Here is a 233,550-nt window from a genome sequence, read left to right as displayed (position 1 = left end):
GGTGCGGCCGGCGCTGCCAGGAGCTGGTGGGGATGTGTTTATGCACAATAGTCCCTTTCTCTTCTAGGAAACAGTCCTGAGGAGATCTAACTAGCAGTCAGATGTGAAGCTCCTCAGGACAATTTGCCTTCGTGTATCCATGTGCTGTGGAGCCTGTCACTGGTCGCTGTAGCAGCAGATAAAACCTAACGTTTGAGGGCTTTCATGGCTTTTCTCCGGGGATGAATGTTTTAGTCCTATGGAATAAGAAAATATTCCAATGGCTGAATTTGCTGCAGTGCTGGAGAGATCAGGCACCCGTCCTTCCGCGGTACCTGAGCTCCAGGCAGCGGCCTCTGCGTGCGCAGGTGAACCCCATGCCCGGCTGCCCCGCGGGCAGCGGCGGCCCTCGGACCGCCCGGCGGGGGGGCTGCGGGACCCCCCGGCGCCGCCGCTGCTCCTGCTGGGCCCCGCCAGACACCAGCCCCTGCAGGGCTCCTGCCCGGCCTTCGGGCTTCAGCCCCCGCCGCGTCCCGTCGGTGCAGGCTCGGTGATGTTGTTGTCGATGCCTTGTCTGGGACTGATCAGACTTTCCTCCCTCTTCCACTCTGTTTCTCTCGGTTCCCCTGGAAGCAACATTCACTACAATACTGAAATCAGTAATTTTCTTTTTTTTGGTGAGAACTGTTGGTAGTTATTACGGAGCTGAGTGTTTTGCTAGGCAAATGACACTTCCTCGTGAGACAGTAATAAAAACCTTGGCAAGCACCTTTGCCTGTGCTTGTTTTGTACAACGGAGCTGACAGAGGGATAAATCAGAACAGATTTTTTGCTTTCCTTGTGTATTGTGGCGACAGTCATGAAGAGCATGCTAATTTGGAAGAAACTGTTTTTAGAGAATTGCTCAGGTTTAGCAAGCATTTTGTGCATTTATTTTTAAAAATAATTGTTGTGATGATCTGCAGTGCCAGTACTGTTATTTGAAGGGACGAGCTGCAGAGGTCTGGGGACAGGCAGGCAGCACTTGCACAACATCCAGTCTGCAGTTCCCCTGAAACTGCCCAGGAGGGGAAAAGCAAAGAAGGAGAGTTGTAGCTCTTTTTAAAAGCAACTAGTGAGCCAAAAAATGCTATATGGTGCTGTCTGATAACCTTAGCTGTGTTCAGAGCTTAAATAGTGCCAAATAAATGAGCAAAGAACAAATTATTTGCCCTCTGCTTTCAAGATGTGGACAACCAACAGTTGGGCCAGACTCCGTCATCACCCGACTGCAGATACTGCCAGTCGTAGTTGGTCTGATCAAACTGCCTGTATTAATGTGTGTGTTTTTGACTACATCTTCCCTTCATGCTTTTATTAAGTAATTAAGAAAATTGCTTTCCATTCAAATCAATCCTTTAAAGTCGGGGGAGAAAGAAATGACCTTTCAGTGTTGCTCATTACTTTCAGTGACTGGATAGGATAATATTTCTGCTTCTCGGCTTTCAATTGCTCCTGTAATTCTTCACCTTATTCTTCCCTTTAAATCTCCTTCCCTGCGACTGTTATGTACAGTCTTCGGGAGCCTGATTCTTTTCAAGGTATTTAAGTGAATTAAGAGGCAAATACCACATGAAAACATTTATCTGGAAACAGTTCCACTTAACATGGATCAAACAGCTTCTTAAAGCAGGAGCTTGTGGCCTTTTACTGTAAGGGGTAATTGAGTTTATTTACGGCAAGCATATTAAACTAAACACTTAGTTCAAAGAATAAACATAGTCCGAACCAATGCAACCCTTTGGAGAATAAAATGTCATGTCCGTGATAGCTACTGAATGGAATCTCTGATCAAAAAATCCCCAGGTACTAAAAACCAAAAATGTCTTGGAAGCAATGCGCCTGAATGGATGAAATTTGTGCGTGCAACCGAGCTTGTCTGAAGGTGGTGATTATAACCCAGGCGTTTTTTTGTGGGTGGGCAGCAACAACGAAGCCCATGGCGTTTCTTGTATAAACATTTCTATCCACAAATTGCCACACACCACCTCAAACAAAGATAGCAATTAATTAACCAGGAGAGAGCATTTCAGCTCTTAAGGTGCTTATTCAGGATATTTAAGTCTTGCCATGGCATTCACTTGCACTGAGAATGGATTCATGATGACGTTTTTGTGTTACGTTATTGAAATTTTGCATGTTTTATTTTGGTTTTATTTGAATGTATGAATCACTTGAATACCTAGTAATTTTCACTGTGAAAAGAAGTGTGACTGCATTTCAGGGATCCTGCCAACCGTACTTGAATTTGGAGTAGAGGGAAACTTCATTTGCCTTTCTTTTGCCATGCACCCTTCCATGCCCTGGAACAGATTTTAGAATAAAATCATCTTCAGGTAAACTATTAAAATTACAAACTCTCTGTATGACCTGTTCATGGATAATAAATACATCCGTATACCCTTTGCACCTCCTTAGGCAGTGAAGAGCTAGCTAATATCCAAAAGCTGGAGGAAAATAGGTAATGCAAACCCAGCTCGTGCTCTCCTATAAACCCAGTTCCTGGCTCCTGCTGGTGACTGAACCACAGGCTGTCAGCTTCCCGGGCTTGGTAGTCAGCTGAAGTTACGATGCCGCTGGGTGGTTTTTCCGATGCCATGTTGGCTTGTTACAGCAGTCCAGACATTGAATAAACCCAGTGCCCTGTCTCCTTCAGGCAGTAACGGCTGCAGCCAGAGGTGGGCTACCTGCTTTTCCCTTTGTCCGTTTGTTGTCTCCTGTAATCAGTTGTTTTCTTATTTTGTTTTTTTTTTCTTTAGTCCTTGCAGACTCAAAGGTTGAACTGGGGTCAGGTTAATGCCTGGCCTTAGCTGTCCATCATGCGAGCTTTCTGTAATTCTTTGCAATTAATCATACACTAGCTTTTGTCCACAGTAGGCCGAGCTAATGAAGGGATCCACAGAAAAATGGAAGGAACCCCTGAGGGTCACCTGGTGCAACCCCGGCGGACAGCAGTGAAGAGGTGGAGAATGTAGATCTTTAGTTCTTACTTGCTTATACCTTACACTGCTAGTTTTTTGCAGTTTTTAAGAAATAGAGTGATAAAGTCAAAGATTGAGGCATGGAATTTCCCTTCACTTTTGTTTCCATCCGTACTCAGTCACGTTGCCTGTGGGCTATACAGGGCGCTACCCCTCACAACATCCTTTTTTCTGTGTTGACTGGAACATGTTGGGAGCAAAGAATGGAACTCACTTTTGTACAGAGCCTTCAGCTGCCCAGAGGTGCAAACAATGAACCTGCCTTGCTGCACACGCTGCCCTTCCCAGCACCACCATAGTTTGGGCTGTTCCTGCTCTCGGGCTAAGCTTTCATTCCTCTTGTGCTGCCCCTTGCACGTTTCAAGCACTGGATTTTACACATAAAGACAATCTATATTCTAGAAATCAAAAGCTGTTTTGTGTAACATTCACTATTAATTTTGTCTGCAGGTCAAATTTTTCAGCAACAGGGCTATATGGTCTCCAGAGAGGAAAAACAGCACAGATAAAATTGGCCCTAGAAAAGATGTAATAATACTTTTTATTCAGCCTCCCACCAGAAACCTTGCCTCTATGAACACCCAAAGCAAAGATGTTAAAGGATATGGAAAAGCATAACCATAGCTCAGGCCTGTGTGTTTCAAAGCTCTCCTGCTTATTCCAGTCATTGTAGAACATGATTATGGTCTGTACTCCTGCCATCTGCTGGTGGAAAGTTGCCATGAATATCGTTTATATAAATAAAAACCTCACTGAGAGACACTTAAACTTGATCATTAAAGAGCAAAATCAATAATACCTACAACATTCTGAAATATATCATATAAATCCTCTAGAATTTAGCTCCAGAGGCTAACCTAGCGACAGTTTAGAGCATCAACATACCTCTGAAACTGTTAATGAATTGTTTATGTTTTTACGTGATAGGTTTTGGGATTGTTTGGGTTTGGGTTTTTTTGTGTGTTGTTTTTTTTTAAACAGGCTGAGTCTCACAGTGAGTGTGCAGTATGGCTGGTCAAGGCAGTAGAAATGAGAATTAAAAGAAAATTTTGTTGTGTGGAGACTGGTTTGATCATTCTTCCTTTTTTCCCTGGTTTCTGGTATGGGTCCAAGCAATTCCAACCACTGACGAATAAAGCACATCACCGTGTTAGGGCATGAAGCACAGGAGCAAGGTGAAGCATCAGGTACTTTCTTAATATAAATATTAATGACGATTGTTATGCTGGTTATGATTGTCAAGCTTTGTACAATCTGTTCTTCCCGTCTCCATACCTGTCCACCCCTCTTCATACTTACTGATGTAAGTATCAAAGGAGCAATTCAAGATAAAGGACTGGGAGAAAACAGTATTGTACCTTGATAACATGAAAAATTAACTTTACCAAACTGTTGCCATGTTTTAAAACTGCTTATATGTGACTCCATTTCTCTCTTGTAATGATATCTGAGGGACTGCAGGATCTTGTTTGTAGCAGAAGCAAAGTGTCTCGCAGGAAGTTTCTGGGTGCTAATGCTCCAGATCTTGCTGGTTCCAACAGTCACTCTGAGGCTCTGCAGTGGTTCCCACGCGCTGCTTCCCACCCTGCTCAGCTAGGCACTCTAGCTGCTCTGGGATTCTTTGAGTGGACAGAAGAGTAGATATCACTTTTCTGATTAAATGTGAGTGACACTGATTTGTGCTTGTGTGCTCCTGCCAGAGCAGCTGCTTTGGGCCTGGCCTGTGCTTCGCTGAGCCAGGCAGAGGTCTCGGGTGACTTTTTTTTGAGCTTAAAGATTTGAGATACCCCAGAAATGAGGCACAGGAATATGGATATTATTGAAGCGCTTGCAGAAAAGGGTGGCTGAACAGGGTCTTGACAAAGATACCAGGGAGATTCAAAACGCAGGATGCAAAATGGTTTTCAAAAAAGCAAAGGGCGAGTGTATCAAAAAATCAAAGGGCAAGCACGCAAGCGCACCTTTGACAGTTACTTTGCCTGGTATGCCAGCACTGACACAACTTTTTTTGTACAAGCTGATGCAGAAAAGGATGCTGAAAGCTGTGACCTGTAGGCAGTGTGGATGAGATACACCTGAGTGCCACCCTCTCCAAAACTCAGATACCCACTGATATGCCATTGCAACATTTCATCCCTGTGTTACCAGTCAACTTTCTGTCCTGGTGCAGAACTGCAGAACATGGAGCAGCATTACCTCTGCCTTTATTTTAAGTAATACTATGACATACGCCTGGTAACTTTGATGTGTGGTGCTGGATGCTGCTGTCGAGAGCAGATGTAAGATACTCTTTTATAGCTTCCTCCCACCCTTGTTCCAGTCACGTAAAGTGCTAACCATGCTGTGCTTGCAACAGCCTGGCCACCCCGTTCCTCTCCCATCCTCTTCCCTGTGCTACCTCACTGGGCTACAAGCTATGCTGGTGACTGTGCCAGGCTCAGAGAACATTTTGACAAAGATGTCAGCACAGAATAAGTGTTCGGTGGCTGTACGGCACAGTACAGAGCACAGCATGTAGGTACTGTGTGCATAGTGCCTTCTGACAAAGCGACATGCTTATTTAATGCAAATGTTTTTTCTTGGTGCAAAATCTAGTAAGAAATTCTTCATATAAAACTGTAGTGCAGCTATGAGCAAATTTGATTTATGAAACGCATATGATGTACAGCAGAAAGACTAAGACTTCGATACTATTAATTCACTATGTGTCAGTCTTGCAAACACGCATTTATTTTCAGATTTCTGAGCATGTCTGCAGGGGATATAAATTAGAATTCTAGATATGGAATGTGCTCCGGCTTGGCACTTACATTACAAGGTAAGGCTGCTTTGTCACTCCCCTTTGGATATCGTGGATGCTCTATGTGACATGGCAAGAGAGACTGTTCTTGCCAGGCATATTTTGCTGGGGCCTGTGACTCCCTGGAAACAGGCACTTTCTTTGTTTCCATGTCACATGGATCAGGGAATATATCTTTCATATTAAGACTGCCAAAATATGTGTGCAGCTAGCCTCGTCCTGTCACGTACCCAGTAACCAACACTGTACCACTTTCTGGGAACATAATTTATATTCTTTTGTTCTCTGCAATCTTGCATCTCTGAATATTTTTAGAGTGATGAATGCAGTTTCTAACGTGACTGTTAGAAGCTCTATCCAGTAAATACAAGCTGATATACAAACAAAACAGAAAATCCAGCATACCCTGTTAGCTCGCTGCCTTCCTGCTGCCAAGACTGAAGGTGCTAGAAGTGAAACACTTACTTTTTTTGCAGTCTGAAGAAAATATGTAGTTATGCTATACACCAAAATATGAACTTACATCACCAGGATATGACCACGAGACTTGCTGAGGTAAGTAATTTTTGCAATTTCTGCTGTGTGTTTTGCCCTTTCCTGTGCCAAGTTGATGGTTTTGGTGGTCAAGCAGTCAAATCGGGGCGGTTACTGAATACACTTCTAGTTGAGGGATAGCAGGAAGAGCTCATCTGAAACGTATCTGCTTTTTTTTTCTATTCAAATGCTAGAATTTTATTTAATGGCAACCACCTGAAAAATACTGGGTTTAGAGATGAAAAAAAAAAAATGCTGCCAAAATAAACAACACTCTTTGGTTTTGGTAGAAATTCTAGGCAATTCTTGAAGGTAAGTGACAAGTTACTTCCCTGGCCACACCTAGTTAATAGTGAACAGCAACACTGCTGCCGGTTGGAGTTAAAAAATGCTGACAGACGCTTGTTCTCACTATGCCTGGCTGAGGCTTCTCTAACAGTAAGGAGGAGGATGTAATCAAATACCATGACTGATAGTGTTACCCAGGGAAACAGGCACTGCTTGCTTGAGCAAATCTCGTGTTTAACCAGTCTCCCCACTTCTCTATTACCAGAACCCCTTTGTTCTAAAAGTTATAAAGGAAGTTCACACATTTGTTTGTCAATATTTGTATAAGGACGATGGTAAGAAGATTCAACCTGTTCTAAAACAATCAGTACATTTTCAGCCACAAGATGGAGCCAGTACAGTACCAGGCACATCTTCCCGGTTGAAGAAAATGTTACATGCTATTTTGTCTCTAAATCCTTCAGCAGCTTTAAGAGGATTGTTTGCTTCTCACTTAGTTACTGAGATAGCACTGGAGGAAAAAAAAAAAAAAAAAAAAGAAAACCAACCAGAAATATCTAGTAGTTAGGGTACAGAATTCATATATAAATCATTCCAACCAGCTAATCTGATCAAGAAAAATAAAAATCAGTGATGCTTCTTTCTTTACTCTGATTAAAACTAGTCTTTGGACTCAGTTGCATTATCTGTGGGTTTACAGAATTAAGTGGCTTGAGGAAAAGAAAGAAGGAAATATTAAGAGGAGGGAAAAATTAAAGGGTGGCAGATAGGGCCCTTGGGTTAACCTTAAAGAACCACGTGTAGCACTATAAGTAATAAAACAGCAGAGGCAGCTCTAGCAGCTACCACAGTGAATTTACTACAGTGAAAATCCCAGTGAGCAGGACAGGAAGACAGGGTTGCTCTGTATGTTCTCCTTCCAGCAATCTTTTTAGACACTTTTTAGATGAGTTGTTAAAAAGAAATCCATCAGTTAGGCCTGCCTGCTGTGTCAAGTTATAGTGTACAATCCTGTGTTCTGACAGTTAAAGAGCATCTATATTTTCTTCATGTTACTACTGTTCTCCTCTTCAATCTCCTTCTCATTCAGAGTTACGCTAGACCATACTAATTACAATAAAAGCTTTTAATTTTGCCCTTCTCCAACAGAAAATTTCTGTGGCAAACATCACTTTTTACTTTGTGATATTGACATTGCAAAAAAGAATAAGCTCTTTAATAATGCCTGTCTTTTTATAGTTCTAGAGAACAGTGTGATGCCTTGAAGTTTTACCCTGTCCTGTTACATTTTGCCCTGTAAACAATGGGCTGGCTACCACAGGAAGTCAATCCTCCTAGTCAAAATAGGTATCTACTTTTTTTTCCTCGAGCATAGCTGTACTAAGGAAACCTGTGTTCTGATTCACCTCTGAAAAAATCCAAGTGACCACTGGTTACTCTTGACAAGAGATGCCTCCTGAATGTAGCTAGGATTTTAACTTGTATGGTATGTCTGGACCAATCCAGGAGAAAATATTAACAAGCTGAAAATGTTTTGCAATCAATTAGCTAACTTTTTTTTTTTTTGCTTTTCCCTTATAGCAAGATTCTCAGTAGCCAAAGTCTTCATTAAAGTGTCAGTGTATTTGGTCAGTCACACCTCCACTTCTTTCAACTTAAGAATGGATATGTTTGTATAACATATGATCTGCACACCTGTACTGCTTGTAGAAAAGACAGAAGTTAAACATCTGTAGTATTCATTTTATCTTTCATATATTGTTTATTCAAACAGCTAACTATATTAAAATAGTTGCCATGAGGCTGATGGATTAATGGTAACAGAAATATAATGGTAACATAAATGTATTTTCTTAGCATTGTATAATCTATCATTGTCTAAAACCAGCTATATGACAGGGTCTGTGGGGTGTCCTAACATTTTTATTAGACGAATTAACAGGTCATCTCTTCCCAGAAGTCCATTTTCCTTATATGCTCTTAAACATCCATGATTTTCAAATCTAGTTTGCATGTAAGCTGTTGGAGAAACTTTATATGTTCCTAGTAAGTTACTGAAAGTTGTGTTACAACTTAAAAAAAAAAAAGTAAATTTAACCAAGTGTCTCTGATGTATCCAAAATGCTACTTATAATTCAGAGAAGGTAACAGACTCACTAAGATTTTGTTTCCCTCTCTATAAGGCTTCTCTGGGCTTTAAACTTTGCAGATCTCCTTGCTTAGAAAGAAAGATGGGAGCAGGCAGGTATTCAGCATTTCTGCAATGCATTTGGGGATCCTAATAAAGAATCAGTTGAATGCCTGGCAATTAACCAAACAGATATGATCATCAGACTACCTAAATAGGAAAAGAACAGTCCTGTGCTTGACAGGGACAAAAATTGCTGCTGGGATCCACAGTTCAAGAGATCATTTGATAACTTGGAGAAGGATCTGAGAAGAGATACAGAAATAATTCAGAATTTGAAAAATGTGCTTTATAAAATGCTATTACTCAAAAGGGTGACTTGCTCTTCCATCTACAGTGAGTCCTATTGTCTCCTCAGACTTACAAATGAAGGTAAAAACAGCTGAACGATAAAACTAAATACATCCAAGGGAGAAATAAGATGCATATAATTGTCAATGAGAGTAATTAATGACTGGAACAAGGAATTAACAATTTGTAAAGACAGGATGTTCTAGGATGTTTTCCTAAGGGATGTTCTGGTTTAAATGACAAGTAATATCAGAAGTCACATGGCTCCTATCTTACAGCGACTTGTACCACATGATTCCAGTAATCCCCTTGGCCCTATTTACCTGTGAAACAATAGAATATGTTTGTGCTGGATGCCCTAATCTGGTCAGGATATAAAATGGGGATGGATATATATAAGTCTAGGCTTTAAGATGAGAGGCACACCTCTTGAAGGAAGGGGAAAAAAAAGAAGAAAGAAATCAAACAAACCTAAACAGAAAAAGCTTGAATCCCTGCCTTTAGCCAACTGTTTTGCATATATAGGCAAGCATATGCAGAATGTGTTTATACAAAACATGTATCAACAGAAAATTAATCTCTGCTTTTCTACAGCTCACAAAACACAGGTTTAACTTCTCAGATAAGTAATGGCTGGCCAACATTAGCCAAGGAGTCCGTAGCTGCATGAAGCAGATGACAATCCTATATAAAGTTGGATTTTATAATATGTATGTGTACATTGAAAAGCTTATGCAGGTTATTTTATTCTGCTACCTTTTCCTTTTGCCTTAGAGAAATGTGTCTTATGTTTTCTTTGCTGCTAAAGACAGACAATACATGCTAGCATTTGCTTTTGCACTTTAAAATACTATGGTCCTCATAAAGTGGGATTAGTTTGTATGTGGTGGTGTGCTGGTTTAATGTGTTGCCATTTCTGTTTGCATGCTAAATTGAGATTCAAATGTTCCACTGTATTGTGTAATTTACTTACCATGAGTGAATAGCTGCAAAACTGATGATACCATTTCCAGTTTCACGGTAAAGTGAGAGAGCCCTCTCCGCATTCAGAACTACCTGGCCACTGGCAGGGGTTCTGAATAGTTCTGTCTTTCCAGTCTTTGGATATGAGCTAGACATCCCCCTCCCAAAGGAGCTTGGGGGGGTGGGTTTAAAAATAGCTACTACTCTTTCAGAGATGAGGGGGAGGTTATAGAGCTACTGGGTTAGGCTCTAGTTCACTGACAGATTTTGTCCATGCCAGTCATCTATACCAATGCACTTTCAGAATCAGAAATTAAATCCAAATACTGAGTTCTGAAACAGGTCACAGACAGAGGTTAAGACTGCCTACCATTTTCATCCTCTTTTCCATCCCTAGTATGCTTTCACAACATTAACTATCAAAACAAGTCTGTATTTGCTAGATAAAATGCTTGTGCTTATTTCCTGTAAAGAGAAACCTGGAGTACATTGCCCATAGACAGTAAGATTTGGAATTTGAGATCTACAGTTTTAATTAAAATATAAAGACCTTCTAATTATACTTTTGGTACTGCTTTTTGATCCTGAATCTTCTTTTGTAGCAGTCTAAAGCATATGAGTCACAACACTAGGATTTAAGTTCTACTGTATCTCACCTCTGGGTCTTGATCTACAAATCCTACAGTTCCAGAGGTTGTAATTGATTGTGCCAGATAGCTACACAAATGGAACAGTTATAAATTCTCCCATTAGAAAAATACTGTTAATTTTATGTAGAGAGATATACATATGTATTCATACACTACAATTATCTGCTCTGCTCTGGAGTCTCTTGAAAGGCTCTGCGAATCCAATAACAGCTAGCAGGAAAAGCAGAAACAACCAGTTGCAGGGCTTCCCTGCTTACCCAACCAGGCAAGTAGCTGCTCGCAGTCCCTGCAGCTGATTCTGATTTTGTGGACAGTCAGAACTTCATGGATCCAGCATCTTTTTCCTTCCACAGCTTGACTAGTACAGGAAACAATTTTCAGGAATAAATATGGCTGTCACTTGTTCTTAGCATCACCATTTTCATTACTATGCTTACATCAAGATAATTATTTTGTTTGCCTTATATTTTTGTTTGAAGACTAAAAGGAGTATATAGCAAAACCTGAACTCTTATAAGCTCCTATTACTGTTATCCTACAGTGAAATGTCTAGATTTTCTAGTGAAAGTAGGTATTTAAGTATTATAAAACCAAATTCTGGAAAATAAAAAAAAAAAGAAAATACAAGTTTAACCTAGCTGCTAGGGCATGCTGAAGCTTGAAGGGCTTGTATGTTGGCTTATTCCCTGGTGAACTTCTCTGCTTTAGATAGACACTTGTATATCTGCCAGTCTGAATATTAGAAAAGTTTAGTTAACATCTGGCTTTGCTATTTCAAAAGTCACACAAGAGATAAAAGTAGAGCTTCCACAGTGATGGTGGGGATAAAAAAGAGCACTTGAGATTTTGCATATGACAAATCACCCTCTAGTGGTGTATATTTCAGCCCTCTGATTAGAAAGAATATATATACTCCTGAATTAGGTATCTGGAGTTCGGTGATACAGACTTTTTTCCACCTCACATCCATTTATATGTATATGAGCAGATGTCTACATCATATAAAAATCATGATACAAATTTGTTTGATTCATAGCCCCCAAATAAATTCCTTTGCCTATTCTCCACTTGAGGATAGCTTGAAACATCAAAGTATTTCAGGACAGCTGAACGTATCACTTGATATTCACTCATCCACTGAAGCAATAGCTTCACTGCATCTTCTCTTGGTTTGCAGGTTTTATGTTGGCATATGTAGTACAATTTAATACTTATTCCTACTGGTTTCAAAAAACATCCCAAATGAAAAGATACTAAATTATTTGTTCATCTGAAATACCTCCCTACACACAGCATTCCAGACAAGCAACTAAAATATGCTGTGACAAAAACAAGTATAATTTATGACCTAGCAACAAGCTGGTTTGCAATTAATGCATAATGTTATATTTTCATATTATATAACCAGAAATTCGATATAAATTTTGTCAGTTATTTCTATGTTATACTTTTCAGGCTGGCTGCTGCCATGTCCCAAGAAATCAACGCGTATTTCTTTTCCTTGGAGAACACAGTGTTATAAACTTGAGTAACTGGGAAGAGCAAACTTTTTTTTCTTTTCATTATTAAGCTCACATTTATGGCAAACATACAGGAAAGAAGTTATTTTTGCTTTAAAAAAATTATTTTTCCTTCTTCCAGTTGTTTTCTTTCAGCTAAAACAGGGAACACAGAGCTTGACAATTCTAAGACAAACTGATTTATTTTTTTATAAATTTGGTTAATATCTCCAAACTTTTGAGACTTAATATAGCCTGAAGAAGCAAAGGAAGAAATGATCCTGACATTCTTTCTCTGTTTAGCTGCCTTTAATGGTCTTTCCTGCCTCTACCTATCATGTTTTGAGCTCGTCTTGCTTTCAGAATGGCTTTTGATGGTTTCAGATACAATTCACCTACCAGTTCTATTTCTAATGTGCTAAACTACACAGGCAATGACTGCCTGCCATCCCTCCAATTCCTGTAACCCAGTGAATTCCAGATCCATAACCTGGATTAGAATCCCAATGAGAAACAGCAACACCACCCCCTCCTATTACAGAATTATATCTAAAGAGAAGTTTCATGATGCTCACAACAAAAACATAGGCAAGAGTTCTCGGCGTCAAAATTGGTCCCATTAAAATGGTGCACATTATATTACTGATTATAATATGGTTGCAATATAATTAGGACACTACACAGGATTTTGTAGTAGTAGTAGTATGCCATCTGCTTTCCTAATCAAGATCAGATCTCCACTGTGAAAGGTAGACTTTGCCCTAAGAGTGTACAATCTAAACAGTATAGAAACTCAGATGCAAGCATTTAATTTCTTCCACACTTTTAAAGTTATTTTCACAGTCTCAATGGACTACATGCAGTACTTTCAAGTACATCATGCTGTACGAGAGGTTCATTCATACAAGCAACCTTAACCTGCTACTGAAAGCACTGAATACATCCTTGACATGTCTTTATCTTAAAAAAAAAAAAAAAAGAAAAAAGAAAAAAAAAAAAGAGAAAAGGATGGTATTCTAACAGTGCAGCTTGTGTATTTGTTACTAGGGAAACAAACAGCAAAGAGAAAGAAACCCTCAGTGTCCTTGTCATTTGGATCTCTCAGTGGAGAAGCAGAGCTTGTGTTAAAACAATGGAAACATTGTTCAGCTTTCGGGATCCTTTGCTGTCCTCGCTGAATGACAGACACTTCTTTCTCTCCCTTGTCCATCTTGTCATCTCTGAAAAGGAGAGTCATTTCTATATTCAGGATTGGACTGCTGGTTAATTTTTTCATTCCTCATGTAGTGTTTAATTCCTGATTCTGTGTAACCTGGTCAGTCCCTAACACCTAAACCAAGATGACAGCATGTCTCTCAAGGCAAACAGAAGAGAGAAACCTGATGTTGCATTCACATCAGTAGAAAAGCCTGTACAGCAGCACTAGTGATTCCAAATTTGCTCTTCTTTGAGTCAGTACTGAATGAGAGAACCAGCAAGACTTTAGAGAGTGCGAGAGCTACTGCAGCATTTGCTGCATTTCAGCATCAGGACCCTGTGCAGCTGTGATCCCTGAAGAGGACTGTGCATGGGGGGTAGCACTGCCTTCGAGGTGCAGGGGCTGGGTACTGTGGTGGGAGCTTTGTTGCCAGTTTTGGTGAAACAGTGAGGTGTCGGTCCACCTAAGTCACGACTGACACCTCACTGGTTTCAGTCAGTCATGACTTAAGTGGACCAGCACCTCACTACATGAGTTGGGAGGACTACCTGCAGAGATCAATTATTTTTATTGTGACTTTCTGGCTGTTGCTTAATATTCCTTCTTCCTAATCCTCAAAAAGAGGTTAAAAGTTGAACTATGGTAAACATACTGTGGTATGGTACTTAGAACATGTAAAATACAATGTAACTTAACTGTTACTAAAAGGTCAAAGCAATTACTTCTAAAGCATACATATATGAGTATTTTTATAGGCAACTGTATGGCAGCTGTGCAAATAGGGTCTAGGATCAGCCAAACCAAATGACAACAGTCGTCCATCTAGTCAGGAATCTCTTAGCTAGATAAAGCACAGACTAAGAAGTCTATCTTGTTGAGGGAGAGTAGTAACATGCCTCTCAAAATGAAGTAAAAGAAACAGCTTGTTAAAAATTTGTAAAAACCTTTTACAGAATATTTTTAACAGGCTGGAGCTGTTTTTCAAGAAGCATGTCGAGATTTACGTACTCTCTGCACTGTATCAGGTTTAATGTAATTTCTCTGCTCACCTATGCTACATCCCTGCCGCCTGCTCTGGTCCGGTTGTTATCTTGTTGCACATCTTTATCATACGCCTCATCTAACTCAGTTGTGCGAACTGGATTAGGAAGCTTGATTTGGTGCACTCTGAAGTGTAACTAAGTAAATCAAAAGGATTATCACCTTTCTCCTTTTTACAAGACTACAGCTACCAGCACTGGAGCTGGAGAGATGATGGGAAAATTGCAGTAAAAGTCCTACTGGAAATATGCTCACAGTTGTTTGTTTCCTGATGTTTTGCCAAAACATATTGTGCAAGCATGACTTTTTTGTACTATTCTTCAAGAATGGCCATTAATTTGCTATTAAGAAGGAAGAAGCATATGACAAAAAATGTATAAACTTATGAATTGTATTTAAAAAAATGGATAGGCAGGATAAAATCAACTAGCACGTGGTTTATTGATTACAGCCACTAGCTGAATTGTAATGGATTCTATTTCTTTAATATTCTGCAAAGTACCAAGGCCCCTTGGGTAAAAAACCCCACTTCATAAAGATTTTTTTTTAAAAAATGCCAGTACCGATAAGAAAAGGAGGCGAATAAAATTTTACTGATGCTGCATTTCTGTAGCATGACAAAAGAGCCCTGCCTCGGGGTACAAAGTATAAATGACAGCTTTGTCACAGGCTTCCTCGGTTTGTATCTCTATACTCTGCCCCTGGAAATAGAAGAGTACAGCCAAAAGAAACTAGCGGCTAGCTTTTATTTACTTTTTAAAGGAAAACATGATCATTGCCAACAAAACTCAGATGCTTTGGAAACTACTTGGATGTGAGATGTATTTTGGTTTCCTTATTTTTTAAAATTGTTTTTATACCTTAAAACCTGTGTATTTTTTTCTTTATAAGCAATGAGCTCTTCACAAAACTCCCTTTCCGGAAACAAGTGTTCCGACCTATCCTACCTACCTTCCAATCTCCAACTGGGCTTTTGTTCTTAACGCTTTTCCTACGGCACTGAAATTTTAACAGACCCGTGTCATCTTCCAGGGTTTTACCTACTTTCAGCAGATATGTGGAAGACACATACTCCCTGACGAGAAACAAAAGTCTGAGCAATCTCACATTGCTCAGCACAGCGCCTTCACGTGAAAACCCCTCTGAAAACACTCCGGGGTGAAACCATAACCCAGTCGGCTGCTTCGGCGGGCAATCTGCCCCGTGGTGGCCTCATGCCCCCGCCCGGCCCCGGGCCGCAGCGGTAGGCCGCGTAGACCCCGCCGGCCCTCAGCGGGCCCCGGGCGGGCCACAGCCCCCCGCGCGCGCGGCGCCGCTTCCCGCCTCGCTCCGCCGCGCGCGCCCGACGCGGGCCGGGAGCGGGGGTGGGGGCGCTCGCTGCCCGCGTGCCCGGCGCCGCGCGCCCGCGACGGCCCGCGGGGGCGGGGCGAAGGAGAGGGCGGGGCCAACGCGCCGCCGCTCGCCCCGCCCCCGAGCCGCCACCACAAAGGCAGGGGGCGGGGCGCCGCGCTCCCCCCGCGGTGGGCGCCGGCCGCTCCTTCTCCCGCCCCCAGGGGGCGGGGCGGGCGCGAGGGCGCGCGCGCGCGCGCCGTGATTGGCTGCCGGCGGCGGTGGGAGCGGGTTTAACGGCCGCAGCACCCCCGGGCCGGGGGAAAACAAAACAAAGGCGGCGGCGGGCGGCGGGAGCGCAGCGCGGCGGCAGGATGCCTCGGCCGCCCCTCGGCCCTCAGGGCGGGAGACGCGCGCCCAGCCCCCGCCTATGACCCCTGGCCGCCGCCGAGAAGGTACCTTCGAGGCGAGGGAAGCCGCTCCCCCCCTCCCCGCACCTCCCCTCTTTGTGTTTCGGTGAGGGCCCGGCGCTGAGCCCTCGCTGGCCGCCGCGCGAGGACCGGGGGTCCCGCCGCCACTCCTGCCCCAGCCCCCTGAGGGAAAGGGGCCCGGGGGCGCGCTGCTGCTCGGAGTCCGGGCTGGGGAGCGGAGCCGGCACGGCGCAGCGGTGAGTACCGGAGCGTGCGAGAAGCCGGCCACTCTCCCTTTTGCTGGGATATTTTTTGGGGGGCGGGGGGGAACGGGACACGACGACCCGGGCGTGGGAGGCGGCTTCGAAAGGAGCCCCGCGTTGCACCCCTAGCCGGGGGGGCCGCAGTTTCCTGTGTGCGCGGGGCGGGGGGCCGCCAAGGCAACTTTGCTGGCGGGAGGAGGGCTCGGGCGCTATTTATAGCGCCTGGAAATGACGGCAGCGCTGCCTGCCTGCTGCCTGCCTTGTAGCCTCCTCGTTACAGGGCGGGTGGCGATGGTTTACATAATTGGGGGGGGGCGGGCGAGGCTGAGCTCGGCGAGCAGGGGTCCGGTGGGTTCCCGTCTCGCTCCCTTCCGCCCTGCCAGGGCCCCAGGGGCGGTGTGGCGGCTCCCTGCTCGGGGTCCGTCGGGGACGGAGCCGGCGGGCTGAGAGCTGGCCCGTGTTCGGGTGTCCGCGCACGGCTGTTCCCCGGAGGGCTGGGGGAAACGAGCCGTTGTCCGGCGGTGATCGCTGCGAGTGGGAGAGAAAAGGCAACGGCGTCGCTCGCCGCGGCGGCTTTGTGCTCCGGCGTGAGAGGGGAAAAGGCTCAAACGTGCACGGAGCAGCCGCTCCCTCCCGGCAGGGAAACCGAGTCTCTGCCGGTAACTTTCTCCTCGATTTTTTTTTTTCCTTTTATTTCTCGGTATCTAAAGTGAAAATGAGGCTCCGGTGTCTCCGTCTTGAACTTTGTGAGGTTTTTCCCTGCTGGAGTAACCACATCGCAGCTTACTAGGAGTGCGTGCGAGGCTTTGTCCGGCCTCGCGGAGCTGGTCAAAGACTCTTCACCTTATTTTTGTGTCACCCTTTTATTTTTGGGCCCAGAAACAATGACGGGGAGGCTCATTTCTTACACCTTTTATTTCTCAATACGCTTGTGTGCGGTTCCAGGCAGCGGTGTGAAAATCCCCACGCAGACAAGACAACCCTTTCCTTGCCGGTGCCGGGTAGGCACCGCTCCGGCGGAGCGGCTCCCGCGGCCCGCCCCGCGCCCCGCCGGCCGCCCCCCCCCGCCACGCTTATCGGGGTGTTTGTTTACACATCCGGGAACCGCGCGGGGCGGGGCCGCCCCCCCGCCCCATTGGCCGCCCGGCGCCCTTCGCCGGTGACGTCACATGCGCGGGCGGCGGGACGGGGCCGTTAATGGCTCGTCCCCCAGCCCGGCCTTGGGCTGTCGGGGCGGCCCCGGGAGCGCGGCCCCGCTCGGGGCCGGGCCGAGCCTGCGGGCGGGCGGGCCGGCCGGGGACAGGCCCTGCGGCGCGGGCGAGGAGATCTGGTGGTGGGGCTCCCGCTGCCGGCTGGGCGGGTGGTGCTGCCTCAGAGGCTCCTCTCGGTTCCGGAGTGGTGGGTGCAAATACAACTCACCGAAAGCGGGGTCTGAGCATCCATTTAGAAACGGGCGGGCAGCAACCCGTATGCTTAATTTTGCAGTTCCTTTCAAATCTTAAGGAAACCCAGCTGTCATGTGCATGACCGAAGCACAGACTGTGCTGTTGTCTGGGGGTAAGAACAAAATAGTTGCCTCAGGTTTCTACGCAGCCTTCCACAAGGTACTGAACAGCAGTGGAACCTGCTGCTGCTCATAAGAGTGGAGTGACACTGGATTTATTCACCATTACTAGAGCAACTACGTAATGGTTCATGTTTTGAATCTTGCCTTTAGCATCACAAAGCAACAAGCTCTGTGGCTCTTACAGTGTGTATCAAACACCTAGGATGGCTCTCTTTTTGAAGAGAGCAGTATCAAATACAGTTTTGTCAAAAGAGCGTTGGAATTCTTTAGTTTATGCAGTTGAGCCTGAAAGAGCCCAGATTGCTTTTAGAAGTGTGAATTAAAACTTGCTGAACTTCTGCAAACATTGAACTCATGTTTCAGTTACTGATCAAAAGGGTCTAATCCAAACGTTTTTGCTTTAGGTGCCTTTCATTCTGAAACCTTGGGGGTTCTTTTCCATTTCTGCAAACCTAAATAGAATCTATCTTTCTAACATTAAGAGGTCAATTGGGGAATTTAAAGGGAACCTCATGCTTAACTTCCAGGATTTTATTTCTTGTGTTGTCTTTCTCCTATAATCTGTTACCTAATAAATGACTTAATATCCAGCTGTTCTGCAGAAGCATGATCTTCTCTCCAGACTCTGAAATAATTTGTCCCTTTGCAGTTATAATTAAACTATCTTGAGACAATAGGTATATAATATTTAAATTACTGTATTAATAGTGAAGTTCTACGCTTCATGCTAACTGTGTTATAGTTGAAACATATTCATGTATTCCTTATCAAATTTGTTTTCTTTTTCAGTGTCTTAACAGAAGTCCAATCATTCTGGTGCATAGATATGTGCTTTGGATGGCAACTTGTTCCCATTCTTGCTTATTTTTTTTGGATTGCATCTGTTCTGCTATATGTCTTGTTTGTGGTTTATCTTTGTAATCCTTTGTTTAAGAAATTTTCTTGTAGCAAGTCCTTTAGTAGTTCTTGAATCTTTTTTTCTGCTGCAGTCATAATCTCCAGATTAAAAAAAAAAAACAACAAAACAAAACAAAACCCAAACCCCTTTAAATCTTGCTGTGGCTGTCTCTTGTGCTAGGCTAGTTGTACAGATTACTTTCTCAAGACTTCTTTTGAAGCACAGTGACGGCTTCCTATAAACAGTCTTTAATTTATGTGGCTTTCATTATCTGCTCTATTTGTATTACTAGGATCCTATTGCTAGAAGAGTGGTTAACTGCTGCCCTGCACACAGTTTACAAGTGTGACAAGTGTTTTGCATGCTCGTTTTAATAGCTGGATCAAGATACTGTAAATTCTTTATATTGCCTCTCATTTCTGTGTTTGTGCTATTGACCTACTCTGTCAGTCATCTGATAGCTGATGACATAAGTGACTGTGCAGTGTTCATGTTTGGATTGCTCATTAGCTTGACGCATATAGTGTGGTAACTGATGGCCTTTGACAGATCAGTAGATGGTGTTATGAATATTTAGAATCTGTAATTTTGAGGAAAACTCTAAAAAAGGCTTGCTTTCCAGCATAGCAGGAAGGTCTGGCCTTCTCTGTGCATGTAATGTCTCTTAAAGGCACTCTGGAGGATTAAGAACGCAATTGGGTGTTCTTTGTGTAGAATTTAGCTTTTATCTGATTTTTTTTTTTTTGGTAGGATCCATTAAGACTATTCTGGTAGAGTGGGGAAGTATCTAACTAGGTTTGATCAGAACACTAGTCAAAAAGGTCTTTGCCTAAAGGCATAGTTCTCCTGAGCTCAAATGAGGAGGCATGGATCCTGAATAGGGTGACAGCATCTTACTTATTTCACTTAAAGCTAGATGTGATACAGCAAGATTTTTGCTGAAAGCTGAAGTGCGAATATCTATTGTATGTTTATTGGATGTGGCAGGTGTTTTCCAAGATGCCTTGTCACTTCCTATATTGGAACTGACCACTGGATTTTCAAAGACAAGTCACTTTCTCTAATCCCCTGCTTTTTGCTGTAATTTTCTGCATGAAGGTCTTAGAGTATACCTGGTATATTAGAAAGTGCTCGTGTTTCCTGGAGGACCGTTTGAATCTCCCTTGTTAGAAGCGTGATGGAGTAGAAGCCACTAGTGGAACAGAACTGCTTGTTTCTGTGTTGAATGGAACTTGAATCATGCAGCTTCATAGAAGGGGCCTGTAGTTTGCTCCAAATAACACCTTGCTTTGTCTAGAATTGCTGAATAACAAGTTTATTCTGGCCTTGTTGTAATCTGCTAATTGTTCTGCTCTTTTCACCTGCAGGTTGTGACTGTTTCTCTTCTGTCACTTGTGTGGAAAGTGCCACACACACTCCAGAACAACAACGGCTTTTGCTTGCATATTCCAGTGTTTCTTTTGTCAGCGAGTTCAGCAAAGTTGTAATTCTTCAAGTGCCAGCCCTGAGCTGAGTGAGGAGCCACCAGCAGAGATGGTAAAAATGACAAAATCAAAAACGTTCCAGGCTTACCTGCCAAACTGTCATCGAACCTACAGCTGTATCCACTGCAGAGCCCATCTAGCCAATCATGATGAATTGATCTCCAAGGCAAGTGGTTTGTTTAGAGACCTCATGAATTATTTCTTAACCAAAATGGTTATCACTGTATCACTGCTCCCAGTAGATAAGGGATGCAAATTGATGCATACTTCAGAGCATCTTCCCTGGGTTCACTCTTGGGTCATACATGTTGTGTGCTGAGGACTGGATATATTCTGGAAACTTTTGAATGTGGCATAAAGGCTGATCTAATGTATTCCACATATTGACAACCTCTGTCTGCTGTCAGGTAGGTACTACTTGTGAGCTGTCATATCTGAAGTCTGCTAAGGGATACTGTCAGAAGAAAACATGAATCTCTGGGTAGGGAAATTATTCTGGTTATGTTTATTTCTGATAAGATTTTTGACTCTGAAGGTCACAAAACTGGCTGTTTCCAGAATGTTCCACCTCTGTTATGGAAGCTGTAAACACATTTACTTCTGCTGTATACCAGTTCCTAAGGAATATGATTAGTTCCAGATGTTCAAAATAGTTGGACTCTCTAAACTTAAGCTTAGAGGATGTGTGGATCCTTGAAACAGGCTAGGCCCATCCTTACCTGTTTCTGGAAGAAACCAAGATTTTTCATGTAATACATAGATCTTCAAGGTCTTTTCCAACATAGACGATTCTGTGATTCTGTAGAAAAACCTGAAGCTTGGGCTAAATACTTGCCAGACTGTTTCATTCTTTGCTTCAAATAAGCTCTGATGAATTTGCTCTTAATGGTGTCTTGGAGGAAACACTTTAGTTACTTTTCAGACCTCTTAATACAAATTGCTTTCTATATAACTTATGTCAAATAAAATGCTTAGTGTCAAACCCTTTAACTAATTTTCTGTTGCTTCTGCCTGTTTGTATCTTCAGCAGCGCTGAAGAGATGACGGGGAGAGTGTGAGAATGCTGCTACTTCTGAATTGAGGTTTTCTTTGGGTGAGGAGAGAGTATACCTGCTTGCTTATCCCTTAGAGGGCTATCAGGAAATAATGGGTTTTCCCCATGCCATTTTTCTTGTTACTGATCTTTTTGATCTTTGTTTAGATCGCAAGACAACATTTTGGTTCAAATAGTAAAATTGGGAATGGTTTTTGGAAGTGTTGTTTATTGCTTGCTTCTGCTCTGCTTTTAGTCTTTCCCCGTAAACCATTTTTTCCCACAGCTTAGTACATATATTGAGGCACGGAACTGCAAATGTGACATGAAATGTGAAACTGTGAGCTACCTACATATGTAAAGTGATGTGAAGAAATTAAGAAGGAGGCCTTGTTTTACTTGTATTAACCTGAAGAATGTTCCTCACTTTCATTGTAGTGATTGATCTTACTTTAAGGTCAGCAAAAGCAAGAGTAATTCAAATAGTAATGTGAATGCATTTGAATTTCATTTGTTTCCATGTTGACTTTAGAATTTGAATATAAGGGGTCTTCTTGGAAACGCTGAATTCTAAATTACAAGCAATCATAGCTTCATTATTCACTACATATTCTGGGCCAAAAACTAGTGGGAGGGGTTAATCTTTCCTGAACTTCAGGTTGTAGATGCCTACAGGAAGAATGAAACTTTCCTAGCTCTTGTCTCTTGATGTATAGATCCATTGAGACAATGTAATCCAAGCACACATACTTAATAGGAAGTTCTTCTTTTGATGGACTTAGATGATGCATGTCGACTAAACTGTCACAGTTACCACATGAGCCGGCTGTTATCCAAGGTCTTGGGAATTTTGGTCAGCAGAGTATTTTAAATAAGTTCTTAAGCAAATTGCATGTTCATATTACAGCTTCATAAATAATTTCAAACATTAAAAAACCATGTTCAATTCAAAGAATGTGGAGAACTCTCATCTAGTAAATGCAAATACTTATTTCTAAGTTGTTTCTGATGGTGTGGGGAAGGGTGTTAGATACAGATTCTGCTCTGTTTCCGGCTTCCATAATTTTCAGTGAAGACACCGTACAAAACTTTCTGTACTTTCAGGTCGACCATGTGTTTATTTGACAGCTGATCCATATTCTGTCAGCTCAAGATTTATTGATGGTGTTTTATTGTCTAAACCTGTGATAATGAGAAATATATTTAAATCTGAGGTGTATCTTTTTGTATGTTTGTAAAATAAAAAGAACATTTCTCATCTATTGTACTTGTATTTGGAACATAGCTTTAAAAAATTCACCCTTCTTTAAGCTTAACTTGTATATATTCCAACACTGGAGAAGTTATTCTGATGGAAACAACTGCAAAGCAATAGACACACTTGGATGACTGAAAATTAGTGCTGTCCTGGGGGGTGGCAGGGAAAGTGCTGGGAGGAAATAAGATGTGATTTGCTTTAAATGAAAACACAGGTTAACATGGAAAATAAAAACTGAAGAAATATCCTGGACAACACTTGTAGACAGAACTGTGACAGGACTAACAGATGAGTGTACCTCAGAACTGGTGTTTTATATTAATCTTTTTTTCTGAAGTTCTCTTAAAGTGCTTTCATTGGTGGATATTATGTGCAGTGAACTTAAGTTAGAGAGGTGGGTTTTTTACTTATACTAACTATATAGAATCCTAGTTACTATATCTATCCAGCTGCTGCAAAAGTACTTAAAATAACCTGAAGGTAGCAATACTTAAAATAACCTGAGGTTGATTCTATACCATCTGAGGTTAACTAAGAACAGGGCAGTTCCTGCGCTGTTTGGGATTTATTGATGGAGTAGAGAATGGGACTGCTCAACCACCATTTCCCCCACCTCCACCTTACTTAAGCTCTGTGTAACACTTATTAAATACAATTTTTGGTTAAGATTGTCTCACTTTTTTCCAAATGCTTACTCTGCAATCTCACTCCAGAACCTTAGTGCCACAAATACTCTTCAGCAGCTAAAGACAAACAGTATTTGATACCTAGCTGTAACTGCTTCATGTGGGTGGTGTTGTCCCCCACCCCACCTTTCCTGGGTACATGGTGGTTGCTGTTGCTGCCTTCTGTGTGGTTGGGGAAAAGAGCCTAAATACATGGTGCACTCTTAATTTAATGCAGCTACAACTAGCTTTCTAATGTGCTTTGAGGTATAAGCAGTCGTTACGCCTGACACCATAATGTTTCCAACTCCAAGATGAAAAGATAAGCTGTGCTATGAAATGAGTGGTGTTTCTCTTAAATGTTGGTCTGTCATGGAAAAGTAGAGTGTGCTGCATATTTCTGTCAATCATCCTTTTGATTCTAGTCCTCAGCATACCAGACTTCAATACAGATTCACAGTTCTGCTTTGGAGAACTGTTGATGCCAATTGTCTGACAAGGATGGCAGTGTACACGAGTCACCTTTTCATTTTATTTTGGTTCTGTTTGAGTAGCAGGATCTCTTTCTTGCCTTAGGATTAATCATCGGGCTCTTTATTTTTTTTCTTATGCCCTTGCTGGTGATAAAATGGCAACTGAGAGTCTTGGCAATGGCTTAGAAATAAGAATGCAGACTAATGAGAGTATAAAAATGTGCTACCTGCACAAGTGAATTCACTGTCTGTAGCTTTAGTTTTCTCTGCAGCTATGAAAGGACTCAATGTGTTGCCTAGTGTTGAAATCAACTTGGATGTTGGTGATTAGAGTGTATATTTCTAGATGTTTTCACTATAACCTTTTCTGTGTCTAGAGAGGAACTTGGGGCAAAGGGGAGGAGTGGGAAGAAGGCCCCTTGAAAACAGAAGTCCCAAACTAAGAGGTCATCAGCAGTAGACATGTTGACAAACATTAGTCTATACAGCTGAACACATGCACACATTAATGAACAGTTGCCTTAATTTATAATGCAAATCATTTGGGGGAAAGCACTGATTTGAAGGATACATAATAAGAGAAGTAACGAACTGTAGATGACTTAATTGAAATGTGTGATTTTGAAGTGGTGTCAGGTAGATCTTAGTGCAAATCAGTAGTGTCTAACAAGTCTGCAAGTGCAGGATTTTCTGTTTCTGTGGTGAAGACTACAAAGTGTATGTTAAATATCTTAAAGTACTATTAGGAGTATAGCAGTCTTCACTGCACTGGGAGACAGAGGACAGGGGAAGAACCTGCAGTTTTGGGGTTTTTTTGAAGATTCAAATTGATATTTTTAGAGCCATATCCTACTATTGACTACAGGCACAGAAGAAAATTAACCTCTATCAGCAAGTAATCACAGGCCTTTATAAAGAGCAAGACAAAAAAATTGATGCCATAGGAGGTGTTTGGATTTAAAATGTTTGAATAGCGCACAAAAAACCAACCTAACAGTATATGTTAATAATTTTTTAAAATCCCAACAATTTAAAAAATGGACAGTTGTTTGAGGAAAAACCTCTACAAGACACTTAGAAGACTGGGGGAAATTGCCACTTGTGAGGCCTGTGAAAAAAGTTATATGTATGTGGCTCTTAAAGTGATTCTAAAATAAGTTTTGTGAAAGGCTTAACTGAAAGAGTTTTCTTTGGATTTGTTTGTAAATGGTAGAAAATGTGCAGTGATTATTAGCGTTATTTAATTTTATAGGAGGCAAGTTTTACTTGAAGAGTGTAAGTTCCGAAGCACTTGACAATGTCTTGTACCCACTAAGTTCCAGTAATTGTTTAGAAATTCAGGCACGGTCCAACAAATTACAAAAATACAAATATCTAATAGAAATCTCGGAACCTAATGGATATATTATGAAACATAATGCTTTGTTACTCAAGGCTGACCTGCTTGAAAGACTGTTGAATTGTCTTACAATGTGCCTTAATGCTGGGGATGGAGGAAAATCTGAATTATTTTGTATAGATGCCTGTATAAATACTGTCACTTTCTTCTGTCTCATTCATTGCAAAGCATTTCTGACCAGAGGGGGAAAAAGTCATATGAAGTCACAGACAAGACTAGATGTGTCAATATTTTCAAGAACAAGTTCTGCATAAAGGTATATATATATGTAGCTGTCATTGACTTCACTGGGAAATCCTTGCACCTTATGGGTAAAAGAACAGCCTTGGTGGTTAAATTTAGTTCTCCATGGCATTCGGTATGTCTGCTATTATATTATTGATGAGAAGGAAAAGTCTTCAGCTTAAATAGATGCCAAAGCATTTTTAGCCTTGCTTAGCAATCCATGTTTTTGTCCTCCACTGTTTAACTGATGAGTTCAAGAGGATTTTTTTCAAGTGCTTATTGTCTTTAAGTAAAAAATGCTGTTCTTAGCTGGATTCAGTTTGGTAATTCCCCCTTTGCTTATGCTATAAGGAGTACTTGGAAAGATACTTGGGCCTCTTGTATGCTTGAAGGCCATTTTTGTTCCCTGCTGAAAAAGTTGAGAATAGGCCTAATTTCATAAATATTCTGGTGATAATTTTTTTTATCTAAGAGGCTTCCAGTTTTTTGGGTTCTGTTTTTTTTTTCCTCTTGGGGGAACAATCTAGTTTTTGGAAGAGAAGCAATCTTTGGAAAACATCCAAGAATAGATTTGAAGGCTTAAAGGAGCTGGAAAATGTGCAAGGGAAGTGTTCTACACTACGGGTGTTTTGACATAATTATTTCTGAAATATGTTCAAGATGCTGTATAACTGTCCTGCCTGACAAAGTCTTCACTTCAGGAAATATCATTTGCCAAATCTGCAGGCATGCAGTTTTTGGGGTGGAATTTTTTATGGTTATTCTTTACATACTGAACTTTATAACTTGCTTTACTAAAATCAGTAAATAATTGAATAAAAATATACTTTGAAAAATTTTTTAAAATACTTATGGAGTCAGCTAGAATTTACCTAGTAAGCAGCTGAACAGCATTATCTCTAGTTCTCTGGAGTATTGAGGAGTTGGATCTGAGAGAAATATCAAATGTAACACATTTTGGTTTTCCCTAATAATTTTTTTTGGTAGCTTACGTTGAATTCAATTTTCTAAATTAATTTTGCAAATCTTGAAGTGACAGGATATCCTTACAGTATCTGATGCATCTTACTGAGAAGATCATTTCAGTCATCAGAGCACTTGTATGTGTTTCTGGTTTACTTAACAATACTGCCCCTAAGAATACTGTCTTCTGAATTAGTAATATTTATTTGAACTGCATACTGGTTCACAATACTAATTCAGGTTGATCTATCTGAGCTTGTAAAGTGAACTCTAGCAAATGAAAGGAAACTCAAGAAAATGAAACAAAAAAACCCACTTATGGACTTCTTTCATTTCCATTCTTTAAAATGATTTTTTTGTATTGAGTAGCTTGCAAGCTGTGCTTAAGAAAGCTAGTGTTAATGCCATTCTGACTTGCTCATAATAATGCCTGCCATAGCTTTAATACATGCCAAGATGGCACTTTCTCTGGATGTTTTCTGTGGAGCATGATCTCTAGCCATGCAATCTAATCCCATCTGTGGGGAATAATTAATTACATAAACTTTTTTGTAGCTTCCCTTCCCCCACCCATGCCCTTAGGTTTGCCTTGGGGCAGTAAGTACACGTTCTGCTTAACTGATACTTCCTTTTCTCCTGGGTAAACCAGCTAATCCTGGGGTTAGAGTTAATGACAGGTTAGAAGCATAGATCATACCTAATTCTGCAGGTATGTACTAGTGTGTAAGTGAAACATCTCTAAAGTTTCTTTACTACAAAATGTGTTGATGACTGAGGTCTGTCAGATGATTTGAAAAGATCATAATACCAAACTATTCTTTCAGTCGACCTTAGCATAGTTCCTAAGTGCAACTGAGCAGTTTTGCTTACACTATCAGACATTCTAGATACAACTGTGCTGAAACAAGAAAAAATTATGGATCTTGTAGATCTTCCTGTAGGAATGGACGGCTAGTCAAATATGAGAATTTTTTAGGGAAAAATTTAACTCATAAATCAATATTATTAATTGAGGAGCATAAAAAGTCAGACTTAAAACTGTTTTAACTGTGAATAAATTGCCTAGCCTCTAAGTAAAAATCCTGGCTGATGTGAATCATTATTGATGAGAGTTGATCACACTTGCCACTATCTTCTAATTCCTCTCTACTGGGTAAGGCATGTGTTTAAGACTCAGTACAGTGTTCTGTTTTAGTTATGATTTATGTATAGTGCTAGCAATCTTGGAAGCACTGAACAAATCTTGCAAAGTAGAAGTTTGTGTTTGCATAGGTGGTGTTTGTTCTGTAGAAGAAGTTTTTCTGGAGACTGGTTTGAACGGTTATGCCTGTTAGTCCTTGACACTGCCATTTAAAATACTCTCTTTCATTTCCTTTGGGGAGTTGACACACAAGGCGTTTAACCTGTCAGTCTCTTAAAATTCGTATCAGTATAACTAATTCATACAGAGCAGAGTGTGAGAAACTTAGTGCTGGTAAAAACAAATGTTTGTTCAGTATTAATTTTTTTCTGGTTATGCAAAATACTCTGTTTCTAACCAAGTTACAAGCTTAGCAGGCACTTCAAGTGCTGAAATGGACTGTCCTCTTCGTTTCTGGTAATAAGATGCATCAGGAAGTAGAGCTATGATAATAAATCTTATACCTGCTAGTAGGTGGAACCCTACATAGTAATCAGTATTCTGTGGTCAAGAGAATGTATATGTGACAGGTGTATACTGTTTTTTATTGTTTGAATACAGGTTTTGGAAAAATATCTTCTGAGCTGTTCATGTGAGTAAGAAACTATGGCTGCCAAGCTCTGACAAGAAATTCCCAAGAAGAATTGAAAGGCACATGTTAAAAATTGATATCTTTACAGTGCATTTGCTTCAGTCAGTGTATGAGTTCCACATGGATGGACTGCAGGTCATGAAAGTGCTCAATGTCATACTGATGTTGTCGTTGGACACTGATTTTAAAGGAAAGTCTGAGTTGTCTAGACCCAAGTTCTGTATTCCAGAATGCACTAACACAAGTTGCTACAGGTTGCTGTTATCTGTGGGTGACATAAACATGGAGGAACTTACTTTTTGCAGCTGGGCGGAGAAACAATTGTTCTATGGCATGTAAATGTAATATTTAGCCTCTAAACATGTGGGTAGGTAAGAAAGATGGTATCAAATGAATCAACTAAACTCTGCTAACAGGAAGCTAGAGAAGGTGGGAATGGAGGAGCTTTTCGCAGTGGAATGTTTGTGAACAGATTTTCTATCTAAAACCACTTCCCAGGAAAAGGTTCTAGTTTGTGTTGCTTCTCCTTCCACTCTACCTTGATAATCCTGAAAATGAGAAGGTAATGATGACAGCCATTTCTGTGGGGAAAAAGCCTAGGAGAGTACAGCATATTTAGGTCAACAAAGCAAAGGGTGCAAGAAAGAAAAGTCATCTTTAAGAATACATAAGGAAAAAGGGACAACTAAAGCAATACTTTCTGACCTGCAGCTTGTATTTCATTTGGCTAGAATTATTCAGTTTATGAAACGAGAGAAGGGAAGAGCTTCTTTTTCTGCTATTCCTGGCATCCTGCTACTGGCCTCTGCTTAATTTTGAGAAATGCACGGTCAAGGGAGAGCTTTTATTAGGTGATATTAAGTCAAGACTAAACATAAACCTGGCAGAAATAATTGCATGATGTAGTTCAAAAGGTCTCCTGACTGTTGATTTGTTTTGGAGTATTTTTCTTCCCTAGCTAGGTGAGGAACTTCAAGTATGGCATATAAGTAGTTTAAAAAGTGATTGTGTGGGACCAGACAAACAACACACACACACACACACCCCCCATTAATTTGTATGTGATTATCATGTCTAATTACATGTAAATAGAGAAACTAGCGCATGATTAATAGGAAATAGTATTTCTTGGTGCAGTTTGAAAAAGGATTTAAGAATTCTGATTCACAGCATAAGAGTTTTTAAAGCAAAGATAAATGGCTGCAACTGTTTTAGTTTAAGAATTTTTACAATAGCTTAATAAAAAATAATGGTCATCGTGGCTTTGAAAGTTCTTTTTTTGTAATTTTGCGTACATGGAACAAGGAAGTTCTAGTTTAAGTTTACTACATAAAGAATAAGAGGAAGGAGGAGCTTTAAAATGTTTCTTTTGCTTTTTTCTTAAATTTTGGGGTTGCACAACTGAAGTTGTCTCTAAATGCAAGTGTACTTGGCTTAGGCTAGTTACTCATTTGTTAATGGACAGTTTTTGAGGGTATATACCCGACTAGTTTTTGTTTCAACTTCAGTAAGCATTCTCTGCATCGTTCTTGATCGTGAGACACTAGCTCTCATTTGGAGAGCACTGCTTATTTTACAGAAACTACAGACTGTAGGTTCTGTACCACTCTGCCAGTTTTGTGATGCATGTTTAAGTATCTCAGGAGAACTGAACTAGTGAGGATTTTTTTGTCTGTTTGGTTTAAAGGTAGGTGTAAGGATTACTTGCTGGCAGAGCTGTTCAGACTCTATACTCAACTGAGTCTCTCCTTTCAGGGTCAGTCCTACCTGAAGTTTTAGCTTTCACTGTACTGCATAGCCTATCTTTTTTTCCTTGCCTTGTGAAAAATAAGACTTGCAGTTCTGGCTAATGGAGAGAGAGTACCTTTTCCTTCGTCTTTGCTAGAGGTGAAGAAATATGTTCTGTCAATAAAAATCTCCATGTATTATTTTAGCAAACATTTAAAATAATTGTTACTAAAATATGAATGCTGTGAGCTGTTAGGGAGAACTTCTCATTTTAAGGTGAGATTTTTCTGAGTAGCTAAGGGCTGTATGTAACTACACTGCCATAATTTCTACTTGCAGTAGCTCAGAGTCTGGATTTCTTTTAATATTATTTGTTGCACTAAATAATCTGGTTAATGTTGGTCCAAAAGTGTTCATTTATATACATTTCCCTTTTACATCTTTCTTTGCAAACTGTTCTGAGTAAGTAGTTAAGATACGACAGTTATTGGTGGTGTGTTGCTAATCGTTAGACTGGCAAAATATCTATTTTGGTGTCAAGTGACTTCTAATGGTATAACTAAATATCCATTGCAGAAGGGTCAATCTGCCTTATGGTTCCATGTTACTAAAACCATTCAAAAATACTCCAGGTGAGAATTTTCCTTCCCAAAACCTTCCATGTTGATCTAATGTAGGTTTCAGAAAAGTTGGTATTTGGTCTTCAGTACTAGAACTGCAAGAATTCTTAAAAATTATTGTGCTTGTTCCTCAGCATGGATAAAATGGTTCATTTTGTTTTGAAGTATGTTGGGGAAGGGAAATTCTAGAAAAAAATAAAGATAATCTAGGAACTTTTTAAAAATGGAATTTAGTATGGAAGAGAGAACAAAAAAATCCATCTCAGTGTGATCCTGTTTGAATGGTAAATAATGGCTATGTCTAAATTATCAAGTAATTCAGTACAGAAGGAACAAATCAACAGATGAAAGCAGTGATGTGTGTTAACATACATTTTGAATGTTTTACCTATGGCTGAGTCTAGTCTGCTCAGAAGTTTTGCCAGTATGTTTGTAGCTCAAGGCTGTTTGATCATGTTTGATCTAACATAATGTTCAGGCCTTTATGTCTTCATTAGCGTTTGTAGAGTGCATAGTAGGAGAGCTTCTGGTTTAGTTCGGTACAGAAGGAACAAAGATGTAGTTCACAGGCACTGAAACTGCTCTGCAAGCCAAACCAACCCCCAGTAAGCGTGGTTGATTAGGGGTTTTACTACAAAACTGTGCTACTGCTCTGAACTAAAACATTAATTTAGATCCAGCTACGAAAGTCTAACAGTCATGTTTTGTCCATAATCTATCAGGAATGTAAGAGATTTGAAAGCATATGGCTGCGCTTGGGCATTTGATGATAACAGTTGTTTTATTAAAATAAAGCTGAGCTTATAAACTGATCAGATGTATTTGCCAAACAGAGTATGATGGTTTTATGCTTGGTCCAGAATTTCACTGGTCTTACATCAAATGATGCAATGAAATTGAAATAAATAATCTTTTGGGTGCAGCAGGAGAGAACAGAGGAGATGGAAATAATTCTCTTTGTGTTAAAAGCAAATCATTTAAATAGCGTGAAGGATGTCTAGGAAAATGAGAATTGATACCTTGCAGAGGGGTAGGAAAAAGTATGTTTTGTTTGCATTATGGATGCCTTCTTTTGAACAATAATCCTTAACAACTTAAAATAGCTGCTGGGTAAAATAGTTGTGGGTAAAAACTTTGCTGACCAGGCTTTCCTATCAGGAATTGGTATAAAGGAACTTGCCTGAAATAGTTTATGTCTGTGTTATGTTTATATGCTTACTAACACACTGTTGTGGGACTATTTTTTTGTTTGGTAGGGGTTTTCGTGTTGTTTTAACAAGTGCAACTTTTTTTTTTTTTTAATGCAGTCCTTCCAGGGAAGCCAGGGACGAGCCTACCTCTTTAATTCTGTGTAAGTACATTGTTATGGTTATGCACACTACCTACAGAGTGTAATTTTTCTGGTATGCTTCATAAGTGGAGAACAGTAGGAATTAATATTGCTGCACTTTGCCCTGTTCTTTTTAGTGCTGGCTTTACTCACCAGCAATAGTTACTAAAGAGCTACTGAGTTGATTTGTAAGTATTTCTTTGCATTAGTTTATCTTATATTTTAAGTAATTCTGCTACTATCTGAAAGTTGAGGGGAGGGTGTTAATGTGAAATTCCTTTTGTGAATGTAATGGTAACTGTCTTGAGTAAGAGTTGCCATTCTGACATACTCCAGAAGTCAAAAAATAAATACTGTGATTGTAAATTTGCTTTAGACAACTCTGCTGTAGTCTAAAGAAGAATTTTCTAGTGTGATAGTTAGATACATGTACAGGTTAATGTTTCAGTAAACTTGGTACATCTTAAATGACCTTGAATATTGCAAATGTGCTAGAGGCAAAAGGTCTCTGATCTTATCAAGCCTAATATTTGCAATTTTAGGCACGTTCTAGCCATGATATAAGGCTCTTTGAATTTGCTAATGGATTTATTTTAAGTTTCTGATACGCAGGATTGCATTTTTGTCTTCATTTTTCAGCAGTTTATTGTGTTGGAGCATTTTGGAAAAAGAAATGCAGTTAAGTGTCTTAGTCTATTTTAGACCAGGATAATGGAACTATAACTGCAAAGGATTTGATTGCAGATCCTTGAAATTATTTTTATATATAGTCATTCAATGGTGACCTGGGACTTCTAGTATAATTGTAGTAGTAAGAATATGGTAATACAACAAAAAAAATGGCAAAATTTTGTTCTTGTATATTCAACTATCTAAAAACTTGGTTTAGCCTTGCCTTATGTTTTCTGCATTGACTGTTATTCATGAAAAAAACAAGTTTGATGCAGTCCTTCACAGGATGTTTAGTTTTGATATTGCTGTTTTTCATCATGGCTTACTCTGCTGATCTGTAGGAAAGAAATATTTATGAGCCTTTTTCCTTGCTGCTATTTTGGAGTTGGTTCTAAATTCAGCTGTTGGTGCCGATTTACTGGTACAGACTTCCATTATAGAGGTCTCAAGTTGGTTTTGAAGGAAAGCCCGAAACTGTAGCTGTGTCCAGTTACTGCTTAGTGTTCTGTTCTCTGAAAGTTTAAATATTTAACCTTTGTTGATGGGAGTAAGTGGGCATCGCCAACACTAGCCACTTGAAAAGCAAAAAACAAACCCCATTTTCCTTCCTGTCCTTCAGCTCAGTGTAACAGAGGAAGTTACATTTACAGCATTAGGCACTTTTTTTTTTTAAACTATTTTTTGTCCTCTGGAGAAAAGGTGGGTAACTGGTAAGAAAAGAAACACTCTAGTGCAGTTGATGTAATTTATTCTCTTTTTTCAGGGTAAATGTGGGCTGTGGTCCAGCAGAGGAGAGAGTTCTTCTGACAGGTTTACATGCTGTAGCAGATATCTATTGTGAAAACTGTAAAACCACTCTTGGATGGAAATACGTAAGCAATATACTTAAGTCTTTGATAAATGTTTATATGCTGAAGCACAGATATGAGTAGGCCATTGAATAGCACCTACACTGACAGTTTCAGTGAGTTAGCTCTAGTGCTTTTGCATGTCAGACTGTAATACAGCTCTCTGCTTTACATCTGCTGGAATGCTGTAGCAGATAACTTTATTCTGGACTGCAAAACAGGCATGAACTATAGGTGTTATGACAGCTATCTAATACTTTTGTAATACCTTTTTGCAAGATTGCCAACCACATACACTAAACTGGATGGAAGAAATTGTCAGAGTGGGTCTTTGATTTCTTGGGTTGCAAAAGTTGGTTCATTAGCAAAAATACAAATTACAGTAAGTGGTACTGAGCACATTTACACTGCTTACAACTAATGTGAACTGCATTCTGTTGTTTGAAAAGTTATCTGTGCACTTGCACAGTTACCTGTAACACTAGCAGATGTGTTGCAAGTTTGATGTTTCAAAAATGTTAGATTCTGGGTGTTGCATGTAGGATTTTAATTGATTCAGTATAGCTTCAGATCTTATGGAAAGAAGTTGTCCTAATGCATTCCCTCTGATGATGAAAATAGAGATCTTTTGAAAAGGTTCCAAGTTCCCTCTTTCATTGCTTCTGGGAATAAAGAAGCTAAACACACATAATGTGGTATTTCCTAATCTTCACTTTAAAAAATGTGTTAAAAATCCCTCAGCAGTGAGAGAACATGGGAAGTTCTAAAGCAAGATTTGTTTTGCAGTGGATCTGCTGATTCCACTTAGGAGGTTTACTCCTATTTCCTTCTCAACCCTCTTCACCCTCTCTTTCCTCCCTTCCGCCTTGATTTGGTGTAACCGATATGGGATGTTAACTTGAATTTCTCCACATTTGTATTTTTAATGCAAGTTTGATGTTTAAAATACTTAATTTCCCCAGCTTAATTCAGTGTCTTGTTTTTTATTCTTCCCAGGAACATGCTTTTGAGAGCAGTCAGAAATACAAAGAAGGAAAATTTATCATTGAACTTGCCCACATGATAAAAGACAATGGCTGGGAGTGAATTGTAACCCTTTTTTCCTTCTGTTTGGACAATATTCTGTGGAACATGCTTTACAAAGACTAACGCAAAGTAAAGGAAGAGCTTGGCTAGAGTGGCCCTGAGAATATCACTGAACTCTGAAACCTCACAAATGAGTAGTGTAGTGTAAGTGGCTATTTCAGGCCATGTTTGCCTTTTCTCCTTGTGTAAGTTCCCTCTTTTGTACATGTATTATTGTGTGAACAGTTGTTTTGGAACATTTTGGATGACCTTTTTCTAAACTCTCTCAAACTAGAGAAACAATTCACTAATTGAAAGCGGATTTTACTGGTTAGCATCTATCTCTGACCTATGCCTTCAATGCTACCTTCTGCTGTGCATGCTTCTTGCCTAAACACCTACACTCCAGTCCTGTAGAAGTTCTATATCTGAGCAGTCCTAAAGAATGTATGGGATGGGGTGCTTTTTTATATGTAGCAATTTCTGATGTGTTTGGCAGTGAAGAGGATGCAGTATTGTAGTTATTAATTTCTTTTTTTAAATTTGAGTGTACCACAACCTATGTACATCTTGTAGGTGAATTGGTTAAAGGTACAGTGCTCACTTTAAAAAAAAAAAATTTCAATTTTTCAATTGCACTGACTGAAGTTAGCAGGTCTCAAGTTCTTAGGAAAGGTTATGCTAGAGGTTTTGTATCTTAATGAAATACCCTAGAAGGATTTTAAATCAATAATGCTATAGAAAATGTTCATTTAAGACCAACATATTCCCTAAGGAGTTTGCTGGATAAGAAATTTATAAAACTATAGCTTGCAAGATTAAAAAGGCAGAAAAATATATGCATCTTCTATTTTGGAAAAAAAAATTAGTCAGTGTATTAAAGTTTTGGTACTGTACCTTTGCCAGTAACAGGGACTTGTGCATAAGTAAAGTTTTATGGCTGGTTCCATGTAACTGTATAGTCCTAATGCACTGGACAAAGAGGTTGATATCAAGGAAACTTGTTGAAGTATTCTGCTTCTGCTACATTTGAACAAAAATATTTATTTTTGTGAGAAATGGCCAGAGCCTATGACATGAAAATTAATATAGTACCTGTAGGAAAAGGAGGGGTAATAATAGGGAAGGGAAGTTTGTCTCAGTTTTTCATAAAGTAACCAGATAGTTTTTAAAACTTGGGGGTGGGGAAAGGGTTTCTTGGTTTGCTGGCTAAATCATCCCCAAGTACCTTTTTATAATAAAAATTTATATGAAACTCACCTTCTCTTCTGTTCTCATGCTGTTTCTTAAATGGAATGAGTTGAGAAAAACTTCTGGAAAGTGTATGCACAGTATTAGCTGTTGGTATCTGTGCATGCAAATTCTGAGCAACTGTGAAAGAAATGCTCTACTTAAATTTGCTATCTTTATTTTCAAATTAAACAGTCTCTGAAAACTTTTTGTATTTTAATCTTTTTAATGCTTGAGGACAAAATGTTTGGAAAAAACCTTTAACACTATGTAAGTACTATAACTGAACAATGTGGAAGCCTTGCAATACAAAATCACTTTCTCTCAATAACAATTCTAACATGGCACCTGCAAGATTAGTCATAGGTGCTGTTGCTGCTGTTACGTTTTTGGGAATCTCTTGATAGGCTTTCTAAACTTTGCTGCACTTTAGAAATTTTGTCATACATGAAAAATTATGCCAATGGGTAGGGGCAATATGAATCTTTAAAACCAGCTTTCCGGTCTCTTTGTGGAGAGGAAGAGAGAGAAGAGAGTTTGCCTGTGTGTACTCATTCTCTATGATGCAGGCTGGCTAAACTGCAGTCAAGATGTAGTGATCTATAATTATGAATTAAAATGTAAGATTTAGAGAAGTAGTTAAAGCTGTTGGGTTTCAGTCCAGAGACCTGAGGTGGTACAGTCATGTTTAATCTGGATTTTGTGGCTTACACTTTACTACTTCATGTTCACATCAGGCTTCAAAGTCTCTTTTTTAACAATGTTAATGATGCAAGATGGGCTTTGGTGTTGCCTGTCTCTTGATCTTTTTTGACCTGGAATTCTTGGGATTTTTTTCCCTCCATTGTAATATATGTTGCCAACAAAGAAGGCAGTAAAACTTCTATCGGCAAAAAGTTTGTGTTGGCTTCAAAGTCCAGTTGCAATGTTGATGCTTGTGAACATGCTTACGTGAAGTTTGTGTATCTTTGGGCTTTTCATATTTTCAGGCTACAGACTTGTTGAAGCAGTACACTGGACTGAACACAAAAGTAATGGCTGCTTTTTAGTAGAGAGTTGAAATTAAAGAAGATATGTAAAGTATTAAAGATTTTTCTCTCTAAAATTGGAGGTTTGGCTATCTCTTGTTAGTAAGTTAATGCTGTCTATAACAGTCTGATTCTTACTTAGAAATTCAACCTCTTTCTTCAGTGCATTATTTATATTTCAAACTGGACATTTTCACCAAAACCTTAATTAACTTTGATGCCAAAGGTTGGGACTTCATCAAGTGCTTAGCACATAGAGCTTCAGACTGCTGGCATAAAGAGTTAATGATCAGTATGTGATGTTTATGGCTTTTAAGAGAACCAAACAAAGCAATATTCTTTTTGGTCTTTTAAGGGTGGACGCTTAGGAGTAAGGAGTAGAACTAGTACAGAAATTGCTATTTCTTGCTGCCATGTAACAATTTTGAGGCTCATTCTATTGAGGAGGGAATATGTGAATTTTCTTCCTATGTTGCTTGGCAGCATCAGTGATTATTTTCTCCCCTTGTAAAGATGTAGAGAGTTCTTGTCATTGGTTTTGGTGAAAGTAGAATCCAGATAGCAATGGCTGCTGGCTGATGTGAAGAGGTCAGTCTGGTCACTGAACCCTCCAGCAGCCATTTGAAAGAAAAATAAACTTACTTGAAAAAAAATTTTACTAAAGCATTTTCCCTCTAACCAATTTTTGTAATATATTAAAGATTATATTTAAAGTTTGTATGTGTTTGCTCTGGGCAAGTTTACTTCCCCTCCAACTTGAGCACTTTTGTTACTTGTACTGGTTATTTTTATTGTTGGTCTTAACATTTATTTTGTATTTTGTTTTTTATAAACTGTAACAAAAAGCTTTTGTGAACCTTTGTTTCTTGCTGGCTCTTTCTTGGACCAAATGAACTGACTATGAGCTGGCTTAGAAGAACTGTTCATTGGGATGCATAGGAATTTGCTAGCAAAAAATGTACATGTATTGAGTTTTTTTCCTCTGAACCTCTAAAGCCACGCCTGTTCTAAAGTAATTAATCATAATTTGATGTGATTTTAGTAATCTGACCACACATTCTCTGTCTAGGTCCAAAATAATGGCTGTAACAATGGTATTCCAGGACTGAGTCTGCCTCCAAACACTAGAGTTATCCTTTGGCTGGTCACTCCCAAGTACCTTTTTGATTAATAAAGGGTAATACTGCCATCTATAAAAATCCAGTTAAGTTGCAAACTTGCTGTGAAATAAGCTGCAGAATTTGGCGAGGGATTGCTGACAGATCAACCTAACGACTTCTGCTGTGTGCTTTTAGCAGTCGAGTAATCTCAAATCTGCCAGTAAAAAGGGCCAGAATATGAATTTCCCTCGTTCATTGTAAGCTATACAATGACAAACTGTATTAATGAAGTTTGTTATAATTCCATCTTAATTTCCCACTAGCACAGCCGGGTATCATGGCCAGTGTGAGTGGTGTGCCTTGCATGCTTGCTGTCTTTTGCAATCCATGGGACAGGAGGGGGAATTGAGTTTATGAGGTTTCTTTGAATTAAAATCAGGCCTCAGAGGTTCTGACAAATAGTCATTACTGCGCCCATAACTGATGGTCATCCATATTTCTTATTGGTGTATCAAGTTAGTGCAAGAGTTCATGAACGCTCTGTACCATTTTTGGTGGACTTAATGCTTCCCTCTGAGTAATGCTTGTAGAGCTTTTTCTGCACGCTCATCTCAGCAGTCAGGTTGCAACAGCAGTGACCTACGGTCTCAGACCAAATTTTGAACATCTCCATTCTTTGGTAATGGTGATGAGTGGAAGAAGCTGTCAAATTATTGTTAAACTTTTTGGACACTATTGTACTTCATCGAGACTCATGTTAAACCAACCAGCAGTATAAACACTTACTGCAAAAGGGACAGACACTTCAGAGGTTTTTTTTAAAAGGACTGTTACAAATGGTTTAAGGCCTAAAGCATGAGTCGTAAATGGCAGTTGAGTTGTGCCTCATTGTTTCTTAAACTCTTTACAATGCTTTCTTTTACAGGTGACATGGCTGTGTTGCTGTTTTGTCCTAGCAATACTGTACATCATTTGTTGTTTCACTATATTGTATCTACTTGAGGTATCACAATAAAAGCTTTCAATTGTTTTGTTGAGTTACTTGTTTTGTGTGATCTTTTGCTAATTAAATTCTCCTGCTTTATCCTCTGATGAAGCCAGAGGGAAAAGCCAGTGCTCTTAGTTGCTCTTAAAAACTTCTAAATGTGGGTTGAATCTTATTTTTATGTGGTTTTAAGACTGCTACTAAACATTTGGTTTTTTCCTTTCACTAATCTTTCCAAAATACAGAAAGTTGTGTTGTTGCTTTCAGAGCTTTTGCTCATTTTGAGCCAATCATGGAATTCTCTTCAAAAAGGGAATGATTCTCTCCACACCCCAAAACTAACTTTCAGAGAAATTGGAGGAAGTGTGGGTGTGCTTTCTGTTGCTTTATTTTGGTCATGTGTTGTCCAGAGGAGCACTGTGAGCACAGTCACTCAATCTATTTCTGCGTTGGCTGAGAGGAACTTCTGTAGTTCCTCTAATGAGATTAACAGTCTTCTCATGTGTCGGTGGAGTTCAGGTCCCTGCTGTGAGTCAGTGACAAAGGAATGATGAAGATTGGTCTTCTCCATCTAAGAGCCCAGGTCGCGGTGGGCTTCATACTGGCTCAGATTTATTCCACCTGTGTATCTGCAGGAGGCACAGTGTGCTGTGTGCGTAACTGTGGAGGGCTCCCTTCAACACTCAGATACGAGCTTTTCCCTAAAGATCACACCCATACATCACCAGCTGTCCGTAGCAGCCAGCATGACTGTGGCTCTCAGATCCTCCAGCGGAAAATCTCTGTGCAAAACAGCAAGTTTGATTAAGAAGGGATGATTTAAGTAGGAGGGAGATGATTTCTGTGATAAGCTGGCTATTTTCCCACTGTAGTCCCACTATGTGGTTTGTTCCTTTATAGCGAGGGGACGCTTGGTTTATGTTCAACCTGGTACCCACTGTAACCCCACAGGTCCTTCTCAGTTTGAAAATCCAGTCTATGGCACTCATTGATGATTTAGTGAATTGCTAGGGCAAGCAAAGCAACGCTTTCTTCTGAAGATGGTCATATTAATGGTTGTGATTACAAAAGCAAAGGTAAAACTGGGACTTTATTATGAAAGGCTTCATATCTGAAAGACTTCAACCAATACCACAGTTTAAACAAATCCCTGCATTTGCATATTGCAGTCATTTAGTTTACTCTTCTATATAATAACAGGTGCAGAATTGTCAATGTGATAATAATCACATTAAACCATGTGAAATAACTTTCAAGGAAGTGCTTCACATCAGACTTGTTTACTAGTGCAAGATGTAGGTGCATGCTAGGTAATATTAAAGTGTTAATGAAATTTTCCTGGAACTTCTAGCGCCAAGGCAGGCTAAATTGTGTCACTGTGATCCTTTGATTATTTTTAGTATGATAAACCAGTAGGATACATAGAATTGAGATACAAACATCAGTTGTTTGCATTTGAACACTTTGAGTCAAGTAGGAAATCGGTAGCAAGGACTCGTACAGGATTTGGGGGGAGTTTGTTTTTTATTTGGCTTAGTTGAATGTTCAATTACTGAACATTGGCAACAGTGCGTCAGATATGACCCCTTTGGACTGCCTGAGGCTGAGAATGAAGTCATTCAGTCCAGGCTTATCCAGTGCCTCTTCAACAACCCATCATTTCATTTCACAAAGGGATGGGGATGCTCTACATATGAGATCAAACATAGTATTTCCATCTTGAGAAAAATCAGAGATAGCCTTCTACCCTTTCTTTTATTCATGTGCTCATAAGTTATCATCTCAGACTCATTTTTTTTCTTTTTAACCTTTTCTTGGCTTTACTGTCTTAGATCATGAAAAAAGAATCCTTCCAGATCTGGAAAAAAAAAAAAAAGGATAAATTGGCATTTTATGAGATGAATATTTAGTGCTATTAATTGAATAAAGCCAACTTCTGACATGGAGATAAAGTAATAAAGATTCAAATAACACAGAAGTATCTTACATATTCAAAATGTTCACAGTAATCCTGTTGAATTTTGGTGTAGCAAAGGAACTGTAAAAATGCAAGCTGTCAGCAATTGAGTTACCAGAATAATTTTGAAAATGTGAACTCTGGTGTTGTGTTTTACCAGCTGGAAAGTACCGGGGATCTCTGACTTCTAGATAGACAGAGATGGGCAGAAGCCTCATCTAAAAGTTGGGAACCTTCCATTAAATGTTTCTGCCCATTAAATTTCAGTAACTGGACAGTGATCTCAGCTGAAGGTTCTTCCCCTACGTGTAGGTGAAGCTGTAGCATGAATCTGTTTACAAAATCCAGTCAGCCTGAACAGGGGAACAGTAACAATTAAGGCTTAGTTTAATCTCTGAAAAGGGCTCTGGTTAGGTTATTCTGTCCACGCAAGGTTTTCTTTCCATTTTTGTTTCTTCCCCTGCACTCTCCCCCTTGGCTCTTCCCCGATGGGTCCGACCCGTGGAGCGGAGCTGAGCACCTGCACTGCCGCTGGCACTCACACCTCTGACAAGCAAAGCAGCTGTGGATTAACTGAGGCTGGACAAAGTAACTCCTTGGCTGTGAAGCAGCTCTGCTGAGCCGTGTAATTGATGAGCATTAACTGTTTCTCTACTAGCAAAGGCTGAGCTAATCTGAGGGTTTGGCTCATTCATTTCTATAGTATTGCTGGATAAGATTTGAGCAGAGGTCACAAACTGCAAAGCTGAGGATCTGAGATGCTCTAGGATCCTGGTAGCAGCTTAATCTGTGCTTGTGTTATGTATAAACCTGATTGCCCAAAGATTTTACTCAGTAAAGATCACTCTAGAAAACAGACAACATAGGTTTTCCAGTATTTCATGAAATAAGATGGAGGTTTTGCATAGTCTGATTTCTGTATTTCAGCAGCAAATAGCGCAGCTTAACTTCCCTTCTTGCCTAAATAAGCTTTAGAGGTTTCTAGCTCAATCAAAGGCAATGGCAGGATGAAACTAGTCCTTTATTCAAAATGGAGTCTGCATCGTGATGTTAAAATATATACATGTATTCAAATTCCATCACAGCGCGTTACATCATGGCTCGCCCTTTACCTGCAAGAAGGGTTGCAAATGTTAGTTAATCATCACTATGTCACCTTTATGACATGACTAGCAATGATCATCCCATTTACTTTACACCTGATGGAAGTTAAGTTAGTTTTACAAAATCATTTATGAGCAAAAGCCTCCAGTTTGGGACCTGCAGCTGATGACAGTGCAGCCATGCTATATGGTACATAGTATCAAATTTTTTTTATCTTATGTTTCATGTGTTGTAAAATTAAAACTTCAGTGACTTAAACAGCAGTCTGAGTGCTACTGATTTTGCTAACCTTTCTATTCTGTGCATGTCTGTACAATTTATATGTCAAAGCTGGTAGCCTTGTACTTTATTCCACAAGGCAGACTCTTGTGGTCTCATGAGATTCCAACCAACAGCATCTTTGAGTCAGGCTACATCCATTTCTGATCACACATTGAATTTCTTCAAGTTTCTTTGTCCCTGGAAGCAAGAGCTCACCCTGCACAGGAACCTTCAGTCCCAGTAAGTTCAGGCTGAAAGCTCTTCTTGTCGGTATGAGAACAGGGAAGGTATATTACTGAATGTGGTAAAAGTTTTAAATTTTTTTGAGCTTTGGGTTGAGTGGCACTAATAGCCAATGTGTTCGAATTGTGATTCAAGTTATTTCTCCTTTTTAATTCGAAATAAAATAAGTTTTATTTTGTAGGAAAGGCTGTTTAAAATGTTTCCATACTGGTTCATATAAAACCACTCTGACGGAGGTGCAACGCTAAAAGTGAAAAAAATCCTAAACCCAACAGCAGGAGCTCTGTGCATTGTGCAAACAAACTTTTTTTTCCAAAACTTTCTTTAAGAGCTCACTAGAAGTCAGGGATCTTGTGACAGGGAGCAGGGCTGCCAAGGGCAAGAGGAGCTTGTTTTGCAATTGGGGCCGGGGGGATTGCTACATCTGGGAACCAGGTTGCAGATGTAAAACACATGCTTTTGAGGGCTGGGGGGCTTTCCTAAACAAATGTATTTCCTAAACAAATATAAATAGATTCTCTGCCATGCGCAGGGAAAACCTGCTGATATAGCAGTGAACCTTTGATCTGTTGATCTGGAGCTGCCACTGAAACCATTTCAAGAGGCAAGTGTTAAGTGCCACATAGCCAGGGTTTGAAAGGTATGTAGGGCACTGGGACAGGAGGGGTGGGTACTGATCTCAGCAGTGCTGGGAGTGGCTCTGCCTGCTGCTAGGAAAAAGCTGAATCTGTAGAAGAGAAGTCTCTTACAGCCTGCCCTGCAGAGAGAGTTCGACTGCAAATCAATGAGAAAAGATGAAATTTTGTGATAATTTGGATCCCCAAAAAGCCATCCATCCCCAAAGCCTTGTGTTAAACTGCAAATGAAACTGCTTTTCGTGTGTCCTGCAGAGAAGGCCCTGCCTCTGCCCGAACACCCTGCTCACTGGCTAAACATCCCCTGTGCTGGGCATGAGGCAGCTCACTGCGGGGGAGCACTGCCTGCAGCCGGGCTCGGCTGGGAAACCCACAGCTCTCCTAACCGCTGCGCTCTGGGGCAAGAGGCTGCTTCTGGCCATCCTTACAGGCCTGAATTAGTCATCTGTTTCCCACTGATGGTCAAATAAGCCCTATTGCACTGGATGGCACGCTTCACTTCATTACCTTGTATAGCCGATAAGACTATGAATCTGCTTGTGTACTTAAATTACCTTCCCTCCCTTTCTTCCTCTTTTATCTTCCTCCTTCCTCAATTCCCCACTTCTTTATGATACCCATAACAGCCCAAAGTCTACAGTATTTTGCTTTTTGTTTTTCCTCTTCCTTCTCCTCCAGCATGCCTTACCCCAGGGGCAGTTAACAATTTATGGTCAGGCACAAGTCTGATACTTCACAGTGTTTGATTCACTTCTGAATCAGAGGGAAGCGCCGTGTTTCCACCCTGCCCGGCGGGACGTGCAGCCCTGTGCCGGGGCGCAGCGCGGCCCGAGCTCCCGTCTCGAGGGCAGAGGACAAGGGGCTGCTCTTTGTTACTGACCTATCGCTGCTTTACTGATTAAACTCCTGCAGCAGGTTTGAGGCCAAAATACTGTTTCTCTGGCATGATAATCGACAGAAAATGAGCACAAATGAACCACAACCCCATAGCCCTCCAGTGATGCTGTGCTTTATCGCCTCTGCTCCTGCTCCCAGGCTGACGAAGCAAATGGATTTTGCTTTAGCAGCAATTTTCCCCCTTCCCCCTCTCTTCTATAATGAAAAGTTTCTCGCAGCATAGAGGCTGGAGACACACACTAATGCCCTTTAATTACCTACCCATAACATACAGAAACAAAAGGTTTCTCACGTCATTCTTTCAATGTTTACTAAAATAGAGACTTTGCTCTGGCAGACTTCTGCTTCAGTGGCCAAAACTCACGCTGAAGGTTAACAGCTCCCGAAGTTAATGATTATCTTTCCTTGTTTGCTCAGTGTTTCACAGCTAAAACATGTAAATACGACTCCCCCATGTAATTGCTGTGGTCAGCCAGGGACGAGCAGTGCAGAAAACATAAACACGTCTATTAGCAGAGAGAAATGTTTCTCCCTTGCCCGGCCTCCCCCGGCTCCCTGAAGTGTCCGCTCGCCCAGAACTGCCAGTGCAGGGTAACACCGGCCGCTCAGGCTGGCGATTACACGGAGCCTGCTATGAAAACCCCCTCTCAAAATAGCAATTTCTAATCTCCACCGAGGCTGTTAATCAGGTTTCTAATCCAGCAAAGCTGTCTGTACTGTAACATGCTGCAATTCCTGGGCCTCTATTAGAAACCCCTCGCAGTTACAGCATTTACTGGGTTGGGGGACGGATAGCGATGCTTGCCTGGGCAGCAATAGCTGCAAATATTTTGAGACAGATGTGAGGTAGCGGTTGATGCCATCACCTGGCTGCACCTTACCTGGGACCACTGGAGGTTACCAAAGGCTTGTCTGCATAGAAATACAACACAATGCCAGCTCCTAATTTTGTGAGGACTGAAAGCAATCTCTGCTTCTCTGGAAACAAACGCAATAGCTGGTCCTGTCCCATTGCTTTCAAATTAGATAGAAATAGCCTGAACACATGCAACAGTCAAAGCTTTCTGGGCATCTTCAAGGGAATGGAGGTTTTGACCCTGTACCCTTGGCTAAATTGCAGCTGGTAATTGCACCTGCCTCTTGCCCGCTTTTCCCTGGGTGGTTCTGACCGTCTCAGAGGACCTGATGTGCAGGTGACATGACTGATGTGGGCAGCTTGCATGCAAGTATGTGATATCTGCAGTATTAATGGGGATCCCTCTGGAAAAAGGTGCTGTATAAATGTAAGCTCATTGCTCACAAAACAATTCAGCATCCTCGTGCAGGGCTGTACTCAAGCACAGTATTAGTGAGGCAATGGGCTGTTAAATCTCCATGTGCTGCAGGAGCTTTAAGAGGCTTCATGTGTCCCAGGATGATATTTAGCCTCAGGCTCTGGTTGAAGAGATACAGGCTCCCAAAGGGGCTCAGCTGGAGGATGCAGCAAGGACAGTGGGGGCACCACGACAGGGGGCTGTCCCAGTGCTCAGCAGTGTCTGGCTGCTCGGGGGGGTGTGGAGGGGTGGGGGGGATGCCCTGGCTGAGCCCCATCCGGGGATTTGCCTCAGTGCTTCCAGGTCCGTATGGCTGTGCTGTGCCCCTGCCCAGCTGGCAGAGGGTGCAGCAGGATGGGGGGTGTCAGGGAGCTCAGGCAGGTGGGCAGCTCCCCCTGTGCCCCAGGGCCTGTGCCAAGCCATTTTAAGCAGACTCACCACCAGTCGGGGTTTGCAGGAACCATCAGGAAGGCTTGAAGGCACCATGCTGCACTGAGACACCCCTTTAACACCAAAGTCAGGAGGGGAAAAAGTTTAATAAAACTTGGGAGCTGAATTGAGATGTGTGGGAGTCCTGGATAACCAAGCACTGCTAACCTTGAGATGTGCACAGCGGTGCCCCTCTCCAGGAAAAGCCCTTTTTTGCCTCCCAGCCTCCCCTTGCCCAGCTGTGCACGCTGCAGCAGCCTGTCTGCAACACACATTGATGGGGAAGATCATAAATACAGCGTGTTTTGTTTCTTTATTTAGCATGTTCCTCCAGAGAGGCACTAAAGTCTTGAACTCCGGGTTTTACTGAGCTTGCTGTTTATCTGCCTGGGCCTATGTGTGCACGTAGGGAGGGCTGCTTTGGTGGCAGTGGTTTGCTCCCCGTCAGGGTGAGCTCCCGGGGGTGAGGGGTCTGGAGCAGCCCCGTCCTGCTGCTGCTGGCCTGTCAGCAAAGACTGCAGCAGCCTCTGTGCTCTGTCAGCCCTCAGCCAGCACCTGACTGCACCCACATCGTGACCAGATCAGCTGGCCTCCCCTGGGGTTTTGCTTTTGCATTGTGCTGTTGATGTTTTTCCATATATTTTAGCCTCGATTTGCTGTTCCTTTTTTCCCCCATCCCCTCCCCTTATTAACATCATTTGGCCAGTGCCTGGGAAGGCTCCCATGCCCCACAAAGCCCTGTTGCTTCCCCATGCTCTCCCCTTTGCATCTGGCTGGCTCCATGCCCCATCACCCAATGGCAGCCTGCACCCTGTTCTGTCCTGAAGCCTCTCCGGCTCCAGACTCCACACAGAGGTGGTGGAAGGGGGAAAAAAAATGTTATCCAAAGGTTAATGTGGTGCCGTGAGCAGGGCAGGTGTGGGGCTGGCAGCATGCTTTTGCCCCACACTGTGGGTCCTGCTGGCTGGAGCCCTGTGTAACATAGCCAAATGAGAGTCCCCACCTCGCTTAATCACCCACCCCTGTCCTGAGAAGACTCCAGAGGGAAGTGGGGCTGGCGTGTCCCCAGTGCTGGATGCTGCCAGCACAGGGCAGTGACTCATTTTGCCTCTCGGGGCTCTGGGTGTGGATGTCTCACTCATTTCTTGCCTTGGCAGCAGCAGCTTCGCCTATCAAGGGCTCTTGCTCCCTGCCCAGCATAGCACAGGGTGGCTGACACTTATGGTCCTTGTCCACTGCACGGTGTCTGGTCACATCAGGCCACAAACTTGTAGCAAAACTACCTGCCTCATCCTTTGGTTTCTTAGAAATCCAGTGGCTGGCTTGGCAGGCAGAAACCCAATCCACAGGGCTTCTTAAATCAACACAGCAGCGACCATTACACGGAGGTTTGCATGACGAAGTGTTTGCAGCTGTGCCAGAGGGTGGGGGGGTGGTTTTTAATGTTTGCTTTTTCCATTTGAACTATAGAGGCAAAGCAGCCCTTCAAAACAGCACAGAGGGACACAGCCTGTGTGCACAAGCAGGCAAATCAGGTGTTTGAGCTGTGTTGGGCCACTGGAGCCCCAGAGCCCACAAAGATGCTCTGCGGGGCAGGCTGCCGGGAAGCCCAGAGGGGCAGGAGAAGGCTTTGGGAGCTCCCGTTGGAAACCAGACCCAACCCAGGGAAACAACCTGCTGGGTGCTGTGCTGGGGCCGTTAGATGCTCAGGTTAGTGGTGTTGAAAGAAAAATAATTCCAGTGCAATTAACATAACTGGAGATGCAACTCCAGCAATGGGACACGGGCAGCGTGTCCAGCTGTTCTTCTGGGGGGGTGGGAGCCCCCAGAGCCTTTCTACAGCCCTGACTACGCCCCTGACCATGCGGCAATGCCACCCCTTGCCATTGCTTTCCTTTGCATCACTTGGGTTTTCTTTTCTCTTTACCTTTTTTCCCCTCTCTTCTCTCATTTCTATGTTTCCTTTTTCCCCTTTACTCTCTCTCCTCAGCTCTTTCTCCCTTTCTGCTGTGCCACAATCAGACAAATTCTGACAGCCAGGAGCAGTTACTGGCTTTGTGAGCTGCTGATGTCCAGCAATACCACAGCCTGACTTTGCTGGCTGGGACATGACCCCTTCCCAGGTGAAGGAGCAGCACTGTCTGCCCGGGAGGGAGCCTGGCTGATCCAAGGTGCAACATCCCAGCCCTCTGACCATAGGCGCTGCAGTTCTGGTGCCTGTTAGCTCGTGTTAAACATGCTACAGTTTTGCCACTCAAAAATCCCAAGACTTGTAACAAGAGCTGGGGCTTTACCCAACACTGTCAGCCTGAAGGGCTTCATGGAAACTTCTCTGGTTTCTGTGCATGTTGGCTCTGAAAACCAAGCTTGTCTTCTCTGAGCCATGCAGCAGGCCCTTAATTTGAATTATGTACAAGAGGTGAGGGCAGCACCCGGGCTGTGCGGGTGTCTCCATCCAGCCTTCACATCGTGTAGGTGAAATCTGCCCAGGAAGCCCAGGCTGGCCCAGTCAGGATTCCCGGGCACCAGCAGCAGCAGCGATATCCATAGAGCTGCTGGTTACCCCTCTTCTCCATTTTTTTCTGTTTTCCCCTCTTTTTCCCATTTTCACATGAGGCTGAGCTGCACAAATGTTTGGTCCCCTGAGACAATGGACTGAGAAGTGAAGGTGGGTGTTGTCTTCCTGGGGAAATCTCCCTGCTGTCAGCACCACCTGGCTCCAACACTGCCTTAAAACTTGGCTGGAATGTCTGTGCCTGGTTACTGCAGCGTGCTGGGGTGCGGGGTGCTGGGCAGGGGCCTGCCTCTTTGTGGGCAGGTTACAGGATGGGTGCTGAAGGCAGCTGATGGGCAGGGACACAGACCTGGGTCCCCTCTGCTCCCCATCACTCAGCACCCTGCCGCCGCCTCTGCACGCCCCGGACGATGTCTCCTTGGTACGAGCTCCAAGTGGCATCTGGTTTGACTTCGCTGCTGCTCTCTGCAGCTTCGTTGCACTACAGGCTTGATGTTAATGGGAGATGAAAGCGTGGCAGGGGTGTGGAGGTGGCAGAGCAGGCCCTGTGCTGAAGGAAGCTCAGGCTGGCGCCGATTCCTCCACAGAGCGAGCAGTCCTGACGCTGCGAGCGGGGCGCGTGCAAGCCCTCACCCTTGGAAAAAACACATACACGCTAAAAAAAACCCCAACCTAGAGCAAGGTCTAGCAGCATGTAACCTGTTTTGTTATAGATTAACTGCAGCACTTTGCTGAACTGGCCGTTTAACCTACTCTTCTGTTTTGTTTTTTTTTTAAGATGGGCACACTACAAATTGCCATCTGTGCTTTTGTGGGAGCTCATGGACTGCCAAGATGTTTGACCTGCCTCTGTGAATCAACAGGCAGGAGGCTGGGAGCAGAGGGGAGGTCCTTCTCTAAGCACCCCAGCCCCAGGGCTGTGGGACACAGCCCAGGCTGGCTCTGGGGAGCACCCTGCCGCAAGGCACGTGTGATGGCCAGGAGCCAAGACCCTTCATTTCAGTGCCGAGTAGAAATGCCACGTATCGACTGATTAATTCTTCCTTGAGTATCTGCTGTCTCCTCGCAGGGGCTGCCAGAGCCTCTCTGCCCCGCCGGGAGGGCCCTTTGCCGGGCACAGCAGTGCTGAGCTGGGTGGTTTCCTTTCTGGAAAGGTTTCAGGTGCCGCCCGGAGTGTGAGAGGGTTTTGCTGACCCTGCAGCCTGTAATCTTACTCCTGGACTCAAGGCACCTCCTGAAGCTGCTCTTGGCCCCGTTCCCTGTTCCTCCGTCCCCAGGACAGGCTGTAATCGTCTCTTGGCAGGACAGCCCTGACCTGAGCGCTCCAGCTCCCAGCAGATTTCCCCAGCCTTGCCGAGTGTTTGCAAAGAAATGCAATGATTTAGTCTTGACAGCTCAGCTGGGCGGCGAAAAAAACATGTTGCTCTTTACATCTATTCTTAATTTTTCTTTTTTTTATTATAAGAGAGGTTGCCAATAATAATACAGCAGGAACAGCTCCCGGCCCCACAACTGTCAGTTTTCTACCCTTTTTTTGTGGCGAGTGCCAGCCTGGTTTCTTGCCAGCCCAGTGTCTGCTGACAAAGTGTCTGGCAGCGACGTGGCTGGGGTTTAGCGATGGTGTGAGCGAGCCATGGTTCCTCGGCCCTGGGTGCTGATGGGGAAGGCTGATGACACCCAGCCCTTTGCTGCCATTTGCAGTCACTTGGAGGTGACAGCTGTGCCGACCCACCCCCCACCACGTGGTTATGGAAATATGGCTGAATGAAATGCAAAACCAACACAGACAGATAAAGCTTATAGGCCAGTGCTTCAGGATGGGAATTTTCTGGGAAGACATTTATTCTGGAAATAAGAAGATAGTTCCCAGCTTTTTTGGTCCCACAGGATGCGCGTGTTGATGGGGTGGCACCACAATGGGCAGAAGAGAAGCTGGAAATGGAAATAACTCAGGCCTGGCAAGGTGGGGTTGATTTGTGTCACCTGATTTCCTTGTTTGCACTGGGTGCAGGGCTGGTGAGTGAGCTGAGCTCTGACCCCATGGGCCGCACGCAGTGACTGATGCCACCCAGCATCCCCACAACATGCTGTTGGCCTTATGTGGGGAGGAGAGAATACATCAGTGTCTTAAAATGTGACCCTCCAGGTTATTCGCTATGTAAATATATGTGATTAAATAATCAAAGCTGTAAAAATTAGTTAATGTCTCCCCTGTGTTTCTGCCTGCTTCCTTGCAGAGCTCCACAAGGTCTGTAGCCATAAAGCACAGCAAGAAATGAGCTTATTCAGCTGAGGACCTGGGAACCATGAGGACCAAGAGAGAGACCAGGACTGGTGGAGGTGGAGCAGGATGGAGAAAGCAGGATTACTGTCCGGGGTGAGGCTGGCATTGCCCAAACTTGGGGAGGGGGGGGGCAGCACCCAGCCATTCTCCCACTAGCTGGGATGCCTGCAGGAGCTGGGCGCGATGCCTCTGTCTCTGGACAAAGAAAAGCTGCTTCCTCTTGTCTGTTGAAGCCTGGGAGTCCCATTCACCACCAGTCCCTCTCCCCAGCAGCCCTGGCTCCCTCTGCCCTCCCCAGGGGTGGCTGCAGGGCTTGACCCCCATCCCTGTGTCCCAAGGTGCCCGGTGGCGGGAGCGGCCGCGGGAGAGGCGAGTGGGCTGAGCCCAGCATCCCAGTGCCGGGTGGCTGAGCCTTCCTCCCCCTGCAAGCCCTGGGCTCCCCCCTCTCCCCGCTGCGGTGCTGGCCCACAAACCCAGCTGCAAACCCGGGCTGTGCAACGGCTAAATACTGGGAAACTGGGAGGGTGCCAAGGACTTTGATCCCCAGCCATAAAAACCTCCTCCACAAGCTGACTTCTCTTGTGAAATATCCTCCGGGAGGGGACTGAGCAGACAGCATGCTGCCCCTGTGGCCTTTGCAGCCGCAGAAGAGGGAGTTTGGCTGGTAACCGTTGAGATGGTCCCGTTGAGGTGTGGTGCTGGTGCCAGTGCTGGTGCTGGGCAGATGCGTGTTTGCACCAAAGACATGCATTTACCTTGGATGGCTCCCAAGTGCTGCTGCGCTCCTCCCTGGTACATCTGCACATACCAGCCGTGGCAAGGCCAGCTGAAAACCTTCCCAGTTGGGAAATGCCAAGCAGAGGGCATGTGCCCAGCATGGCACTGAGCCCCTTCTCCTGCAGATGCCTGGGGGGGGCAGGAGCAGGGGCGCAGCGCTGTGGGGAGGGGGGCTGGAGCTGCTGAACCGACAGCAGAATTACCAGAAGTGGATGTTAGTGTCTGCCTTAAAAACCTTAAAAAAGAGTGGGGGTTTGTTGGGGTTTTTTAAATTATTTTTTTCTTTCCAGGGGGTGCTCAACAGCCACAGCCCACCCTGGCTTGGGGGTGGGTGATGGTGAGCTCTGGGGTGTGAGCCTTGTGCTGTGCTGGACATGCAATGTCAGCCTGGCCTGGCATGAAGGGGCTACAGGTTCCTCCTGCTAGAAGGCTCAGTGATGAACAATTTATTTTTCCTATCTTTGTTATATTTATTTTAACTCGGGCACCATCCAGCATTCTGGCAGAGTACAGCTTTTATGTTATTTAGAGGCAAACATGGGAAACAGAGGGATTTTTTTGTGAACGCCAGATTGCAGCTTGATCAAATCAAGGCAAAATGGGGTCTGCACAGACATGGATGTGTAAAAAGATGGCAGAAGAGCATCTGGGCTTCTCATACCAAGAAGCCTCCTAATGAGGCAAACACAAATCCCACCACACAGTCCTCAGAGAAGGGGCTGGTCTCCCCTAAGCTCCTGCAGCAAACGTCCCAGGTTTACAGGCGGACGCAGAATGTGCAAGACTAAGGCCACGAGCTGCTTTTATTTTGCTATTCTGTGGTTAAACCCAGATTTTCCCTGTTCTTGCTTGTCATTTTTATTAGCCTTTCTGCTCCTTTATAACTGCAGCCTCACCTCCCATGGACACAGGTGTCAACAAAATGCCTCCGCACTGGGGTCTGGTTGTGCCTCAGTCTGCCACTTAGTCCCTGATCGTCCCCTGGGGTCGAGAAGTTTAGGGTGTCAGTGCCATCAAGACTTTAATATCACTCCAGTGAAACTTAGCTGTGGCTCCCCAAATACAGCAATGATTCAGAGTGTTTTTCTCTCTCCCAAGGACCCTGAGTGACTTCCAACGCTCCCCTCCCCACCTCCCTGCAGTTGGGCTCCACTGTATGTACTTTTGGTCACGCCTGGATTTATGTTTTTTGCAGCCTGCTCCACTCCAGGGCAAGCACTTTGCCCGCAGCACCCAGCTGGGTCCCGCTGTGTGTTGGGAGCATCCAGCCACTGTGGCTCCTGGTGCTGCCTGAGACTGAGCAAAACTCGGTGCATTGGTGCCAAGCAGTACAGCTTGCTGCAGGGCTGGGACTGCCACTGCTGGCCCCCAGGGTGGTGTGTCCTTTTTTTATGAGCAAGCATGCTGAACTTTCCTGTACCCCCCACGAGGTTCCCATGGATCAGGGTGACATCAGGGTTTGGCTCCACATCAGCCTCTACACAGCGCCTGGGAGGGAGGCGGGCCCAGTTCTAGTCCCAGTGGAGCGAATGGAGGCAGCACCATCAGTGCACCTTTGTCCTCCCACCACGCTGACTGGGACCACGGCACCCACCTCCACAAAGCTGGGCACGGGCACCCTTTCTCCAGGGAAGAGAATAATTTTTAACAACAACAAAAAAAAATAATCCCAACCTCAAGCATGTTTTAAGGAGAAACAAAGATTAGAAATACTATAAGCGGTGGAGACAAAGCACCAAAAATAGCATCCGAAGTTTCCTCCATGTGCTCTCCCTGCAGGCAGCCTGCACTATATTTGTCTTCACTTGCCATTTCTGCTGCAATCAATTTGCAATTGCCGCTGGCGAGGAACCCATCTATTAAAAGCTCGACTGAGATCTGTGGCAAAGATGTCTGTAATAAAAAAATCTGGCTGTTTGTTAAAAGGAAAAAAAAATAGTGTCCTTTCTGCAGGTCCTCCTGACCCCAACAAAATCCACTAAAATTGTAACCGGCCGCTTTGTCCGGGCTCGGGAGCAGGCGTGGAAACCCGGTGCAGGTTTCCTTGCACGTGGGGAGGGATTTGCTCTGCAGCCGCTCAGAGGCTTGGAAGCACTTGGCATTTGCTGCATGTCGGTGCCTTATCTCTGTGATTTGCTGCAGGCTGCCCTGGGGAGGCAGATTCCTCCAGGGTCAATTTCTTTTATCATAAAAACAAATGTTTTCTATCATCCTTTTCATCCTGGGATGAAAGTGCAGATAAAAATCATGTAACTCTTGGTGTGGCCTTGGTGGGCCATGCTGCTGGATGCTGCTGGCCACTCACTCTCCCCAAAAAGAAATGGGGTAGGAGGAACAAGGAAGGCAAACAGGAACCTGGAGCAGTCCCTGCCTTTGCCTTAAAAATAACCCCATGGGACTGCCTAAAAAATGACCCCACAGGGCTCTCCGGAGGCAGAGAGTCTCTGCCCCGTCTTTCTGCCCCAAAGCGTCTTGGCCAGTGCTGCCACCCGAGAGGTTTCTGCTAGACCCAGGCAGGGGTTGGGCACCCATCTGAACCCCTTCTGCTCGAGGAAGGGATGCTGAGGGAGGCAGGAGGGCGACGGGGCTGTTTTGAGGAGGCTGAAGGCACGCAGCCAGTGTAGCCAAGCAAAATAGCGGCTGCGGGGGGATACAATTGCTGCCTATAAATAGCACCGGGAAGCAAACATTAGGGAGGGAAAAAAACCTGTTCCAGCTAAAGGACAATGTTGGCACAAAAGCAAATAGATATAATTACCCATTAATAAATGGAGGCCAAAGATTAGAGAAAGTATCTAGTATCAGAAAAGTGAGAGCTCAGAAGGCTTTCCAGGGGGAAGAGTAGAGGAGACCTCAACCAGTGTTTAAAACAGGCTGTGGCTATTTTTTAAAAGCCATTAAGTTATGAGCTGTCAAATGCAGCCTGCTGTGATTGCAGATGAACCTTTTTTTTCTGTGTAAAAGGGAAGATTTGGCCTCTCCATGACGTCAGGAACTGCAGAAGGGCCTGGGAAGCTGCCCCGTGCACAGCCCCGTGGGTACAACCCCAATTCCCAGTGCTTCATCCTCCCTTGGGCAGAATGATCGATCCCCGCCCTTCCTGGGGCTCTCTGTGCCCGTTCTGCCCTTCACAACCCTGTCAGGGACCAAATCTGCCTGGTGGGATGCTTTGATACCCGAAGCTTCCCAGCAGTGCTGGGGGGGGGGGGGTGGGCAGGTGCTGGCCCCTTGCTGCAGGCATCCCCTGTCCCAGGGATGTGGGGCTTGGGAGGTTTTTTTTCTCACCACGGTTAAGGCATCATGCTGGCAGTGACAGCTCCTGCCAGCCCGTCCCACAGCAGCCAGCGAAGTGCTGCTGCAGCGGGCCACATCCTGCACAGCCAGCCCAGGGCCCTGCATGGTCAGCGAGGCATGATGACCCCACACCCTCCCCATCTCTGGAATATATCAAGGCACCAGCCTGGAGTCATGGATAGAAGAAAACCCTGCAGAGATGCAACTCCCTGGGCCAGCAGTGCAAGAAGAGCCCCAGCGGAGCAGAGGGATCCAGGAGAGGTGGTTTGTTTTCTTTCCTTTCTATGAAAGGAAACCTGGACAAACAAGTACATGAGGGATGACAGTGAGTGCCAAGCTCACTTGTCCCAGCCCTGCTGACCTTAAACAGCAACTGGTGGGAGCAAAGTTAGCACTGGCACTGCAGCACCCCCGAGATTTTACAAAACTCCTGCTCCCACCCTGGGCAACAGATGCCCGTATGCGCCCTCTGTGTGCCACGTGGCAGAGCCCTGACCCGGACACAGGGACCCGTGCCGTAGGACACCCACCCTGTGCCTATGCCAGCCCTCCAGCTTGGCCCCAGCTGCAGGAGCACTGTCCCTGCATTGTCCCCGTGGGAAGACCAGCATAGAGACCCGTGGGGGCACCCCATGGGATCTCAAACATCCCTGGCCTTTGCGGCAGACCCATAGCTGAGCTGTCTGGGGATTGCTGTGAGCAGCCCCAGCAACGCTTTGCTTGTACAAGCCCCAGGACAGCTGTTCACCCGTGATAAGAGCAAGAGGTCCACACAGGCGAGGAGCAGGCAGAGAGTCCCCATTATCTGCTCCAGCCACTTCAGGCTGCTGTGATGGCTTTGCTTTTCTAGTGGGGGAACTGCGGGATTAATGTTCCCTCGAAGCCTTTTTGGAAGACATGTTTTAGCCGAGAACTCAGTACTGACTTAAGTGCAAATTGTACTGTCTGTGCTGTATGAGCAGGTGGGGTAGATAAAACCGTGATCTCTCAGGCCTTGAAACCCTTTGATTTTCCAGACTCCTGCAGCAGCATCCTGCACTGTCCCTTGCAGGGCCAACAGCATCTCGGCTGCCAAACGCCATCGGCCCCGTGCAGCCACGGGGCCTCATCCTGTCCCATCCCGTGCAGAGCAGCTCCAGCATGTGTCCAGGCTGAGAGCAAGACCAGAGGGCTGCTCCTGCCTTGGGGCTCAAGCAGCTCCTGGGGCTGGGGTGCAGGCAGCAGCGCAGGCAGCAGCGAGCGCCTGTGTGCCTATACGGGTATGGCGGTGACAGAGAAACGGTTCCTCCTCGGTTGCTATTTCCAGCAGATGAAGTCACCGGGCTGCAGAGCCTGAGCTCAGCGGAGGGTGAGTCAGTGCCGGCCTCGCTGGGGTGCGTGCGCAGCCCCCACGGCCCCCGCCGTGCCCCGCACCAAGGCGGCAGTGCTGCGAGGCACGAGGGCTGAGCTCTGCAGGGATCAGAGTGGTGTTGTGGCCCCCAGCCCCACCGCGGCTTCACCTCAGGATGCCCCCCTGGGCTCAGCTCTCCCCCCATGTTTCCACCACCACCAGCTCCAGACAGCACTGGGGAGGTGCTTTTCAGAGCTGCCTCAGCATTTGTCCCAAATGGTCGCATGTCCCTTCAGTGGCAATGTCCCTCCTGGGGATGTGCCCAGGCTGCGGTCACAACATGCTTTTTGTTTAAAAATCCCTATGCACGTTTTCACACATGGCTGCTCCCAGCAACGGTGTCCAGAGTGGGACATGCAGACTGTGGTTGGCCACGATCCTGCACAGCCACAACTGCTGCTCGCTGAGCACCAGGAGTCAGGACTGGAGCGGGAGGTGGGGGCTGCGGGAGTAGGGGAGGGACTGGGATGCCACACTGGCTTTCACAGCAGCAGGGCTGATGCCACTGGGAGCCTCTCTCCTCTCCAATCCACCCATTAAGCTACTTTTGCGTTTTTAGAGGTGTCTTCTGCTGCAGGGTCTAAGGCCTGAGAAGCAAACCCACTGCTGGCTGTTTGTGCCAGATTGGTGAGCTAAAGCAGAGCGTGGGATGGGCAGGTGGAGGGCAGCACTTGCGTGGCAGGGCAGGAGGGTGTGATGCCACCCAGTTGTCCCCCTCAGCACCACAGCCTGGTCACAGCCTTGCTCTGCAGCCCAGGTCCTGGTCCCTGGGGGTGGCAGGGACGGGGACACCCAGGTCTGAGCCAATGGGATTGGATGTCGCTGCCATGGAGGTGGGTGTCCCAAAGCGGAGGGGCTGTGTTCCCTGAGCTCTGGGCACAGCCTCGGCTCCAGCTCCTTCCCCACAGTCACGGCACGCAGCCGTGGTAACAAATACACTTCCCAAAGAAAGAGAGGAATCGAGAAATCCCTGGCTGTGCTGTGTGGTGTAACCCATTGCTGGCCATTGCAGGGAGCTGCCCACCTCCTTCCTGATTTGGTTTGTTTGTCTTCTCCAAAGCAAAGTGTTGAAACTTGGGGGGGGGCTGTTTGGCAAATCCCCTCCCTTGCTTACAAAAGCTGCTTCCTGGCACAAGGTTTCCGGCATCCTGTTTCTTCCAAACACCACTGGCGAGGGGTGGCAGGGGGATCCCAGACATACATGATAATTTTAGCTGCCAGCTGCAGGGTGGCCACAGCCATGCCTGTGGCTCTGCCACTGGCCGAGGGGACTGACGCAGCCCATGCTGGGGTCACCTGTGCCCAGAGGGGGCTGCAGGAACCCTCTGCACCCACCGATGCTGCACCTGTATGGCTGCGTGTGCAACTGCGTGGCGCCAGCCCTCCGGCAGCCATCGGCTCCAGTGTGCTTGGACTTCCCCTTCCTCCAGAGGGTTTGGCCATGACTTGGCAGCATTTAGCACTTTAGTCCCTCACTGCTTTTGTTTAACCCCTGGTCATGGTACAGGCATCTGCCACCCGCATGCAGGATTGCTTTTGAACCAAAACCCCACACTTCCCTGCAAGCTCATTCACACGCAACCATAAAACCTGCAGCTGACCTAAACTATTTCTGTATCTCTAAAGACAGCCTTTACCTTGCTGGCCTTAAAGCCTGAGTGCCCGTGGCACAAACTGCATCAACTCAGAGCAGATCCCCCAGGCAGCTGCACCGCATGGCCACATCAGACGCAGCAGTGCTGCTGCAGGTCTCCTATGGGACCACAGGCTCTGCCAAAGGGAATTGGGCAGATAAACAGCAGCTTTTGCTGCTATTAATTCTGCTTTTCCTGCTAGGTGAGGGACATAAAGCCTTAGCACGCTCCCTTGGTTTCAACAAGATGGGCAGGGGGGACACAGCTTCCCTGGAGCCACCGGCGAGTGGTGCGCCCGCGAGCACCTGCAGGAGCCCTGCCACGACCCGAGAAGTGGATTTTTGTTTATTGCTGGCAGCTTTTCAGCCAGCTGAGGAGTGGTTGACCACCACTCTTGAACAGAAACTGCATCAAACCATGGACATCGGGCCAATGCCCAGGAGACCAAAAGGGTGTAAATCTCCCCTTGCCTGGGCAGGGAAGCAGGTGTTCATCCTGGCTTCTCACCCCAAGGTCTCTGAGGCCAAGCTGGGTTGGAAAACATAGAAACTGTGCTCAACAGCCCCAGCAGAGGATGGGGTCAGCAGGTCTGTATTGGACACAACACACAGGCACATGTCACCTCATGGCCCGTGGGGACAGGCACAGCCCCATGGCAGAGGCACACAGAAGCACTAAGGGCTGAGAAATCTCTGCAAAAAACCTGCCAGGAATTGGCCAGGAAGAACCCGAAGAGCAAAATGGATCCCTTCAGGTATTTGGTTCCCCTCTGCAAGGTTCCATGGATGCTTGTGCAAGGTGGAGGCACCTGCATGAGCAGCTGCCACAGGGTAAGGATGTGCCACCTCCGTGATGTGCCCTACACAGTCCCCAAACCTGTGAGGTGGGGAGTGCCCTGGGAGGCAGCCCCGGGTGCTCCTCTCCTCCGCCCCATGGGTATAGCAGCTGCCTCAAGGCTCTGGTAGCTGCAACCTTCACGCCAGGCTCCAGCAAGAATTCCTGGCACACTCAGCTGCCCTTCCTCCCCCCATCCCCCTCCTACCGACCATCACAGGCTTCTCAGGCTGTCTCTGTCCATTCATCCCTGACCATGCTCTGCTCTGCTTCTGGTACCAACAGCATCCGGGATGCCTTCCCTGTGCCCACCATTCAGGCTCTAGAGGATACAACAGACAAATCCTGGAGCAGTACCTGGTAGAGGTGTGTTCTCTGTGGCTTTTAACTCACAAGACGTAGTAAATTGGAGTTAAGTTTAGCACAGATGGCAAGTGAGCCAAGCTGTGCTGGACTGAATTCTGCATGCACTTCTCTGCTCCACCCCATCGAGCTCCTCACCCTTACAGCTCAGGTGGCTTGGGCTCTGGGGAACACTCATTGCTTGGTCCCTGTCTTGAAAGGAGCTGGAGGGAGAAGCAGGATTTTCTTGGAGACCTTGAAACAGTTTGACTACTCACAATTCATGGCCCCACGTGATATAGGGACCACTATGATCTACCACATGATGCTGAAGCAGAGCAATTGGTTACACATGCTTCTGCTTCCAAGAGAGTGGGTTGTAGCAATTCAAACCAGCGGGGAACAGGCAAAATTAAACTGAACAACAGTATTTTGGGATTTTTCTCTTGGTAAATATGGAAATACAGTTGGAGCTATTTAGCTTGAAAACCGTTCCGTCGGTGCTGTTTCCCACACAGGCCATACTACGGTCCTTGAGGGGCCAGGCTGAGCGCACGGCTGAAAAAGCAGAGGTGAGCTGAGTCTCCTGCCAGCCCCACGTCTTTGTGTGGCTGTATGGAAAGGAGCATCACGGCTGCCAGCCCCACCACATGCCACCACCTTCTCGAGGGTGTTTCGTGCTTGTGATGTTCACTGCTACAGTGCCAGATCTCAGGAAATGATGAATTTACTGGTCATCCAGCACCTCCACCTTTCAGCAAAATGGCTCAGGTATGGAGCAATGCAAAGAGAGCACTGGTGTTATTCTAGTCAAGGCTAGACAAATGCTACTTCAGCCTCTAAAATCCTTTTTTCTCTTGCTTTTACTGAAAAAATGTCAAAGACAAAGAATGTAAAAATGTGCTTACAAATAGCACAGCCATTTCCAGGAGTGTATTCCTGTAGTAAAGCTGTACAATTCCTGCTTATCCCTCCAGCCATGGCAGGAGCTGCTTTGAGTATTCCTTTAACACACTGTCCTTGCTGGAGAACCAAGAGATGAAAGAAGCAGAAAAGGTTTCAGCAAAGCCTCCTTCCTCCCCTTTACCAACTCAGGTAGTGGTAACCCTGCAAGTCACCCAGCAAAGAACCAGGTTTTGTAAAAATGAGGGCTACAGCACACTGCCCTGCTCTCTGGGCACCTACCTTGTGCCCTGTCACTACAGCTCACCATTTTCCCCATGTCACACTGTCCTTGTGCTTCTGCTGACCAGAAGAAAAGCTGAAGTTAAAAAAATCTGACCACTTATGCAGACATACAGGTGTGGGAGGGAGCAGAGAGGTGGGAATTCAGAAGAAAAATTAGTTGCAGCATCTGGCTGCCAGAGCACCAGTGGTGGTCACTGCCCTGCAGTGGCTCTCGGTGCAAACCCCAGCGTGGCTGCTGGCTCAGCACACGGCCTCGGACAAACGGCTTGACCTCTGCACCCCACCGCGGCACCCCGGGGACGGGCCAGAGCCAGCATCTCCCACCCTGGGAGGGAGCAGCAGGGAGCACCAGCACCAGCCTGAGAACTGAATTCAGGTTGAGCAGTGAATGGAGACTGAAGAGCTTCATCCCTGCCTGGAGAAAAACTAAAAGGCTTATGCTCAGCACTTCCTAGAAGCCAGGAAATTGCTCTTTCTTTTGTGTCTGATGTTATGGTGGGAAACTCTAATGAAAGAGGCAGGGCAAAGGCGGTGTTTTGCAGGGCAGCAGGCCTGTCGGTGCTTTGCAGGGCAGTGGTTCTGCGTGGACTGCAGCGAGCGCTGCCAAAAAGCTGGAGTAGAAAGGGAAAGTGGTTAGTTATCTCTGCAGCCTGCTGCTGCAAGAGGAAACTGTCCCTTATATCAATTTGCAGCAAGGACTCTTGCTGAAACAGGAGTCCTGGTCACACCTCTGTTGCCTTACTTGTAATCAAAAGCTCCTTTCTCTCATAATAATCTCCATTTTAATCTAGTACGGAAAAGCATTTTACTCTTATGGATTTCATTAAACTGCCTATTCCAGCTCTAGCAACACTGTGAACTTGATGACTTAAAAACATTCTGAAGCAGAATGGTAGGTAGAAGGTATCAATAACAATTTATCAGGAAAAGGCCAGCCCAGGAGAAGCAAGAGGTTTCAATAAGACACAAGAAATGCAGCTTGAGGAAAGTTCCATCATATCCCCTGTTCCAGGAATCAAACATGTTATTTCAAACTTATAAGCTGCAAAATGTTGCAAAACAAAAACCCCCTATTATTCTTTCAGACCAGTTTGAACCTCCTATGATTTAACAAAGATGTAATCATATCCGCAAAGATCCCAGAGTTCCTTATGAGCATCTTAAAAAGTAGGAATGAATCATTTCCTTGTATGACAATCAACTTTGCAATGCCATGATCTTGGAAATGACAGTTGAACAGTCAAAGGCAAGCACTCAAAAGAAAATAAAAGCATTTAATGCAAAACATTTTACCAAAAGTTATTACAGCAATTTCATATAAATGGAGTCTTCTCTTAAAACATGAAACCACCTATATAAATGTATTGTTACAAAGCTGATTACAAAACGATCTCCTCAGCCACATAGAGAGGTAGGGAGGGTATTTCTGTCATCTGAAAACACCCAAGACGAACCAAAAAATAACGTTTGGGATCTAGCCTGCTACATCTAAGTGATGGTAACACACATACAGATGGATTAAAATTTCACAGGCTGATATATCTTTACTCCATAAGGCCTTTATTAAGCTTTCTAATAATTTGTGGGTATGCAACAGAAACATGTGAGATGCCTGGCAGCTATATTATATGGTTTTCCCTAATGATGGGAGGACTGATGTCAAGAAAGACTACAGTGTGTGTTCCCCTGCAAGGAGCAGGCTTTAGGGATGGTTAAAAAAAAAAAAAAAAAAGAAAAAAGAAAAAAAAAGAGGGGGACAAAAATGTTGTTTCTATTCCTGCTCAATTGCTCCAGGCTGTGCTTTCTGAGACCTGAGGAGAGGTTTGAGAAGTGGTGCCCCTCTGGCTGCCCAGTGGCTCAGGGAAGGCCAGCCACTGGAGGAAACAACTGGTGTGGCTACCCCAGGCTCCCCATGCAGATTCGCTGCTTCCCAGGCTGTCAGAGACTTCAAAGGGTACAGAGAGAGCTCATTTTAGAGTGAGCGAGGCCCTATGGAGACTGACAGCAGTCAGTCCAGCCAGGATCCTGGCAGTCCCACAAAGAGCAAGGGACAGAATTGGTCCCTGTTGAGAGCTAGCAAAAGGAGCTGAAGGGAAGGGCAGGACAGGCTGGAGCCCTCCCCTCCCCTCTGCAAAGCGCTGCGGCAGCACGGGCACTTCCTCAGCACATTAATTCGTTCCTTCATTTGACAGACTTGGCTTGTCTGGAAACGATTACCTGTGAAAGGAGCTCTTTCACCAACGTAGCTGTTCACTGAAGTAGTGTCCTGCAAGGCTGGGCTCTGCCTGGTCTGCTGCCAGCCAAGCAGAGAAAGGCTCCCGCTAATCCCCAGCGGAGATGGGCTGCCTGCTCCCTGCTTAGCAAAACAACAACAAAAAGGCCTTCGAGGAAGATGCAGTGGGGGGAACACAGCTCTCTAGAAAACAAAGCCACATTAAACAGCCTTAACAAAGCAACAGTTTTCTTTTCTTCCCCAGTGGAAGGGCAGGCTGGTGCCTTCCCTCCCCAGGACAGACTGTCTTTCGGGCTCTTCGGGGACACGTGGGAGGATGCCTTTTCTTTTTTTGCTGTGCTGCTCCAGTGCTAGGCTCCCCGCGCTGCTACCAGGAGCTGAAGTCCCCAAAGCCTGTACTCTTTTTCTCTTTCTTCGCAGCTGTGCTGGTTGAAGGCCCATCATCTTCCATACTGCGCTTCCTGGAGCCAAAATGAAAACAACTCTCAGGGACTATCTACTGTTTGGTGGGACAAGGGCAGCTTTTCCTCTCCCAGAGCCAGCCCATCCCTTATCAGAGAGGAGTGCAAGCTCCATGCCAGCATGGGGACCGCAGGGGGCTGGGGGCCTCTGGCATACCCAAAAAGAGGGAGAGTGGGTCAGTCTGTGGGGATAAGTTGAGTCAGGCTTCGAACACTTCCAGGAACGTGTTTGAAACTCAACAAGTTCTCTGGGCCAGAGCTGAAGTTTTAACAGCTGTACTTTTTCAGCACAGTCATGATGAAAATGTGAGCCACAAGTTCTCTCCCCACCTTCTCACCTGCATTTGTGGCAGCAAAAGGATTTATGGGGAATTAGGTGTAAAGCAGCTGGGCAAGGTTTTCAGATCCTTTCCCGTTTCTTGAGCACAGCCTGTTGCAGTCGTTGCTGCTATTCTCAACCTCTCTTAAGCAGACTTCGCAACCCCATGAAAACACTATGCAGCCAGCTCACATACTGTGGTTTTACTGTCAGGTATCAGTAGCTGACAGGGAGAAACCTGAACCTGCCAAGGGGCTGCTATGGCCCAAACTCCCAGTTTCAAGGCTGTGATGAGAGAAGGACTAAGAAAGAAAAGTGTTTTCTATTCTACTTGGCCCTTTCCAGAGAGCTGAAAAATTCTGCTTGGGTTTCCTCTGTAAATACCTTGCAGAATGGCAGCAATTTTCAGCTGAACATAATATTTTAAGGGACAAGCAATATTTTGTAATTGAAACACTTAAACTGACACACCAAACTGACCTACACAGGTTAGCATATTTTTGTTCTCAGTTATGCAAATGCCTCTAAGTCACACAGGCACACACAAGCTGATTAAATAGCTGTCCAGATCTGTGTATGCCTAAATACACACCTTTATGCAGCAGACAGACAACACCATTTTTGTAAATGCTTTCAGAGAAGTCTGCAAAAAATCAAGGGGAAGGCATTTATTTTAATCTATCCAAAACTCATGCAAAGCTGCCACTCAGGTGGGATTCTGTACCATCCTTAGGAAAGCAAGAGATGCTGCCAATGCCAACAGGTTTACAAAGGGTGTCTGGGAGAGGATGCTGTAGGACAAGCCTGTACAACCAGACAGGCTCCCTGGAGCCACTTGCCAGACGCCCTGTGCTCCCACAGCAAGCCTGGGAACCTGCTCCCCTTTCTGGCTATTTCAGTTGTGCTGGTACAACTGTTCGTGTGGCTGAAAAGGGAACCAGATCAGCAGATTGATATGGGCTTAAGGCAACTATACTGTGCAGGGCAGAAGCTGCTAAAAGAGAAACAGCTGTGGGACCGTCACCTTCAGAAATAGCTGCAGAAGAGGAAAAGAATAAAAGATGGTGTAGGAAGTGACACAGTACAAGGACTTCTGAGTTGTGGCAATGTATCTACAGTTCTGAAGTCAGCACATGCTGTTAAAGACTAACTTGGTCACATTCAAGTGCGAAAAAAAAGCTCAGTTAACTTGTAATCTTGAAAAACAACAGAAGTAGAGGGAACTCTTGACTGTTAGGACTGCATGAAGGTGTCTTTGCAAAGCCTGCTGGCACAAACCAAACATCTGAGCAATGGCACTGGACAGGGTCAGCGTCCAGCAAGGAAGGCAACTAAAACACTCAGTAAAGATCAGATGGGCAGGGAACTCACGCTGCAGCCATGTTAATATATTTTCCAATCCCCTGTCGGTAGGTTTTAGGAGTCTGGACCTCTTTCTTTGGTGGGACCACCTCAGCTTTTGTTTTGGCTGCTTCTTCTTCTAGCTGGACTTTCTCTCTTTCTGCAGCAACCTGTGGGAAGCAAAGAGTACAGTCTGTTGTAAGAGCTAGTCCAGTGTAAGGAGAAAATGTCTACAATTCTTTGAAGCTTTGAAGCACTCTAAAACAGCAATCAGCACCACTATGATTACAGGGCAGGCTGTCGGAGACAGACCTCAAGGGCCACTACAAACAGGCTGGCTGCAGTCATTATAACAAAACTCCTCTCTTCTCACCTGCAGCTACCCATAGCTACTGTGGGCATTTGGGAAGGAAGCCATCATAAGCGTGACGGACTGGGAGCCGTGCCAGACTCAGTTACAAGACCTCTCCGCTGAAAGAGTGGCGGTGATCCTGGCACACAAGGCAATGGAGATGGCAGCTGTTTAATCTTAGCTTGCAACCATGTGGGCCAGGGGGCTGCCCATGTTCAGAGAAAAGGCATTAGGTTACACAGTTCTCCAAAGAGCTCTGGCCTTTCAGAAAAACCAACCAACCAGCTATCCTCACCTGGGCATCTGCCTCTTCATACGGATCAACAAAAACAGTTGTTGTCTGAATTCGTATTTCCTCCTGGGAGCAGAAGAGAAAAAGAACAAATCAATCTGCTGATGAAACTGCGCCATCTCCCCCAAGTCTGGCTTTCAGAGAAGCATCAGTGGGGTGAACTGCAGTGCCACGTGAGGCCATGTGTGTTCACTCCCTCATGCACAGCCCCTGGTGCATTGCATGTACCTTGGGACGGTCTGTTTTTGGGTCACTTTCCACATTCTCCATAGCAGTCAGAGTCTCAAAGCCACCAACCACCCTAAAAAAGGAAAGACACAGCTTCCAGCTGTCACAACACACTCAAAATATTCATATACCCTTACATGTAGTATATCTAATTTATGCCCATTACTCTAGTAGATTTTTAAACCATCATGTCTGGGAGAAAGGGAATCAGCAACTGTATTTGGAAGACCTAAGACAACATCATTCAGTGTGGAAGGTAAGAATTTTTTCTCAAATTGGGGATTTGAATTTAAAATTAAACAGAACATGGAAAAGTCAAACACTCAGAGGAAAAGCAAAGCCATTTGTTGAAAAACCTGGTAGCCACACAAATCAGCAAGATGGAGAAGCAGCAGCTGCGGACAGCTGTCTGTGCAAGGCACAAGCCCATTTCAAAATGGGTTCACTTGCTAATGCTACATTCATAAATTTGGAGCTCATTTGTGACTCCCGTGAGCTTTGAAAAACCAACCAACAGACTTGGTCAAGAAAGCAAATGTTTTCATTAGCTTCAGATTTTTGGATTTTTGGTCTTTTTTTTTTTTTTTTTTTTTTTTAAATTGTAATGTCAGACCAAAGAGTGTTATTAGGAAGAAAGGGAACTGTAACTACAGCACTACTGGAGCGTGGCGACAGAGCTGTCCGTAATAACACCAGTAATGCAGAAAGTGCAGGGTTGCTCTAGAAGTGCATCATGACCATGAGCTCATGAGAGCTCTGAGAGGGCAGCAGAACATCAAGTCACAGCCACAGGATAACACCAGGACACTTTTCACCACAGTTTTTATTTAGGAGGATGTTAGACCCTTGACCTCTCATTCTTCAAGTCAACATATCCAAATACTTACTTGAAAATGTCTAAGAAAGGCTGAAGACTTTCTGGACTGTTGCATGTTCATTTTCAAAAAAAGTGTGGAACAATGGGAAAGTTCCAGAAAAGGATAAATGGAGTGACCTAGATAATTATAAGCCTGTCATCCTGGCATCTATCCCAGCAAAATAATGGAATAGTGGAGACAGGACATGATTAAGAAAGAAAGGAAATAAGTAACAGCAATCAACAAGGTTTTGTGGAAAACAGAGTCTGTCAAACAACCTTCTATCTTTGAGACAACAGATGTGGTTAACAGGGATAACAGCATCCATGGAACAGACTTCTGGAAGGCGGCTGATATTTTGATTGAGAAACCAGAACTATATGAAGTGAACACAGCACACATTAAATAAAAAACGGGCTGACAGGTGTCAAAATCTAATTTTAAATAAGAACCACTGAGTCAGTCTGTTTCCAGAGGGGTCCTGTTGGGATCAGATCTTGGTTCCAGGGTATTTAACACTTTCATTCACATCATCATCCCCAATTAAATTTTAAAAAAGCTATACTTAGAAGAACAGTAAATAAAGATGAAGACAGGCCATTGATGCTGAGTGATCCAGATCCCTTGGAAAAGCAGGCTGTAGCTGGACAACATCTGTTTTAATAGAGACAAGCCACATGGCCAGGAACCAAAAGTACAGCCCATATTAATGGCTGTCGGACAATAAGAAACAGCCATAATTTTCAAAAACCCTGCCTCTGAAGCCAGGGATGTTTGGGGCCAGCAGATCAGCAGCAAATGCAGGAGCTGGCCATTGAGGAGCCCAGGGCTGCCCATGGCATGGAGCAACCTGAGAGCCAGCAATTTTAGTCTTTGCAGGGTGGAAACTGCTGGGATTACTGGGACTGCTGTACCAAGACAGGTAGGCTGTCAAGGCCTAGGCAGACAAAACTGAGGAAAATCATATTAAATGAAACTGCTGGAAAAAGCCAAAAAACACCCCACAAAAAACCCAAACTGGTAGAATATGTAGAATGTTTTATCACCTAACTCTGCCTTCATATCAAAGAAATAAGCCATACCTCAATCAGAACACACATCATATTAACATTCACCTTTATACACTTCTCCTAGGATATCTCACGCTTGCAGGTGTTTCACAGCCAGGCAGCCCTCTCCAGTCTCGGCATGAGAGTCTGCGCGGCCAGCACCAGGATAGCCCCTGGCTGTCACCTGCGATGGGCTCAGCTGATCCAACAGAGAAACGCACCTCCTCCTACCACTCCACACCACACTATTTACATGCTTCACGCGCTCCTCCCAAGAGCCACGCTAACCAAACGAAACAGGCTGACCCTGTGGTTTGAGAAGCAAGTTGATCCTTCTCAGTCAACAGCCCTTGTCCTTAGCGTGGCACCACTGCCCCTCACTGCTGCCCCACGGGCTGGGACAGGCACTAAACACAACCAAAAAGACAGACCCCATCACAGAAAATACGCAAGTCAGAGAGGGTGCTGCTCAGCGCCTGCCCCGAGGAAAATCATCCTTCCTAGCATTTCACTGCTGCTTCACTGCTCCCAACTTCTCCCCTGTACTCCCCAAGGGCCTGTCGATATTCTGTAATCAAGTTGTGACTTTTAAGAGCAATTAAAAAACATGTATGCAGGCTAGAACAGCCTCATTCATTTGCAACTGGAGGTAGAATGCTGGGGAAAGCTGCACAGGGCTTGAAGACCCTGTATGAACTTTAGAAAGTTCATAACAAAAATTCAATTTTAAAATCCTCCTCTAGGCCAATATCAGATTCACTTGTAATACCGATGATTAACACACAGCCTAAGATATATTCACTGTATTTTAATTGCCCCTAAAGGAAACTTCTGATTTAATATTGGAGGATTTTCTAGGCAACAGCTCCACTCATTATCTGCTCGTATGTTTTCATTTAATTAGGTTCTGATAATTTGAAATAGCCAAATCAGCTATGCACTGGCAATCTCAACCAAGTAATCCCTTAGCCCGTAGCTAGACCTCCCACAATATTAGCCCTAATGCCTTTTGGCGATGCTCACGAATCTTCAGTCCCTATGCTAATTAAACTTTATTGGGAACACTTTGTCACTTGTACTTTTTAAAAGACTGTGATAGACGTGGCATTCACAGGTCATCAGTAAATGACCTAAATAGTCTATTTTGACATGATTATAAAGAGCTAAGGGGGAAGAAGACAAAGTTGTTATGCCTGCAGAGCATGTAATTGTCTTTTTTTCTTAGCTTCTTGTCTCTAAAATGGAAAATTGCTCTTTTATGCTCCTTCATTCACTAACATTTTGCAGAAAGAGTATCTTTATGGATTTACAGAGTCAGCACAGTAAGCTCTCAATATAGGTTTATGTCTTCAGACATTGCCATAATAACAGTAAAAAAAAATAAATTTGAATACAAACCACCAGCTCAGAGAAGAGAGCTCTGACCAGAGGAATGGGAAATATTTTACTAGTCACTTTTGCTCAGGGAGCACTTGGAAGCTTTGTCAAGGATCAGGCCCAGCTGAGGCTGGTGTTTCATCAGTAATAATTAAAATCAAAAAAAGACAAGATCTGATTGCAAACATCACCTGTCCAGTAAAAACTGAACTACACACTTACCAGGGCAGTCATGCCTGGATGCAAAAAAGTGGATATTTCAACATTAAGGTCTCAAACTGTAAAAGGTTTTGTGAACTTTCCTCTAATTTGTGCAAGCAGAGAGGCCATGCAGACTCTGGAACCGTTACATGTAGTTACTGTCAAATCTCATGATGTTACATTGCAGCACTAAAATCAGTTTGATGAGATATAATGTGTCTAAGTCCATGCACTGGCACCCCTTAGAGCAATTTTTCCTCACAGAACGCGAAAACAAACACACCAGACTAGTTTTGGGATTCTTTGCTTGTCCGACAACATGTATTTTGGGTGTAAGAAGAAAAGCTCACAGACATCTTGCCAAGAAAAAGAGCCCATACAAGTTATATGTAGAAAACGCTATCAGATCAGTACATTAAAGCATTTAAAAAAACCTCTGAAGAGAGTGACACTACTTAATATTATTCTAATTTTCAACTAAAAAAGAGATAAAATCTGTTCTATGAATAAATCTGAGTCTCAGCATAAGGAACTCTGTACATAATTTTCATTACAACAAAATGCAAACTCTAGAAGTTCAGATTAATAAGCCTTTATACTCTTCACATGTGCTAAGAGCGTTACGCAGAGGGTGACACAGCCTTTCTCATGCAACAGCGTTTGTGCTAAAGTTGGGAGCACAGCAAGGAAGAGAAGGCAGAAGGGCAGAAACAAGTTTAACCTTTCCCACTGTTTCTGGCTCTGTTCCTTTTAGAAGGTGCCACACATGCTTTGTCCTAAATTGACGAAGTGAGGTTTAAACAGATGTTCAGATGACATCCTACAGTGAAAAGGACCGTCAAGACACCATTTACATTAGAACAACCAGTGAAACCGAGGGTTTGCTGTGTACTTCCAGTAGATGTTGAACAGAGAAATGATGATCTCAACTATATATTTAGCTCAGCATCCCTGAGACAGCTTGTTGTATTTTTAGAGGAGCTTGATAAATGTTGCATTATATTTAAGCATGGATGACAAGGTAGGTACATTTAGGTTTTCTTCTGTTAGCATAGTAATGAAAACAAAAATGTGCCCTTGTTTATGCAATTCTGTTTTCTTGAAAAATGAACTAAGTTAGCACTGGAAATCTTTGCATTTCAAATTTAGAGATGTTATTTAAAATCTTATTTCCTGTTAAGGCTCCTTTATGCAAACTAGTAACCTTGCTTCATAACCACTGCCAATGCCTTTGCATGAAGTGAAATATCTGGAGCAAGCTCTATCCATTGCAATATGCCAATGAAAGACTTGCTGCTACATTAGTTAGTGCTGCTCCCAAAGAAAACGGCAACTCCCTAGCAGTCTCACAGACATGCATACACGGACTTCCTATTTCTCATATTTTTGTTTAGAAGAATTATAGGAATTAAGCTTTATGCAATGCTGGGGATGGCAGTGGTCCAAGACAATAGTTTCCTGGTCAGAAGATGATATAAGAACAATGTCTGGTCTTTTTTAAAAAAAAGCTTTAAACTAGAAACAGAAACCAGAAAGAAACATTGTTGTTTTGTAAACACATTCTGCCCTCAAGGTTATTTTTATAAAAAGGAGTACATACATTTATATACACACAGAGAGAGAACAATACATACATGTACAAACATGTATACTCAGGACAAAATGTTTTCTACATATACATCCAATCTGAAATGGAGCAAGCAATTTGAACTTGCAACAAGGATGCAGTCAAAACATCTCCATCTCTAATAAGGGCTTAATCTAGCAGGCGAGACGCAGTAATGAAGGGTGTTGAAAAAATAAAAAAAACTTGGAAAAAGCATTTTGAAACTAGACTCAACAAATGAACCTGGCATGTAAGGACTTCTCTGCTTTGGCACAGGTTCCTCTTCAGAGCTCATACAACTGTTTTGGAAATGATAGCAGCCCTCGTGCAGCTCTGACAGCCTAGTCCTTGTGTGCTACACAAAATCACAGCCACGGCTTCCACGGGGAGGCCTGCTGTATTTTCCCACCTTGCTCTTCACTCCTATCCTGGTGCCTGGGGAGCAGATTGCAGTGCAAAATTAGGTCAGGCTCCCAACACAGATTCAGTAACAGAATCAGCTCTTCTGCTGTCACACAACTTCTCCCTTCTTCAGGTTTATTAAAGCAGAAGAGAAACAAGAGTTTCCCAGCTTAGAAGCCATTAGGGTTCACTGTTTCAAATCATACAGGAATGTTACAAGTGGAAACAGACACTGTGTGTTACTTAACCATACCTGAGTAACAGAATAATGCCTGGTGGTTGTTTTATGTAGCTAGTTACTTTAGAGGACAAGAGTTACTCTCATTGCCCCACTGTACTGAATTACAGTAGCAATCATTAAACAGGTTAAGGAATACTTACTACAGACTGATACTTATTCAGGGAAAGAAACTATCTTCCACAAAAGCATCTGAAAGGGGAGGAGGGAAGAAAAGAGAAGACTAAGCTGAGTACATGTCAACTACTGACTGATGCCTCTAATTTGACCAAGTTTGAGGTTTCCCAAATCACCTTGTTCATTATTTCTGGGAACAAGAGAATTGAAGAATGAGCGGCAGAAACCTCAAGAGATAGTTAAAAGTTATCTGTGTAAGCAGATACCTGCAGCCACGTACAAAAGGGAAAACTGTCCTCCATATACTCATCTCCTGTCTCAGTTGCCACATCCTGTTCTCCATTCTTGACAAACACAGGTGATGCTCTAATAAACACACAGATCATTTCCAGCTTTGCCACTCTGACCACAACACTTTTCTCTCCACTCCCTCTACTGCACTTCTTTTATCACACCACATACCTCCAACCTGGCCCCACTTTCAAGCTCATCATGCCCTGCTTGTCCTAAATCTCACCCAAAATTCAGAGACAGCATTTCTCTCCCTCATGCCCATCAGCATGGCTCAATCACCTTCCACTGTTATTTTAAACATGCAATTTTTTATGTGTCCCTTTAGCTTTGGAACAGGCTACCCCAAAACATCCACAAAGCCATTTCATTTCTCCTAGGGTTTTCTTTTTCCCTGGTTCTGAAAAAAGTGCAAACTGTTGGTGGAAGGGAGGCTGAAAGGGGTCACTATGGTGACTACCCTGTTTTATGCAGTTTCTTTTCTACTTACCCAGCTCTCTGGGACAGAGATTATGTTTCTATTTTTGCTTATAAAGGACAAATGTACCAGGTCTCTGATCCACACGAGCTGTGAGCCACTGAAGCAATAAATAATAGCAACATGGATGAGATATGCTTGCATCTAAATTTCATAAAGCACACAAGACAGGAAAGTGAGCCTATACTGGTGTTTTGGCTGTAACATCCCTGTAGGTCATGCAGCTCACACAACAGCTGAACTCTCAGTTGTAGCATGGGTAAGAGGGAGCTCCCATGCACACAGCCCACGACAGCAGCAGTCGTCCATGGACCTTCCCCATGCAACAGTCTCCTGAAAATGCTTTTCATCCACTCTGTGCAGAGCAAATGCATGTTGGTTGGTTTATATTATTTGAGTTTCTAAATTAAACCTCTTACCAGCAAGCTAGAAGCCAACAAAAGCCACCAGTTAGTTTTCATGTTAATTACAGCATTCTCTAAGTCAGGAGAAATGGTAATTACTAGAAATGGTAATTACTAATTTAATCTCTGCAGCTCTGCTGGAGCAGGAAATCCATGCAGCCTGCAACACACCTCCGAGGGAAGGCATTCTTCTCTCACTCTGCCTTTGTTTCTGCTCCCCATCCATGACAACTTATCTCCCTTACTTTCAGTAACACCTGTCCTCATTATTGCCACAGTGGGCAGCACATTCATGGCAAGATGCCTTTCCTGTCCTCCAGCCACAACCTTCTCCTGAGACTTGAAAATTCCAGTGCACCAAGGCAGACATGTGCCACCTCTTCACAGTCCCACTGCCTGCAGCTGGTGTGTTTTCCAAAGATACTTACCAGCCAAACATCCAACATTAATAGCTGCTACTATTCAAAAATTGTTTTTCAAACCAGTGGGGACATGAATAAGATGCAACTCCAGAGAAGGAACTTTTCAATGTTCCATCCCACACAGGACAAAAAGAGAAAGGGGTGCGGGATAGTTGCACTTTCACTCTTTTTTGTTCTCCAAAGTATGGAAAGCCTGCTGAAAAGTTCTATATAAATTACAAAAAGGTCAGATTCTTCTCTCCAAGATAGATACATGACACTCAGTAACATGAACTAGAGCCACACAGAAATAGCTGAGGGTACAGTTGAGATCAGAGTATTTAGGTTTTTATATTAACTGAAATAAGTAATCTCAAATCTATATGAAAGTCACAACAGGCCAGTAAGCATCCAATTAAAGACAATTAAATTTAACATTCATGAAAACAAAGAATTCTGATTTTATACGTTCATTCTATTCTTAAATCTAGATATTATTCCTAGATATGCTTCCCAGATATTATTGTGCTATACAGTCTAAGATCAGATACAGTCAACAAATCCTGGAAACACCCAGGATCTAAAGTAGCAAATTGAAACTGGAGTTTCACTAGAGATACAATCTCTGGAGTCTTTTGGCTTTTATGGCTTTTAAAAAACAAATGCAGGTAAAAACATCTGAAGGATTTTGATGACATATAGATCTCAAGAGCTGCACACAACGGCCTGTTATATTAAATTTGTAGGTAAATTCAATTATTCAAGTATTCAAACTATAGAATAATATAGTTGCTGGAATGCACCTATCCCAGCATCTTCATTTTTTTTACATTATTTGAATTAATCTTCATTTACATGCAAGAGAGTCCAGAATAAAATTCATCTGCTGTGTGTTCATATGAAGACATCACTCATTTTTCATACAGGAAGCCAAATCTGATTCTAAACCAGTAATTTAAAAAAGTTTTTCCTTTGTATTTCAGCTGAGAATATTTGCAGTGCTGAGAAAGCAGCACCACTTCTTTACTCTGGCAACTAAATTCAGGTTTCTGTAGCAGCAAGGACAGTTAAAAACTTAACAGCCTTTGCTAAAACTGCATAAGTCTCCGCTACGTACACTTAACCAGATTTACTTGGACTGAAGTAATTCCTCTCTAAGGGGCAACACAGAGCGTGAAACATCATTTGAGCTATTTTGCTCATAAGGCACTTTAGACGTTACGCACGATGTGAAGGCTTCTGGGAACACACTCCCTTACCACAGGAAGCTCAGCTACTCTCTGAATTCCTTCCTAGTGAATTATGGTAAAACTGGAGCACACTGAGGAAACGCAGCAAAGACACTGGAGGACTATACAGGCGGCTCACTGAAGCCATGCTGCATCCAGAACTGAAGAACAGTCACATTTTCAGCTGAGGTGTCCTAACCCAAATACTATTTGATGAGCAGCAAGCTCAGGTTAACAGCAGTACCATATGGGATTTTTTCAAGGAGGACTCAAATTGTAGCTTAAATAAAATAGTCTTAAGATAGGGGTAGTGTAACTCCTCCAAGAATATACTTGTTCTCAGCTTTTAGTATTAGAATTTGCTTTATTTATCTGCTTTCACCAAATGACAAGGGAACTTTAAATTTTTCTAGGACAGACCTGAGAAAGGAAACTGCATTATCAGTATTGGAACTAAGAGCACTAAAATAATTGTTTAAAACTAAGCTAGTTACTGCCTCAAGAACTCACAGGCAGAGAAGATGGATTAAATGTATCACTTTCGTTGTACAGCACAATTGTATGACATCCAATCAAAGTAAACAGTACATGCATTTCTTTTCAATTGCTGCCTTTCAAACAGATAAAACTAGGAAAAGAATAAAAAATAAATCTTCATTTTAAAAAGACTGTAAAATCCTCAGGAACTACCAATGAAGCAGGCTAATAAAATTCCCCTTCCTGTTATTTACGCTGAGGGTTTTGATAGAACAGCTAAGAATGACTTGATAAATACCATGTACCTGAAACAGAGGAAGCAAAAAAACAAACTGTAATATAAAGATTTTGGTCTATCTTCTGAAATAAACAATTTGATCTTATTCATGTGAGGGCTTGACTGGAAAAGTCTTTTGGAAGAGACTTCTTTATAAAGAATGAAGTTCCCTTGCTGTCTTGGCATTGGTAATATCTTAATATACATACACATAAACATGTATGTATGTATACACATGCACACAGACATACAAATTTTATACTGACAATAACTGTCATGAATAAAATAAAAATAAAAACCGAATAAAAGCAGCCAAAAGACCCAGCCTATGCAGAAGCTCTATGTTCTATGCCATGATGAAGAGCAGCCCTGTCATGACTAATTTCCTGGTTGACAGCTCATAAGAGGATGAAAGAAGTGTTGAAGAGGTAATTTCTCATGTCCCAGAAATTAGCATGCACAAATATTATTATGGTTGGTTGCAGGACGATGATTACTTTGTTCATGACTCCCTGGAGCGCCACCCACAGAAGGGAAGTAAGGCAACTTACAGTGATGGAAGGAGGAAAAAAGGGCACAGTCTGATGACTGGCACTGGCACAATGTTGGCCACCTACTCATGACCAGAAGAACTGGATTGTGAGCTAGGATTTTGCTCCAGTTCAATTGCAAGAGTCACTAGATTCTTCTCTTCAGGCATCAGACACACAGGAGGGAACGTCTGCTATACTGCTGCTCATAATATCCTTCTCTTACCTTCCAAAAACTGTATGCTTCTTGTCCAGATATGCACAAGACCGGAATGTGATGAAGCTGGAAAGAATAAAGACATAACAGTTAGCATATTATCTCATTGACACTCAACAACAGCCGGTAATGCTTAAAAACAGACAGTGTATGCAAAAGCTCTCTGAGAGAAGACAAGCCCCTCTCCCTCTCTGGTTTTTCTCTCAAAGGCCCACTGGCCAAAGATCCTTTAACTTCTCTGTTTTATGGGTTTCATCTTAGATTTCTGGAGTTTTGACTTCTCATCTTTACACCTTACTAACATCCCTAAACAGTACTCTAAGCATGGTGACTTGCACAAAGTCTAAAATTAATCTGAGCATCGTCCTCCTTGGCCATGCAGGCCCTGGGAAGCTCATGCAGGACAGGGAGATGTGCATCCTGCTTGGGAATTACATTTCATGTGCATGGTTGGGAGCTTGTATCCAGCAAATATAGTTATATAACACAATGGTCTCTGCCAGTGTAAACTTCTGTCTTTTAAGATATTTACTTTTTCATTTCTCTTCCATTAAACTGGCCTGTCAGTGATCCCTTTCTCCTCTGGACAGAGCAAATTTGTGCTTCAGATACAAACATGGCAGAAGAATAAAGTGTCAGAAGTAGTGAAAACCTGTGAAGCTTGGATTTTTATTTTTTAATTAATAGGACTTTTAATTTTGGGGGTTGCATTTTTAAACTTAAACCTGGGAACTAAAATAACAAATCCAAATCCACCTTTATTACTAAAACTTTTCTTGAAAGCTTAATGCTTCTTTAGAAGACTTGGACTACGAGCGTATGAGACAGAGGTTTCCACGCTGTGATCTGCAGACCACGATGGCCCGTTTTGGCTGGACACGCAGTGCTGGCTCTCCTCCCTGTCTCCATCTGTTACACTACATTAGAGACAGCTAAAAATATATAAGCATTCCAAAGGCACTTTTCCATATAAGCAACAGTCTCAGGAAGTTATATGATTGCAAATAGGAGGGGCTGCAATCTACCAGACAATCTATTAAGACATAGCTTGCCCTAGGAAAGCTTTGAGATGCTGAGCAGAATGCAAACTCCTACACAGGGCAAACACAACAACTTAGCCCCGTGCATGGGTTCTCTGCACCACTTTATTTCCAGATATCCAGTACTTAAGATTATCAAGTGGTCAGTTATGTAGCATTGTAATAAAAAAAATCTGAGTGGTAGCAAATATACAGAGAAAGCTTCTCATCCATCACCGTAGTCAAATAAAATAAAGGACAGTGGAATTAATGTAACTCAGGATGATCCCTGAGGAGAAGTCCTGAGCATTATTTGAGCATCACTTTACACAGGGGACCCAGCTCACTCTGTACTGCAGTGGCTATCACCTACATGGAGAGCTATTCACCCAGTTCCTAAGGTCACAACAGTTGCCAGATGTTGTCTAAACACTGCCTAGGAAGCTTTATAAATATGGGCAGCTGGAGTCTCTCAAGGACTTCACATATAAAGGGATTTCATATTTCATTTGCAAATTTTAGGGAAACATATGATCACATTTACAGCAGCAGATGATGTGACTCAATATGGCACATCACTCATGAACTATCTCTAGAAATGTCTGTTTCTAGAATCCCCCTCTTTTTTTTAAATTAAAAAAGTGCCTCTACTTTACCCTAATTTAGCACCTGAGCGCTGGCAATAGCAACCAAATCCAAAATAAGTTCTACAGCAACTCGATCCTGCAAACTGCCCAACACGTGCTGAGCTTTAAGTACGTGACTAAGCTTATTAAAGGCCCTGAGACAAGCACTTGTGTTTAATTAAAGCTAACCACAGTACTGCATAGTTTACAAGCGTAATAATACTTAGTATCATGAAGACCAACACCAAGAACCCCCTCCTTCCCTCCCTCCCCACTCCCAACACAGTACTGTACACACACACACTCACTCTCTTTCCAGGGGCTCTCAATAAAAGTAAAACTTTTTTCTATTACAGTACTTAAGGAGCAGCCAATAGCTGGCTCAAAGTGACACAGAACATTTTCAAAAGTCTGCAGACAAACAATATTGATGTTACACATAAAGAAGGTTATTAGAGCTTAAATATATTTAAATTTCATTTGTTGCTCTTCCTGCTTCTTCATTCATTTTTTCCTCATTTTAGTCCTAATTCTGTTTTTGTACATTGAAAGCCAAGTCATTCCCAATCCCAGATTCTGCACTCTGCCACGTCTGGGTTCTACACATTTCAACAGTGCAGAATTGTTCACATTTATTTAAAATCAAGTGAGTAAAAAGAAGCAGTATTTCCACAGAGTATATGTTTAATTTCATTAAGCCCTTTCGAAAAGTTCAACACAGGGCCAAATTTAAACAGAGTGGAGAGGTGTAATGATCTTACGGGGATAAAACTGGGGGGACACTGATAAAAATGAACAAAAACTTCAGGTCATAGAAACAGAAAAGTCAAATTAATGATGATATAATAAACCTACAGGTCTTCTTGCTGTGCGTCACTTTGCTTTTAGCTTGGGTAATAGCAGTTGTAGCTACCCTGATTTCAATATGCAGCACTTGACAGAACATTTCAATTGACTGAACTTTAAAGAGTAGCTTGCAAAATGTCGTATTTGTTTTCTGAACAGAGTACGACACAATATCTAGAGGGAAACAATAAAACGCAAAAAGCAAGTGACTACTTACAACTGTGATTTGTTTGTGTTGGGTCCTGAATTGGCCATACTAAGAACACCACGTCCAGTGTGGGACAAATTGGGCTTAAATTCATCTTTGAAAGGTTTTCCCCAGTAAGATTCTCCTCCTTAAAAGAGAAAAGATGACAGAAGAAATCTTTGTTTTCATTAGTTTCTCATTACATTTTATAACAGGCATTGACGTTAAATTCAAGGTTTCTGACACTTCTGATCACTATGTGAATAATACATTCTTACCTCATCCTTATCACTGGCTAGTATCTGAGCATGCCCTTGAAATCAGATGTTTGTAACTGGCAACACAATTCTGTGTCCCCACACTATCAACTGCAACAGACCAGACTGTTTATCAGCACCATTATATATTGTGTGCTGAAGAACTGTCAAGGATTTAATTTCTTACTGCTGGTCCACCATAATTTTTCTTTTTTGAGACATTCAATCTTTAAAGTGTCTTCCTGACAAAACATAGATCAAAGAATTATTAGTTTAATTGCACTCTGAATATAACATTGCTTTTGGAAATAAAATATCAGGGAGATGAAATACGTTCATAGAATCAACTAAGAATAGGAGCTATAAGCTCAAATGCTTAATACACTCAAATGCTTCCTGGCTAAACAATAAAAAAATATGACATACATTCCTCCAAAATAAAAGGCAAAAATTAGATATTTGGACTAGACACCTGGATGATGTAAACATTTAAACTCAATGAAGTCAAAAGGATGATAAACCTTTGCACAAGCCATGAACTAAGCCCTCCAAAACTGATTTCTTTTCTGTGTCTGTGGATAGAATTAGGGTCTGGGAGACCTCTCCTCCTGGTTGTCATTTTTACATTATTTATGACAGATCTGACATTTTCATTTGCACTTTCCTCCAGGATCATTCTTAATAAGAAAAACGAAGGCCAAGATGAGTCATAGTTTTACAGTCAAATCCATAATCTTGTTTGACAAACCATGAAAAAATATTTCACCTTAGGAAAGCATTAAAAATAAACCAAACAAAACTACCCAAACAGGCAGCAAGACTGGCCCATCTGCAGAACTAACTCAAGGATCCTCTAGCGTAACTTGCGTCACTTGTGAGGCAGGAGGTTAGTAAAGGATCTGTAGTGCTCAACAGCAATTTGCACATGTAATACAGAAAAGCAACTGGATGATATGGCTGCACAGGCAAGGAGAGATAAAACAGGAAGAAAACAGGCTCCTACTGAAAACCTTATGCAGAATATCACAACAGTGCACCAAATGGGAAAAGAGTTTCAGAGGATACCACAAAAACAAAGCATCACAGGTGGACGGCTGCAAGTGGAACTAAGTAAGCGAGAAATTTTGGAAGAAACCAACACACTTAAAAACCCAATTAATCATGTTCAAAAGACCTATTAATAGAGTTTGAGTGTTGCCTGCTCTGCAATTTGACAAGAGCAGCAGAAGGGGACAAACCCTGTAGGGATTTTCTGTAATCAGGAGCAGAGGAGGAGTGATTACTTCAGCAATCTTTGGCTATTGAATATTTTAAAGTCAGCTAAATTACATCAGCTTGATCCCATGTGCCAATCTCTTCCAGTACTGGGTGAAAGGGATATGCTACAGCTGCAGCCTGCTCTACTGTCTTGAAGATGGATTCAAAACCCAGCTATCCCAGCCAAACCCAAAGTGTTCAACCTATTAGAAAATGTCTTACCAGAAGCCAGTAATTTTCTTTGCTAATGAATCTCCCTGTTTGCTAAGAGAGATTAGTTCTGTGGTGCCTTAGTTACCTGCCTTGTTCAGAAAAACAAAGTTCCTGTAGGTCAGTAAATAAACAAGTTACACTCAGAATACAGAGAGGCTCCATGCCAACAAGTGCTGCTCAAACCTAGAAACACACCTGCAAAGCCTGCAGACCCACTGCCCATCAACAGCACCATGCCCTGTGCACCACTTCTCTTTCCTTTTTTGCCTTTCACGTTTTTCACCTTTCCACCTCGATCTGGCCTGGCGGGGCAGCATCAGGGACACACTCTCCGCCACACCACCATGCTGCTGCAGTGCCATTGCTTCAGGCCCTGCATTTCTGCTCTCTGCCATGGCCAGAGTAACAAACTTCACTTGGACTTCTCTTAGAGAAATATATAGTTTTTCTTCAAAGGACCTCCTGAAGGAACTCCTACTATCTGTAAAGCAGATGCGCTTGCTATGAGTCCTAACCTAAAGGAGTGTTTGCTGTCGAGAAATTTTCAGATGATATGCAAACATGAACACATCCATTGAGATGGTACACAGCAGTTAAGTGGCCAAACCCTTGAGTCTGTTACACCCTTCATATGCTTTCAGCTGATGCTGAATTACAGCACTGTCAAGCTGCTGAAAGAGGCTGGAATCAACCCTGAAGCCTTCGCTGGTCAGAAAAATAATTCAAAAGGAAAGAGAAAAACTGTGAATGACAGAGACATTCTCTCTTTCTGACACAACAAGCAACCAGACCCAAGAGCTTGCAGACAGGAGCAGTGAGCCATGATCTTTAGGTTTTGAAATATTTATTTTTGTATGATTTCAGTTCAGATCATACACTGCAGGTCGGAATTAATCTCATATGTATGAAGGCTAACTTTGGTTCATTCCAGATCTCTGGAAATAAGTGCTAATATTTTAGTAGATAGTTACAGCATAAGATCCAGTCCTGCCTCCCTCTCTGTCTGCCATACAGCTGTTTCCAAGGCTAATTCTGTCTGCCGGGAGCTGCAGGCAAGAACAGAGAATGGCCTGTGCAGCATTCGCCTAAAAGGCCAGACGTTCCTATAAAGGACATAGCTGAAGTGTCTGTGGAGGCCTGGCAGCACGGACTGGCAAGAGGTGGTGGAGACACTGCAAAGGCAGCGAGACAGCAGTAGAGGAACTGTTTGGGGTTTTTGTTGTTTTTTAAAGAAAAAAATCCAAATTTTAAATTTCAGAATACTTTTTTTTTTTAAAAACAAAACAATCAAAACCACCCCCACCCCTCCCCCCCCAATGTATTCTCCTTGAATCAAAAATAGCCTGAATGTGCTGTTTGACAAACTCCTGCTAACCTCTGGAATCATTCCAGGCTTCAAGTATCTGCTTGAAGCAGGACCAGACAGAGCAAGCCTGAAGATGGCAAGTTAAATGTATACATTTTTTTCATTACTGAAAACTAGAATCACCTTCTCTCTGAAGATTAAGTATACAGATCCCTCATTAATCTACTGCCATGACAGCAAAATGCTCAGCCAGGGGGCTCTGGAACAGGGATTTTAGATCCTTACATTTTGCTCTCTATGGTAGAGTTCAATGTAAACTTGGAAAAATTACTCACAGGCTCCAAACCTCCTACTAATAACTAGGAGGCATTCGGAAGTACCTAGAGAATTTTATTGTGCTTATTCTCAACGCAGATGGGAGGTGTAGCTGTGCTGTCTTCCTCATTTTCTGAAAGCAGAATGGATGCAGACAGACAGAGGAGGAGGGACCGTCACACTGTCTAGCTCTAGCCCTCTCATGTTACACTCCTGGTATATGCCATAAAGAGAGGAGGCTCCTCCTTATATTCCCAAATCCTCCTCTGAGAGCAGACAGATCACCGCTGACTATATATGGAATCACGATGATGCAAAAACCTCACCCCGAAGCTGATGTACCAGCCTACAAGCAAAGCCCATGGAAAACAAGAACGGACTCTGGGTGTTAGATTCACAGCTGGCAGCACTGCCTGTCACTTCACCTTCCTCTCAGCTTACCCCGATAAGATTATCTTCTGTCACAGTGGAGCTGTGTGCCTACTGGACGTGCAAATGTTTCTGAGATCCTATTACAAAAAGTGCTGGAAAAAAATTCTGTGCTAAAAATCAAGGGGGTTCACGTGGCAGCAGCCATGGCCCCACACAGGTGTTGCCACTGGCTGGACTGGTGTTGGGAGTGCAAAAAGGGAGCAGTACTTAAAACCCTGCACATGGAGGGTATCCTGTTTGCACAAAGTTAGAAATGTACTTGGGATCACTCATGGAAATACACCAGCCTTCTAACTGCATTTAACCTGTGCAACGACAAAGCAATCAGGAGCCAGAAGGAGTTTTTTGCACAATTCTGTAAAATAAGAATCACATGCATACCCAAGATTCAAAGCTGAAGGCAGCTGGGAGCCACTTCCACACATTTTTAATAAAAGAGAAAAATTCTCTTCAATTAAAGAGGTGTTTAGCTAATTCTCACACAGAGATGAAATCAGACCGACCACATAGCTCAGAAAAAATTAGACTGTATTCATCATTTCCATGGCTATCTAGAGTGGCAAGATATATTTAGCTTGTAACTGAGGCACAGTTAGTTATTCAGTCTTGTATCTGCATCTGCTGGTAGTGGAAAGGTGAATAGATCTAAACTGACGTCTGAAGCAATCACACATTAGCAACTATACAGAAAAAAGCCACATTTTCAGATTGTCTTTTGAACTACACCAGCTTACTCTTTGGTAGTCTTTGTTCCTTCTAAAGGCATTTCTTTAGAAAGTCATTTTTTTTTGTAAAATTACAGAAGTTGTACAACTTTCCTGCAAAGAGCTGAGAGATGCACCTAAAGCTTCAGAAATGTAGCATTCCAAAAACCAGGTGTGGGCTGGGAATCATCATTCATGACAGTTGTGATTTTAAATAAATCCTTCCTTTTTCTGGCATAAAAATTGCTAAGCAGTGGTAAGGAAGTGGGAGGGCTCTGATTCACAAAAATGATGGCTTACTTTCTGCAATTTTCTTCTTGTCATTTGGAACAACGAGGTACATAATAACATCTGACACTTCTGTAGAGCTTTCCAAGTGAGACTCTTGAATCATTTTGCAAATATGAAAGCCTTAGCTCAGCCAGTAAGTGCTTCTCTCCCTTCAGATAAGAGGACATGGTACTTTTAGCCCCACATACCAGAGGTTGTATTTTCAGAAGGGCTGCATTCTAAAAGGAGTATATTGCTAGATAAAAAGGCCTTGCTCTTGCCTTTTTGCTGAGCCTCAATCATGCAAGAAAAAGGGTCTAAACCAGGTTACATTTCAGGAACTTGCCTTGTTAGGAAATCTCACTGAGAACTGACCAAGTTTGTCCACAGTCTCTTTGCTATCAGCAGTTCAGAGAAGGTGAAAAAAAAATGTGCTTTGCCCTGCTTGTTGCCATCCAAAATGTAATTCCCATCTACCAGTGGTATTTTATCTTGGATTTTTACAGCTATTAGATGCCACCTTTGTGCCCTCCTGCATTCATGAATGGACAGAGGCACACATCAGTTGATTCATGCGACCTTCCAACAGGTTGCATGTAAGAGTAGCTGAAAACTGCCTGTGCCACTTTGAAAGTGTAATGCTTTGCGTATAGTTTTCCCTTTTTGCATTCAAAGGGTTTAGGATATTAAATCTATTTTTCCTACATGCAAGTTTTCTTCTATTATTTGGAACACTGAAAATACAGAGCAGCTGCTCCCCTTGCACTAGCATGAGTTAGACAGAATTACTCACAATGTTCAACCACTTAGTTGTTATGAACAGCAGGAAAAGAGATACATCACAAATCTAAAATTCATTTTCAAATAATTAATCATTACAAAGAATGACCATGACTCAGCTTATTGCTCGGAATACTGCCTCTATGGGTGGTTATTTTGTTAGAAAAGAAATAAGCTGTTGCAGCACACCAAAATGTATTCCAGTAGTCTTATGAAACATTAAGTTGAAGGCTGTAGAAAATTAGTTTGGTCCTCTAAATCAGTGTCAACCTTACAGGACTGTATATCTAACTGCTTTGGCAATGCAGGTCTGCCAGCTAAGCTAAGGTAAAACTATATTTCCTAGTCTTTTCTCAGTATGGTATCTCAACTTCTAGATGCCATAATGTTTATTTCCACCCCTCTCCATCTCAAGGTTAACTGCTGAGTACCAGGAATCACTTATCCTTCATGTGTCTGCTGCGTCACAGTTACTTTTATGATAGTCTAAGAAGAGACTCAAAAAGGACACATTGGGGTGCTGCAAAACAAATAAAAAAGAAGTAAGGATCAGATAGGACTTTTCAGCCGGGGTAGCCATGGAAGTGGACAGTCAGTGACAATCAGCTTGGTGTTTTACATCTGTTTCCAAAACATAAGCACAATTATCTAGGTGAGCCGAGAGCACAGCTGCAGTCTACATACATATGACATGTAACTTTAAGTCATGTTGTACTGAATGTGTCCAAATCCACCCAGAAGCCAAACTGTCCTGGGCTTAGTTAGCAATGGAGTGGGTGATCATCTAAGCATTTGGGTGTTGCAACCATAAACCTGACACCTGTTGCTGAACATGGGATGAATGTCAGATGACAGAAACCAAATGGTGGAAAGATTTTTGAACAAGTCTGTTCTAGTTCCTGAGCTGATGAATGTGAATAATTAAATAAATATAACAAAAATATATACAGGCTTAATGCACCTTCCACATACCAGTTTGGAAAAGGCAGGGTTTTTTTAAACAAACAAACACCCATCCAAAACCTCTTAGCCAGAAAATTTCAGTTAAAGCAGAAGGTTCTGTGTGGAAGAGGAAACAAAGGATGCTCTTTTTTTTTGGAAATCTTCTTACAAAAGGCTGTAACAGAAACAATTCTGTCAGTTTAATATATTGGCATTTAAAAGGTAACCTCCAAATAGTCTTCCCTATTGCCAGCTGAGATATCTGGGAAGAAAGCCCTGTTCTATTCTCATATGCTTCTCTGATATTACAGAAGTCAAGTTATTTACTCCTCCAGTAAACCTCTAAAGACCATTAAATCTTACAGACTTTTTAGCTTTCAAAGATGTATCTTTTAATTTTTTTTTCTAAAAAGCAGTGAGTCAAAGAAATACTGAAATTCCTTCCAGCTGCCAGGAGAAATAAAAAAGGGAATTTATACTGCAAATAACATACAAGACCCAGGTAAAAAAGTACCGAACCCCAGTGTTTTAACTCCAAAGCTTTCCTAACATGAATGCTTGTGATCGATCACATTAATAATGTGCAAACCAAAATTTTTACACCACAGGAGCCCAGGAGAGCATCAGTACATTTGCCACGCTCTTACACTGCTGCCAAGCTGTGCCCTCCTCTGGCCACGCTGCTGTGTAGAGAACAAAGCCAGACAAACAGTGGCTTGAGATGCAGGTGAAATTTCTGCCTCACATTCAAGTGCCCACAATCTATCAGGTGGTCAGGAACAAATCCTGACAGACTACTTGCACTCTGTGAACTGTCTAAGCAGCTTCATTTAAGTAAGTATTAAACACACAGCCATGACAGTTCAAGAGAAATCTAGTAGAAATGTCAATTTTCAACAATTTCTTGTGATATTATCATATTCAATAAGTGATTAAGTAAGGATATGTATAATTCAGCTGTCTTCAAAAAATAAAAACCATTCGGTTGCAAAAAAGATAGTTGTAGCATTTGGACTCTACAATAACTGCAAATAGTCTAAAAATCTGCAACACTCATATCTATTTGAGTGTACAATGTCCATTTCATTAGAACTTTAATAGTCTTGACAGATGTTTGCGAGACATCTCACCTGCAATATATTCATATTTAATTAAGAATGACAAGGAGAAAAACAAGATGGAAAAGACTAGAGGTCATTACACTCTTTTTTTAAAAGAAAAGGATATACATAGGAGGTTTTTTCTCCTATGGGCTAATTTGCATTTTACTTCCTACTTGCTTTGCCAGTAGAGCTGAGTCTTGACCTTCAGTGCAGCTGCACTGCCAGTCCTCTGCCAACTCTTAATTGTGCTGTCTTACAATACTTCTACCATTTGCACAAATAGAGACAAAAATGACACCAGCAAGTTAATTTTCATTCCACAGCAGGATCTGAACTCCACCCAACAAGGGTGAAAGGTGTCTGAGTCAACCCATTAAATTTCTCCCATCTCCTGACACCTCTTTAATTTCTCATTTTAAAAGATGTTCCTAATTATGTCTTTTGGGACTTGAACTGAAACTTTCCTTATAACAAAATCAAATCACATTTCTTTTGACAGTCCAAGTATATATGGCAACAAATCTTATTAACGGGCTTTTGCCAGCAAAACACAGAACCTTTAACTAGTCCCCAATCTTAGAGTATGTGACTGTTGATTATTGCATGCAACAGAAGAAAAGCTGTTGGGCAACCCACACTAAAATTATTTAAAAGTAAATAGAGCTAAAGTATTTAACAACTACAAAGACATCCTTTTTGGATGACCTGTGAGGACACAGAATAATAATAGCTTGCATATACAAGTGACACATGTATGAACTAGAACAAAAATGCACAGAACCCCACAGGACTGGGCAAGGAGCTGCAGAGGCTGGTGACACCTACAAGTGGGTAGATTAAAGGTGCAAGTGGAAAATGAGCAAATTTACAGCAGCAACTAGACATATTACATGACATATCTACTGTGGTGGGCAATGCTCTGAGGACCCTTCAGGTGCTACGTGTCCTGACCATTTCTGATACGACTTTTATGCAGATCTCCAACTAAGGGAGAAAGAACAGGCAGAAGAATTTACTAACACTGATCCCTAAAAGTTAGAAAAAGAGCAGCTTGAGCTCTACAAGGCAACTAGCTGCGAGAACAGATGGTATCTGGCCATTCACCAATTCCAAGGCAGGTCGCAAGTATTTCATTAACGCTGAATTTGAAAGCAACTTTGCATGAATGTGTTTCTTCCTTTGTTCTTTGCCCTGGAAGGCCAGCTGTAAAACCATTATAATTTTCATTTATTTATTTTCTGAAAGAAAAAGGAATCAAAGACCCAACAAGAATTCTGCATGGAAGAGTGCCCAAGTTTTAGGCTGAAAATATACTGGATGAAATTTTGAGTGTAGTTAAAATGGCCATAAAAATACAGCAATAAAACCGCTGCTTTAAAGTAGAAATACTCACAATGTACTACATATCATCAGTTAGAGAATTTTAATCTACAAGGTGTCTGAAAAAGAATGTAACAACACAGTGCATGAAGTGAAAACAGTTTACTTGATTCAAACTCAACCTTACCTGTTCCTGTTCCAGTTGGATCACCTCCTTGGATCTGCAGAATTAAAATTAAATCAATAGGTTACGTACATATCTGTGTGAAAGACATTAAATACAAGCCATAAAAGCCAATTCTGCTCAATTTTCTTCCTTCTATATTGTGTCATGTTGACAAGTTAGCAACAAGGAAACCATTACCACTTATTTGGAGCTTCTTTTATCAGCTGGCTGTCAGCTCCTACATTACTTATCTGAGGGCAGAATGACAGTTTTATAAAAATAATAAGTCTCTTGTGGGTAAATAGGGAAAATAAACAGTCTCAAATGGGTTAACCAAATCATCCTTTCTATTATGTGCTGAGTCATAACCTGCTTTTTAAATGATGATGCACTGCTTCTGAAACTGAAAATGCTTTACATTTTGCTAACAATTCTCCATATGATGGGAAGGCAAGAAATGAGGGAATATGGAATATTTTCTGTATTTGAATCTGAATTTCCCAGTATCCCCCTCATTATTTGCAGTAGAGAAAATCCTCATGTGAAACCAATCTTTCAGCCACAAAATTAATCCCTGTATATACATGCAAGATCTACAGAAATAATATTCTATATTCTAATGCCAGTAGATGGAGCGTGACATGACTAGTTTTAGAGTAATAGCACACAAGCACAATTTTAATTGTGAGTTTAACTATGAACTGAGATATCCAGGACTGTCAAAAGAAAAAAAAAAGTCTTTTTTTTAAGGATGACAGGACAGAATGTAACATTCAGTGATGTCCTCTGAAAGATGTGCTCTGCCTTCAGGACCAGGTTATTAATTCTTCTGAAAGGAAGTAACAGGACAGCTACAATATCCCAAGCTGCCTGGACCATACCTATGTAAATAAAGAGCTTTGACTATCAAAGTCAACTTTTTGGTTCACTAGGCACTCTAACTCCTTCACAAAGAAAGCCTGGGCACACACAGGAAAGGATGATCTGACAGTATTCAAGTACCATAACCTGAAACAGAAATTCAGCTGCTTTCTAAAGTTTCATCTAAATGGGATTTCAACTGGCCACAGCATTACTTATCTAAATTAGCTTCTCTCTCTCCCTTTCCCCCTCCATCCCTCCCCATCTCTCTCTCCTGTTCATTAACCACCCACCCACAGCTTGGGGAAGATAACAAGTGCTATGTGCTAAGGCAATGACTCTCAAAGGCTTTGTCTGGAATGCCAGCAAAAGCACCACTAAACGCACTGATGCTCCAAGTGACACTATTAGTCAGAGACAGTTGTTAGTAAGACTACTGAGTACAAATTTAGTAAGTTAGGACAATCCCAGTTCTGATGGTATATTTAATATATTGCAAGTTGTCATGCATGGAAAAAAACCTGAATTAAGCTAAATAAATATTTGAGGACATCATATATTGTGCATTACGCAGTATTTGTTCAGTACTCACCACAAAATTACGAATTGATCTGTGAAAAATTGTTCCATCATAATAGTTCTTCTTGCACAATTTGATAAAGTTTTCACATGTTCGGGGTGTCTGAAAGACAAACGAAGTTTTAATTAAGCAATACCTTTAGACAATCAAATTGATCATTACACTGTTTACAAGAATCACTTTTCATTTGTGCCTTACAAAGAAACAATCGTGCAGGACTTGGAAGAGGAATGAGCCTCTGATTAGAGGAAAATAAAAGTATAATATATGCTCTTTTAGACACACACTGCGTTAAATAAATTAAACCCAGACCTTCCAATTAACACAAAGAACTGCTGAACACTAGCTCAGATAATGTGAACTCCCAGTACACATAATGATGGTGAAAGCATGTAAGCTCACAGACTTTCAAGTAACTTAGCTCCAGCAGTGTATCATAATCCTATTCCAAAGGGGTACTTCTAGCACCGAGAAAAGTTAATTTCCCAGAGTAAGAAAGAACCTGACTTCTCTGCTCCACTATTTCAAAGTGAGCACACTGAAGGTAACTGGGAGAGAAGCATTTGGTCCTCTTTACACTTGGAACTAAAAATGGGACTGACCTCACAAGTCATGGATCATAGGAAAAATAAAAAAGACAAGTTGTTTTCAAAAATCTCAAAAAAAAGATGCTAAATATATTGCCAACTTCTAATTTGCTTTTACAGTGCAAATTAAAGCTATTTATTTGAATTTATGAGCCATGGCATTCAAACAGTACCTTCTGAAAAACCTTAACTGTCTACCTAATTATCCTTCCACTGTAATTGTACGGATTCTCTTCTCTGCAATACCAAAATACTTTCAGATGTACAAATACAAGTACAGAAACAGCCTGTTTTCTATACTTGGACATGGTTTTCCAGCCTACTGTGGATTATGTGCATAAATATATTCCAGTTTTACAAAAGAATATTTATAACTAATCACAAGTTGTTATAGGCCTTGAAAACAGCCTTATTGTTGCTTGCAAGTAAAGCCCCAGGATGAGTCGCAATGTCTGTAAATGAACACACACAAGACTTAAGGCTCTTTCTGAAAGACACTGACTGATTCACTTTGCATTGGTATGACATCATTCTTGGTCAGAGCTGCAGAGAGACAGAGCAAGACTGAACCATGCAACCTGAAGTGACTTAAAAGCAAAAAAATAAGGCAAGCCCAATTACAATCATTTAAGGATGAGATAATCTCTATCTTTTTAAAAGCAGATCCATACAAGTATTCATCTGGAACCGTACAAAACTTCAATTTTCTATATATTCTCATCTGAAACACAATCATTTGCACCCCATTTTATTGACACTGAAATGTTTCTCAATTATCCAAACAAACTCTACCTGCCATTATAGATTCTTTATAATGATTCCTTCTTACTTACCCTACACAGATATAGACAACAGTTGTCAGCTGGGCCATAACTGGAAAAATAAATTCTAACATAATCTTACACCAACTATTATCTCCTGTTTCCTATATAATTCATTACTGGGATAAAATGTTAATGATACCATAATGGGTTTATGGTAGAATGCCACTAGGACATCTATTTTGGTAGCATCCTGAGGGCAACTCATAAGTATATATATTCCATAAAAACTGTTTCAAGCAATAGCAGGTTTTCCTACAGTTTAAATGTTTATAGCAAATTTGAAATTTTTTCTTTGAATTGGACATATATGCTTGAAAATAATCTTTGTACATAACCTTTCAAGTAAAATTAAACCCCTGAAGAATCATTTGTGCAGTGTATGCTTCCTTTATAAGATAAAATCCTAACAGCCTTGATCTGAATGTAGTGCTATTAGTTATCACTCATGAAACATGCCAGTAAGGATAAAAATAAGTTAAAAAAATTTCTTTAGGAATCAGAAATGGAATCAGCAGCTTTTAGCCTAAGGCACTTTATCTCATGAGAACCAAGCACTCTTTGGAGAGAGAGACATAGTTAATAAGTTCTCGGGGGGGGGGGGGGGAATAGGGCAACCTTTAATTAATTTTTTACAAAAAAATGAAATCAGGCAAAAGACTGCGTCCCCCAGGAGTACATACCATACTGTTTTAAATTTGCACAAAGTTGATAACCCAATACAGATTTCCTATTTATTTTCAAAACATGATTTGTAAAATATACATCAAAAAAACCTGACTCTAGTGATGTATTTTTTATGCAGGCCCTATGGTGACCCTTCTCTCTATATGGATTTCTAGTTATTATACCTTTCCCCAGAAACAAGATTTTCAAATGCAACTACAGAAATATTTAGTATACACACAATAATCATTTCACTGCAAGGTTTTCTTTTAATTGCCACCAAATTGGTTCCCATGGTCACGTCATGCATCACACAGATACATTTGGCAGGTAAACAGTTCCTTAGCAACATTGCCATTACCTTTTATGGTGCTTTTTAATAGACACAAATAAAAAGGTTTGCATTCAATCAGTAATAAACCCCAGTTTCAGTCATGCAGTTGATCTAGAATATCTGGCTCAGAGTATCTGATTTATTCAAAGTAGTTAATGTTCTTGCCAGATCTCAAACTGCCAAGCACACTTCAGGGACTTTTTAAAGCAGCATCCTGTCCAAGCAGGAGAAAAAGGCTTGAGGTTTATGGGGAAGGTATAGGTCCTCAATAATGAAGTTACGTTCTGTATTGACCATATAAACAAGGCCACTCTTTGAAGTCTTCGTTTCAACTACAAAGACTGATGAGAATTATATATAAACAAACCTTTGTTATTTGAGTGTAAGACCTTGTGGAAGATGTCAGACTCACAGTCTTGGAATGCAAAACTGTCTATTTCTTCAGAAACTTCTTCCACACCACTTGCCTGACACCATTTCTAAAGGAGGAGGGGATGGTCAAGGCACCTGGAAATGCAGAAGCCCAGAAAGCAATGCCTGTTTCTTGTTGCCTCATTATTGACAATGAGCTCTGGGCTTTCTTTTTACTCCTGGCTGTTCTTGTCTCAAACTGACCTCAACAGCAGCAGCTAACTTATCCCTCTTTATTCCTTTTATATTAAGCAGGAAATGATTTAAATTATTTTAATCTGCTGACTATGACTTAGACTTATATGTAACAGAGTCAAGGAAAAATGCCACCTTGATTTGTTAACCGGTTGATCTGAAAGCCACTGACAGAAAAAAGGTTATCTTTTAAATCTACTGCAATATCTTCTCAGAATGATGCAGTGATAGTCCTAAGAAGTCAAATTTAAAAATTGTGGAAGGCTTTTCTGTCCAAAGAGTGTGGCAGGACAGCCCTGAGAAATGCTCCATTTTTCTGGTAAAGTTGGAACCATGTAAGTGTCTCTCTATGATGTCCTTCAACTTAAAGACACTTCTCTCTCCAAATGACAAACAGTAAAAAAAAAAAAATCTTTCTTACACCAAAAATGAGTCTCCTGCTCCAACCATGCCTTTTGTTTACTTTGTAGATGCCAGATAACTGTCTTTCAACTGTTGAAAATTCACACCCAAGACAAGTGGTAACTTTTTAATAAACGGTTTGAGACAGGAATCCAGAAGAATACTTATCCCAGAAGATGACACAAATGCTTTGCTTGGCTCACAGACATGTATATTTAATGGGGCAACAGCCCAATGGTTTCATAACTATGTTTAAGTCTCCATTTAGCTAACACACTTAGTAGGTAACTCTACATGGAAATGCCAGCACTCTACCAGTTACTAGGTCCAGACAAATTTCAGGATTAAAGAGAGATTGCTACTAAGAATGACCATGCAAACACAGTAGTGACAAGAGGCTGATACAAGGATACTGCGGAAAACACTGAAGAAAGGAATATACAATTTAGAAAACCAAAGCAAACCAGAAACAACCCACTTTACTATAAAGTTCTAGGAGAAATGCAGATTTAACCAAGGCAATTTTAGTTTCCTTTTTGCCAGCAAGGGTGGCTCTAAACCAGGAAAAATTCATCTCACTTGCTGCATCCTGAGACCTAAGGAGTAAGACAAACGAAGCCAGGTCACTATCTGATTTCTCAGTTTGCAGCTCTCCTTTCTCATCAGTTAAAATGGGTCATTACATTTGTAAAAGTTACCTTAACTCAGAATTTGTATTGGGCAGCTGAAGAGCCAACCAAAAGTAGATTAAAAACCTGCGGCACTCCTGTTGCCAAGGTACGGGAGATGGGAAAAGAGAGGAGCTTCTGAGTTGTTGCCATGACTGCAAGGAAGAAGGCTTTACTATGTGAAGAGGTAATCATTTCAAAATGCTCCATCCCTTGAGGATCTGCATGAACCTTGAAGAGAAATTTCACACTAACCATTCAGAAGCTGTCATTCACACATCTGTAAAATTTCCTTGTGCTAATTCCACTTCCCTTTTATTTCTTTTTTGTCTCTCTAAATTGGATGAACTGTAGTAGTTGCACTAAGCCACAGAGCCATGATATATGCTCATTAACCCTATGTTCCAAAGCAGAAATAATGAAAAGCTCTTTCCTCACAAATTAAAATCACATTCTACAGCCTTCATCTTATCACACAAATGCCAGAATGCCGCTACTAAGAAGCATGAACTAGTGATGGAAATTTCTAAGGCTTCAAACGAAGCCTGCAATTTTTTAAAATATAGATCTCCTTTAAAATGCAAGGTGGATTTTGTTTTGCTTTAGTCCCTTTACTTACCTTTTTTTTTCATTTTTTTTAAAAAAAGCATTTTTACTCTTGTAATTGTTCATTTTAGCAACCTTCCTAATGCATGAGCCCATAAAGAGGTGATTTGGTAAGGTTTACACTCAGTTCTCCCCATTCCTTTCAATCTGCAATCCTCATAGCCTACCCATCTCACAGGAAAGAATTCACACTAATAAAAGCTTGGCTTTATTTAGGGCTTAGTCAGAGGCAACTGTAATGGAGCAGTTTCAGGAATCACCACCTATCAGGTGGAATGTCTGTTCCCTCCATTAAGTCATGAAAAGAAACCAGACATACAAATATTTTTAGTGCATTTCAATACATAATACTGCACTGGAAGGCAGTTTGAGGTACCCTGCTTCACTTTGCACCAATAGACTAGGTGCACACTCCCATTTGTTTCAGAGCAAGAGGGACAAAAGAATTCCACAAAGCCCACTGCAAAAACACAGGGACAATATCACTGTGGGAAGTCCATAATATTTCCTTCAGGAGAAACATTTACTATAGACCCAAACATCAACCCCTGCCAGCTCCATTTTCCAGCTGACAGTTCCCCTACATGTGAGAGGAGTTGAGCTGGTGGCAGGTTACAGTGGGCAACAACTGCTGCCTACGGTGGTTCGCTTCAAAGACGACACGGTTCAGATAAGGGACACCATTCTCAATCTGGTCACACAGCGAGCAAACGCATTCGGGTCAATTTGTGGTCTACGATCAGAAGAGCACTGTTCCGGTGAGAGAGCACTGGAGAGATGAAAGCATCAGGGCATTGTGGAGTAAAACGCTTGGCCGGACTCTTACTGATATTAAAAAAGAATCAGAACAAGCAAACTATGCTTCGGGTAGTAGATTGCTGACTTGATAGCAAACATTTGCTTATTTTGCTACCTCAAAGCCTCATACTTTGCTTAGAACAAAGAGCACAATTATTGCATTCTCATCACACAGGAACCCACTATAATTTAATTAGCTATTTAGCAAGGATTCAAGCAGATAGTTGAATTTCACTTTTCAAAGGCATTTCTTCCACAATACTGACATTAAAAATGCTACCAAAAACTTTTTCAAAATCTAAGCAAGATGCTCAGCTTCGACAAGATGCCAACAAAAATATTACATACTCCAGTTTCATTTCTCACTTTTTTGCAAATACAGGGACAATCAATCAGTTTAGCTGAGCACAACTCAATTTAAGCAAGGCATCTAATTCACTCATCTAATTTGTCAATGTTAACTACTAACTCTCCAGAGGCAGTCACCATCCCTAGCCGCAGTCATTACTTTTTCTCTAACTTTTATTTATTGCAGTAGTAGAAAAGCAAACAATCCTCTCGCCTCCCTCAAATTTGTCAGTCATATGAGGTTGAGGAGCTTGTCAGACAGTGCAGTGCAGGGATGGGTGCTGATAAGGATGGGGCCTGCAAGCATAACATAGCACTGGTAGGTACAGTGCAAATGAGGATGTGACTTTAATTGCTCGAGCAACCTCCAGCAGCTGTAAAACTTGGAGTATTGCAGGTCCCGTGGCAGCTCCCTGGCATTTTGTCAGTCTGCAGCTGACTGCACATAAATCACCTTTTCAGAAGATGTAACCTGTAACCACTCCCGTGCTAGACAGTGAAGCTCTGGTAGCTGTCAGCCTCCCAAGGTCACCCCGCTCTCCTCAGAGCTGAGGTACAAACAAGAAACATGTCAGAGAAAGATGAAGAGCAGCAGCTGTGTAACTCCAAACCACTCGCCTCATCCTCAGGTTTGGGATCACTAAGTGGCAGACACAGCTGGTATGGGATGCCTGCACCATCAAATGTCAAAAAACAAGTGACACAATCCAATAACAGTTGATTTTGTCCCCAGATCCAGCTTGTCAGGGGTCTGGGGAGGTAGAAAGGTCTAAATGTGCAAAACGCCTTCCCACTGATTACCCAATGCCAAAGGCTGCCAGGAAACCATGCAGAGACAGCCAAGGGCAGCAAGCCCCATGGTGCAGGGACAGGTTCACAGGGAGGTGGCTGAGCACCTTTCTGAACCTCACACTGAATGTCCCATTTAGGCATGGGCAATGGGGGACAACAGAGACTTCCACTGCCCCTTCACTGCTGCAAAACAGCACTAAGGACAAGCATACAGTGGCAGCATCCAGATGAGGCATTTCCTACTAACATGTTCCTCCTTTCTCAAGCATGGGCGTTAATGCCCCCAAAGTTAAAAAAATTTAAAATACTAGCTTCTAGTCACTTAAGAACAACCTACAAGTGACCTGTGAATCAATATGGCTCTGCAGAGCCATTCTACTCCCATCCACAAAGAAAAGCAATAGATGTGTCTACCATTGTAGCACTTTGAGGAAAAAACACCAAGAAATAACAACATTCTCTCTAACAAGCATTTTAATCTTGCTGTTCTCCTACTGGACAAGGACAGTTTTGTTTGTTTGTTTTTAGCTTCTGTTGACAAGAATCTTTAAAGTTGGAAGTTGCAGTTCTTCCTACAATGACCTATTTTGATTTTAAAAAAGTAAGTCATTTACAACCATGCCAAGACCATTGTACTTCATCCCTACAACCATATTGCTGAGTGAACAGACACTGGTAAAACATCAGCCAGGTATGTGCCAGACAGTGTCACAATGACACTGACAGAAAAGTGAGTAGAATGGACGTTTAAATCAGAAAGAAAATGAGACATCTGCAAAGACTGGGGAACCTTGTCATGTCAGGAGGTCAAAGGATTTTTTCAGCAACTCACTTCATTCCCACTGGAAATGGATAAGAAGTTTACAGGCTTCTGATCTTCAGAACAGTCCCTCACACAATAGGAGAGATGATTTCAAAGAACAGGAGCTGGCTTACACATTTATAGATCACAGGCATATTTAACAGGTCAGAGGGCCTCAAAAGATTAAAACATCAGTGTTTGTAGAATAATGGCTTCTTCAGATAGTTATGCCAAGACATCATCATTAAGCAGAGTTTGCCAGGCCCTAAAACCTCAAAAAGCATCTGTGGAGTGCTGGATGGAGCTTTGAAATACATCTCACATTCTTCTTTGTTATGCCAACTTGCCCTTAAACCTTAAAGTATTAAACCTGAGAGAGGCAGGCGAATTTACAAAAACTGCCATGGCAGTTATGGGTTAGTATTCAATTACCACCACTGGCATGTGTTTAACCACCAGATCATTACCCCAGCATGACCACTTGTATGAAGAGAACTCACAAAGGAGAGAAGGGAGATAGTACACCAAACCTCCTGTTAATCATTTTGACAGGGTCTTCTGGAGTGTTAAATTTATATATATATATATATTTCCATGGCACAATGAAAATTAAAAGGTACAAGCATTAAACAAGAAAGCCTCAAAGAAACCTAGATGCAAAGGCAGGAATTTTTATTCCCTTTCACAGGTGCAGAGACTCAGAGTCTGCTACTCTGTCTATTCTTATGCAGGGCTGCTGATTCCAACAGGCAGTCTAAGTTATTCGCATAGCAGCACTCCAGCAGCCAGGCATCTATGGCACATGTTATTGCCTGGGAATTCAGAATTATGCTCATATTTATGATCATTGTGAAATAAAAAATGGGATGCCACTGATTTAAAAAAAGCCATAACCAAATGATATAGCCACATCCTGCATTAAGTTTGGGGCAAAGGCACAGAATTCAGGGTTTACCAGCTCCTAGTTCTCCACTCTATCCATTACATCACACTGCTTTTCTACTTCCACATCCAAGTCAATTTGACTTTTTGCACAGGGTGAAGCCTCCACCCTACCTTAGGAGGCTGCTCTACCACCTACAAGGTAGAGCTGCATCACTATAGTGACTAATACCGCAAAATACACACGGATGATATAGACAGTTGTTCGCAGCAGCATCCTGATTAAAGCAGTCAAAGAACTTGAGGACTAGAAAAATCACAGTAAATAAAATACAAGAAGTCCAGTGACATTCACTGCCTTTCATCAGTTATTTCTCCATAATTTATTTGTTTGGCAAGGCATAAGACTAGACCTGAAAGAGTAACACTTGTTGGATACTGTTAAATCTTCTGTACTTGCCAGAATTACTTCTGGCAAGTAGAATTTTTGTAAATTTATTTCCAATTAGTCTATACAACAAATGTTGCTTATGCCCAGCTGAACTCAGCTTCCTGGAAAATGTCCCTAACAAATGGCCATCTGATTAGTCCCCATCAGGAGGAACATACTGTATCTGAATAAGAGGACTGGGAGAAAAACAAATGGCAACAAAGAGCACTAGGGACACTGCTATGATACAAAGAGAGAACAGTAGTGTACCTTTGCTCATTTGAGGCACAAATATAAAAGGGTAAAAGAAAATCCAGTTTAGCTTCTAAAGTCTTTTTATTGCCCTTTCTCAGGTCAATGACTTAAACCACACATCATCTTTCTGGAACCTAAGTGGAGTTTTCTGGTGCTCTGAACAAGTGATTTCAAACAGAAAATATCTGGATTCTAGCCCTGTTTCATGCTCTCTTTTTGAATCCTGTCACAAAGTAACTGATGACTTCAATCACACTGCAACACTGATTTCCTCCCCTGGATCAATACAAAACATTTCTTGATTAGGTTTTTGGTGCTAGGAAGAATCTCATCACTATCAATCTTATTGATTGTCACCTTAAAGTACTAGTATATGAAGATCCCTAGATTTATTTTTAAACAAAAGTTTCCATATGTACATATGGACTGAAGTCCAAACAATCCATACTGCCAGATAGGCAGTAAAAAAAAACAGGGGAAAGAAAAAAAAAACACAACAGTGGAGAAAGAAAGAACAGAAGACAAAAAGGCTGTGAAGGGAGAAGGAGTAAGAACCCAAGGGGGGTACCAAGGACAAAGAGATACTGGGTAGACTTCAGAAGCAGTGCAGACTGCTGAGAGCACAACTGCAAGAATATTTTGCTTAAATACAGTCTATAGGCATGAAAACACAATTGAAGACTCAGTTGGCACACACTCTAAGATGGCAAGTATGTCACTTGCTGTTCTCTATTTCAGCAAGAAGACTTCACCACAAAGTGTATATTGAAATCCAACCCCTAAGACTATTTTAAAATGTAATTTGAATGTTGTGAGTCCTACCTCTGGACACAGGTATTCATTTGTCATATTTATATAGCAACTTCATCCTCAAGCTTCCTAAACCATTTCACAATCACGTATTTGCAGTACTGTGCAAATACAACCACTGCTAGGGTGGCTTCCATAATAACCAGAGCACAGGATATCACTCAGCAATTAAAAAAAGGAGCCTGTGGTCAGGTCAAGACAACAACCAGGCAGGTAGCGTTCAGTCTTTAAAAAGAGAAGCTAAGCACCACTGTAATATGGCTTATAAATCATATACTTGCGCCTGCAGTTGCAGTGCTTGAGAGAGTAGATGTGTGAATTCCCCAAATCACACATATTTTGTCTGAATTCAAACAGCAATGACAACCTACTATTGCTATCAGCTCTCTCAATCACTCAAGTAGCACAGATCTGTGTTGAACCCCGTGCTCCCAAATCTGCTGGTGATCTCAGTGTGTACCAGTGCAGTGCTTTGGGCTGAAATTTGTTTCTACGTTTCTTTCTGAGAAGCCAGAGTACTACCCATGCCAACTACATTAAAAAATCATGAAGGCTGAAATGTGAGGCACCAAAAAGTCTGCACAACATTAATTTGGGTGAGCATTATGATACAGTCCAGTTCCCCCTGACTGCATTCAAGGACCTTACCCACATTCTACACTCTTGAAGGAAAACCAAATCCTGCATATAAACCATTTCACTACACAGTTCCTAACAGTTCCCAGAACTGGTTCAGCTTGTGCACCAAATAAGCCAGGAGAGCTGATGAAAAAACTTAGCATATGATTAATTAAGACTATTACCTTGCATACTCACAAGCAGGGCGTACTGGATATGTTTAGAAAGGATTGATTTTGGCATTTCCCCATTTTCTATGCCTGTCTTTGCAATCTCAATAGAACCATTGTAGCTGATCCGTGTATATATTTGTGGCCTATATATGTGTTAGATGTTTGTAAGATGTTTGCTCTATCTGGACTGAGCCACCTTATATGCCTAACCTCAGTGTGATTCAGGAAAACCAAAGTCAAAAGCACAAACTCCTTATATAGTAAAGGGAGAAAAACAAGCACCTCCCGGAAGAACTGATTTAATAGACCTAGGATGATGACCTAAAGTGGATGTTGTGAAAACCTCCTTAAAGCAGCAAATCTTTCCTACTTATTCTAAATATACATCTTTTTCCCCTCTGCAGAGCCAAAGGTCTGCTTAATTCACACAGATTTGACCAACACAAAGAAATGAAAAAAACAGATGGCTAGAGGCCAGTGTTCAAGCAGGTCTGGTTGTGTAAAACAGTGCACACTTCCAGTGTGTACATGAGGAAGCAGTGTGTGTGGAAGGGAGATGAATAGGAATTCAGCTGGAGAAAAGGAAACACAATTGATATCATACAGGAAGTTTATACTGAGCAATTGAGACAGGGTCCTCAGGACTGAGTGACACTGGTCACCCATATGGCCAAAAAAATCACGCTGATAAGAATAGCTGCAGTCAGCCTGCATTAGCCAGGAGCCAGTTTGAGAACATATGGCAAAACAAATGATTCAGTGCAATCTGCTCATTCTGCTGCTTTCCCCAAATATTGCTGTACTAACATCCTCTGCTTTTTGCCTTATTACATAGTGTTACTATTTAAGAGCATGGAAAACACCTGTAGGGATGACAGGGACCTACAGAATTACTAGCATGATAGGCTGCTGTGGAGATTCTCATACTGTTCCCACAGATCAGCTTGAGATGTTTACACATATCTTGCCCTTTACTTGTTTGAGAGAAAGGAAGAGAAAGCTAGCAGGCTTGTTCTGTTTGCTCCTTTTTCTTTCTCCCAGGCAAAAAAGGATGCATTCTCCCAGTGCACCTCCATATTTCATGCCAGGCACCCCAGCTCCTAGTCAGCACTACTGCCTTAAATTCTGCGAGGGTCGCAAATACCCTTTACAGCCCTATTCACATCCTTCAACTTTCTAAAACATCCACCCTCAGGCCTATTCTCTCCTGAGATAAAAATCTGAAGTAAACAATGCAAGGTTTGGGCTTTTTACATTGAAAACTTTTTTCCTTTTATGGATGTGGTTGTACAAATAAATAAGCAAGCACACTAGCAAGCACTGACGTCTGAGACATCAGTGTCACCATAATTCATCCATCTATCACAAGTCTTGCCATGTTTATTATTTTAAGAGCCACAGATTTCCCCCTGAATCAGACTGTATTAACTATAAAAACTAAAGTCCATTGTTTTTTAAGATGAATGTCTACCTCTTAGTGGCAAAGGGAATGTGTTTAAAAACTTGAACCTTAAAAACTGAGACAACAGGAAGTAAAAAACATATTCTAAGGTTTTCATTTAGGTTTGTTCTGTAAAGCTCAGGATTTAGAAGCAAATCTAACCATTTCTGGGGATCTTAACTACCTGTACTCAGGCTGACAGACTGCTCTCAGTTTCACCAAGGTTCTTTTCCTGGTACTGCCAGTAACCTGCTGTGTAACCTTGGGTTATTCTCTCTTCTCTGTGCTCTTCCTTCTTTTTTCTCTCCACCTTCCTTGTCATTGTTGCAATCACTATAATCCTGTCTCTTCAAAGCTCTAAACATACACTTTGACATGTTGTAAGTAGTCCACTAAAATGTACAGGACGACTCAAAGAGAACATTTATACATTTAGTAGTATAAGATATAAAATAATATCTATACCTTTTACGATGGAGTTTTGCTTATGTATGAAAATACATCAAAACAACTGAAAGCTAATTATTTAACTGTATCTATTACAACTTCACGCTATTTCTTTCTTTGGACATTTCCATTGCCAGCTCCTATTCTGTTTGCTATTTAAGAGAGATTCGTCTTGTGGGGCACACAGTACCATATCACAGTGCAGCTCCAAGTTTAGGTCTCCTTTATTAGTATGAAGTCGCACATAGCCCTTCTTCTTCACATATTTGTATCTCACAACATCTTCTTCAATAGCAGCTGTATCAAAGCAAAAGAAAATAATTAGCTCTCTGGAAGCTTACTCGCTGATCTTCAGAAATAATCAGGAAACAAATTGCTAGATTCTACTGTCTGACCTCTTCCCCTGGGGTACTGGGTCTTCAGGGACCGTACTCTGCAATTCATCTATCATAACCTCAAATTAATCTCTGTGCAAAACACTTTCCATTATAGAAAACCACCAACTCCTCGAGAGCCAACAATATCATCTATACTTTTAAGTCACAGAAGCATTCAATATTACAAACTATAATTTTCAAGTAATGTCAACCAATCACGAACGTTCCTTTAAAACCAAATTGTTTCTTGTCAAACTTGGAAGCCAAGCAGGTAGTCATCAGTCAACCACAAATTGCTGACATATGAGGACCTACCCAGTTCTGAAAACAGAAACTGGAAACATTACTGGAAAGTCAAACCAAAGGATCAATCTAGGATGTTTCCACTTCCATTTTGTCAAAATGTCCAGTTAGTCAGATATTTTCAACTCTTAGAGTCACCTGCAAATCACTAATTCACCAAATAAAGGAACTGAACTTGGTAAATGTAGTTTTAGCAACATATTTGATCTTTGCCTAAATGTGTGGCATACTTCAAATTTTAGTGCCAACAGCCAGACCTTTCTCTTCAACTGTGAATACTAATCGCTCAGCTATTTAATCAATATTCAAATTAAATGAATTATATACATTTGTGTTGAAGCTGGAGACTGAAAGGAAATCTTTATTGTACTAAAATGTATTTTTGTGTAACCTTGAAAAGCAGTAAATCAAAAGTTACCACCACAAAACTTGCTGTCATTCTAACCAACACTGGGTTAGGCCAAAAAGGTGGTAAAGATTCTGTCTGCTATTTGAGGAGACATTATACTTCATTCCTAACTTACATAAGCAGATTATCCCATTTTGTGGTCCCTGGGCATAGAAAATATTTCATTAATTTCAGTTCAACATAAATAACTACCATTCAAAGCTGAAGTTAATTCATAATTGCTCCATTATTTTCAGAATGAGCTCACTGGAAAGTAAGGATATATCTGCTCAGGGAATACATTTCTATGGCATCAGTGCTGACCAATTATCAATGCATTCCCTCAGTCCTCATAAATGTACATGTGGTAGTGAGCACACTAAAACTCTAAAGTAAACAGTTTGTAGCTAGGTAGTTCTGGTACCTGCTTCATGGGTAGTTTCAGGCACCATTGCAGTGGAGGTGAAGGAAGCACTTACTGCTCCAGTGGAATAGTGAGCCTGTTCATGGAAGAAAAAGCAGGAGAAAAACGCATTAGATCTTAGAATTTGTCTACTAAAGATACTATATAAGCACTAGAAACACAAAATGTCATCCTTCTGAAGGCGGACTTTCCGCTCTAGCTCCCATAGAAAGAAACAAATGCATGATGCAGCAGTAATTCTCCATCTGTTACTCACATTTGCTCTGATGAAACTCTAGTTAAGGCTGCCCATACACTGAGCTGAAGGGACTTCCACTACAGTTTAATACATCATTATGCAAAGATTCTATTATCAGAATTTATTTGTACGTCCACAGGTGGAGATATGAAAGGAGTATTGCTGGCAAGATGTCTGTAAAATTCTGCAACACTGCTGAGTAAGTGGAAGGACAATCCAGTGAACCACAGAGACAGTGTGGAGGAAAGCAAAACACCCCCCCTCCCACACGCAGCCCTTCTGCGTGCAGAGGCACTGTCCCATGGTTCCCAATAGCTATTTTGAGCTTTGCAATTCTCCTGCAGAAAGGAAATGTGGACGTCACACATGGGTTTTGTAGTAAATAAGAAAGATCTAATAAACCCAGAGATATGTTTGGCAGCTCTGGGGCAATGCCTGTAAAGAACACAGGTCAGGCCAATGCTCCATCCATAAGGTTACACTGCATCCTATGGAAGTTCACAGTTCTGTCCACCCGCATCATTAGCTGACAATCTGACTCTCTGACAGGTGAGGAGCTCATCATTGACTCTCACTTCTTTTTTTTCCTCTCTACATCTTTTGTTTTCTTGTAACACTGTGATGCCCTGAAAAAGAGGCAAATGCAATCCTACTCCTCGGTCACATACACTCCCTAATCTGTCACTAAGCCTCCTCATTAAAAGCCATATGTTGCATCACTCTTCGTTTTCATATAAGTGTAATCAAAGCACAAAAACACATACATCGCAGAAATATTAAAGGAAAGAAGAACACTCTGTCTTGCCCATTTTAAACAGCCTTTGATGTAGAAAATCCAGATGCAGATGAACTGTTTCTCTTGACAACCATGAACACAGAGTAAGATGCACCTGGAAGAACATCCTTTAAAATATTCCACTAAAAATCCTGCATTCCAGTGGAAAAAAATGGAGAAGCAGATGTGGATGATTTATATATTAGCCCACACCAGAAATGATTCACTTGCACTGCCCTTAAGGTGTGTTCTTTCTGCCAATCACTGCAGGAAGCAATGATAAACAAATTCAGAGCAAGACATTACAACCCGGGGAAAAAAGGTTATGCCAACATATACATCATAACAACATCATAAAGATTTTTCCTTTATATTGTGTTCCATTTCTAAAATGTTTAAGTTAATTTACAATGATTTAACAAAGACAAACTCACAGACACATAGACTGTATTTCTAAGGAATCCCAATATGATGCTCATACTGACATGTATGATAAATATCCATGTAACGGAAAACAGGAATAGTGTCTCTTTATACTGCAACATGGCCTCTAAGCTGAAAAACATCTATTACCATTCCTGTAGAAGCCAGACAGTGTCAAACTACAAATTAAGACAACTCACTGCATTCAGCTTATCCACTTTCTTCTTTTCAGGAGCCTTCATAGTAGCTGCTAGAATATCATCACCTTTGAATTCCTTATAAAGCTCCAGTAAAGTCTCTCGGGTCTCTGTATTTGTATTTTTCAAATAGTAAGATGGATCTAATTTTGCTTTTTCTTCATCTAGACAAGACAAAGTTAAATCACTCAGAGTTAAAAGAAAAACTCTATTTTGTTCTCCTCCATTTCATTATATATCTAGTTACACAAAAATCTTCCAGGTATTATTTCTATTTTTTTTTTTTTTAACAAAAAGGTCCAATAACTATATTTATTCCTGCAGAAACAGTAACAAATAGCAATGCATAACACTAACAACAGTATAACTTGAAATATAGCACAATAAATGCCAATACAATGAAGTATAACAACTTCATCAAAGAAAAAACAAAGGAAAAAAACAACTCCAAATCAAATACTGTAAAAATGCCTTTGAAATCACTAGAAATTATCTAAGTTCATGGAAGTCTTGTAAAATTTTCATAGAACAATAAAGACAAGATACAGTTGGGTACAGTATAAACTGTCCTTTGTCTCCTCACTGAACGGCCAGGCCTGTGATGCAAAAATCCCAAGAGCAGATGTTTAATGTGATTCTGGGGGGAGGAGGCTGGTGGATTGAACTGTAGAATATTAATTATTTTTTTTTTTAAATTAGGGTTTTTTATTTTTACAAGTTTTACTTGTTCTCTGTCTTGTTATGCCTACTATTTGCTGGATATGAAATATTCCATCTCTGAGATAATACCCACTTATTTTTAGTAGGTAAATAGAAAGAGAGATGCTTGCTTGCAGAACTAGTAGCTTTAAAAAAAAAAAAGTATAGTAAGACCTAGAAAAACACACCATGCTTTGAATCAACAATTAGACCTCATTAGAAACAGTTCTAAAGGAAACCACAAGGGCAAAAGAAAGAATTTTTTTCCTTCAGCAATTTACTATTAGCAGATATTACTAAGAATTTGGCTATCAAAAAAAAAAAAAAAACCCACAAAATAATAGAGATGCAAATTCCTTAGGTATCTAGAAAGAAAAAAAAAAGGCATTTTATTTTTTATTATTAAAATAATTTTGGGACTATTTTTGAAAAATCTACACAAATCTTTAACTTGGAAGAAGTCCATTGTTATTCAACAGAAGGATGGGCATTGTTGATACACATGAAAGAGCCTAGTAGACAGGTATGACATGCAGGTTTCCTTGTCTTGGTTCTGGTACAAGGTTAATGAACCTTTTGGCAATTTTTCCTCCTCACTTCTCTCTCATCTACCTACTCCTAAAGAATATGGAAAGCTTTCTGTATTGGCACAGCACTCAATAGAGACAGCTAATGACTTCTCAAAGAATCGTGTCTTTGCTTCAAAATTTGTTAACACCTTTTGATGCGAAAGTGACAGTTTTAACAAGTTCTTCATGTTTCCAAGAAGCTTTCAAAGTTACCAACAGTCACTGAGTGATGTCCATCCAGAAAACGGTGTCAATTCCACAACATGGTCTTTAGAATTTGCATATTTGGGTTGGTGTTTTCTCAGTCTACCTTTAATTCATCCTTACCTGGATCAATTACTTTTATGTTGTTCTTAACATGAAAGAAGTTCGAGACATTGAACTTATCCAGGTTCGTGGGATCCTGAAAATAACAATTAAAAAAAATATCAGAGAGCTTGTTAGACACCCATTCCATGCCACAGACTAATTTGAAGAGGAGACAGTGCCATAATAAATGCATAGGCAGACAAAGAACTTTCATACTCCCCAAACCACAAAGATGGAAAAAATATAAAGCGATCAACCCCAACCAACATCAGCAATGAGCCTGTTTATGGTAGGCTTTTTAGGGATCTAGAATTTAGTATCAAACATAATTAAGTTACAAACAGAACTAAGCTAAGTCTACCCTATCCTAGCGAGAAGAAAGAAGAGCTGCAGTCCCCTGATTCTTCCCTTTGTTTTATGGCTTGGTCTATGCAAATTCACATCAGCTATCTCCTCCTATTAATAACAGCGTGCCTGGTTTTCACATGCTCTGTGAACTTTTGTATTGCATTTCAAATTACAAATAAACCTCAGAGCAGTCTTTGCAGTCAGAACTGTTTTGGTTTTGATTTTTTTTTTGGACTATTGAAATCCATGCTTACAGAATTACATTTAAAAATTACAAAGAATAATTTTTAAAAGCAACAAAATGTGGTATTATGAAAACTCTATTGAGTGTCCACTCAAGGAAAACAGCAAAAATACAGAGTCCGTTAACTGTGAGTCTTTAGAGTATCTCTAGGCAACTTTCTGCATAACTTTGACCTTTCATTAGAGAGAGTGAGACAAGGAATGTCTACTGGTGATCTAGGTTACATCATACTATTATTAAACCGTCCTTAATCCTTTTCTTACAATGACTTCAAGGTTTTCTCGTCAAGCTCCTCTGCAGCACAGAAAGGTCAAAACATCAGTCCACAACACCCAGTCATTTCTGGAAAATCTATCTTACAGAAAACAATTCAAAATCTTAAATACCAAAATGTCTTAATAAAAAATATGCAATAGTTTCAAATTCACTATAAAAATATTGCGACATATTATGCAAAGAACTGTGACACTGACATATATAGTATTACCCCAAATAAATTTATCAAAGCTTCTCAGACCACCACTGCTGGTAAGAAGTTCTGACAATTCCATTTCTGCTAAAAGTAATGATTAATACAACCAGAGCTGGTAGCTCCATCACTTATTAAATGATCTAATTATGCCTTTTATTCATCCCTGAAATGGTATGCTTCTACCAGAGAGGGCACTTTTAGTTTTACTGCTGGTAGTAAAACCAAAACACATTTATGAAATCAAACTGTGTGATTCTGCACCCTAGACCTCCTGGCTTTCTGCTGTTCCCCTTCCCAACCCCTATATAATAATTTTTTATTGCTTCCTGCCCCACTATACCCCTCCAACAGATCTTCATCATGACATGGACTGCCAAAAAACCAAAAAGATATTTTAACATCTTGTAATAGAAACAGCTAATCTTTAAATAAAACTACTGAGGAATAGAAAATTTGGACCTGTTTTTTAACCAATTTTGTATCCTCTGACACCAGCACTCAGGTGTATTACTTATTACCTCACATATATATTTATGAATGAATAGACTTAATTTCAGCCTTGAACTCTGACAGTCAACAAGAGGTATGGAGAAAGTCTGAAGAAAGGGCCTCAGTGTGTTTCTTCCCAAATACTTTTCAGTAATCATGAGCTACAGCTTTTCCAGACAGAAGTCACTGCCTTGCCCATAAATGTGCCACCTCAAAAGGTGAAGGAAGTAAGACTGCTCACCCTTTCCAGGAAAGGAAAAAAATAAATCTGTGTATCAATATTAATAGAGACAAATGGATTTATAGCAATCCACACGTCTACTGTTCATGGCAAAGCTGAAGGGCAAGACCGACTTTTTTTAGACAGAAGGGAGGGCAGGAGACAGCACTAAAGATGAACCAGAAAACACCTTCACTATATTCCTCTAACTAAAGGTTCCTGATTTACTGATTATTTAAAAATAAATAAAAGGATATCACAACTGCCAGTGCCTTATGAAACCAAGCGTTTTGTGGACAGGGTACCATGAATCAGATTAGTTCAGACTGTTTCACAGACACTGTTCATTGAAACATTTACCTGGCTTAGCCAGCCTAATTGTAGGCATAGAGTAGCTCTGGCAAAAATGTTTACAGTCTCCTTCCCCACAAGGGATTTCTTAGGGCTCTCCAAACTGCCACTAACCTTCCCATAGGCAACGCATCCATTATGGTATGAAGGACAGCAAAGACCAGAGGGCAGCTCCCTCTCCTTGCAGACCACAGCTGTCCATCTGTTTCTGAGAGACCCAAGACAACCCTAAACCCCAAAACTGAAACTGAAGTCCTCTGCACAAGGTCCTTCATCACATTCAGGTTGGACATTTGTTCAAATGGAAACCTAGACAAAGGTTTGATTTACAGTTTTGTCCCTTGTGTTCCTGATTATGCAAAGCAGGAATCTCACTACTCATCAAGAAGGCAGACAACCCATGTGGCTACTCCAAAACCAGCTTCTGTCTGTCAGTGGAAAAAAAACCTCAAAAATGGTTCCTCTGGTTGAAGTCTGAGTGTCAGCTTACACAGGACACCTAGGACAAGTGGTTGACATATTGATTCCTCCCTCTAAATTACAGCATCATGACACACTAGGAGAAGTTTAATTAGAATTAGACAAATGTGCATACTGAGTGTGACAGTACTGAGGTGAATATTAAGTTAAACAGTAGACACCATTTGCTTCTACCATCTCCAAGAGCAGAAACACATCTGACCAGTCCAACTTGTGCTGCAGAAGACAAACCATTTCCTTACTGATGGTAACGAGTCCTACAACACAAGATACATGTTTTTTAAAGGTAGATCTATGTACATCTTAAAAGTGCACACAGTCTTTAGACATCACTTCGGGAAGCAAACTGTCCAAACACTAATAATTAGCTTTCCAAGCTCCTCTCATTGCATCCCTGACATTTATTACATGCAGAATCAGAACAGTCCAACCAACACACCACAGGGGTGGGCAGATGGATGTACCCACATCATGAGAGCCTTGAGCTCCAGTGAATTAATGGCTTCTCCTGGTCAGAGAAAGGCTGGACTCACAGGGATGTTCCCAGTCCTGCTAAGATTAAGGCCTAGAGCCCAAAGGCCTAAAGAAATCAGTTCTGTGTAAGTACACAGAAAACAGAAAGGAAGATGAACCATGAAGAGTAAACTGGCCTATTTTTGTCTTAGCATGTTTAAAAATACATCTTCAAATTACATGGGCAAGAATCTCAGGGTTTTTCTCATTAAGTTTACAAGCCATAAACTTTAGTTTAACAAATTACTAGCACAGACTTCAAAAGATTGCTAACTATCGTGAGTATTAAAAATCTCATATTTGATGTTCTCCTGAAAGCTGGGCTCTGAAAACAATTAATTTCAAATTTTATTCCACTTGATTTTTACTATCATTTTCCAGTTTCACTTACTTAGGGAAACGGCTTAAACTCCATTAATCTTAAGGACCATACAAATGATCACCCAAGAAAAGCAGGTTAAAACCAGCAGTTTTAGACTGTGTGATTTCTTTGAGGCCTGATTCCTTTCTTACCATTTGGTCAGCCACGCTGCATCCCTAATTACCTCGAGGACTGTTAGCTTCATACACTGACCATGTCCCAACATGTCACTTCTATACCCGCCACTCTGCACACGCACTGGTGCAGGATTCACCCTCAGAGAGCCCTCACCCACAACCGAGAGGAAATCTGCTCTGACCTTCTGTCACACAAAGAGCAAACAAGAAATAGCTGAGGACTGAAATATCAATTAACAGTGTGCAGCTCAGCTACCTCCAACTTAGCTCATTAGTTATGCTTCCTGCCACAAATGTCGATGGTGTTTAACAGCTTGTCAGGAACCACGTCTTGTCCACTGCTGATTAGCTTATACAGAAACAGTAAAATTGACATAAGGAAGCACATAGCAGTATGAGCCTTTTTTTTTCTTCTTTAATGACAGCAAACCCGTTTGAATCCTACCCGGACTTTATTTTGTCTATTTATTTCTCCCAGGTATCCCCCTACATTTCTGTGGTGGAAAGCAGATGCACTTGTTAGCACACATCTACCAGGGAAGGCTCTCAGCAGGCTGCTGTCAGAGGACTGTGCCTATTACCACTAGCACAACACGGGTGTGGGGGTTTATTGCAATTCTTCTGGCAAAGAGGCACAGACCATCTCTGCCTCTGCTTTACCTGCAAGCACGGCTGTTGGGCAGAGCCACACTTCTCACTAGCTCCCCTTCCCCCTGCCAGCACACAGCCCAGCAACAGCTTCTAAGAGTTTCCAGAGCAGGAATAATTTCTGCTATTTCACAAATTTGAGAGCCATGGTTTCTGGCTTGTGAACAGAGACACAGTGGAGGATGACAAACTGACAGAGGGCTAAAAGGGAAATTGCTCTTAGTTCCTCTGAACACCTCCTACCAAATAGGATATAAAAGCAGGGTGTTGCAGCACTCTCACTTTGCTCTCCTCAGGACCCTCTCACACTTGTTGCAATGGGAAGAAGTCCACAGGACTGTCAGAGCCCACCACTGTGTCCAGCAAAGCACTACCTGACCCTGTTCCTCTCTGTGCATCTTGAGCTGGGGCTGGTGCTTGTCTCAGCCTGCCCACTCTTATACAAGGGAATCCAGATTATACATATTTATGTGCTTGCTATTAAGTTCCACATTGTCACACAAATAATAATTTGCAAAATATATGACTGAAAACACACACGGAATTTACAGTAACACTAATTAAAAATAATTTCTACCAGACTGTTGAGCAGATTTTGTTGCAAACATTTTGTCAGAAAAAACAGTGGACAGGAGACCTTGAGATCTAACACCCCCCAAAAAATTTACTTGGAAAATAACTTCAAATGAGGTTAAAGATTTAGACTGAAAACTAGCTGAAAACCTGTAAAACATAGGACTGGAGGAATCACCCCGTTCTGAATTGTCATCTAATGCAATCTTATTATGTCAAAACTCCTTCAAAGCTATACTGCATGCTACCTTAAAAACAACTGCAAAGTGAAATGATGAACAGCAATCTACCAGAATGGGAAGCAAAAAAGGGAGGTAGGAACACTGCAAACAAGCTTCAACAGTACCAGACTTCCTATTACAGACACCCTGCCATACAGATCTCTAAGTGCTTACCCATTAAGTCTAACTAATAAATCTTGAAGTACTTGAGCTGTCTGCCAGCTGGTAGTACATTCATGACATTTGCAAGGGATGGTAAGTTAGGCTGAGCTGATCATCTTTCAAGGTAAAAGTGCGTTTAGATTTACAAAAAACACAGACAAAATACAACAGCAATATTCCATTTAGAACAGATATGAACCAGTACAGTTGAGAAAAAAATTATCTGAAATAATGATAAACTGTAAGGAGAGATAAACTTGGAAAAAAGTAACACTTGCACTGTAGAAGATGGAAAGCTTGACTTGAGTTTGTGGCAAGACTGTACAGCTAAGAAAAGGCAATTTCAACTTGAGGGTGAAGAGCTACAGTCTAAACAATCTAGTCATACTAAGACTGCTGGTGTCTGGGAACGGTTTTGTATGGAATAATGTCACATGTATTTCTGTTGTTATCAGCAAGGTATTAAACCAGAATCCATGACATCTTTGGCCTGAATAACTACATTCCAGTTTTGGTAATATAACTTGCACACCAGGTTACTCTTCACCTCCTGCCCTGAGGGGCTGGATAATATTGCCATATGTTGAAGAATTGCCATGCTCTACACCCCAGGACACCTACATTTTAAAAGGCGGAAAAAGCAATTTCTGTATATGTAAGCACTGAGGATTCTTTTACAAAGAGAGGCATGTCTCTCTAACATGATCTAAGATAGTGTTATTAACAACTAGATTTGTGATTGTGCTTTTTTTAGTTCCATATCCAAAATAATTTGTCCTTTTTAACAAGTAAACTTAATAGCAATAGGACACAAATAACTGTCACTAAAATCAAAGTGACCAGTTGAGATGGCGCTCACCAGGAAAGATAACAGAGATGGATCATGATTAGTGTTTGAATAATGTTTAGCACTCAGGACAAAGAATTTTATGCAATTCTCTCTCTTCTGGAAAGAGCAAAATTTTGGGTTTGTTTTTAATTATATACACTAGGAGAGAGAGGTCAAGTTTGAGGTTAATTTCTATTCTGGTAAAAGAACATCCCTAGCAGCTGTAGGATTGCCCTTTATGTATCAATAAGGAAGAATGTCATCATACAAATAATCAGTAAACATACATTATTCAAGTTTTCCATTTATCATGTTGTATTTCACTATCAAACACAGGTACTCCATCTGCTTCCTAGGACATTCAGAGTCAGCCTCTGGAAATGCAATTTTCTATTGATAAACACAGCTATTACAGACAGTCCTATTCAGCTGTTATTTGCAAAGCAAAGAATGTTTTTTATAGCAACTTCCTTTGTATCTACCTTTTTCCCAAACAGCAAGGTCACTGTTACCAACTCACCCTCGATTCCAGCTCTCTCAGATACCACAGTATTCAACTTATGTGAGGGAATAGGAAACCAGCAAAGCGATAAATTTCAACACAGAACTGAAAGGTTTTTAAGAGAAGTGGGATTTGGGATAGAGCTCTAGAGCCACAAACTGAAACACAACAGATTGCAGTCGTGAACTCTGGCTATGAAACAAAGCCACAGGTGGTACAGTTTGGCAGTGCGAAGCCACCATGCTGCCTGCAGTGTTGTCAACAAGAGAGCTTGTAGAGGAGACACTGGTCTGTCTTTCAACAATTTACATGAAGAAAACACTATACGAAAGTAACAACAGATCCCTGTACCACATATACATAAGCAATTTTAATACCCAGGCTCATCATTCCACTTCAGGTTGCGTTCTGGCCTCAACAAAGCAAGTCAGGGTAGGGCAGCACTCGAATAGGAGAAATCAAGGTACACATGCAAGTTTGCAGTGGGTGTTGTGCAGTTCATTAAACAGCTCTTCTCATTCAACACCCTGAAGCCATTTTAGCCTGTTCGTTGAAAATTCTTTTTTGAAAAAAGTATTAAAAAACTAATTGGGTGAAGGGTCAAACTTTAACTGGTTAACATTTAGCATTCAGATGGTCAAAATCTCTTCCAGTCCAATCCCAAGATGGAGGTATCTTTGCTATTTGAGAAGAGTATACCACAAGATGGTACACTACAGAAGTTAAGACCAATCCATAGTAAGTTGTTTACTTAAGAGGAACAAATCTACTCATGCATTACAAATATCATCCTAAACAGACAGGAGAGGGGTACAGGCAACGTATGGCTGTAACCTCCATGCAGTTGGCAAGATGACAGTACCAGTGACTGGACAACTACCATAATCCTCAGAGTTTCTGTTAGCGGACATACTCTTCCACACAAGACGGAAACCCAACATGTCAAGAACACAATGAAGATGAAAATCCACACAGGGAACATCTAAATTGCTAGCTATTGCATTTTGGGATTTAGGGGACTATAGCATCTGTTTGCTGTTATGAAAAATCAAAGCTAGGTGTGTAACAGGAACACACTCTTTGTACATAATTCAATTCCTAACCTACAAAACCTACCAAAATATTTTTAAACGACTGCAATTTCAATTATTTTTTCAAAATAATCTGGTTTTCCATACTGATGCACAGAAACATTTTTAGTCACTCATGTTGTCTTTTTTTACTGTTCCAAATGCATTAGCAGCCATGCAGTTACATTCAAATAACATTCTGTTGGGAGCTTTCAATCTGAAAAAGCTATGTTTTTTGCTTCTGTTGTATTAAAAACATTTTACTTTGTTCATTAGCTTGAACAGCCACAAGCCCAAAGGAATAGAGAAAAAATATTTATAAACATGCTGTCAGCACTGCAGTGTAGGGAAGAAGAGATACAACATTTAATTTAAATTTAGACATAAATGAAGAATATTTTTCTATTCAGATTAGACTGTATTAGTCTTGGTTAGTGGCAAGGAACTGTTCATGAGATGCATATTAAATCATGACTCCAATAATAATGATCCTTGAATCTTTTTCCCCCGTTTTGAAATCATGCAAGTTTGAAAATGCCTACTTTTAAACAAAAGTTTTAGATCTTTTGATACTAAACTTCATCTGTAAATAACTATCTTTTACACTCTCAAATTTATAGTGCTGTTTTAATTTACATTTTAGTCCTGTTAAAATCAGTAAAAGACCAACATTGGTATCTATTCAGAGGAAAAACATTCTATGCAAACACTTAAAAAAATCCTCTACTTTGCTGCTTATTTTATTCTACATTTAGAGAAACATTCTATAAAAAATGCTTTTCTGAAGCTTTGACTCTTTTAGGCATCTTCAAAAGAGTATGATGCTCAATCAACTTCAGTTTTAATGTAACAAGTTTATATACTTTACATTCTAAATCACATTTCTTTTGATAACATAGACAATGTGTCATTGGCTGTGTAGAGCTCAAGATTCAGGACATATTTTTATCCTTCCTCTACCCAGTCTTTTCCCAATGCACTTCTGTTAAGTCTCACAACAAATTGGAGGTGTCACAGCAATTTTTCAGGTAAGATTAATAAAAAAAAACCCCAAAATCTCATGTGTAGTTTCATATCTAAAAATTACAACTATATACAAGATCTTACATTCATTGGATACAGTGAAATAGTGAGCAACCGCAAATACATTTGTCAAAATCCACATTTTACATTGCATCCTTGACTTTTTCTGGGCACCTTTTATTTTTTGCTCCTTCAATTTACAAAGTTGAACAATCTGCTTCTCTACAAGGCACACAATAATCACTCTAGAGATTTGTCAAGCTCTAAGTTATATGGCATCTTTGTGGCTCATATGGATAACAAAGAAAATACAGCAATTACCCTTCTACCCACCTCCAAGACACACACACAGACAATGTTTCCCTGTTCAGTTGTTTGGGATTCCTGCTATTACAGTGTACATAGCAACATTCCATACTCTGCAAAAAAGCTGTATAGTAAGACACGTAACAGAGAGAAAAGTTTACCTGCAGTGTCACAATGTCTTGCCGAGTGAAGGGCTCATCTGTCAAAAGATCCTTGTAGCTCTTTGGTTTTATGTTCAGCTGCTCAACTGCCTAACAGCCAGGCAAAAAACACAGAAGTTAAAAATTTGATTGTTACGTGTAAATACTACAAGTAAATACGTGAAACCAATAAAACCTTAAATTACAAATGATTAAGAAACAACCTCACCCATTCTCAACTGGCACCTGCAACACTTTCATTGTGACTCAACAGTTTTGTGTGTTTTTTTTTTTTTTTTTAAAAAAAAGAATCTTGCAGACTCCACTCCATAGTTATGCATATCATTTTAAACAAATCCATCATAAAAGGACTGCCAGAATTAAAAAATCTTGCTTGCAGTTTTCTAAGTTAAGTATTTTACAGATGATGTAAGACAGGCAGCTTTAACAAGGGGTCTGTATCTCCCCCACTGTCAGCATCCCTCAGGGAGACACGCATGTCCCAGGCCAGCCCATGCACCAGCAGAGTTGCACTAGCCCCGCACTCTCTGTCCACCCTGACTGCTCCACCGAGCCTGCAGCAACATGTCTGTTCACCTGAGAAAATTAAATGATGCTCAACAAAGCAGCAGCACGTTGTTTCATAGTGATAATCAATGTGGAATACATACTTTGTTGTTACAAATACATCATACAGAGACACAACTGTGGAGGTCTACCTGCAAAAAACCTGAATCCATCTTATTCACCCAAATGTCCCCCATTCTCCTTCGATGAAAGTGATAAGATTTTTCTAGTACCTCCAGAAGTCTGTAAGTTAATTCTATGCTTATAACAAACTGATAAATGCTAATGCTTCAAGTGGTACACCACATGAGAAACAGGCCCTCTTGGCAGAGCTTGTTTAGGAAGCCCAGTATTAGAAATTGTAGCAAACTGAGCAAGAGTTTTACAGTATCGACAATCATTTAATAAAGACTACTCTTAAACTCATTCTTGCCTTTTGACCATGGCAACTGTGATGAATCCAGCCTTTTCCTTGATTGCTTGTTCCTCTCTCAGTATCTGAAAGTCCTACTGAAATTTCCCATTAACAGATTTTGAAAAGTGAATGTTTCAGTGCTCAGGATTTTTCAATGCTAGATCCATTAACTGAAGGATTTATTTGCTACTGAAAAATAAATAACCCTTGCTTTTACAGTAAGGATTTTGCAAACAAATCACAACTAAAATTCCACCTGGGTTCACATAAATGAAAATGCAGTTCAAGTGTCCATTAAGGCATCCTGTCTACTCTTTCCCCAGGTCCAGTTAAAATACTCTTTTTCATTCATTGATATGAATAGCAATGTGGAAATTTGTGTTTTGGTGATGAATCTCTATCAGAAAGAAGACAACAGAAAATTTGTCTATTAATTCAGCTGAGGAGCATATAAAAGCTACTTATTTTGGTCTACAAGATTCAGTGCATGCAGATTAACTTAGGAAAAAGGTTTTAAAAATATCTATTAAATCACATTCTAGCGTTGCTTATATTTTGAAAGCAAAAGTTGGACAACAATCTGTGAAGTCAGTTCATTTCCTTGTACTTTAATTTCCCTGGCTGTAAAACATGAGTAAAACTTACCTATTATTCTAAAGCACTTTATTATCTTCAGTGAAATGCATCAAGTATAAAATATAAATAATGAAACGCAACAGACAACCTACCTCATAGGCAAACACATTTCCAGTTGTCTTGATGGCCACAATATGGGAGTTATTGGTGAATACAGTAAACAGCACTGGACAGTGGTATTTACCTGATGGAGGAGAAAAAAATTAATTTTGACATGAAGTCCCTGCAACTGTTTTGAAATTACTAATTTCTGTTATATCTGTGAAGGATATTTAGATTAATTTTTAATGTAAAGTGTAACCAGTGTGTATTTAATGGTGTTTTAACTATGTTCTGATTCTTCAGTGCCAAACAGAAAAAGTAACACTTAAGAGAACTATAAAGCAAGCAATGAAAACACAGTTTTGAAATTTGCCTTCAACTGCCCCAACACAGAACTTTGTCCACTTGCTTGGTATCTATGAAGCACCACAGTGTAATTGTTATTGTTGTAATCAAAGCTCTACAGATATCATGAGCCTGTACTTTGTAACATGCCCATTGCTCTATTTTCAGTGTTGCTCCCAGAAATAAAAGTTTAGCTTATATCCTACAAAAAAGTTCACAGCAGCTGTTGCACTTTTAGGAGAGGAGAGCATTTTGTATTCAAATGTGGCAAGCAGAATGCCATTAAATCTGAACACGTTATTCAATAAGGAACTCAGCTTCTGCTCTAATCAAGCTGTGAATTTTCCCAGGAGGGTCAGCATAAATATTAAGCATGTCAACAACAAGCAAACTGATGGAAGGCAATGTACGAAGGAAAAGAAAAATGTCTCCATGATCTCAGCAGAAAGCAATTAGAAGCAGGTTATTAATACTTGATCAGTTTGCTAGACCTGGGGGTTTGGGTGAGATTTTGGAAATAGGTTGGGTCTATTTGGTTCATTTTTTCCCTAATTACTATCTGAAAATCAAATCAGCAGGGAGACTGGATCAGAGACAGCTCACAGCCCCTACAAACACAGGAGAGGCAAACCCCTACAGAGTATTTACCATTAACTGATCAGCCAGAGGAGACACTCTGACCTTCAGCACCCAGACACAAGTAAAAGCTGAGGACTTTCTGTTCATGCCACCAGCACTGAAGGAAAGCCATTGCCACAAGGGACTGAAATTCAGGAGTAAGTTTAGAAAGGGATTTCTGGAAGTGGCACCAGGGTATGGCCCAACTGATGGCTACAGAAACATGCCGGTAAAAGGTGAGGCCTCACCCCAGCTGCACAAAAAGGAGAAAATCACAGTTTTCAGTTCTAGCAAAAGCAGAGCTGCTGAGGGTACACACTTCTTGATCTGGATAGAAGGTACTCAGCTAAGGAGGGATCATTACATGGAAGAAACTGCAATATCTGAAGACCTTTTTTAACCATACAGATGTGAAGAGAGAAGATCCTACATATGTAGCAACCAATCCACATGTTTAGATTTAAAGGAAAGTTTACAGATAGACAGAAATGCAACATTTTACTCTTCTGCTTTTGTTGCATTTTCCCTTGATCACGTAATGACACAGCATGCACCTTTTTAAGAAAAAGGCTTCTGAGACTGTGTGGCTGCCACCATAATGCCACCCCAGCATTATGAACTGGACTTCTTTAAGGAAAGCACAATATTACAGTACCTTTCAAAAACCTGGGCCCCAGTGACTATTGATCATTTTTTAACACCCTGATCTTGAGACAGATGGAACACAAAACACAGAAGAAATCCATCAACTAGAGAAAAGACCTTGTAGTCCACAGACTTTAGTAAAATAAGGAGACAGATAGTCCAGAATTTTATTCCCACCTAATCCTTGCCACTCGTTTCAAATAAATCATTATCTGCCTTGTAAAAGATTATTTTATCTCGACTCTTCGCTTTTATTCCTAGCATCCTCTCTTAGATGGCAGATTTTATATCTTTAACCCTGCAGAAATAAAACTCAAGGCTGCTGTCTCGTGTGCTGCTATTCCCAAAATCCCACGTGTTCATCTAAGTCTAATTCATTTTATAAACAAAGAGTTGCTCAAAACCAAGTGAACAGCAAATGTTGCCACAGGCAAGTTAGAAAAAAAGATAACACATTATAGAAATTTAGCCTTTTCTGAAATTTTTCCTGAAAGTAAACAGTACCTTACTGCAGTAGCAGCTATAGTGAAGTGAAATTGCTGAATGTTTTACAGCTTCCCAGTGTAAAGGAAAACAGAAATGGAACTTTAAAGGTAAACATGTCACTCATAAGAAGCAGTTATTCTATTCAAAAAATGAAAACCATGATAAAGAGCACAAACTGTGTAACTTTACCATGAGTAAGGCAAACCAGGATTTATTAAAACATTCATTAAGGGGAAAAAAAAAAACCCCCACAGATAATTACTGCACTTACCTTCACTGTTTTTAGCAAAATTCAGCTTTATAAGTGATTTGGCATCTAGTTTCTAAGGAAAATGAAGCATTAAAAAAATTAATCACAACAGAGTCCAACCATGGAAATAAAAGGAAACTAACATCAGTGTTAGGATTTTAATAGTACATAATTTATTAATAATATATTGCAAGTTGTCTGAATCATCAGAACCCTGGGAATTTAAGTCACAGAGAGCCCACAGAAAGAGCCTGAGAACTGAGATATGTTTATTTACAGTGTTATAGTTTGACACAGTACAGTGCTAACCAGAGTGAATAAACTCAAGAAGTTGCACAACCTTCTTAGCACAAACTGAAAAGGGAGTTTGCATGAAAAGCTAAAAGGCAAAGATCACTGCTGCTGATCAGAAGTGACAATTCAGAAGGGACCTCTGATGAAAGTCATAAAGCCAGCAAACCATTTTGGCAATCAAGCTTGCTACCTTTTCTGAAATAACTGTAATTTTTCTTTTACATCAGGAAATGTGTAGCAGAGCCCACATGATAACCAGCAATAAGGAAGAGAAAAGGAGGCACAAATTCTCTGGAAAGGGGCTTGGGGTCATGAAGAGAGTCCCAGGAGGGATCTTCAGCTGCTTATTCCCTAGGTAGGAATTCCAGGGAAGAGGGAACCGAGATGGCAACCCAATACCACAACCCCAAGACTGGGGTAACGTTCTCAAGATGCCAGAGAGGACACCACAAACTAAGCTAGCTCCTGCTCTCCCACGCTCCCACGTCTATAGCATTTTTCTGCTGCCCTCTCGCTGGAGGGGCTCTGACATGGGGAGGGAAGAGCTATTGGGCTGCCAAACACTTCTGGACAATCAGGCTGCTCCCTCCCCACAGCCTTCCCGAAGAAATGAAAGCTGCAAGCACACCCACAGTAACAGTGAGCCTTCAGTAACGTGACAGGGCAGGCCCACGTATGTCAGTCATTTCACAAGGTCAGTCTGTGATTTGGGCACATCTCTGGCACGATGGGGCATATCACATCTGGGGTCACCCCACCAGCATAGCCCACTGGGTACAGTCAGGTAGCGCTCGACTGGGGCACCCAGGTGGAGACAAAGTCCAGCCCAACAAGCTGTAAGGCTGAGTCAGGATAAGAGATACAAAAAAACCCCCAAACCAACAGACCCTTTGATTGTATCAACTGTCAGGGACAGTTTCACTGCGAAATTGATTGTTAAGAGCACACACAGCACAGGCCTTTTAAAAGAAACAATCGGTTCTCTTCTCAAAACACACACCTGAACAGATTAGGGAGGTTTTTATAACCCAGACAGCTCTTTATAAACAGCCACAAGTGGAGATCTGCCAGCTGCAGTGCCGATGCTGCTAGTTCAATCACTATGGCAAAGAGCAATAACAAAATCATGTGAAACCAAAGTCAGTGGGCCTTTCTGCCTAATCAGAATTCATATTCTTGGTTCAGAGAGTACACGTTATGACAGTTGGACTCATTCATTTATAGGAAGGCACTTCTCAAATTCTTTTCAGCCAACTGGCAGGCTCTTTTGCTGCCAAAAAGGTAACCATCTCTCTAATTTATTAGCAAGAAGAGCAGTGACGGCTAGTAGCAATAAGATGGGAAAGAAAAAAACAGAGGCCAGGTGAGGTTATATGTAGTTAAGTCAACAGCTGGGTTATATATGTAGGCAATGGAAGACTAGTGACACTGGTTTTCCTTAAGTGGATTCCCAAAAAAAACCCTAAACCCCTAACACCTGCACACTGCTGAGGTACAAAGAAAGACAGCAAAGGCAATGGCAGCTTCTGAAATGACTAAGTGAATATAGAGCTTTATTATTTATCTTCTTACAAGAACAGAATTGTCAAAGAAGTAGGGGAACAGCAGAGTTGCCAAAATGAACATACGATCCTGGACAGATCTGTTCAACCTAAACAACTTATTAACAGAAAGCAGCACCCATCTGTGCACATGTGCAACAGCCCAGAAGTTAGGTTCTAGAAAAAGCTTCTTTAGAAATACAGTCACTGGAAACATTAATAATTTGAAGGAAAGCCTTTCCATTATCTTCCTGGCAGACTTGAGCTATCCCCAAAACATATGAGCAGATCATCTTTAAACAAAAATGGAAACAGTTCCCTAAGAAACAGTTTAGTATGACTGAAGATTCAAATTTATACCTTGACAGAAATTTAGTGGAAAAAGACAGACTAAACTTAAAGGAAGCAAAGGCTGCAGTACACTCTTTCATCTGTCAGCCTATGATATATTGTTAGAGGTGCTGCCACGTCCTTGGACTCTTATCCATATCCAGGGAAATAGTATGGTATCTCAGGTCACATCTTTCCATAATATGGAAAAATGTTATTTTGCAACATCAGTAGTAACATGGTGCCTCAGCTACTTGTGCTGCCATCTGCTTCCCACCGAGATGAGCACTTATACAGTCTCATATGTCAACAGCGAATAAAAAAAATAGTGATTTTCATATAGGAGTTGAAATACAGGCACTGCCTGAAGCCTTCTTCCAGGACAAGAGCTCCATGCTGAAGTGCTGTATGAACATCATAAAATTTTATTGCCACATACTGGCCTCCTATCAAACTTGTGTTGAAGAAGTGACTTTGGCATGTCAGCTCACCCCCTTTGGAGCAGCTCTGCGCTTCGGCTCAGCTGACAACAGCTTTGTGCCCAAGCACTCTCATGCCATAACACAAGGGAACTTCCCACTATTGATAAAGGACATCTGTGCAATGTATTTATGAAAAGGGACGGAAATGGACCAAGACTTGTATATGAGAAAATATGTGGGGGTAACAATCAGGGCAACACCTCAAAAATACTTTGAGAAGTTGACTGACATGTCTTAATGCATGGCAAGACAAGAGGGGGATTTAGGGTTTTGTCAAAGGAGATCTTTGGAGCACTGGAACGGCAAAACCAGGCGATGGTTTGCTACAAGGGATTGCCATGGCCTACAAAGGCAGCTCAGTGCCCAAGACCAGGCTGCAGGAAGGGAGAACTGCACACAGAGCAGCCACAGAGGCAGGAGTCCAGCCCGCATGCGAGGACTCCCAGTAGGTCCAGTTCTGAAAGACCTACACATTACGCAGGAAACTACAAAAGAATATGATATAGAAAACCTGTATCATATTTTTTCCTCCCCTCAAGTTCCTAATTTCACATGAAAACAGGGTTATCTTGTGTGTGGGTGAATCTGATTTTATTTATTCTCCATGAAAAGTCAAAGCTTTCCAAGCACCATCACACAGTTTGTTGCCATGGAAATGACCATTATGCCACAAACAGGCGCCAATCTTCATGGGAAAAGACAGCAGGAGTGAATGAGTCCTAAAATGAGTTAAAGTACTTGTTTTCATGTATTTTTTATTAATAATAACAGAGCTCATATACTGCATACACAGCTCAAGTTCAAAACTATTTACAACCTGAGTTTCCCTGACACACACCTACCATCCAGTTTCAGCCAATCTCCAGTGACAAAAGCAAGAAAAAAACCAATGTTTATTAAAAACACTTGATCTAATTAAAATTCTAAATTCTTAACAAAAATGAAAGGCCACAAGCATCTGCCACTTCCCCTAAGCAGAAATAAGAGCTGCATATTCACTTCTAAAAATATTTTATACGAATACTGGAAAGCAGGCACATTTCACGGCATGTAGTGCCAGCTGCTCCACAGCAAGGAAGGGCTAAAAAAACAAATGCAAAAACTGTGCAAGCTCTTTTCTCAGCTGACTCCTCTCTCGCAGGCACACTTCCACAAAGGCAGCCAAGGCTACTTTTGGCCATGACCTACTTTCTCGCAGCAGCAAGAAACCCCTCTGCCCTGCACGGTCTCATCTGTCAGCTGACAGCACTCATTCCTGCGGGATCCCAAAGGGCAGCATCCTTTATTGATACCCAAAGCAGAAGTTATTACGACGCATAGGTTAGTGGGGCACTGTGGCAGCTTGTGGATGAAGCATGCCGATTGTTTCGAATTAAATCATTCTCTGTCATTACTGTGTGCCTCATGAAGATATGACCTACAATCCCCATGCATCAATTAGTTACAGTCTCTGAATCTCTTTGGTCTGTGGCTGCACGTTCTTCTTGTTAATGAGGTTCTGACCCTCTTGGATATGCACCAGCCTGAAAGGCAATCAAAATGGGCTCATTTGATTCCCTCACCACATGAGTAGGGTTGGTGTCATGGGGCAAAAGCTGTATTTGGTAAATACAGACTCTCCCACTCTATCAACAGCAACTGAGTTAGTGTTAAAATGTTCAACACTTGGGGATCGGACACCCTTCTGAATGGCCTCTGGCAGAAACACACAGTAAAGCTATGATGGGGAAAAATTAACACATAACATCTGAATTGTTGGCCACACAAGGACAAAATTACCCAGTGCTGGCATGGCCATTTGGTAGGTTCTCATCCCACCAAAACAAGAAACACAGAGTTACCTCAGGTAGAAGAGAAAGCCAAACCAAATACTAATATTAAAACACAGTGTTGCTTACCAAGTACTCAATTTAGCTTAATAGCAGCAAATGAACTTTGTATTAAATTCTTCAGTTCCTTTAAAGACAAGACCTGTTACTCTTTGCATACAACTTCACATTTTAAGAAGCCATCATATAATTTGCCCTGATATAAAACCTTCAAGAAATACGGGGATATGAATTTAATTAATAGTACTGGAATAACTCCATGTATAATGTTACTTATTTCAGATCTTGTAAATGGATTTAATGATGATAAAAGGCACTGGAAACCCTTAGCTAGTCTACACATTATAGGAATATGTATGGAAACAGCAGCACTGTTTTAACAAGATAAGCTATCTTCATATAGTTTAATATTTCATGAAAAATTTGGGGTCAGCAGCCAAGAGGCCGGAATAGTCTCATGATTCAAGGTATTCTTTCTATGTTCAGTTCAACAGCAAAAATGCTAGATATTTATCACATGGGACAACTGTCTACCAAATGCTAAAAAGATACCCTCAATTCACATTCTTGGATGAAGCTGCTGCTTAACTGCAGCTTTTATCTACAACTGAACTGGTATGGAAATGGACACAAAAGATCCTTCATTAGCCACTTCCAGACCACTGTATTTCCATATTTAAATTTTAATTAAACCGACACCATATGGACACCAAAGCCGTACCCAGAGAATCATAAAGATATGCTTGAAAACACACATGGCTCACAGATATTAGCAATAATGTTGCTCTATCAAAGAGCACATTAACAGAAATTACTTTGAGAAAAAGAGGTGCAGTTTCATGTGCAAGATTAAAGCTGCCGTCTTAATGCAGCAGAAGTCTCTCAATCCAGAGACTCACCGCCAAAGACAACATGGTTCATGGAAAATAAAGCTTTGCAGAAGCATCAAAAAGCTAGTCTCCAATTTTAGTGAAACACAGGCAAGTTAGGATCTGTGGGAAACCTCATGCTGCAACTCATTTAAGGCTAGAGTGTTTCACAGCTGCTAGTTTTTCAAGTGTCACAATCACAAAACTCCATCCAATGTGCACACTTCCACCAAAACATGGAAAAGGAAAAAAAGGGACCATCTGTTCAGTCTGTAAAATCTAGATGTAAATACTTTTTTGCTGTAAGGGAAATAATGCATTAGGAATAATGCTAGACACATTTACCTGGCTGTGTCCAGAGCTGGCTTACTGGATAAGACACTGCCCATCACCACAATCCCCATCAGCAAGGTATGAAGGAGGCACAGCAGCTTGGCCAGTGGCTCATGACACAGGAGGGTTTTAAACATCTCCTTTTGATAAAGCACTTGAGATTTGCCTAGACTTACTGTTCATCTTCTTCATCCTCACCGTTTCCCAAAGATACAGGGCATTGAAAAATAAATCCCCCAGATAAAGGCTAACTCTTAGTGGTGCTGGGTGCACTACTGTAAAACACAGATACAACTTTGGAAGAGAAACAACCAACTATCCACGTGTTCATCAGTAACAAAGTAGAGTGCGAAAGTTTCAGAAAACTCCACAAAAAAACAAGTCATCTTCCAGGTCATCAGTCCCACCAAGCCTTCATCCCCCTGACTCCTCTGTGTTTTATGACCATTTCTAGCTATTACACACGACTTTCTGCTCATTCCTCTGGGCAGAAATCATGTCCTCACATGTTTCTATCCAGGGGCCTTAAAAATTTATGGTCACTAGTCAAATATTAACTCATTTAAACTGTTAACTAAAAGCTAATAATTTCTGAAGCAAATGAGGTAAGATGACATGGTTCAGTTACTGCATATTGAAGAGTTTATCTCATTCAAAGTGGATTGTAGGCATTTGAGCAGCAGCCTGTGTCTGTTGCCCCCAGACAAACATGCACCTGGAGAGAGATGCTTAATGATGATGGCTGTAACCACCCATGCCTGAAAGACTGCCATAGGCCACAGAAACACAGGCAGCAACGTTCAGCTGGAAACAAAACCAAAAAAAAAAAAAAAAGAGAAAAGGAAGAACCAATCCTCATCCTGGATAACTCTTATTTATAAATAAGTACCTGCTTCTGAAACAAACCAAGCTATCAAGAGAAAATGCAACAAATTACCATATTCTGAAAGCACCCTTCATGTCTCAACACATACATCGAAACTGCTTTGTGTCTTACACTATCATGTGCAATTTATCAAAGTATTTCAGGAAGAGATTAGAAAATATTCCCACCACTGTACCAGGCATTCACCCAGCATTTACTGTGTATGATAAAGATTAACTCCGTTCAAGTAAGATAAAATTAAACAGATGCAGAGAAGGACAACTGTGACCATTTAGGGTATAGAGAACTTAAAGGCAAGAAAAACATCTGACAGGAAAATACAAGTCTCAACAAGAAAATGTCAAGAAAGCATTAAATTCCTCTGTACCAAATACACAGCTGTAAACACTAACAGAGAGAAGCAGAGTTTTGGCACAAATACAAACGAGACTAGGCTGGTCAAACCCAAAATTTACAGAAGATATCAGATGAAAAACCATCACAAGAACCTCTCGGCAGTCATAGCAGGAAGAAAGCAAACACCAGTTCAAGACAGAGCATGTAGTTTGCAAAGCAGACTGCAAGAGACCCGAAGACCTCTGAGAGTCTTCCAGTTTTCTGTTCCTGATCATTTCACCCTTCCTTCTGTAACACATGAAAACCAACTAAGCTGGATTTGTCTGAATCATTGTTCAACAACAAAGCTTCCCTTGGTTTTATTTCTGTAAGCTTTGTTCTCTGCTCTGTAATAAGCTATTACTCACCCAGAACAAAACTGTATTCCCACCCCCCACTGAAACTTTTCTTACAAATAAACAAGAAAAAAACCCTCACCTCCTTCACTTCAAATGTACACGAAAAAATATGGCAAGTTTAACAAGAGGGAAAAAGGAGAGCAATTGACATTTAAACCTATACAATATCTGAAGACTTGACTGAGTTGCATCAGACAAATTAAGAAATATACTTTAAATTTCAAAGCTGAGGATGTGCCGACTTCTTCTGACATGTCTGTTAAAAGGGTTCTCTAGAGAAGAATTAAAATTCTCATTTATACATCAGCTATGCTACAGCCAAATGATACCTGAAGTTACTGATCCACCTAAATGATAACTCATTTCCAAAGCCCCAAGGAGACAATGTAGCAGACTACTTAGATTTCAGGTGCTGTGCTCTGATGTTGAGGAAAAAGCAATGAAAAGGGATATGTCTCGCTCCTGAATTTTGCTACATAATGAAAAATATCTCAACTGGTCAAACTATTTTGCTCTTAATTAGATAGTCCTAGCACTCTAGGTACAGAAAAATGATGTTGAGATAGCCTGCCCATGAGGGCCGCACAGCATTCTCCTCTCAAGATTTGGTATCTAGACAAAAAATGAAAATGCTCAGAGTAAGAATACTGTCTTGGGAAACTGTAAGAGTGAAGAAAACTTTCAAGAGAAAAAGATAAAAAGTCACAAGGAAAATCTGACTCCTGATGCAGTGTGCCATCTTTAGAAGACCATAAAAATCCTAAGATAGTATTACCACCATGTTGCAGAAAGGTCTAGACAAGCACTCTGAAAATGCATCCCATTGAACATTATCTACAGCTATTACATTTTCCTGACAAAGTATTCCAACAGCAGGTACTGCTATGCTGGCATGAAAGAGGTCACCTTCAAACAGAGATCCTTGTCTGATGATATCCATTATTTGCTGCTCATTATCTAGAAACACACCTGGAATAACACAATTAAAGCAGCAATCTGCAGTAAATTACCACACAGACCATATGAACCAAGTTAAAAGCCATAGTGACTGTTGATTTAGCCTATATGGGTCACATGAAACTTGACCTTGTCTCTCCGTTCAGGCTGGAGACTCATTCCACTCAACTCAGATGAGTTTTGTTTGTGATCTTGACACCTCTGACTCAGCAATGTGTGAAGCTCATGCAACCCACTTACAGGAATCCATTCCTGAAACACACGGGCCCTTCACTGACTATTTGGTAAGAGGTGGGGAGCAATTTGTAGTGAACTGTAAAGCCTTGGGCTGGAAAATAACGTATACTTTAACACTTGTTCCTACAGTACTAGGTTAATTCCTACGCTCCTGACACACTGCAGTTTCTTTATTCAAAATATTGCAAAAGAAGAAAAAAGCCCTCTTTCTCACCACGTTCACTTTTCAGGTGAAGGAACAATTATCAGTGCTTTCTATTTCTGTATCTGTGCTTTCAAAATACATACACAGTAAAAACACTTTTATGTTTAAGGAAGTTTCACCTTTGCTCTAATTTCTGCATCCTTTTCAGGCAGGATTTCCCTTATTTAGACAGCCAAAGACTTTTTCAGTGCATTAAAAAAAAAAGTGTTTTAAGTTGGTTTTTTTTTCAATTTTAAAGTGGATTTAATAAATTGGACGGTAAATAGTAATCTCCATATCCTCTCCATTAACCTGGTCAGCAAGCTTCTCTCACAGCAAGACTAGCAACTGATTTCTATGAGACTGACTGAAATCTAGTTGATTGAATTGAAAAGAAACCATGCTTTCACAATAAAATGAAGTAACAGTAGCCAACAGCATTTGGGAGAGGAATTAGCTAATAAACGTATTTAAGGAATGTATTTGAGAATGACTTTCCAGAATTTTGAAATAATAGCCTTGGTTGCTATTTTTTCTTTCAAGGGTAAGAATTTATCGGTTTTGAAAGGGCCTGTAATTATTCACGCAAGCATCATCCTACCAATGTTACTTCAAACAAATGATTAGAAAGAAGGGCACTGCTGACATTCCTACATGAGCAGTGCTGGAGGGAGGAGGTGTCCGCTACAGGCTCTGGCATTGCTGCAGGGCACTGCAGGTTCAAGACGTGCGTCTCCGGGTGCTTTCAAAGCGTGGATCAGACAGGCTTACTGCATGAGGCAGGCACCTGTACTGCTGCAATTATTTGATCATATTAGTCATAATCTCACCCCAAGTCATTTTTATTTGGTAAATACAGGATTAAGAGTGTGGGAGAACGATAGCAAGTATTTATCTTGCACACAGAACAAAACTTTGGGTACAGCTCTCTCTTAAGAAGGCAGATGCCCTACTAGAAGTCGTCAGAGATTTTCAGCCTTATGACTCCAAACTTAGTCCTCATTTTCTATGTCAGTGACTGCCTTCTACTACTTCATACGCCCCAGACCCCTTTTTACGGTTATCTTTAGAGGCAACCCAAGCAAAAGGCTTTCCCCGATAAAAAAATTCCTCAGAATGTATAAAAAAGTTCCTATTTAACCTAGTAAGAAGTTAAGACGTTGTGACACTTAAGAAAAAGCCCTCTCTGGCCTGTATATCCAGATCCTAATATTGGAAGAGACAGAACACAACACAAACTGTGCTTTGCCTCATTCCGAACAGAAATGTGACATCCACCACACAGCACCTTCAGGTCTCTTACACTGACTCTTAGGCATGTGTTAGGCCCAAGCTACATTAACTCAACTGAATCCTGTTTGCCCCTCGAGACATACCTACGCAACCACCACACAGCTGCACATGGCCCTTAACATGGGGGTTGGCTCTCTGGGTTATGCAGGATCAGCAGACACATGGATTTTAGTTTGCTCTGAGCCGCGCAGGAAGAATTCACGTAGGTGAACCCTCTACATGAGTATAGAAGTAGATGCACCTAAAACAGTCACGAAACTGACTTTGGACCAAGGCCTTAGAAGCCAACACCAGAGATAAACTGATTTTCAACTGCCTGAAAGAATTAAATTCCCACAGAAAAGGGAGAAACAAAGGACAAAGACCGTAGCTACTTCTGAGACAGGGGCAGAGAGATATTTGCTCAGGGTTATAGAGCCTTGAAAGGGGCTGAAGTACAACCATAATAATCTGGCCTGCCACAGTTAGAATGTCACTGAACCAGAGTGGAGAAATAGGTATTTACATCAGATACATTACAATGCAAAGGAGAAAAATAGCTCAGCCCACATATAACATATCCATGCAACAAAGAACAATTTCCTTGAAATTCTGATCAAAAGGCACGCTGATCTATCATCTGTTCATATTTGAGATTCCAACAAACCAGACACGTTCTGACCAGTCTCACTTCTTGGAAACAGGTACTCAGCCCAGCTGGCTGACTTGTGTGGGCATGCTGGTCAGGGCTGTCATATTGCCGCTACATGAAACATTCTGGCAAGCTTGCAACTATCTGCAATCCCAAGAAGTCAAAGTGCTGTTCTCAGTAAAAAGGAATGAGCTAACTATGCCCTTCCTCTTTATTTTATGCAGTTTTAGTGTAAACATAAGCTAGGGCAGTGTCCTGACAAAGCTGACAGAAAAAGTAAGTGAGCCAATGCCATCTGACAGGCTGCAGGTCAGCTGCAAGGGAAGAACTGTTTCTTCCAAAATTGTTGGTGTAGTAACGGAAGTATTTTTTACCCCAATTCATTCTTTAAAAGGGGGGGGGGGGGAATCTAAATTTACTTTCTGGAATAGCTCATGTGAAACTCTAGACAAAGGTCAATGGTGATTGTCCTAAATGGATATTGGTATCCATCCTGTACATCAGGAGAATGCTTGAAAAAGAAGGAAAAAATAAACCATAAACCATGAGGAAGTATAGGGAAGGAAAGCTAAAACATTTAAAATATTTTAAACATATCAATAATAACTACGATCTTGGCATTGCAAAATGTCTTTAAAGAGGAATGCTGATCTGATAGTTTAGGATTCAGAAGAATCAGAGAAGTCACTCGTATATCAGTTCACAAACATCCAATTAATAAAAGACTAGCACAGTCCTACCCCCTGGGAGCACTGTGAAGATAAATATATTAATGATTGCAAGGCTCTCCAATTCTCCACTGAGGGGTCCACTTCAGAAGTAAGACAGCTAGACAGAATTAGTGAGTATCAAGAGTACACCATTAACAATGCTGTTTCCAAGTAGCCTATTGACTTCTCTAAAACGTTGGGCCTGTAGCAAACCATAATATCAGAAGTACAAGCCATAAAGGATTTCATTATCATTTTTAACTTCAAGACAAAAAAAATGGAAAAATTCTCCAGAGCCTCATCACCAATGACGAATTATCAATGTGTGCAAAGTAACCTCATAAGTCACCGTACAAAACATGGCACTGCAGGTAGTGTGGCTCAATTCCTTTTTAAACAGGCCTGGAGTCTTGAGTTTCTGTAAATCACCAACTCATTACAGCAAATATTTTCTGGTTTTCACAATGAGCAAGCTGTACAAGTAATAGAAGGTGCACACACAATGACAGATTACACAGGAGGCAGCATAGTCTGGAGATGCACAAGCTCAACTCACTGACTTCCTCCACCACCTACCCTACCAGCAACCCCATCCCCTTCCTGCCCAGCGCTACCCTCCCTTTCCGAAAATCAGAGCTGGCCATCTGGGAAACAAAGGCTAAATTAAAACACTTCCCTCAACCCCACTCTTCAACTTATAGCTCCACAGGGCTGGATTCTGCAGGGCTGTGTGCTGTTCTGGAGAGCAAGCATCTCCTTTTTTTTCCAAAAAAAGGTCTTGGAACACCTTCATCCTGCGGAGGACAGAGCTGTACAGCACGTGTCCACCACTGAACAGAAGGAATAAGAAAGGACTCTCCAAACAGAGTGATACAGAGGAAAAGGGGACATGTGTTGAAAAGAGCTGGAGATGCACTGAGGATCCACTACAGGCACACAATCCTGGCACAACTAACAGATCTCAAAGGCTGACTTCATTTGAGCATTTCTGGTTCACCAAGTATATTCTGAACAATCTCACTTCTCCTATATTACACAAGACCACTAGACACATTACACTTGTTGCTTAGCATTTACCCAAAGTAATTTTAAACCACATCATGATTCACAGTCTGAAATGAGAACAGGTGTCATGGAGCTGCTCCGAGTAAAAGAAATTGATCTGGCAACACCCCAAAACTCCCAACCAATGCACAGAGCAGCATGGCGGTGAGAGGTTGGCAAAAACAAATGAAATAGCTGTAATTCCATTCCTTCTCAACAATACATTGGCCTTTTCACGTGTGAAAAAAGACCTTCAATCATCTTCCCATCGCACAAACACACCTGCAGTTTGCTACAACTGAAGATACCGAGTCTCTGACAGTCTGTTCACGTTTAGAGTTTGGAATGCTGAATCTGTATTTAGCTTCTCGTATCTGTCTGCAGGGAAAGTCTTTAATCAAACACAAGATGTTTCAAAGGTAATCTCACACCACAAAGCCATCTGCAAACCAACCAACAATCCTGTGCAATGGCTGCCACCTAACGCTCAGGAAAGTAACTGCACTTACTGAAGCAAAAGACAAGTTTCAGTAGCTCAAGCACCAATTTCTGTTTAAAATTTTTCTCTATGCCCTCACAAACAATGTACTCTCTTTTAACACACCAGAAAAAAAAAAAAAAAAATCAAACAAGGAAATATTTCCAGTACTCCGTGTTTATCCAGTTCTTCACAACTTCACGCTATCACAGAAAGTAAATGATCATTTATGCAGAGAAAGGAGGGAGAAAAACCACTAGGGAACTGATCATAGTGTGAAATCCCAGTCTTACAGTGAACTATCACGACAAAGGCAGGTCAGAAGCTTTCTGAAATATGTTGTCAAGATAACTCAAAGACTTTGCAGTTTTAGATTACCAATCATAGTATCTATTAATCTCTTTAATCTGCATAAAGTTAAATATCCTTTTGGTCAGGAAACACAACTGCAAGTTTAATCACAGACGAAGAGGTGAGCTTGCCAGCCCCTTGCCCAGTACAGACTAGAATTCTGCTTATACAAGGCAGCAGTAGAGAGTCTTTTCTGCCAGTGATCAGTCCAGGGCATCACTAGCAGTAACAAGCAGTAATTTATTCAGATTTTAATTATGCCACACCTGTAAGACAGGCAAGATACTCTGGGATTTTTATACAAATGAACTGCACATTTCCTCTGCCATACTATTTACAATGCAATGGAAAAAAAAAAAAAAAAAGCTCTCCTTCTTCCTCACACACAGTCCAAGGCCAATAAGGCCAATTATTTTCTACTACAATGATCATTAGTAGGATGACAGTGAGGGGATATCAGGTCTCAAGTCCAGAAGCCCTTTTTTTTTCTGGCTAAAAGAAGAGATCTCTAGTAAATCTCCACACTGATTTCAGCAAAGCTGTTCTCACAAATGTCATACTTCAAAATAGCACTCTCATTCAACTTCTTTTTCTTTCATTAAGGCATATTTGTTTCTCCCACACATTAAATAGGAAACTGAACATAAGGAAAATAAAGACATCATGTGAATATACCCATCAATACTTACTTCTCCTGTGATTGGATTGGTTCCGTACTTCTTTATCCAAGGAAAAATGCTCCTGAAAGAAAAAAAAAAAGGAGATAAAGTAATAAGTGACAAGCACCATCAGAAGCCTCTACTAATGAGCATGATTATTTCTGGCAACTTGCTAAGACCAAATAATGATTACACAGCTGTAACCAGTTCACCAACACAAAAATAAAGCTAAGAACAGACAGTAACTTACACTATGTCAAAGACTGTCCCATCTGGTGTGCAAACTGGGTATTCAAACGGCTGCAGAGACAAACTAGAAAAAAAGTACATGTTCTTAGCAAAAATCAGCTGGAAATCATGATGACATAAGCAAATAACATTTTGCTGATTCATTTGCACATTAAAGCAAGGCTTAAATGATTGAAAATACTGAGTGGCTGCCAATATCCACTACCTGATTCTACCTAAACTAGGTTAATAACAAAATCCTTGAAAGGAAGTGGTGCAGTTCAGTAACATGCAGGTGACAGCCATAGAGCCACAGGATGCTGTAATACTCCCCAGCCCACTTCCATTGCCATGTTGGGCCCCACCAGCACAAAAGGTGGTTAAAGCAGAAACACACTGACTTTGCACTGAAATGTGCTAGGGAGTAACTGGCAATCACAGTCAGCATCCCCTGTTAGGGATGCTTCCATAATCCAGCCAGGTTTTAGCCAAGCAGCAGTAGTTCATACATGTGGTAACCTTCAATTTACATGTGGAGTCTAACCCAACTCTACTAACGCCTATCCTTCACTCCAGCACTTCAAGTGGTAAACCCTAAACACAAAAAATAGCATAAAAAGTTCTTCAATCTACCTAATCACTGCCTCAGAAAGATTAGTGATTGACCAAGAATCTTCTGAGCAGGGAAAAGTAGATTCAAACCCTGTTTACAGAGATTTGAAAGACTGAAATGCACATGACATTGCTCTGAATTATTTTATCACTTGTGTATTCCTTTAGCCATCAGCTCCAATCTCTGCAGACACTGATCATGGAGAGTACATATATTGTTTCAGTTCTTATTGAATGTTTTCCTGCTGCATTACTATTATTGCAGGCACAAGCCAATGACAGTAAATACCTCAGAAGAACATGACTTCAGTAATAGTTCAATGTCAACATCCTGATAAAAAGATGCACCATTTAATAATAATAGTGTAGACTTGCTGTCTTACCTGCAGTGATCAAATGATAAACGTCTAAAATTAGTTCGTGGAAGATCTGTTTATGAAAGAAAACACCACATAATTTTAATAAGCATATGGTAAATACCTAGGTACCAAAGGTAACCGTAGGTAACCATGGGTAACAAAGAAACAGTTGAAAGTTAAATTCTGCTGTATACATGGTGGCAATTTACTGATGACAAGGGCTAAACCTTGCAAACTGTAACTAAAATCGGACTTTTCCCACAGAGAAGAGACTCCTCAAGTAAAATTACACAATAGGAAAAAAACCAAACCAGAGCCGGCAGGCTGACAGCACCGAGTTTTAATTTGGTGGTTAACACTGTAACCACCGGCAAGCTCTGCCCTACCGGCGGGCCCAGAGCTGGCGGAGGCAGGGACGGCTCACCTGGGCGTTACGCCCCCAATTTCTGCCGTTTCCACGCAGACCGGCTGCGGCGGCTCGGGGCGGCCCGGGCGGGCCCAGAGGATGCTCAGCTCAAGGGGGTGGCTTCAGCAGCCGCCCCACCGAAGGGAACGTGGGGGGACGGGGGGGGACAGACGACCCTTCACCCCTTTACCTGCTTTCTTGCCCCCGTAGAACTGCGTGTACTCCGCGCACGTGATGTACCTGCCGAGACAGAGGGGTCACTCGCGGGCAGCCACAGCGCCCCCACACCCGCCCCGCGTGTCCCCGCGCTCCCCGCCCCGGCCGGGCCCGCTCCCCGCTCACATCTTGTCCTTCTGGTGCTGCCTCTTCCCCATGGCGGCGGCTCCCCCGCAGGGACGCGGCTCCCCGGCCCCGCCGAGCTCCTGCACCCGGACGGCTGCGGCCGCGGCGCCCTTCCGGGGCGGGTACGGCGGCGAAAGGCCGCGCCGCGGAAACACGGGCGGCGGGCGGCGTTCCGGGGGCCGGGCGGCGTTCCGGGGCCGGGCGGCGTTCCGGGGCCGGGCGGCGTTCCGGGGGCCGGGCGGCGTTCCGGGGACGGGCGGCGTTCCGGGGCCGGGCGGCGTTCCGGGGGCCGGCCCGGCCCGAGCGCGGCGGGAGGCGCGGGAGCGGCTGCGCGGCCTTTAGCTGCCTGCAGGGGAGGCTGCGCCCCGGTGCTTGCCGCCCAGCTAAACCTGATTTTATTTCAGTTTTTGCTGCGGCTCCGGTCGGGTCCTCCCTCACCGTCGTCAGGGGAAGCCCCGAGGGAGTTCGGAGTGCTCTGCCCGGGTTGCCTAGCGAGAACGTCAGTTCCCCTCTGTGACACTCCCCAACGTCCAAACCGGTAACGGATCAACGCTCCCGGGTGCAAACGCTGCCCGTGCTCCGCAGTGAACGCGTTCCTTCGTGATTTTGCTGCAGGCTTCCTTTTGATAATGCAATACAGCCTTAAACAGAGTTTTCATAGCCCTTGTTTGAAAAAAGGTGTTGACTTTAGTACGCAGAAAATGCTAAAATATCCGATTTAAGAAAAATGTTCATCTTCATTTCAATGGATTTTGTTGCATGGAATTTAAACTTGTAATATTCCTGGTCTGCCAGGCAGTGACAGAACCTCCCAAGAAAAAGCGGATAGAAAAAATTACATAGCGTCTAATATGGAGACAGCTCTTCATAAAATGTATTTCAGCATCTCTTTGAAGACTTAATAACAAAGAACTTACTTTCCCTTAGCTAATTACCTCTAAATCCTATTGAACAGCATTCGTTACAAGGGTGGTATGAACAGCACAAGGCTGAACAGAGAATGGGCCAAATCCAAACATCTTGCCTTTAGCAGAAGGAAACAGCCACTTGTCTCAGCACTTTCACTTACCCAACACCTCCAAAACCATGCTCGTTTGTTCTTTCCTCATTAAACCATCAACCTGGCAGCTGCCTACACAGAATGGTTGAGAGTCAAAATCCATGGAAGCTGACAGCCAGACTCCCACTGACTGTATCAGCCTTTGACCAGACCCACCTTTTCCTCAGAACATGGCATCTATCTCCTCTTTTAATCATTTCTGTGGGTGGCTTGCCTATGCACATGAATGCAACCTGATGGGAGTGTAAAGGTCCCTGCTCATTGTAGGGGGTTGGAATACATGACCTTTAAAGGTCCTTTCCAACCCAAACTTTCTGTGATTCTATGAGTCTATTCTCTGGGGAATATAATGCCTGTTCCCATAAGTGATTCATATGCTACTACCAATTTGCCTACATTCACAGCACTACCACAACAGGTTGTCACAGTACTATTAAACTTTTTGGACTAGAGGTCAGGGAAGTTGGGTCGCTCTCCTTATCACCTTCATTTTCCCCACCAGGTACATATAGACTCAAGCCGTGCTGCTGCTACATTTCTCACTGCTTGTTGAAACTCACTGACGCCATACTGAAGAACAGCTGCTAAGTCACATTTTTATTGCTCTTCAAAACACTTCAGTCAGTGTGCAAATTAAATTGTTGTACAAAGAAGTAATCTGGTGTCCGTCGGGTCTGGTGATTGAATAGAGGAGGCAGCAAACCCCCACATTTAGAGGGTTAAAGAACACATCCCCCTCTCTAGGATCCTGACAACCACATAACTACAGGAATGCCTCTCTGAAGAGGGTCAGTCATCTTCAGCTGAAGTCCACAGTAGCACAGTCAGTCCTTGTCCTGGCTAAAGATGGAGGATATTGTTTGTTTCTGCTAGAAGTTTAGGGGAGAAACTGCCCTTCTACGAGGTTTTAAATACATTTCAGTACTAATTTTCTTACTCAAAACCACCTCGAAGTAAGGCAATAAATTGAGGCACCTGAATAGTAAGTCCTGGAAAGAACCAACAGACACACTTGCTTTCTTCCCAGCACCAAGCATACTTTGGGTAAGAAAACAAGTTGATTGATTTGGCTTCAGTGCAATTCCAAAACCACTCCACAGGTGAACTGCTGGCAGGGCACCAGTGCTCCGTTGTTATTACAAAACCCCACACAAAGGAGCACGGCCATAACTGCACAAAGCTCATTTCTTGCTGCAGTGCTGACCACTTTTGGCAGTGGTCACAGGAGCCCATTTTGCTTTGTGTTGCCTGAGATAACGGGCATTCCCACACAGCTCCTGCTCCTTCCGCTGAGATGTGCCTTCAAGAGAAAATGCTGTAGCTGCTCTAGGGAGATCACAAGTACTTGTCTGATCATGCTTTCAGAAGAAAGATGACCCAGAAGGTATTTATTTCTAGACATGTTAACATGATTCAGCCTGCATTCACATTTCTGGAGATGCCTTGTGCCCTTCGTAATAATTCAAGACCACGGTTTTGCTTTTTGTTTTTTAAACCAATGCAATGTTCATTTATTTCTGTACTTACAAAAAGAGCCAACCCCATTGTGTCCCTCCCCCTCCCCCCCAAATGCCTTTTACAAACATTTAAAAATTAAAAAACAGATGATGACATGTTAATTTGGTAGAATTATTTTGAAACATAGCTTTTGTAATTAGAGTTCCATTTCCTACAAGATGACTTCGTAGAGATAGCCTGATTATCGGCCAAATAAAATTCCATATTACAAGTTAGCAAATTCTAGTACAAAAATAGTCCATGTGTTAGAACAGCCTCTTATTATTATTATTATTATTATATTCACAGGAAAGAGTCTATTGGCTGCATAATACCTTAATATTTATGAAATTTCTTTTTACGTGGCTCATTCATCTAATTTAATATAGTGTTGAGCCTCAATAAATCCTCAGGCAAAAACCCTAAACAGGGTTAAATATGCTGTTCAGTGTACTCTGAAGTACTGTGCTTTTCACAGGACATCCAAGAAACCCCACAAACAGTTCTCAGCTAGTTTTTGATATTAAAATGAGATCCAGATCCAAAAGGACCCCCCTGAAGTACATATCCACGACTTTCCATGGAAACAAGAGGCCACAGCTTCGATGGTTAACTTTCACTTTGGAAATGGTCTAGCTCATCCACTCATCATTTTCATGAATCCACTGGTGAGCTTCTTTAAAAACTAAAGCAGGTCACTCCTGAAGCATCTGGGACCCTTACGGCACTGCCCTCTTCAGGAGTGTCCCTACTGACTGGGCTCTCGCTCCTCTTCTGTCTCTGGTTAATGCTGTTCAGCAGTTTCTCTCGGACCAGGCCCCGCAGGGAAAATCTGGGGAAATGCTACTTGTCTCTCAAGATGTCTAGCTGCTCTTGATATTCTGTGAAAAGCCTCTGGAAGCGGAGGTTCTGTCCAATAACAGGAAGAAGCTCTTTCAATAGTTCTCTCTTTCGTAAACCCTGCACAAAAACCACAAAAGCATCCTCAGAATGTATTACTTGTTATCATCAATATATTCCATAGAGCTGTTTAAGATTCCTACCCTTGTTCCTGCCTGGAAAGAACTCTGTATTTTATGTTCTTACTCTGTTTACTTGACTCCCAGAATAAAAACTGTCTTTACATTTATATACTCCCGAAGGTGCAGCTTCTGCAGTTACAGACTCCAGGCGTGACTCTGAGAAGGGAAGACATTTCATTGGCATGTCACTATTTCAAAGTAGCTGTCTGAAGAATGTGGAGACCTGAACATGCAGCTCTGCTCCATCTGCATGATACTCAAGACAGCATCAGAGTTGTGACTGTGGCAATAAGCATTTGTCTACAGTTTCACACAAAATGAATACAAGTGAAATGGGAGGAAGCCTGCTTATGAGATCAGAGCAGAATATGGAAAAGGTTCCAGGGTCAGCAAAAATAAGACAAGATTGCTTTTTTTCCCCTAAGTTTTATCGTATTTTAAGTTTATTGTCTATCCATGAGCTGTAATTTTCATGGTGAACTCTTCCTCATTCTTCGTTAAACTATTATCAGGACTTACCATAACTGTTGATTCCCACTGACTTCCAGCTGAGTAATGGACTGGACCCAGTAAATCCTTGCATAATTCTCGCAAACGATATTCAAACCCTGAATGTTACCAGAAATAAAATCACATTTGTAAGCATTTCGCTATATAGAACCACTCCACAATGTAACCGACAACATACAAGAAAGAGTTACAAGTATCTACAATAAAATAAAGCCCAAACCATTGATTTCTGAAAAAGTATATTATTCTTTTAACAGCAAATCTTTGGAAAGATAAGATGATTTGTAAAGTATTTAGAATTCTGAAGCGTTTTATTTTAAGTTCTCATAATTAAAAACACTACTAAAGATGATCTACAATAGGGAGAAAAATTGAAGTAGTTACTTCAGTTTGTTTTAAGAGCTGCCCTGATCTCTGTTACTCACCCGTTCCCACATAAATATACCAGCTTTTAAAAAAACAAAACAAAAAACATTGTAAAACTGACATTATTCAACAGCCAGAGAACTAATACAAAAGAGAGATCATGAGTTGGAAAGCCACAACATGAAAACTAGTGAAAGAGAAAAGTTACTAGTTTGCATTTAATGGCAATATATGAATTTGGAAAACTGGAGTCAGCAGTAAAAAAAGCCCAACAATAAAACAACCAGACATCCTTCTGAAACACTAAAATATTACTAAACTGGAAGAGATCTCTCAAACCCTTAGCAAAAGAGCTTATAGCAAAATTAAAATGGATCCGGTTAATATGCATGAGTTAAAAAAACTAAAATAAAACCTTTAATAAAAGGTTTAAAAGGTTTAAACACACAGTTTCCAGGCCAGCTTTATCCACTCAAATATGAGATGAGGGGAATTCTCTTGCAAGTACAAAGTCATCTGTACAAGAGTAACTTCCCAATCAAGGTATGGTAGATTGAATATTTTGATGGACTAGAATTCATTAAATGTTGAAATCATGACATGAATAAAGGGTCAATAATGCACGTATGGCAAGGCAGACCTCGCAGTGGCATCCAGTGTATACACACACACAAGGCAATAACATTTGTGCAGTACAAGATGAACCCTGCACACACAATAGAGAGGTTCTCAATTAGTGAGGACTTTTACAATTATAACTCTTTAACAAATGACCCAAGATTAACATTTTAATTTCCACTGGGGAAGGACAGAAAGAATCATATGAAGTTCACCAAGCTCTTTTGTTAAAAAAGGTAGGGGTCAAAAGGCAAGAATTAATGAGCTCAATTTTAATTCTGCCAACACCTACTAGGTGGCCTAACACAAACCATTTCCCTTCCCTCTGTGTAAAACAATCATACATGGCGAGGAATAAGGCTGAATTAATACAATGAGAACTACTATGTTTGGAATGCAGACAAACAGAGATACAACAGAGATCTTTAGAATCCAAGAAGCATAAAGTCAGTTGATTAACCTTATTTAACATAATAGCATAGAGATATAGTGTGTTCAAATGTAAGAGAGACACAAGCGCCCTTTCTTGTGGGTTTCTTTCCTCACAGAATTTAATCTGTGGAGCTCATCAGTACAGGCTGTTGAAATTTTAGTATGTAAAAGTAGTATAAAGTGCAAGTAGCACAAGCAAATTCTCTGTAGTTAATGTGCTGTGGTACAAAGCGTCAGACTGAGCAACCCTTCTGTTTCACATCATGCAGCAATCATCATTTGGCTGAGGAATATTACATATTTTACAAGGTGCTGCTGGTTCATCTGAAACATCTGTAGTTGCTGCCAGATAATACATATGATATGCCTGACACATCACTGGACTTTTTTACAATGCAATTCCTACCACTGAAGTCCGCAGATGGCACTGTTTCCCCAGACCATGATCTATCTGTTCAGTGTATCAAAATAGGATTCCTGAGTACTGAGCACTACAGGAAGCAAATGCACTTCAGCGGTTTGCTTTGGTTTTAAGTAAACACTGAGTCCAGAAGCCAAGTGCTAAAAGGAGAACGTTAAGTGCAATCACACATAAACATGACATGAATAGAGTGTTTCTTAAAAGTCCATCAGAGCTGCAAAGAAGTAACATATCATGGCAGGCCTCACCTTCATTAACTAGGTACCGTGCATAGATAAGGAGCCAGTGGCGATATTCGTGACTGGATTGTAACATAAGTGCTGCTGCTATCTGGTTCTCCAGGTATGCAAGTGTTGTTTCTTGTTGCACTAAATGAGGCATGGAGAACAATCTTGCAGCTTGCCTTCCTGAACTACAAAACCAAAAAATTAACATACCAGCCATAAAATAGTAATTTAACAAATACATATTTTCAGAGTACAAACTATTCTACACTTATCTTTCAGAGGCACCTAGTGCTTCCAGAGGTCAAGCTTTTGATGAAAAAGACAGCACTTCATAGCAAACTTCCCTCACACTGGACCATTTACACCTAGCAAGGTCCATGAAGGGTTTTCTGCCTCCTGTTCTTTTTCTCTTCCTTTCATCTGTCTTTTTTAAAACACACACTTATCAGTGACCAAGTGCTCCTAAATCTTTATAGGTAATTAAGATGACTGCCTTTATCTTTCTTTGCCTGTCACAGGTGAAAGTCACAAAATAAACACAAGATATAAAGTTATCCTAAAGCACTGAAAGTATTTCTTGAAAATAAATGTATTGTCATAAGAAAGCTAACTTGAAAAAAGTAACCAGTGATTTCCTTTTTGAAAAAAATGCTAATTTTCAGTCTGGTATTTTCTCACTCTCAAAAAAGAGTGTTGTTTGCTTGGATTTCAAATATTGTTCCTGATTAATTCCCCTCACACCTCCAAGAAAATAGCAATAAAAATCTTACAACTCTGTTCAGTTTCTTTCAGCAAAAAATTTAAACTCAGATGTGAAGGACAGAAATAGCAAAGAAATCTGCTTGGGAAATCTAATTCAAATCCAGGTGAAGATGGGCTATTAAATTACATTCAGGAATCTGCTGTGGCTCACGCAGTTCCCTGGTGGTATTTTCAGATGTTAAAAATATGCATTAGATGACTAATCACTCAACTTTCTCAAAGACTTTATTAAATAGATCCCTTGAGGACAACTAACTGCTCAAAATTTGTAGGTCTACTTCAGAAAGCTGGTAAACTAAAAATTAATATGTAAAATGTAAGAAACTCAGTTTAGCTAATCAAAATATTACCTGTACAGAATTGTCAAATACTTTACCCACCCAATAAAGAGAAGCCTTAAAATGATTAAGTTTAGAGCATGCTTTCCTGCCCCCCAGACAATGTCAAAACAACATTAAGGTACAGACTATAATTGTGTAAAGGTGTAAAACACCACTGTATGAGCTACTTATAATTTCAGAGCTATTAGCATCTTAAGAATTAATTCACTGATTCACACACATGAATAAATAATAGGAAAAAAAAGAAGACAAACATGCTGATCAAATGAAGCAAGTAAGTGCATACTTTGATGTTCGTCCCTGTATAACAGCTAAGGGCCCAGAACACAGCATGGCTTCTTGGGATGGTAAACTATTCCTGAAGTCTGCACATTGTGCTAGAGAGTCCTGTTTGTCAGAAACAAGATTCCTGAAAAAAAGCAAACACACAAAAAACAAATTTGAAGAGAGTAGCCAGTGATATCAGGGGATCCAGCTCTGTTCTGCCTCAAAGCCTGACTTGTATTTTCACAGGTAACCAAAAAAATATCACCAAGGTGTTCAAGAATTCCATGGACCCCAACTGTTTCCACTCCATGTCCAAATTCTGCTTGTGCTGTCACAGAAATGTACCTCCCACCCCTAAAGTCCACAACATTAATTGTATAATACAATTCAGCATTAGTTTTGAAGGAAATGAACTTTCTACTTGTCATTTTACATCTTATAAGAAGTCATTTGAATAGAGGTAATGACTTTCTCATTAATAACTTAATTTTATGTCATGCCAGGTCACCCCACCCACGAGACAAGTCATCAGAGATCACACACATTGACAATCTTTCCCACACATTACAGCTACTCCTTCATATGGAGGGAGTTGACAGTTAGAGCTGGCATTTCCACAGCTAATCAATGATATAATTTCCACTGGTTCGAGATGCCAAGGGAATCACTGACTCAAACCAATGCCAAGTTTAGACCTCCAGACAGCTCAGAGGTAAAATGGCACGAATATTTCCCAGTAAATACCCTTTAGTGCTTTAGCATGTTTAAATTTGGATGATGACTAAATGAGTTCCTCTTTTATGTATTTCCAAAGCTGTGGTACAAAATAAGAAGTGACAACAAATTCAGAATTATGGCTGAGAGCCTGTCCCCTGCTTACTGACCGGGAAAATTTCTGCATAATTTCTTAAGTTATCTAAAGAACAAATAAGGTGTTTTATTTCTTTTCCAAAGATTCACATCAAGTAGTTGACTAATAACAATTATTCTAAGTAGGAGTTAAAACAATAAGCCCTTTCATCAAGCACACTCATTACACTAAGTACAACAATTACATTAAGACTGCAACATGTTTTTTCCTTTTAGAAAGACAACACAGAATCTGTTTTGGAAAGACAGTGTAAACAGTCATGGAAATTTTTTAATGGGAACTTATGCCTTGACAGAAGAGAATCCATGGGGAAAGCCTATCTGATACCCAGTAAGGCACAGACTCTTACCTAGCCTCTCCTTGTGTTTAGGACATCAGTAATGACTCTTCCATGGGAATTCTCTGATGTATAATGTTTTCTTCCCTCCTCCCCTACCTGACTTACTATCTTCATTAAACTTTTACATTGTGGAGACAAAGAGCTCTTTTCAAACTTGACTGCTCATCAGATCAAAAAAAATATTAAGGAGTGATGGGAACTGACAAAGTCACATACACATTCAGGATGGGAGTGCATAGGTCTTATTTTCTCTAGAAACTGAGCACAATTATTTTAACATGTCTGAACTCCCAACAAAACTCTGAAAATTGTTTTGACAAATTTTCCAGAACTGCATTCTTTTACATAAAAAGTGTAAACTGTAAGGCTAGATTATCTTTAATCATTGTCAACTGCTTGACAGATTCAACTGATGTACATCAGCAAAAGTATATATAGGTGTCTGTCAATAAATCAAACAGTATGTACTGTGTAGAAGAAAGTAAGCTGTAGTTTATAATTTTAAAAATTTATTTTAAACATAACAAATCATAAGAATATAATAGACTAAAGCCTAGACATATAATAGTGAACCAAAGCAAACCCAAGTCTGGCATGTGATCCTACTCAGAATAACCTTCAAAATATGGAGTGAAACAGTAAATCAGAATACACATCAGCAGTTCAGCTAAACTATAAAAGCAGGAAATAATACGTAACTTACCATGTAGAAAGAGAAGGATTAAAACAGTATGCCTTTCCATCAGACATGCTCATTACAGGTATACCATGCTGAGTCAGCAAGATTTGAGACACAGTTGCATCACTTCCTACAAGTCAAATCAGACCAAAGTATTTCTTTTGGAGTCTTGCGTAACATTGATAATGGTAAAAAATGCTATCCACCATTAATTAACAGTCATAGTAACCCATTGAAGAAGGTTCAGTCAATGTTATTCTCAAGCACTGACAGGAAAGTCAGGACACAAGATAAGGATGGTAAGCACCAGGCTTAGTGCAGCAGCACTGCAATCACTCATGCAAAATACGTTATCAATCTTGATGCTGCAACTTATAAAGAACATGGCCTTAACTGGAAACATTTTCCATATCTAGGGGCAGTCTTCAGCAATTCTGCCATGTCTTCTGTAACCTGAGAGCCTTCATCTGTCTTTTTCCCATTAAGTTACAATTCTGAAAAGAAGCACTTTAAGTGTGCTCTCTAAGAACACAGTGTACGTGGGATAGCTGGAGTCTCTCATTTCCCAGCATATTCCAGGCCCAGGGTTTGTGCATGTAACTGCTAATGAAGACATTTGCAAACTGCTAGTACAACTACTTCTCTATGTAGTTTTGATTAGTACTGTATGAATCAAAGCTAAAATAGAAGCCAATATGCTCGGAGATACTGCTTTTTTGATAATTTGTTTTGTGCTAGATGTTGGCAATGATAGAAACTGAAACTTTTAAAATAACCAATTGGAAGAGAATCAGTTGGTTTTCACTGTTAAGATAATAAACATGAAATACACACAAAGAAATTGCTGTAATAGCTGATTTACATTAAATATTTATTTTGTGATCTTCACAGCACTGAATTTTCACATTCAGAAGCAAGTCAGAATACAATAAGCTACAGAATCTTGTACAAGTCACCTGCTGATATTCTTATCTCAGTTATTTCTATAGTATTTCAACTTTCCTTTACTACACAATAACAAAGGAAAATTTTTTTAGGCTTTTTGGGTTCTGTATAATTTCAGCATATTCATAAATAGCACTAAACAGTACAGGTGGGCTCAAAGGTAACTAAATGACCCCTTTTATTACCTGAAAATATTGTTTGCAAAGACTCGTCTCTAACAATGGCTGTCTGCTTGTGAACATCCCTGAAAGACAAAAGGACAAGTCTGCAGTTTACAAACAACTGAAAGCTCCAGATTTGTTTAACAAATGCACTACTTCAATATTCATGACAAATTGGGGATTTTTTTTTTAGTTTGGTTGTGGTTTTTTGTTTGTTTTGACATTTTCTTCATTGCTCCAACAAAATTATTTTGGCAGACTCAAACCCCTTACGGCAAGACAGAAGTCAATAGCAGAGAACAACTTTTATGGCTCTTTATCAGGAAACCTCATTACAGCTAAGCAAACAATAAGGATCCAAATAACTCCTTTAGGAGCTCTGACTTGCATAAAACATTAGATTAAATTCAACCACTGTAAACAAGTTACTGCAGTTTTTATCTTGGTATCTTGAAGATGGCTAAAGTACTTCTAACTCTGAAATTCATGTACTTTATGAGTTAAGTATGATGGAAGATGGAATTATCCTTATTTCTCCTACCCACCTCCCCCAATCCATTCCATATATATGACAAGCCTATTCTGGGGAGGTTGTTTAAACTAGTAACTTCTAGCTGATCCTTTATCTTCCTTCTAGAAACAAATTCAATATTATGGACTGTCCTAGAACAGAGAAGAAACAGGATTTAAGTCCTACCCAGTTAACTCTTCATGTTATACCCAAAAGTGGACTTGTGCTCAGGCCTGATGTGGTGTAAGCCTAAGTTCCAACAGCAATATATCGACACAATTGAAGTTACCTATAAAAATCAGCCCAGTCAGCTGCTGCAGCCTAACATGGTACTTACCAAACAGAGAGCGTAGCAGCAGTGGTGAGAGCCATGATGTAAGAACCTGTGCAATGCAGGGTGGAAATAGGTGTATTCAATATTATAGGAGGAAGAAGGCGACGACCACAAGCTGAAAATACTGACAATGTTCGTTTCTCACAGGCTACACTTACAATCTCACTAAAAAAAAAAAAAAAAAAAAAAATCCAAAAAGAAACATTTACATTTTGTCAAATGTGAGTAGCATAAAACCACACTGATTTCTTAAGATTTCTTGCACTAATTCCCCAAAAGGTAACTATTACAGCTTTTAAAAAACTCCTTGGTATCAAGAAGAAAGGTCAAAAACTAGATAGATTTTTAGTATACATACATTTTTAATATATATAAATATATATAATCTGTGTGTGTACATATATACATACACAGATGCATTCCATGCCTCCTTAATTTGATTATAACTATGATAGTCTAAGGAGATGGGCAAGAGAAGGTTTGCAGGCAAAGACAATGTCTTGTGTTAGACTAAGGGGCCTAGCTGGAAATATCAGTAAAGCTTTTGAGTATATATAAGCTCTTCTTCAGGCCTGTACTTGTATTTATATTTAAAATCTGCTTCTTTTTTGGACCTGAACACAGCTCAGGCTTCAGAAATATACTTTCAGTTTAAACTCTGAGGTTGGAACTAGGCAAAGTTAAATAAAAAATAAAGATTAAAAATAGCAGAAGACTCAGGAAAATACTTCTAAATCTCAAAACATCCTGTTTCAAATGTTTAATTCTTCAATAGCTAGCACTTACACAACTGTCACTTACCATGATTTAGTCAACTTTAATGAAGAAATTTAAAGAAATGTAAATATACAAGAAAATAGTTGTAACTGGCTAATGAGAATCTGTGATGATTTAAAATTGCATAGAGCTAATACTTGGAGTGAAACTGGTCTTAAGACTAAGAGCAGTATATATATTTTTATCCACAAACCACATATTATGAAAGATTGTGTAAAAATTAGTGGGGGGATGATAAAACCAGCAATAGCAGTCGACAACAGAAAGAAGTCAGAATCCCTACAAAAAACTCCACAGGGTAAGAGTTTAAAAAGCATCAATGTATTAACCAGGTTAGGTGGAAGAGAAATAGGGTATCTTGAGCCAAGCACAAAGAATCACAAAAATCCCTAACAGAAGTGCATCCAGTTAATCAACTTTCCTAAATAAGTAGATTAAAATACCTACTCTACTTATTTGTAAATATGTGGGTTTAAGCATAATTAACTTCCTGTAAAGTGCACATCTGTGCCCCTAAAAATGTATTCTGGCCTTCAGGATCCTCTTCCTTCAAAATATATGCTCTTACCAGCTTCCTGCCGCAGTGAGAATTCGACTGGTGAGGACTGTCTCCCATTCCTTTCCTTCTCGATTACACTTTAACCTACTCAGCTTTGAACCTCCCACTGTGGTCATTTCATTCTCCACTTCCAGGTACATTGATGGATCTGAACTTACCTGAAATACAGTAAAATAAAAGACATTTTGGAAGAGGAAAAGAACTACTCAAAAAAGCAGCAACAACCATTAGATCCAAAACAATGCCTTCTTTAAGAACAGATTTAAGTATGGCATTCTCTGTTTAAAGTGGCTTCAAGATATACTGTGACACTTGAAAAGAAGCAGACCTCCGAAAATCAGTCTTGGCTAGAACACCGATATTTTCTCTGTATTTGGAGCATAAGAATAAAGAAAGGTTGTGCTAGTCTGCTTCGTAATTAAGGGCACCAGATCAAGTCTAGATGTGCCCAGTCTCCCTACAATCTTGCAATTAGAACCAGACTACCACAGCCTAAATATGCAGAAAAATTATTTCATTAAATACCTAAAGACAACTACTTGCCAGTCTCTTTGAATGTAGAGCACCTCCAGAGAGCTCTCAGAAAATACTTGGTTTTCTCTTCAGCAGTGTACTACCAACACAACTGTAATAACAATGCAGTAGTTACTCCCGTTGAACACTCTTAACAACACACTTCGGTTAACCAGGAGGAGGGACTGATGAACCAGAGGTATTCCTCTTTAAATTTTAGCTAGTTCAGAAGTGTCCTATTTTTAGCTGATTTGTCATTAACTTTTCTCATATAGACACATTCTTAGAAGCTGAAGTAGACCATCTTGCTTGCTTGAACAAATACACATATTCAAATGTTAATTTATCAAAGGATCTAAATAATTGAAGAATATAAATATATATATAATCCTGCATTTTTTTTTAAGTATTAAGCTTTTTTCACTATAGTCCACTCACTTGCAAAGTAAATGATTTCTGTGGGATTGGGGTTGGCAGTTTAAGTGCTAATGCTGGTGCAGAGATGCAAGCAGCATCCTTCTCAGAAGCCAGTGTAGCTGGAGACTGGAAAAAACATAATTGCAAAAGTAGTTAAATTTTTCCATGAAAAAAAGTTAAAATCAAAGATCTTATAGACTGATTTTAAAGAGACTTAAAAAAAAATTCCAAATAATGCAAACTGCAATATTAATATTTTTCCAATTAATTGAATAAATTTAAGGTTTTTTAATATAGCTTCTAAGAATTAACAAACCCAAAACAAACTAGATGTGTGGGGGTTTTTTTAATAACACCCCTCCTTTTAAGCTCAACTAATTAATGGAAATTCTGGTATACTCCATGGAAAAGCTAAGCTCTGAATACTGAAAACAGAGGGATCTATACGACCTAAAATTATGGAAACTCTAATGCAACTTACTATTTCATCCTTCCTAGGGAACTCATAACCATTTAAGTCATTGTATCTAAGCCACTCTCTTATGCTTGGGCAACTCTCCATCAAAGAACACCAAAAACTGATACATTTAATTTTATTCTATACAGACGTTTGGCAGGCTATCAATACTTAGTATGCTGGTACAGTTCAGTAGGTAGCTGCATATTTATATAAAGGATTGACACATTTCCCATGTGCATCTACTTTTTATAAACTTAAATATTAAAAAGAATAAGTTTAAAGACAAGGAAGAGGAATGGCTAAAAATTCTGAGGGACTATCACTACCTGTGATTCCCTGATGTGATGGAACAAGTCAACATGGAACTGACTTTATTAAATGAACATTGAAAGACACAGTGAATCTTGTTTATTTCACCTGAACAGTTAAAGTTACTGGTACAAGTCTGGAGTCTTTTCGGGGCCTTCCTTTTTTCTTCTTCTCTACCGTTTCTCCCTCAAGTTCCAGTTTCCGTTTGGGTGCACTGAGTGGTTTAGCAGCTGGAATCTTCTCTTCACTGTCACTGCTGCTCTCCAGAATATCCTTGGGCTTACTGTCTTTAATTAAATTCTGATCCTTCAGCCTAAGCGAAAAAAAAAATTAAAAAATTCAAGTTTTATATAAGCTGATTCCAAAAGCTGCCACATGTCCTACACACTGCATTCTTACAGGTAAGAAAATACATTCTTAGCCTTGTTTGAGCATATTTCAAAATGCACAAAAGGAGGAAGCTGAAGAGGTATGGCAAATCCTCTGCAAATGTACAATGTGCAATGTGCACATAAGCTGATCAGACATATTCTCTCCTTTAAAAAAATTAATCAAACTAGCAGTTAGCAACTGGATAAACCCGTAAATAACAACTTTATTTTAGCATTCAAATCCAATCAGATCTCTTTCCCTGGGTTGATTCAAATAATTCAGCAGTCTGTGAGATGCAAGAGTAGTTCATCTTTTCCCCTCCAATGGACATTACACTTTCTGCTTACTCATGCAGAACTCATGTCATTCTGTTGTCTACCCCCAAAAGTTGTCCTATTCAGTTCTGACTACTGTAAGTAAAATGCATATCTGCAAATCATACAAATGACCTCACTGTTCCATTTTCCATTTCAGGAATACAATATAACTAAAGATGACAAAGTACAAGCCCCTGTGAACTCTTTTCTTAACCATTATACCCTAAAATAGGTCATTTAATCATACTCTTCCCATTCCCTCCAATAGCTGGTTAATTCACAACAACATTTTGCCACTTATTCCATAACCACTCGGCTTCCTAGAAATACCTTGCATAATCCAAACCTTTTTTCTTTGGCATCTGAATTATGCCAAACAATACACTTTTATCCATACTTTACTGACACATTAGAAGCAATTATGAGAGTATTTTAATACATCTTTCTTCTCCATCATATGGTTTAAGCCTTTGACATAAAACCAAGGTACTTCATGAAAACACATTTTATTGATAGTAAATTGGGCAACTACATACTTCTTTCTCAAGACTGCTTTTTTTTCTATTGTTTGTTTTGGTGAAGGAGGAACACTTATGCCATAACACAGTATGTCACAAAACCAAAGGCTTTCTTCTTTCTTCTTTTTTTTTTTTTTTTTAAATCATCTGGATCCAGAGCCAAAAACCCTTAAAATCAAAGCGTCTTCTCTGCATGCCTTCAAGGCATAAAACTGAAATATAACTGCAGCTATTATGATGATAGGCTGTCTGCAGACATGTATACTAATTTATCTTGAAGTAAATCTCACTCTTGTACAGAGATGCAGGCTGGCTATTTTTGTCTTCTAAGAACCACAGATGCATGCAGACACACACGGAGGCACACGCACACACAGCCTCTTGCAACAATAGTTTTAACTCAAAAGTACTTCGAAGAGTCTGCTTGAACCCAAATGCCAGAGACAAATGTACAAAGGGATAAGAGTTTACCTATCTGTAGCTGCCCCCTTTCCTTCCAGTTGTGGAAGAGACCACACAGAATTTCTAGAGTGCCAGCACCATGACATCCACACCACAGAGTATCAGTATTTTAACTCTCTATATCATTATCATATTTTTCTCCCTGGGTTATGTCTTACCTGTCCACAACAGTCTGATTTGTATTTGTTACAACAGCAGTCCCTGAGGTGGCTTTGGATCGTTCTGTAAATCTAGAATCAAATGCTCTCATAGGTTCAATCTTGGATGGAGTTGTCAATACAGAGGAAGACGATGCAGGAGGAGCAGTTGAGGCAGAGGTAGCATTTACACTGTCAGTAACAGAGACAGGAAAACAAGGATTGAAAGAATTCTAGTATTGGTAGCCTACATTGCTCAGAACAACTAGCTAGCATTCATTATATTGGCTACAAACCATATTGAAAACCTTTCACTCAAGTAATACATGAATTACAATATGCTTTTCCCCTTTCATGCATCAGTATCTTGCAAGCTTTGACTGCTCTCAAAAGCTGTTTATGATACATCTCAGAGCTAAGAGCTTCATGTGGCCACATGGATATATCTAGATCAAAAGACCTTAATTCATTCATTATGTATTTTTAATTCAGGAATGAAATAATAGTTTCAGCTGGTACTTATGTACCCAAAGGGAAAGGATCACTATTTTACATGAGGACTGGGGTTCCCTGTTTTACCCTTTGTTCATGTTACCAAATACTTTCCATTACAAGATTATATTCCACTGTTTATCAACCAATTTGCACCAAAACAATTCATGCCAGGTTTTGATTTTGTTGTTGAAGAACACAAACTAATTATTAGGCCTTTCCAAGCATAACTCTAAGGCAAAGGACTGTGTTTTCCTCACGCTAAAGCATTCCAGGGATCTATTATTTGAATAGCTGTTTATTTTACAGATTTTTCAATTCATTTGGGGAATGGATTGAAAGAAAGAATTCCTCTAAGATAAGTGGTTTGTACTAAAAAGCTGTTAGAAGTCCAGTTTCCAAAGAAAAGGAAACTTAATAGTTTCAGCTGTCAATCATTTCTCATAGTCTACTCATTCAGTTTTTAATCTGTGGCCAATTTCAACTAAATCTGATGGAGTGGTAAAGGTTCCAATGACACTGGGCTCTTACAAATGCTTTAAAGAACACACTGAGGAGAAGAAACCAAGTCAGTGATACCACTGAGGAAAAAGCAAGTAAAATTTAGTTGTTCCATAATTAATTTATAAGACACACTCGCCAATCAGCATATGTGCATTGACAAGTCAATGTCACTGTGCTCTGATGGGGTTGCTATACAGGGAAGAAGAATTACCATGTTTGAAGACAGGAGATCTACAGGACAGAGGACAGAATCTGATGGAAAACAGACTTCATTTCATTACTTCCACTGCTGGAAAACCTTCTATTATTTACTAATAGCAACCCAGTAATCTATAAGCAAGTCAATTTGTTAGAGCATTAGCAATTAATTGCATACCTCATTGCATTGAAGTTTATTTCCAGAACTATGTATATGGATTTATTCATTACTGATTTATCCCTATTTAAAGTAACCAAATACTAATAAAATCTTGATGTTTTCAGGAATGTTAGATTCTTGAAGTTTTGCAGTAAGGAAAGCACTTTAATAACTGCTTGATTAAAGAACTGTAAACAAGAATTAAAAACTAAACAGAGTCATATAAGTGAAAAACAAAACTGCAAATACTGACCCATCTTTATTGGCTGCATCATCTGTTGGTTTTATACTGGCTGCTGTTGGCTCTACAGAAGGCTTTGAAGTATTAAGGGAATTTGCTGCATTAGAATCTAATGACATGAGCTGCTGGTTACTTTGAGAAGACAACATTGAGCCAGACAGCGATCCAGATATTGGGATGCTATTGAAAAATGCTGTAGAAAAATCCCTAAGCAAAAAGACACACAAAAAATACATTTATCAAACATTTTAAAATTACTCTTCTTCAATTATTTTTAACTATTTATTCCATTCTTCCCTTTTCCACACGTGGATACTCAATATAACCTATTGTTTCTCACGCACAAAGGACACTAAAGCCAGCATTAATGTAGATATGAACTTGCAATACAGTATTGTTCACTCATCTATAATGGTAGATAATGACAATTAGCCTTATTTATTTGAAGTGAGATCTTATAGCTATGAAAACATAAGTTGAATTCTGTAAGTATTCAAAAGGACCTTCCAGCAAGTGCAAAAAAGTAAAGAAGGATTTTAAAGACAACTTCCAAACATACCCAGTGTCCAGCTGAGCTATGCAGAGAGGCGTGATCCTTCTCCGACCATCTGCTGTTCGTGTTTCAACTTGTTTTTTTAAGAGATTCTGTTGGGAAATATATTTCATTGTCATTTCTGATAAATTGGAAATGTGTTTTTTCTTTGTTTTTTTTTTTTTACCTGGCAAGAATAGGTTTATTAGTTGAAAAATGTTCCTCAAAAGTCTGTTAAATAATTTTTGCCTCTTATTGTCTTCAAATCATACTATTATTGCATAAATAGAATCAAGCTAGATTTTTATTAATGCAAGTGTATTTTAATACCACAAATTTTTTTTGACCAACATTAGGTGTTTTTTAAGTATTTAGAAGTTCATATACTACAAAGTACTACAGAATTCTGATTACTGCTCTCAGGCTGTACCATAACATACATTCTTTTTAATTTAAATGCACATGTTTCCAATTCTGGATCTATCCATTCGTAGAAGAGACACTTGTGAAGAATGTAATCCGTTGTCTACATTAAGAGTCAAGTCAAACATTCTCATCTGTGTGCACTGAACCCTTCATTAAATGTTGTGTTCTGTGTTTAGGAGAGAATTAAATAATGCTTTCCACCTCCTTCACTGAGAGACTGAAGCACAGTTCTCAAGTTTGACTGTTATCTACCTCTGGTTTCCTTTCTGCAGACCAAGAATTTAGCACCCATCGTAGAACTATCCCCAAGTCTTTTTCCACAGTGTCTTACTTGTGCTTAAAAGCATTTTAACTTTTCAGCAAGTCCCAGTAACGTAAACCGGACCATTCATGGGTTGAAAGGTGCCATTCACCACAAATAAGGAAGCAGAAATTGGTTTTATCATATGCAGTTTGATATGTATCAGCTTACTACTTAAGACCACAAAGTGACTATCCAAGAACACCTACCTTTCTAATGTCCTCCAAACTCTCCCCATTAACCATGCTTGCCACTTTGGGAGCCGCTGTCGCAGTCCCAGATGCTTCCCTAATTGATGCATTTTTCTGCTCCACCTGCTGCTGTTGCTGTCTCTGTTGATACTTGAGCATCTCTGGGTTCTCAATAATGGTGGTAGACAACTGAGCTTCAGTCATTATAGCTAGGCTTTTACCATAGGTGGACTGATGAATGTTGCTCTGTAGGTGTTAAAAATGTATCACACAAAAGAAGTGACTATAACTGCTAGCATGACATCACTAATTATAACGTTTGGAATCACACAAATCTAATGAAATCCATAAAATGAAAATGCCCTCTGTATCATTTATACACTGCAGATTTTTTTCTTCCTTTATATTTTCAGCTGACACTAAATCAATATGTAAAGTAATTGGAATTCAAAGCTTTAGTTGCTAATAGCAATGAGAGGAAAAAACAGCCAACAGCAATCAGTTTAAAAAGACTTGCATATATGCAAGTCAAAGAGTAATTTTAAAGTGTTTTGAAGCACCCACTACTTGTTTCCTTAGCCAAATAATTACTTCAAATGTATAATGATGTGTAAGCAAGTGGATGTTTTCCAAATAGACTTTCTTTCCAGAATAGAAAGTAATATCACAAATTCATTTCCTGACTACTCTTTTTTAATGATTTGTAGACAAGAACACATTTTTCTGTAATATGGAAATCAGTCACTACACACTTCTATAAATAGTCCAATATTTTAATTAAGTCAATACATCCCTCAAATATGATTACAAATTCTCTGAGTGCTCACTGTACCTTTTCCTCCTCACTGAGAGGATCTCCGAGTTCATCCTGGGAAAAGTCCAAAAATGCTACTGATCCATCCATGGAACACACCAGGATACCGAGTCCATTAAGGGTCCTGAAAGAAATAAAGGTCCATCTTTGTTTTCATTCTCTTTCATCGATGTAAAGGGGCAATACAATGAAATGCTCAGTAGAAAGCGTAAGATTTATTATCACAACTACTGACGGAACCAAAGAAGCGGGACAGCAAGGAGACAGGGTGATGGAGAGCAGCACTCCGTGTGCCAGTATTCCTTTGGAGACTGCACACAGAAAGTTGGCATTAGAGCAATACACCTACTCATGGCACTATCAGCACCATGAAAACCTTTATGTAGGGGTAAAAGAAAATAGTGTTCACAATGAACAATGAGAGAAAATTATAAATATATTTGCTTTACAAGATGTATAACATTTTTGTGCTAATGTAGCTGGGTGAAGAAAGAAGCCTTCAGCAGATAAGCAATCGATACACTTCTTTGAAGGCCCTGTAAACTGCTGCTTGGGGTCCATGGAGGATGAAGCTTCATCATGCATGGGAAACAGTAACAGATAGTCCATTCCTATAAAGAGCTTACAGTCCAAATAAACAAAATAGGAAGGAGAAAGGATAAGACTCTCTTGAGAGAAGCTCTGTATGTTGGGTAAATGTATCTTCTCCATCATCTGAAGCAACAGCAATAAAAAGAAAGCAAGATGTGCATCTGAGCAGTCCAAAAATCTCTGTACTGTTGCAAAAGGTGGCAAAGCTGAACTACATGAGCGTGCAGACTACATCTGAACAAGAAGTAAACAGTCCATGGCAATAACGGGATAAGATTGTGAAGCTATAATAGCACAGAAACGTATATAAATTATAGAGGCTGTTAATATGTTTTGGAGGGCTTTAAGGACTTTGTTTAGCCACTGAGAAGTAGCTGTTCATGATAAAGCAGAACTCGTAGCTTGCTTAACACTTTTGCTTAACGTTGACCTATTCTCTGATTGGAGGAATGAGATTGGGAAAGCCCCAGAACCAGTTTGGGCCAGGAAAAGGAGATACAGTACCCACTGGCCTAAAAAACAGGAAAGAGAAAAAACCCACCTAGGGATGAGAAAAAGGACCCAATAAGAGAGCAGACAATCCCAGACCCGAATATGACTATCGGCCCAGACTATGGTGTGAGGGGCGGAAACGGAGACTGTAAGGGTATAATTGCCCAGGAAGGTCAGTGTTTGGGGTCCCCCTCCAGAGGCCCCCAGCTCGGACTGTCTGAATTTGTGCACCACAGACAGAATGAATAATGCTTTTTATTTTGAAGGCCCTGATTCTGCTTTGGGGAACCTAGGGTTGAGCCGGAGGGAAGCAGCAGCACCTGCAGGTAAGTGTGTGTGTGTGTGTGAGGGTGAGGATTCACAAGGGGCACCCGCTGGCTCACAGGAGCTGCTCAGTGCAAAGGGACTCCAGTCCTCCCAGTTCAAGTCTCAGGTGGTGTGGGTGCAACTCCTTGATTGGTGTGTGAATGCTCAGGCAGAGGCTTCTCACCTTAACAGTACCAGGCAAGAACATATGTTTGATTCTGTTATTGTTCATTATTTGGGTATTTAAGCAAACTGCACATGTTCTTGTATGTGGGGATATATTGTAATGCTCTTCTGGAAGTCTCAAAAGGTTTTCTTGGTAGGAGAGAGAGAGAGAGAGAGAGGACAAATTATACCTTCTAGTCAATGGAATGATAACCTTCCATATATAAGCTATTATTGCACATTTGAAAAAAAAATATGAGCTTTGACTACTAACTCAGTAACTTCCAGTTATAGAGCTCACAGAGGCAGGAACATAGTGGTTTACAGACACTTGTTACAGACAATGGAAGAGGAAAGGGAAACAGGCAGAACTCTGAAGTCCTATCCAAACTACTCCAGCAAGGCTTAAAAATATTTTACATACATCATGGCTACAGGTGTTTGAAAACGTCTCTTTTCGTGGTGGCTGGTGCCCTGATAGCATCGCATCCAGAGAAGTTAGCCTCAGCACCATGCAACTAGGTTAACCAACACTACTCCAAGTTAGAAAATGATAAAATCTTGAGTTTTCTGCTTGCTTAGCAGACAAAATTGCTGAGCTCCTATTGACCTCTGGATCCAAGCAATTGTTCCATGAAAACATAACCATGTTCAGATACTATGATGATGGATCCAAGTCTAAAATTCTAAAACAGAAACGAGAGAGCTGTAACAATATAATAGTATCAGATTTCTCTGAATTTACTCAGTCTGTTTTCAGAGTGGAGCACGTTTCTGGGAACATTCCACATTACTGACATTTTAGCCATACATTTCAATTTGTAAACAGGATATAAAATAATAAGCTTCCTGATGATATTTAGCCTCTCAAATATCCCACAAAACCATTTCCTCAGAAATGGCAAAATGTTAACCAGCTATTACTCCCAATGACTTTACGCCATGAAATGTGCAAATTGCAGATGGAGAAATAAAAAACACTACAGGAAAACAAAACTATTCCAAGCTATTGTACTACAACAATAGCAGCACTTTGCATGAAATATTCCACTTACTGGCTTTCTAGCCTGAATCTGTTAACGAAAGAAAATGTTTTGGTTTTGAAAACTTTTTATCGTGCTTCACTAAGCTTCATGGGAAAATCTACATGGCACAGAAAACAGGAAGTTACACAATTGTAAGCTTTAGAATTTACAGCATAATACCATTAAGATCGTAACATCTATTAAGGTAGAATTTCAAAAGTTAGGAAGTGCTAGAATTAAGACAACCTATGTAATTACCTGTGTGCCCATCATGAAAAAATTAGTAGTCTTATTTGTACAGAACTGTTAACTCTCTAAATCACCTGATGCATAGGTGCAGAGTATTTTTATTTTTTTTTAATATCATTTACTGAGTGCTCTCATGGTTACTTCTCCCTTATTATCCAAGTCTTGCAGTGAATAAAGAACTATTAACTTCTGCATTTTTATGGCCAGGCCTTAGAAGGAAAGCAGGAGAGGAGAGAGTACTACTAACTGCAGAAAGAAGAAAACAAGATTTGGGAGAGTAAACTGCTGGGGAAGTGGGTTGTCCAACCCAAATCACTAAAGATGTCCTGTGGTCTCTCGGGGAAGCTCAGCACTTGCCCTTCTGCTATGTCCTGTGGTTGGAGGATGGGGTGTGGTTGGGTGTAACAGGTTCATTATCGCTTCACTGAGACTTGCTGCATGATCAGCCTCTGGGACTCTTCAACAGAGACCAATTTGCATCCCTCAACATGGTGCTTCAACAACACAGTATAGCTACATTTTTACTAAAAACAAAAGCTATTGCATTTACTTTTTTTAATACATGAAAAACCTTCAGACAATTCAAATAATGAGTGAGTAGTACATATGTATGTGTATAAATGAGTATGTATAAAACATTGAAAAACAGAAAAGGGACTTTTGCTTTTTGTATATGTACTTAGACATTCGGCCTAGAAGGTTCACCTAAATTTGCCATAAGGGTACAGTGCAATAACTTTTCATAGATGTAATGTTAACTTTTCATAGATGTAACGTACATAAAACTTACCAAGTCATGTTATAAAAGACAAATTCTATGAAAAAAATTCAGAGAATCAAAACAACTAGGAACTCATTCCACAGGTATTTTACTGCATCACGTTCTAAATAGTTTTTATTCAGTTTCAGTGTTATGCAATCTCAGGTTGCAATCTCAGGTTGCAACTACACACTAGTTGCTAATGTTACTATCAAAGATGTTGCAGCAGAACCAAAACCTTCAGGAGCCAATTACTTGTGTTCCAACAGCTACAATCTGTACTGTTTTAAGGAATTTCCACTTGATAGCAACACTCTGGCTTTTGCAATGAACAGCAGAAATCAACTTACCAGGAGATGTCCATGATAGACTTGTCAAACAGCTCATGTATGACAACTAAAGGTCGTTTCAGACAGGTGAGCTTAAAACAGAAGAAACAACACTCAGAAATGTAGCAATTCTACGCTACCACAGATACTACCACACTTACACTTTCCCAGAGTCTAACAATATTCACCAAACAAGATCTGCCCAGGAGACAGCTGTATGCTTGGAGGTATATCTGAAGCACCTACTTACCCATTCCATTACTGGCACAGAAAAGCTTTGGAGAAAAACAGCTGATGTTCAACCCTCCCCTCCTTTGTGAAACACAGACTGAATTTCTTAACCACCTTCGCCTTTACATCACAGTCATAGAACACTCTCTACCACTCAAAAAGTAATTCCGCAAATGCTGAAGACAGCTTCTATTCTAAGCTTTACTGAGATAAGGATGTTGCAAACTGCCAGCACAAGAGGAAGGCAGAAAACAGATTAGGTTTCCATGTCCTCATTCAGACTACTCTACCAAGAGCAAAGGAAATTTGACTCACAATTATCCTTAAAGAGGATTCCTCTACACTTATAAATCAGCTTAGCAATAAAGAACTGAATTATGAAAATTCCTGGTAACATATTCTAAATCAGGCATTCTAAGCTCTTTAATGTTAAATCAATGGACTTGTATCTACAGTATATAGTATAACTGAAATGAAACAGAAGTCAATGTGGTCTAAGATGTTTCATGCTCATAGGTTCACAGATGTGGCGTAGTAGTCTTTAACAGTTATTTCTTTTATGTTTCCGTAGGTCTGTTTTGTATACACACCTATTAAGCTTTTCAAGGTAAAGACAGTCTATAACTTTGCATCTCTATAATACCTAGTATAACCTCAACAGGCACCCTAAATGAAATCATAGTATAATTAGAAAGTAAAATATACTGAGAGTGATACTTTGATATGGGTATGCACTGGTAGCATTGCCAGAAACAGATTTAGTGTTATGCATTTAGCAATTGATGGATAAATATCACACTGGAATCTATAAATAGTAGACTGCAGTTAGCAATTGGTGTGTGCTGGCACATGTTCTCATCAAAGCTTTACAAATCAGTTAAAATTTATTCTCTGTCCTCTGCAGTTGCCAAACAACCCGTCTTGCATTTATAAATGTAAGAATAGCTACTCTTCTTTTAGCCAGAGTAACAATTTTAGTGTAGATTTTAAAGTAAAACCTAAACTAGATATTGAAAACTTGAAAGTATACTTAAAAAGCTCACTCACTTCCACATTCCTTTCCATAGCAAGGATAGATGCCAGGTATTGAAGTCAGAACAAAGCAGAAAGATGAGCTGTATATATGCTCAGAAACAGCTATACTGTGCCTGCTATATTCTCCTCGTACCCATAAAAGCAAGACTAACAAAGCTTGACTCCAAGAGGGATTAATGGATAGATGGGCTAAACATGGAGAAACAGTAAAGTCTTAAGAAAAAGACATTCACATGGAGAATGAGTAAAAGACACAGGAGGAAAATACGCCTGAATTATGTTTATTAACTGTGGTAACACATCATTTCCCGTAACAGTTCCTCCCCCTTACCAGGGCAACATACTCTGCCCCTGGCTTCTAGCTGCTTTGGCTTTGGAAAAGTGAATACCAATCCACTTCCTTCCCCCCCAGCTAATCCTGTAACAACAGAGAGAAAAAAACTAAACATGAATCTAAATATAAGACCTAGTGCTGTACATGTGACCTTTGTGCTAAACCCCCAATTTATCCAAATGACCACACCAGTTCAAAGGCAGCAAACAAACCACTTACCCAGACAGAAAGAGATCGATCCTTACTACCAACAGCACAACAGCAGTAGGGACAACTGGACTTGGTGGAGCTCCCATTCTTTTGTTTCTTCTTGAAGATTTTTGGATTGAATTTCTGAACAAGAGATGCCCAAAATTTTATTGCAGTAATTACATTTTAGTAGGAGATTTACTTTAAAAGCAATTTTTCCACTTAAGAGTGAAAAAGAAACATTTCATAGAAACAAAGTCCCTAACCAGACTCTATAAGATCACTGACAAAGGTCTCATATGCTTTCTTAAGGGGCTTTCTGAATGCCTTAGCAGGAATGACAAATAATATTAATTTTACTAGTGATCAGGAAGCCACTCAAAACCTAAGTCACTTTAATCAAGTCACTGAACAGCTAACAAAGCTAGTGTTTGGCATTCCTAACATGCTCCTGTACTCCTCCTCCTTATCTTGTTCATCCATGTCCACCTCCCTTATCACAAAAGCAAACTGCTTCCAACATGTAAACTTGATATTTTTTAATCAACACCATGTGTTTGTTTTACCTCTCTTCACCTCTTGTCCCATTTATGCATAAAATTATCAAAAAGCACATATTAGAAGTTTTACTTCAGAGATAAACTACTATCACTCACTCACCACTACTGTAACTGCCTTCCGATGTCCTACAAAATCCATGTTGGTTTTCCATCCATCTCTCTCAATGATCTGAGCAGTAGGTCCAGAATTATTCATGGCATGAGCAGAAACAAGATAGTGACCATCAGGTGACCAGCTAAGACGCAACACATGAGTTGTCCCTCCACACTGACAAAAAAAAAAATACTCGAGTTTTAAAAGTGTTTGACAAACAAAGGATTATTAAAACAAAGTATTTAAATTTCAGATTTAGGGAATATGATTACAAAGTGAGGTTTTTGTGAATATAAAAGAATGACATTACATACAATTCTTAGCACTTCTGCCACGTTTATACAGGTGATCTAGTGTAACTTATGAAGCCCTACCAAAAGGGGGAAAAAGCAACCAAGAGAACTTTTTTAAAGGAAACAAGATGTGAGTCTTTTTGGATACTGTACACTCAGTATCTTGTTAGTCCTTTGTCACTAACAGTCCTTGACAGTAACAGGGCTGCAGCATACCAACTGCTAATACTAATCACAATACTGTAAGATGACAGCAAAACACTCGCTAAGAAACAGCTTCTGTCCCCAGAAATTTGATCTCTTGATCAGTACCATCACATAAGAGCCCTATGATGCCAGACCAAAGATCCCTCCTAAGTACTTATCTCACTTCTGATAGTGGCCAATAGAAGACGCATATGGAAGAACATAAGAACAATGTAATTAGGGTGCCAATACTTCCTTGGAATAACCTCTCCATTTCCAGGAATTTACTTAAGTGTTTACATAACCTGTGTAAACATTTGGCATCCGTAACATACAATGGCAATGAGAGTCTCGATTTAATCACATGTGTGAGAAAGTAGCTCTTCCCCCCACCCCATCTTGAACCTGCCACCTGATACTTTCATTTGATTTGGCACTGTCAGATTAACTAATGCTTGTACAGAATCAGAGTTATTATAACTTTCATTCATTCTATAGGAATTCTCTTTGAATAGTCACACATTCTGAAATACCTCATCAAAGGGTTTTGTGATGCTGGTTTCCAGCTGCCAGTCCATGGTCCGCCACACCTTCAAACTTCGATCGTCAGCCTGAGAGGCAATATATTTTCCAACAGGATCCCAGGTCAGCCCTTTCACCAAGCCAGAGTGCCCCTTCAAAGTGGCAAGAATTTCTGTGAATGCAAAAATTGAGAACAGAGAGTAGTTACTGATATCTCCTTTAGGACAGACTGTTGAGGAGATTCACGGGTTCTTTTTGGAACAGCATATTAAATACAACTTCCTTTAACGTACAAACAACAACATATCAACTAAACTGGAATCTGTACTTAAGCTAAGAATGATATAAAAAAAAGGGTAAAGAGAACTCTGGCCAGAATAAGGGGTGCAAAACTCTTTATAAGAAATAGGTCAGAGCAGGGAGACCAGCAGAGCCCAGGCACTTCAGAACAGCACTTTCAAGCTATGGAAAGCAGCAGTTTAACTGGAACTTGTTAAACATTTACTTTCTCCTCCGCACCCAAAGATTATGACAACAAATTCAGCTTTGTACACCAAACGCAAACTAAGTAAAGTTGGGACTGAATAGACACACAAGCCTGGCAGACCTGGTAACCTACTTTCAGTCAATCTCTTGTTTATCAGCCTGAGAGAAGAGTACTGCACAGGCTACCCAGCTAGCTTGAAAGTCTAAAAACTCTGGTATCAGGATTGAAAGCAAAAGAAAATAAATGGCAGTGACTGAACACTACACAATAGGAGCTTTAGCCTGCATCAAGTTAGATGGTGAGAAGCAGCCAAATAAAGGCACATGCTTCCTAACTTGCCACAGACCCTCACAGGTCAGCAAAAACTGCCCAGTGCACCAGCTGTGCCTAGCAGCATGCTCCCTGAGAAAGAGGCCTTGTGACTGTGTGAATTGCCAGTACTGCAGCAGTGGAAAAGGGAAAATGGCCATCAAATGTAAGACTTGAGAGCTGCTGCAACTGTGAAGCTCCCCACGTCCTTCCTTCCCTCCCTTCATCATGTAAAGTCATGTGCCTTATTCAGTGGCAGCACTTAAAATAAGGTAAATAAGATAATCCCCCTCTGAAGGCAAATGAATGGAAAGTCGAGTAGGTACAAAGGCAACAGGGAAAAAATATATGCATATATACAAGCTACAGTACTAACTATTTGGGATTTTGCAGAGAAAGTGAAAGAAAATACATGTAATAATGACCTTCATGTAAAATTAGCAGCACAACCTGAATGTAGCTGTTGTCTACAGCAGAGTGAAATTCACTGCTCATCGCCAGCCAAACTTGGAAGGAGGACTGACTCACTAGATTGCAAGCGTGTCGTCTCAAGAGACAGACAACCCATTCCCACATACCGATTTTCACAGTCAGTGAAATACACCCATGGAGGGAAGACTTTGTCACAAAGCTTTATATACTTGCACATCTGAAATCTAAGAATTCTCACCTGGAAATTTGACAGCATTCCAGATGACAACAGTGTTATCCACACTACAGGATGCCAGCCAAGCATCATGTGGAGACCATGCTACATCCATGACATCTGTTTAAAAAAAAAAAAAAGTTTCCATTTGATACATTGATAGTAATCAGAGAATCCAAAAATCTTTTTTTAAAAAATATTTGTGTGGCAACATTGCTACTATCACAGAGACATGATTATCACCTCACTGGAAGGTAAGAAAGAACATAGCAACACTCACTGTGAGTAAGGCTCTCCAACTTACACTGCTCCATGGGGAACAAAAAAACAATCCAAGGCAAAGAACACAATGTTTAGTGATTATAGAAAGTACTAATGCCTGTATAAAGACTTTGTCTTGTTTTTAATGAAAAAGCAACAGCAGCTATTGCAATGCACCCGCTTTATTCCAACATGTGGAGCAAAGTGATTTCAGTATTGATTTTAATCATAGTTCATGTCAGCAGGTGCAAAATGCATCTGAGATTATCTGGTTTATTAATCTTTTGCATTGCTTTTAGTTATTTTTTCTAAATGAACATTAATATTCTTTGGTTTACAAAAACTTTATCTTTTGCCAACCAGGAGGTTATTCACTGCAAGTGTGAACATTTATTTAAACAAAAATACAGTTTAGTTTCCTTTATTCAGATTCATTTTTAAGCTAGCAAATAGCAAGATATAAGTTTCTCAGTTGTTAATCTTTCTACTAAATAGTTGCCAAAAGTTTTCTACTATGTTGCCAGAAGTTACTTGTATGAAAAAATCAGCATTTGATCAAGAACTATATTTTCTTTTAGATTTTTGTTGTTGCTCTTGAAATTACTGACTTGCCAGCAAATATATATATTCTGAGCAAGAAAATGTGACACTGAAAACATTTTTTTTCCCAAATACATGCAAATTATGTTCATTCAACAGCCTTTTAACTTACCTCCTGAATGGCTTCTGAGAATTGAGACACACCTCCACTGCTCAACATTAGTAAGTTTGCTGCTAGAACCAAACACAGTGCTAGGTCCAATGTACCTAAATAAAATAGACACAGTTGTCAACAGGACCACCTGAAGTTCTTCAAACTTTCTTTCTACAGAAAATCGGCTGCACAGTACACTTTTATTTTATAGTCAGTTATTCCCGCAATGAAAACTGAAGGGGAAAAACAGTATTTTTTTAGAGAAAGTAATGCCAGTTATTAAAAAATCAGCTTCAATAGAATGTACAATTTCTAAGGATAGCAAAAAATGAAAACATTTAAGATAACTCTTCAATCTCATCAGGAAGCTTTCTTCAAGTGAGAGCAGAGAGACTGCCCAGGTAGACACACACTCCAGCCCAAGAGGCAAGAGACCAAATCTCCAGTACCAGTGCTGTGGTGTCACAGGTTTCAGCTTCTTATGCACTAGGCGAAGCAGTGAGCTTACAAAAGGCTAGCACAGGGAAGAAACACTACAAGATGTTAGAGTCACCTACTTGAAATAAAAGAGAAAATCGAGAAGGAATAAACATGCTTACGCAGCTCGTTTCCACACCATAATCAACTTGTCATCTCCCCCTGAAGCCAAGTAAACTCCATTGTTTGACCATCGCACACAGTTCACACAAGCTGAAATGTAGAAAAGAACATTTATAAAATGAAATATGAGAACAAGTCGTTCTGGGCTGGGGGGCAGAGTTTATAATAAGCACAACTTGACAGGAGACATTTAGGATTTAAGTGTGCTTTTCCCACACAAAGCAGTTACTCTGTCTGCTTTAGATAAATGAATTGGTACTTATCTTTTAGTAGCAGTTGACGAACTTCTTACTTTTAAAAACCCTATTCCTTATTTTAAAAAGCCTCACCAAAAGTAGTTCAAAAGAAGATTAATATTAATCTTATGACGGAGACTGCTTGTGGTAAACGAGGTAGGATTAAGATGGCAAAGAAGGAAAGATATATCTTGAAGAAAAGAAGATGCATCTTGAAGAAAAGAAGGGACATCTTGTTCAGGTAACCATACTTCTTTGAAATGTGATGTGCAATAAATCCAGAATAATTTAGAACTAACATCAATATATTTCATATGATGTTTCCTTTATACTTATTTTTTCTCTTGCCCTTTTATTTAGGTCTCCACGGTTTCTCAGAATGTGCATTATCAATTACTTTGTGGTGACAGCTGGAAAAATCTCACAAGGAAGAGATTTCCAAAGGTAGCTATTTCTCTGTACATTTTCCCACATTTTAACCACATTTTCTGCTGAATAACTAAAAAGTATATAGCCAAAGTATGAGACCACTCTTCTCTATTTTGTTGATTCTTCACCACTGGACAGGGCATGATTTTTGTAATTACAAACATGTAATGCTTAAGCTTTGGCAAATTAGCCACAGATGGTTTAAAAAAAAAAAGTAAAAAATAAATCTTTGTTACCTAAATGATTGTCCATCTGACAAAGCATCTTGGGAATATTTTCATTCTTTTCATCTTCCTCTTTCAGAACAGGAGCCATATTCCAGATCACAACTTTCCCAGAATCCTGACCTGTAAGAGAACAAAAAGCTCACACTTTTAAATATATGCAAAAAAACTTTTCAACTTAATCTCAGTTTCAGAAGAAATACTAAAATTTAGGCATTACTGCAGTGAGAACTTTGGAAAAATCTGCATACAGATGCCATTCTAATTACATCAAGTCAGAAGTGTTTTATTTTTCTTGAAGCTATTATACAGCCTTGTTCAAACATCGTTCTGTACATAACTGATATCAACTATTGGGATGAACTACTTATAATAAAATCGTGTTTTAAAAGAGCCCTAAATTGCAGTTACTGTTGCCAACATAAAATTGTGCACTATTGTGATACAAACAATATTTCTGCATGTATTTCTTGAGCTATTGCATTTATATAATTGGATTTTTTTGTCTGAAAAGCTCTACTATTTAGCAGGTCAAAAAATCCCAACTTCACATTCAGTTCCTCTTCAAATAAAAAAGAAATTTGGCCAGCATGGCCACAACTCAATTATTGCAGCTACCATCTCAATGATGTCCAAGGGGATGAGTATTTCAGAAAATGTAACCCTGCCTTCTGAAGTAACAACAGCACTTTTCAATAGATTTTAAACACATCATTATCTGTTTGTGGTGGTTTGGGCTGGGATAGTTGATTTTCTTCATAGTAGCTAGTATGGAGCTACGTTCTGGATTTGTGCTGAAAAGTGTGGATAATGCAGGGATGGTTTAGCTCTTGCTGAGCAGTGCTTACAGAGTCAGGGCCTTTTCTGCTCCTCACCCCATCCCACCCATGAATAGGCTGGGAGTGCACAAGGACTGGGAGGGGACATAGCCAGGACAGATGACCCCAACTGACCTAAGGGATATCCCAGACCATATAACATCATGCTCAGCATATACAGCTGGGAGAAGAAGGAGGAATGGGGGGATATTTGGAGTGATGGCATTTGTCTTCCCAAGTAACTGTTACACGTGATGGAGCCCTGCTTTCCTGGAGATGGCTGAGCACCTATCTGCCCATGGGAAGTGGTGAATTAATTCCTTGGTGTGCTTTGCTTGTGAATGTGGCTTTTGCTTTACTTATTAAACTGTCTTTATCTCAACCCACGAGTTTTCTCACTTTTACTACTCCTCCAAATCTCTGCTCCATCCCACCACTGGGGATTGAGTGAGCAGCTGTGTGTGGTGCTTAGTTGTCAGCTGGGGTTAAACCACAACACTGTGTGATGTTTTTAAAAGGATGAGACTGAAGTGTTGTGAGGGCATGAGATCATTACTATAGCCCAAAATTCTGCCTTCTCTCAGTGCACAGACATACCTTGTCCTCCTGTTGCAAACTTGGTCCCATCTGGGTGAATGTCCACTGAGAATATTGGCTTTCCTGGAATTAAAGAACAAGCAACAACGTACTGAATTGGTTTACGATCAAGAGAATGCAGTAATGCCAAAAGAACCTTAACTCTTCTGGTTGGTGGATAACTTTCTTCTAAAAGCTATAGTTGTAAGAATTACAGCTGACTACAAGAGTTGAAAGCAACTTGGTGACAGACATGACAGCCTATTAAAAGTGTATATGGAAGTTATCATGCCATAACCAAGGACACTTAATCCAGCGGGATATGCCAAATACCTCAGAGCAAAATAACACCACAAAGCAAGCACCAATGAGGCAAAACTGTATTTGAGTGAGGAATTTCTTCCAGGTTTCTACAGTTCGTTAACTGATGACCTGAAGCAAGTTTTGGTTTTGTTTCTGTAAAATCATCCCCAATCTCAGACTGCATCTGCTGGTCACACAATTACCTGTCTCAAATTTAAATTCTGTTGTTATGAAACTCTATTCTACCCAAAGACTAGCTTTTATTTCTATGGCTTCCATATAGACAGAGGAAGACTAACCAACTCTAATATTACTCTTAAATCCTTCAGTTCTCCATATGCTACATCTTTAATGTAAACTCTATAACAAGGAACTAACATAGTTGGGGAACAGATTTGGAAACCAGACAACCCTCACTCTCAGCCTATTCTGCTTTGACCACTGGATTACATACACTCTCCTATATGTTCACAGCTTAACCTTTGCAGGAGGAGAAGAAAGAGGTGAGAAGTAAGTTTACTGCCTTTCAGTGATGCTCAAAGAGCTACCACTAAGGATTACTTGAAGGAACATGCATGTGATTTCCACATTCAAATAATTTTTGGCAGCAGTCCCAAACCTTTCAAACTGGAATGCTTCTGCAAGCAAGATCACACACACGCCAGTATAAAATGAAGCAATTTATCAAACAGCCAAAAGAACTAGTACCCACGTACCAAGATTACTCAATAAATTTCCCATGTGTATCAATTCTTGCACTGTATCTTCATGATATGTTAAGGCTTAAATGATAAAACCTGGAGAATTTATCCAGGGATAGGTTTCATGTTGCAACTGTAGCATCTGAATTCCTTGACACTAAACTGCTAACAAAACCCTCATCCAAATATCTGGTATTTCTTACTTTTTGAGAGATATGCATTTTGCTTCATGTCAACTTTTATTTTCTTTATGTTGATTTGTGTATTTTATTTGGATTTATATTGCAACTCTGACACGTGATTCCCCTTAAAAGTTTTACAGGCAGCCAAGCAAAGACCTTATGTACAGTAAGATGGCACTCAACTTACATTCCTTCCAAGTCCTTTAGACCGCATAAAACACATAAGCTGAGACTTAGTGATGGCTTTTCTTCAGCTTGTTGTGCCTGATTCTATCTTTTATTAACTTGAATGCACCATGCAGGGATAAGCTGAATATTTAGAGAAACGTGGTGAAGAAACAAACATTTATTTTGACCTTCCCAGGATGTGGAAGTTCCCTTCAATTAAACCAGTGCATCATTTGAAATAGTTTAGCCCACTGACACATACAGAAACAGGTCATTCTGTAGATCTTATAGGTGGAAGAGGCTACCTTGTTAATCTGTGTTAACAGTCTTGGGCAAGAAGACTTACTGTACTCTCAAATTTGCCACTAGACATGAAGAGGAGAGTGCTCCTTCTAGCAAGCCAGTTACCAAAGACCTTTTAATTGTATAACCTGGCTCATTTTGCCTATGTATCATTCACACCAACAGGAAACAGTTCCCCAGCAAAACAGAAGGAACAGTAACCTCTAACACAGGGGCATCAGTAATCAGGAGGAATTACGGCTTCCAGAGCCAGCACAGCACCTGTGAACAAGGCTTCAGTGTTTAGGTGGTTTGTAGTTTAACAATACTGTATTTAAAATTGGTTTAATAGATTCAGCTGTCTCATAGAGGAAGACTCGTTCCTCCTCTACTCCAATTCCACCACTCTTCCTTCCCAAAAGTCTGCATTAAAAAGTAGCCACGACCACAGCACACACTGGTAAATTTGTCTGACAGACACACTGGCTTCTCATTACTGAGGCGAAACAGATGTGCTAGACATTAAGAAAAACTGTGAAACAAGTCACTGCACCCATCGCTTTATAAAAATTACTGACATGATATAACTTTCCTTTCCTTTACAAGACATTTAAAACTATCAGAGCCTCTCCAATTTCTGCCTTAAGAGCACAACTCTACAGGAGCAGTAACATCAGCTCTCTTCCTCCTTCTGGGCAAAGTTTTTCCACAGATCCACCAATGGGGTCGATGAATTTTGGCAAATTATTTTACTTATGGAGCCAGAGGTAACTTAGCTTCAAATTCACCATAAAAGCTTAAAGTTAGCCACCTCACACCAGGGAAAATGTCCACCTAGCCCAATACTCTGCATTCAGAAACCAGCACTAGATACCTCCCCTAGGTTTCCGTACAACGGTAAGCACACAGTGCTTCTTCCTAGGATAAACTTCCAGCTCCAAAAAATTTCCAGTTCTGACTCCTTGAATCAGAAGCCCTCAGTAGACTTTTCAATCAGCCATTTCTCAGATCCGTAATTAACATCAACAACCCCTAACACACAGAGATCAACTGCTCAGCCATGGACTCTGTGAAGAACCACCTACTTATCTATCCTGCACCTACCACCTGTTACTTCCACACCCTTAATTCTTGTATGGGAGAACAGTGCATGAAAATCATTTGAAATTCACCCCTATTCTCTGGCTCACAGCTCTACACATGTTCATCACGTCTCCAGCTCAGTTCTCCCACTCCTAGCCCCAAGAATCCTACTCAGTCATTCCTTGTACAGAAGCTGTCTCTCACTTTTGATCATTCCGGTCACTCTGCTATGAGCCTTTTTCAGTTCTCCTGTATTTTACAACATGTAGGAGAAAAGGCATTGAAAACAGTGTTCAGACATAAATTCCATGTATTTATATAGCAGGATGTTTTCTTTCTAGTTCTTTTCCTCACATAAATTTGGGGTTTGATCTACTAAGTGCTGAGCAGATATTTTCCTAAATTATTATAAACCCAAGAACTCAGACCTCAGTGAAAGTTGTCAGGTCACAGGGCATTATTTAATATGTGAAGTTTAAAAAGTGTATGGACTTTGCACTCAGGAGAGGCAGTGGTAATAAATGAAGCCCTCAACAACAAATCAAGTTTCCTACATGGTTCAGCCATGATCCAGGAAGGGATCTTATTCCACAGGTAACTAATCATACATAATGATCTACCCACTATACTTGTCCTTTTCCACACAAGTTGCCAATAAGCTTAAAGCACAATGACTTGTGAACATGAGGCCCGTCAAATTAATCTCCTGTAAGAGCTAAGTAAATGTTATTTTAATCTGATGGATAATTCCTAATAAATTGGACTCATTTCAAATGTCTCAATCTCACCAGCAATGTCCAGATGCATCCAGTGGTTAACTTTCGAAGACATGCTTTATCTCCCTAGACACACTAGTTCACTAAATTAAGTTCCAAACTTCTAGGAGTTTGTACAGATAAGTCTTCCGTTTTCCATATACAGGAAATATGTCAAACTACACCCAGCCTCAACCTGTCACACCCTCTTCTTAACAGACATTCTGCTTTAATCGAAATACAGACAGCAACTGCAAAATGCCATGTCATATACTGGTGCAGCAGAACACTTAAAATCAACCTGGGGATCAACTATTTACAGGTCAATCTGGATTTTATTTCAAATTACTTCGGATATTATTCCAACATCTGGAGGGTAATAAAATTAAACATGGACTCTTCAGCTACTTAGAGCCCACAGATTTCAGTTCACAACACTTTCACTGTGTTCTTGTACTTCAACTGTAAGTTGAAGTAATTGTATTAGTGGAGGAAAGCATAAACTTAAGCTGACAAGAGCAAAGCAAAGAGGGAAACAACTTTTTACAAACTAGCTCAGGACCAGAGGACATCAGGATTTCATTCCTGGCTCTGGCTGCAATGACCTGTTGGTGAAGGCAAGGATAGAAGCAGCCCTGTTCGGATACCTGCAGGAAACAACTACTGGATATAGGAACCCGAGGTTCTACCACTTCAGCTGAAAAGATCATTGGCATCCATTTTTCTGCATGTTCCAGCACCAGAAAGCATAGAGAGTCACAGGGGTGTAATCCAGACTAGAGAGCACCTAATTTGGCCAATTCTCAAAAAGGAGTTGTAGCTTCACTATTTATTAGTAAGCAACATATCAATGTCACAAACAATTCAGTTCCCATCAAGCACAAATGCTGCATGAAGTTTCAAGTCAGTTTTGTTACATAATCATCTTCATGAGTATAGAAATTGGTGAAACACAGGTGGAGTTCACAGTGGCATGTTCAACATCACCATGTTAGCAGTAAGAGGCGTTTAAATGCCAATGTACTGACTTAGAAAAGGAAATCTTCCCAGTGTCCTGCTCCAGAGCTGCGTGCATTTTTCTTGGCTATTGAAAAACACGGGGCTTGTCGTGATTACATTAGATTATTTAGATTTGAAAAAAAGGAATCATTAGTAAAGCTACCTGCTTATGAACATATATTAACTTTTTCATGATCTAGAAGGAATTTATGTTTTTAATAGTTTGCTCTCTACACTATTATGCCTATCCCTTAAAATACAGAACAAGTTCAATAATCATTAGATTGTTTGCCCAAGTAAACCAAGACTTATATTTGTTTCCAGTTTTATCACTCGAGAGATGTCAAATGATTTTAAAGAAAAAAAAAAAGAGAACAGATTAAGTGATCACAGGACAGAAACTCAGTGAGACAAACTCATTACCAGCATGCTCTTTCCTCTAGGGTACTCTTATCAAGGGAATACTGTTTACAGTGGTGGATAACTGTCACAGATTAAAGCTATAAGACTTGTTCCATACTACTTGTGGTTTATAAACTGATCACAGATAGTGGGTTTTTCCTCACTTCTTTCATTTTCTCAAAATAATGGAGAAGGAGCCATTATTTGATAGCAACCACTTCCTTCCTGGGGTCCGTGTCTTTATCCGATTACATTGTTAGATCTTGTCGAAACAAGCCAGAAGGCACAAGGTCCCTGTTTCAAAGTGACTGAATGCTTTCCCATGCTCCCGACTGGACATGTGCTCGATTTCCTAACAGTAATCATGCATCAAAACAAAATGTAAGTGATACTCCAGCAGTAACATTAAAAGCTAACATTGCATGTTTTAAGACATTTTGCCCTCTTGTAATAATTGCCAAACAAAAGTAGTTGAAATTATTGAAGCTCCCAGCATCACGCTACATGAGGAAGCAAACCAGGTTCATTAAAAACAGAACACCTTATGACAGACCAGATGTCCTGTTGGATTATTTGGTTAAAGAATCCAAATATACATTATGTACTTAAAGAAATACTGATAATGAAACAAGCTTGGAACAAAAAGTTCCAAGTAAGGTAATTCAAACCCAAGAAGAAGGTTCCATCTTAAAAAAAAAACCCACAACCACCAGCTGAAGAAAAAAAGCAATTTTAAATATTGCATCTTTTTTGTTTGTTATTTAACTGTAAGCAATAATCAATGAATATAAAGACAATTTCTACCACAATATGAGTTTCTATACATTTTGCTTCCAGCTCAACTGATACGTAACATCCAACATGACTCACAAATCAATTCAAATATTTGCATTCCACCGTTACAGCTTGGAGAGATAATAAACTCCATGCCTATATTTAAACAAAAGCAGGCTCCAATCTCTACAAGTTATACACAAACAGCACCTTGGGGTTTGCACAGGTTTCTCGAAATGGCAAGGGACCTCCTTTCCTGCTGGGCTCGGTGTTTGCCTGCATTAGCCAACTTTAAGCACCAGGGCTCTCAAAACCCTGTGTATCAAATACGTATATACAACTGTCGGATACATGATGCACCGTCATAGATAGACTGAATGGAAAACTGGGAAGGAGAAGAAAACCACACCATCTGTATCTTACAGTCATCTACTCCTGTCCCCACCGTTAAGACTGCACTTTTCAATATTCTTCCTTGCTCTAAGTCAAAGAAACATGGAAGAGAAGAACACAGCAATAATGAGAATTTCATGCAAAATCTAATAAACCCACATTAAGAGTGTGAAAAGGTTATGGAAAATGCATCTGAAGAAATACTTCCAATAGGTACTCGGATAAAGTGACATTAGGAACTCCAAGACAAAAACCTGTAGATCCAAAACGTGTTAAAGTGCTTTTACTGTAAATGCACAGCATCTTGGCTGAGCAGCATATGATTCCCAGGTGTACTGAATTTCCCAGCTATGACACTAACTTCTAATGTCTATTATCTCATGGAGAATGTATGCCTGTAAGCATCATTAAACTCCATCTAGTCCATTCAGTAAAGTACAAATCCAAAACTGAGTGGGGAAAGGAAAAGGCTGGAATGACAGACACCACCTTGATCTGGTGTGTGGAAGAGCCAGTCTGGTTATCAGGACTCTCACTCACAAATCAACAACAGCAAAACAGCCTCTTGTGCCCGTGAGGAAAACAAAAGGAGTAAAAATTATCACAATGAGTTTCCAGTACACACAGTATAAATTATCTTTACCCTGTTTCTGGAGAGGTTTCAGAGCAAATCGGTAGGCCCATTAAGAGTGATGGAGGCTACTTGCATGCAGCGATGCCTGCAGGATCCAGAACCTGGGTACTTTAAAAGAGGCCGACTAAACTCACCAGTTTTTATCCTGCACTCCTCACCCCAAGGACAACGTTGTATCGTCCTGTATACGTTAGCAGACCTTAAAGCATTTTACAAATGACACCAGTGATGAATGTCTGTTTCACAGGTGGTGAAACTATGACAAAGTGACTTGCCCAAACTCATCTGAGCAGGACAGCAGCAGGAACAGGAGTAAAATTTGGGACTGTGTAGTGCATTATCCACTAAGCAAAGTATCGCATCCTTTATAAATGGAGGCACGCTGTAAACTGCTTGGCTGAAGACTGTTTTCTGCAACGGTTAGATGTATTTTAAATTGCTACAGATTTCAAACACATACCCATACCAAAAGGTGCACTCACTAAAGAAATAAGGAAAGAAGTTACAGATCTAATCTCTGTGATCTGCACAAAATTTAAGGCAAAAGTTTTTATTCATCTGTTCATGTATTCCCATTGAAGATTCAGAGCCAGTCCACAGGCAGCCAGACATTAAGATATGCTACATTTGTTTAGATTAACCAAGCAGAAATGTAAAAACCATCTCAACTAAAGTACTTCCACATTTTTTCAGTTCACTACAACCTTTCGTTAAAAGGCTAGGTCCATCTGCTGACTATACGGCCCCCGGAGAGTAGTTCAAGTAAAGATGCATATGAACTGCAACTCAAGGCTTAAGTTACTGTTCCTAAAACCTGCAGCATGATTAAAAAGACAACAACACAGACAGAAAGGCAGCTGTGAAGTTGCATCTGCAGTTTTTAACTCAAAGCACACTTTTCCAGCTGAATAAGCTGGTCTCTGTCTTGGTTTTATTCTAGATACCAATCAGCTAGATGAGTCCAACTACTGACATTTATACCAGGATATAAAATTCGCAGTCGAAATAAAGCTGTATCCGTGAATTTGAGGGCAAAACTTGCATAAACAGAAGTGAGCTCTTCACATTAGGTTTCTTTTCACTGCTTTGCCAGGAACAGTACGGGTCTTATTCCAGAAATTCGTCATAAGCAGTGTAAATACGTAACACTGATGCTATCCTGTACTCACCATAGTAGGAAAGCACAGAGCTTTCTGTCAACATCGACACTTCATTCTGAAAGTGCTTTAGCTCACAAAATCTCTACAAAAGTCACTAGAGGAGTGGCAGACCGGATACTACATAAATTCAGGGAGTTGTTTCCAAAGTACTACTGGAAGAATCTTTTTCCCCCCATGGCCAACAACAGCACAGACAACCTCTGCTGAAGCTTATTGCATCTGGGGACTTCACCACTGGACCTGACTCAGTGATGCGAGGCCACCCCAGTCAGAGTTGTGCATTGGCACAGGATGTCTGTACATCCCACGGGGTATGTCCATCGCTGCACAAAAGCCTCCTCTCTCTTTTGCACAGACGACACTTGATTCAAACCATCCCTCCTCACTTCCACAAGCGTGAAGTTGCCCGACGTTCGTGTCTGGCAGGTAAAAGCAGCTCACCCCTCCCTGCAGAGCCCGGGCGCTGGCTGTGCCCAGCTCTCCCCAGCAAACACGCGCTTTGCCAGACGAGAACGGTCCCACCGGCCGCCACCGGCACGGCTCCAGCGGCCGCCGGCGCGGCACCCTCCAGCCATTTTCTGGAGGACGGGCCCCGGCGAGCCCCCTCAGCACCCCAGCTCTGCCTTCGGGAAATCACACTTCTCTAAAAACCCGCGTTTCGTTTTCGCACCTCCAGCCCCCTGCGAGCCTCCCAGCCCGCTGCCTCCGCACAAGCCCACCGGGACGGCGAGAACTTGTTGCTCCCCGCTCCCACCGCCGCCCGCCCAGCGGCACCTGCCCCCACCCCCACCCCCCCGCGTACGCGCCGACGGTTCCCCAAAGCGGCGGAGCCCCGAGCACGCCGCGGCCACCCCGCGGGCTGCGAGGCGGCAGCTACCAACGGCTCCGGCGGCCCCAGCCGCCCCTCGCCCGCGTTCAAACTCGCCCCACGCGTGTGCCGCGCCCCGGCCCCACCGCGGCAGCGCCCCCCGCCCCAGCCCCGCGGCCCGCTCCCCGCCGCACCTGCCCGCCCGGCCCCGCGGCACCTGCTGCCCGGCGGCGCGGCCGGCCGGCCCTCACCATTGTGGTTGACCCAGGTCGGCTTCAGGAGCTTCATTGTTTCCCGCCCGGGGCCCCCGCCGGCCTCCGCCCTCGGGACCCCAGGGCGGCTCCGCCCGGGCTGCCTCCGCGGCCGAGCGAGCGGCGGAGCTCAGCGGCCGCCGGCCACCATGGGCCCCCGCCGCGCGCCGCTCTGCCCACCCCCGCCGCCGGCCGGAGCCACCTCAGCGCCGCCCCATGCCCCGGCGCCGCCCGTGCCGCAGCCCCCGCCGCCCGGCCGCATCCCCCGCTCGGCTCCCGGCGGCTCCCCGGCAACGCCGGAACTCGGCGCCTGGCAACCGCCTAACCGGCCCGGCGGGAAACAGCCACCCCCGAGCCCCGGCGTTCCCCCGCCTCGGCCGGCGGGGGGCGAGATCCCGCGAGGCGCCGCCGCCCCGCCTCCAGGGCGGGCGGGACCCGGCGGGCGCCCCCTGCCGGGCGGAGCGGGGCGATGGCGGCGGGGCGGGGCGGGGCGGGGCGGGGCGGGGCGGGGCGGGGCCTCCGCGCCCCTTCCCCCGGGTCTCGCGCGGCGGGCCCGGGCGGAACCATTGTGAGCCGGAACAGGGGACGCGGGGGTCGCGGCGCGGCCGGCGGGGAGTGCGGGCGCACCGCGGGCACCGGCCGGGAGCCATGCTGGCGGCCGCGCTCCGGGCGAGCCGCGGGCTCTGGGCAGCGTCCGGCGGCGCCCGGCTCAGGTAGGGCGGGGAGCCAGGAGCCGGGCGGGAGCGGCTTTCCGGGATTCTCCGTGGCGGCCCATGGGGAGGAAGCCCGGCGAAGCGCCCCTTGCTCGGGGTTCCTGCCTCGTCCCCTCCCCGGGGCTGCCCTGGCGGCCGGGGCCTGGCTCAGGGGTCGGGAGCGGGGTGGGGTGTGTGCGGCTGGCTCCGCACCTTGAGAAGCTGATGTGCGGGCACCTGGGCCGGTTCTCGTGACCCCCGCCGAGATTTGAGAAACGGCGCTTCTTGTCCTCGGATTTGTGCGGAGGTGGTTTTACCTCTCCAACATCAGGAGAGAGGTCATTATCAGAGTGTAAGAATAAAATTACTCTAACCTATTCATAGACTTAATTAAATGTATCTGCTTCACCCCTCGGCACCCTGTGGATTCGCAGCGCCAAACAGCCCCAATTTTGGGTCTAGTTACCTTGCCGGAGTTTGAAGTTATCCTCTCAGGGCAAACACTGTATACTGTCAGGAATTAAGTAGCCAAAGATGATTCAAAGCTCATCATTCTAAGTTATGACTAGTAAATAGCCCTTGTACTACTGCGCAGAATCAGTGTCATCAGTTTCTCCCGGGACTTTGTGTTCCTTTTCCTTTGACAGCTCCTGGCTGCCCCAGTCGGTTCCGCTCCGAGGAAAGCACTGGCAGACCTCGCTGCTGGCGTTTAGGGCATCGCTCCCCATGAGGTGAGTGTAGTTTCCATGGAGTTACAAGGGAACACAAATTTAACTATAGATGTTTGCTTTTAAGTCACTATATGTAAAGTAGTTAAGAACCATTGGTCTCTTGAGCAGAGCTTAACGGTAGCCCATACAATTACTGCTTTATGCTTTTGTGTAGTTGTATTTGTTTCCTCAACTGCAGAATGTGGTTGGAGATGTCTGGATTTATGCTGTGCTCCAGAATTCCCTTTTGAGCAACAATGCAAATGAAAGCCCAACTGAAGTGAAAGTACCTTACTAAAGCGGTATACTAGACAGGCTTGCATTTAAGTATATGTTACATTTTGGCATCCATGTTTTGGTTTGATGCAACTGGATTTAAAATATCCTGGTAGCTATTGGGTACCATCAGAAAGACCGTTTCACACCATGAAGGTAGTTTGTTTGATCTTTAAGACAGGAATTGTGTCTCTCAGATCCGCTGTGAGAATTAGTCTGTGTTTGTGGAGCGTGCCATATGTTAGCTTGGCTGTACTGGATCGTGTGAAGTACACAGTACAGGAGAGTAACATCCACAGCCTGAGTTTGGTTCCAAATGCAGAAATCTTAGAAGCATGTGTAAAACCACTCACTTTCTTCTTTAATGTGAGATGACAGGAATATTTGCAGATAAACCTGTTACCTGCTCTGCTGCACTCTGAGCTAGTGCAGAACAATTCTAGTTTAATTTTTGTGGAACTTCCTCAGGTCATTCTGATGTTCAGCACAAAATTGGAGGTTGCTTTTCACAGGCAGGTATAGCGCTCACTGCAGAAAATCTCACAAGGCATATTACTGTCTCCTGGAAATTACATTATTTGAATAGATCTAATGGCTGGAACTTCTATTAGGACCAAATGAAGCAGGAAGGAACAGTCCTTAGAAAAGTATAGTGGAAGTGAAAGCTGCTGGTGTTGAATTAAATTACAAAATACATTCTTTCACTCATTACTTTCCCTGTAGAGCACAACCAAAGAAGAAGAAGAAAGTGGATGTAAGGAAGGAGCAAGCACAGAAGGATCGTATGAAAAAGAAGATTAAAAAGTTGGAAAAAGCTGCCCCAGAAATGATTCCAGTTGAGGATTTTGTAACACCACTTAAGTACTCAGATGGCAACAGGTCAGTAAGACTTGTCTTTCACCATGTGCTTGCATTCACAGTAGAAATACTTTTAATTTCTTTGTCAGCAAAACTGCAATACAATGCCAGCCTTGGTGCAAAACCTCATTTACTTCTACCAGGACAAAAGTGCAGGAAGAAGATTTTATTTGCTCCTGCTAAAAGTAGTGAAAACGTAGTAACATGAATTTTCTGTTAGAATGCCTGGAAAACCTGACAGACAGACATTGCATGAATGAAGTGTATTCTCTAGGTTGGGGGTGGGTGGGGGGTGTTGTTTTAGTTGATTTAAAAAAAAAAATTGCTCTTTGGGGCACAGGCAATTTCTCTATTACAATATTAACTTATTCTTTATCAGGGTGCGAAGTCTTCCCCCTCTGTCATTTGAGGAATCTGAAAGAAGAGTTTTACTTATGAAAAAGTGGAGTTTGTTTAAGCTGAAACAAGATAAGGCAGAAAAGAATGCAATTCGGGCCCTTGTAGAAGCTCAGCAAGAGGCACTAAAGGAACTGCGCCTTGAATCTGAGGAGTTGTACCAGGCAGCTATCAGACGAGATAAGGGGCTTTTCCCCTTCGAGAGAGACGGACCTAATTATACCCCACCACTCCCTGGTTACGATCCTCCTGAAGGAAAATGCATTGACATCACCAAAGTGTATACACAGTGATGGAGGAGTTTGCTGTTCATCTGGCATGAGCTACTCAGCCAACTGAAGGAGGAATGAATGGAGTAAGAATAAACAATTCCTACTGCAGGTTAAAATACTGGAGGTGTTTGATTGTAAAAAAAAAAAAAAAACCAAAACCCCAACATATTAATGAAGTATGACAGTGCTCTAGGCAGTAAGACACCCAACAAAACTACACTACCTTACGCTTGTGCCATACTAGAACAAGACAAAGCAGTAGTATTTCACAGAGTATTTTATCTTTCTGGGCTTAGATCTCTCATCCCTCCATACACTCCTGACCAGCATTTTTTGGTTCTCTATAAACTGTAACTTAGAAGATTCCTGTGCCATGAGGAAAGAATGTCACAGTCATCACATCGGTCTGTACTATAAGGGAGGCAGCAGCTGACCGTTTACTGCTTTTCTTTTCAGACTCAGTGAAGTACTTTTATACATAAGAGGGAAAACATACCATGACAAAACCAAAATGAAGATCACTTAGTAGGGTTTTTTTTTTATTGCCATGTAAGTATTGTAACTGTTTGTAAGGGTTTGCCCTAAACCAAAACATCTCTCTTCAGTCATTTAAACGTTTTTTGGTAGTAATTTTGAATATTGCCATTGGCACACCCCACCAGTCAAGAGCAGTTCCACAAATGGAAGGGTTGCAGTTTAAGCATCTGTAACATCATCCCACCAGGTGAGAAGCTCTTAATCCATGACAGTCATGAATCTTGGAAATGCCTTTTAAATGCCAGGGGTTGTGACTGTCCTGAAATGGCAGGAAGGAATCCCAGCTTACTTTTGTTTTCCTGTAAGGCGCGCCTGGGGCAGGTACCTTGTTCCAAAAGTAAGTAACACTGGCTTGTAGGGGAATAGGTCCTTATCTAGCAAGAGGAGTTTGGTCATGAATGCACTAACATGGGAGCTCCCTGCTGAGTTGCTGAGACGAAATCTAAAGTGTAAGACAGTAGTAAGACCAGAAACAAATTAAGCACCTCAATTTTCCCTTTAAAAAGTACCAAGCGTTTAAATTAAACTCCCAGTATTTTTTAATGAGTACTAAAATATTGCAGGGCAGAGCTATAGGATAATTTCAAGATGACATGGAAGAAAAAAAAACCCAGCATAGTTGTGCATTGTGTATTACATTACTGACCAAACAGCAAAACAGTCTTGCTAATTTGATTTGTCTTGGTCGAGTGGAATATACCAGTCAGGTGGTGGGCTCTTTCTGAGCGTCCACACTGGAGGATATTTCTGCTTTTCCATAACTCGAGCTCTTTCACTCTTGCACAGAGCTTCCTGAAATACAGGAAAAAATATTACCATAAGTGTTTGACATTCCAGTCTTAGCTTATTTCCCGCTGTGACTATTATCTCAAATAGTTTTACCTCAGAAACAAGGTAGAGTGCCAAATAGTACATAAATAAGGCAGGATACTAGCTTTTAACTATGTCACATTTATATTTTGCCTCTGAGTCCTCCATTATGAAGAAAACTACTTCTTCTGTGCTACCCTCCCCCTCAGAAGTTACCATAGTTGGCTGAAAGGACAAGTTATGCTGCAGCCTGTGCTGAAGGGCTCTTTTCTTTCAGTGTTCATGGGGCTGTAGCCAGGAGCTTTCTGCACAACCCAGGAATACTTTTTGCCTGTAATGTCGCAGCTTTTCACATCAGGAAGGGAATATTAGAGTAACTGAAATCAAGACCTTTTACAGCAAAACACTGAAAATACTCCCGCTGGATGTTAAGACCGCTTTACGCTCCTCAACTCCAAGCAGACGCCCTCTTTTCCAAGCCTTCCCCGTTGTACCACCGCCGACACCGCGCGGCTCGCGGTTTCTCTCCCACCGGCACCGGCCTACAGAGCCCGCAAGGAACCGGGTGGGGCAGCGACCGCCGCTACCGGCTGCCGTTCGCTCCCGAGGCGGTAAGGGGCAGGCGGGGGGCGCGGGCGGTACCTGCGCGGCGGCGGCGCGGCCCTTCTCCCAGGCGCGGCAGGCCTCGTAGTCGTCCCGCCAGCGGTCGCAGGCCGGTAGCTCCCCGTGAACGTAGTAGTGGTGGAAGGCGTGCCGCAGCCCGCGGCAGTGCTTCCACTCCCACCGATAGTCCTCGCACGACCGCGGCGGCTGCGAGCGGACAGAGAGGCCGGGCTGAGCCGCGCTACCGCCCCGCCCCGCCGCCCTCAGCCCCCGCCGCCCCCAGCCCCGCTCACCCGCCAGGCCTCGCCGCCCGCCATGCTGCCCCTGCCTGAGGGCCGCCGCCCCGCCAGCCAATCTCCGCCGCGCTTTGAGGAGAGACACACGCGTCCGACCAATGGCGAAGGGCGGCACAAACGGACTCCGCCCCCCCGGCCTGCGAGCCAATGGCTGCCGGCGGGGCGGGGCCACCCCCACCACCCCCGGCTCCCCAGCACCCCCCGCTCCCGCAGGGCTCCGCCGCGGGGGCACGGCCGGAGCAAGCGCTGGAGACCCGGGGCACCCCCCGCGCTCCCCCCGCGCTCCGAAATCACCACACGAGGGACGCGGGCTGCGTACCAAGGAGCCTTTACTCGGCCTTCCAGGAGGGCGCGCAGGGGTGTCACCCCGCCACCCAGCTGAAGGCTCCGCACCGAGAGGCCGCGCAGATTACCGACACCGCTACCAAAGCGCAGGACGCCGGGGCTTTGTGCTCCCTCACCGGCATGAGGCAGAGAAGGGGGGTCTCGCCGCTCCCTCCACGTGCCATTAGATTGCTACAGCACACTATTGTACCTGAACTATTAAAAGGCATGTTATTAATTATAAATATAAAAAGCAGTTACAGGGGGATTGCTTAGAACGACTTATAACCCAACACCTGAAGCTAAGGTCAAACAGACTCCCTGCACAGAAGTCTTCAACACCCAAGTGTTAGCCTTCATTTGCATCACACCAAAAAGCTTGCCTGAAGTTGTGGCAAAATATATATATCGAGAGAGGGAGGAAAATAATCAAGCACAGAGCAATGCGAGACCATTATCACTCAGGATATGAGGAGACCATGTAGTCTAAGAACTAGAACTTTCAGTAAGGTAGACCTTGTTGGTTTTTACTTTTGGGTTTATCCATGATATACTTTTCCCCTTTTTACACCACATACAAAAGCTCCTTCAGAATTCCTAGAATTTTCAGCTGAAAATTTTCAACTGAAAATTAAGACAGTCTGACAGCTCCGGTTTTAAATGTGAAACCAAACCCAGTAAAAGTATTTCTGTGTTGCAAAATTATCTCTCCTCTCAGCTGCAATAACTAAGATCCAATATGCTGCAATTGCTATTTTATCTTCCTCCTAACTGACTAAAGGTACCACAAATTAGGGTTTTCTTCCCTTTTTGCGCAGAGACTGGCCTTCTCCCGAAAAGGCAATAAACCGGCTTCCAGATTCATCCTGGAAAAAGGAAAGAGGAAAAAGGTTGTTACCATTTTGGTCACTGTTGTGTGTGCCAAAAGCTGAACAATCATTAGAAAGAATATTCTATCAGAGCACCAACTGACTGTAGATATTTCACATCCTTATCTACATAATAACCACTTTCTTCCTGAAAATAAAATATGAGCATTTCAGTGACCTTTCAGCCAACTGAAACAAGTACGCACGGGCTTATTAAACTTACATCAGGCAAACCTTTTTGCATCAGCAAGCAAGGACATTGGAGGTTGCTTTCACCTAACTCAAACCACTTTTTAACTACTACCACTTTTTAACAGAAGTCACTGTGAAAAATCAAGTATGGAGAGAGGAACCACAAACTTGGACAGCAGTTCTAATTCTGTGCAAAACTGGGAAGGATCCAACTTTATTTACCTCTTCGACTTTCTTAACTAGTGGACGTGAGTTTCTAATGAATGTGATTCTGCCAATCTTGAAGTCATAGTTGGGTATTCCTCTGGAAAAGAAGAATAAAACCAATCTTATACTCACCATCCAACGGAACACAATGAAACATATTCTATGTCTGCCAGCATCGTACTATCACTGGCTGCAAATTTTCATTACTGAATAATTCTATAGTTAAACCACTGAATTATTTTCTGAAGGTAGGCACACACTGCAGGAAGTAAATAATCAGATACTGGAGCTGCTGTAGAAGCTGAGCTGTGGGCATGTTTCCACACAGCTTATGGTTTCCACAGGGCCATGGACACGCTTTTCCACAAGGGTTCAAGTTTTACTGTGACAGGAGTAAATGACAGACCACCACAGGAACCACGTCCCTGCACACTTCCACCAAATCTGAGTTTAGAAATTTCCTTCTAAGAAAAAACAAAACCAAACCACACATGGCTTGGCTTGGGTTATCCACCCAACTCAAACAAAAATTTCACTCAACAACAAATTTCACTTTAGAAAATTGGCAGGGTTCTGCACATCACTCAATCCAGCCCACCAGGCCAAACTAGACCTGCTGCCTCTCCCTGCTCATCTCTTACAGCACCAGAGTTGACTGAGAGTTTTGGCAACATTAACTTAGGATCTGCACCTTAAGTAGTCAGGGATGTCACAGTCAGTCTAGAAAATAATCTAAATGCAAACTTTTGAGGAAATCAGCTTGTTTATATTGCAGGAGCAGAAAAAAAATAATAAACTCCACTCAAAGACTGATCCTTCATTTGCTGACAGCTGAATGAAACAGACATACCTTCGAATGTCTCCTGGTTTAATTGGTGACGGACTAGGCTCAACACCTTTCTTCTTGCCATCCAATCTGTTCCCAGAGCCAGAAAATGCCTATGTATATATAATGAGTTTTATTTTAACCGTATTTTGTATTTAAAAGAAAACTGCACAGCGATACTATATTCTGTAAAATCTTACTATCATTTTGATTTAATTCTTTGATTCAGCATATTTCTTTTTAGTACTTATAATTAGGTGGTGAACACTGGGCGTAGGTATGTTTCAGTCTCCTGTTTATAGACTGCTCTTTAAAGGACAGCAAGTCAACTGCTACTGCCTGCAAACACCACACAACAATCGCAGATACTTGCCAGTTAAATGAGGAGCACCTCTAAGAACAGGTACTAGTGTTCTGCAGTTGTTTGGAACAACTAACATTCAGAAATCAGCAGAAATATAGGACTTACACGAAATCCTATGTCACTCACATATCCACTGTGGTCTGCTTCAACATCCTGTGAGGGAAAAAACCCCAGTTACTTCATTGTGTTCACGTTGTGATACATGGAACACATGAGAACAGTTCCACATATTTCTGAGGAAACAACACTTTAGAATAATCCATTTCCAATATCAACAGTTGGTAAACAACCATCTCCTATACTTAGTTTGCACAAGCAAAAGCATCTGGTAAGTAAAGTTTAGTCTTAAGGAACTGTTTCAGGAAAAAAAAAAAAATGTTGGATTTCATGGCTCCATCACAAGGAAGGCCAATTTCTAGAGAATGTATTTTTGAAGAACAGAAGCATAACTTACTGTGGCCTCTTCATGTTGAGCACTTCTTTCTGGTTCTTTGTACCCCAAAGGAGCATCAAAATCCACCTATTTACATAAGAAGCATGAAAGTAAACATGATTGCTATTTTTCTTTTAATCATAAGCTTTATATTACTATTCCTCGAAACTCCACAAACTATCACTCCATTTTGATCAAGAAATAACTGAGGTTTGCTTGTTAAACATTTTAACTCAGAACTAAAAAGACTGAGCCTCCCAGGAACGAGTCTTAGCAAGGGACTGAAACAGAGCAGTAAACCAGCACCCCACAGTATCACTGGAGTTTGAATCAAGACAAGGCTGTTAAATAAAACTTAGATTATAAACCACATTGAATCTAAACATTAAATTCTAGGCACTGCAGTCACCAGATGGTACATGAAGTACAGCTCAAGACCATAGATGTGGTTACAAAGGTATAGGAGTTACGCTCAGATCAGTCATCTTCCCTATCCCATCAGAGTTTATCTTTCCTGCAGCATCAGAGAGGTGCTCGGTGTAGTGTTTTCACTGATAACTGAACAAGACGCCCTCTCCTTTGGGAGGACGACACAGTAAAAGCTGACTTTCCATGTCAGCTTTAACTTACATTCATATCACATTCTATGATGGACACAGCCTTATCCGGTTTGGTCTCCATTACCCGAAGCTCATAGATCTGAAACAGTAATGAATATTTTAAGATTGCACATGAAAGAGCTCAAATTCTATGTAAGAAGAGCATAGCGAGACCTTTCACTTCAGATAGCTTCAAGAAAATTGTCAAGTGCTCCTCACACTGAGGACTGGATATTGCAAGGCTCTCTACAGAACATGAGAGCAAAGATTTTTAACCTAGATAGGAGACTGCTATATGCTGGAGCCAGAGAACCTACCTTTTAGCGTACCTTGATGCACTCTTACTATAACTTAATCTGCATTTTTGGAAGCAAATTATGAATTTAGCATAAAATTTTAAAAGAACTTGCACGAACATCAGCAGCACAAAAATTTATTTTCTCTTAAACAGCAGCTCAAGAGAAGACATAACTGACCCCTTCTCTCCAACAGAAAATCAATTGTAAAATATACCATCTGGAATTACTTGTCAACAATACTGCACAGCTTTGTGCTGACTGTTTTAGCACCAAACTCCAACAACTGATCTTAGTCTACAACCCCAAGTGATCAAATGTGCACATGTTGCCAAAACCACTCATCTATAAAAATCTATTCACAAGATGTACAAAGTACTTATGTGGTCACAATCTACTGAAATACAGTGTACTTTCTTACATGGGGCAGAATTTACTTCCTCAAATTAATGGTATCCAAAAAACCCTGCATGGACTGGTGTTATATACTATACCTTTTCATTGTAGTTGATGGCAATGACATCCCCAGTAGTTAGACAAGCGAAGTTTCTCAATGCATTTTCTAATCTTTGGAGTATGTTAAGATGAAACATTTGTTTTCAATGCAACTTGAAAGCTTTAGTTACCATGCCATAAAACTCTGATCCTTAGTCTCTCCAAGGTTGTTTAAAAGCCATCAGTATTGTAAACAGCCTTTTAGTAAACATTAGGGTGTACTAGTTCTTCTAAAGGACACTCAAACTCCTTGGACTTTAAGCCAAGATTCACACTTCTTCACTCCATGCTACGCTTTGTGCCAGCAGTTTGCAACACCTCTGTGCATAAGGTCTCCATCTTTCTGTTTTCAGAAGGAGCAGTTGTAGTTACCTACTACTAGAAGAGTATGAGCCACACCTGAAAAACTAGCTCTGCATTATTTTGCCAGTTTGGGAGAAAACTTTTGTTCTCTGCTCCGTAATTGATAAGAAGGATACACAGCTTTGGGATTGGTGATGTCAAGAAAATCTGGACTCTGTGGCTGGAATTTTGAGTAAGTAGCAACTTGAAGATTAACACTCTCCACTTGTACCAGGCCTCCCTCTTCCAGCAGCAAGTTCTGCATCATCTGCAAGAATGAATACGAAGATAGAAATCACTATCAACAAGACTGATGTTTCTAATTCTTTCCTTGCGTATACTTATTTTTGCTAGGGCTACCATCTTCCCTGAAATGCACCAGTTTACTATGTTTTAATTTCAGGAAGAACAGTAAAGTGCATCTTAACAAGCAGTCTGCTTTGCTTAGTTAGTTAAACTCTCGTGGAAGGAAACCTGAGCTGTGACTGAAAGCTGCTGAATAGCAAAGGCACACACTTGCAGGAAACATTCCACCTCTTTAATATTAAACTGACAACTCAATAATCCTACTCTTCAGGTTTTGAGAGTTCAGCATGAGACAACTCACCCAATGTGGAAGGTAACATATGCCCTCATCGGCCACAAATTCAAGGACTCCACAGTGTGTCATTCGGTCTGAATTTTTATTGGTCAGCTTAAACAGCATCGGGTATGTAATATTAAGTCGGCCTGGTGACAAAGGAGAAAAAAAATGTACTTGTTAAAAGCCACTAGCACATTTCTGAAGCTTTCAGTGTTCGAACGTTAGTAAGAAAATGGGCCAGACTATAGGAGAAGATTCTCCTCACACCAATATTCCAACTCCTCAAAACTACAAATCCAGGAGAGAATGCAGATACATGAATACTGTACTGCCACTACACTTAGAGCTTTAGATGCCTTTCTCAACACTTCCCCACGCTCAGAGATGAGCAAGCACTGGGTATTAGCAGAGGAATCCATTACTGTTATGTCCTTGTGCTGTTACCAGTCAGCTCCTACCTAATGAATTTCAGCATGGACAAAACTTGGGGGGGGGGGGGGGGGGGAACAGGACACGGACACCCTTAAAAGAGCCAATAAACACCATTTATACTATTGATTTAGTTATCTTTTTCCCCATTTCAAAGTTAACTGTCATTTTGTCTTTAAATTAAATTTTGCTCCAAACAACAGCATTCAGAACAAGCAGATTGATATTAAGAATTTATTAGATTGTTACCATTATACTAAGTATGCTATTAATAGTTAATAAATACCAACTGATGCCTCGTGCAGCTCAACACTTCAGAGATAAAGACAGACAAGCCCCATTAATTCTGACAGTCAAAATACCTCCAGAGTACATTTTTTGAACTAATTAGTCTCACATTCTCTATTTAAGTAAGATTTTAACAGATAACTGAAATGCCGTGGTATTTGCTCATATTTCTAATGTTGTTATCCCAGAATAAAATTTTCACTTACTGAGTTGATCCAAAGCCGATGGTGGCATAATTACTGCAAAAATTAATAAGAATGTAAGATTAGGGAAAGTATGACTTACAAAGTGAACATAACATACAACTTTATAATTCCTTTCTCTATAATCTCTTCTAAAAAAAAGGAGATTCTAAAATCTCCTGTAAATTCATTTTTGAGCCAGAGATTTCAGTAAAATCAGCATGACAGGTATACCTGCCAGCACAAAAATTTCAAAATGTCATTAGAAAAAAAAAGGAAATACAAAGTTCTACAATACCTAGTGCTATAGAAAATGTTTCCTAAAGGTCATTTTAATTTTTTTGACTTATAGGTACTCTTAAATCGATGTCTACTCAAAACAATATTGCATTAGTCTGACAGCTTGAAAATTAAGTTGATCTATTCTCTTTGTGCAAGCTAAGTAAGGTACATCAAGGAGGGGAAAAAAGTCATCATAAAACCGCACGGCCCATAATGGGCGTAAGATTTTAACAAGAAACTTTAAAAAAGAATGTCTTCCTCTACTGCTCACAAACCAGGACTCACTCGGCAAGTTTTTTAATGACATTCTAATGCGGTAAAACCCTCCTCCTTCCTTCTTAAAGCCCCACCCAGGGTGCTCTTCCAGCTCTAGCCACAAAGCCGACAGCATGTCTCCACGTTCAACAACTTTTCTGCAGTCTTGGCCAAAAGCTGTATTACTTTGTATTATTCACAAACACTCTTCCAACAGGTTATTAGTCAAAATAAAACATGCACATACTCTTCCCGCCTTTCTCCACATCTGACCTGTCATTAGGTCCAGCAAGCATGGATACTGAGAAGCAGCGGTATTGCGTTGAGAAGCGGTTCTGGAAAACCCGAGGGATGGGGTGATCAAACATATTAAAAGAGAACTAGGGAAAAAAACAAAACAAAACAAAAAACAACACAAAGATAAGAGTGCGTTAATAGTTATCTACAACATAGTGAAGTGTTACAGCACTCACTGAAGTCTCCTGAAGTTTAGCTACAACTACGCTTACGAGCCGTACGGTTGATTTCCCTGTCAACTGAGGCGCTCCTCTTTTATCATACATCTTACGCGCGGGCTTGCGGAAAAGATTTGTGCGTCAGGCGCTGCGTGGGGAGGCAGAAAATGGAAGCAGCGCACTTCCAGCCTAGCCTTGAAGTAAGGCTCGCCTGGCCAACCGAGCCCCCAGCACGGGCGCGCGACTGCCGGAGGAGACGCCGACACCCGCCGGCCGCTGATGGCGCCCGCCCTCAGCCCGACACTCCACACCAGCGTCACTGCTCGCTGGCTTCGAAAATGGTCTTCGCCAGCGGGCACCGGCGCGGGAACCACCGCAGCCGACGAAGGAACGCGGCGCCCGCCCGCCGTGACTCGGCACTTCCCCCGGCCGCCCCCCGGGCCTCACCATGGCGGCGGTGCTGAGGCGCAGGCGGCAGCGCTCGCAGTCCCCACAGGAATCGCCGCGGCGGGCCGGGCCGGGCCGCTCTCTCGCCTGACGGGGCTCCGGCCGCCACCGCGGGCCCCACCCCACTGCCCGCCCCCGCCGCGCTGCCCCTCCCAGCGTGCCGCGCGGCGCCCGCCTCCCGGGCGGCCATTTCATGTGAGGGCGGAAGGCGGGACCTCGCGTCGGCCGGTGCGGCCACTGTGGAAGGATTGTCTGGCCGCCGGGCTCCTCTTCGGCCACAGAGGGCTGGTGCGGCGCGTCCCGCCTTTCCTCAGACTCACTTAAATGGCAAAGCGAACAACTTGACCGCGACAAAGATGGCAGACTTGGCAACAAAAGCCAGCACGGTGCTTCCGTCAGGGATGCTCTCGTGATTGGCCAGCCGCACATGTCGCCCCTCCCTTTTCCCCAATCCCATTGGCGAAGACCCGGAATGGGTTGGGTAGTTCGCCCAATCCGCTTTGCGAAGGACGGGCGGCCGCTTTTCCATTCGCCAGCGCGCCGTGACGAGCAGACCAATGGGAAGCGGCGCTGCTTTGGCGCCCAGTTTGAGTGGGGGCGGCCCGTGGTTGCCGCCGTTTCCCCGCTGTTTCTCCGCCGCTCTACCGCTGCCGCCATGTTCATCTCCGACTGCCGCCGGGAGTTTTACGACGTGATAGTCGGCCAGGTGCGGGCGGCGAGCCGCGACTGGGGAAGGAGTGGTGTGACGCCGGGCGTCCCGGTGGCGGGCTGACCTGTCTCCCTTCAGGCGGCTCTTACGCGGGGCTGCGGCGGTTCCCGCCACCTCACGGAGCGGGGACGGTGCGGGCGCGTCCCCGGCTCTGTCGGCGGTAGCCGAGGCGCTCCGGTACTCTTGGGGCCGCGGGGGATGTAGGGGAAGGTGATGCCTGCGTTCACGGGTCTGCCTGGGTGGGGGCCGGCGGCACGGAGCGCCGTCTGGCGGGTCTAACCCCCGGGCCGCGCTGAGGGCCGCGGGGCCGCCAGTCAGCCCGGCTTGTAAAAATATCCCCCCCGAGCGTGTCTGCGGCGTTGGAAACGCGATCCAAAGCTGCTGCCAGTGAGATGGTTCTCGCCAGAGGTTTTACTTACAGTTCACTTCTTTTCTCGCGAGTGTTTTCGGTATTCTTGTGAATCTTTTGTTTAACCAAGACATCTTTGGATCTTTTTTCCCCTCTCTATCTCTTTAACCGTTTTGATATTGTTTGCTCAGGCAACTAAATCTTGTATTCTGTCATCTTTGAGGTTTCTCTTGCAGTTTCGTAGCAGAACTGGCTGGCTACTTTCATTTTTAACCCACAGTTTGCTTAACTTGTTCAGAGTGGATGTGTACACTGAAGTGGTAAAACTTTTGTTGGACAGTCTTTTAGTATTTCTACCTGTGGAAGTACGTTATGGGTTGTGCACATGAAAGTGTTTGTCTCAACTTTAACTGTGAGCAAAATCTAAAAAAAAACCCACCCACCCAAAACACAAAAATTGCCAGATAAATTATTTTGCCAAAATCAAGGTTATTTCAAGAGTGCCTTGCTCCTATTTCTGTCCCAGATTTTCTTTGGTCAAAGCTGTTCAGATCCCATGCTGGAAATTTAGGTTTTTCTAGACATGATAACAATAGTTGTAGGGCTAACTTGCTTTGAACCTCCAAAACTATGTGCGGCTCATAGGAGTGAGTAACTATGTTTCCTCAAAGCAGATTACGTATTTTAGGTATGTGGAGTTGTTTATTGTTCATATTTACAGGCATCCTGATAGGTTAATTTTGGTTGCAGTGTCCATTCAGAAGCAATCCTGTTCTTTGGTTTTCTGCTTATGAAGATCTCTATCTAAATTTCTTGCTTTCTGGTCTCACAGTGACCTGGGTGTTTCATGTACCAGCACGTTAGACTTGATACCTATGTTAATATATTAATACTGTTATTCTGTTATTTTTGCAGCGTGTTCTTCTTCTTGTTGCTTCAGATGTTGATGCATTATGTGCTTGTAAAATACTCCAAGTAAGTCTTTGTTCATTATCACTGTAGGCTAACAGTAAAAGAAAAAATGCCCTGAGTTCCTTTTAATAGGTTTGACCTGGGAAAAGGGTGAAGGTTTATCTGCTCCTGTAAATTATTTTTTTTCCAGGAGTTATGACACTGAAAACCAGTAAGTCATGCTCCCAAAGTTCGTGTAGATGTGTCATTTAGGGTGTATTCCATCATTCAAGATAAAGATTTGTATGAAGTAGAATTACAGCATGGTATATAGCGTTGTAGATGATGTTGTTTTCCCTCACCTTTGCTAACAGCCGTTTCCTTCATTTCAGGCTTTGTTTCAATGTGATCATGTGCAATATACACTTGTCCCAGTATCTGGATGGCAAGAACTTGAAACTGCCTTTCTAGAGCATAAAGATCAGGTGAAAAAATACTGGAAACTTTTAAAGTTGCAGTTCATTTTACATAGGCATGCACTTCTTCCATTTCCCCAACTTAAAATGTCAGCTCTTAAACTAGTTATTATTATTTATGTTAATATTGTTTAATTATGTTAAAATTTAATCACCAAATAGTGGTTAAATTTTAACATACCAGTAACAAACTTGTTAAGTATTTTACATCAGCTCAAACTAATGGCTATAATTTTGATAGAGTTAAATTAAGCTTGCATGCATTTTGAGATATAAAAGGCGGTGGTGTTGGATGTCTGTCCAGCATCCCTGAATTTGGTGTTTTGTCTCTCAAATTTTCTTCCTCCTCAGAGACATCAAATACCAGAAAGTAAACAAAGGTTTTGTAATAATGAGCTTCGTAAAAGTGTTTTTCAACCTTTTGTGTTTCCTGCTAATTTAAGTAAAAATGGTTCTTATTTTTTTCTTTTGCTTGCAGTTCAAATATTTTGTTCTTATTAATTGTGGTGCCAATGTTGACCTTCTGGAGATCTTGCAGCCTGAAGAAGACACTTTTTTTTTTGTATGTGACAGCCACAGACCTATCAACGTAGTGAACGTTTACAATGACACACAGGTAAATGCTTTTCTTTCATAATAAAAATCTTTGCAGTGTGGTGGTGAGTGGTGCAATTCTTTTCTGTGTTTTGCAAAACTGCTGCTTACAGTGTTACTAGGTCAGGCAGCAGTATTAGTGGATATTTGCAGTAGTAATGTACACAATCGGAAAAAAAAAATCTCTTTTCAGTAATAAAATACATACTGTTAGCAGTGTGACAGTTGTCAGTAGTAAGCACCTGTTCATCCTATTGCTATAAATCAAACTGCTAATATATCATATTATAAATATCCTCCAGAATGTGACATCTCTCGGTTTCTAGCAACACCTAGAATTTGAGTATTAAGCACAAATTATTTGACAACATGACTCTAACAAGCATAACAAAAAAATACTTTCAGTAATACCGTAACAAAGGAATGTGTTTTTTACTCTTATGTTGTATACGTAAGTATGGTCTTTGTATCAAAAATCAATATTTTTCTTATGCCAGGAATCGATCACAGCCAAAATGAATTTTTAGTTTCTCTTATTAAGTATCTGAAGTGTTCTCTTTTGTGATTTCAGACATGCTTTAAGCACTAAATAAGATACTTTATTTAAAATACATTTTTTTTCCTGCTAGGTTAAGCTTTTAGTTAAACAAGATGATGATCTTGATGTTCCTGCTTATGATGATATCTTCAGAGATGAAGAGGATGAAGAAGAGGACTCAGAGAATGAAAGTGATGGGTCAGAACCTTCAGAGAAACGTAGACGTTTTGAAGAGGTGTGTTTCTGCTACTTTATTGTAAAAAGAAGGAAAATAAAATAGTTACTAATCATCATAGTAATGACATTTGCGTTTAAAAATTATGTTGTTAGATCACAAATTCAAATGTCTATGACCAGCAGAGTTTCACATACAAAATGTTTATTTATCTGAACTCTACCGGAATTTTTCTCCTTATAAAAAAAAAAGAAGTTTTGAACTTGATTATGCATAATGCCTCTTTGTGTAACCAGTGAACTGAAGAGATCTATCTCTGATTATGCTTTTCAGTCTAGCAGTACAACTTGTTTAGATATAACTTTTTTTTTATTAATTGAGACGACAGAAGCTTACAAATAATTTATTTTACTGCTACGAGGACATACAAAAAGTGTTGCTAACAAAAATGTATTATGATAGACACAAAAAATTATATTTGCCATGTTATTTGTAGCATATTATCTATTTACACCATACGGGGAAGCAAAGGCACACAACTAGGAATAGTAAGAGACAATGTAAAGACATGCTCTGATTTAATATATATTTCATGTTATTTTTCTATTAACATTGTACATTTTTTCCTACTAAGTTATGAAGGGCACTAAAAGCAGATATCAGAAATTCAAAGGAAAATCTGCACACAGTATACACAGAAGCTATTTCCAAATCTGTTAAATATTTCACAAACATCTTATTGATTTTGGGTTTTCAAGCTGATGATGCTGTTTATGGAGCTTAAATATACAGTGAGTGCCTCTCTGAGCTTCAGTAATTATCTCTCTTTCATCAGTGTCATTTTTATGTTATAAAATGGTGGGATGCAATGTTGCTAGTGTTGAAAATACTATCTACTGGGCCTCTGATTTGTGAAGGTGAGCTAAATAAATGTTAGCACAGAAGGATGCCATGACTTTATAAAAGTGTCCCTTGGAAAATATTTTATAATACTTTTCTTATTAGATGCTGTTAAAAGATTAGATTCTTTTTAATGAGGACTTATTCATTAGAGTACCTGGATAGGTGCTAATCTACTGAGGTATTTTTAACATGCAAATTAATTTACAGGATGTAATAGAGAGAACAATGAAAAGGCGACAGAGACGAGAATGGGAGGCACGCAGGTGTGGTTTTTTTATGTTGCTCGTATTTCTTTCTTTCTCTTATTCTTTGATTAAAATCTTGTTGAGAATACAAAAACATCCTATGCTGCTTGATTTGCAAGATGCTTTAGTTCTAACTTTATTCAGAAAGTGGAGAGATATTTATTATATAAAAATAAAGCTTTAATAGAGGATAGTTGTAAATAGTAATTTATAAATCTGAGTATCAATAGGTGCATCGCTTTACTTTTAAGTAGCTGTAATAGTCTTATCTTGTCTATCTTAGGTGAAATTTGTGCTTCTCTTTTCTTCCTTTACAGTCCTGCTGTTGTCCATAGGAATGAGCAGGAACAGATCAGATATGAAAATTGGATTTGAGGAATAATGACAACAATTTTTTCCTTTTTACTTTATGAGTACAATTAAGTGTGGTTTCCATGTTGCTACTAAAATCTATTTGCATTGCTGGAAAGCAATTTCTAGCCTAAGTTTAATATTTTTTTTTCACTGCTAAAATGAGATTTAAATATTATTTCACAATTCCTGCTTTATATTTTTATTTGGATCCAATGACCAGTTCACCAATTAGTCAAACGTGGGTTTGGTTTTTTTTCCCTTTATAGACGAGAAATTCTTTTTGATTATGAGCAATATGAATACCATGGAACCTCAGTAAGTATAAATTGTTTGCCATAAAAACACAAGGTGCCAATGTAAAGGTAATTTTATAATTATCTAATAATAGTATACATTATTGTTATATACAAGATATATCGTATATGTACAAGTAATTAGACTTAGCAGTTTAATGTTTTTACCACTGATGAATTAAATACATCACAGAAACAATACTGGTAGACTGGCAGACAACAGCCAGCTGAGGCACAGTGGCTAATGTAATGTTAACAGTGAGGAAAATGATAAAATAGAACTATTAACGTTTTTATTGTTTGATATCTTTAATGCTGCTATATAAAAAATATGGTAGTGTAAATTTTTTAGGTCTTGCAAAAGTATCTCTGCACATATACCCTTGTAAAAAGACTTTAGCACATAGGGAGCTTTTGCCTTTCAAAGTTTTCAGCATCAGGGTATTTAAAATGTAACGCTTAGGACATCAAACTTCCTTCTGTCATTTGTCCTCTTGTCTGATTATTTTTTATTAAGTGCTGCTTTATATATAATGCAGGTTTGCAGAGCTGTATAAAATATTTTTCTTTCTACTTAGTGTCTTAGAAAGTAAGACACTAACAGATTGTCTCTCAAGTGTGATTTCTAGAGCTTTAGTAACATGCTAGTACTTGGCAAATTTAACTGTTCTGTTTGTTTAATGAAGCGAGAGGTTTGTGTTCATTTGTCCCTTTTTTTTTTTTTTTTGCTTTTCCCTCATATAGTCTGCAATGGTGATGTTTGATCTGGCATGGATAATGTCTAAAGACTTGAATGACATGTTGTGGTATGTTTCCATTATCATTTTTCACAGAAGGTAGAAGCTTAAACTCATAATAAATAGAGGCAAGTTTTCCCAAAATGATTTGGTTTTTAGTGTGAGCTTCCAGTTTATTTCATGAGTGGATGTATGTCTTGAATTGGAGGACACATCTTTATAAATTAATTACAAGCAACCAGTAGATTTTGCATGGAAAAAGGGAGGATGCTACTGTATGTGTATGTCTGCTAAAGAGGGAATAATAGTATATAGCTTTCATGGTAACTTCTATGTACAGTTGGTAAACAGTGTTTCTGACTTGTTCTGTTACATACTTGGAGGGTTAAATATAATATGCTGTACTGGAATGTTTTTTGTTTTAACTTATTTTTTCCTTTTCCTTTTTTTCTTCCCAATGTTAGGTGGGCTATTGTTGGCCTAACAGATCAATGGGTCCAAGATAAAATCACTCAGTAAGGAAGATTTTTCAATTTATCTATTTTTATTTATATTTTAAAATTTTTTAGTCATAATTAATAGAGATCAGGAAACTTATGGGAATTTATATAACACGAGGTAATTAATAGACAGTGACATTAAATATCTTAAGGACTGAATGTGATCTAATGCCTTCCAAAAATAGGACTATACGTCAGAAAAAACTATTTTCCCTCTCTACTATTTAGAATTTTTAAACTGATTTATTTTTCACAAAATTATAAAAACAATCACTTCTGATTGGGGAAGAAATGGTGTTTAATAGTAGTTTACATAAATATTAACTTAATACTGTTTTATTAAAGGAAAAAAATTGTAGATACAAATTTTGTATCTGTATTCTCCAGCTTGTTTTCCAGTTTTAGTTAACATGTTTCAGATTTTAGCTTTTTTTTTCTTGTTTCCTACTAGATACCACCAGAATTCTAGATGCACATGTGTAAACTTTAATTCTGGTGTTCTATTGTTACTAATACCCTGATGTTTTTAAGGAGATAAATGTACTAAGTAATTAAGTTCATTGGTCAGTCTATCTGTTTCTCTGTAGTAGTTTTATTTTAGCTTTAATTGTCTGGGTGTATGGCTGAATATTGAAAGAATATTGCTTAACAAGTTAGATTTCTTTTAAACATGTATCTACAGCTTTCATGCTGCTGACTGGGCAACGTGTAAACTTTTAGGAAACATTTTTGTGTTCTCATAATCAAGAACAAAAATACACAGGAAGAAAGTGAAATGACAAATTTGTTTTTGTTTAAGAATGAAGTATGTGACGGATATTGGAATCCTACAGCGTCATGTGTCTCGCCACAACCACCGCAATGAGGATGAAGAAAATTCACTGTCAATTGACTGCATGAGAATAGCATTTGAATATGAGTATCCTTGCATAAGATCTGGGGAAAATTAACTCTACCCACCTGGTGAACCTCAGATGAGTTTTTACCTAGGGAAAAAAAAACCCCAAACCAGCACCATCTCTGCTGCTGAGAATAGAGTTAAAAGAAATGGAAATCTGAGTGTTTTGTTGAACATAAACCCCTCTTTCAATAGCTCATTTAGCTTCAGGTCAGTTTAACCTTTCAGAATTAGTTACAAGTCAATGTTGCTCTTCTTGTGTTACTTGCACCTGCAGCTTTGAACTGTATCTTAGGTAGCCCGGAGATAAAATATATAAAGGGCAGCTGAAGACTTAACTACTAGTTGTGGAGTTTTGTTGCTATTTGTAACTTCAAATGATATATGTTTTTATAATTATTTGCCATAATTCCTGTTCAGTCTGCGCCTGGCACTTTATCAGCACTGGTCTCTATATGAAAGTCTCTGTAACACTTCATATACCTCTGCTAGCCTTAAGCTTTGGTCGGTTCAAGGGCAGAAGAGGCTCCAGGAGTTTCTGGCTGACATGGGGTGAGTTATAAAAATCTGGATCTTGATTTAAAGGATCATTTTTTCAGTGAATTATGGGAAAATATTGAAAATATAGCTTGCGAGTACCCAACTTGTAACATTTTCAAATATGACGGGGGGGCTCAGAGTAGGTTGCAGTGTCCCTTTGGGTTAAGTTATGCAACTTGTGTCGTGGTGATTGAGGAATACTTCAGCTGTGTGCCTTTATGGAATAGTAGATTAGTAAGCAACCTGTGCTTTCTCACATCCGCTCTTCAATGACTAAAGCGAAAAGAACGCAAACAAGCTTAGTCAGACTTAACTTCCTAAATTATCTAATACTAAGAAAGCCTTATGAAAGGAAGGCAAAATATTTGTTTCTTCTAACATACCTATCTGTATTTTTTCCTTCTATTTTTAGTTTGCCTTTGAGGCAAGTGAAACAGAAGTTTAATTCCATGGACATGTCTTTGAAAGAAAATCTTCGGGAAATGATTGAAGAATCTGCAAACAAGTTTGGGTAAGTTGTTTTAGATACAAATACTTTATCTGAAAATACTTTTCAATTAAGTTCAAATATTTTTGTATGAAGAGGATGTAACATCCTGTTTTAAAAAATATGTTTTCTAGATTGACAAAGTAATACTAGGCTTGTTGCAAATGTTAGGATATGATTTGTCTTCATGTTCTTAACATTAACATACTGAGGAGATGGCTGGTCAGTGTTGATAATGTTAATAATCTTTACTGGTTTTATTTCATTTTGCAGAATGAAAGATTTAAGAGTTCAGACCTTCAGCATTCACTTTGGCTTTAAGAACAAGTTCTCAGCAAGTGATATAGTTTATGCAACAGTTTCTCTCATGGAGAATATAGAGAAAGAGGGGCCTGAAACAACTAATTTCATTAAAGCTTTGGACAGTCTCTCCAGGTACTGAAAATATGTCTCTTTATTCTTTCATGATTTTATTTAGGGAACGTGGGTTATGTATCTAAAAGATGCATTGATGCTTCATAAGCCATTGAAGAAAAATCAAAATATCCCTGTGAATAGTGTTCAGATCTCACTTTTGTGTGAAAAGCTTTATTTTTATATGGAAGTGTCTCTTTTTATTCTTTCTGTTACAGGAGTAATCTGGACAAACTGCACCAAGGACTGGACCTAGCCAAAAAGCAGTTACGTGCCATTCAGCAGACAGTAGCCAGCTGTATTTGCACCAACCTTGTAATTTCCCAGGGACCTTTTCTCTACTGCTCTCTCATGGAGGTCAGAATTCTAGTTTTTGGCTGTATCACTTCACTGTCATATTTGGCTACATTATACTCGAATGACACTGCTTGCTTAACTGCTTGACTCAACAAAAATGGCTCTGTTAGAAAGAACCTATTTACCTATACTGTGCTGTCCTCTTACGGGTCAGTATTGACATCTACTCTGAACTTCCCAAAGGAAGAATTGGCCCTCTCAAAGGGAGGACTTCATTTCAAAGTCAAGTGGGTGAGCTCAAACCCCTGTATTGCAATGGTTCTTGTTAGTGTTCTTCGAGCCACACAAAACTTTTGGACTTGTCAATAAAAATTAAATAAGTGAAAGAATCATCTTGGTTTGTAATTGAAATAATCCTTCATTTTCTAGGGCACACCAGACGTGAAACTGTTTTCCAAACCAGTGTCTTTATGCCTGCTTAGTAAATACTTGCTCAAATCATTTGTTTGCTCTGTAAGTAAATCAAAAGCTTTTGACTAACTAACTTGTGGCCTGTGTAGTATTGTTCTGTTGGATACTTACAGCTGATACTTACATTATATGAAAATCTTAATACTGTTTTTCTGCCAATTGGTTGGGTAATTTTAGCATGTGCGTAAATGCTGCTCTAGGAAAGATATCTGTCTGGCAGACTTCGTAGCATTAGAAAGATATTTCATTACTAAGATACTTACAGTCTGAAATCTTTGTATAATTTTGTACATTTTGAGGGAGCATATCACTAAATATGTACTTTGAAATGTTAACCTGACACCAAAAACCTCAATACTGAAGCACTGGTAAACGGGTAATTGTTATCTAAAGATTTCTGTGTTTGTTTAAATTAACTGGTCTGCCACTAGGAGCAGGACAGCATTTTTAAAACTCAATGCAAACATTTACCTTAAGAACAGAACAGGTTAAATAAACTTCTGTTTCATTTACTTAAGTGTCTAAAAATGTTAAGATCTTCATAATTACTTTTTGATTTAATTAAATTACAAAATTTGTTTTAATTACAGCTTGCTGCTGTAAAATGATATGATGAGAAAATTATTTCTAGTGAAGACTGCGTTTATCAATGTTTATCTGTTGTATTTCAGTGTAAAATGGTTATTGCAAAAAATGAATCCCAGTCCAAGTTTTTAGATACCTGTACCTGCAGCTCTTTTTAAGAGCTTCTTTCTTTAGTGTAAATCATATCTTGTCTGTGTTAAAATGGAATGCAAGATTGGAGAATTGAAATTTCTATTGGTCCTTAAAGTGACTTTTACTGTAAGGAAGAAGGGGATTAAGAACTTCAACTTCTGTTGAACTGCATTATAGCTGTATCCTTAGATTAATATTTGTAATGCTATCTCACATGGAGAGCTGAAGCTAAATTGTTTCCTGAGTTTTGTCTAACAAAGAGGCATTCTGACTTCCAGACAAAAAACAAGCGTTGTAAATTGTTGCCACTGGTAATGGCTGCACCAATGGATGTTGAACGGGGAACTGTGATCGTGGTGGGGATTCCTCCGGAGACAGAAAGCTCTGACAAAAAGAAGTAAGCATATTGTTTAAAAGTTCTTACTAAAGGTTATCTATAGACTTTTCCTGTCTCTGAAGCAAATATATCTTTCCTGTACCCATTTAACACTGAATATGTTGACTTGAATTGTATCCTTCTTTAAAACATGCTTTTTGCGTATGGTATGCATGAGATACTTCAGGAGAGGATACAGATGTTCCACAGCTTCCTTGCAGGTTTTTTCTCCCTCCTCCCTCTTAACTATTTCTTTATCTTAAAAGAGGGAAATAGTTCACTGTATGACCTCTGACTTCATTTCTTAAAGACTGCAACATTAAGATTGTTGCACTTGAATAAGGGAGGTGTATGTTGAATACACAGCACATGAAAAACATTTAGAAGACATTTTCAGCTCTCAGCAAGAAATAGTTCCATACCTCTATCTCAGTAAACATATCCCTTCCTGTAACGTTCATTTGTGTTTCTGTTCATCTTCCAGCTTTTTTGGAAGAGCGTTTGAGAAAGCTGCAGACAGTACCAATTCTAGGACTTTACACAACCATTTTGACATGTCAAGTGAGTAATGCTGCTTTACCCCTTCATTCACCAGACAGTCCTTTAGGGGTCAGTGTTTACGCAGCGTCCATAAAGCAGGACTGTGGACTATATACTCATTTGTGTATATCTTAGATGGAAATGTCAAGGGTGTCTATGTGAATCTAGATTCAGAAATAGTGTATAAAAACAAGCTACATTATTTATTGTTATTTTTTTCTAAGTGCTGTCTTGTTGTGCAAAAATTATAAACTACTAAGCAAAGGCTTGCATTTCTTTTAAAAACAACCTGCATTTTGCATGGATTAATGATTTTCATATGTGCCCTTCAGTTTAAAAATCTATGAGGTTATCTGTGAGGGGTTTTATATTTAGTAGACAAACAAAGTATGATATTGATGTTATGAGATGCATTCGTTATTGTCTGTGCTTACAAAAGACGCAGTTTTTAACAACGCATATCTAAGTATGCATGTTGAACATACAAAGAAACATTCGTAGGTTTAAAGATTGGCTGCCATATCATGCACCTAGAAATTGGAATTTGCTGAAATCTGAGTAAAATAAACAATGTACTTTGCATTTTGTCCAAATAAATAGTTTCTCTTTTTCCTTCTTAAAGTTGATTAAGTATATAAATAAGTATACTCAGAATTATTATTCTTCAAGTGTGACATCTGGTATATCTTTCAGTTATTTACATCTTGTAATAAAATATTTCCTATTTTAGTAATTGAATTGAAAACAGAAGACCGGAGCAAATTTCTGGATGCACTCATTTCCCTCTTGTCCTAATGGTAAGACAGTGTAAGGACGTTTAATTAAAAAAGCAATTACAGATCAAGTTAGTAACCTGTTAGTATCTGTAGAATGGTCTAAGAAAATATGGCAACTTCTAGTGAAAATATATATTGAAGATACGAGTTTCTTACAAAGACTTTTTGGGAGGAGGCAGACAATGTATAAGCAAAATTATTGTTTTTCTCCTCAAGAGATTTATTTATGTTTCATCATCCATAAGTTTCTCTTCCATTGCTCTTAACTTTTTGTGGCTTTTTAAATTCAGCTGGAAAAGAAGCAGCTGTTCGTTGTGAGAGAAATGGAGATATTAGCTAATTGTGGTTGATATTGACTTTCTTTTAATTATGATGGCTTGTTTGAGCTTAAGATGGATTTTTGGCTATAGCAGTGCCATTCTTAGCTTTGATGTTAGTATAGAATTCACAGTTTTCATTCACAGTGTTAAGGTTATAGCCTATGTTAGTGTGAGGGGGTTTTATTTGGAATAAAGATGGGGATATAAGATTATTTGTAGTTGTGGCTGTTAGCTTCATGCTAGTTCAAGGCCTGTTTTAAAGCTCTTTAGGACAAGATAGATTTTACTGTAGATCTGATGAGTGTCATATTGTTGCAATTGTCTTCAGATATTCACTGCTTTTCAGTGATAAACTATTTTTATTTGTTTGTGTATGTGTTTATTCTCCAGCAATGAGTGGGCATAGCTTGCTCTTTCCTAGAGAAGCAGCCAAACTCTAAATTGTTTTGTTAAGTCTGTTCAAACAACCTGTAAGACTGTTTGGAAGTATATAAAGTACCTCATGGCTTTTTCATGCCTAGGGAAAGATTTGGTCTTTAGTATTAACATGTGACATAATCTCACAAGATTATGGTACATGTACAAAAGCAAAAGAGTAAGATGAAGGCTTTGATAAAAGTCTGTGAACATTGGTAGTCCTAGCCAAATGACAGTATGGATTATCTTTTTTTTCAGTGAGTATCAAAACTACAATTTCTTTCTTCTGTTCTCTCAGAAGTTTGAAAGAGTGGATCAATAGCTGCAATTGTTGCTTGTTAGACAGCATAATCATGCATGGCTTCCAAGCTTTCTATATCTGTTTCTGTACACTGACTGCTGATTGTTTCAGTTTGTCTTCTGCCCTTGTTACACAGCAGTGCTTTTTGGCTCCTTGTGCTGGAAGCTGAGGATCCGATGCTCTGAAATTATTTTGGATGTTCCAAACTTCATGGTGCTGCAATTGTGATGTATCATCTTGCTTTATCTTAAATGTACCAATACAGGCCTGGACTGCTGTTTTTATGCCTCTTGGGAGGTCAAAAGGATTTTAACCTTAGCACACAGATATTGAACACTGCTTCTTTGTAAACAACTCATCCTCGTAATGGCAAAAGGTGTCAACTAGGAGTATTTGCAAATTCAACTTCTATTTGTTAAACCTGCTTTTATTAGTAGACATGCTCCTGTGATGTTTAATATGTTTAGTTGGCTAATAACAAAAAAATAGGTTTTTAAAAAGTTCCATATTTATATTATTATATTGCTGTTCAAATATTCTTTTTTAATTGTCTTGAATGTTTTGTGGGGTTTTTTGGAAGAAACTTTTTGAAACTCTCCTTGAATTTCTAGAATGTTGAAACTGTTTAGTGCTATCAGGTTGAGGTGTTGTGCTTTAATTGAAGTAATATTTGTGAGACAAGTTTTAAGATTTTTAGAGCTTTTATGATCCAAGTACTGAATAACTGCCAAATACTGAATGAGGAATCTGGGGAGTTCCGGTGTTAATAAAGCATTTTTAGTCATGCATTGTGGTACTGTATTGTCACATGTAGCTTGGCTTTGGGAATAATTTTCTGGGAGTGTAAAATACTATGATAATTGTGTGCAGACTGTAGTGTTAAAAATATTGACAGACTAGCTTAATTCTGTTGCATAACAGAGATTTCATTCCACTTTGGTCATATAAAATGATATGGCTTGTTAGACTTAACCTGCTGTGCATTGGGAGGGTATGTGTATGTTTGGAATTTTTTTTTTCTTGCAATGTTTGCTTATTCTGTGTGACTTCAATGTTTTCATGTATTATAATGAGTATGTAAAGGTTATGGTTATGAGTATGTAAAGGTTATCATTACATCATACTTTGTACAGATTTTTGATACAGGTTAATTTAATATTAAATGTGATTTAAATGTAGCCAACAGACAGCTAATTAAACTATATTTTTATTCAAACAAAAGTGATATTTTTTTTTTGTTTTAAATGTTGTCATCTTATCTGAGTAAAATCCCTGTTCGAAGCTGTGATCACCAAAAAACTGCTTCCTAAGATAAACATAGTAAACACGCAAAAATCAAAAGGTGGCACTAAGTAGTATTGGCAATAAATGACATTCCCCCTTGCCAGTGTACTTTGGGTTTTTCCTGTACACAGCATGAACTAATTTTATTTACTTCTGAAGCAGATTACTGTGCTTTAAGTCTCTGGAAAAGTTTTATGTTGTTTTTTGAACACTGATACCAATGCTGAGCCATGATTACAATGTAAAACTAGGAGTCTATGTGACACTTAAGTGCACTTCTAAATATTTTCACTTTATCTTTCAGTTGCAAACTGCTGAGTGAGTTAAGTGAATTTCCTAGATTTGTCTTAAACTTATCTATCACAAAATAATCACTGCCACTTCCACAGCACTAAATCACTGTAACTTTAGTTCAGCCCTATCATATATGTAGGGCTTCCATGCTTCTAGATGTAAATATCAGAGAAAAACAGGGGTATGTGTAGCAGTATATACAATGTGCTTCAGTGTGTGAGACCACCTTCAGGTATACAGAATGAATAGTGTGTGCTGAGTAAAACTGAATTTTTACTTACACTGTCTGCTTGCTCAGTAACTGCATAAAAGGTCTTGCACCTCCTGGATTTCTGACTCACGGTTCAGTGGCCATCTAAACAAACAACTAGATTCTCCACTTTCTTCCTGTACAAAACCTTTAGACAGGGGAAAAGACATGTTGTGAGGAAGGCATCAAAAAGCATGGCCAGGTAACATCTCAGTGTAATTACTGTCTCTGTCTTTAGTTACATGTAGTGCTGTTTTCAATACATGGAATGGTTTTGATGGGCACTTTAGCAAGCTGTTACCATTATCTGCTTGTTTGGGGTTTTGGGTTTCCTGGGTTTTTTCCTCCACCCTCTCATTAGAAGCTTGGTGTGAACCCTGTATCTCGCCTCATCAGTTCTCTTACTACTCTTGTATCCCCTGTCCCTCTCCTGGAATTATTCCATTCCCCTTTCAGGCAGGGCATGTTCGGGTTTTACTGCTACCACCTTTTCCTGCTGTTGTGATAAATACAGATCTTGCCGTGCAATGAAGGAGGAAGTTGGGGGGGGTGGGCTGGGAGTGTTTGTGTGTTTGTTTTAGTAGGTGACTGTCATGTCTTGAAAAAGGGACAAATTTTCAGGCACATGCACCCTTTAGTTTCAGCATATTACGTTGTGCTGGGAGGATGAGAAGTTGGAGCTGGTTTTTATGCTGGGATGTGTTGCTAATTACTAGCAGGTTCTTTGACCCCCCCCAAACAGATGTGTAAGCTTGAAGCTGTGGATCTATTACATGAAGAATAGTTACCTTCCCTCATCCATCCTTTATTGCTTTTGGGGAGTTGGTGTTTTTTATGGTTCTAGTTTTCCCAAGATCTACTGGAGGTGCCAAGAACGCTTTTGCAAATTTTAGAATTGACCAACTGTTGAAGTGATCCCAAGGCCATTCAAATGTGGCCCAAAATCTGTTAGGAATGCTGAATGGTATGTAAAGTTATTAAATCTGTGTGGAAACCTGAAGAAGTCTTTGCCAATAGATAAAACTCTTGCATGTCAACATTTTACAACATGTAAATATCGGACACTTCTTAGATATTTTATTCTATGCTATAGAGTTTGTAGATTAGTACATCAATATTACTTGGAGAATCATTATATGGGAAGATCCAAAACTGGGGAATCCCCAGTGTGTAGATCTAAAAGTAGCTCAGTTCAGCAGCAGTAAATTGGTGGTTTGAAATGGATCATTGAAACTTTGTTGTGTAGGTTAGTTAAAATGGTCACTTCTTACAGTTAAGTGTTGAACAGAGACTCCATGCCAAGAACTCGACATCTTTTCATGAAGAGATTATTATGCTTTTGATTTATTTGCCCAAACAGAAAATGTGGCTCTAACGAGTCATTTTAAAATAAATAGAGCACTAAGAAATCGGCTTACCCTCTTAGATGTATGGTGACATTCCACCTAGCTGTGTCTGAATACAAATAGAAACATTCCCTAAGGATTATATTTGAGCTGCAGTAACTCTTTCTTCCACTGTGTTTGCTTGCTGTAATGGGAGCTTCATAATCAGTTCTTTATATTATTTCTGCTGCTGCTAATCTGTTTTAGAGAACAATAAAAGTATGAAATAAATCCTTTAAAATGTTTTTGGTTTTTTTAAGAAAATAAAATAATGAAAATTCTTAAATACCAAAGTACTGAAGTAGCTGAACAAGCTGACTAAATTGTGCCATTCCTGCACGGTGATTCATAGCCATTTTCTTTCTGGGGTCATAAATTTAGACATGATTGAAATTGCACAATAAGGACCTCATTTGATTGGAATCAAAGTGAATCCTTTTCCTCAGAAGTATTGTAGTGACTTAATAGACTGGTAATTACCAACATCAAGGTTGCATAGTAGATAAGAATTCTTACTTCCTTTACTGTTAAGAAAAAAATGAAAATAAAAAAGTATTACAGCTTTCTTGTATGAATGGGATACTGGGTCTATGCCCCTTTAAACATGATATTCATAGCCATGGGGGGAGACCACCAGGACATTTAATCAGTATCTTGACCTCTATAATGTCAAAAGCAGGTGCTGGGGAAGAGTATGGAAACGAAGCAATTGCATATGATGCTTCCTTCCAGATACAAACACAAGTACTCTCAGTCCTCGTACCCAAGGACATCCTGAACCAGGTGTGCTTTCTGTGTATTTGGTAACTGTCAGTAGTTATCTGTGAACGTGGAGAACTTCCTCCTGAATCCTTGTAAAATTCTAGCCTATGCAATGTTCTGTAGTGAGTAGATCTGCAACCTAGCTCAATATATATGAAAAACTACAACTTTCTAGTGCTTTTTTCATCTTGCCAATTTGCCTAGCTTATTTGATGGTTTGTAGCCCCTACCCTTCTGTGTACTCATTGTTTTGTAAACCTTTTTTATATTCCCTACAGTCATCTCTGCCAGTCTGAAGAATCACAGCCTAATTTTTCCTTTTACAGGAGCTGTTCTGTATCTTGATTACTGTTGTTGCTCTTCTCTAAATCATTTTCAGTCAGGGGAGAACAGAAACTGCACACAATATTCAAGGTGTGGGTGCAACAGACACCCTTGTCTATGCAACAGTGTAATAGTGTTGACTGTTCTCTGTCCCTCTGTTTAATAATTCTTAACACTTACTTTGCCCTTTTGACAGCTACTATGCACTGTTTTGATGATTTAATTGATGTGGCTGGTGTAACACCAGTATCTCACTCATGACTGTTAATGGTCCAAATTATCATTGTTTTTTTGCTGTGTGCATCACTTTACACTCATCAGTGCAGAAAGTTATCAGTGCAGAAGGTCATCAGTGCAGAAAGTTATTTTCCAAGTCAAAGCAACAGTACAATTAGTCTGCTGCACTGACAAACTGAGGTAGGCAAAAAAGTAAGGAAAAATATAAGAAAAAAAAAAATCCAGACACTCTATCACTGAATGATGCATAAGTGGAGGGAAAGAGTAAATTCTGATCATTTGGTGACATAAGATGGCAAAAACAGTGAAAGAGCTTAATAGTAAACAACGTTTATCAATTTTTATTTTACAAGTTTCTGATTTTTTTTTTTCTGGAAGATTGGTGATTATATTTTCTTCTTATTAAAGGAAGTTAAAGTCTCTACAATGATTTCTAAGAAAATTCTGCAAATATTCATTACTTTTACTTGCTATTGTAAAACTTGTTATATAAAGGACAGGAAATATTCTGGGGTTGAATATTTATACGTACTAGGGGTTTTTGCCTTGATCTGGAGGAGTATGTATGCCTGTCTTCAGACTGCCTTTTATGCTTTGACACTTAGATGAAAATATGGTTGATTCTACAATGATATGGGATCTAGCTCCTGAGACATATCAAATTTAGCTATGGTATCTGCTATTTCTTCCCACTGCTTACCCTGACTACTCTCTTGGAGCCTACTGCTTTTATGACAGAAGCAGTAAATCAGATGTTTCAGAGTCTGATGTTTTTATCTGCTCTATCATCAACTCGAGTTTATGTTAGTAGATAGCAATCATCACTTCTAAACCTGACAGGGTCTTGAAATTCTGAAAAGCTTGTGTGAGGGCTGTTGTTTGCCTAGTAAAATCCAATGTACTTTAGAGAAAGTGTAGGCAACTGCCTTCCTGACAAGTGGAATTCAATGGGACCAGAACTTCAGATAGAGAAGTCCCGGGAAGCATAACGTAAGTGCTGAACAGCTTGAGTTTGTACGTTGCATTCTGTCATTTGTTCTGAAAGCAATAGGTAGTAATATACAGCAAGGTTTAATCGTACTTGTTTTCTGAAATTTCCCAATCAAAACGGTTGTTGTAAAGGTATATATTTCTTCCTTCTACAGTCATGAAGTTTCCTTTGGAAAGAAGTTAATAAATGGAGATGGGGGGAAAGTACTTTAGAATTCACATGTTTAGAATCTGTGATCTCAATGTAGGCTACAAAGGGAAGACTAACTCTAAGATGTATCAAGGCCACTTTCATGCTTCAGTTTCACTTTTTCCACTCCTATTTTCAGGAAAGCATTTCCAGTCCTCAGTTGTCTGTAAATACAAGAGAAATAAAATGTTAGTGCCTTCTAGGAGAGATTAGTCTGGAGTGCTCCAGTTTTAAGGTCTGAAAAAGGGAAGTTTTAAAATCAGTTTTATTTTGTAGAGGAGTTCTTTGAAGATGGCTTTGTTGAGTTGAATTGGCCCCTCAGAGTATGATAACTTGCAAAGATGGGAGTAGTACAGAACAGTATTTATTAAAAGGGAAGTGGAGTAATCAATAGAGCATTCCAGCTGAGGAAGAAACAAAAGGTAAACCACTCAGGACTGTTCTCAGGATCATACACAGGACAATCATTTGATTTTTATGTGTACATCTGTCAGTCACGATGGTTTTGGTTCCCCCACAGCAGGAATATTCTTCAAAACGTTCCTCTGAAAGTTAATTTGTAAGTCTGGCTTATCAGAGGGAAAGAAAGCAGTGAAAAGTTTGTTTCTTTAAGTGGAAAAATTTAAGTCCCACTTGGCTCTTCTGTAGCATTGTTGGCTTCAAGGTGGTACTGAAAGTTCCCTTTGGATCAGATTCAAGGACTAAGGAAAAAGTGCTGCCCAGGGTGGAGCTCTAATAACAGTGCCACCTTTATGCATGAACGTTTGAGTTGTAAACATTTTCTTAGCAGGAAATATTACAAAACATTCACTAGGGAAAGAAAATTATGTGAGCTTTTATTTCAGACTGGACTCCCATTCTCTTCAAGATTTTGAGGTTTGATTTTTATCTTTCAGAAGGTGGCAGAATTAGAGAACCAAGACAAAGATCAAATACATTCAGAGTAGGCAAGAGATCTTTTACTCAATTGTACGCAACTTCATAGCAGTCCTGGGTCTGACAGAGCAGAGAATGTAGGTTTCCCAGTCACTGCTGGTGTGTGATAGAATAATTTTTATTTTCTCTGACCCCTCAAGGCAGTTGTGTCTGCTGGGTAGCTATGCTGGCACTTGTTGCTTTGACTTGCTACATGTTAGAGTCATGTATCTGGGCAATATATTAAGATCTCAATGAGAGATGAAGATAAAAAATTGTCTCGTAATTTGGTATCACAAACGGGCATTTAGCAGAGTCACTGCTGCATGGTATTCTCAATGAGCTGAAGGCTCAAAAAACATCCTTAAATCACAATTAAAATCAAGCTCTCTGCAGAGAGCTTCCATGTAGGAATTTATGGGCAAGCCTAGTCATGCTTCACCAACTAAACTAAGGTAAAATGCATACACAAGCCATATCTCAACATAGTTCCTCCCATGCTGAATCTGGGTTTATATTATTAAGAGATAAGTTGTTTTTTGTATTCCCCAGTTCAGCAACATTCCTCTTGGAAGCCTTTGCCACTTCTTTAAGAACCGTAGATGGCTTCTCTGGATATTCCTTGATGTTAACCAGGTTACCTGTGTTAGATAACTACTTTACTAAGATAGATACTTATGTTAGATAAGTACTTTATACTACTATAAGGCCTTTGTTTTCTTTTCAAAACCAGTTTTAATTGAGGTGATACCTTCCTGGCCCTTGCAAAAAGATAATGTTCCCTTACAAAAAGAGGTGCTGTCTTTTTAACTGGATGGAGCACTTAGAGTCACCTCTCCTCATTGATACAGCTTGTCTGTTTTTTCAGTCCCTGTGGTGTTGGTGTCTCTTTCCACTGTTTAGCTCAGTGGAATTTACTTTCATTTAATCATTCATTTGCAGCATGTCAGTGGAAAATCAGAGGCACCTGCTGTTGAATTGGAAAGAATTCACAGGGACATTCAGCTCTTGGTGACTTCTTTCAGCAAATAAAAACATACTGAGGGGCTCCCGAAATGCCACTAATAATCTCCTGTCTGATCTGAAAGTCTAGCCTGTAAGGAATGGGCATGTAAAATGGTATTTTCTTTAAACGCTGTTGCACTCAGTGTACTAATTCAGGACTCAAATAACAGGACTGTAGAATACACGTCAGGTTCTTGTGCTGTTTTATGGAAACTGCTGTTAGCAATCTGCCTGAATATTTGAGGTTGTAGGACTTTTTAGGAGATTGTTATATTCCTAAATATTTGTATATTATATTACCCATGGCATTGCAGAACTGGAAGGAAGAATGACTTTTGGCTCCAAGTAAGTTCATTTTCAAATTGATACAGAGTAAAATAAATGAAGGTGGAGAGGGGGGTACAACTTCCTTCTGTGGCTTGGGAAAATCTCCTTTTAGGTGAGTAAGGCTGTTATAATAAAGCATTTCAGGAGAGTGGGGAATAAGCAGGACTTCATATTTAAAGAAGCAAAGATCTTGCTCTAGTCATTTCTCGAATAGACCTGGTCAGTATTTTTAGAACACTGATTAGGTCTAATCAGCACTGAGTATTTTTAATATTAAGAGGTATCAATTTATCTTATAATGTTTGCCTACTCTATGGATATTTTAAATTATTCTGTTTCAAAGGATGATGGTGAGAAACCATTGGTGCTTTTAAGATACTGTTGTTTTCTATCTGCTGTTACAGTTATCAGAAGTAGGTCACCTGTGAACAGGTCACTGGATTAGACTAGGGTAGCTTGCAGGACAAAGCTCTAAAGAGATGGTGAAGAATCTTCCTTTTAAAAGTATGTCATTCTTCATCTGTGCAAGGATGTGTGGTTTATACCTACAAAGCAGATTTTTGTGAATGGTAGCATGCACTGGGGTGGGGTTGGGTATGCTCTTATGTCTGAGATTATCTTCTTGGACCCTGGCTATGTCCTTCTGACACATGCACTGACCAAAATTTCCTCTCACTATTGTACAGGGTGACAATCATCTTTAAAAAAAAAAAAAAAAAAAAAAAGCATTATAAATTTTTACCTGAGGCTGCTGTGTTTCCTTCAGGAAAGTCTGTTTTAACTGGAAGTGGCCTTGTTACATTATATGAAATCTGGGGGAAAAAAAATAAATGCTCTCCAAACAGGTTTCTTCCAGGTTTTTCCAGTGGTAACTGTCCAGTTTGAAAACTCCAAAATGCATTTGGCTACTCCTAGCTAATCACTCTTTGTGAGGCAGACTACATCTTGAGAGCTTTTGTTTACTTCATCTAAAATTTGAAAAACTTGCCCTACCGTCTCATGATGCAAGTCTGCTCTCTAGGCTATTCAGGGTGTCCTGCAAATCTTAGAGCACTTAGAAAAATTCATAAATTAATGGAAATAAGATCTCAACCTTAACAGTTGCAGAACTTGTGCTGTAATATAACTCTGCAACTTGATACTTTAGGTGAGAACTGTGGTGGTTAATGTTGTGCAGTTTGGTATGGGCCATACTCCACTGTCTTGGATAATTGCCTCCTAAACAGATCTGGAGGTTTAATACATTTACACTGTCCATGTTTGACTGCCTCAAATAGATGTTCATTGCTTGCTAGGTTAAATCAATATCCAGGTTTAATTTTATCTATAAATGAGGATTCAAATAACTAGTACTAGACCAGTTCAGTACTGAATACTCGTAGTGGTATCTTGCTTTAGGAGCTTTAAGACTTTAAAGGCACTATCTGTCATTTCTAGCCTCACTTTCTCACTTGCCAAAATCTTCATGGCTGAAAAGATTTTTCTGCTTTTAAAAATATAATCCAGTAGGTGGTTCTTTATTTATACTTGTCAGTAAAATCCATTACCCTTTAGGGTTAATGGCACTCTGCGAGTGTATGCTATCAGAACGGCACCATATCTGGACTGTGTAAAAGTTACATTTTTGAAAAATTAAGCACAATCATTTAAAGACCTGTATGCACGTATTGTAAAACACTGGTGGAATTTCTCAGATGTGTCTGTTCTAGGGAGGGAAATACTGTCTCCCTAAAACAGTCTGAGGAGGAGAAAAGCCAAACCATCCTGCAGTTTTCCTTTCTGCCTGTCTGTTGTCTCTCCTTGCAAGATTTTTCTACCTACACGTCACCTGTCTCTGATGTTAAGCTAAACTGCCTCCCATTCTTCCTACTAGAGCTCTGAATCTTCCAGTGTTTAGGTTTCCTTATCCTGTTACTCGGCTGTAGTTTGTTCACACCCACAAAACCAGCATTTGCTCATGCATGGGTGTTGGTATATGGTTACCTGCTTTGCAAATCCAGTGTGTGCTGCTTCATGAACATGAAGAAGGGGAAGAGTATTGTTGTTTCAGCTGGTTCCGTTTGCAATGTAGCAGTGTAAACAGATTAGCCGATATCAGTGTTAAGGACAGAGTAGCTAGAACAATAACTTAATGAACATATCCTTTATATGAGACTTTTTCCTTGCTAAAGCTACGGAATTCTGACTTAGTCTTGCTGGCTGCTGATGTAGAATATCCCCTCAGCAAAATCCCTGAGCACAGCCTGCTCTGTCGAAGGAAAGCTTTCCAACCGTTGCATGCAAAACTGAGAAGGGAACCTGAAAAGGACTGAAAATGACAGGGTGAAGTACAAAAATAGAAAATAAAGAACTAACAGGAAAAGAGTGAGTAACAATAGAGGGTAAGCAGTAAATCCGGTTTGCCTTTCTAGCTTAGGAAGGTGTCTTGGAATCTGTATTTCAGGGCACCCACTGGGTGGTCACCAGAGCTCTTTTGAGTGTGTGAAGTGAAATGGAAAACAATAGCTCAGCAGCAACTGCTTTTTTTCCTCTGATGAGGTGTTCCTTGAATTGCCAGCACGACTCCTGCTTGATTTAGCAGTGAATACAGCCAGGCATTTCCTGAAACGACAGCACTACACGGCACTATTAGAAATGCTAAGTGAAAGGTTCTGCTGTGAATAACGAAGGAAAGGGAATAGGATATGGGAGTGTGTTCCACTAAACTGTCTCTGCAACAAAAAGGGGAATGAAATGTAGCACAGCTGCACAGGGGCCATCTACCCACTCTGAAAATCCCCATCTTTGCACAAACGGATGATAGCAGCCAACAAGATCTTTTTGGAAAAGAAGAGATGGTTAAAAGCTGATGCTGATGTTTGTTTTCATAACTTGTGGTTTGGTTTTTTTTTTCCTCATCTAATAAACTCTTAACTCTATGCTTCTTCATGGAGACATTTTGCCAGTAAACGTAGATATAGTTTGTGCTCTTGGCCAATGTCCCATTTTGACTAGTCTCCACATATGTATGTATCTGCTTACTCATCTGTTCTACTATCTCCAAATAACCAATAAAGGTTTCTTTTTTAGAAAGGGTATCTTCTGTCAGCCTTTCAAAGATAGCAATACTGTACATGGCTCCAAGAGTACTGCATTCTCTTGGCAGAAGCTACTTAGGAAGCGCTACTCCTCCTCCTCCCTGATTACAGCCCTTAGGAAAAAAAATGTGATGACCCCTCATTTTTTTGTTATTCAGCACATTTTTGTGGTCTTTTATTTCATTAAACCTCAAACTGTTTTTATTTCCTCCTTGCCTCATCTTCTCCCTTAGCAGGGTGTATGTAAGAGAGAGTCCCTCTGATTCAAATGGACAGGGAGACCCTAAAGGGCATTACTGTGATGGATCAGTTAGTTATTAGGTAAGCAGTATCAAGTCTCATCGGATGCAAAGTATATTTAACAAATTGTGCTGGTTTTTATCCAGTGCCTGATCACTGACATTAGTTCTATCCTTTCGTTTTCAGAACAAATAACCTGTATGTTGCTGAGATCTGTTTTAGAGCCCTCTGGCTGTCCAGGACACTCACCACCTTACATATACAGCTGTTATGTATGCTATTTTCTAGTCTTTTGTTTATAAAACTCACCTTCCTATTTTACATTCAACTTGGGGGAATTCTAGGCTTTCTGAAGCCAACTAATTTTAGTCTTTTATTTACATTTTAAGCTAATTGAGCTCTTCAGGTTTTGTTGCTGCCCTGGATATGTTCATTTCTGTTTTCAGACTCTCATTTCTGTTAACCATTTGTCAGTGTACAATGTCTGTATTTTCACTGACACCTCAGGGGAAGGTTTCACTCAGTTCAGTGCCTACAGCAAAGTGGTATCTTACCCCACCTTTTTTGCTTATTATAAAGCACTTTCATTATGTCTTTTTCTTTTTATTCCTCTGAGTTAGGACGGTGCTGTTTTATTCAAACTCACTTGCCAGGTTAAAAAGTGAAGTTTCACAGCAGTTTAAATGCTCCTGAGTCCTGCCTGCCCATGTTACTGTATGGAATAAGGAGATAGTTGCTAGACAAAGAAAACCATTGTTTATTTTTCTGCTGGGTTTGCTCTCAGCTAGCTGGGTCTCCATAGCCAGTCCACTCCTCACACCACGTGTGCCAGTGCAAGGGAGAGGACTGAACCTCGTGGCTGATCCAAATACCCATTCCACTGGGTTTCATCCTTTGTGTGCTTTGCTTGCTAATCTGTCTTTTCTGAGATGACTGTGCTTCAGTTCTGTCTGGAGCCTTCTAGGTAGCTTTCTTCATTCTTGTGGTTCTAGATTTTTCCAGGGCTGTTGAGGTGCCTGGTCTGCACGTATGTCTGATACGCCCATCTCCACCCTTTCCTTATAGGAGGGACAAAATGCAGTATCAGCTCAGGACAGGTCTAAGACATTTTGGTTCAGGACAAGGATTGCAATTTGCCTTTTTCTTCATAATAGAAATTCCCATGTAGCAACAGATACTAAAACTTAAATTCTCAGTTCCATAGTATGACATGGCTCAGAATTCAGAAACTCTGTTAAGGGGAAGAAACTTTGTCTTACTGCCCTCTCCAATCCCTGCCTTTAATGTGGACTTGTTTTCTACAAACCAGTGGAGCTCACTACTAGCATTACAGTCTACCAGAGGGCCATTTCTACAAGGCTATGAATACATTCTGCAAGCAGCAAGTAAGTCAAATCTACAATCTTGTGAGAGAGGCAGGAGACAAAGGGATTTTTCTACCCATCACTGATGATCAGCCTTTAGGACAGATGGTGGTAACAGCTTCAGAGCATGAAATGAGCCTGTACAGCCATCCAGGTATCAAGTCAAGATTGCTCCGGTGAACTGAAAGTGCAGGTTATAAAGAATGTAATCAGCTCTGGAGGAATCTGGGCAGGATGCCATGGGTGATAGCTTTCCTTTTAGGAGGGACACCATAATGATGATATAGATGTCTTGAACAGTTGTGATCATTAATAACCCCAAGTAGACAAGAGGTCTCTTTTCCATATTATTCAAATAACAGCATTTTACCCCTACACTCTTAGTAAGATATTGGCTTCTAGGAAAATCCAGTATTTATTGTTGCAGAACAACTGTTTTGTCTAAAATGATGCTCAATCCACATTGTTACAGAAGATTATATTTATGGGGAAACTATTTCAGTGTATCTGAAAAGGTACTCTTATTAATGTGTCTTACACCTTTTTGAACAATAGAAACTCCTCTTCCATGGCACAAGCTGTGGGACTTAAGACTTCTAAAATTGACAGGTAGTGGGGCACGTAGATATTCTCAGTGGGATAAGACAGTAAAATCAGGAGCAAATGGGAGAATTGAAAAGTAATTTTGGGGTCTGAGAACATAATGGAATTCAGAGTAGATGTTAAATTTTTAAAACTTCAGTCTTGCATGTCAACATTTTAAAATGTCAAAAGTGTAACAAAAATAAAGTAGATGTAAACAGTGAAATGTATTATGTTGCTTAGATCTTGGCAGTCACCTCCAATGAAAGAATAGCAGGAAATTATAGAGGGGAAAAAAAAAGGTTAAATCATTCTGCGGTCATTGGGTATTCATGTGAGTCTTCTGTGTTGAGATAACACTTGGGTTTATTTGTATTATAGAATGAAAGATTGCTGTTATAATTGGAAACTTTTAAAGGTTTTGTAGCTCAGGCTAAAGGTTATCCAGGCTGCTGCAGCAGATATCCTAATTCTAACAAAAGATATATAGTAAGGACAGAACATTATAACTGGAAGAGTAATCTAAAAATATACACAGTGCAAGAATTCTGCCGTGCTAGGTACTTGTTAGAGCTGATAAGAATTGATTGTTGTTTTTTTCCCTTATCCTTCAAATATGTGAAGCTATATTGAAACTGAATCGTACCATTTGGGGATTTCACATATGCTCTTGTCAAGGAGTGCCTATTTTTCTTTTCTGAGTGATCTCTTTTGTGCCCAAGACTAAATTCTCTTAAGGTTTAACCTTCCGTGGAAGTGTTCTGATTACAAAAACCGTTAACACCAATGAGTTATGTACAAGCATAACAGGGGGGAATTGATTCAGGTCAGAATGTGTTTGAGAGTGGGAACAGAGCCCACAGGTACTCACATGTAGTTAGATTAATTGCCATAGTACCTGGTATGAGATCAAGATGGACGTCACTGAGACCTCTGCCAGCTAACCTGGTTGGTTGGAATTCTAGGAACATACACAGCTGAACTCCAAAATGCATTTAACACTGCAAACTGTCTTTGCTACCAGATTAAAAAATGTTATCGTAGGATCTGGTTTTGTGCATCCCCTGGCTTTTGGTGCATTTGTTTAACCCATTCAAATCTTCTGCTCATCTTAAAAAAAATTCCACAGCCAGCACAGCTGGTGCTATAAGGTGCTAAAACCTAGAATCTGCACAGATGTAACTCTCCTCCTTGCAGGACTTAGGCAGCAATGAGTGATGCACAGTGATGTTACAACTGGCACAGAGTTCATAGCTTGCTCATTGAGTCAGAGTCACTTTTGAGAGGGTTACCTGTTGTTTACCTGTGAAAATCAGCTATTCTAAATACTTACTTTTGTTCTCCACTGTAAATAAACATGAACTGGCTTCATCTCATCTGTTATGTTTGTGTACACCAGCGCACCTTCCTGTGCCAGGCAAACTCTCAGCCAGGCTGGTGCAGCCTGGAGGATCCACGGGAAGGGAACCTCCCTGGACTGGGACCTGAGGTGTAGCAAGGAATTTGTCCTCCACTATTGCTGTACATAATAGCACTGAGGCACTTCAGCCTGTCTAAACATATTTGTTCCAAAAGAAATAGTAGCTTGTGTGAATAACATCTCAGCTGGGCTTCAGGAATACCTTGTGCCTGCTAAAAATCCTCTACCAGCTACTGCTGGGCTTTAGTCAATGTGAATGGCCTTTGCCATACAAGATGCTCTGAGGAGGATCAGGGTACAAGATGCAGCTTATTTTATTTTCTGCCTGGTTTTCTAGTTGGTCAAAGTCCTTTTGTACTGTTCTGTACAGTTGTGGAGGTCTTCTCTTAATTTACTTTCCCATATTAACGTCATGAGATTGGCATGCCTTGTTGACAAGTCTGTGGGTCCTGGAGTGAGGTGTGTTTTTCTCGCTTTTGTGGATGGAAACCAAACCAGCTAGATAGCAGTTTCAAGGCTCACTGTGCTTTAGCTTTAAGAATATCAGTGCTGTATGTACAGTTGCCCATGCTGCATGAACCCATTCCTCTCAAAATAAAAAGCTAAAGCCAGTTCAGTAAATGCATCAGTTAATGACATGCATCAGTTAATTATATTCAGGCTGCTTAACATCCAAGCTCATTGATATATTCATTTTTCTAGATATCTTGTTTTAAAACAGACTTTTACTGATGAGTATTTTAACACTGTAAGTGTTAAAGTTTGTGTGAAATGCTCCCCCATTATCCTGAGCTTATTTAAGTGGCACTGGTGAGAGTGACTATAGGATCTACCCAGTTCAAGTGTCTGTCAAAACATGGATGTGCAATACTGTGTTTATTTTACAAACTTGTGAAGGACTACCTGAATCTCCCTGTGTGTGCATGTCTGAATAAGAGGCAGAGAGGATGTTTGTGACTGTGCATTGAAGTAATCAAGACCACAACATGTACAATCAGTTGTGACAATTCCTTCGCAGTTTCTGTGGGATAGGCTTGGCTCACCTTCTGAGTCCCGAATATCTTGGGGTGATCAGCAGCCCAGACAGCAGGTGCCAGTTTCAGTGAGGCAAATCCATACCTCAGAAAAATATAAGAGTGGTGCAGCTGGAATCACGGGTGATGAAGATTTGCACGAGCCCTGGGCAGATGCCTTCTACATAACACATGTGCTTCCACGTTCAGTCCTACCTTTCCTTGCCAGATTTTGGGTTGAAGCTACATGGTGAGCTTTGGAAGGAGGGGGAAGCTCGGTGTTGTAAACAAAATCTCAAAATGTCACAGACAAAGGACACCGTTAAATTGATTCATGGCAGAATGTCTCAATCTTGTGTTTAAGAAAAAGTGAAGCAAGGCTTGTGTATCCAAGCAACTGTTGCCACGGGAGGTTTTATCAATGACGCAGTGGTTGAAATTGTCCTTTTCTTATAACTGAAGGTTGTGGTAGGAAGAAGGGGTTTTCTAGACACACAGGTTGTTCCTGCAGAGAATCAGCAAGGAACAGTCTGGAGCAGTCACACACACACAGAGACATGCACAAAAGTCTGGTCAAAGTAAGAAAGATAGAACTCGGTTATTTCCAAAATACAAATAGGAGGCTCACTTGAGGCCCTGATTTTGGAATGATTTATCCCATCACAATTAGTCTACAGGTAAAACAAATGCAATATGTGGCCTGAGAAGAGAATTCACCTGCTGTCTCCCAATTAATACAGCAGAAATATTCGCTGTGTCTTACCAAGCTTACAAAAGCAAGTCCTCAAACATGTGTACTTAATTAATGATTTTCTTCTTTAGTATACAAAACAAAAAAAGGATGCATTGTGGGTATCATCTGATGCTGAATACTGAATTAATATATTGCTGAATATATGCATGAATATGGCACTTTTATGTGGTATAGGGCTTCTGGCAGGATTATCAGCATTACAGATGTAAGGATCAGTCTGAATTTGAGGAAAGTATGTTTAAGAGGCTATTTACCTGCATCTGTGGTTTTAAAGATGGCCAATTAAAAAGAACCAATTCCTTGTGTTCCAATATTTGATCAGGGAATAGATTTATAAATAAAAATCTGGAGTTAGACTGGTTTCTCTCTCCAAGAGTGAAACGTTTCAGTATGTTCCAAAGAACAGATGCCCAACAAACATCTTTGTGCAGGAAAAGGAAATATTTCCTTAAACATCCTGCAGCAAACGTGACTGATTGAGCTTCCTTTTCCCTCTGCCTGGTGCATTTCCCTTCTTTGCACAGACAGGATCTAACCAGATTTGTAGGGTATGAACTGCGGGTTACTTTCAAATTTATAACTATGAAATGGTTCGTTTAGCAGGACAAAGGCCAAGCCAGCAGACACCCTTTTTCCAGCTCAGCATGTGCATAGCAATGGGAGGGTGGCAAGGAGCTTTTGTTAATCTCAACCCAGCTGGCAAGAATGCTGCAAAATGAAGTCTTTGAAGATGTTTTTTCTTCATTTTTTAAAGAAACAGTTTGTTAGAAAAGCTTGAAAATCTTACCCCCCAAAAAAAATCTTCAAAAAAATTGAAAGACCTCCCTGGCAGTCATGTAACTTAGGCAAATATCTCCACTAGCAATTAGCCTCTACAATTTCCTTTAACAGCCCTTTTCTCACAGGTTCTGTTCTGGTGCATTTGTGAAAATGTTTTTCCTCAGCTTGAATGCACTTTTAAAGAAAAAATGGGTGGCAGAAAGAATTAGGATATCGGGTCAGGTTGGGGCTTATCCAAGCTGCAGTGGGTGTTTTTTTCCTTTTACTTTAAACGTGTAGGAATTGAAAACTTAAAAAGCTTCATGCTTAGAGCTGTTCTCAAAATAGTTGGGACTCACACTCCACTTCCTAATGTGCTCACATCACAAGACCAACCGCTGCTCCTTGCTCTTTTGTCTGAGGCTTCAGTGGAGAGCTGAGATACTGACTGCTCTGCAAGGGAGCAGTCCCTCCTCCTTCCCCAGAGGTGACCCAGCTCTCCCCACCAGAGGTAGCCCAGGTGAAGGTTGCCTTTTGGGCATGCATGTCACACCCCATCTTCCTAAGCCCAAACAATCCAGTGCCTTTCACAAAACACAGTAACCCTGTTCAGGGATTGGTTTAGATGTTTTTATTTTTATGTGAAATCATAAATACAAAACAAAAATAGTAAACAAGTGCTATAGATTTCTCTTTTTCATTGGGATGAGGTTCAGGCCTGAACCTGAGCACTTCCAAGTCTTACAGTTCAGGACTAGGTCTTTGCTCTTGGAAAACAAAACATAGCAAATACCAACTTAGACTTTTACCCTGAAGCCAGTGACTTCTCTCGGGTTATTTTTTTAAAGCACAGCAACAAGTAAGTATACTGAAGGATGAGATAAAATATAAAAATATTTTTAAAAATGGGCCCCACTTCCTGCTAGTATTGTTGGGCACTGCCCCACTGACCTCAGCGAAACCTTGTTACATCAGCAACAGGTTATGTTTTTGGCAGGATGATGCTGTGTTTACCAGCACATACACAGTTAGCGCTGGCTTCTTCCAAGAGGTTTTGGTGTGTAATTGTTTCAGATTTTGGTTATAAGAGGATCCAGCCCTGCTGCGACACAAAGCTACACATCAAGAAGTTTGGCTTGTTAAAAAAAATTCCTTTCTAAGGTGTGGGTTTCCCTCCCTCTCCCAAGTCACCGCTTTTGATTTGATTTTAAATGCTAGCAATGCACTGCCCAGAACGATTTCATCTTTTGGTCGGAGCCCAAAACCTGCAGCACTTCTAAAGGCTCTGCATTACAGATACATGGAGGTGTGTTTGTCAGTGAGGGTTGGCTTTTAGTTCTTTAATTGGAGACAAAAGAAAGTGAGGTCCAGGATTTGGGCTGGTATCAGTTGACTCATTTGTTAGACACAAGAGAGCTGAGTGAGTGTGTAGTGTCTATGGGCTGGGTGACAAATACAGTTGGATATTATAATTTAAAATAAAAATAAAGTAACCATAAGACAAATAAAGGCACCAAACCATGTAACAAGCCAACTTTGGTAGATTTCTTGCAAAATATATGCATTTAAATACATTTACAGTTTACAAGGTTACACTGTTTAAAAAAAGTTGTAATGATGAAATACAGAATATTTCATTCTTGTACCAGAACTATGTATCACATCATAACAACAATATTATAGCTTTTATTTAAATGCAGATTGTATAAGAACTGCACATTTTTATAGAACAAAACTAGTTTTAGACATATTGCTCAGCTTTTGTATTCTCTGATGGGCTCAGACCCTGCAATTTTTGTATTTAAAAAGGAAAGCGGTTATGTTTAAAAGGGTAAATCATGTGCTCAATATTCAACATGAAAATTTGCAGGGGGCAAGGCTTTAGTCTCTCATTCAGGTCTGTGTACATATTGATACCACCGGAGTCTAAAGTTTGCTAAGCAAGGTAAGAACACAGTAAATGTCAACCTGTCACAAACCCACAGCTACAGTTAGTCCGTAAGTCTTGGCGTTACCAGAAAGTTGTGAGAGTTAATGATCAGGTTAGGTGTGTGCTGTATCGCTACATGGTTGTGAGGGACCCACAAGGTCGTAGCATTGTGCTCCAAGGAATATGAACAGCACGTTCCCTCTCTAACTCTTGGCAGAAAAATCCTTATGGTGATACAGATGCTGCCATGGTCTGTAGCAGAATTTGGTGTTGACTTACTTTTCCATGAAAATTGCTTGTACATTTATCACACCACCCCTTAACCCTTCCTTTAAAAAAAGTTTGTTTCTGCAGTGTAAAATGAAAATGTGTAGACTAATATTCCAGGTTATGGCAAAGTTTATCAGGTGTTGAGCTCAGAAAATGAGAGTTATGTTGCCGAGAGCATCTTCCTTCCAGCCTGCTGTGTTACCAGAGCAATTACAGAGGAGCTGCGAGAGCCCTGACTTCACATCTCCTGATGAGCCCGCATAAAGTCTCAGTCGAGATATTTGGTAAAACTCTTCTAGCAATTTTTTTGCTTGATTTGGTAAATGAAGGAAAGCACGTGTTAATAAAACTACAGTGGGGAGCCAACCAAGCACATGTCCAACCGAACACACAACTCAAAATTGGCAGCGAGCGGGGCTTGGCAAGAAGGCCGTGAGAGCCGTCCATACCCCCCGCCATCGGGATCTGGGGCAACTTTCATGTTTGCAGTCTCCTGTAGTGCAGATGGGAGGATGCAGAGAGAGGCCCCGCTGAAGCCAGGACACACAAAGATCTCCTAGATCTCTGAATCTAGTCCTCCAATCCTTCTGGCAATGAATTCATATTCAAGTAAAAACAGAAGTTGATGAACGAGAAGGGATGAAGAACCTCAAGGGGCAACCTGGTGTAATCTGGTTTGTACTCCACTAAACAACAGCAACTACCTGAAACCTCTTTCAAAGGTCTCCAAGACACACACCCCAACGCACTCCTCTGAGGCTGAAACAACAGAAAAAAAATGAAATACCTTTCTCCAAACACTTACTTGCCTGCGGGATTAAGGACGAGGTTAGTGTCATGCTTTAGACAGAACAGAACAAGAACAAAAACCCCCTAACCAGTGAAAGTCCCAGCGGAACAGGCAGATGCAGGTTTTCAGGAGAGAACACGAAGAAGGGAAGCTTCTCCTCGGCGACGGTGCACGCCCGACGGCCCGGTCCCGCCAGCCTGGCGGTGCCCCGAGCGGCACCAGCAGCGAGAGCGGGCGGTGGAGCGCTCACGGGCCTCACCGGGAGCTGCGGCGGGACCGGGCGGGCCGGCGGCGGCGGAGCCCGGACGGGGCGGCCCGGCAGACACGGCCCCGGCTCGCCCGGGCTCCTCGGGTCCCCCGGCCCGCCCCGGGCCGCGCAGACGCGGGTTCGGCCGGGGAGGGCTCTGCGCGCCCCGGCACCGCGGACGGTCAGTACCGGGTCCCCGGCGGCGCCGGGCTGGCGGGGCGCTGCCCTGCCTAGGGCTGCCGCTTTACGGGGGGCCCCGTTAAGAAGAGACTCTAGGCAGGGGAGCGGGGAGCTCCCCGCAGCCGCTGCCGGCGCGGCTCGCAGCCGTCTGTCCGTGTCCCCGCAGGGCCGGGGGCGCGGGGCAGCCCCGGCTCAGACGTAGTTCTTCTTGTCGTACTCGCCGTTGGAGGTGGGCCGCCGCGGCGCCGAGTACTTGACGGGGAAGGAGGTCTCGTCGCGCTGGGAGCAGGAGCAGCAGCAGATGAGGCAGCCCCCGAAGAGCAGCAGGGCCGTGGCCGCCCAGCCGATGTAGAGCGCGGCCCCCATCTCCCGCTTCTGGGACGGCGGCACGGTGGGGTCGTAGAAGTCGCTGATGACAATGTTGGCGAACCAGCAGAGCGGGATGAGGACCAGGACCCCGCAGAGGATGTAGATGGCCCCGCCGGCGATCACGATGCGGGACTTCATCTTGCCGGGCCGGATGCAGTTGGTGCACTGCGCGCCCACCACGGTCACCATCAGCGCCACCAGCCCCAGCAGCGCCACGATGACGGTGAGCGCCCGGCCCGCCTGCACCTCGGGCGTCAGCGCCAGGATGGAGTCGTAGACCTTGCACTGCATCTGCCCCGTGCTCTGCACCACGCAGTTCATCCACAGCCCCTCCCAGATGGTCTGCGCCACCACGATGTTCACGTCGATGAAGGCCGACACCTGCCACATGGGCAGCCCGCAGGCCAGGATCACTCCCACCCAGCCCAGGATGCCCAGCCCCAGCCCCAAGATCTCCAGCGCCGCCGAAGTCATGCTGCCGCCGCCGCCGCCACCGAAGCCTCCCGGAGAAAGGACGGCGCGGCGGGTCCGCACCACTCGCCCCGGGCGGCTGCCGAGCCGGCTCTGGGCCCACCGCCGCCGGGCAGCGCTATATGAGGAGCCGCGGGGCGCCCTCCCCCCGCCTGGCCCGGCCCTTTCCCGCGGGCGGCGGGACGCGCTCGGCCGCCGGTGGGCGGCGGGGCCGGGGATGGAGGAGCGGGGCGGCGGGGGGGCGTGGCACGCTGCTCCGGGGACTGGCAGGGGCGCTGCCCGCGCCCGGCGAAGCGTGGGGCTGGAGGAGCCTCCTCCCGGGTTTCGGCTGCCCGGAGCTTCTCCTGCGAGCGCCCGTGTCTGCGTGTTTCCTATTTACAGACAAATCCTCAGCCAGACCTTCGGAGAGGTCTTGCCAGCGCTGGCACCAGCAGTGCGGACTCCCTGGTTATGTCTCTTGCACACTGTGACACAAGCACTATCTGAGGAACCACCCTGGAAATGCAAGAGCTTCGAATATGGGAGCTGCACATCATCTGTCAGTACCAGTAAACAGATTCTTAATTTGGTCCAGGAAGAATAATTGCCCTTAGCTTACACCGAGCATTAAACTGTTCTGACACTGGAGCCAAGAGCAAGGCATTCTACTTAGCTATACTACCACAAAGATTTCAAACTTCCCTTTACTGTTTTAATTGCTCAAATACATCTCAAATCTTCACGAGGTGTCAATGAGTTGAGAGCCCGTATCAAAAAGTGTATTTGCAAGAGGTTTTGTCATCAGGCTGCGTGGACGTTGTAATTGCTACAGTCTCTTCATGGACTGCTGGCGTCTTGGATTGTTCTTGCAAATAAACTTTGGTTCAACCCTCGCAGGCTGGGACCAGCTCACAGCCCCCCAGGCTGGCAGATGCAGCCAGCGTTTGTGGTGCCCAGTAGAAGACCAGACCTCACCAGCTGCCTCACAGCACTCACAGGGAGCTGCCATCCAGTGGCTTTCACCAGGTGCCCTGAGAGAGGCTTGGTTTGATTTAAACTGGGATTGTTTTGGTTTATCTTATATAAGTTTAAAAGTTTTAGACAAAATTGAAAATTATGTTCACACTGACTTTTGAACTGTTTTGGCTAGATTTGGCATCCTAATGTAAAGGGGATCACAGAGTTTGAAATAACACATTTCCTGCTCCTGTGTAAGCATTTTTTTCTGTTGTACAGTCATTTACAGCATGTATTATGGCATGCAGAGACTTGTGATGGAAATACTAAGACTGATATGAATGCAGCATGAATGGAAAAGTCCATGTGTGAAGCAGAAGCAACAGAAGAAATGATAAGCAAAGGCTGAAGGAATTATATGCATCGACAGCTGAGGACGTGACTGATGGGTTAACACCGAGCAATGAGCAATGTCCTGCTTACATCCTGACAGCAGCACTGATGACTCTTCTGCGGAGGACTCGACTGCTGGTAACAGGAGGATGGCAACAAGGTCACAGCACACTGCATGTGGCCTTTCACTTCTTTTGTTTTTCCAATCAGAAGACAAACTTTAGCCATAAGACACACAAAAACAGAAACAGAAGAACATGAGCAGCTTGTGGACCTGGTGTGGACATGCTGACACACGATGACTGCAGCCTCCCATTGATTATCTCTGCCTGAGGAGCTGTAAACATTTCTAGCATGGAAAATATCTTCCTAACAGAGGCTGCCTAGTAAATGGAGTTAAGAGGAGTTATCTCCTCTTCCAGCTGTATATGAAATACATACAGTTTACTTAAATTATTTAAAACTGTAAATTCCAGTGTGCAAGTCTGGGAGGAATGTGTGACTGGGGTTGTGCAGTCTGTCAAACTGAGGCAGCTTACAATTACTCAGAAAAGTCCCTGGTGTCAGGGAGAGGAGAATGTGCAAAAGAACCAGCTATAGAGACAGAGATATCTCAGAGGTGAACAGAAGAAACGCAGAACACAGGCTGAAACTGAATAACATCTGTATTATGATGATAATAATGATTATATAGAAAACTTATAAAATTAGAAAATTATATAGAAAACAGCACAGAAGAACAATTAAAAATGGGGGGAGAAATGCCAGTTATCTTAGCCCATAAGCACAGGAAAGCCCCACCCTTGCCACTTGCCTGGGAGCACGGAACTCCAAATTTCCTCCGATAAATGGTCTGTGTGTGCTCCTGTGCCGACAGGGAGGCACTATGGGGCCTGTGCAGCTGCCCGGGTCTTTGGGCTGAGGTGGGAAACCGGTGCATGGCTTGTTCTACCTCTGCAGCTCTCAGCCCGCCATCCCTTGCTACTTGTTACTGAGCAACTGATTCCTACAAATCACTTAATCCAAGGCAATTATTTCTCTGGGGAGATACATGCTTAATAATCGCAGAGTAAAGAAACCTTTCTGCTTAGAGCCATTTCTATTCCTGGTATTTCACCTTTGTCTGTTTGTTTCTTTTCCTTACCCCAGATACTAGCTTTTATCCTGGCTACTGGCAACAGCCTCCATTTTTAATTACTCTGTTCCCTGATCCTGAGAGCGAGTCTGCTGCACAGGCTACCCTTAATGAGCCATCAGTGCAAGGTGCTCACTGGTCTGCTTACTTCACTTACTGGTAACTTGACTGACACAGCTGCTGGGGGCCTGAGGACCCCATCAGCTTCAGCACATTGTGACTTCTGATGGTGTTAATGTCACAACACTGGGAATTAGTTTGAACTCCCAGAAATGAAAAGGTTCTAATTTCTTAAAAGGAAACACAGCATGATGTTTTACTTGGGATGTTAAATAAAGAAATCACTACGTATAAATTAAATCCTTGCTGGTGAAGTCTAGATTCCTTTAAATTCAAAGGCATGATTTCTTGCAGCAAAGTAACTCATTAACAAATGACCGTTAATGTCATTACATCTATTACTGCTCCAGCTATGTATTTATTGAATCATTCTAGGGGGATACACAGGGGGCTTTGCAGCCTGTGAAAATGGGCGGAAGTGGTATTCAAGCTGAGAACAATTGCACAGAAGCCATTCTATAGCAAGAGGGGCTTTGGGATTAGAGGTGATTGTGTTTTCACTCTTTTCCTGACATAATCAGGACAAATACCAGGCGCAGAGTTACTGGGAGGGCTGCTAAGGGGGGGTCCAGACTCTTACTAGCACTGCTTGTCCTGGTGTATGAGCCCTGTCCCACGGCACAGAAGAACCTTGCCCAGCCCTCCAGCCTTGCTGGGGCTTTGTTCAGCCCCAAAGCATCCCACCAGCAATGTTTAGATAGATTTGCCTTTTGGGACCTGAAATGTAGCCTGCAGAGCACACTTGGTTTATGACTTGTGGAGGGTCCCTTACCTATGTGCTTCTGCTCCTTCTCATTCCTAAAATGTTAAACATCTGGAAGACAGAGAAGAAAATTACATTTGGTATCAAGCTTATGCACAAACCTAGTACTGTTTGTGTGAATAAGACAGAGTACGAGTCAAAAGATGAATTAAAAACCCAGTGATCTCAAGACAGCTTACCATAACTTCTGGATCAGACATAAGCAAAGGTAAAGAATCAGAAATCCTACTAGATTATTTTGTCTTATGTCATATTTTTGTCTTCTAATTAATGCTGAAATAAAGGCAAGGAGATTTCTAAATACAGTGGTGTTAGGAAACGGCTGTTCTTTATTTAGAAAGCTTGAGTTTTCTCAGAGAAGATTACTCCTTTCTGAATTATCCTTTAAAATGCAAGTGTTTTTCCCAAGAGAAGAGATCTGGTTGGAGCTTGAGTGCACATACTGTCTTCCATGAAGTTCCTGCATATCCAACATGTCTTCAGACCAGTGTGACACATCAGACTGGCACGTAGGTATGAGTCCTTGTCAAATGAGCTGGTTATTACAGAACGAAAATGCACAATTTCACCATAGGAATTATTGCAAAATACATTGGAAACAAGCTGAAGTGGTTAACATGAAATTGTCACTTCCTCTCTTAGTTCATTTTTTGAACACAGAAAAGCAATAAATAAAAGCCACACCATAATTTTGCAAGAAGGACCAGTAATGCTCTATGTCTGGTGTTAATGATGTAGAATCCAACACTTTTTTTAGTACAAGTGTTGCTGCTGCCCTTCAGGATTGAGAAATGGATGCCCACGCTACTCTTCCCCTCAGTGGTGACGACTTCTGTAAAAGAAAGGAAGGAAACAGATATATATAGTTGGAAAAATGGTGGAAGAGGTTACAAATCTGCTTCCAGCCTTCATATATTTGCTGCTGTATATCCTTTTCCACACCGAGTTGCCCTAGCCCTGTATCAGTCTGCACTTTACACACACCGCCTGCCTGGGATTCTCTTGGTGAACTGCCTGCTGGCACTGCCAGGGAGCCAGGAGCAGGGGGTTCTGGCTGAGCTACACATGGTGGGAATATTGAGTGTTATGAGTGCTTTCTTCACACAATGAGGAAATTAATTGTGCTCAACCACCGTTAGAACTGAGTTCCATACCTCCCTGCTTGAATTCCTCTACACACAAATCTCTGGGTTGGGGTTTGAAACTCGCCCTTGGTTGGAGTTGATCTTCACATCTCCACGTCTTACTCAAGCACCCCCCTGACAGGAACATTTTTAGTCACCACTGTCAGGACCAGCTGAGCTGCACTGGTGAGCTGCTGTGCACCCAACTCTTCAGCACCTTGTTTTCTGAATCTGGCTTTTGAGAGGATGCTGCAGTGACACTGGACAGTCCTAACCACGTGTTAACGGTGTCTCAGGGCAGTCAATATGGTGAGCGATGGCCCTTTCCCAAAGCTTAGAATGTCCCATCTGTAGACAAGTACCTAAAATCCCGATCATCCCACTCGCCAAGAGATCACACTGAATATATGCTTAAGCCATGTCACTTCAAATACTTCTCTTGAATGCTATGGAGAACTCTTGAGAATGTATTAAGGCTTGGACAGGTGGGGGTGGAAAGCTATAGGAAATATACATTGTTTCATGCCTAAGGGTCCATTCTATGTCATGTTTCCTATCAGGAGAACTGTAGTTTAATTTTGTCCTCTTCCAAAGTTAGCCTCCTTCCACAGATTGTGGTGTATCAGAATCCTGGTAGATCACTTTCCCATGTAATTGTTGGAAAATCACATCAGATGTCATTTTGTAAAGAACGGCGTCAGCAAGGACAAATGCCATTGTTTTAAATATACATTGCAGATGTTGAAAGTAATTAGTAAAGACACGACTATGAAGTTACTGAAAATTGTTCAGGGTTAGCAACGGGAAATGTACTACATTTATCTAGTGTCCCAGGAAATTTGTATTCCTGAGAACACACGAGAGGTTTGGGACACCTCCTCTGATTATGAGAGTGATTAATTCTCAGCAGCATTGTTCCTATTCTTAACAACATACATCTGAGAAAAGCCCTGTCTTTGGGAATAGCATGTATCTCTGTTGTTAATCACTTCTTACAAATGAAGTGAAAGTGAAATTTGATTCACTTTTTTTAAAGTATCAACTTCCAGTAAGAGGAAAGGATGTCTGTTTTTGGTGAAAAGATGCAAAATGTCTCCTATTCCAGAGAAAATCTTTAGGTTCTTCTTATAGCTTTTTTGTTGCCTCAGTTAACACCTTGAAAAGGCAGATTTGTGCTTTGTGCATGCTTGCAAATGCAAAAGAAACCCTTCTATACCTCTGAGACTGCTATAATTCAAACATAATCTTTGTTTCCTGTAGTGTGTCCCTAAAAACGCTTTTTTTTTTTTTTTTCAGCAAAGGAAAATACTTAGATGTTGCAGATTTTGTTATGGATTACTAAATAACTTGTAAAGTAAGTAAATAAATTTTGGTACATCCATAGACACTGGCTTCCTGTTCGTACACTCCCAGAGCTCCAGCTCTGAGCTGCACACTTCAGAAGGGCTCAGCAGTCAGACCAGCTTTCAGCGGACCTGACATTTCCGATTGCCGCTGCAGCATGTCTGCAAAACCACAGAAAATTTGAGATGTTAGAATGGTTCACCCCATTAGTGATTCCATAGATAAAGCGCTACGCAGAAGAGTATTTTGATCAGATCAACAATTTACCAAATACTAGCAGAGAATTGGAAGTTTGACCTTAAATTTCTGTCTATCACCACACCCAAACACTAAAAATTAGCCCATGGAATATCTAAATTACAGTATCTGACATTTACACTAGTTAGGTTCAGAATACTTTTTTCTTTGGTAATCCTTTAAGAGGGGATATCACCCACAGTGTGCAGCTCTTACATATTTATTTCTAAAAGGTTTTCTTCTGGAGCCATGTACTGTAATTTAGCAAAGCATACACAAATATTCTGAATCAAACACAAACCTAAATGTATGGAAATAAAAAGTATTTATGCATATATAAATAAACACATAGAAATAATGCCAAGGAACATGGGGTTGTTTTATCTATCAAAACTCAGTTTAGTTTTCAGTTATATGGTACTATTTATTTTATTATAATCAATATCATACAATTTTCTCTGTTAAGGAGCAGAACAAAAGATACATAATATCTTTGCTGAATGGATGAGGTATTTCTAACTTTCTAAGACGTGACTCCACACAAAGTTAAGACTTGAATTCAAGGAAGGACTCTAATTGTACTTTTGATAATGTAAACCTAGATGTATCAGGAACTTTTATAAAAGGAATTTGAGCTTCCAATAGAAGAATAAAACAAAAATCTTTCAGAAATAATAGTTATGGGAACGAGTGATTCACAGCCAGACTGCTGTTCACTGCATTAACATTTCTAGACTATTTAACTATTTAGGAGGAACAGTGTTCTTCAATACAATGATTTCTTCTGTTTGCAACTCTGCTAATACCACTGTAGAGAAACAACAAATATGCAGTACGTCTTTTGTGGGCATGCAGCATTTCTCAGTTACATGCACCAAATTGTTCCTGTTCTCGGAACAGCCCTTGGATCAGCTGCTCGGTGATCCTGCATAGTGTGACTTCATAACAAGTCTTATAACAGGTTTCAAAAGTAACAAAAGTATATTTTCACCAAGTGCGTAAAGCACTGTAAAATTCATTGTCACAGGATGCTCTTTAATGCCAAAAGTTGAGAAGGTTTCAAAAAGCAACAAGAAAAATTCATGGAAGAGAAAACTGTCAAGATAAAACTTCTGGCTCAGGAAGCTGCTGAGCTCCAGATTGCCGGAAGCTGGGAGGATACACAGACACGGTGCCACTTTTATCTTTTCCTAAACATCTGCTACTGGGCACTGCAGATGTAGGGCACTGGCTAGAATTGTCCTTTACTCTTACCCGAAGTGTCCTTCCTTATGTTACTCTGGTACAATAGGACTGTTCGGGGATGACTGTGACTTCCCTGAACATTTTTTGTGACAGCTGGTCAGCCATCTGATTCAGCCATGACTTGGAAAAATTATTGGTATGCCTCAGTAATGAGGCACTTGAAATTTCTGGAGAATGTTTCACCCATTTCACTGAATCCTGTCAAAGGAAAGGAGTGACAATCATGGGAAAGCACTGACTTCCACTAGACTCTCTGTTGATGTCAGTCTGTAGTTTGGCATCATTCATGCTAATATTTTATAATTTCTTCAAGTGTGAAATAGTTATTTGTAATAGCAGTTTATGTGTGTAAAACATTGTGTGCATCACAGTGTTCTAACTCAGTGAAAGAAGGAAAGAAAAATTTCCACTCTTGTTCCTTTGGTGATAGTACAAAACACCTATATGGCTATCCATGGAATAATTTAAAATAAGACCTTAATTTCTGAAGAAGACTCAAATGCCATCTTTTAACTCCTCCAAGAAGGTAGTGTATAACAGTACTTTGTGTTATAACATTACACTTTGTCCTAGGAAACGGAACTTGGTTGGTCTTTCATTGGCTTTTATTTTGTTCTTACTCAGATCACATCAATGCTTGGTTGATAATGTGAGCACAATGTGAATTAGCAAATAATGCCAGTCTGCCTTCAGCAGCATTTGTTTCACTTCCACATTTTCCTGTTGTGAGCTGCAACCATGTTTGCTTAATGGATGGAAATACAGAGAAAACAGAAATGTGCTTCTTGGTACTCAGAATTGTAAGTCAAAAGATTTGCTGCCAGATCACACGTACGAACTGCCCTCTGCAAAATGTTCGGATGGATTACCAGGAACTTTGCTGAACCCAGTTCTTTCAGGTTGGAAAAAGCCTCCCCTGAACTTCTGCTGATACTCTGTTTTAATCTTGATGGTGTTGTATTGAGTGTTTGAGCTATGTAACACTGTTTCACCATGAGAATGTGATCTGCTTCTGTAATCTGACTGCAGATATCACTTTCGCTCTAGGTTTATGTCTGCTGGAGTGCCCGATACCTCAAGAACGTGCTGGCGAGAATCCCATTCACCCCTTCCACAATGATACCGACCAAGGCAAAACGGCTCTTACTGAACCAGAGGGAATGCCATGGTGAAAGAGAAGATAGCAATAGTGTAGGTAAAACGAATACATTGTGGGTTTTGCACAATGCTTGGGAGAGAAATTTGCTGCACGTGTGGACAGCTGAAAACCGAACAGGTTTCTATTACATACTGCATTACAGCCAACCAGCACAACGTTTAAGCTAGATTTCCCCCTGGCTATCACACCTACCATACCGAAAGATTTTCCACTGTGAGGAGTATCGCTACAACCTGCTGAATGTGGAGGCAATCTCAAAGCTTGGCGGTGCTTGGGTAGGAAATAGGAGTCAGTCAATTTGGGAAGGGGATATTTTAAGCAGAATGGGCTCTGACTGTGTTTCATTCCTGAAGGTTAATTTGTGTGCGTAGCCCCAGACGAGACTGTTTGTACAAGTGTGCTACTGGCGAGAGGTGAACTTGGGGTAGTAAGACAGGCTTGTACCATACCGGAGTCGTTACTGCTGGCAGCACTGGCTACCGTGTCGTGCAGCCGGAGCGCAGTGACCTCCGTGAGGCGCGGCTCTATCCGATGAGCCACGATTTTCAGTTTGGGAGGCCAGCAGGATCGGGAGATGCCCCGTGTCTGGAGCAGGGCACTGGGGGCCGAAGCAGGAGAGGGCCAGCTCCGGGTCTGAGTGCGGCATCCCCGGGGACGTCCGCAGGCTGCGGTGCGGTGGCACGGCTGCCCCCGGAGGGAATGAATGAGGAGCCGGCGAGTGTGAAGCGTTTAAGGAAACCGCGGAGCGGCTGCGTGGGACCCGCGAACCCCGGGAAGGGGGAGGCCCTCGCCCATGCCGGCACGGCGGGTCCCGAGGCCGTCCCGCCGGGACAGCGCTGGCTGTCAGTAACCCAGCCGCGGGAAGGCCCGGGAGAAAAGCACCCGCCGCTGAGCCGTTCCCCCTC

At 41.2% G+C, this 233,550-nt stretch overlaps 8 protein-coding genes across 12 annotated transcripts; 3 read left to right on the top strand and 5 right to left on the bottom strand.

Moving 5' to 3' along the window:
• Positions 1-16,040: 16,040 nt before the first annotated feature.
• On the top strand, positions 16,041-38,848 carry YPEL1 (yippee like 1). 2 transcript variants are annotated; one of them, XM_074920827.1, is made up of 5 exons: positions 16,041-16,447; positions 20,286-20,568; positions 31,846-31,889; positions 33,304-33,412; positions 34,385-38,848. In XM_074920827.1, exons 2-5 carry the CDS (start codon positions 20,452-20,454, stop codon positions 34,472-34,474), a joined length of 360 nt encoding a protein of 119 aa, XP_074776928.1. In that variant the 5' UTR covers positions 16,041-16,447; positions 20,286-20,451; the 3' UTR covers positions 34,475-38,848. The 2 variants fall into 2 exon arrangements, with proteins under 2 accessions (XP_074776928.1, XP_074776929.1); XM_074920828.1 differs by lacking the exon at positions 16,041-16,447 and adding an exon at positions 17,803-17,851.
• A 22,299-nt stretch (positions 38,849-61,147) lies between these two features.
• Positions 61,148-134,634, bottom strand: PPIL2 (peptidylprolyl isomerase like 2). The gene is made up of 20 exons (XM_074921294.1): positions 134,525-134,634; positions 134,373-134,422; positions 133,801-133,846; positions 132,828-132,890; positions 132,608-132,659; positions 118,757-118,808; positions 116,442-116,533; positions 114,753-114,842; positions 105,661-105,736; positions 104,069-104,229; positions 102,433-102,508; positions 101,131-101,237; positions 88,467-88,556; positions 87,035-87,068; positions 77,979-78,096; positions 75,280-75,336; positions 65,120-65,192; positions 64,895-64,957; positions 64,278-64,417; positions 61,148-62,587 (listed from the first exon to the last, which is right to left on the bottom strand). The coding sequence occupies exons 1-20, from the start codon at positions 134,554-134,556 to the stop codon at positions 62,494-62,496; spliced, it is 1,566 nt and encodes a 521-aa protein (XP_074777395.1). The 5' UTR covers positions 134,557-134,634; the 3' UTR covers positions 61,148-62,493.
• Positions 134,635-137,161: 2,527 nt separating this feature from the next.
• Positions 137,162-176,415, bottom strand: HIRA (histone cell cycle regulator). Of its 2 annotated transcripts, none has more exons than XM_074920957.1 (25): positions 176,068-176,415; positions 167,251-167,313; positions 165,848-165,958; positions 164,946-165,036; positions 164,365-164,459; positions 163,416-163,511; positions 161,961-162,121; positions 160,955-161,122; positions 160,325-160,438; positions 158,527-158,597; positions 154,607-154,712; positions 153,793-154,020; positions 152,884-152,969; positions 152,337-152,531; positions 150,751-150,921; positions 149,032-149,236; positions 148,176-148,280; positions 147,234-147,382; positions 145,892-146,053; positions 145,068-145,126; positions 143,962-144,067; positions 142,067-142,189; positions 140,699-140,862; positions 138,623-138,711; positions 137,162-138,041 (listed from the first exon to the last, which is right to left on the bottom strand). In XM_074920957.1, exons 1-25 carry the CDS (start codon positions 176,159-176,161, stop codon positions 137,925-137,927), a joined length of 3,129 nt encoding a protein of 1,042 aa, XP_074777058.1. In that variant the 5' UTR covers positions 176,162-176,415; the 3' UTR covers positions 137,162-137,924. The 2 variants fall into 2 exon arrangements, with proteins under 2 accessions (XP_074777058.1, XP_074777059.1); XM_074920958.1 differs by having other exon boundaries at positions 176,125-176,414.
• A 265-nt stretch (positions 176,416-176,680) lies between these two features.
• On the top strand, positions 176,681-180,238 carry MRPL40 (mitochondrial ribosomal protein L40). The gene is made up of 4 exons (XM_074921215.1): positions 176,681-176,837; positions 177,464-177,547; positions 178,526-178,681; positions 179,040-180,238. Exons 1-4 carry the CDS (start codon positions 176,773-176,775, stop codon positions 179,347-179,349), a joined length of 615 nt encoding a protein of 204 aa, XP_074777316.1. The 5' UTR covers positions 176,681-176,772; the 3' UTR covers positions 179,350-180,238.
• A 148-nt stretch (positions 180,239-180,386) lies between these two features.
• C17H22orf39 (chromosome 17 C22orf39 homolog) lies at positions 180,387-182,162 on the bottom strand. 2 transcript variants are annotated; one of them, XM_074921217.1, is made up of 4 exons: positions 182,036-182,162; positions 181,572-181,643; positions 181,318-181,485; positions 180,387-180,657 (listed from the first exon to the last, which is right to left on the bottom strand). In XM_074921217.1, exons 1-4 carry the CDS (start codon positions 182,126-182,128, stop codon positions 180,532-180,534), a joined length of 459 nt encoding a protein of 152 aa, XP_074777318.1. In that variant the 5' UTR covers positions 182,129-182,162; the 3' UTR covers positions 180,387-180,531. The 2 variants fall into 2 exon arrangements, with proteins under 2 accessions (XP_074777318.1, XP_074777319.1); XM_074921218.1 differs by lacking the exon at positions 182,036-182,162.
• Positions 182,163-182,623: 461 nt separating this feature from the next.
• On the bottom strand, positions 182,624-189,566 carry UFD1 (ubiquitin recognition factor in ER associated degradation 1). Its single transcript, XM_074921214.1, has 12 exons — positions 189,443-189,566; positions 188,788-188,920; positions 188,028-188,060; positions 187,129-187,250; positions 186,659-186,789; positions 186,179-186,251; positions 185,420-185,488; positions 184,811-184,876; positions 184,462-184,509; positions 184,017-184,105; positions 183,182-183,263; positions 182,624-182,764 (listed from the first exon to the last, which is right to left on the bottom strand). Exons 1-12 carry the CDS (start codon positions 189,443-189,445, stop codon positions 182,690-182,692), a joined length of 924 nt encoding a protein of 307 aa, XP_074777315.1. The 5' UTR covers positions 189,446-189,566; the 3' UTR covers positions 182,624-182,689.
• Positions 189,567-190,097: 531 nt separating this feature from the next.
• Positions 190,098-201,741, top strand: CDC45 (cell division cycle 45). Of its 2 annotated transcripts, XM_074921138.1 has the most exons (18): positions 190,098-190,148; positions 191,416-191,475; positions 191,784-191,876; positions 192,346-192,483; positions 193,091-193,234; positions 194,285-194,340; positions 194,943-194,991; positions 195,714-195,775; positions 196,171-196,221; positions 197,006-197,125; positions 197,525-197,656; positions 198,057-198,155; positions 198,405-198,566; positions 198,764-198,902; positions 199,272-199,355; positions 200,309-200,427; positions 200,891-200,967; positions 201,677-201,741. In XM_074921138.1, the coding sequence occupies exons 1-18, from the start codon at positions 190,098-190,100 to the stop codon at positions 201,739-201,741; spliced, it is 1,701 nt and encodes a 566-aa protein (XP_074777239.1). The 2 variants fall into 2 exon arrangements, with proteins under 2 accessions (XP_074777239.1, XP_074777240.1); XM_074921139.1 differs by lacking the exon at positions 192,346-192,483.
• Positions 201,742-220,553: 18,812 nt separating this feature from the next.
• Positions 220,554-224,341, bottom strand: CLDN5 (claudin 5). The gene has a single exon (XM_074921388.1). The coding sequence runs from the start codon at positions 224,190-224,192 to the stop codon at positions 223,542-223,544; it is 651 nt and encodes a 216-aa protein (XP_074777489.1). The 5' UTR covers positions 224,193-224,341; the 3' UTR covers positions 220,554-223,541.
• Between the last annotated feature and the right edge of the window lie 9,209 nt (positions 224,342-233,550).

Source organism: Athene noctua, chromosome 17 (assembly GCF_965140245.1).
Source record: "Athene noctua chromosome 17, bAthNoc1.hap1.1, whole genome shotgun sequence".
Lineage (NCBI taxonomy): Eukaryota > Metazoa > Chordata > Aves > Strigiformes > Strigidae > Athene > Athene noctua.
This window is presented reverse-complemented; position numbering and strand designations above follow the sequence as displayed.

What these genes read in the sequence shown, in the direction of transcription:
- MRPL40 (XM_074921215.1), top strand. Translation starts at nt 176,773, where the DNA reads ATGCTGGCGGCCGCGCTCCGGGCGAGCCGCGGGCTCTGGGCAGCGTCC. An exon ending in TCCGGCGGCGCCCGGCTCAG is followed by an intron (nt 176,838 to 177,463) that starts GTAGGGCGGGGA and finishes TTCCTTTGACAG; the next exon opens with CTCCTGGCTGCCCCAGTCGG. An exon ending in AAGTACTCAGATGGCAACAG is followed by an intron (nt 178,682 to 179,039) that starts GTCAGTAAGACT and finishes ATTCTTTATCAG; the next exon opens with GGTGCGAAGTCTTCCCCCTC.
- CDC45 (XM_074921138.1), top strand. Translation starts at nt 190,098, where the DNA reads ATGTTCATCTCCGACTGCCGCCGGGAGTTTTACGACGTGATAGTCGGC. An exon ending in ACGACGTGATAGTCGGCCAG is followed by an intron (nt 190,149 to 191,415) that starts GTGCGGGCGGCG and finishes TTATTTTTGCAG; the next exon opens with CGTGTTCTTCTTCTTGTTGC. An exon ending in TCAAATCATTTGTTTGCTCT is followed by an intron (nt 199,356 to 200,308) that starts GTAAGTAAATCA and finishes TCTGACTTCCAG; the next exon opens with ACAAAAAACAAGCGTTGTAA.
- YPEL1 (XM_074920827.1), top strand. Translation starts at nt 20,452, where the DNA reads ATGGTAAAAATGACAAAATCAAAAACGTTCCAGGCTTACCTGCCAAAC. An exon ending in ATGATGAATTGATCTCCAAG is followed by an intron (nt 20,569 to 31,845) that starts GCAAGTGGTTTG and finishes TTTTTAATGCAG; the next exon opens with TCCTTCCAGGGAAGCCAGGG. An exon ending in CCACTCTTGGATGGAAATAC is followed by an intron (nt 33,413 to 34,384) that starts GTAAGCAATATA and finishes TATTCTTCCCAG; the next exon opens with GAACATGCTTTTGAGAGCAG.
- HIRA (XM_074920957.1), bottom strand. Translation starts at nt 176,161, where the DNA reads ATGAAGCTCCTGAAGCCGACCTGGGTCAACCACAATGGTGAGGGCCGG. An exon ending in CAGTAACTTTAACTGTTCAG is followed by an intron (nt 148,281 to 149,031) that starts GTGAAATAAACA and finishes TGTTTTTTCCAG; the next exon opens with TCTCCAGCTACACTGGCTTC. An exon ending in AGTGGGAATCAACAGTTATG is followed by an intron (nt 138,042 to 138,622) that starts GTAAGTCCTGAT and finishes GTTTTTGTGCAG; the next exon opens with GGTTTACGAAAGAGAGAACT.
- CLDN5 (XM_074921388.1), bottom strand. Translation starts at nt 224,192, where the DNA reads ATGACTTCGGCGGCGCTGGAGATCTTGGGGCTGGGGCTGGGCATCCTG.
- PPIL2 (XM_074921294.1), bottom strand. Translation starts at nt 134,556, where the DNA reads ATGGGGAAGAGGCAGCACCAGAAGGACAAGAT. An exon ending in GAAATGTGTTTGCCTATGAG is followed by an intron (nt 114,843 to 116,441) that starts GTAGGTTGTCTG and finishes CCTGGCTGTTAG; the next exon opens with GCAGTTGAGCAGCTGAACAT. An exon ending in CAAAAACAGACCGTCCCAAG is followed by an intron (nt 64,958 to 65,119) that starts GTACATGCAATG and finishes TTCTGCTCCCAG; the next exon opens with GAGGAAATACGAATTCAGAC.
- C17H22orf39 (XM_074921217.1), bottom strand. Translation starts at nt 182,128, where the DNA reads ATGCCTTTTAATAGTTCAGGTACAATAGTGTGCTGTAGCAATCTAATG. An exon ending in CCCTTCTCTGCCTCATGCCG is followed by an intron (nt 181,644 to 182,035) that starts GTGAGGGAGCAC and finishes CTCTCCTCAAAG; the next exon opens with CGCGGCGGAGATTGGCTGGC. An exon ending in CGGGCGGCGAGGCCTGGCGG is followed by an intron (nt 181,486 to 181,571) that starts GTGAGCGGGGCT and finishes GTCCGCTCGCAG; the next exon opens with CCGCCGCGGTCGTGCGAGGA.
- UFD1 (XM_074921214.1), bottom strand. An exon ending in TGAGTGACATAGGATTTCGT is followed by an intron (nt 184,106 to 184,461) that starts GTAAGTCCTATA and finishes ATATATACATAG; the next exon opens with GCATTTTCTGGCTCTGGGAA. An exon ending in AAACCAGGAGACATTCGAAG is followed by an intron (nt 183,264 to 184,016) that starts GTATGTCTGTTT and finishes CTTCTTTTCCAG; the next exon opens with AGGAATACCCAACTATGACT.